Genomic DNA, 248,832 nt, shown 5'->3' with positions numbered 1-248,832 from the left:
TATAATAAATGGTAGCTATTATTACCTGTTATTATTAACCTTGGTTCAAAAACAAAAGAGAGAAAATATTATACCCTTCAACCTCAGAAGCACTACAAAAAGCAAGCATGGTTTTAAAGAGAGGGTCTAATAGACAGGATACCAGAGGCATCATTTTTAAAGATGGTCAGGGGACCTGGGGGCTTTCCAGGAGGCACTAGTGGTAAAGAACCTGCTTGCCAACGCGCGCGACATAAGAGACATGGGTTCAACCCCTGGGTCGGGAAGATTCCCTGGAGAAGGACATGGCAACCCACTCCAGGATTCTTTCCTAGAAAATCCCATGAACAGAGGAGACTGGCAGGCTACAGTCCACAGGGCCACAAGGAGCCGGACACGACTGAAGCGACTTAGCACACATGCATGCCCGGGGGACTTGAAGAGCACTTAACCCAGCATTATTCTGTTGTTCTAGGGATGGCCTTACCAGTAACTGTGACTATAAAAGAGAGGGTCAAAACTTAGCCAACCTCCAACAGGTGTCACTAGCTCAGAAACGCTCCATTCTGTCCCCGCAATTCTCCCAGAACTCGGTAAAACAACAACTATTCATTTAAAAAAATCTGAATACATACAGAACATACTCAAAACTACGCAGTAAAATTACAGAAATAAATAAAATTCAGTTTTAGTAAAAGTCCACCCAACCAGCCCAGCCACATTATTAGGCACCACAGGTATGCAGACAGGCCCCTCTGCAGCCTCTGCAGGGAGGACAGCCCTGCTCTGAGCACCAGCACCAAGCGGCTCCAATGGCAGCGCTAGTTTTACTGCCTCCTTATTTCCAAGTTTTCGTGCTTTTACAGGAGAAAACTGTTCAAACTTCACACTCAGTACTCCAAGGTGAAAAGTATTTGTCTCCTCCAGACCACTTAACTTTAATAGAAAACAAAACATTCTCCAACTCAAATTCAACTATGCCTGCTGGATTTTAATGGATAGGTTTGTCCCCCACTTGGGCAATCTTTAAACCTCTGTCTCTAGGAGAATTAAGTAATATTAGGGGATTGAAATGAAATAAAATTCTAAATCCACTGTGACATGACATTCACGGGAAGATGGTAGATTATCCACCTAGTCCTCGAACACTTATAAAAACAATATATAGCATATGTTCACAAAACAATTCTTGGAAATAAAACACAATGGGCACTCAGCAAATATTTTATATCGCCAACACCTGCTCAAATCCTCTCTGAACTTTATTTCTAAATGTCACCGTTTTTTATTGAATCAACGGAAATTTGAAAGAAGAAACAGAATAAACATCCAGAGAAGATCAAGGGAGTTAGAAAAATCTTTATAGAAAGCCTCATTGAGTTTTACACGAGCCAGGGCGCTGTCAGTCTCCCTGAAAGGGGCGGTGGAGTCATCTGTTACTCCACGACTTCAATCTCAGAGTGCCTAAAGGACTAAAAAGGGCTCTGTGTGGAAAAAGAAAAAGAGAAGAAAAAAAAGGAAAGAAAGAAAAGTCTTAAGGCTTTTCAAAATTTTATAAACAAAGGAATTGTGAATCAAATACTAAGCACTGCAAATAAATTCACTTTGAATCACAGACTTGAAGTTGAGGGTAGTTTAGTATACTAGTTCAACTGTTATTCAGGAAACTTGTTTATAACACTCCTGTTTGAACTATAAGTGGGAATGAGTTCTCTATTTTGGAAGGCAGTTAATGAAAACCAAGGTTTTAACTTATTTTAAGCTGAATTCTGTCTCCCTCTGTAACCTCAACCTGTTGGCCAAAGTTCTGAGGTCTGAAATAAGGAAGAACTAATTTAAGTAAACTAATTAACTCTCTATCATCTGTTAATATATTTTATCAGACTCAATTTAAAAAGAACTATTTGATTTAAAACGAGAAATCCTTACCTAAAAATCTTTACATTCTGAATTTCAATAAGGGAGAATTCAATTTGTAGACTAGGTGGGGACAGGTGGATATTATAAAATAGATCATGCTAGGTGGGAGTAATGGAGAAATTGAAGAATGGCCGATGAGAAAAGCCCATTACTCATCCTGGAAAGATCACTGACATGAGAAAATGTGGGTCCAATGTTGCTAGATCTGCAACTTTCCCAAAAGAAGGCCCAAATACAGATTTTTACGTGAACAACCCAATTTTTTAAAGTTGGCAACTTACTCAATTTTTTAAATATTGTATGGGCCAAACAAAACACCTCTGTGGATTGGACTCAACTCTGGCTCACCAATTTGCAATTTCAAAATGTTGTTATTTAAAAGTCTATTTAATGAGAAAACATTTATACTTACTATTCTAAACACTAGTACATATAAACAAAGAGTAACACATTGCAAATGTTATTTTATATTTAAAAGAAACAGGTCACAACAATCTCAAGAGTTAAAACTCCTCAGATCTTAGGATGTTCACTGAGGCAACAGCCCCCTTTACATAAACGTAAGACTCACGCAGCAAATTAACTCCTTAAAGAAAGTGTCCTCAGCTATCTGTGTTCAATAAATTTAATACATTCAATTTTGTTTTAAACTGAAAATTCAAAGAATAAGTCTCTAGCTAGGTAAGAACCATTTAGTTTTTTACAAAAGTCATGCAGCTTCTGGACTCAATACCAACCATAAAAAAAAGAAAAGAAAAAAAACAGTGAAGACCAAATTGAATGTGAAATAGCAAAACAATCATATCAAATACAAGTAAACATTCCAATAAGCTTCCAGTCAGATAGAGTACAGGAGAAATAATAACCAGATGTTTAATTTAAATCATCAATAGAAATAGTCAGTGTCCTCTTTTCATAAACCACTTGGATTTTATTTGTATTCAAAAGCAATGGTAAATGTCAAATGACTACTAGACCATCCTTCTGAACACAAGAAAATATCACGCTGTTTAACTCTCTAAATACAAAAAGTGCTTTTTAAGAAACAAAGATAAAGAACAGCATGTCTTAGTCACACAGATCAATTTAAGAACCACAAAATGCTAAAAGGTTCCATGCACTTAACAGTAAAGACTTTGAGTTACTAAATATTTTAAAATTTTGAACTTCGAAAATATTTATTGTTAAAATCTTTTCAAATCCAGGATAAATCTTATATCTAAAGATCTGAGAAGAGTATCAAACTTTATCTTCATGTGAAGAATTCATTATTAAAGCAAGCAGCATTAAACATAGATTCTTTTCATAGGCATTAGGTATAAAATAGTATCTAAAGGTTCTATTATAACTTTATTATGAAAGAAAATAATGAGATTTGTTTTTTTAAAAAAAACTAAGAATGTTATGTATAAATGTCAATTGTGTGTGAATTCCAACTATGAAATGGAAATTGACTCATCAGCCATTTGCTTTTTCTTGTTTGTCCCCATCCAATTCTTACTGCAGTAAAAATGGAAAAAACACATCCAATTGGAAAAGCCAAAGGAAAATTAAACAAACGGGCTAAATTTAATAGGAATAGTATGAGCTTCAGCAGAACAAAAGATGTTGAAAGGATTAAATGAGAACACATGTAAAGTGCCTATCAATTACCTGGATAATAAAGGTTACTTTCCTTCCCTCTATCCTTACAAGGCTCACGATCATCTCACTCATTAAGTCTTATGTCACCTAAAGAGGAAAACCTTTGGGATCAGCAGGAACTCAGTGCCCCACAGTCTGAGGCACAGCACCAAGTATTTAGTAGGGGGTTAATAAATGCTTCCTGATTTACTAGAGGATAATAATAATGAACAAATCTAAAACAGACACTAATTGATAGGCTAAATGCATTAGTGCATTCCAGTGTCCTCCATGGGAAAGGTTACTAACCCATCCCGGCTAAGTGCTGAAATTATAATTAAGTCTGATGGGAAGTCCTAGATTTATACCAATATAATTACAAATATTACTTAGCTTAGTGATAGAGTATGGCAAGAACAATGAGCTGACTAATTTAGATGACACTGCAAAGTGGGTTTTAATGTTTGAAACTCCTATTACAGTACACAGGATAAGTGCAAGTAGTGTAATTAAAACCTAAAAGAGTCTGATCTTTAAAACTCTACCGCTCAACCTCATTAAAATGCATGTTTTCTCAATTAATTCAAACTTTTCCATTAAAAACATAAAAATACACTTTCATTCCTTGCAAATAAATCTCTACAGTACAGCATTTAGGATCAAACACCAAATAATCATTATAGTTAAATAGGAAAAAAAAAACGACTGAAATATTATGGAAAGGGATTTGAGCAGATGGAACCTAACAAAGGGAAGGAAAGGCAAGGTGAAGGCTGCTCTTTTTTCATGTGTAAATACCCAGTTAGGGCTACACAAGCATTTGAAGCACCAGAAGATGAGAAATCCTTGAGTATCTTTGTGTAAATGATATAAATCTAAGCAAAAGCAAAACCTGTTTACTGAGCAGACAACCCTTGTGATCATACATGGACTGCATCTTACTTACCTCTGTAGGCTCCAAGTCCTGAGTCTTCTCAATCATCTTCATATCCATTTCGTGGCACAGTTTTCACCTTTCAATCCGAAGCATTACTAAGAAGTTTACCTGAATATTAAGCTAATGCTAAACACCTAAAACCACAGGATGATGTTTTTCATGTACTTTTTTTTATCAGTTGTTATGGACATTTAAAAGATTATTTTAAAACTTGTCACATAATTGGTCATGTGGAAGAATGTAGTTTATAGAAAAGAATTTAATTTTTTAAATGTTCATCAATTTTCTTCAGATTTTGATACACCTCACACAGTGACTACTATTCAGAAACAATAAACACCTTTATAAATGATGACCATGGACCAATTCTGGCTTAGTAAATTTTTCAAGAAAAATGTTACTAAGAAAGAGCCAAGTCAAAAGCTATCACACATAATTTAAAGGATAATGCTGGTAATTTATAGGAATGCCACTAGAATTTGCCATTCTTGGGGAAAATGAAGTCTACATGATTTTACTGTTAAAAGAATAAAAGGAAATTAAAAGTGAGAGGGGGAAATGTCTTAAATTTAAAGCATCATCTGACAAAAACTTTATAAATTGCTGCTCTATTTTACAAAAAAACATTTAAATCTAAATAGGTTCTAATTTTAGCTGAAATAGTGCTTTCTATTTTGAAAGCAATATACTTTTGGTGACCTTTTTTAAAACTTATTTATTCTTGAAAAGCTACTGAGCAAGAACCTTATCTCATGCCTATATTTAAGAACCCACCTAAACTAATCAGCAATAAGACTCCCTGTGGCTCAGATGGTAAAGAATCCATCTGTAATGCAGGAGACCTGGGTTCGATTCCTGGGTCAGAAGATCCCCTGGAGGAGGGCGTGGCAACCCATTCCAGTATTCTTGCCTAGAGAATCCCATGGACAGAGGAGCCTGTCGGGCTATACAGTCCATGGTGTGACAAAGAGTCGGACAAGCACAGAGTAAGCACAGAACAGTGGTACTCTGCAGTTATTTTCACTACAAAGAAGTCTATTTTCAAGGGTTCTTTCATTTTTCCCCCCTCATGCAATATTTCACAGAAAAATTAACCTATCAATTATCACTGTTTATTTTTAAAACTATTTTTAAAATATTTTTAAATGCTTATTTTTAAAACATTTTACACATCTTTACACTACGTATTAAACTATCCATCACATGACTGTAACGTTCAAAACAAATTCTATTTATACAGAAAACAAAATGTCATCCTAGAGAAAAGATCTGAATGCATAATGTTTGAAACAGTTTCTCAGAACCATTTTCCTTGATAAATGAACAGTAAAATCAACCACAAAAAGTAGCAAAAATATTAAAGTGACAAACAATGTTTTGGATGAGTGACAGAAGATTCAATAGACTTCTGTTGTTTTAACTGTTTAGACAAACATATGAATCTTAGCACATAAACTCTGCTGCAAATATAAACAAGTGTGAGTCACTCAGTAGTGTCCAACTGTTTGCAACCCCATGGACTGTAGCCCACCAGACTCCTCTGTCCATGGAGTTCTCCAGGCAAGAATACTAGAGTGGGTAGCTATTTCCTACTCCAGGGGATCTTCCACACCCAGGGATCAAATCTGGGTCTCCTCTTTCAGGCAGATTCTTTCTTGTCCAAGCCGTTAGGGAAGCCCCAAAACTGGATGGGTTAAAAGTATACTTCTAAATGTTTTTTCAAAACTTAAAAATATCTATTTTAAAAGTCATGGCTATATCACATTTTCCTTAGAGTAGACATGCCTTATTATAATGATAGTCAGTACTTGGTACACAGAACACAAGCTTCCCTTTGAAAAAGTGTTTTTAAGATGTTAAGGTGGTTACCTGTCATTTATAATCCAGTTCAGGCAGAGATTGAGAGAACTAAGATTTTTGCACCTCTTGACAATTTCCATCACGGTTTCATTATCCAGTTCAGTGATATGACGTAGGTCCAAGCTGGAAAGGTTTCTTAGCTAATGAGAAAAATAAAATCAAAGATGAGAAAGATAACTACTACAGCCTCAAAAACTATTAAGAACAATCGATTACAGAATATCACTGCACTGAATAATAGACTATAGTCTAGAATCATTAGATTAAACTAAATGGTTACATAATATTTTAATAATAAATAAGAAATTAGTCAGAAATCTAAGGTGAACAAATGGCAACAAACATTAAAATCAAGCAGATTTTATTAAGGCATCATAATAATCAAAAGCTAGCATTCTAATATGTGGGAAAGCTGTTAAGTCAATCACATTAATTACCTACAATTTGACAGGATTATTTTCTTTAACATTGATTTCAGATATTTATCTTCATGATAATACCATTTTTGTACAGGTTTTCTTTTTTAAAAAAAGATAAAATATGAGCAAATTGTTAATTCAGAGGTATCTTGATGATATTTTATCAAGGTGGATAAAGATGGCAGGCTCTTAATTATCTTCTTCAAATAAACTATATCTCAAATAAGCTATTTTTCCTTAATAACATGCAAAGAATTAATCTGGTTGCATCTGGTAGACCGAATAACACCACTCCCAAGGATATCTATGCCCTCATTTGCCACCTTATATGGCAAAAGAGATTTTGTGGATAAGATTAAAGTTACGGATGCTGAGATAAGGTGCCTGTCCTAGATTATTCAGAGCAACAGAGAACCTCTACCAGCTAAAGTCAGCGATGTGATAGAAGAAGATGTAGAGGACATTTAAACTGTGAAAGAGGTTCCACCTGCCTTCTCTGGCTTTGTGTCTAGAGGAAGAGGGCCAGGGGCCAAGGAATGTGGGCGGCTTCTAGAGCTGCTGGCAAGATGTTGGATCTTCAGACCTACCAACTTAAGAAACCGAATTTCCTCAAAAACCTGAAGGGAAGAGAAAATATCTCAATTTCCCAGAAAGGAACACAGTGCAGATGATTCTAGTCTGATGGGACCTGTGTTGCCCTTCTGACTAGTAAGCCATGAGGTAACAGATCTGTGCTGTTCTAAGCTGCTGTGTGTGCGGGCATTTCTTACAGCAGCGGAGAACCAGCAGCGGGCATTTCCAGCGCCATCAGGGAGCCCTTCCAGGACAGGCCGGCCTGCCCGACGCCGCCCTCAAGTCCTTCTGTAGGGGGAGCAGGGGATTCCTGATTTGCGGGCATAACCTGACTGCCAAAGGCCTCAGAACAGTGAGCCAGCTGAGCTTCAAATCCAAGAGAAGACGCTGGTATCCCCGCCGCTGCAGGACAAAGCACAAGGAACACTCTACAGAGAACCTTCCGCGGTGACCGACATGTCTTCTCTCTCTGCTCTGCAACACTGTAACCACTCGTCTCACAAGGCCACTGGGGATCTGAACCGGGACCAGAGGGCGAAGGGCCTGAGCTTGTTATCTCACGTGGTGCTGTTTCGTTTATACCTCTTCTACGTCCGTGTGTGGCCGGGGGCTCCAGGCTTGGACAGAGCCGCTCTGAGAGCCGGGCGGCGTGGGAAACCCTCCTCCCACCTCAGCTCTGAGAGGCGTCGCGCTGCCGCCAGTCAGAGCCACGGGGAGCGAGGGGCGGGAAAGACGGAAAGGGCCCCGGCTCTCAGAGACGCCTCATGCTGCTCACCGCTGCCGCCCATCAGAGCCACCAGGAGCCACCGGGAGCGAGGGGCGGGAAAGACGGGAATGGCCTCGCTCTCAGAGGCCTAGTCCTGCTCACCGCTGCCGCCAGTCAGAGCCACCGGGAGCCACGGGGGGGGGGGGGCGAGAGGCGGGAAAGATGGAAAGGGCCTCTCTCAGAGACGCCTCACGCTGCTCATCGCTGCCGCCTGTCAGAGCCACCGGGAGCCGCGTGGGGGCGATGGGCGGGAAACACTGAAAGGGCCCCCGCGGCAAAGGACGCTTTCTCACTGAGGGCAGGCCTCTGTCACCAAGGGCTCAACTCCGAGCATTCAGAATGAGGTTTAGGAAAACCTCTCTGCGGCCGGCCTCAAAGAGGAGATGTTCACAGAAGCCGCCTTCAGGGTGGGACTCAGGACAACACAAGAAAATGGAGGCAGGACCCGGAAAGGAGAAACGGTTCTCACGAAGCTCCTCCTCAAGGCATCACAGACTTTCCCAACACCAGAGCAGCATAGGCAGCTGGCAAACAAAGCATAAGGAAAGCGAACAGACTCACCTTTGTCAAACACAGAAGATAAAACCCCAGACGGCTCTGTCTCAGCACCTCCAGACAGCTGACCAGTCGAACTGGGGCTAACTCCCTGCTCCCCCTTCCCCGAGACCCTCCTCATTCACGGTCTGAAAACTACGGTCAACCTCACACCCAGGGCCCGGAAGTGGTGGGCCCATGGGCTCTAACTTTATACCTGAAACATGGCCCTAGTCTTTACCTCTCCCCATAAATAAAGCAGCTGGCATTGAACAAAACAATTTTTCTTCAGTAACAAAAGGAACAGTTAAAAAAAAAAAAACCTGCATAAAATACAAAATACATAGCAATATAAGTTTTTATAATCTTCAGTTGCTGTTCGTTTATTCACTTAAGTTGTATCTGACTCTTTGGGACCCCATGGACTGTAGCCCACCAGGCTCCTCTGTCCATGGGATTCTCCAGGCAAGAATACTGGAGTGGGTTGCCATTTCCTCATCCAGGGGATCTTCCGGACCCAGGGATCAAACCCATGCCTCCTGCATTGGCAGGCAGATTCTTTACCACTGAGCCACCAAGGAAGCTCAAAATCTTTCAGTTCAGTTCTGGTTCAGTCGCTCAGCTGTGTCCAATTCTTTGTGACCCCATGAACCGCACAGCACACCAGGCCTCCCTGTCCATCACCACCTCCAAGAGTTTACCCAAACTCATGTCCATTGAGTCGGTGATGCCATCCAACAATCTCATCCTCTGTCGTCCCCTTCTCCTCCCACCTTCAATCTTGCCCAGCATCAGGGTCTTTTTCAAATGAGTCAGCTCTTCGTATCGGGTAGCCAAAGAATTGGAATTTCAATTTCAACATCAGTTCTTCCAATGAATATTCAGGACTGACTTCCCTTAGGATGGACTGGTTGGATCGCCTTGCAGTCCAAGGGACTCTCAAGAGTCTTCTCTTGAGAGTTCAAAAGCATCACAGTTCAAAAGCATCAATTCTTCAGTGCTTAGCCTTCTTTATGGTCCAACTTTCACATCCATACATGACTCCTGGAAAAATCAGACTTGACGGACCTTTGTTGACAAAGTAATGTCTCTGCTTTTTAATATGCTGTCTAGGTTGGTCATAACATTCCTTCCAAGGAGCAAGTGTCTTTTAATTTCATGGCTACAGTCCAATCTGCAGTGATTTTGGAGCCCAAAAAAATAGTCTCTCACTGTTTCCACTGCTTCCCCATCTATTTGCCATGAAGTGATGGGATAAGATGTCATGATCTTAGTTTTCTGAATGCTGAGCTTTAAGCCAGCTTCTTCTCTCTCCTCTTTCATCAAGAGGCTCTTTAGTCTTTAGTTCTTCTTCACTTTCTGCCATGAGTGTGGTGTCATCTGCATATCTGAGATTATTGATATTTCTCACAGCAATCTAATGTTCCCCTCAGTAATGTACTCTATTTTCTATATATAAAAAAAAAGAAAACCTTTTTCTTACAACTATAAGTGGAGTATAGTCTATTAAAATTTTGAATTACTATGTTGTATTACCATAATCTAATATTGTCAACTATATCTTAATTAAAAAAAAACATTTTCTTAAGCCACTTTATTTTTATAGTTAGTCTTCTTTACAGGGTATTTTTGATCCCACCACCCAAAAAATTTTCATCACTACTGTCCTGGGAACATGTATATGTTAGGTAGTTAGAATAGGGAAAAGGAGTCCAAAATGGCGGTGGTTAAAAGACAAGGAAGGGAAAAACCCGTGAAAATAGAACAGAGGAAGGTCAAAGGAAGGTCCGAGGACCAGAGTGAGGACTTCAGGTAGAACAAACAGCACTCCTGGCTAAGCCAATTTGCATAGGGCAGGCCCAGGGGAGGGAAAAACATATAAAAAGAGGAGCCAAAGCCCTCTCTCGCTCTCCGCACTCTCTCTCTCTCTCTTCCCCATTTGCTAGCACGCTCTTTCTCTTTCCCCACGCCCCCCGCTCCCCGCCGGTCCCCAAGTGCTGGTGTGCTCCTCCACTCTCTTCTCTTCATGTCTTTGGGTTGGCATGCCCTCACACTTCAAGGATGAATTCTCCTGCTATCTTCTAAATAAAATAGAGCTGTAACACTGATTTGTCTAAGAGCTATAACACAGTTTGTCCAAGACCCGAGAGCTGTGACGCGCAGAGGGCTTTAATGTTCGTTACTCCAAATCTTTGTTGTTACAAGACAGAACCAAGGAGCATACTCGCCTGACATATAGAATCAAGTAGCCTCTGTGAGTTGCTTGCTGAGCTCATATCCTGACAGTAGCCTCTTGTCTGTACCTCAGCAAAATCAGATACATGAAATAGAACCACAGGGCTGCTAAAAACTATTTTGAAGGATGAATTTTCCTGTAACCATGTGCGTGTGTGAACTGTTAAATATGGTCACATATGACACATATACAGCGTCACTTTATTTTCCCAATTATCCTGCATCATTGTCACTAGGAAGATGCAAAATCATAAAAAATTCTATCCAGTCACATAAATACCTCCTCAGTTCAGTTCAGTCGCTCAGTCATGTCTGACTCTTTGCGACCCCATGAATCGCAGCATGCCAGGCCTCCGTGTCCATCACCAACTCCCGGAGTTTACTCAAACTCATGCCCATCGAGTCAGTGATGCCATCCAGCCATCTCATCCTCTGTCCTCCCCTTCTCCTCCTGCCCCCAATCCCTCTGAGCATCAGGGTCTTTTCCAATGAGTCAACTCTTCGTATGAGGTGGCCAAAGTATTGGAGTTTCAGCTTCAGCATCAGTCCTTCCAATGAACATCCAGGACTTATCTCCTTTAGGATGGACTGGTTGGATCTCCTTGCAGTCCAAGGGACTCTCAAGAGTCTTCTCCAACACCACAGTTCAAAAGCATCAATTTTTCGGCACTCAGCTTTCTTCACTGTCCAACTCTCACATCCATACATGACCACTGGAAAATCCACAGCCTTGACTAAACAGACCTTTGTTGGCAAAGTAATGTCTCTACTTTTTAATATGCTATCCAGGTTGGTCATAACTTTCCTTCCAAGGAGTAAGCATCTTTTAATTTCACGGCTGCAATCACCAAATCACAGTGATTTGGGAGCCCAAAAAAATAAAGTCTGACGCTGTTTCCACTGTTTCCCCATCTATTTCCCATGAAGTGATGGGACCAGATGCCATGATCTTAGTTTTCTGAATGTTGAGCTTTAAGCCAACTTTTTCACTCTCCTCTTTCACTTTCATCAAGAGGCTTTTGAGTTCCTCTTCACTTTCTGCCATAAGGGTGGTGTCATCTGCATATCTCAGGTTATTGATATTTCTCCTGGCAATCTTGATTCCAGCTTGTGCTTCTTCCAGCCCAGCATTTCTCATGATGTACTCTGCATATAAGTTAAATAAGCAGGGTGACAATATACAGCCTTGATGTACTCCTTTTCCTATTTGGAACCAGTCTGTTGTTCCATGTCTAGTTCTAACTGTTGCTTCCTGACCTGCATACAGGTTTCTCAAGAGGCAGGTCAGCTGGTCTGGTATGTCCATCTCTTTCAGAATTTTCCACAGTTTATTGTGATCTACACAGTCAAAGGCTTTGGCATAGTCAATAAAGCAGAAATAGATGTTTTTCTGGAACTCTCTTGCTTTTTCGATGATCCAGCAGATGTTGGCAATTTGATCTCTGGTTCCTCTGCCTTTTCTAAAACCAGCTTGAACATCTGGAAGTTCACGGTTCACTTACTATTGAAGCCTGGCTTGGAGAATTTTGAGCATTACTTTACTAGCATGTGAGATGAGTGCAACTGTGTGGTAGTTTGAGCGTTCTTTGGCATTGCCTTTCTTTGGGATTGGAATGAAAACTGACCTTTTCCAGTCTTGTGGCCACTGCTGAGTTTTCCAGATTTGCTGGCATATTGAGTGCAGCACTTTCACAGCATCACTTTCAGGATTTGAAATAGCTCAACTGGAATCCCATCACCTCCACTAGCTTTGTTCGTAGTGATGCTTTCTAAGGCCCACTTGACTTCACATTCCAGGATGTCTAGCTCTAGGTGAGTGATCACACCATCGTGATTATCTGAGTCTGAAGATCTTTTTTGTACCTCCTACACACACATATTCTGGGGTCTAGCACAGCTTCTCACACAAAGTTGTTATGTGAATTATAACTTTATCTCTTAGCTTCCCTCATGGTAAAATTTCCCATCACAACTCTGTGAATGTACTTGATACAACTGAAGAGTACACTTAATAATGGCTTAAAAGGTAAATTTTTCTCATGTACATTTTACCACAGTAGAAAAATGACTTCCTCCACCAGCACACGGTGAGAGGATACAATCAAGTTCTGTAATAAAGAAAGCTTGACTTGTTCCAGTTGGGTCCCCTTAAATTAGGGAAGGTAACTGAGGTTTGAATAACTTATTAAAGTGCTGATAACAGGGAGAGATGATAGCAAACCTATTTCTCGGACTTAGGAATATCCAAAGATATCATCTAGAAAGAATAGAACAGAAAGAAGTCACAATTCCAGAAACTATCTACATGTGATAAAACTCTAATTCTAGTTGATTGACTCCTAAGCTTTTGGAAATCCTGCCTCCAGGCCCATTCCTCAGGGCAGGGTGGGTCAGATGGTGACACTTGGGGCTGACACTGCCCTGGGTTTATTGTCCATAAGTGAAGCATTTTTTCTCTTTCAGTGGAGCACAAACTCAAACATGAAGAGAAAGGTTTACTTTGGTTCTCCCATGCCAGCTCTCTAGTGAGATCTTGAAGAGCATTTTGCCCTCAGATTCAATTAAGGCCCATTTTTTCATGAGCTGACAGTCGCTGACATTGCTCATGAAGCCTTCCCTGTGACCATATTGGCCAGTTCAACCTGAAAAATGACAGCATCCAAAGCAGCTCCAGGAGGCTAAGCCATGGTAACCGGCAACATTATAAGACACATCCGGAGCACCTCTACGGGCTGTGGCGTTTTTATTCAGAACGCCACAAACAGCTCTGTCAAATTCATCATACTCCTTGCCTTGCTATGGGAATTTCATAATAGTGCCCTCCAGTGTTTCATAAAAAGCTACCCAACATAATCCTTCAAAGTCTGAAACAAATAATTACATTTAGAAAACTGACATTTTAATTAAACTGACTTTTCTTACAAATTCACTGGTAGTCTTGGGTTACACAAATCACAGAGGATTTGAATAAGCGAAGCCATACAACCAAGATCTTTGATGGGCTTTGTTCCCATTTTTAAACAGTTTAGTAAGGTATTTGAAAAAAAACCCAAGTCAGAATGTAGACTGTAGGTAAATCAACTTTCAGTTTAATACCGCTTTTATTGAGAAAAAAAATATTATTTATAGCTAATTCAGGTTAAAGGCTAAATTAGTCAGTGACTGTATGGCTGTGTATGTACTTAAGAACAAAATGAGACATTAAAATGTTACCTAGGAAACACAGACTTGGAGGATTATAAAAAGACCTCAAATGGCTTCCAAATTTTCTTAAGACTCTGGAAAAGTAGAAACTGAAACCAAATCCTCAGTTGTGCAGGTTGACTACAGCGGGTGAAGCAAGGGGCAAGGACTCACGGCGCCCTCGGCACAGGCGGGGGCTGGGGGGTCCCACTGGTTCAGACTAGCGAGGATAATTTACGTGAAGCCAGCTGGAGGTGATAACTTTTGCAAAGGATAAAAACTTCTGTATAGTTAACCATGTTCAAATGTCAACTAGTCCCTAAATTACTTCCTGCCAGCCCTGCAGATGTTGGCGTCACCAGGACTGGGTTTCAGAGCAATCAGTTGCAATCTTCAGGGAGCAACGTCAAGGTGAAGACAGGCCGCTGGTGCTGTGGATCGGCAACACACACTCATCTGCCCGTCACCGGTCAGACTGCCAAGACGGGGACCGCAGGGGGGCCCAAAGGCTTGGAGTAGAGAGAGGGGCCCCTGTAAGAAAACTGGGGCGAGCCGCCTATTGGAACCACGAGGGAGACAAAGGAGAAAGGGAGGGAGGCGTGGTGTGCGCATGGCAGACTACAACTAAGGGTAAGGACACCGAGAGTGCTGGGAGCGGGCAGGGGCAAAGGAAGGTTTCCAGCTCTCGACGGGTTCCACACCTAGAGGAGAACTTGGCTGTCCAAGGGGGGGGGATGAGGGGCATCTGTCCTGCTCACCAACTAGGTCGAACCTCAGTTTGGTTGGTTACAGCTGACACTCGAGAGCAGAAATAGTAATAAAAGCTAAATAAGTCACACTGAGGACATCAGGGAAATCCTTCCCAGTGCCTCACAGAACTGAGACCCTCAACCTGTAACTGAAAGCTTTTCATTGCCCGAGAGCCCGGCAGAGACTAACAATTTCCAATCCTAACCACGAAAAGGAGACTTCCAAGGCCCAGGACGCTTATCGCATCCGCAGGAGCTACCACGGGAACCCTCTGGCTCCTTCTTACCACTTCCAACCACTGCCTTCTTCATCACACTGGTCTGCGGTCTCTCTGCTTTGTTTCTAAGCCCAAGGCTGGCGGGGTCTCCTGCCCTTCTCCTGCTGGATCTGCCATCTCTCACCGTTCTATTCGCGCTCTGTCTTGCTTTCCAGGACATTTTTACTCACTGCTCCTCCTTAGAGCCGTCCCTTCCAACTCCTGGCCACATTACCAGTCACATAAATATTGCTTAAATAACTATGATCATATCTCCCACCTTCTCTGAAACTTTCAGGAAACAGAAACCATTTCAACTGTAGACAAGAATTCCAGAGCGTACATATCAAAGCCCTTCACTCTCCATCCCTACCATTCCCTGATAGGCTAAGTTAAAATAGCTCAAATCTCTTTCTCCAAGTTTCAAGAAGTTATTCTCATTGTGCTCAGAGAGCTGGACTCATTATTTAAAACTGAACTCACTTCCTGATTACTTCAGAAAGAAGAAAAATTAGTGAGTCTCAGAAATATAATATACCTACTTTAACACAAATTACTAACTAGGCAGTCCCCAGCAGAACTATGCCCTTTAGACAGAAATCAACTGCCAACAGCTGCCAAGGGAGCAGGGGAACGAGCTTTCCTTCCTGCTACAGCTACTGGGAGTGCCCTTGGTCCACTCCATCTACCCCACCTTCCCTCACCCTTCCCTAGCTCCTCTCCTACCAGCCCCCCTGGGCTGTGCTAGTTAGGACCAATCTCTCGTGGCAAACATCTGACATCTGATCTTAATGCTTGAGCCAATCCAAATCTGCATCCCTGCTATAGCAGTGATGGTTCACTCTCCTTCATTCATTCACACTTAGTGAATTCACACTTTAGCGAGCAAGTGGCTCCAACCTTGGTGCACGTTAGGATCATATGGGAAAACTTTTAAAAGATACTAATAACCATCACTACTTCTGAAAAAGATACCCAGCTGATCCATTCTGAACAGGGAACCACTTCCCTAGTGCAGAGCAAGTCATATTTAAATCCAGTTACTGAAAGGGTATTTCCTGGTGGTTCAGTGGATAAACAGTCTGCCTGCAATGCAGGAGAGCTGTTTTCGATCCCTGGATTGAGAAGATCCCCTGGAGAAGGAAATGGCAACCCACTCCAGTATTCTGGCCTGGAGAATTCCATGGATGGAGGAGCCTGGTGGGCTACACAACTGAGTGACTAACACTTGCACTTTCACTTTCACTTAAAGTGTAAAAATAATTTATAAAGCTCAGCCTCTTTAATCACTCAAAAAAGAACATTAATTAAAAATATTATTCATATAGTCAGTATCTATTAGGCACCTACTGTATACCAGAAAACATTCCAGCTGCTAAAAATACAGCAGTGAACAAAACAGACAAAAATCCCTGTACACAGCATGCTTATATTATTAGTTGGAAGGGGATGGTGGAAACAGTAAGTAAGCAAATTATATACTGTTAAAAGGTGGTTAAGTATATACTATAGAGAAAAAAAATAAAGGCAAGGTAGATGGAGAACAGTGGAAGGGAGGAAGATGCAGTGTAATTTTAAACAAGCAGTCAAGAATGATCTCACTGAAAAGATACATAAGCAGAAGTTTGAAGGAGGTGCAGGAGCAAACAAAACCATTCTGATGTCTGGGGCAAGAGCTAGAGCAAAGGCCCTGTGATGGGAGCCAGTCTAAGATTTCAGAGCGTCGGCAAGGAGCCAGAGCTCCCGGGGCAGGGTGAGCAGAAGGAACGCTAATTGGAGGACGGCCAAACGACAGAGCGGAGACAGCAGCCTGTCCAGTGCCTTGCAGGTCAAAGTTAAGAATTTCACCTTTTGCTCTGCGGAATTTGGGGACTCGGTGGGTTTTAAGCAGGTATGTGACATGATCCAACTTACATTTTAAATGCATCGTTCTAGCCCCTGTGTGAGTCTTGGACTAGAAGCAAAGGAGCAGAGAGGCTGTAATGAATTAATGAAGTCAGGCAGTAGCAGAGACCTGGGCCACAGTGACAGCCCCCGGAGGCAGTATACAGTGACCAGATTCTGGATACATTTGAAATTAGAATCGACAGAATTTTCTGACAACTGAGTTATGGAGCATGAGAGAAAAAGTAAGAATCAGAGATGACGCCAAGGCTTTTGGTTTGAGCAACTGGAAGGTATGATTGCAATTAATTAAGATGCTTTGGGGAAGGTAGGGAGAGAGTTTAGTTTTGAAAATGCTACCTTTGAGATGCCTGAATATCCGAGGAGAGATGTCAAATAGATGTGGGGCTCATCAGCACACAGACAGTATTTATGCTTCTAAATTTAATATGCAAAAGTCTTAATTATATATCTACGTGCTAAGTTCATTAGGTTGGCTAGGTACAAGCATACTAGCCTTTCAATTTGCAGTGAGTAAAAAAAAAAAAAATTACTGATTAAACTACTGAGTGGGCATATATATCCACAGCAATAAAAAAAATAATAGATAGCAGGCTAGCATGATTCTAAAAACAAAGCATTAGAAGCATATTGTCCGCAGTCACCCAGAGCAGTCACAAGGCTGGCTACAGTTCCTCTCAAAGCACAACTCAGGCTCACAGCCCCAGCACACACCCTCTGTAAAACCTCCCAGGGTTCGGAGTTGGAAACTCTGCCCTTTGTACACCCACCGATGCGGCTCATTCTCCCACCACACACTGCTTTATAATTTAACCTAATTAAGTATGTGTTTCCCCTGCTGGAGTCAAACACAAGTTAATGCAGGTCAGGGCCCATGTCTTATGCACTTCTGAGTCAGCAGTGGCCTCACACAGAACTAGGTGCATCAAACCAAACTATCAAATGTCTATACTGTGGAATGAGCTTGAAATCAGGATCAAAACTTTCAAAATAACTTCATGGGTTCAGGTTTCCTTAAACCAGGATTCTGTTCTTGTAACTGTATCAAACGTGGGATCTGCATCTCTGAAGCTACATGTTTCTAAAAGTGATATATCTGAACATAAAGTTCACTGACATGTAAGCATTACATTAAAAAAAAAATTCTCATTCTATACAATCAAAGGTTATCTGAGAACAAGAAGCATCATCTCTTTTCATATTTGTTCTTAAAGTGAAGAACATTTAAGAAGTCTCTGTAATTTGACAGAGTTTTGATATGTATGGCAGGAATTTTGAGTAGTTCACCCAAAATTCTAATCACTGCTGCAGAGACGTGCGTTTGTTAATTGCATCCCTGCTTCTCCAAACAGACTCAAAAGGGATCGCTCCTCCTCTTCCAGTCTGGCAGGCGGCACACTCTCTAATTGACTTTTTCTCTGGGACTCTTCTTTCCACCAAATCCCTTTCTTTCCTCCATAGATTTCTAGAGCTCGTAACAAACCCAAACAGCACTTGAAGTTAGCAGCACTAAGAACTCCTGTCAAGTTTCTTCAGTCTGCAGGTGCTAGGAAACAGAATTTCTCCTCAATTAAGAAATAAAATATTCATACTGCTTCACTTAAATAAGAAAAAAAAAGCAAAGCTTAAATAAATTAAGGGTAAATTAAATCAAACAGGAAACAAGCAAGGGGAGATTGCTTCATCTGATGGACTGGTTGTGCACTTCTCTTTCATTTTCTCATACCAAGTTCACAGATTTTTTTTTTTTAAAAGAAGACAATTCATGGGATTTTGAACCCATTTCAATCGCTTGCAACCATGTATCATACTACTTCAATCTGCCAAAAGTTTTGGAAATATATTCCAAATAAAAGTTTTACAATCTTATTTTTAAAAGTAGTAATCGAAATGTCATTAGCCCAGGACAAAAGTTTATCATATCTATGCCAAGTGACCTTACATTGACTTCCTGATATTAAAGCCAAAGAGTCAAATTATTCCATTCTTTATTTTTAAATGTGTGAAACTGTAAAACAAAGAAATGACAATAACAATTTTTAATTAAAAAAAAATACTCTAGCATATATTGCCATTTTCTGGCATCCAAAAAAAAATCTTACAGAAATGGTATACCTACTCTCTAAAATGAAATATCTTTTATTTCTTTCTTTCTGACTTAGGATATGTAACTGATTTCTTTCTTCCTGGTTCAGAATATTCATCGTCACATGGAAAATCTCTTAGGTGTACACTCTCATCTCTGAGCCTCAGAATAAAGTCAAAGTTCGGGGTGAAAAGTGCCCAAAACTTAATTTCAGGCATTAGTTCTTCTCACCCATGACCAAGTACTATTCAGAGAGCGTGAGCCCAAAGTCCTGGTACCGGGACACCAGCCACCGCCAGAACCACTGCTCCTTCTCCCACCTCCACAAACCAGAAACAGATTTCCTAACACGTGGAGGAAGAGCATGTAGCCCTGTCAGGAGGCACCTACAGCTCTTCTCTGGGGCTCACCCAGGGTCTAGGGCACCCTGAGCCATTCGGGGAACACAGCTAACCCAGGCATTCCTCAGCAGCCTGCAGTCCTCTCAGCCTCCAAGCCGTCTGTGTGAGGAGAAACATCCCAAAATGTGTACGTGACACCTGCCCTACCCCCTCTCCTGCCGGCTCTCCAATGATGCCTCAGATACCCCTTTCAGAGGGAAAACCAGTCTGATGTTAACAATCTAAAAATGAATCAATCAGATCACCCCTACTAAGTGAGAAAGAAAAATATCAGGATGCATGTAGGAAAAAATACTATTTCTTCCACAATCTTCATTTCTGGCATTGTACTTGGATTTCATTATTCATGGTATCATCTAACTGCCAAAATCACCTATAATAATAAAAAAATAAACACTCTCTAAGGAAAATCTTAGAAAACTCAAACTTTCTAAAGAGCATGTAAGGATTCACACTCAAAATCCAAGTCAGGAACTCTACAAACATTGACTCAGGTCCCATTTGTTTCACTTAGCTTTACCTTTGTCCTAAAAAAAAAGTTATAAGAAGCAACAGCATTTGGTTTACATGTATTTAAATTTGGAATTGACAAATCACACTCACTGTTAAAAGCCAGAAGTGAATGATCTAAAATTCTAGGTTAATGACTACGCTATAGGCAGTATAGTAAAGGTGAAAGTCACTCAGTTGCATCCAACTCTTTGTGACCCCATGAGCTATACAGTCCATGGAATTCTCCAGGCCAGAATCCTGGAGTCGGGAGCCTTTCCCTTCTCCAGGGGATCTTCCCAGCCCAGGTCTCCCATATGGCAGGTGGATTCTTTACCAGCTGAGCCACAAGGGGAGCCCAGCATATCAGTCAACAATAAGAAATGGCACTCAGAAAGAAGGCCTTTTCAAGGTTTTCCTTGATATTAGATCACACAGAGCATGAAATTATTAGATAATGCAAATTTTTAAAAAATGAAGCATAGAAATTATATGTTTGATTTATATATTAAAGCACCACCTTCTGATACAAAGAATTAATTCTGTTCTCTCAACCACTTTCTTCCATCTTTGAGCTGAAAAGGTAATTGAGATGAAATTTTAAACAGCACTAAATTTAAACTTCAAAATTTATGATTTACTTGAATATTATGCAATTTGGGTCACTTATACTTTCTTACATCAACAAAAAGCATGACCAAGATCTAAAAATAAAAAAGTAAACAGAAGTACTGATATGGTATATTCATTAGAAGGACTGATGCTGAAGCTGAAACTCCAATACTTTGGCCACCTGATGTGAAGAGTTGACTCACTGGAAAAGACCCTGATGCTGGGAAAGACTGAAGGCGGGAGGAGAAGGGGACGACAGAGGATGAGAAGGCTGGATGGCATCACCGACTCGATGGACATGGGTTTGGGTAAACTCCGGGAGTTGGTGATGGACAGGGAGGCCTGGCGTGCTGCGGTTCATGGGGTCGCAAGAGTCAGATGTGACTGAGAGACTAAACGACAACTGATGCGGCAATAGGTTATTTTTAATTGTCAGTCAAAACCATCCAATATACAACTTTAATTAACTGGTAACTAATAATAACTCAAATAACTAGTTCACAACAATTAACTTACTTAGTAAAATATTTCTCTTCACATTTGCCTCTGTGAACTGGCACATATTACAGCACTGAGAAACATTTAAATTTTACCCTTTCCAGGGACATAGGCTTCCCAGCTGGCTCAGTGGTAAAGAATGTGCCTGCCAAAGCAGGAGACGTGGGTTCCATCCCTGGGTCAGGAAGATCCCCTGGAGGAGGAAATGGCAATCCGCTCCAGTATGTCTGCCTGTAAAATTCCATGGACAGAGGAACCTGGAGGGCTTCAGCCCATGGGGTCGCACAGAGTCAGACACAACTGAGGACGCACACAAAGCAAAAGGAGGGTATATAAAAACTATCTCTTTATAATTAAGCATCTGGCCCTCTATCCTATTCTTGGGAATCACCAAGAATTGTAGCTTCATTATTCCTAATCATCACATAGCTAGCTGTTTCCATCTATCCAGTTTTAGCTTATCTAGATCCAAGAATAGAGTATGGCTAGAGAAAGTCTAAGGAATGAAAGTGAAAGTCGTTCAGTCATGGCCGACTCTTTGCGACCCCATGGACTGTCCATGGAATTCTCCAGGCCAGAACACTGGAGTGGGTAGCCTTTCCCTTCTCCAGGGGATCTTCCCAACCCAGGGATCAAACCCAGGTCTCCCACATTGCAGGTGGATTCTTTACCAGCTGAGCCACAAGGGAAGCCCAAGAATACTTGAGTGGGTAGCCTATCCCTTCTCCAGCGGATCGTCCCGACCCAGGAATCGAACTGGGGTCTCCTACATTGCAGGCAGATTCTTTACCAACTGAGCTTTCCTTCACCAGTCTAAGGAAAGGTCAAGTCTAATTTAAATGTTATATAATGTGCAATTCTCTGCTCTGTGCTTTGATCTCATTGTTACAAGATTCTTAGAGGGGAGATAAATATCAGTTCTCTTCTCTTAGATGTGCTCTCATGTAAGAAACCCTGAATGACGCAAATAGAAATATGTTCTATTATCTCACTAGGAAAACAAATCCCTATAAGCATTTATTAAATTACATGAAGGGAATTTCATTAAAAAAAAAAAAAAAAAAGGCTATTCTGATGAAGTAGAAGCTGAGAAGAGAGGCTAATGTAAGCCACAGATTTTCCAACAGCAGGAGGCCACGAGCACCCCAAGGCTAGAGAGACAAGAAAGAAGACTCAGTGTTCATGAAAACCACAGGCCTGGTCTTCCAGTGCAAGCTGGGGCTGTGGGAGGTCTGTCCAGGGCTGGAATCACGGAGGAGAAGAAGCCTGTTGCCAGAAACGCAACCTGAGACAGAGAAGGAGGGAAAGAAGCACCAGAGGGCCTCCCTCTCTCGGCCTCCCTGCCTCCCGCTAAACGCAGCCTGCAGAGAGAAGGCCCCGTGACACAGCAGAGGGCGCTCGGAGAGAAGAGAGGGCGGGAGGGTGAACAGACCCAGGACCTCGGAGAGAAAGAAGGGCGGGCCAGCCTCCAGATGAAAAGAAATAGTCAGTCTAATGGGAGCTCATGGCGACAGCCCAGAGAAAGGAGGAGCGCCCAGAGTGTGCCCCACGCCTTGTCTGGGAAACCCAGGGTGCTCACAGACTGTTTTCTCCTCTGAGCCAGATGAAAGCGGAAAACTATCCGGAGCTGCTGTCGGCTTCCTCAGACACAGGGGTATTGTTTCGTTTTTAAAGATCCAAGATTGATAGCCAATTGCATGTCGAAAAGTACCTCTGATCAAACATAATAACCAAGCATTTCCACTAGTGAATATAAGAGAAAAAGCTCCAGTGGGCAGCTTTTTTCGTGGAGAAAAATGTGGATAGCCTATCATCCCACTGGGAGACAATCAATTGTAAGGAAGTCTACAGTAGGGAAGCGGCGATGCTCCTGACGGTTTTGTAAGTACACTGTGATCAACAGCTTTTGTGTAACTACCTGTGATACCTCTGGGCTGGAGAGCAAACACATGAGGAGCTCAATTGCCTTCAGTCAATGGACACTACTGGACTCTCTCACTGGGCCAGCGAGCCGGGAGAAGACGGAGCTCGCAAACAAACTATTCCAAAAATCATTACGGGAAATAAAGAGTAATATTATGTAGGTCCAAATAAATATTGCTATTCCAAGTTAAAATTTTTGAACACACACCTTCTACGTTTGACTAATAGAGAGTTACCATGGAAATGAATTCCCTGTTTTCAAAGACGGTGACTTCAATAAAGATGCAACATAATTTATCTTTCCCTCAGCATCCAGGAGCCCCTTAGGCCATCATTATTAACACTGCACAATGTTAAACAAAACTGTAAAGAAAAATATGATTATTTGGATTCTCTATGATTAATGATTGACACAGCGTGTGTTTGTGTATAAGTGAATATATAATATTGCACATATGTAGGGACTTCCCTGTGTCCAACCCAAGCTGCCCAGGTGCACTGGAAACTATTTAAATAAGATAGCTGAATTAGTTGAGAATAAAATACCATTAAATATTTTATAAATGTTCAAAACTTTTTTTTTTCGGTTGCTAATTTGTGTGCAACTCTTTGCAACCCCATGGACTGCAGCACACCAGGCTTCCCTATACTTCACTACCTCCCAGAGTTTGCTCAAAATTATGTCCATTGAGTCAGTGATGCTATCCAACCATCTCATCCTCTGTTGTCCCCTTCCGCTTTTGCCTTCGATCTTTCCCAGCATCAGGGTCTTTGCCAGTGAGTTGTTCTTCGCATCAAGTGGCCAAAGTACTGGAGCTTCAGCTTCAGCATCAGTCCTTCCAATGAGTATTCATGGCAGATTTCCCTTAGGATTGACTGGTGTAATCTCCTTGAGTCCAAGGAACTCAAAACTATTAAGTGAATATAACTGTCAATGTTTTAATCAACTGAATATGTTTTTAAATTAACTAGACTCTAACTCTAATTCTCAATAATATTTATTTTAAATTAATAAATGATAAATGAATCATTTTGCTGTATAACTGAAACTAATTCAACATTGTAAATTAACTATACTTCAATAAAAATTAATTAATAAATAAGATCCACTCACTTTCCTTCCCTCAGTAGTATATTTCCTCATTTAAGTTTCATTACAATTTATTCTTATCAAGCCCCAGATCTCATTCTCTAATTCAGGTAGTCTGTTCTATCGACTTAGAGACAGGACCCCATCCGTGCCTGATATCATTGTGTATTTATATATACACCACAAGACCGAATGAAGCAGACTCACACTGATCCTTAAAAAAAATTTCTGTTACTACACAGTGTGAATGAATCTAAAAGTCAAAAAGAGCGTGAAAGCAGTATCTCCTAATATCTTTCTTGGATAAAGACTGACCTCAAGTGTTAGAGACCAGATAAATAAAGTTGAAATCCTTGCCTACAGAAGTACTCTGTATTTACAAACAACCAATGTGTGATAAAAACACAAGGAGTGAACTGAGGATAACATAAGCAAAGTAAAATGACATATGAAGTCAAGATCCAAGAACGGTCCTTTCAAGAAAGATAGCCAACTTTCTTCATTTAATATTTATATATTTACATTAAAGTTCAAAGCAACAATTTTATCAAAGGATAGATAAAACAAAGAAATTTATTTGTTCATTTTATTTGTTAGGAGTTTCACAAACTGAGTCATTTGAAAGATAATTCATTTATTTTGCTTGCGTCACATTGATACATGCTGCTATGGCAGCTGCTGGAATGAAAATGTAGCACAAATAGACATTAAAACTAGAGTAAGGGTCACAGAGTTATAAAGTATAAAGACAGTAGCCTCACTGAACAGATATCACTGACTCAGTAGAATGAAAAAAGTAAAGGTGATAAAATGCTACCGGTTATGTAGACACTGCCTACACTAATCTGAAAAATAAAAATCAAAGTCACTAATTTGTGTAATAACATACCTACGCCAGTCAGAATGGCCACCATTAAGAAGTCTACAAATAACAAATGCTGCAGAGGGTGTAGAGAAAAGAGGACCCCCTATACTGCTGGTGGGAATATAAATTAGTACAACCGCTATGGAAAACAGTACAGAGGCTCCTTAAAAACAAAAAGTGAAGCTGCCATATGATCCAGCAATCCCACTCCTGGGCATATATCTGGAGAACAATATAATTCAAAATGATACATGCATCCCGATGTTCACAGCAACACCATTCACAATAACCAAGACAGGGAAACAACCGAAACGTTCAATGACAAATGAAGGACAAAGAAGGTGCAGTATACACACACACGTGTGTGCATCTCAGTTCCTGCAGCCATGTCCAACTCTTCGTGACTCCATGGACTACAGCCCATCAGGCTCCTGTGTTCAGGGCATACTCCCGCAAGAACGCTGGGGTGGGTTGCCGGGGATCTTCCCGGCCCCGGGATCAAACCCACGTCCCCTGTGTCTCCTGCACTGCAGGTGGATTCTTCACCACTGAGCCCCAGGGGAAGCCCTATATACACACACACAGGCATGTAACACACACACGCACAATGGAGGATTATAAAAAAGGGTGAAAGACGCCACTGCAACAACATGGATGTAACCAAAGATCATCATCACAGCAAGTGAAGTCAGTCAGAGATGAAGACAAATATCATCCAACATCACTTACGTGTGGAATCTAAAATATGACACAAATGAGCTTTTACGAAAAAGAAAGAGAATCACAGGTACAGAGAAGAGACTTGTGTTTGTCAGTGCAGGGGCGGTGGGGGGTGGTCTGGGAGTGTGAAATGAGAGGCACAAACACTACACGCCGAGCGGACAACGGGGTCCTACGGCATTCAACACACGTGATAAACCATAATGCAAAAGAGCGTTTCTTAAAAAGAAGGCCCATATGTGTAACTGAATCACTTTGCAGTGTAGTGGAAATTAACACAACAGTGTAAATCCATTCTATTTCAATAAAAAACTTTAAACGAGGTACAATGGTATATTCCTCTGATTCAGTGCATTGCTATGGTAGGAACTTTTTGATGATTTAAAATATTATTTCAGTTGTTCAGTGGGTTAAAGGGGAGAAAACAAACCCATGAAGAGCAGACAGCTATTCATCTTAATATTCTGAACTGGCACTCAGGTAGAAAGAAGGGTCATAAAAGCTTTTAACTGAGATTTATTTTCATGAACATCATTCTACATTTTTATTTTGATAAAAGAACATGAGTGATTAGGACTAAAGAGTTATAAGGAGGTTTTGTATGTAATAATGAACATTTTTACAATTACTTATTTTATTATTTTTCAAATGCTGCTTTAGTATGTGCCAAACACTCCTCCTCTACAGCCCGAGAGATAGGTAGATACTATTATTATCCTCATTTTACAGATGAGAAAACTGAGGCTAAGAGATTAGGTGAATTGCCAAAGTCTTATGACCAGCAGTTACACTATCAGCTTTGATGACAGCAATAAGTGGCTTGTTGTCCCTTGTAAACTCCTAAGAAAAAAATCTATTAATGGATCACACCAGGCCTAGAGAATCATTGTCTAAATTCTCAAAACTTGGCTTCTGGCTCAACTCTTAACTCCTGAAAAGCTAAAAAGAACCAACAGCATCCTACAAACACCTCTTCAGAGTCCTCACTGGACTACCCAACAGGGAATATTTCAGAGCTGAATGAATTCAAGAACACACTTTCCACATCTCAAAATACCACTCAAGTACCTACAGATTAATCAGAAACAAATGAAATGATAATCTATAACTTAACAGCAATATCACCCCAAAAGCAGCAAAATAATATATTCTATCTTTAGAATAAGACATTCTAAATTGATCAGTTGTTTTGAAATTTAGAAGGCAAGAAAGTTCATCTTTCATTTCTAGTCTCTGAATAAACATGAAAAGGAAGACGAGAATTGAGTTAGCTGCATGGATGAACATTCTTTCACTTACTTATGTTAAATTGACTGAAAAAAATCAATTTTGTTTTTCTTTAGAAAACATTTCATAGTTTCAGCCATAAGCACTTTTAAAATATGTTTTATAAAAAGTTCTTTAAATACGAGATGGTCCAAGGAAATATCTGAATTTGGGGCATTTTTTTAGCTGCTACCTTCCAAAAAACACCTCTCCTTAAAAACAAAAACAAACATACCCATATCTGACATATGCCAAGAATTCAGTTCATGCTTATAAACTGAAAATTGAAACAATAAGATCTAAGATAGGATTCCCAGGTGGTGCTAGTGGTAAAGAATCCCCTTGCCAATGTAGGAGACATAAGAGACACGGGTTCAATCCCTGGGTCAGGAAGATACCCTGAAAGAGGGCATGGCAACCCACCCCTGTATTCTTGCCTGGAGAATCCCCATGGACAGAGGAGCCTGGAGGGCTACAGGCCATGGAGTCGCAGAGAGTCAGACATGACTGATGAGACTTAGCACACATGCACAGCATCAGAATTAATATCATTAATTAATTAACAACTTTAAAATATATCAACAATCTAAAAAGGAAAAACATCTACCCCTAAGGTATGACAAATATAAATTTTATATAGCATATAACAAAAATGCAGTTTTCTCAAAAATTCTTCATCTTTTTAACAGTCATTTCTTGACTAGTCATTAAATGAGTATTTAGTCATTTATGAATAAAATAGCATCTTCCTGACTATTGGTTGAGATCATTCAAACTGACTGAAGTCAATTCACAATGGATCAGTGCCATGAAACTCATGAACTCAGAGCAGACCTCAAGTTTGCACACCAACTACAACTACATGTACTATATAACAGGCCACCTTGATATTTCAGACTCCATTGGCTTATTTGTTCAAATGATTTTAAATTAATATTATATATAATGCACTTGAGTATTCATTATCATCCTGGGCTTTTTCCACGTTACTGTGAGTTCTTAAAAAGTATGTGATTGAATAATACAACTTATCATGTTATATTAATATCAATTTTAACCTCTTAAAAGCTTCATTATTATGGAAGTTTTCAAGGATAAACAAAAGTAATGAGAATAACATAATGAACCCTCTTGTCCTATAACCCAGCTCAATTATCTATATTTTGCCATTTTTGTTTCTTTTATTGGCCTATCCACTTCTCTATTTTTTCATCTGCTCTATGATATTTTGATACAAATTCCTAATGCTATAGCATTCCAATAGTAAATAACTCAAGTATGTATCTCGCTCCTCTGTCCATGGAATTCTCCAGGCAAGAATACTGGAGTGGGTAGTCACTCCCTTCTCCAGAGGATCTTCTCAGGGATCGAACCTGGGTCTCTTGTATTGCAGGCAGATTCTTCACCATCTGAGCCACCAGGGAGGTCCGAAAAAGTTTTGAAATATAACAGATACTTAGTAGAATTCACCAGTGAAGCACTCTGGGCAGGGAGTATCACTGAAGGAAGGTTTTTAAACACAATTGTAATTTCTTTAAGGAACAGAGGTATCCAGGTTATCTTTTGAATATTTCTTCTTGAGTGAGCTTCAGAAATTCACAAGTTTCAAATAAATTTTCCCTTTCATCTAACGTGTTGAATTTAGAGGCATAAAGATGCTCATGATATTCCCTGTTATCCTTTTAATATCTGGAGAATCTGCAGCTATACTACTCCTCTGAGTCATGGCATTGGCAATTTCTCTCTCTCTCTTTTAATTAGTCTGAATACAGATTTATCTAGTTTATCAAAGAACCAGCTTTGTGCGTTCATTAATATTTCTTTTTGTTTTCCATTTCACTAATATCCGCGGTGAAGTTTATTATTTCCTTCCCTCTGCTTACTTTGAGGTTAATTTACTCTTCTCTTTTCAAGTTTCATAAGGTAGAAGCTAAGGCCGTTGACCCAAGACCTTCCTTTTCTTCGTATGTAGGTGTTTGGTGCCATCGAAGTGAGTCCTTCAGCAGCACCCCACTAAATCTGGTGTGCTGTGTCTTCACTCCCCTCGGTTCTCCTGTGATCGCTTTACTCCTGGGTTATCTAGGACGAGATGAGCGTGGGAGGGCACACGCTGCGCCCGGCCACCCCGGCCTCCCTGGACTTCCGGTTCTGCGTCCACGCAGGTCGCCTGCTGGGCTCTGTCTGGGCCGTCCTCCCTGTGCTGTGAGCTGGAAACGCTTCCAACACCCGAGCCAAGTCCTGGGTTGCAGGAGACGCAATTCTGCCGGACACTGCACGTCATCAACGTTCTCAACTTCGGAGGCAAAACAGAGCCCTCAGAAGTTCGCATCCTCACTTCCGAACCCACTCCAGGAAAGCTGACTTCATCTTCTCAACCTGTGTGCGTTCGCTGTTAGCTATTTCCGGACTCTCATTTACATAGTCATAGCGGCTTAGAAGGACGGCCTCTTCACTCCATTATTGCTTGATATTAGCAGAATCTATCTGAAGACTAAGGGTGTGTCATCAGTAAATAGAGTCCAGACAAGACCGAGAGCACCAAAGTAAAACTAAGTCCACGAGACCACAGTAATAGAATATCAATATTCTTTCTCCTGTTCCCAATCTTCTGTCTTCCTGCCCTTGATTTAACAATCTAAGATGTCACAAATCCCCAATTTTCCCTTCTAACTTAGTAAGGACTTGACATTCCTTGCATTCAAGGACAGCCACTCAGTCCCTTCCAGGCCAATGACTCTTAAATTCAGAGATTTGTCTGGCTGTAGGAAACTCTAGAGATAGATCCTCTATTACAGACACATCTCTTCACAGGAGGAAACTAAGGCACAGAGATTTTAGGGCATTTGCCTCTATTAGCAAATTTAGAGCCACAGACTGGAAAGTAGTTAAGTTGGAGAGATTTTCTAAATCATATAAAGTTAAATATATTTATACTGATAGCTCAACACTCTGTATCTCACATCCTCTAATCATTTACTTAAAAATTACATTAAATATTGAGAAAAAATTATTTAAAACTATACACCATGTGGACAATAAGGGTAACACAACTTTCTAGGAACATTTATATATTTACAAGCATTTTCTGAATGTAAATTACATTTTGTATAATGTCTTAGTATAAAAACACTGTCAGAATGCAGTATTTTAACAAGAAGCTTTATTTTGAGTTCTACCCTTGGTTTTCAAAAGCTGAAACAACTAAAATAGCTTAGCCAAAGTCATGTACATTTAAAAGGCTATCTCGCCTTTACCTGAATCCATGAAATGAAGCAATACCATACCACAGAGCGGTCTTCTCACCAAAACATGCCCTGTGCTGGGCAACAGGGATGAGCCTAACATGCTGTGGGCCGGCTCTGACATGAATCCAGTAGATTCCGACTGCTGACGGGCCAAACCCCCAATCCTGGTATATAATCTTCAGAATAATCTTCTCAGCAAATTAAGCCTTCCAAAGCTGACATTTGCTGTCGCTGCTATTTTGTCACAGAGAATAATTCTGATCTTTTAAGCACCAGTGTACCATAATTTTTGGCCATCTCCAAATGTTCAGGGAAGCACTTACTGATCTAATAAGTCTTGTTTTGTCTTTAATGAGTACAATTTCAAGTGATCGTAAAAAGCCCACATATGGTCATTGTAACACTTGTTGTGCACAATCTGTTCATCCAAAGGCATTTCTACTCTGCACTATAAACAGCAGTAGATGATGTGATGGGAAAAACATTCATCTACGAAAACGTTCAGGCAAAGGTTATAGAAGATGAATAAAAAATTATGGTCACACACAATCTTGGTTACACGAAGATGTTCTGATAGAGCAATAATAGAGAATAATGTGCCTATCCTCTCTGCTAGTTTTAGGTTCTGATCCTCAAAATATAGTTAAAGCTCATCAGTCATGGGAGACACAGAATAGTCACAGGCACTGTTTCCAATACACTAGAATAAAACAGTGATTTGATTTTTTTTCCTCAAAGTTTGCTCCAAATTTCTAGCAATTTAGTGATGGCAGCACTTCTCTGGACTTCCCAGGTGGCGCTAGTGGTAAAGAACCCTCCTACCAGTGCAGAAGACACTAGTTACGGACGTCGATCCCTGGGTCGGGAAGATCCCCTGGAGGAGGACACGGCCACCCCCTCGGTATGCTGGCCTGGAGAACCCCACGGACAGGGGAGCCTGGCGGGCCGCAGGGCACTTGGCGGCCACACCCAGACACGACTGAGCACGCACGCGTGCACCAATTCTTTCAAGGAGAGTGAACGTGTTACTGCTCAGCTCTGCGCCACTCTGCGCCACCTCACAGACTGTAGCCCGCCAGGCTCCTCTGTCTGTGGAATTCTCCAGGTGAGGACACTGGAGTGGGTTGCCATTTCCTACTCCAGGGGATCTTCCCAGCCCAGATATCAAACCTGGGTCTCCTGCATATAGGCACATTCTTTACCATCTGAGCCACCACTTATTTTAATAATAGTACCTAAAGTTTACCTAGCACTTACTATGGTCCTGATACTGAGGAAAGCGTCTTCCATTTACCACTTCAGTTAATTCCCTGAAAAACAATCTGTCGACTCAGCTGGTTAATGGCAGGGCCGGGATTCAAACCCCAGCTGACAACAGAGCCTGGGCTCCTGTCCTCCGGGCCTTACCGCCACAGGCCTAGGTGATTTATAAACATCTGCTCTTTTCCCAGGAGGAGAGAGGGCTTCCCTGATAGCTCAGTTGGTAAAGAACCCGCCTGCAATGCAGGAGACCCCGGTTCAATCCCTGGGTCAGGAAGATCCACTGGAGAAGGGACAGGCTACCCACTCCACTATTCTTGGGCTTCCCTTGTGGCTCAGCTGGTAAAGAATCCACCTGCAATGTGGGAGACCTGGGTTTGATCCCTGGGTTGGGAAGATCCCCTGGAGAAGGGAAAGGCTACCCACTCCAGTGTTCTGGCCTGGAGAATTCCATGAACTGTATAGTCCATGGGGTTGCAAAGAGTCAGACATGACTGAGTGACTTTCACTTTCACTAGGAGGAAAGAAAAACTATTTCCTGCTAAACTGCAACCTTGAAGAGACATGACAAATTTTGAATAAGACACAAGTAAATTTTATAGTAGCCAGTTTTCTAAAACATGTATGTAAGAATTAGTTCCTAATTATTATAGAGCTCTGAAAAACAGCACAGATGATGGGTGACAAGTGAGCGATTACAAAGGAACTGATGTTTTCATTATTGCTAACATATAAGATTTTATATATTTGGTATGTAAGTAAACTCTCTGAACTATGAAGTTAATTTTTGGCATACATTCACTTCTCTTTTCACCATATATGTTCAGCTTAATCATATGAACTGACCATATTCACTTCTTAAAAGCAAAATGCTCAGAAGATCTAATGATATGTGACCAGTGAAAACTTTCATTAAAGTATCTTCTAACACAATACACTACATTAAAATCTAAATAAGTCTTGTCATATATATCAGTTTCATTGATGTATACATTTCACAGTTATTAGCAAATGAAAAAAGCCAAAAAGCAAACTTTTTGTTTAAATCAATATCCCATCTTAGAAAGGATAGATTTTGTATTGACTTAAACTGATTTTAACTTTACCAAACACTACTTAACACTTCTTACAATGGTCTGAGCAGTCCTCATCGAGTACGCAGAACATCACAAGGGCATTGGTATGAACGCGGCTCGGAAGCACCAAGGAGATGTAGCCGTGGAACCTACCTTGGTTAGATGGATGACTCCTTTAGAAGTCACTGAACAGCCCATGAAGCCCACGTACTGCAGCTCAGGACAGTGCTCCGCGAACGCTTTCACCGACTGGTCCGTCACCTGGGGAGAGCCGGGCGGAAGGTGAGTCAGGACGGCACTGCAGGCTTTGACCACTGCCAAGTCCCTTCCCTCCCCTTGCATCACTAACGTTTCTTTTTCCAGTGGACCGTTTGAATCCATGTATAGACATGCTGAAAGATGTCCTGTGCTTTGTAAATCCGCCCTCAACCCCACATTCCCTTCTATCACCCCATGTTTGTTTACTTCTTCATGTCTCAGAGACGTCAATACTATCTACCTCCACTTCTTCATATCTCCCCCAGTAGATATGTATGTATCTTGGCATTTACTTCACATACTATGAAATTCACCGTTTCAAAGGGAAGTCCCGTGGTTTTCAGCAGATTCACAAGTCGTGCCACCATCACCAGCATCTAACTCCAGAACACGCTTCTCACCCCAAAAAGAAGCGCCATGCCCATCAGCAGCCGTTCCCCAAGTCCAGCCCCTGCCCCCAAGTCCTGGCAGCTTTCTATCACCATGGATTTGCTCAGTCCCAACATATTTGATAACTGAAACCGTACAATTGTTTCCTAAAGGGCAACAACAGTCTCTTTATAAGGTTTCTCCCTACAAGCGTTTCTTCTAAGAAATCTGGTTCTGCCCCTCACTGCTTCAAACTTCTTAGACTTGGATGATATGATGGTTAAATTTATGTGTCATCTTGACTACACCATGAGATGCTCAAATATGTGATTAAAAACTATTCGTGAAGGTTTCTGGGTGAGATTAATATTCGAAACAGCAGACTGAATAAAGCAGATTGCCTCCCCAAGGTGACCACTCACCCTCAGTCACAGCCAGTCTGCTGAAGGAATGGAACAAAGAGGGGAGGAAAGGAGAATCTGGCCTCTCTTGCTCTCTCCCCCTCCTCTTCTCATTCTCTGCCTACCTTCACATTCAGACAGCAGTGACACATTCCCACCTTTAGACTCAGCTTTGGACTGGAATTACATCATTGGCTCTCCTGAGTCCTATGCGTTTAGACTCAGCCTAGAACTATACCATCTGCTCTCTGTGGCCTCCAGATCGCCGGTTTGGGGATTTCTCAGCCTTCAGAGTGACAGGAACCAATTCCTTACAACAATCTCTTTTACACACACACACACACACACACACACACACACACACTCATACTAATTCTGATTCTCTGAAGAACCCTAACTAATGTGATACATATTAGAATCCTCTGAGGAATTTATTAAAACCTCAGAGTCAAAAGAGGTGTAACCCAAGAATCTGTATTTTTAACAAGCCCCTAAGTGACTCTTAGGGATGTGAAAACTTGAGGCCCCAGAGCTGCAAAGAAGTTACGTTGACAGCTTTTGGCATTTCTGCATGGCCCTGCTTTAAACCAAGGGCAGACTGAAATTCCTTTTTTGTCTCCTCCAGCCTCCAAAAGTTTTCCATGTATAAAATTATCTTCTTATGATTGTGCTAACATTTTCTCCACCGTTCTACAAAGTTGTGGCTTATAAAAGAAGGTCCAGATATTCTCTATCACAGGGTTAATTTCAGATTCACTTTCCTCACAGTCAAGATGAAATCAACAAGTTAAACACCACTGTTGGTTTTGCGAACAGCAGTGACTTGCATCTACTTTGCATTAACTTTAATACGGGTGACTCTTACTTTGTATCTCCCTTATCTATTCTGAACAGATACTGGAAAATAAAGTTATGTGGGTAGCATTAATTCTGAAACAGCACAAGAACACTTTCCTAAAATAATCAAACCAACAGCATCCATGGTACATCTGATAAAAGATTAATTCTGCCCTCAAAAGTAAAGTATGCTTTAGCATATTAAGACTAAGGGTGCCATTGATAAATTAAAAATGGGCCTTCCTGACACTCAGCTTTCTAAAAACATTATGTCAAGAAAGAATATTTAAGGCACTGAAATTGCCTGAAGCTTCAGTGAAAACCAATTTCTATTAAAAAAAAAAAAAAGTTGGGGAAGGAGAGGGAAACAGGTGAGATACCTATCGCCATCTGGTTCACCATCCTGCCTAATCTCACTCTGACATCAGGCTTCTCCCAGATCCATCTCCAATGGAGGAAGAGGAATTCAGATAAGGATGAAGGACACAGGAAAGCTCAGGTCCAAGGTGTTCGGGCTTTCAGAGACAAAATATTAAAATTGGCTTCGTGGGTCTTCCTCTTTCAGCTCAAGTAAGAGCTCGGGGGCGCCCCCTGCACCAACAGAGTCCTAAGAGCCGAATGAGCCTAGAGTCAGTCCCCAGAATACCGGGACACTCTGTGTAGGCTGATACGTGTCTTAGGAGACGGAATCAAATGGCCCTGAGTTTAACACAACTGTGCAACCAACACCACGATCCAGTTCTAGAACACCACCATCACCCCGCCCTGAAAAGTCCCTTTCTCCCTGATGCCCAAATGCAGTCAGTCTCCACTCCTGCCCCGAGATGACCACTGATCTGTCTTAACCATCTACAGCTGCCTTTTCTAGAAACTTCATGTAAACAGGATTCTATAATAAACAGTCTTCTGTGTCTAGCTTCTTTCGCTAGTAATGTTTTCTTTTGTTTGTTTTTTGAGGTTCCTCCTTGCTGTTACCTGTATCAGTAGCTGGCTCATTTTACTGCTGGGTAGATTTGCATGATATGACTATATTACATTTTGTTTATCCACTCACCAGTTGATAAACATTTTAATTGTTTACAGTGTGGGGCTTTGATAAACAATGCTTCTGTGATTGTTCACATACAAGTCTTTGTATGGACATATGTTTCATTCCTCTTGCATAAATATCTAGGATTGGAATTACTGAGTCATATGATAAGCTTAATTTTTTAGACATTTTTAAAAGTGAGTTGTTTTCTTATTAAGTTGCAAGAGTTCTTTATATAACTTGAATACAAGTCCTTTATCAGATATCTGCTTCACAAATCTTTTCTTCCATTCTGTGCCTTGTCTTTTCATTTTCTTGATGGTGGTCTTAGAACTAACATTTATGCCTATGGTGCTCTTGGAGTTAATTTTCGTGAACAGTGAGTGTGAAGTAAGGTGAAAGGTTCATTTTGTTTGCACATGAATTGCCCTATTTGCTGAAAAGACCATCTGGAATGGTTTGATTTTGAGGGATCATACTTACTCACAGACTGTGATAAAACCAGCCAGTAAATAAGAATTCATATGCAAAGAGAAACGTGGCTCAGGATTTAGAAAGTGGTATCAGAAAATTAGGGGGGAATGAGACCAGCTGGCAAAGCAGATTTTGACCTTTTAGTCAAAGCTGTGATGGAGAAAAAGGGAAGACGAACCTCAGATTCAACAGTGTCATCTCTTCACATGACAGAGACGGAGAAGACCACCTCCTTGAGCTGGCAATCTAAAAGCCAACTGACATTTTGATACCAGCGTGGAGACGACGCAAGTGCGTTTAGAGCTACGATAAGGAAACGCATCACTGGTGAGGAATGTCCTGTGCCTTCAGGGTCACAAGGGCCATGAAAAGCCTCAATAATACAGACACACGCAAGATTCTACTAGAGTCTCCACTGTGAATCCTAAGGGGGCCCTCTCTAGTTGCTGACGCCTAAACAAATGACAACCAGAAACACAGAGGGCAAAGGCAGAAGGAAGATACTGGTTCTCATAAGCTCTTGAGAGCAGCACTCTGCCAGAACCCTTTGAGGGTGGTTTCTCATGAGATCAAATGGGGGCACAAGAAGAAATCTCCCGGGAGGTAGAAATAAAAGGGCTAGAAAATTCAGATGGGGGCAAATGTAATAGCCACTATGGAAGAAATGTGCATATATGACTAAAATATTCTTCACTAGAAGAAAGAGAAAAGCAGAAGGTGAGCAGTACAGGATCACTCATTTTGCTTGAAGAGTTATTGTTATAAAATTATTATTTATGTTATTGTTTACACAATATTTTTGAATTGCTAAATCTAGAGATTCAGTCTTTGAACACAGCTCAAAGTTTGGGGTACCAGTAGCCAAAGAACTTAAGAGGGAATAGAAAATAAAATGGCTGTATTTACTAAAGCCTTACTGTGGGCCAAGCTAAGTCCTCTCTGTAACAGGGAATCCCAATAACAGCCTTGACAGGCAATATTAGCCCCACTTTAGTGCTAAGACACTTCAGTCATGCCTGACTCTTTGCAAGCCTATGGACTGTAGCCCACCAGGCTCCTCCATCCGTGGGATTCTCTAGGCAAGAATACTGGAGTGGGTTGCCATGCCCTCCTCCAGGGTAAATCTAGCCCCATTTTACAGGTAACTAAAATAAGACTATCAGAGATTGACTTCTCCCAAATCAAACCACTAGCAGATGGCCAAGTGGGCTTTAACTTTGGTCTTTTAGATTTTGCAATCCATGCTCTTTAACTTATATATACTAGGTTGTGGCTCATTTCATGGTGCTAATTTCACTCAAAAGCAAAAGCAAATTTAAGGCCCTCCCTTCGGCCCCAGAGAAGTGGAGTGTCAGGAATCAAGGCACCATGGGTCTATTTTTTAAAAGAATTTTCTAAAGAGAAGCACCATCCTTGATTACTTTTTTCATCTCCTAAGGATAGAATAGATGTGCTGAAATGCCATGATAGTTTTCCTGTATATCCTAAGAATCCTCCCAAAACAAGAAAGCATAAAAGTGGGGTGTGCGTGTGTGCGCGCACTCAGTTGAGTCCAACTCTTTGCGACACCATGGCCTATAGCCCTTCAGGCTCCTCTGTCCATTGTGTTTTCCAGGCAAGAATATTGGAATGGGTTACCGTTTCCTCCTCCAGGGGATCTTCCCGGCCCATGGATCAAACCCACGTCTCCTGTGTTTCCTGCATTGCAGGTGGATTCTTTACCTGCTGAGCCTTTGGGGAAGCCCAAAAGTGGGTTGCAGTTATCTAATACAGAGGTGATGAAAAAGCTGGATTAACGGTAGTGAATTATAAAACCACATAAGTAGAAATTGATAATCCAAGAAAGCACTTTCACCTAAAAAGGATTAAAATTAAAGACTAAGAAAATGTGGATGGGAAAAGCTTTTACACGAATTTCAGGACTCTAAATAAAGAGATGCAGCTTATTCTTATTTTAAGACAAAGTTTCCTCAGAACATGGGTGGAGAGATCTATCTTGATCAGAATAAGACTGAGTCAATGAAAAGGGATTTGTAATCTGTGCTGAAAGATTAAATTTGGGGAATGATGCTAGTGTATCAATAGAGAAAAGGAATTTATATCATTAATTCTAAAAAGGTCAAGAAATCTTTGGACATTTTTACACTTGTGACATTAAAGAATTGTTCTGAATAATCCTACATGAATGTATTAAGTAATATAAGTATTTCACAACTTTGCTCAGAAAAAAGTTTTCCCTAGAGTTCACCCCAAACCTACGAATTCAGGACTTGGAAATACATACTTCTAATAAGTTCTCTTAAAGATTCTTATGGAGTCAATCCATAAACAACTCATAACTAAATCTAACAACTAACCAGACCTTCCAAATATTAGTACTGAAGATGGTCCTGGGTATATGTGGCGTCATGGGGTTATCTTTTTGCTGACCTGTACTGACACCACAGACCACCATGGTCCAAGACATGCCATCCTTCTGGACATTTTCAGCAGCTTACACACTGAAGGTCTTTCTGCCACTCTTGATTCCACAAATCTATCCTCCACCCATCGAGTCACAGTGATCTTTCAAAGTGTACAAATCACATCATGTCAGTCTGCCATTCACAGTCCTCCAGTGGTACCAATTACTCGAAGGATAAAATCCAAACTCCTATAAACTACAAGGCCCTGTGCAATCTGCCTCCTCCCTAATTCTTCCACTCCGTTCATCATCCCACCATCCCCTATCCAGGTCTGAAATCAAGTGTGAAGAAGTAACCAGGTTATGGAGGGTTGACTGTCTGGCAGAATGGTTGTGACTTGGTATGGAAGGAATCTATTTTATTGGTAACGTGAGACATACAGGGGTTAAGGAATTAAAAGGTCCCCTCAAGTTCCAGCCTCCTGCAGGCACATAACAGATGGTGCCATTCATTAAAGGCTCTAAGGGAAGGGTGATAAAGGGTGAGCTGTCCTTCAAGGTCCATGAGGTCAACTGAGGACCCACTAAAGGGATATTCTGGCCTCAGGGAGGCTGCCAGCGGGTCACACCTGCAGCGGGTCCTGCCCCGTGTGAAACAGCATACCACACCGAGGGGTACCTCCGGCAGCTAGGCCGAGCCAGTCAGTGAGCATCCACGTCTGACAACGGACCAAGAAGTCCCACGTGAAGTGCTATAATATAGAAGTCCCAAGTGAAGGATCTGATTCAGATACCGAGTAAATATACACGATACTTCAGGAGTTTTCAAATGCAATACAATAAAATTTCTGCATTTATTTAGTTGAGTCTTCAAACTCTATGAAAATTTCTTTTTCATTTTCACCTTCCTTTGCTCTTCTGTATTCTATTTTTTCACAGGTCATAAAACACTTTCAATTAATGTGCCCTCCTTTGAAACAGTGTAACAAAAAGCACAAAAGAGATTCATACTGACCATATGAAAGGAAATAGCTAAACATTGAGACAAAGTACTTGGTATGGATTCGCATTATGAATCATTTCAGTAAGACCTTTTCACTATGCTCTTACTGTAATAAAAATTTCATATTTTTAGTGAAGTTTAAAAGGAAATCTGAAAGAACATTATTTAAACATAGTATTCTTTTAAACTGCGGTCACACAGCGTTTAGTGAGTAAATGCCACGTGCCGAGTGCTGTGCCTCACACCATGACCAAGACAAACCGCCTTCACGGAGCTCACAACCTAGTGAGAAGAGCAAATGCAGAGGATTTATCACAAGTGAGATCCCTCCTTCAGTCGCCCGCCGTACCTACCAACTATTCCTTTCTATATACGAGCAATAATCACATGGCACACAGAGAAAGTTGGGCTAGTGATTAAGAATCCACCTGGCAGTGTGGGAGATCCAGGTTTGATCCCTGGGTCGGGAAGACCCCCTGCAGAAGGAAATGGCAGCCCACCCCAGGATTCTTGCCCAGGAAATCCTATGGACAGAGGGGCTTGGCAGACTACAGCCCACGGGGTCACAAAGAGTCAAATACAACAAGGAAACAACAACACATAGAAAGAAGTCAAAACTATGACTAAAAATCATATTCAATTATACAAATAAGATTCTTCTCAAATATGTTAAGTTATTGTATGCCTGGTATCATTATATGCCCAATATCATTTCAGTAGAGAGCTAGAATATATACTGCTTTTATAAATCATGAAAAAAAAACAAGGATTATTTAAGAACTCATGCTTACTACTACAACTTTGGCTTTTAATTAGCATGATTCAACTATTTCATTAGGTAAATCAGAAGCACAGACAGTAAAATCTTTTAACATTTTATGATGAAAAATTTCAAAAACATAAAAAAGTAGAAAAAACAATAAAATAAACCTCCATTTACCAATCATCTAACTTCAATAATTACTAGTTCATTGTCAAGTTTGTTTTATTAATAGCCCTATCCACCTCTAAAACATCACATTTATCAGTAAATATTTCAGTATATCTCTAAAAGATAGGATCTTTCAAAAATAAGAGCCATAATACCCTCATCATTCCAGCAGAAATGTTCATGTGAGACTTAATATGAAAAATGAACTATGTATAGTTTTATGGAGCTAATAATCCAACATGGTAATTTAAAAATCTCATTAAAAATTTATAACAATTTTATAAAAACTGACCCTTTGTCAACAAGGGCACTGAGATTCATAACTAATCATTTTCTAAAAGTCTAAAATTCCATTAGCGACCAATGAGAATCTGATCATTTGATTGCTTGTTTGACCTTGCCTGATTTTTGCTCATTCTGTCTTGCTTAATGTTAGTCTGGGTTTAGAGAAGTCAGATTGGCTGATAAAAAGAGATTTATAAGTTATGCATTAAAGTATTGTGAAAGGGAAAGACACTGGTCCAGAATTAACGGCACAGATACGTGTCCCTATTAAAAAGATCTATGATAAGTTAGCTATGACTCAACCATTTCCCTCTCGTTTGCTGACCAAGTTTCTTTGGCTAATACTTTATTTTATTGAAATTCAATACTTGGGTAATGTAAATGAAACAGAACAATTATTCTATTCTGTATCTGCTCACCCTTTAATTAAAGAAAGCAATAAATCTAAAGAGAAATCTCCAAACCTAACAATCATAGTTGTATTTAGCGACGATATTTACAAGGCATTTTCTAGTACACATACACATATGCCCACTCACCCAGTTAGATACACAGGCGGGTGCAAATTCCATTTCACAAATGAAGAAACACAGAAGTTAAAGTAGCCGGCCCCACCTCTCATGTGAGCCGGTGCCCTCTGCATGACAACATGCTCAATAATGTACTTAAAATACAATTCAAGCATCTATAAGAGTGCGAAATTTGAGACCCACTAAGTAATAAATAAACATAGCTGATAACAAAGTCCTTGTTTCATAAACATACAACTAATTTAATTCTTTGGTCACATTACAGAAAAAACGTTTCAATTCTCTGAAAGTAAAGCGTCTTCCATTCTGTCAAGCTTTATTTCATTTCTAAATAGAACTTTTAAATTAACAGATATGGTTAGTTTGAGGATTCATTTCAAAGAGTATAAAGTGAAATTTATAAGAATGTGACTGTAGCCTAAATTAAATCCACCAGACAGATCACTTACCAAAATCTGTGTGGATGCATCACGTGTTATGCAAGAAAACAGGGGAAAATAGAAGTCGTATACACAACTTGAATTCTGACTCATCTAACTTTGAATGGGGTTTCATCACAAAGGGTAAAATGAACTGAAGTCCCAGAAGGCTCACACACAAAGAACGGCGCTCAGAATAGCAGAAGAGCTAGTTAGTATTTCAGAAGGCTTCCTAAAAGTCATGGAGGAAGAGGAAAACCACCACGATAAAGGTAACTTCCTTAGACTCCCACCACCACCTAGGCCTCTCTTCATCTACAAACCCGGGTGTTCTCTGCCTCCTCCCAGCCTCTGCCTGAACACCTCCTCCCCCCGACAGGGGCTGTCCTCTCCCCTTCCCTCCACCCCCACCTATTCCGTTACCTCTCCCTGGGTGGTCTTCCTTCTCCTCGTGTTTTTTCTGAACCCTTTATGCCCACTATGACACCTTTTCTTAACTGGCTGCTCACAATACGGAACGAAGGATTTTAAGTATAATCATTGTATTAATTTCAAACCAGTGACATTAAACTTTTCCTTTATCTCGGAAATGTAAGATTATCTGAAATCATGGGACTCAGCCTGAGCTGCAATCCAGCTCCTCGTCCTCCTAGCTGTATGACTTCAAAGAATTTATCTGCTTTCCAAAAGTATGAAAATGAGATAGAAACCTAACAGGCTTCTTGTGAGCATTCCAAGAAAATCCCCATGCGCTGGACACACTCCACACGGCGCACCTAACAAAGAGGGGCGCCTACTCAGTGTATGCACATCCTCCCCCCAATTCCATGGAGCTGGCACTCTGAACGCTATGGTACAAAATTAACTTTTTTTCCTATCACTGTACTTGATCCAACACAAAAAGCAGCATTTAATGACAGTCTCCATTATGATATGTCCCACCTACCACCAAGTCACTAAAAATAGAAATGACAATATATGAATGGTTCTATACTTGTTCACCAGGTTGAAGTCACATATTGGGAGAAAAATGTAAGTTAAATGAGACTTTCAGTGGGTAAAATATCAGTAGCAAGTTTCACTGTACACAGGTTTACCTATACTTTGTAATACACATCTAAAACTGCCAATAATAAAAGGAAGCAACCCAAACAACTCTGTATTTTCTAAGGGTACATTGACTCTATTTTTAATGTTCTCACTTGCAGACTATCTTAGTCTAACAGCACTTGGATATGACAGTACATTACTACTATTCTTACAGCTTTGCAAAGCACAACAAAGTATATACACCAAAACTGGGCGTGGTGACACTCCTAAATATACAACGTGTCAGATAATAACTAGGACAGCGAAGCTTCTTACCTGTGATTTTAAGGAACTTAACTCATCAATATATAAGATTTGATTTAAAAGTATAATATTCTATAACAGAAAAGAACTACCCTCCTCCCTAGGAGGGTGATATATAATATGCAAAAAGAAAATATATAGAAGCAAGAGAACAACCTTCAAAAAGTCACTCATGTTTGTGAAAATATTTCAGATTAAGTTTTAATATTTTAACAACAGAAAACGCTTCCCAGGATGAATAAAATCTAACCAAGGTATAAAGTCCTAACAATTTGTGTTTTAATCATAAATGAAAGCCAATAATCTCCTGTTTAAAAAAAAAAAGTGTACCAACACCCTAATATATGAATATAGAACATTTCTTACATATTCATGTTTAACATTCTTTAAACAAGAAAACCTATTATCAAAAAACAAAACCTAAAATTAGGTTATACATTTTTCATCATGTCAAATACATTCATAGCTCGCTAAATGTTCCTTCTTACATTTCAAACAGCTCATAAAACCCCACCTCCTTTAATAAGGTTCCCACAATAACCTGAAGCAACACAGCAAGTCCACCAACCACCCGGACCTAGTCCACTTGGTCTGCATACTTAACCTTCACAAAAGAAGCCACGCTAAGTAACAAGAACGCAAAGGAGGCGTTTTCCTTGTCAATTTTGGCAGAGGGGGAAAAAAGTATAAATATGTTTAATTTCATTTTTCAAATTAGAAGCTCAGGAAGAGCAGAGCTCATGAACAATGTCAAGACACAGATTCATCTCTCTAGGAAAAGGGGTCAAAGGAGGTCTTTCAGTATTTTCAAAACATCCCCTCTAAGTCCAGGTCAACATATACCTTCACGGGGCCTGATAGACAGTAGCTGCTCACTACACATTTACTGAATACATGAATGAATCAAACTAGGAAAGGCAGGGACTAGAAAAACCAGCTCACTGAGGGTGAAATAAGGATCCTGCAGAATTTCTACTGCCAAGAAAAAGTCGGTAGTTGAGTACCTATTTGCCAGGCACTGTACTAGCTGATTTTTATTTACATTTATGTAAACTACAGTGTAAAGGTCTTAAAGGTGTTTATATGTTTTTTACCCAGAAGGAGCACGTCTAGGGGCTTCTGGGCAATGGGCCCGGCAGAGAGGCCGGCAGATTTGTGGACCAGGACACTCACCGCAGCAGTATTTACAGTAACAAAAGAACCGAAGCCTCTCAGATGTGTTAAAATAGGATAGTGGCTAAATTACAGGGTATATTTTTGATAAACTGCCATGTAGCCATGAAAGATCACATCTTTTTCAATATTTAATGAAGTCAGAAAAATACAGTGTGACAAAGCAGGATTATACAATTATTAGGAGTTTAAATTCTGTTAAGTATATAAGCAGAGTGAAAAAACAGGTGATACAATGTTAACTGCCTCTTGCTAGTGGGATTATATAAGTGTGATTTTAATTTTCTTTATGTTCCTCTTATTTTCCAGAGTTATACATCAATATTTTTATGTTCTTATGATCACAGAAAATAAATGCTTTAAAAAGGAAAAAACTATGCGATAAGGCTTTTGAAAGTTTACTCTCTACATGAACTTGAGGCATTTTTCCCAACAAGGAACTGGAAGATTAATTTTACATACATTAAAGAAATAAATACAGACAGCTTGTACAATTGCTAAAAAATAATACTAGAAATAAAATAAAGTTTACTCTTATTTTAACCTAAATAATCTTCTTGAAACTTTAGAAATTTTAAGAAACAAAATGAAAATTTTCTTAGAATTTAGAAAAAGAGAACTTATTTTAACATATAAAATTTTTTTATTTATAAATCAGTACCATATTTCTACCTAGTCATTATTCTTCCATGCAGTAAGAAAATATACTATAAAACAATAAACAATACACCTAAGTACACTTTGCTTGGGTAAGCCAAAAAACAACCGTTTTTTAAAGTCTGTTTATATATTTCCCCTATATATTAACAGATATTAAGAAACATTAAAAAAAAATACCATATAGAGTCAGTTCACTAGTTTAGAATGAAAATATAGAGCAAAAAAATGTTAAACACTGAATCCCTGTTCCAACATATAACTGGGTAACAAACAACGCTGTACTAAAAAATACTTCAAATGTACACAAATATGAGATGCTTAGTGGAGAGATGCAACCCAGGAATTCTCAAAACCAATTGCTTTAGCGACTTGGTGATAATGTCGTGTTGCATTACACGGCTTCTCATCTGTATTTTATCTTTAAACAATAATCAAATACATCCCAGACCTCACGTGCATGGAGTCGTAAGGCAGGGTTTCCTTTGCTTTCACTGACCTAGTGAGGGGGCGGCGTTCCCCACCCGCCTGGCCGCTGGGCGCCGGCCTCGGCCCACGCTCTCCAGCTTCTGAGACGCCCGCAGCAGGCCCTCCGTCCTGCGCAGACGCCCGGCTACTAGCTGCGGCTGCCCAGGGCGCCGCCCTGCTCTGCCGGCAGCTCTGGTTGCCGTGGCCTCCTCGCCATTCAGCAGAGCTCCCGGCTCTTCCCGCTCTCGTGACTACTCCGGCGTGATTCCCTCCACCCGCCACGGGCCGAAGCTTCTGGTCCTGCCCCGACCCTCACCGCCTGAGCCCCAAAGCCTTCCGCTTGGGGCGCACCGCCTCACAGCGCCTGTCTCTCCACAGACGGTTCCTTCCGGAGCTGGAGCCCTCCTCTAACCACAGGAATCAAAACCGAGCACCAAGGCCCGGGGGCTTCCCAGGCGGCGCTAGCGGTAAAGAACCCGCCGACCAACGCAGGAGTCAGAGGAGATGGGGGTTCGATCCCGGGGTCGGGAAGGTCCCCTGGAGGAGGGCATGGCCACCCCGGTATTCCTAACGGGAGAATCCCATGGACAGGGGCTGGCTGGACACGACTGAAACGACTCAGCACGTGCGCACCAAGGGCTGGGTGAGGGACAGACGCCAAACCGCCTGCAGCTTGCTTCCTGCCCGAGCACAGACCTCTCCCTCTCCCCCGTGTCTTCAAAACACGGACATCCAGGTCGGGCGAATCTAATGTGCAACAGCGTGTCCCTATACCGGAGAAGGGGCAGGCGGCGTCTCCACAGCTTCAGGCGGTCTAGGCCTGAAGTCACGAGGACCAGACTTCAGTCACTCATTTCGCCTCCTACCAGCTGCACACTTAACCTCTCCAGATCCCAACAGTCTCAACTTAGCTACTTCAGGACCCACCCCCACTGAGCTGTGTGAGGGTTAAAAAAGACAGCACATGAAAGGAATTCATATACTACAAACTCAATACAACCGCTTTCAAATGAGTTCATTAATTTGGCAAAAGAGAGAAAAGATCATATCTTAATCTGGGTGAAAACCAAGTTCTTGGAATCTCATTTAAAAAAAAAAAAAGGAACACTAAAGCATCAAAAGAAATATATCTTCATTCAATGAGATTTTTGGTTTACTTAGTTGAAGACGCTTGGTCTTTCTAAATCTTATGCAATCTGTCCTTGCCTAACATTGTAGAGTCCATTATATTTAGAGGAGGCACTGAGACGTGGCCTAACTGGGAGCCAGATTTTAATTCAATTTATAAATATTTATCATCAAGTATGTGAGAGCTCTGTATAGTATATATGTATATGCAATGGTGGTGGAGAGTGGTCTACACAGGTACCCATAACAACGTGACATAAATGCTAAAATAGTTCCATAAAAATTGCTTTTTTGCACTTGCATGAGGACCAAATGGTATCCTGAAAGTCACAAAGGAGAGACCTTTAAAAGACCATTTCAGGCACAGGATGTGAGGTAGGACCACTCAGAACAACAGTACAAAGGCCCAGAAGTGTGAATGTACAAAACACATGGTAAAAATGAAAACATCCAGGCATCAAAATCTGGTTTTGCCCTAGCCACCTTGGAATTTTTATCATTGCTTAATCTTCTCTACCTCAGTTTTACATTCTGTAGAAATGGAGATAAGACTATCAGACTAGAGTTTTGGCATATATAAGGTCATTTTCCTAAAAGTATAAATGATTATAGTTAACTTTGTTAACTGTATTTATTTCTTATTTCTTCTAACGTCAGGTTTGAAAATTTTAACAAGATTTCCTTAAGAGTTAATATATCTAAACTTTTGATATTCAAAGTGGATTTTTTTTTACAGTTTTGAGCACATTTTACTTTTTACTCATGGCATTTAACATTTACTGCCTTCGGAACATCTTCAGGGCACTCGTGGCTTCTGGGGGTTTGTACCATCATCTACATTAAGCTAGGAAGTGACATGATTCACATTTCCCACATGTCAGGGATTAACATTCACACAGCTTTTCACGTCTCTTCTAGTTCCAGAACATAATGGATTAGCCTACTCTTCCTGATAAGTACAGCAAAAAAAAAAAAAAAAAAACAAGAAAAGAAAAGTGGGCATTATATATAAATAAAACAAATACATGAAGACTCTGACACTGTGGCCAGAAAAAGCAGAACAGCGGGGCTTTCCTGAGTTTTGCTTTTTTAGTTTTTTGTGTTTTTTTGCCTATGTTCACCGATGTTTCCAGACGGCTAGCTTCTCTAGCACTCAATCAAGGATGTGTGAGGCAAAAAATAATACAGAGAATTCACCACTATGTTGTCCTCAGGTTCCCAGGGAAAGATCAAGAGATGTTGGGATTATCCAACAAAAATGTTAAATCACACATCATAATAATGTTCCAGTAAACAAGTACAGACATTCTTGAAGCAAAATTTTTAAACTGTCTCAGAAAGATATAGAAAACATATTTTAAAAAAAAGGAAGTTTTAGAACTGTGAAGTAAAATAATCCAAAAGAAAAAATGTCATTGGATGTTATCAACAGTAAAATGAAGATAAGAGAGCAAAGAGCCAGTAAATGGAAGACAGAAAAATACAAAGTATCCAATACAAAAAGAGAGAAAACAGACTGAGCAAAATGCAACATTCATGTCATAAGTATTTCAGAAAAAAAAAAAAAGAGAAAGAATGTGGAACTAAAACAGTACTCAAAGAAATAATGGTAGAAATTTCCCCAAACTTGGTTAAAAAAATAAACCTACAAATTCAAATAGATGAGTGAACCCCAAAAAGGATTAACACAAAGAATCACATGCTATAACATATCATAATCAAATTTCTTAAAACTAAAGACAAACAAATCTTGAAAGCAGCAAAATCTCTTTAAAGCTGGAATTTGAAAAGCAATTCAATATTATAGCAGATTGCTCCTCAGAAACCAAGGATACTAGATGGAAATGGGACAATATTTTTCAAGTGCTGAAAGAAAAGAACTGTCAAGCCAGAATTCTATATCCAGCAAAAATATCCTTCAGAAGTGACTAGGAGACCAAGACATTCATTCAAAGATGAAGAAAAACTTACAAAATTTGTTGTTGGCAGACCTACCCTAAAAAAATAGCAAGTAGTTCTTGAAAAGGAAAATAAACAATAAAAGAACTACTCTTGGAACACTGGGAAGTAAGGAAGAAGAAGAGAAAAAGTGAAAAATTGGATTAATACAATAAACTTCACTCTTCCTCTTGAGTTTTCTAAATCACATTTGATATTGAAACATTTGAGCAAGGACGGACTGAGAAAACTCCAAAGCCAGGTCCAACCCATCCTAGTCCTCCCCCCCTGCTCTTTTCTCTGTTTCAACTAGCAAATGGACACACCAGCTTCCTCATTTGGCCTGAAGACCTAAGTTCTTCCTGACCCTGGACTACACGTCTAGACGTGCTTCATCCCAGTTACTGCTTTAAGAAAGGAGGATTTCACCTCTTTCCCTGCTAGGGACGCTGTCAGACAAGCCAGGAATGCATCTCATATAAGACCTCTGAACGTTATTTTAACTATGATTTTTAAAACATGATTAACAGCAAAGGCTGATTCCTACTTATAATCTGGCCAAACACTACTAAATATACTGCTTTATTCTGTACCAACGTGCTAATTTATTAGAAACACACTGAATCCACATTAAGAAACAGTTATCATGCATATTTTATTACTCAGGGAATTCTATATTTAACTTATTCAAATACTGAAGCTCGTTGTCTGGTAATACCTTTGTAAAGCCACAAACTTAGACAGACACAGCATGAAAACGGAGTGCTGCACGCCTGCGTTCAGAAATGCCCTCTACTCGGGCCTTGGTCCATAGTCCAGTAGCCCAAGCAAGATGCCCCGAGGAGCAGCGCAGAGCTGCGAAAAACAGAACATGTGTGACCCATACTTTCTGAGGCACGCTATTAGAGATCACCTGCCCACAATTGACATATTTCTATACTAACAAAATACGAGCTCAGGGAAAGGCCCCACTGGAGGCCACCGCATTAGGGCAGGGAAACCAACTTCTGTTTCCTTTACCCAAAAGTAAACCCCAATGAATGAGGAGATTGTAAAACTAGTTAGAAAAGCCTGACATCTCTCTTCTACAACTGGGAAACACATTTTTTTGCATGCAAGAAAAAAGTGACATTATTTTTTAAGAACTGTTACATATCCAAGAAGCCATATAAATCTTTTCAAATGTTTTTAAAAGGTTTAAAAGCCAGGAAATTTAGATGCTTTAGCACCATTAATGCTAACCTTGGCACGGTGACTGCTACCAATCAATTTTTTCCTTTTAGAAAGAATGAATAATTTTGATGAATGCCATTGCAAATTACACAGTAAAAACATAATTTTTCATGTGAATGGGGCCAATGTCTTTTGGCACGCTTGTCACCATCACAATATAACTGCTAATCTTCAAATATAGTTATTAACTTCAGAAAATCATTTAGAGGACCGATTCTCTTTAAGGTCAATGATTACCACAGTTAATGACCAACTGGCTTCAGCCATTCTGTCCTGACCTTTACAGCATGTTTTAAACTAACAAGACAATAAATAACTATTAATACCAACCTATTCTGAAGGGCATTTTTCAGTGACCATCTATACTCACTGAAAACATAATTGTTTTTTGTGTTTTCTATAATCACTGTTGATTTTTGCTTGTTTCCTTGTGGTAGCTGTGTGCTTTATCATAAAAGCAGAAATAAGGGTGGTGGGTGAAGAAACGGAAAATTAGAGATAAACTCTAACAGCATTTTTTTAAAAATACTAGTTAGACATGCATTAGTTTAGAAAATAAAAAGGGTACTGAAAAGTATCAAATGAATAGTAAAATCCATCTTCTCCTCACTTTCATTTCCCAAAGTAATCACTCAAGTTTCTTACCAAAAAAAATTTTTAATGTATATGCTCATGTATAATATATGTTCCTGTGTATTTTTCTTTTTAATTTCCTCCAACAGTTTCAAGCTTGATACACTGTCTTGCAGCTTTCTTTTTTCACTTACAATATCTTGGAGATCTTCCACATCAACATGCATAGGCTTATTTCAATTATATAACTGCAAAGTATTCTATCATATGAAAATGCAAACTTACTTAACCAGTTTTATATTTATGTTATCTATTGTTTTGTTGTCTATTTTGTTGTTGCAAACAGTACTTCAATGAATATCCTTGTACATATATTTTGAAAAACCTGTGCAAGTTATCTGCAGTATTCCTGGGTAAAGAACATTTTCTTTTTAATTTTGAGAGACTTTGCTACAATATCTTCCAGAAACACTATACTGACTCATATGCACCCACCAAGTATCATCACACCTCTTGTTTTCACCAACCTGCAAGATACAAAAGATCTCAAGGTAGTCTCTCTTAGAATTCTTTAAGTATTAATAAGGAGGAAATAAATCTTCTCATGTTTATTCAGAGATAGCTGCTCTTAGCTATTATTTCCTTATTTAGTTAGAACAGGAAAATCAAGTCTGAACCCTTTAGTTTAGGGTCTAATAATAGCTACTCAATAAATGCCTGATCCCTTATCAGTTGAATCAAACAGTTTAAAAGAAATCCTTCTACAGCCACACTTTATTGTCCTGATAAAATTCAATATCTGGTTTTCAAAATTCACAAGGTTTCTTGACAGTGAGTAAAAAAAGTTGGCAAGACTACAAGACAAGTAGGTTACAAACAAAAAGACATACAATGGTAAATACATCATATAGTTGCTTTCCTATAGTTATATCATAGATGACTGACTATTATACACAACACACATTTCTCCATATTATATAAACCTTCTGAAAAGCTAAATAACATTACACCAATCCTATAAAGTAGTATTTTATAGGCTTTATTCTTTCTATAAAGTATACTTTATATATCCTTCTACAATTTGCTTTTCAATCAACATTATGTTGCTGAGATGTAGACATATTGATGTATGTAAATCTACTCCATTAATTTAACCTCTTTCAATTCTTTAATAAACAGTGATATATTTATCAATTATATTATCAATTTATATTTAAATTATTACAAACAGTGTTGCAATGGACATTTTTGCATATCTCTTTGAAATATGTACAAAAGCCTCTGCAAGATACACATATATTGTAACCAGAAATGAAATTGCTGAGTCCTTTTGCACAAGTGTTGGAGATAATATTAAAAAATTTCCATTATTGTTGACAGTATAAATTGGCATAAGCATTTTGGAAAGCAATTTGGACATATCTTTAAAGTTTCTAAATCTGTACCTATTTAGTTTATTCCTAAGATTTCTTCCACTCTTATAATTTCATAACTGGGAGATTTTCTTGTTACCAGATATAAAACTGGCTTAGGCTGTAACAGCATCCAGAGCAATTAAGCAAAAATGAGAAACATACTAATACATGATCGAAGAATAGTGCTTGACAGATTAAAAAGTATCATAAGTACAAAGTCAACTCAGCAAGTGTTTTGTTAAATCAGAAAATCATGTTGATAACAAGTTTTGGAAAAACAGTATTCTTAAAAAAACACTATTTTCAAACTGTTTCCAGAAATTCTGGAGCAAGTAAAACTACAAAAATGAGGAAAAACACAGTAATACATTTGGTGTGGATTCCAGCAATCATTTCTTTTCTGAAATTTGGCAGTGCACATGTCCGAGAATTTAAATATCATTTAAGTATCCTATGCGACATATAGAAAGATACGTGAAACACATATCAGACAACTCCTTGACTTGATATGAGGTGAAAGTCACAGAAATAACTCCAGGCCTTCAAGAGAGCTTTACCGACACCAGATTTCCGTGCTAGCAGAGGGGCAAACACTACTTGACCCACACCACAGCTCGGTACCAGGGACCACTGCGGTTCCTTACGTTCTAACTGGGAAATTCTCAAAGTCGCTTATGCATTATGAACCTGGGCCGCCATCAGATGAATCCGTTACACTTGCATTCACAGGGCACTTCCCCGGCAGTCCAGGAGTTAAGACTGTGTTCCCAACGCAGGGCACACGGGTTGGATCCCTGGTTGGGGAGCTAAGCTCCTTCACGCTGAGCTGCATATCCAAAGAACACAAGAAACAAGCAAACAAAAAACTACATTCATAAATCAGCTCAGCAAGTAAAAGCAAACCACCGAGTCCATAAAACATTCTCAGGAAAAAACATTCAAAATGGTTACTGCATGTTCAAAGCAATGTTGAAGCTAATGTAGAAAAGCAAAGCTTTCCTAACCTGTCTATGAAATTTCTCTTTAAAGACAACTGACATGAATTACAGAAAGGACATTCTACTCTAAGAAAACAAGGCTTTTAAAATCTTCATTTCTGTACCGCAGCAGGTCGTCTCTAACAGTAATCCTTGTATTTAAGCATGTGGAATGGTTCTTTGGAGACTGCCTTCAAATAATTCATACCTGCTAAATGTATTACTTTAAATCTTTACAAATATTTTTGCATTTGTTAAAGCATAAGATGCCACCTTTCCACCCACAGTCCTTTGGATTGCAGAAGCACTATCTCACCATTCAATGGCTTCTTTCGTGTTGTACGGCTTACCAGTATCACTTCTGAAACTATTCCCCTCTCCCTTTCCTTTCCGGCTCCCTCTCCCAGTAGGTCAGATTTTGCTACCAGCTGATACTCATCCTCCTTGCTTCTAACATCCAGCATTAACTACTGAGGATAGTTAGAAGGAGCAATAATGTAAGAAATATTTAGGTAAATAATAAAAAATCTATAAACAAGTATCTACATGAAAGTAATAATAAGTATGAAATCACCATTTCTTACAATATTGGTATGTTAGTTAAATTTGTGTTTTGAATTCAAGCAAAAAACTAATCAAGATATGAATACAATTTATAGAATCCAGAACTTCCAATGTAAAGAATTTTCAAGGTTCATTACAGTAAATAATTGGTGAATCAGTTCTTAAATGCCAAACTCTGCTTCTAAGAAATAGAGAACAGTTGTAAAAAAAATTGCAACATATTCAAGCAGATTCCCTCAAATGAGCTTGAATTGGCTAAATTATATAGGGGGTTGTATTTCAGAGGAGACATCAATGCCCAATCTTCAGAACTCTCTGAGCATACACAGCCTCTTTCTGAATCCAGTGCCCACCTAAGGGGAACACGGCCCTCGTTCTTTCCTTCTCTCCACTACTTAAGCCACCCACGTGACTAAGGCTGATGACCCAATATGAATTCTAAGTAATCATTAAGATATCCTAAAGACATCACTTATTCCCAAGGGATGAACAGAATACTGAGAGAAAATGGAAATCATAAATGCCTCTAATTATTTCTCCATCATTAATTCTGTAATGTTAAAGAGTAACAGATTCCTACTTAAGTGTATTCCAAGGAAAGACAACATGCTAACTTGTAGAATAATCAATTAACATAAGCCCTAATTTCACAAAAATATGTTTCTATCCCACAAAGGTGAGTTAAGTTAGAATGGCAAAAACAAAGGACAAAAGTCAAGCCTACTCTCTGCTCTCCCCTACATAGGGCTGTCAGAGGAATTGAAATATGCCCGTCAGAAAATCATGCAGAAAACATGAATAGACCTAGGGAGTATTATACTAAGTGAAATAAGTCAGACAGAGAAAGACGAATACCATATGATTTCACTTATATGTGGAATCTAAAAATATAAAACAAGAGATGAAACATAAAACCAGATTCACAGATTCAGAGAACAAACTGGTGGTCAACAGAGGGGAGGCAGGGTGGGGGGAATGGGTGAAATAGGTACGGGATTAAGAGGTACAAACTCCCAGTTACAAAATAAGTCTCAGGAATGTAAGGTACAGCACAGGGGATATAATCAATAACAGTAATAATTTTGTATGCTGACAGTAACTAGACTTAACCGTGGTGACCATTTTGTAACATGTAAAAATATTTGTCACTATATTATAAACCTGAAAATAACATAATCTTGTAAAATCAATTACACTTCAATTTTTTAAAAAAAGAGAAAAAAAGAAAATTATTCAGAATCAATGCTTATGCTAATCTTAACATCCTCCTCAAATTGGCTCATTACAGGTTACTGGTTCACAGATTTATCGAAGTTGGATACCACGCAACCTGCATACTACGTTGCTTTACACACATATCTACGATATTAGAAATAATTTAGTGTGGCCTCAGTGAATGCACAATAAATTCATACAACACAATGGAATAGTGTTGAGTAGCATCTCTGTCAAAGAGATTAATCAATCTGGAAGGAAATTTATATACATGTATCTCAACACACATTTGTTGTTTATTCTCTAACATACTGAAATATATTTTTCCACAATACTGAAAAACATTAAGACAAAGGATAATTGTGGCAGAAGATAATTATTTTATCAATAAAATAAGTTCTGTTCTAGGGTCCTGAAGGCTTAACATGCAGCATATTTTAATACATATACACTGTAAAACTGATCTTAACTTTTTCATGGGGTTGTTACTACCTTTTTTGTAGTATTCATAAAATCATAAATTTAGAAACTGGTACACTTTTCAATATGTGCTCACTGATCCCTACACTTAGGCAGACTCAAAGGTAAATTCATAAAGGAGAAAGAACAGATTTCAGAATATTTTTAAGCAGTCCAATCACAGACTTTTAATTCAGTAGCAACAGGTTTCCCTGGTTCTTGGGGACATAACAGAACTATGTTGGGTTCATATGAGGCTCAACCCCAGTGAATCCTGAGCTTGAGTCCATGGAAAGACTGACCCAGTGCATAACATGTTTTGGTTCTCCCTCTCAGGATGCCATTTCTAACATGTGAGACACGTCAATTTATTTCCACACTTTGTTATTTTCATATATTACACTGTTTTGAATTGGTTGAAAATCAGATGATGGAATTCTTAAAATCCAAAATAATGCAATTTTTCCCAACAACATTATCACTTTTTTTCTAAAGCCTCTTTATAGCTTGGCAATCCTAGATAAGCCACTTAGAAAAACTCACACTTAAGATGTTACTAAAAACAGATCTCAAACTTTTTATCTGGCTATCAGGGAGGGGCAGGAAATAATGCCTAAAACACAAAGCCGTTGTGGTGATGAAGTGAGAATCTATGTAAAAGTGCTTAGCAAAAAACAGGCACAGGAGAAGCGGGGAAAAATTTTCAGCCACAACTCTGAATCCTGACTGCTCTGTTGACTCTAAAAATAGCCAACTCTCTGCCCTCAGACAAGCCACTACACCTCTCTACGCCTGTTTTTCACGTGTAAACCATGCTCCTGGATTCCAACCTCTGCAGTCAGAAGAGTCTCTGACTCAAAGGACCAGTCTGGAAGGAAATCAGAGAGGACATCCGGCTCCTATCTCATATAAATATTATAAACAACCCTCAGAACATTTGCCTCTGCTGTACCATAGGTACTCAAAAAACATCTGTTCTTATATAAGTAAAATTAGAACTAAAAATAGATCTACTAAAGAAGATATTCTGTTCCCGCCTACTGGTTTTCTCTAACCCGCCAAGTATCTTCGCAGGTGAAGCCCACTGGAAAAAGTCCTGAGAAACTGGGAGAAAAGGGTCAAGACCATCAAAAATGGAAACAGAAACAGATTAAAGTCTAGAACAAAGTCAACTCTGCAAATCCATAAATGAGGCCAGGATCACTGGAAACAAGAGCTGCATGATTAACCCAAGACCTGAGGCAAAGCTCAGATTCAGGAAGGCTCCGGAAAGACTGCTCTCCCAGCAGGCTTTCTGTACCATCCTCCAAGCAGGTTATTTGCATATATCTCATCTCGTGACTAGATCACAACTTCCTTGGAAGCAAGGATTACTGTCTAATTTACATTTACATTCCCTGCCATGCCTAGTACCTTGCAGATATTAATATTAAGCAAATTAATTAAGTGTGATGCCTTCTAAAGAAAATCAATGCTTATCTTGACATTCAAACAAAGCATCCACTAAGTTAATGTCAAAATATTTATCATTAGACTAGTTTGCTTTTTTTGCTTTCTTTCTTATTTTTAGCTTTAATTTTATTAAAATTATATATGCATCTGACGAATTAGCAACTAATTTCAAAAGGTTTCTTTTCTTAAAAAACAGCAGGGTCTTCTCCTCCATCCTAATTTCCCCCTTCCAAGAAGTAATAAGCATTTTCAGTTCTTTCACAAGATGATTTTAGAATTAATACCATGCTTATGTTTCTATTTCTTGATTTCAAGTTTTAGGCCATTCTCTGTTGACTTTCCAATATGAAACAAGGGTTGAGTTCTATTTCCTCCACTCAAATCAAACATTCACACAATCTTTCCTACCTAGTTATATTATAATTTTGGTTAGATCCATACTAGTGTTTGTGTAATTATGACTGTATAAACAATATCCGGAGCCTCACCGTTTAGTGAGGTGTTATTACTTCCGTGAGGTTAATCAATGTCTTGGAGCTTGTTGTGGTGATGGTTCTGTACCTTCCTTGCTTAGTTATCTAAGTATGTATTGTGACTTCAACACCAAATTCTTTGCCAGAGAAAATTTTTAGAAGTTTTGATGCTCATCATGACTGTTGCAGCACTTTGGCATTTTCAGGAACAGCACAAACATTTAAGCTATTTTTCATAGCATTTCAGTTACTAACATGCTGCTTCGGTGAACAGGATTACACGAGGCCCGGGTCACAAACTGCCTGGGCTTTATATGGGCCACAGATATTTCAGATGTTACAAAACTTTATGCTAATCAGATCGTCACTCAAAAGTGTTAAATTGTTTTTAATATGGTATCGTGGAACCAGCTTCCTTGGTGGCCCAGCAGTGAAGAACCCTCCTGCTGAAGCAGGAGACGCAGGTTTGATCCCTGGTCAGGATGATCCCCTGGAGCAGGAGATGGCAACCCACTCCAGTGTCCTTGCCTGGGAAATCCCACGGCCAGCGGAGCCTGACGGGCTACAGTCGATGGGGTTGCGAGACGTGACTTAGCAACTGAACAACAAACGGAAACAGCGTGAGACGTGAAGGCAGAGCAGGGGCAGAATCCTGCTCCCTCCAAGTGAGCAAGTGTTAGCTCCTCTGAGCCTCAGGTTCTTCATCCATGAAAGAGATTATTGGAATTTCGTAAGTTGATTTATGATTTTTCCACCTACAGGAATAATTCGATTACAGTAAAAAAAAAACACCTGGATGCTGCTGCTTAGTCGTTTCTGTCTGGATAAAAATACCCATAAGCATTTACTCTATCGAGATAGGAGACGGGATCAACTGAGCCTTACCAAGGCCCTAAATGACAAATGAAGGACTAAAGAGTAAGTTCGAGTCTTGTGGGCCCCGATGTTCAGGAAGAATAGCAAATGAAGATGATGATGAGCACTATTATTAACTGAATACTGACTGCTTAGCAGGACTATCCTCCTTTAACCCCACGGCCAGCAGCTGTGAGGGAATTTTGTCCAGTTTACAGATGAGATGCTGAGGCAGTGACAAATACTCCGCCCAGGTCCATGGCCACTTGGGGGCAAAGCCAGGGTCCAGACTTAAGAGGCGTTCTGATGCCCAAGTACCCGAATGCGCACCTTCAATCATGGTCTGATAACGCCTCCCGGGCAACGCAAACAGCGAAATAATATTAAACTCATCAGAGATTTAATCATTTTTTAAAAGACAGGTCTATTTGTGCCTGAACTGGAGAATTCGGACCAATCCTATAATGGTGCGTGACTTCGCTTTGCCAAAGGTTGCAGAAGAAACTGTGCCTGCCTCTATCTGCCTCTCCTCAGACCAGTCACACCCTGACCTTGAAGACAGATCACGTGAAGGCCACTGAGGCAGGCCTGTCAGCAGCTATAAGGCGTGCTAGCTACTTCACAGGGATATGATAATAGAGAATACTATGGACTGAACTGTGCGCCACCAAAATTCATACGTTGAAACCTTGACCTCCTGTGATTACATCAGGAGATAGTCTTTAGGAAGTAATTCAAGTTAAATGAAATCACAAGGGTAAGGGCCCTTATGGGATAGGACTGTGGCCTCATAAGAAGAGGAAAAAAAAAGGACAGATACCTCTTGCTCTTCCTGCCGTGTGCCATGTAAGGATACAGCAAGAGTGGCAAGAACAGGGCTTTCACCAAAAAAGGAACCCGGCTGGATCTTGATCTTGGGTTTTTCAGCCCCCAGAATTATGAGAAAATAAATTTCTGTTGTTTAACCCACCCAGTCCATGGTATAGCCAAAACAAACTAACACAGAGCATGACTTTAGAAGAGATTTAATAATACTAGCTCTCTCTTCTTCCTCTTTCTCCCTTTTCCTATGTTGGAGCTAAAAACAGGCAGCAAGGAAGCAGTCAACTGCTGAAAATCTAAGTGAGATTCCATAAGAGGAACAGATTCAAGTAAAAACACAACATTTCTGTTTACCATTCATTAAGGAGATTATGTGGAACAGTGTAAAGAACAAGAGAGTTGGGATCAGAAAACCTGGCTTATAAAGAGCTCCTTGTTCACGAGCTGGCTTTGGCCATGTCATTTAACCTTTCCACTTGCTCAGACATGATCACGGAAGTCAGTGAGATGATCTCTAAGTTTCTTCTGCTGAAACACCCTAGGATCCTACAATGTAGATGGCAGAAAACTAGTCAGCAGAAGAGTCTGCTCAGGATATATTCTTAAAGCAGTTAACACACTGAGAATTTAAAAGAAACTCCAATGACACAAATTAGATTCCAGTAACCGAGAGAAAAACTGAACATAATAAAAAACCTGTGACATGCTATATCCAGAGTACACATATTTCCAAGGCAGTCTATAGATAATAATGAAAGCAATTACATAATTTCCATTTAAATAACAAGTTTCTGTGATTTAAAAGTGGCAGGTTTCTCCTCCCAACAGTAAGTCCTTGGCTGCTATCAGCTATTTTCACAGCATAATTTGAGTTGGAGAGAAAGAAAGCACAAACAACACTTTTTCAAGCTGTGAGATTCAGGAATCGAAGAGATTTGATCTAGGAGGGAGTCAGGTACAAAGTAAGTATGCTGGTTTAAAGAAAATACAATCTATCAGAAAGGCATATCAACATTTAATACATGGGTTTGTGGCAATCCTTGGCTTAAAAGTTTCCAAACAGCAAACACTGTGAAACTCATTTTACTATTAAAAAAATAGGATTAGGAATAGTTATCAAAAAATTCAGAGAATTCTAATGTAATTACTTGCCACATGGCTGGAGCACGTTAGACAGAGCCCTGGGACGGAAACCAGGCCTGGGTTCACATCCTCGGCTTACTGTGTACTGATGTGTCCCTGCGGCCAGCAAAGAGACCTCTCTGAGCTTCACAGCTTTCTCCACACGGCATCGGTTAGAAATTAATATGACTAATAGATGGTAAAGGGCTGCATAAAGATGTTGTGAAAAAATGGGAGAGCTTTTAGGAAGTCCAAAGGCACGCTCAATTTCCCCATGTCAAAGATGTGATAATACGAAATATAAAAAGTACACAGCAAAACAAAAGGTAAAAAAGAATTCCCAAAGCAAGAGAATCATGAGGATACCAACAGTACCCTAAAAAACATTATTTCAACATCTGGTAAAATCAAACTTTGAAGACCAAAGGCAGTGGAATAAAATACCATTTTTAAACTTTCTAACTTGAGACCACTAGTCTTTCAACCTCGGTTAAGATGAAGCTTGCTCTGTAGTTACTTATAAGGTAGTATATTTCCTCTCAAGATGGATAAACTCCCTACAGCATGGCTCTCTCCACAAACATCAGTTCAGGGGAAACCACAGTTTAGTGAGGGAAGCAGTGCAAGGAACTCAAAAAAAGAAGGAAAAAGAAAACTGCGCTGGCGTCGGTGCGCTGCAGGCAGGCTGGGGAGCCGGCTCTCTGGGGGTCCGGCCTGCGCCTCCCGGGGACGAGCGAAACGGACACACTGCCGCCTCGTCACGAAGACAGGGCAACAGCGGTCCGGCTGTTGTGTCAACAGGGTCAAGCTGAAGCTCCAGTGCTTTGGCCACCTGATGCGAAGAGCTGACTCATGTGAAGAGACCCTGATGCTGGGAAAGATTGAGGGCAGGAGGAGAAGCGGACAACAGATGAGATGGTTGGATGGCATCACCAACTCAATGCACACGGGTTTGAGTAAACTCCCGGAGTCGGTGATGGACAGGGAGGCCTGCCGTGCTGCAGTCCACGGGGTCACAGAGAGTCAGACACGACTGAGCGACTGAACTGAACTGAGTAAAGGGGGGCAGCTTAAAGGCTTTCATGAGGTGAGAGTAAAACCCTTAGCTAGTGAAGAGACAAAGAGTGAGCCACAGGAAGTCAGCAGGGCCTGGAGTTCACTATGCAAGGTTAATCATGACCAGAGGCTGGTCTTCAGGCTTCTCAGTTCACATTAAGAGACAGAGAGGCCATGTCCTGGGAAGGAGAAAAGACCTAGAAATCTAGACACTCAGACGACTATGAAGAACAAACACCCACAGTGAAATAAACCCCGGACCCTAAGCACACTGGCTTTCCTTTCTGATAGGTGTGAAGAAAGGATGGGAGACGGGAAGTGGAGGAGAGGGCAAAGTCACGGCAGGCAACCACTTCTACAAGCAGGCAGGGAGGAAGTGGGCTCCCCGATTTCTCCCAAGTGTTCCAATCAGGCCCACAAAGAGAAGCACCGCCGCCGCCACTGCCGTCCAGCAGTTAACTGAGCCGCGCCCATGGGAACGGAAGCCGGGGTGGGGGGCGCGGAAATGGCCACTAGGGGCCGCGGCCCGCACCCAGCCGGAGACCAGATTGCCCACCAGGCCCTGGCCTCCCAGCTGGGGAGATGCATAGGCTTGCTCTAGACACTCCACCAGTACCGGTATCCCACATTCTGGCACGTACACCACTAGAAACTCGGACTCCCTTAACTGTCCTTTGGAGGAGTTTTCTGTATGTGCTGAAGCAGAATGGTTAGAACCAATGTATCAGTAATTTGGAAGTGGTCAAACAGGAGATGGTAAGAGTGAACATCAACATTTTAGGAATCAGTGAACTAAAATAGACAGGAATGGGTGAATTTAACTCAGATGACCATTTTATCTACTATGTGGGCAAGAATCCCTTAGAAGAATCCACCTGCCAACACAAGAGACACAGTTGGGAAGATCCCCGGAAGAAGGAAATGGCAACCACTCCAGTATTCTTGCCTGGGAAATGCCATGGACAGAGGAGTCTGGTGGACTACAGTCCACGGGGTCGCAAAGAGTTGGACACGACTGAGCGACTAAACAACAACTGAGAAATAACTTTTAATAACATTAATGACAGAGAAATTTATGCTTATCCTATAGCATAATAAGTTGCAATTTAAAATTTATTTAAAATTTTCAACAAAAATTATTTAAAAATCAGTTTTTCCACCATTAAAAGTATTTAACATTTAGATATCAGTGAAATTTTTAAAAGACTAGCATAGGGAGAAAAAAAAAAAAAAAGACTAGCATAATATTTTAAGGATTTTTCAGTAACAGATATCATTAGAAAAGACAAATACTATTATCAATAGTGTTATATTTTATATTTGCCATTATATTACATAATCTATCAAACATCTAGCAATGTTTGCATTTAGATATTCAATTTTTTCTATTAAATTCTTCATAATGTGTTTACCTAATTTTATATTTTTGGGTTGATATGAGCTATAAGTTTGTTAAACAAAACTTACAAATACCACCTTGAAAAAAGTTTTACGTTTGGAAATGTTAATCTTTTCTAAAAGGTGTATCCTTCTGTTATTGAAAAGTTTCTAATTTACACACACCAATCTAAATATTTAAGATTATTTTTTTCTAATAGACTCTTCAATTAATGTATAACAGAGTATCTAGTATTTCTGAAATGGCTATGCACAGACTCCTACGAACATAGCAGAGACAATATTTCCAAGACATACTTCACAACACCTTAGTAAATTAGACCAAATTTTTTACTACTAGACTGAAAATCAAAAAACTCCACTATGAAACCATATATAACCACAAAATACTCAACTTTTACTTTATATAGAGACTAACAAATTTAAGTGGTTAGAAACTCTTAATTATGTGAATTGTCAATGTTCAGGATATTCATTATAAGATTCATGATGTTACTTAATCCTACCCCTACTAGTAGTAATATAACCTTGGTAAAATTATTATATTTTAGTATTAACTTCCATTTCTATAAAATGCAGAAAATTGCTTCCCTTGCTGATGGTTTGTTCAACAAACATCTTGTGCCTAGTCTGGGGCTGCAGTGTGCTAGAGTGGACAACTACCCGCAACAATAAACGTGGGACACAGGTCAGCCAGCCAGTCCTAACAAACATGGGACACTGGTAAGTCAGTCAGTCCTAATAAACATGGGACACGGGTTAGTCAGTCAGTCCTAATAAACATGGTATACTGGTTAGTCAGTCAGTCCTAACAAACATGGTACACTGGTAAGTCAGTCAGTCCTAATAAACATGGGACACAGGTCAGTCAGTCAGTCCTAACAAACATGGCACACAGGTAAGTCAGTCAGTCCTAATAAACATGGGACACGGGTAAGTCAGTCAGTCCTAATAAACATGGGACACGGGTAAGTCAGTCAGTCCTAATAAACATGGTATACTGGTCAGTCAGTCAGTCCTAATAAACATGGGACACTGGTCATTCAGTCAGTCCTAATAAACATGGTACACAGGTAAGTCAGTCAGTCCTAATAAACATGGGACACAGGTCAGTCAGTCAGTCCTAATAAACATGGTACACGGGTAAGTCAGTCAGTCCTAATAAACATGGGACACAGGTCAGTCAGTCAGTCCTAACAAACATGGGACACGGGTAAGTCAGTCAGTCCTAATAAACATGGGACACAGGTCAGTCAGTCAGTCCTAATAAACATGGTATACTGGTCAGTCAGTCAGTCCTAATAAACATGGGACACGGGTCAGTCAGTCAGTCCTAATAAACATGGGACACAGGTCAGTCAGTCAGTCCTAATAAACATGGTACACGGGTAAGTCAGTCAGTCCTAATAAACATGGGACACAGGTCAGTCAGTCAGTCCTAACAAACATGGGACACGGGTAAGTCAGTCAGTCCTAATAAACATGGGACACAGGTCAGTCAGTCAGTCCTAATAAACATGGTATACTGGTTAGTCAGTCAGTCCTAATAAACATGGGACACGGGTAAGTCAGTCAGTCCTAATAAACATGGGACACAGGTAAGTCAGTCAGTCCTAATAAACATGGTACACGGGGTAGTCAGTCAGTCAGTACACAGGTGGTACACAGGTAAGTCAGTCAGTCCTAATAAACATGGGATACAGGTCATTCAGTCAGTCCTAATAAACATGGGATACAGGTCAGTCAGTCAGTCCCATGAAGATAAAGTTAGGTGAAAAGATAAAGAAAGACTTGGGTTGCTCTATTAGGGTTAGATTAAGAAAGATCCCCTGGAGAAGGAACTGGCAATCCCCTCCAGTATTCCTGCCTGGAGAATCCCATGGACAGAGGAGCCTGAGGGGCTATGGCCCACGGGGTCGCAAGAGTCAGACACGGCTTGGTGACTAAACTACCACTACCGCCAAGGAAGACCCATCTGAGAAAGCGACATTTGCTTGGAGACCGATCCCTAGAATGCTTGATCATGTCCTTTTCATTTCAAATATATTTTCTAAATGTTATTATTGAAAAATTAACTTTCATTTATCCATTATAAACAGAGATGGCAAAAACAACTATATGCCAAAGACAGTTCCCACCAAGGTTTGGTTTTTAGTTCAGTAGCTGCTAATAAGGTACAAAGCTGGCTAATTTAAATATTGTGTGTCCCAGATATGTTCCACCCTCTGGTAGGTAAAGAGTTAGTAATGAGAAAGAAAAACTAGAAGTTTACTGGTAGGAAGTTAGAGGTGAGAAACAGGGGAGAGGGGGGAAATAAAGAGAAATAAAGGATCTGAAAGATCAATAAACTGGATAAACTGTTCATGAATAAATCATAAGTAAGTGACATTTCTATTCTCATTTTACTCCAAAGAGGCAATAATTTTAGTGGAGTGGGGTGTGTGTCTATGCACACAGGCGTGTATGTGCCGTGGCTTTTATACCAAACTTCACCCAGCACTTTCCCCCTTTTACTTTCAAAGCATTTTATCTCAAAGTGTAAGGTTAAAAGGCAAATCTGTAACTATGAAACGGCTCTGGTTCAACGTTATCAGAAAAGGACCAGAACTTTAGATTATATAAATTCTCATGTTTTCCTTCTGAGATGCATCAGCCACTTGGCACAATACTTCAGTTATTGCAGAAAGCCTGATTCCTCACTTCTTCCCTGATAAACTGTTCAATCAGAACTATGTTGAATTTACTTTTAAGTGTCAAACTAAAAAGTTAGAATTCAACCTTTGGGGGAAAAAATGACTTTAGAAGGGAGAAATTCATCTTCTTTAAAGATATACAAACACTACTAACAAGAGGTTGATATAAATTGTTGCTTGTTATAACTCTTTCTGGAGGTTTTTAACTTAAGGACTTTGCAATTGACTGCATAAATTAAATTATCTTGGAACGTACACTTTCCTTATACTGTTATGAAAGCTTTCAGTCCTTAACTTATATGAGTACTGAGAGCATTATCTAGAGATAATTCAAGACAGGAATAATCTGAAGAACTTACTAGGAAGAATGTACACAGGAAGACTAACTTCGTCAAACTTAATTATATTGGATACAAATGAAGAACTATGTGATCCTTTATTTTTTGATGAGACTTTATTTTTTAAGAATAGCTTTAGGTTCAGAGAAACTGAAGGGGAAGTATAGATACTTCCCATATATTCCCTGCCCTCATACATATGCATAGACTTCACCATTATCAACATCCCCACCAGAGTATTTTGATATATATATTTATTACAGCTGATGAACCTATTCTGACACATCACAATCACCCAAAGTTCTTATTTTAATTATGATTCACTTTTAGTATTGTAGTACATTCCATGTGTTTAGACAATGTATAATGGTATCTCCGTCACTATGGTATCACAGAGAGTGTTTTACTGTCCTAAAAAATCCTCTGTGTTCTGCCTATTCATCCCCTCTAAATTCTTTCATTCATAAGTATTTTTCATATCATCATAAAGCTGGTGCACAAAAGAAGAATCTTGATTCTCCATCCTGTAGCGATCTGAGGCGAGGCAAGAATATAAAAATATGGATATTGTATCGCCTCTCTCTCCTTGCCCCTCTTCCACCACCCAGACTCATATCTCCCCCCAAAAACAAAAAGAGGACCATGTACTATTCACCTCTGAATCTCCAGCATCTAAGACAAAACTACCACAAAAACAGATATTCAAAGAATAATGTTCCTGAAATCTTTTAGATGAGTTTTTTTCTCAACAAATTATTGCTAGAAGTATGAAATAGAACTTTGGTACTGCCCTGAAACACAGTTCCTCCTTCTGTTACTACAAACCTCAGTGCAAAGCAGTACGGCTATAGCCCCTCAGAAAGAGACTAACCAGGTCCCAGCAAAATGAAAACAGAAGCAGCACCAGCAAACAGCCAAAGCTGAAAGATTGCCTCAACAACTCTGAAATAGAGTTCTCAAACATACAGATTAAAAACAGAGGAGTAAGTTAACCTCCAAGAAGACATCTGAGGGGAGGTAGAGAGAAGAGATGCCAGGCATGTTGCCATATAAATGGTAAGATTCTGAAAAAACAGCTGGAGCTCGTAAGAACAAAAAGGGTACCTTGAATCCTGAGAAACTCTAAGTGTCTGCAGACATCCTACAAAGAAGTGATAACTTCTTAACACTCCATTCCACCAGCAGATCCCGAGAAGGGTGCTCCCCTAGCACACTCACAAATGCAGCTAAATTGTACACTGAACAACCATTATAATGAAAATGAAAAGGACTCATGCTTTAGGTTATTTAAAAAACCCCGTGTCCCCAAGGAAATTCATCTATTAAAACTAAAGGAACAGAGCATTCATTAGTTGTGAACCTTGAGAATGAATGCCACTTAAAATTTCCTCTCACTATTAACTTTATATAAAGTTCTGTTAACAGTATTTTACTAAATTATGTCTCCCACATCCCATTTAATATTATCAGTAGGGGTGGGGGGGAATCACATAAAAACAAAGCATAATAGATTGCTGAAACTCAGTCCGGAAGCCTATTTATTCTCAGTACACACCCCTCCCCCCCACCCTTCCCCTCCCCCCTCCCCCCTCATACCCTGGCATGCACAGGAACTCATCTCCTTTCCACATAATTACATGATGAACAGAAATGATTTAGTAAGTAAAACAGTGTAAAAAAAGAAAGAATGGCACAGGAAAGAAAATGGTTAATGAAAATCAGTACCTATACCTAAGCAAATCGTGGTAAAAACGTCACCTGGTACTCTGACTCCCTAGTGAACTAGTGAAATGAACAGTTAAACCTGGAGCCTTCTTCCCTTTCTATTAAAAGATCTTTCTTCTCTATTAATCCCACAAACGTCCAAGTTGCGTTCATGTGTGGGAGATGCCTCTCCTCCCTTCACTTTACATCCAGTATTTGTTTGCAATGAGAAAAGAAAACTACACTAAAGAAAGGGAACGGTCATCTCATCCGTGCCTTTATATGTATTCATCACAAGCATCTTCTAAGTTTCAGACCCTAGACCTGGGCTAGAAAGGATCACTGCTGTGTAAGGAGGGCTGAAATCAGGGAGCAAGTTTGCTCCAAACCCAAGACTTAGTCCATAATAAAAGTGGGCTCTCTGGCTTTTTCTGTTCTCTCTCTACTCATTCAGAAATCTAGTAACTACAAGAGAGAGGAATACACACACACACACACACACACACATAGAAGAACAAAGGAAGTTAAGATGGTTGGTGAGCCCTTGACACCTGGTCACAAGCTTTATTCATTACAACACAGATTCAAACTATGGAGGAAAAAAATGGGAAGGTGCACCAACCCACTCACTATGAAAGACGGGCCTCTGATACATATAAAACTCTTTTTATAGCCAATTTCTTAAGGAGACATTTGTGGACTGGTATGCGGTTTATGACTTGGGGATATATCTACCAATAAATTATGCACTATGAAACAACAACTATAAAATAACATGCTGAGAGTTATAAATGCAAGGTTTCACCATGTATCTTTTTCTGAAATCTTAATATTTCATGTAGATCCTTTCATTCAGTTGGAAAAATCCTTCCAAAATACTTAGGAGAAAAACCAATATTCTCTTTGTCAAAAACCTATTACCTATATCATGAGCCTCCTAACTGTAAAAAGTCATATTATGAATATTTTTACACATGTGTGTATGTGTATATAAAAATAAAATAATCTATACAGTATAGAAAAATAATTATAATTAATAAATATGAAGCACTTTCTGGGTTTTGACTTTTGCATATCTTTTTTATTAATACTTGAGATATAATTGAGATATAATACTTGAGATACAAAAAAATATGACATTATATTAGTTTCAGATACACATTGTTTGATATTTTTATACACTATGAAATGACCACAGTGAACAGACTGGTAGTATTTGTCCTATGATGAACACTTCTCAGATATACTCTCTTAGTAGCTTTCAAATATATAATACCGTATTACTAACTACAGTCACCATACTGTACATTACAACCCATCACTTATTTTATAGGGCTTCCAAGGTGGCAAAGAACCCGCTCGGCAATGCAGGAGACATAAGAGACATGGGTTTCACCCCTGGGTCAGGAAGATCCCCTGGAGAAGGGTATGGCAACCCACTCCAGGATTCTTGCCTGGAAAATCCCATGGACAGAGGAGCCTGGTGGGCAACAGTCCATAGTGTCGCAGAGTCAGACACCACTGAAGCGACTTAGCATGCATGCATGTACTTTATGACTGGGAGTTTCTACCTTCACGCCACAGGTAACTACCATTCTGTTCTCCGTACCTCTGAGTTGGCTGGGTTTTTAAGATTTCACATATAAGCAAGATCATATGGTATTTGTCTTTCTCTGTCTTACTTAACATAATGTCATCCATGTTATTGTGAATGGCAAGATTTCCTCCTTTGTTATGGCTGAATACTTTATTGCATTTATATACAGACCACATTTTCCTTATCCATTCATCCACACATGGGCACTTAGGCGGCTGGCCATTTGTACCATTTGTATGTCTTCAGAAAAATGCCTATTTATATCTTCTGTCCATTTTTAGCTGGACTTTTTTGATACTGAGTTGAATGAGCTCTTTATGTATTTTGGATATTAACCCCTTATCAGATAGGTGATTTGCAAATATTTTTCTCCCATTAGATAGGCTGTCTTTTCACTTTGTTGATGGTTTTCTCTGCTGTGAAGCTTTTTAGTTTGATCTTCTCCCATTTGTTTGTTTTTGCTTTGGTTGCCCTGCTTTTTAGTGTCAAATCCAAAAAATCATTGCCAAGACCAGTTATCAAGAAGCTTATTGCCTATGTTTTCCAAGCTTTTAATCCATTTTGAGTTAGTTTTTGTGTACTGTGTAAGATAAGAGGTCGAGTTCTCCAAATACCATTTATTTAAGTGACTGTCCTTTCTCCGTTTTATATTCTCGGCTCCTCTGTCGTACATTAATGGACCATATGTTGCTGCGTGGTTTAGTCACTAAGGCGAGTCCTACTCTTTTGCAACCCCATGGGCTGTAGCCTGCCAGGCTCAGTCCATGGGATTTCCCAGGCAAGAATACTAGAATGGGTTGTCATTTTCTTCACCAGCGGATCTTCCTGACGCAGGGATAGAGTCCGTCTCCTGCACTAGCAGGTGGCTTCTTCACCACTGAGCCACCAGGGAAGCCCAATGGACCACAGACACGCAGGTTTATTTCTGGGTTCTCTGAATTCTGTTCCATTAAATTTGTACCTGTGTTTATGCCAACATCGTACTGATCTGACTACTACTGTTTTATAATATAGCTTGAAATCAGGAAGCATGATGACTCCAGCTTTGTTCTTCTTTCTCAAGATACCTAAGTTATCTAAAAATGAAACCACAAATGCCAGTACTTTTATTATCCTAATTAAGGATATAAGGGAAAAACAGAAAGGTTAAATAGCTACCCAAATCCACACAACGAATGTGACTAAATTACAATTAAAGTCCAGGTTGTGTAACCCCAAACCAGAGTTGCTCATGAGAATGAACTCTGCATCCACAATTGTCAATTCACTCAGAATTTATATATAAAATATATATGGAGACAACAGACCGACATTTAAGATTACCTATCAAGAATGCTAAATGAAATGCAAATGTGTACCTCACAAAGTAGATGACAAGCATACGTCCTTCCCCATAAACCACAAGAGTTCTGGTTGACGGAGGTGGTGCCTATGACACAAGATTCCAACAAACCATTTGATCAAAGGAGATGGGAGGGAGATTCAGGAGGGGACATATGTGTACCTACGGCTGATTCATGCTGATGCTTAACAGAAAACAGCAAAATTCTGTAAAGCAATTATCCATCAATTAAAAAATAATTTTTAAAAAAGTCAGGTTTTTGTTTAGGTGGAGGTGGGGGGTATAATTTAAATCCAAACAGTTATATGAAATCATTATAAAAAAAAAAAGAAAAACTTTAAAACACATCACAATTTTCATCTTCTAGGCGGCGTGGCCTGTGGTAAACCTACTGTGATTGAGCCTTACTTTCACTGAAATGTAGATGAGTAAGAACGCCTCCCTTCTGCCCACCTCCACAGCCACTGAAGAGATCCGCGTTTTGCGACCTTTGCTCCCCACACAGAGGCGGAAGGCGTGAGCTAACAGCCTCGCGGCACCATCTGTGTCCAGAGCCGCGCTGTTGCTGCTCAGGTGCTCAGCCAAGTCCCACTCTCTGCGACCCCCTGCAAAACCTGTGAGATTAACCTTCACAACCACCACAGGGGCAAGGTATTATTCCCATTCTGCAGAAACAGAAATGAGCACAAAGGAAGATTCATGGCTCTGGATTAGATCACCCATACATTAAGGACAGAGCCTAGATGTCAACCCCAAACTAACAATACGGCCTCGTCAACCAGGGATTCCCTAAGTAGCCTAGGCTATACACGCTGGAAAACACCTACTCTGACTTCCTTCTCTGGGCCAACTCAGCACTCCTTCCCATGTACAATCCCAGGATTACTATGGATGAGGACTCCAAATAAAAGAGAATTGATACTGATAATCTGAATGTAGATCATCCCTTCAAAGTAATCAAGGGAAATTAATTTGAAGATATTAAAATGTAAACTTTAACACAGTATTAAAACGTGAAAACAAAAAAACAAGAAAGTAAATGTGATACAATATAAAATTATCTTTTATGTGTATGTATTCTTCAAGACTTGAGTAAACTATCACTTGGAGAGAAAACATGTCTATTTTCAAGGATAAAATGAAATGCTTAATGAATTAACTGGGGTTTTTTTCATATTTCCCAACTTTTTAATTCTTTCTATTTCATCACTTCATTGTGTGTACGAAACTTTATAAAGTGGACACAGTAGCTTATTTTAAATATTTGAATTGCTTTGTTACAATATGAAAACATTACTTTCAGAGATGCTATCAAATGACCTTGATGACCTACACAACATTCATTATAGACTGGTAAACATTTGTGAAAATCCTTGCTGTGATGATTGATTGCTTTTTTCCCTGCTTCAGTTACCTCAAACTAAATTGCCTGTCATTAAAATGATGACTTCTGTCAATGTAGTTTCTTAATCCTTCCTCAATCCTTTCTAGCAATGACAATCTTAGAATAATATATTGTAAGTCTTTATGGATCAATAATGCTCAGTATAAAACACTGCAATCTACCACCAAGATTTTTATCCCCCTATTTACAATGATGTCTGACAAACTAACTAACAGTAGAATTTCTTTCTAAGGAAAAAAAAGAGACATCTAACAAACAAGCCAAATACAATACTATAAGCAGCATATGCCAATCTAAACAAGTTAAGAATTTTGAGTGAAGTTCAATGTGAGCAAAATGCTTTTATCCTAACGTAGTTAATGACTGAGATGTCATTTGCAGACTACTCAAGAAAAAAATTATTCAGGCCCTTACTTAGACATTTTGAAATGATTTATGAGAGGTTATTTATGTGAAAAGGCTTCTCCACAATGTCAGAAACAGAAAGCTTCCACTTAAAAACCATAAAAGACAAGACTACATGCATACTCTGGTTAAATTTTTTCCATAGGCAATTAGAAAAGATGTTTTTATCTATATTTAGATTGTACCTTGAATATCTTCATATGGAAATTAGCTTCTAACTGCCTCTAAACACTACAATTTAAATGTTTTCATTTAAACTAAGAATTACTTAAAATAAATGCCATTGTATCAATGAAAACAGAGGCATGACACTGCTTTGTAATTGACAGTACCTCTTCTATATAATGAGTTATATTATTATCACTTATTAAACTCAAATAACCTGAAATCTGTGACAGTGCTTAACTGGAGGGGCAAAGTTTCAACAAGCCAGCAGTTCAGAATACTTTCCTCCTAAGCTACTTAACCACAGGGTAAGGATAAACAACTTATACTTACTATTGGGCAATTTGAAAAAAAATCAGATTTTATTGGATTTAGAGAATTAACTCTACATGAAATATCACCTTAAACTTTCAGGGTGGGGGAAGTAGGAAATATAAACTCCATGCATGCTTTGTTAAGAAACCACTGTTGTAATTAAAATTGAAGAAGTAAAAAAGGTAAAAGGAAAACACAGAAATCAGGAAACAGGGGTCTAACACAGAAAAGAGACAAAAGAAATCTAAACTGAAGCAGGGCTTAGGACTCCAGGAGCAAAGAAACACACAGACACACCCACGCTTTATGTTATTAGCTTCATCATACTGAAAATAGTTTATAGTTCTGTCAGAATTCAGGGTAAGAACTAGTAACTGGTACAAAGAAAACCAAGCAAATGGGGGGGAAGTTAGTAGCTCAAAAAAATTTACACAAGGGAAAAAAGTGAACATACATTACATTATATAGTACATTACGGTACAACATATAGTACATTATATAGCTTTGTTGTAAATGTTCACATAGTCATAATAGTATGATATAATGGAAGAGGAGAAGAGAAAAAAAGGAAAGCAGAATACGGCCAGAGGAAAGGAGGGAAATATGCTAAATAATAATAATAAGCTAAATATTTTTAATAATTTTCATAGTAGAAAGTATGTAATTAAAACTGCAAAGACAGAAAACGGTAGTATGAATTTCAGGAGACAGAGGTAAATAAAAAGGAGAAACAAAAACAAAATATTGAAAGCAGTTATCTCTGTGCATCTAAGGAATGAAAAGGGAGCTGCCCACTTTTCACTCTAAGCCTAACATATTTTGACTTTTTAAACTATGTACACTGAGTTTTCTGAAATTTTTTAAATTACTGAATGAAGTGGAACCACATGAATCAACACTGACAAAATAACAAAAGGGATACTGGGGGAAGAAAAGAAAATTGCAAACTACTGATAATCATTTATACCAAGTTTAAAAACAGAAACCCTAAACAGAGAGGGAAGGGTATAGAATTTGTTTCAAACTGGAACTCCTCTATTAACTAGCAATGACACCACATACAAATGACTTACCAGCTCTTCACCTCCCTTTTTTCATGTGAAAACTATGGGTAACAACAGTATCTACCTGATTATGTTATTTCGTGAATTAAGTGAGACACTGCAGGTGAAGTGGTTGGCACATGTGTGTACTGAGCTACTGAGTCCGGTTCGACTCCGTGTGACCCCGTGGACTGCAGCCCGCCAGGCTCCTCTGCCCACGGGATTCTCCAGGCAGGGCACTGGAGCGGGTTGCCATACACTCCTCCAGGGGATCTTCTCAACCCAGGGATGGAACCCAGGGCTCCTACACTGCAGGTGGACTCTGTACCATCTGAGCCACTAGGGAAGCCCATTTCTCTTACCTGCAAGTAAATTCCCTAAGAATTTGTACATCATTTATTTTTATCTTTTTTGTGAAAGTTACACAGAATGACAGATGTGTCTGAAGGCTTTTCCACTGAATTTTCCATTTCTGAAAGTATGTGTCTTCTACAATTCTAGTAGGAATGAGAGTTAGCAAATATTGAGCACTACAGTGAATCATGTGATAGTTGCTTTAAGAATATTATCTTGACCCTTAAGCAACTCTGTAAGGCAATTTCTGTTATCCAGATTTTTACATAAGAGACTGGAGCTTGGAGTTTAAGACTGCAGAACCAGTATTCTGACCTGGAGAATTCCATGAACAGAGGAGCCTGACAGGCTACAGTCCAAAGGGTCACAAAGAGTCAGACATGACTGAGTGACTTTCACTTCACTTCACTCAAGAGAAATGAGGGATTAAATTTTGTGGAGACACTAGCATTTTAAATATTCTCTGAAACAATGTATCTCGCAATGATGATGTATCAGGTTTACACACATTTTTTCTTTGTGCTGCATAAAACAGCAGTGCTCTTAGATTCAGTGAGGTACAGTAGACAAGGATGACGGGTCTGTACAGAATGGCAGCCCAAGGCACAGAACTGAAATTCTTACGGCAGGAACGCTGGCATGTCTAGTCCAGGTAGCCTGGCAGGCAGCTCTACACAAAGAGGAGTTAGGAAAACAAGGGCGAAAGGGCAAACTATTCCACGAGTGTGTTTACCTGGGTCATTAGCATCCTCGTTAATTAACTATTGCTTTGTGGGACAGAGCATAAATCTTAGTATGGGATGGGATAACTTCAGTCACACTGTTCTTCACAATTATCTGGCTCTTCTTGCCCCTTACACTTCCATATCAATTTTAAAGTTAGACTATTTAATGCTGCTAAAAAAAAATATTAAATGAGATTTTGATCAGACTTTTATTATTGAACTTATTAGATTTATTTGGGAGAAAATTTCTATTCTTATACTTTTCCATTCAAAAGCACAGTATTTATTTAGCTCTTGGGTTTTTCAATGAAGTTGTATAATTTCTTCCATAAAGGTCATACACATCTTTTGTTGGATTTAGTCCCCGGTATTTATTGTTGGGGATTTTTTTTATTGCAAATGGCATATAAATTGTGTTCTGTAAATTGATAGACTATTTAGTCATCTCAAGCATATATGATAATAAGATTAATGTTAATATGTTTAATCTTGCTTTTCTATATATTTCACGTATCATAATTTAAAATCTAACAAAATATTTCCAAGATACACAGAATATTAAGACTTCAAAAGTCCAAATAAAGGGTGGTAACATAGGTAATTGCATTTAAAACAAGTGAAGCACAGACTTAACCTTCCCTGGAAAGAACAGAGTATCCCAAAGACCATATTCATGTACAATATTATACAATGCCTATAAAATGCTGGGCTACTAAATACTGGATGAGATTCATTTCTGCAACCTTGAAATAAATGACAGGAGTGGTAGTGTGATATCAAAACAATTATTCTTGCTCACTTCAGTGATTTTATTAGAGTCAACTCTCAACTGCTCACACCAACAGAGAGATACCCTCACGCATGCAACAGAAAACAACAGATAACCAACCCAAGGAAGTTGAAAGTACACTGAACAATCAGCCTCCCCCTAAATTTATCAGGATCCAGAAAGCTGGGTCATCATCTTCTCTCCTTTCCCTCCAGACACCTTCACTGACTACATGAGACAGCTGGTGGCAGACAGCCAGCAGCAGAAATGAGTTCCAGACAGTCTCCTTCAGATCTGAAATGGACTGTGCACAAACCTCTATTCTCCCAAAATTTCTCTAATGCAAGTTCTAAAATGTCTTTATTCTCTGTGTTTAAGAGTCATTACTAGAAGGGAAAAAAAAGACAATTGATGAAACAAGTTTGGAACCAGCCTGCTAACTTCCAAATCGCTGTCTCGCGGGCTCCAAATCTTTAGATATTCAATTGCCTACCTGAACGTTTCCTAAGCTAGAGTCCTCTGACATCCCAGACGTCACCTGCTCATTAGAGCAGTCCTCCTCAACTCCGGAAACCAGGTTCCCTGCATCACTGAGTAGAGCATGCCCCTGGGAATCTAGAAGTCAGCTGATCTTGGGTAATCCAACAGGACCTTAGGGACCTCAACACCCCGTTAACCATCAAAACATGCTGACTGACTCTGCCTCAGTCTTCCCCCTTTCTGCTCGCCGCCATGGCCTTCATCAGACACTTGTTATCTTTCCTCTAACTATTATAGCAAATAACGGGTCTTTCCACATTCACCCTCCACCAGAAAACCTTTTGAAAATGCAAATAGGTACATGTTACTCTCCCACTCAGAAATTCTTCAATGCCCAACCAATGCTTACAGGATAAAACCCAACATTCTTAGCACAACATCCAAAGAGGTTTTACAGCCCGTGTTTCCAGTCAGCCTCCCAGGTCCACAAGCTCCTCTTCCTAGCCCTACTCTCTAAATGCTTCCACACCTCTGCACATGGAGTTCCCTTACCCTAAATCCCTGCTTTGCTTTCTATTACCAACTGGAAATATTCTTCACCTCTTCGTAGGTAAAACAAAGCATCACTATCTCACAAAGACCTTCTCTGAATCCTGAAGAAGACAGGCACTGCTCTAAAGTTTCCTCTGAATCATGACTTATTACACAGCACATATCACACTGCATTTTAGTTCTCTACTAATGTCTTTCTCTTCCTAAATAACATTTAACCCAGACTTACAGCACAGTGTCAGTATTCATCAGACACTAAAAAAAAATCAGAATAAATACTATGTATTTCTATTAGCTTCTTATTAATCTGAAAATATAATTACCACTGATACTTTGAAATTAAAATACTTCTGGGTAAGAGTCATTACATCTTACAATAAGGAATTTGCATTATAAAATGAAATACTGCCTACTAGTATGATTTATATATGAAATTGAACTATTTTATACTAATTTTAAGTGGCTTATTCATTTAAAAAGGATTAAAATTTGTCTAATCTTTAAGTATGAAAATTGTAAATCCAATAATTAAAAGCTATTTTCAAATATGGAGATGAGCATAATTTTGTTCCCAGCAAGTAATTCTGGAATATTAATGTTTCCTCTAAGTTTTAATGTCCCTACTTGATTCTGAACATACAACCTGGAGGGAATAATTTTCAATTTACTGAACAAAAAAATATAACTTTAAAACTTTGTATTTAAACTAAATTCACACACAAATGTTTAATTAAATCCCCCAAATAAATTATATTTACTAAGTCATCTCATATTTTATAACCATATGATGAAACAACATACAAAAATAAGCAGAAAGCCATCTGCAGTTAAATTATTCATTTTAAACTGTACACATTACTTAGAAACACTATCAGTAGGATCTCACTCAGAAGTAATGTATGTCAATCATTAAGAAAGATAATTCAATGCAGACACACACAATATTAAGCAAACACAGATGGTCAATTTTATACTTATTTCTAATAGAAACATTCGACCATAGGAAAAAATGATACATATCAATAATATTTTTAAAAACTTATGCAGTATGTATACTCAATGGTATCAGATTGCAAAATATACAATTCAATCAAACAGAAGATCAAATTTGTTTACTCTATTGTCTGAAATACATACATTTTATAATTCCAAGAAGTTGTAAGCTCATTTAAAATACTTTGCATTTACAATCTAAGTTAATATTAACACTACTCAGTGATTCTCATTCATAATGAATGTTTTTATGAATTTTTGAGGAGAACTGTCTGATTCAGAAGCACAGACCCCAACGGATGCTTTTAACCTTCATCTTACCAAAGCCAAATGGTGAATAAAAATCAGTAATTGAAGAAATCAGATTTAACTATAACATTGTATATGTGTATAAAAAATAGTTCTTCGACATTTCCTTATGTCCCCACCTGTCCTCCCTCCTCCAAAAGCAAAGCAAAAGAAATAGGAAAATCTTTCCTTTCAACTTGATTGGAAGTGATGAAAAAATTCATCACATCAACAAAGATAGAAAAGTTGTAAGAACAAAACATTAAATTGAAGACACTGACCGTAGTCACCCTATGATAAAAAAAAAAAAAGCCTAAGCTAATCTTCATTTTTTAATGTAAAAATCTACCTAAAAAGACCAAGTGCCAATTTCTTGTTGTATTTCCAAACAATATTTCTCTATATCTCCATTATGGTTCATAGTTAAGAGTGTTTTTATGATAACATAATAAAGCAACAACACTAGTAAAAGATTAAACAGTTATTTATACACATGTGCATATTCTCCAAAGTCTTAAGTATAAGGTTACTAAACACAATTCAATTCTCAATTAAGAAATTCTCAAATGAAATCGTTTACATATATTCAAAGAAAGACTTTAAATTAGTTATAAAATGTGGTATTTTATTGCAGAAAAAAATAGATCTTTAAGAATTATGCTTCAAATTTGTGTACTTTCTCAATTTAACATATATTATCTAACTATCTTATTTCATTTTTAAAGTATAAACTGTCAGCATTTAGTAAGTTTACTATGTATCGGGTGCTGTTCTAAGCATATTACACATACAAACACATTTATTTAGTGGTTGAGAAATTAAATTACTACAGGGGACAAAGTAGAAGAGCTGGGATTTGAACACAGGCAGTCTTGTTCCAGAATTCATACTCTTTACCATAAATTTATAGCCTCTTCTGAGCCAAGGTCTATACCTGGGACCTGCAACTCAAAGTTCACACAAACAAACAAAACACACAGTCACTGCTTTTAAAGAGTTCATAACTATACACACATAAACCAGTAACTTTTCTAGTGATGAGAGACTTCTAGCAATATGATCCAATTGCTTGAAGAGCTCAAATTGGTGTAACTAATTCTTAAAGTGGCTCAGATCATGAGCTCCTTATTGCAAAATTCAGGTTTAAAGTGAAGAAAGTAGGAACCAACCACTAGGCCATTCAGGTGTGACCTAAATCAAATCCTGTATGATTATACAGAAGTGACAAATAGATTCAAGGGATTAGATCTGGTAGACAGAGCACCTGAAGAACTATGGACGGAGGTCCATAACTGTGCAAGAGACAGTGACCAAACCCTCCCAAAGAAAAAGAAATGCAAGAGGGCAAAGTGGATGCCTGAAGAGGCCTTACAAATAACTGAGAAAAGAAGAGAAGTGAAAGGCAAAGGAGAAAGGCAAAGACATACCCAACCAGATGCAGAGTCTGAGAGAACATGGAGGAGAGATAAGAGAGACTTCTTAAGTGAACAATACAAAGAAATAGGGAAAAAAATTTAAAACTAGAGGGAAAGACTAAAGATCTCTTCAAGAAAATTGGAGACGTCATGAGAACATTTCATCCAAAGATGGGCACAACAAAGCCTAGAAACAGCAAGGACCTAACAGCAGGAGAAGAGACTAAGAGGAGGTGGCAAGAACACAGAAGAACTGTACAAAAAAGATCTTCACGACCCAGATACCCACGATGGTGTGATCACTCACCTGGAGCCGGACATCCGGGACTGCGAAGTCAAGGGGGCCTTAGGAAGAATCACTACGAACAAAGTTAGCGGAGATGATGGAATTCCAGCTGAGCTATTTCAGATCCTAAAAGAGGACGCTGGGAAAGTGCTGTATTCATTACGCCAGCAAATTTGGAAAACTGAGCAGTGGCCACAGGACTAGAAAAGGTCAATCCTCATCCAAATTCCTAAAAAGGGCAGTACTAAAGAATATTCAAACCATTGGACAATTGCACTCATCTCCCATGCTAGTAAGGTCATGCTCAAAATTCTCCAAGCCAGGCTTCAACAATACATGAACTGTGAACTTCCAGATGTACAAAGGATTTAGAAAAGACAGGAACCAGAAATCAAATTGCCATCTGTCAGACCACAGAAAAAGCAAAGGAATTTCAGAAAACCATCTACTTCTGCTTCATTGACTACGCCAAAGCCTTCGCTTGTGTGGATCACAACAAACTGTGGAAAATTCTTAAAGAGATGGGAATACCAAACCATCTTACCTGTCTCCTGAGAAACCTGTATGCAGGTCAAGAAGAAATAGAACTAGGCATGGAACGATGGACTGGTTCAATATTGGGGGGAAAGTACATCAAGGCTGTATGTTGTCACCCTGCTTATTTAACTTACATGCAGAGTACATCATGCGAAGTGCCGGGCTGGATGGAATCCAAGCTGGAATCAAGACTGCCAGAAGAAATATCAACAATCTCAGATACGCAGAGGATAACAATCTAATGGCAGAAAGTGAAAAGGAACTAAAGAAAAAGGTGGCTTTAAAACCCAACATTCAAAAAAAATAAGATCATGGAATCCAGCTCCATCACTTCATGGAAAACAGATGGGGAAAAAGCAGAAACAATGGCAGTTTTATTTTCTTGGGCTCCAAAATCACTGTGGATCGTGACTGCAGCCATGAAATTAAAAGACGCTTGCTCCTTGAAAGAAAAGCTATGACAAACCTAGACAGCGTATTAAAAAGCAGAGGCATCACTTTGCCAACAGAAATTCATATAGTCAAAGTCTATGGTTTTTCCAGTAGTCATGTATGGATGTGAGAGCTGGACTATAAAGAAAGCTGAGCGCCGAAGAATTGATGCTTTTGAACTGTAGTGTTGGAGGAGACTCATGAGAGTCCCCTGGACTGCAAGAAGATCAAACCTACAGGAAATCAACCCTGAATATTCACTGGAATATTCATTGGAAGGACTGATGTTGAAGCTGAAGCTCCAATACTTTGGCCACCTGATGCAAAGAGCTACCTCATTGGAAAAAGACCCTGATGCAAGGAAAGATTGAGGGCAGGAGGAGAAGGGGGCAACAGAGGATGAGATGGTTGGATGGCATCACTGACTCAATGGATATGGGTTTGAGCAAACTTCAGGAGATAGCGGAGGACAGGAAAGCCTGGCGTGCTGCAGTCCATGGGGTTGCAAAGAGTTTGACACAACTTGGTGACTGAACAAGAACAACAAAGTGACTCTTCACAAAGCAGGTGACATGTGGTTTCAAAGGGTGGGGATGCAAAGGGGAAACTCTAGAAAGCTACATTAGAAACAAATGCTAAGGTCCCAGTGAATGCTGTTCCATTAGGTTCAACTGTGTAAGCAACTGAGAGTGAAAGAAGGCTGTTTACTCTGTCCAGCCAAGTGTTTCAGTTTAAAAAGAAAAAAGCAAAATTACTCTTCAATGTTACTGAAGACAGGTGGAAAAGAAAAGGGACGGAAGACAATGACATTAGTTAGAAACCTTCTAGAGTAGAGTATATTTTCAGAAAGAAAATATATAAAGAGAAGAAGGAATGAAGAGTCATTTTCAAAATAGAGAAACTGAATTTGATGGGAAAGATAAGAGATAAGATCAAGTCTGAAATTTCTGCACTGAAAGACTTACAAGTGACAACATTAAATGGATACAGGAAAAAAGCAACAGAAATTGAAGGGTATTGGGGTATAATTCATGATTTCAAACAATATAGCTGACACTACAAGTCTTGATTTTCATATTTTAAAAAATGAGCTGCTTTCTGTTACCATATATGACATACTAATGCAAGTTCCTGAAACTTGTTTCCTTTGACCCTTATTTATACCATTTTCTTGCTATGAATACATCTAGTACTAAGTATGGAATAATTTCTTCTTACAAAGTATGACCTAAAATAAAAAGATCAACCTCCCTAAAACCCAAAAGCACTGATTTATTTACTGTACATTTTTAATGTATGAAGGTTAAGACTTTGATACAGCCGTAGCGCTCACTTTGATGTCAGGAGTAGTAGAAGCACCCCAGCTGCCTTCCATACTTAGTCTAAATGAAAATATATTTTTAATACCTTTGAGTATCAAATGCCACTTTGGACATTTTCTGCTTTGATCTGAATAATACTTTATTTTCTTAATTTTGTATTAATATATATTAAAATTAACATTAATAACTATTAAAATCAATTTGCTTTATTAATGTATACTAGTTATAAGCATCCATTTCAAATGAAATAAAACATTCGTCTAAATTATAAAAGATATAAAACTGAAATAAAATTAGTAATTGCTGTTTTCAATACAAGAATTCATTGTTTTTAAACTTCAACTTGTTATTAAATAAGAAAAACAATTAAAAGATGATTTCATTTTCTTAAAAATTAACACACAGGTACGTGCTCAGTCATGTCTGACTCTTTCTGCCAGGCTCCTCTTTTGAGGGGATTTTTCAGGCAAAAACACTGGAATGGGTTGCCATATCCTCCTCCTGGGGATCGTCCTGACCCAGGGATCAAACCCTGGTCTCTTATAGATTCTTTACCACTGAGCCACCTGGGAAGCCAAGACATAGGTAATAACATAGGAATTGTCTAACTGACTTTCTCATTATAATTTCCACATGAGGCACATGATATCATGATATCCACATGATAAAATAATCATCTTAAAAAAACTTCATAAATAAACCCAGCCTTGAGACCACTCACTTCCTTAAAAAAGGGTAGCTTTCTAATTCAGTGGCAAAGAGCAAAGAGATGAAAACTTAAATAGTAAGGTGGCAAAGGTGCATTATTTTACAATCTATAATAAGGCATTCTGGTGAAGTTCATGAATGTAACTTTAAGACATAAATCTAAACTATGACAGCATTATATAATACATAAGACTTCAGCAGTTAAGGAATGCAATCATTCGATTAAAACAAAAACATTTTTGCTGAATTCACAAATTACAATACATTAGTTTGACCAACAGGTGGTGCTCAATCTCCATTTATAAAGAGAATAAATGTTCCCCAAAGCATTTCCAAATGGGCTGCCCTGGTGGCTCAAAGAGTAAAGAATCCAACACAGTGAAATCAGTTTAAGACTACGTGGCCATTTTAAAACTCAAACGTCAAAAAATCCAGTGCATAAACTTCATTTTAAATGTTGTACTGAGCAGAAGAAAATTACTTTGGTTACACTGCAAAAGAATTTTAAAACTGATACTGATTGCCATTCATCCATAGAAGACTTTGTTAAAAGTTTTTTAAATGTTGCTGGAACATTTCTTTTAAAAAGTAACTTTCAATACTGTAAAATTTTACACAACACAGAAATAAACTTTTAAAATTTAGCCAGTATTCATGATAAATTAAGAAATAACTAAAGTCATTTTATACTAGCTTAAATCATGCTTTAGAATTCTTATTAAGTATAATGCTTATATTCTATCCTTTTCTAGAAAGTTTTTAAAACTAACAAAAAACTAAGATATTTGGCTAAAATAGAATCAGCCTATTTTTTAAAATTCAGGTTTCTATACAGCATTATATTCTTTATTTGTAAAAACAGCTTAAGACTCAATTTTCTGGCAGATTCTAAATGTAAGCTCTTCTCACCAAAAGAAATATTGTTACTTCTTATTTGAACCATGATGAAACAATTTCACTTTTGCAATACCACAAATGCCCAAGTGGGGTTTATACAAATTTATGTTACATAACTAAATTTCTTTTCTTCTTTGGGAGAAAGAAACACAAAGTACTATAGAAATTGTGCAATAATATAGCATATATGATAGAAAATGCCCTAAATTTAATCTATTCATGTAATAGTCTTCTTGCTTCTTAATACAAAGGTAGGAAAAGGCATATGGTATTTGGTTTCTAAATGTCAAAAAAAAAAGAGTAGATGACAATAAGAAAAATTACTTTTTGTATAAACTGCATTAAAAAAAGGAGGGGGTGTGGCTACTCTACTAGTGAAAGGGAGTGCAATAAAGCAGGATAAAAATGGGTTTAAACTAAATCTCAACAAAACAATTTCAAGAGGCTTATATAAAAGTTTTATTGGGAACACCTAAAGCCTTAAGTTTTGCATTACAAAAATTAAATGCCACTGGTTACTAACCCAATCATGTTAAGAAGACATCAACTCAAATTCAGTCTGAGGTATGGAAAACAATGTAATCATAGAACATATACATTTTTAAAACAGCAATGATCAACACAAAATACACTATGTTCCTTGATAACATACTATCTTCCTCATACAGAAATTTAAAGTGTCAGAAGTCTTATTCTACATTCATTCTTTAATTTTTAGACAGGTTTATTTATTCACTGCTATTAACCACTAATTAAAAGTCTAATTTAGTTCTTACATGTTTTCAAAATGAAGTAAGAATTTAAAACTGAATACTTTGGTATTTAAAACACATATATTTATTCTTGCAGTTTGTAAAATGACAATCTCTTTTTCCATATCCACAATGAAATTCTGGCTCACTGATTTAAAAATTAACCTTTTATATAGTGCCAGTGCTTCATTAAAATACAAACATACCATATATTCGTCACCTAAGTGCCAATACTGAAACCTAATTTTTATATGAATATACATCTGAAACAGTAACTCCAACTTTATGTTGCTATTCTAAAACAGTCTGATTTAACAGTTTTTTAAATTCTCTAATAGTGTTAAAGCCACTTAGACAAGATTTCACCAAAATCTTATTTTTCTTTTAAACTGATGGCAGAGTTGGCTGTATCTTTCTGATATACAGACTAAATTCCCAATTTACAGCTACATAATTTAAAGCTCCGTAAGCAAATCCATCATTTCTACTTTCCTTGTAAAGGTGAGGTTCTTACCCTCTGCCAAAGACACCATTAAGGTATACTTTGTGCATAAACAGAAATGTTTCAAATTGGTTTTCTTCATATGAATACAAGCAGGTTTACATAACAGAGATATGCACTAGAAAACAAAGACATACCTAATTTTTAGAGCCAGAAAAATGTTTTAAGTTACAATATAAACATTACTGGAAAAGGAAAGTAAAACCAGCAGGTGGGCTCATCTCTACATAACCCTTCCTTTATAAGATAAACATTCCCTACAGTACACTTACTGGGTTTTACTTTTTAATAGATAAAATGAATATCTATACTTTGAAATGCAAAAAAATATCAGAATTAAACTTTAAGGCCAAGTCTGCCCCTGTTCATGACTGGCTGCTTGTCCAGGAAGACCTGGGTCCCTAGGTATGTTATCCGCTCTGCAGGAGCTGATTGCAGCAGTGCATGTGAAATTCGGAAGAATCCAGGAGGAACTAAATAGCGTGGAACACAATAACACGATAAAATGTCAGTCGAGAATCTGAAAAAAAGGGTAGATGTCATGGAAAAATCATTAGATATTTCTTCCCAGAACATCTGAAGTGATGGGTAAATGAACCTAAACGTCCAAATTTACCCCCTACATTTAAAGTTTCATAAAATGAATTTCTTAAAGCTCAAAAGGAATGTGTCCATTCTCACAAAGAATTCTGATTACAGTTTTGAGTTAGTATAATTTTTAAAGTAGAATTTAAAATTTTTAAAGTGGAATTTTTAAAGCCACAAAGAGATGTATCAGTGTCTCGTTTTTAATTTTTAAAATACATTTTAAATGACTCATTGGTTGAGCTACTGTTTAAATTAAATGATGATTTAGTGTTTAGATCTCTGATTCAAAAAACTTTTAGGGACTTAAATAAGTTTCAAAAGTTTCACTCAATTGATACAATTCTTTCTATTTGATGAAAAAAATTACAGCAAATTAAATTTCATTTGAAAATTAAAACATATTCCAATCTAAAATGAAGGATTCTTTATAAAAAGACATACTCTCTTTACCCTGCTTGTTCAATGCCCCAATTTAGAGACAAGTAGATTCATGATTTTGTTTTCATGAACAATTTTGGAACTGTATAATAAATGCTTCCAAAAAGGAAGACAATGGTTTTAATTAAATGTGTGGACCAAATGATCTACTGTATTATAGGGCAGTTGTTAAAAAATTAATAACTATAAAAGAGCTGTTTCTTTTATACTACTTAATTATCTCCATATGGAGTTCTTTTTTTCCCTGTAAAGTATGTTTAACAGTGTTCTATATACAGAAGAGATGTATTAATTCTATGAAGTTTTGTTTAGTTTTATTTTGCTGTGGTAGCAATTTGAAAAAAACCTAGAGGGCAGCTCCTAGATCTAAAAATGATTCATTAGTATAAAATAACTCACTTAGCCTCTGTTACACAAAAACAGGCAACAAAGAGAAAGGGGAAAATAAAGATGCGTACTTCTGGCTACATTTCCCTTACCTCAAATTTTTATAAAGAAGGTCTATATGCAATTGCTTTACATATATAAGGGTAAAATTCCCCTAGTTCCAAAAAACTGATGACTCAAAATGACTTACAAAAAAGATGGTAGTTAGTAAAATAAAATGAGTATTAAAGAATATGTATATATGCTTAAATGTTCGTAGTTTAACATATATTCTATAGCCAGATCATAGAAAGTAAAATGTATACATATACATGAACATAACAAAAAGTAATCAATCTACTAAGGTTTTTTTCCTTTGAAATGAAATTGATTCCTGGAGTAACCACTATAGCATTTTAATTTTAGCTCTTTACTGCATTTTTGTCTACTGATTTTAAGAAAAGAAACAGATAAGACTCAGAGATCTTTGAATTCTATTATTTCCACCAGTTATTAATTCTGTGACCTTTGGCTTTGTTGCTCAGTTTTCTATTACCCTGTCTTAAAATGGAGGGGGCACACACTTATATAGAAAAATTAAGCAATAAAAATCTATGAGGAGTTTAAGAGCTTTAAAAATTCATATTAATACAGGAAATTTTAAGAACAAAACAGTTCTTTTCATGGAAAACTGCTGGCATCACTTGAATTGCAAAACCAATCTAAGCCAGCAATTTTACTAAATTTCTTTTAGCACACAATTACTGCAGCTTGTCCATGCTGCAAAATTCTTACATCTTTCATATGCAGCACTTTAAGTTACAATTCCAAAGGCAGAAATGTAAACACTGTATTAACTAACTACTATGTGAATGCAATGGAAATTAGTTGTAGTAAGTTTTATATTTTTAGTTGCATTACCATAGATCCAACCCCAAGAAAACAGACAAATACTGGAGAAATAACACTTATTCTTGCATAAATTATAAATAATAAAACTGCATTATTCCTGGAAAATATGTATTAGGTATCAGTATAAACGGAGTGGGTTAATAACTAAGAGACACAATTTTTCTATTTAGGAGAACCATAAAAAACTTGGGATCCAAAAATCTTTGGTACATCAGTTCTAGAAAGATAATTTCTATGGATCTACAATTATCTATCATATTCTTAAGTCTGCTAATAACAAAATCCAGGTATTTCTCATTCTCAGTGGTAGAAACAATATTGATATAACAGGATAACTAATTTTAAGAATACCTCCTAGTAGGACAGGGAATCCAACCATTTCTCATGTCGTGATTGGAATATGACATTTCTTTGCGCCAACCCATCATAAGTCTTTCTGAAAAACATGCCACAAATTTGGACCAATCAATAAAGCAGTTGGTCAAGGCTAACTTAGCTGAAAATAAGATGTCAATGTAACTAAACAAGCACATCCCAGGAAAAACAAAAGTTTACACTAAAATAGAGACAAAGACAGGGTAATGATTATCCCTATATGACTCTAAAGTCATCAGCAGTCAAAAATACTTTAATGAACACATCAATCCATTGTTAACTGAAGAGCAACTTCTCTCAAAAAGGTGGATGGAGGATTCACCTATGGTTTATGGAATAACCATTTCAAACAAAACTCCAAAATTAAAGTTGGAAACACATACTGCTTCCTGACCTTAATCAGGCTTCTAATCTTAGAAGCCTCCCAAAATGAGTTAGCCTGAGGAAATAACCACTTTCAAATTAACCCTTCTTAAAAAGTAAATTAGCTTATCATTGTTTAGGATGAGAGAAGTGTTGAAAAAATTAAGATGCTTGCAAAATATAACTCCTACATACAAAGTCTGAAAATTTTCTTCTAACTAAACAACTGCAATTGAGATAATAATTTACCTCATCAAACCCTTAAACCCAACTGAACCATTAAGAAATGTTTTAATTTAAATGCTCTACTATGTTTAAATAGTACTTTAAGGAATAAAATGTTGGTATTTCGTGGGGCATTTTAATACAAAAAAAGTTTTGTTTTTTTTTTTTCAGAAACTGACATGTATCTTTTACATGTACACTAACAGTTTTTTTTCTATAAGGTAACCTATGGAATTCATAGATATGTTTCATTTTTAAGAAGAATCGATGCTGAAGGACAAAACGGTGATAATTCATAGTTCAAAATAAGTTTTCATTTTTAAAAAAAGTCACGTAATTACTTTAGGCCCAAAATGTCACAACTAAACACGTTACCAAGATTTGCATTCATTTTTTAAAAGACAGAATCTAATACCTAAAGCTACAAATACTACCATTGCAAGAAAACAGTTGTACATCAAATTGTACAGCTTCAACCATGACATTCAAGTACCTAGTTCAGATCCAACTATTGGTAGCAACAACACAAAATGAAATCTTAACACTCCCCGTGAGGCTTCAGAAAGATCATGAGATTCTCTTGAATAAGAAACGCTTCAAAATACAGTCCCTTTACTAAATTGTGGCCTCTAAACTACTAGGTATAGAAGTACAGTCATACACTGAACCATAACCTATGGCTAAAGACAGAGAACAAAATGATCCCCCAGAACACACTTCTAGTACGACCTCGATTCCATCTGACTAGACCACATCCACCACACACACACACACACACACACACACACACACACACAACTTCCCACAATCAATACCACCCATTCTTTTTTCCATATTTTGGTCTTCTAATTTAAGACTAAATGTAAAGAAAGACAAGTCAAACCGCTTTATTTCACTGTGGAAAATAACTCTGAATTTGAGAGATATGAGTTTACTCAACATAAAATATACATTTTTACTTCAACTAAAGGCTTCTCTCATTTACAATAAAGAAATTCCAAACTGTGAAGTGTTTTGAAGCAACTTCTAAAGTTTGGTCCAGGGATTCTCTGCTTAGGGTATCTGCAATGTCAAAACTATTTGAATAATAATAATAACACATTAATTGTTATATCCACTCATTCTCTGAATATACAGTGAAGTTCTTCAGAAACTCTATGACATGTGATGAGGTAAGTGGATGAATGGTGGAATATACGATTATATATTCAAATTTTCTCATTTTTTATTTCAAAGGTCAACAAAACACAAACAAAAGCTCTTCACAGTCCTAAATAATTTTAAGAGTGTAAACAAGAAGTCCATAAACCAAAGAGATTAAAAAACCAGTGAACAGGGACTTCCCTGGTTAAGAATTCGCCTTGCAATGCAAGGGACACGAGTTCGATCCCTAGTCAGGGAAGACCCCACATGCCATGGACAACTAAGACCAGGCACCATGAGGGCAGAACCTGTGAATCACAGCTGCTGTGCCTGACACCCCAGAGCCTGTGCTCGGCAACAACAGAAATCACGGCAAGAAGGCAGAGCCACAAAGCGCAGCCGAGCCCCGCGCTCCACAACTTAGAACCCAGGCGCAGCCGCGAAGGCCCAGTGCAGCCGGAGAAACACGCGCAGTGACCGAGGAGGGCTGGTCCCCAGGAAGACTGCTCTCATCCATGAAGGGCAGATCAGACACTGAGCTCCCTCCTCCATCTCTCTCACAGCCTCAAGACATCTATCTCCAGTCCTTTTAATTGTATTTGCGGTTTTAAACACAAAACAATTTATCAGGAACACTAAACACTCTCTTGATATAGCTATTTTAAATAAATACAAAGCAGCCACAATTTCCACCCAAATTTATATCTATCATTTTATGCTTCTTTAATTAAATCTGTTTTTCTTCAAGTACCAGCATTCAAGAAAAACTATTTTAGTCTTAATTTGAATTATTGATTCTACTTTAGTGACTATATTTCAGTAGTGTTATCTATTTTTATTTCATTATAACTTTTAGTAGTTAAATCTAATAGGTTAATCCCACATTTATAAACTAACCAAAGAACATTACTAGCACTTATAATTGTTTTCATGAGAAACCACTTTCTAGATTCCAATCAAATTCATAAATAAACCTATGGAATACAATCACTTTTCAGTGAAGAGTTCCTCTAATTAATTGAAACTAAATTGGCAAGTACACACAAATACACATGTTGCTTTACTTTTCCCTTTGGGTTGCCAAGAACAAATAATCAATTCAAATGAACTCCAGAGAAAGGAAATCTCAACACTCATCAACACAAGAATGAAAAGACTTGGGCGCCAGGAAGAGCTCTCAGCTCCTCTCCAGGTGCTGTTTCTGCCCCTCACACTCAGCGTTTATTTTCTTACCTCATATCACACCCTTTATACATATACTTGATAAAAAAACAATTTCCCTGCCCTGTGCACAGTGAGACCTCCTGAATCTTTCTTTATAATAAAGGGAAAAAATAAAACATTGTCATCTGAAACTGATCCTCTACTGGAGGATCTACAATAGAATTTTTCTATGAAAAAAAGATCCATTTTCTCTTTTCCAATTTCTAATTCCCAAGAGAAAAACTTGATCAGTTCTTAGGTAAACTTTCTAGGCTTAAACTTCCTTCTCTGAAAAATGGGGAGATAGTAATACCCACCTCAAAAAGCTGTCATAAATCAACAAGTCTTACAAGATGAGCCTGGAGAGAAACAGGGGGAAAAGAATTTTGAGCAGGAAGGAGTGTGAATGGCATGTTCTGCAAACCACACGTGAACTCAGCTAAGGCAGAGTGGGCCTGCGAGGACACAGTAGGAGCAAGGCTTGCCTAGCAGAAACCAAGCCAAGAGGGGTTTTGACGACCGTCTTAGAGAGTGTGGGGTTTCTGCCCTATGTGAGAGGAAAAAACACTACTGGATTTTACCCAAAAGTGAGAACACAACACGAAAACAGACTGAGAAGGAGGTAGGGAAGATAATGAGTTTAGTTCCACTGAGGTTTGGCATGCTTGCTTTGAACTGAAAATAATGGTTTATAAAGAGAAGAAGACTAAGAGAATTATCAGCAGTTTCAGCATACAGGGAGCAGCTCATGTCAGAACTCAGGCAGTTGTTAAATGGTCCTTTTCGAACTGTTTAGACCAACCTCCACAGAAACATCCATATATTTATCTATCAACCTCTAAAACTAAAGTTTCTTAAAACAATACTGACCTTTACTATGTAATACATCTGATAGCTTACATTCCTATTGCAAAAAACTGTCAAATTGGGTCCAATAAATTTATATCAAAACCCACTCCTAGAGGCTTCACTGACAGAATAATGATTTAAGGAACTCTTGTAGTCCTCAGAGCAGACTCCTATATCCAGGAGCCACTAGATTTGAATTTTTAAGTCTTATTCACCGCTATGTACATAGAAGAATATATGAATTTGTGTATTGTTACAGGATCCTTTTGAGGGTTAAAGTCTTTATACATTTTCATGGAAAATGTACACACAGTATATATTTATCACTGTTTTTATTCTGTGAGCACTTAAATACTCAGAGAGAATATGCCTTCCAGTGCCTCAAGTAGACCTAAAGGTTTAATGTGTGATGCTGTGAAATGAATGAGACAGATACACTGGTGGTCGGCTGTCTGACACACATTACTATGGATAAAGGTCTCAAAGAGGTGTTTTCACTAGGTTCAGCAATTTGCTGTAACAGAGGTAGCAGAGAGCACTGGATTTTTGGTGTCACACTGCCCAGAGTCCAACCTCGGCCCTGAAATTTACTAGCTGTCGTCTCTGAGCTGCAAGTTTCCTCATCTGGAAAATGGAGATAATAACAGTACTGACTTCACAGGGTTGATGTGAGAATTAAAGGAATCAAAGGAATACACATACACTGCTTCACTGAGTGTTGGATTGAAATGTTAAAAATTATTATTATTTAACTTATCCAACTAGACTGTTACTTCTTTTAAGTGAAGGGGCTTTCACTGTGAGGTTTGTCAAGTATTTTATCATCCTGTGTATAGCAAACAAAGCTGACATTTTTTCCATCACAGTGTCCACAGACTGCTGAGTCATAGTATTTTAAGTGCAATTTGAAATTCTTATATAAAAAAGAACTTGAACCTTCATACTCTCTTCTCTAATTATCACTTGTGAGTATATAAAAAATCCAAAACACTGACACTAGTAATTGCCCCTTACCATTTAATGACTATGCCTTTCTCAATAGCTGTCATTTTTCAGTACTTATACTTTCGCTTTTTGATAGTATACCTAAAAAGTAATAAGTCTGGAACCACTGACTGTCAGGTCAAGTACCTCATACCTTTCAATTATCCCTGCATGTATCACTGTATGTAACATAGTAATGTCACTGATCGTTACAGTGATGACCTCGAGCCACCAAGAAAAGGCTAATTATCTTCATACATTCTCTTTAACATGATATTTTAGAAAGACTGCCTTTAAAAAAAGGTTTAAATTGTAATGAGTGACCTTCAGTTATCTAGCCTAAGATGTTAACTCCTTTGTAGTATAAGTAAAATCCCGTTTTACACTATAAATATCAACCTCTGATTCTGTTAAACATATGTATTTCCATTTGCTTATAAGTGATCCTTGAGTGAAAGCAACTGGCCAATATGTAGACAATAAGTTTTACTGGAAAAAATACTCTATGTAACAAATTACCTTTAATCTTGACCCATGGAGGTATCTTCTTTGTAATGAGTAGCTTCTATTGAGCTATGTTGTTATAAATATCGAGGAATGAAGAAAAGACTGACCGTCATAAGGGTTCTAAGACCTCTAGTTTACTTTAAGTTTTGTCTGTGTGTATGCAGTTACAATAAAACTATTTAAGTAGTACGTGTTATGAGAGACATAACATTTCCTAAATATCAGTTCATCAGTGAATACTGCCTTGAAAATTCATGTGCTAAGTTCTGTTTGTTCCTGTCAATTGACAGAAACACAACTTTGTCCCCTTTCTATCCCATATGCCTAAGGAAATTGCTACTACAACTATTTCTCACTATCTTGCTTTTCGTTTTTTAATTTATATCAAGTAAAATTAAGGATTGAGAAAGAACATTTGTACTAATAGTAAAAGTAACAATGGTGATTGTAGTAGTAGTAAAAATAATAGTAACAGGAGTAGGAACAACAACAAATAATGGTGATTTTCATTTTTTGAGTGTCTAGAATGTATAGGCGGGGGGTACCTCCCTTGTGGAATATATGTAAGCAATTATTCTTTAAAACTGCTTAACTCCTAAAAGAATCTAAATGAGCAATGTGGCATCTCTTGCTGCTATTTAGTAGTAACCTTTGTCCTCATTTCCTCCATCCTTTGCCCTTAATAGATGAGAAAACTATTTTGCTTTGAAAAGGAAATAAATAGGTAACATTAATTTTTTGAAAATACAACTGCTCATTAACTGATATTCAGGAATTAAAAGATGGATGACAAATGGTTTCGAGCAAACACAGGGAAATGAGCACTCAGAGGTACTGTGAGTACCTCTGTGCCAGCCTGTACTGAGCCTGTACTGAGCCTGTGTACAGGCTGACACAACTACCCACCCTGAAGTACATTCTGCCAACAGGCAGCAGTTTTTAAAACAAATACCTCCTAGCCTCCAAATTTTCACTTTCAGAATAAATTCCTAGGATATAACCACAAAATTGAAAGAAAACAGGAGAAACTGATATAGCAATAGCTCATTACTACAGGGATGTTTATAATAATGAGGAGTAAGAAACTATTTAAATATGCAATAATAGTAAGAGTCACACAAAACATGGCGCATCGACACAATGGATTACAAAATAGCTTTTAAAAATAATAGCACAGTCCTGTAACTACTAACAGAAAAATACCTTTGAGATAATTTGGAAAAAGGTTACACAAAGCAACACTTAATATGAGCCATTTTTATATTAAAATAAATATTTATATTTGCTGCCTATATACATTAACAAGTCTAAAATAGAGTTGACCAAACTGTTACTAGTAGATCGTGTACTTGCAAAAACTCTGAAAACAAACACTTTAAGAAATACTTTTCTGTACTAAGTTCCAATCAACATGTATTATTTTCATAATAAGAAAAAGGGGCCATTTTCAAGATATTCTTGCATTTTACATCCTTTACAAATAAAAGAAATAATCAAGATACCTATGAAGATGCATGTGCCAAGACATTCATTGAACCATACTATAAAAAAGCAAAAAACAAACAATTTAAATACCAAATAAACATACTTCCCAGCCATGAAGAACTAACGTTCTACAAGACTATTTCTTGTTGTGGTATAATGTTCAAAATATATTAATCAGTGAAGCCATAAATTAAGTATAACTCTCTTGGAAAATATAAATTATATTTACATAAAAAAATACTGAGAACATTCACTCAGATATAAACAGTAATTTATTTGCCTCTGTGTTATGAATTATGGGTAATTTGTGATTTCTGCCATTTGTGCTTTGTGTTTTCCAAGCTTTCTTTAATGAGGATGTACTGACTTTGTAATTAAATAAATAAATAAATATAAGGATTCTTCGCCTCTTACCTGTTTATATTTAAGACACCAAGTTCTATATCCAACACTTCAAATGAAAACTATTCTATTTAGAATATGTAAAACAGATGGCTAAAACTCACTAAAAAGTTTTTCTAAAATTGAAAATTACTATCAAAATACATCAGTCTATAAATTAAATATTTAAGGTTTTTTTTTAAAAGCAGGTGAATTTCTGTGCATTAAGGGCTACTTTTAAATAATTCTGTTTGAGGAAAATTCAAGGTCTTCCTGAGCATGACCAGGATTTTCTGAAATAGAATTTCCTATAGAAAATCAGTTTTACAATTGAAGGTTTCACAAAACAGGCAGTATGTGAATGGGCTACCTTCTTTAATAGCTGCAAAAGGACTGTGAGGTTAAGAAAAAAGCATTTACCACATATCCATTTACCCTGACCCTTATATTATGACCTAATCATTCCTTGACTACCCAAGTATCTCTTCATTACAAAATGTGAAAGCTATTTTTACTCTAAGAAACCATTTTTTAAAAATTTTCTGCCCCAAATTTAACTACCTTATTTCCATTTAATGATCCCATCAGGCTATCTATATTTCTAAATGTTTAATTATGTCAGAAACTGACCACTTAAACTCTATAGCTTCAAATACATAACCTAACTGTGGTTACAATATATATAATTTGAAATATTCTAATAAATTGAAAGAATAAAATATTAATTTCCATTAGAACTTTGAGATATTTTTAAACTATTTCAAAAAACCAATTTAGAAGTATCTACTCACAATTAACAAATTACGTATGTCAGGACATTTCTTCAATTTTACTGCAGGGCCCTTCTCTAACTGCCATATTAAACAACCATCACAGAAGCATCATACTATGGAATTTAAGTGTCTTTGGTTTTAAACAAAAAGTCATGCGTGCCTTACAAGCATCCCTCACTTACACATGTGCTACACAGTCCAAGGATGAAAAGTCTACAGATGATTTTCCTTCACCATCTGCTGCTGCTGGCTGAGGTTTAACCTCCCAGCTAAACCTGTTAGCAAACTTCTCCAGGTTAACTTCAGCCATGCCATATGCTGGTTCTGAATAAGGCATAATTCCAGACCAAGTCACATAATTTAAATTTAGGACTGAAGGGGGAAAGGGAGTGACTGAAGGGGGAAAGGGGGAAAGGGAGTAAGATAAGCACTACTGAAATCACTGCATTTCTGCCTCTGATCCCACTGGAGAAACATACCTACCCTTTCCTCGTGTGCTTTTTATCACTAAGTCTCTTCACGCTCTTCCTTAGGAATGCTCCAAAGAAGTCTGAGTATTCTTCCAAATATATACAGAAAATGACTTTCAGTTTCTGGGCACCCCCAAACCCACCATTAGTATCTTTTCTTGGACCGATTCCTTCCTAGGAGTCTCTTTATTCCTTTCCCAAATCCCTATTTGTTCGGTATCTGGATAAACTCATAGAAAACTCTTCAAAAAAATAAAGGACTTGCTCTGATGACAAGAAAAAATGAAGAAATGCTAATACTATTTTGTATCTTACAATTGAAGAGGAAAGAAACCCTAGTTACAAAAAGAACAGGTGGTGACAAGAGGCTAATAATGAAGTGTGGAAGAAGAAGAGAAGAGAGGAAGGCTCAATGCCAGGAACTGGTGAGTCTGCTCCGGTATTTCCAATGGAAGAGCTCTAGTCAGACCCTTTGGTTTTCAAACTAAAAAACCTGTTCTCTAGACCCCAATATCCACTCCTGTACACCCCGATGGCACCACGGAGCCGACATGAGAAGACAGATACGTACCCTTTCAACCACCTAAAATAAGCTAGTGCTCTAAAGATTTTTTTCCCACAGAAACATTCTTATAAAGTTTGGTTGGATCCCATTTTAATATCAACATTACAGTTCATGTAAAAGGTTACCAAAGACCAGATTAGAGATCCATTACATAAAACACTCCTAGAAAGAAAACGTGTTCCTAGTTCAACTCCTAAAATATATGACCTTAAAAAACCAACTCTTAAAACACTGCTCATTTGTATATCATGAACTACCTATATGTTTCTGATGCAATCAAAGCTAGTATAGCAACATTTCCATGGATAAAAGCAATTTCCTTTCTTCTTACATATATAAAAAAAATGGATCTCCTTTTTCTAAACTTAAATATCCTCAGTAGCAGATTGCCTGATTGTAGCAGTCCAAGCCATTGCTGGAAGGCAATCCAACAGTAGGATGAGAGTAATTTCACACGTATCTTCTATTTAAGCAGTCACACATGTTATGACACTGTCCAAATGCCAAAGTGTGAGCAAAGAAATTAACTTTTATAAACCTAAGTTTCAGTTGAAGAGTCCCTTAAAACTTGAGGGAAAAAAAGGCTGGTATTCTAATTCTGCATTTGTTACTTCAAAAGTACAGGTAAAGTAGTAAATGTTTATATAGCCTTTAAAATACAACCATGTAAACTTTACTACTTTGTAGAAATACAAAAGAATGACTTTTACTCCATTATTTGCAGATCAACTTAATTAGTCTATATAATCTACTTATAAATGTACTATTTCTTCAAAACCCTCTAATTAAAATGCTCCAAAAATGACCATTTCTAAGCTAATGCATAGTCAGTTCAGTAATTAAAACATATTCCTAATTTCACCATAATAATGGGACAGATTCTGAACTCTGTGCTTTTAAGTCAGACCCAAGTTACTCATATGAAGTATAACATGAATTTAAACTTAATTAATTACAAACTCCAATTGATGATTTCTGTCCTCTTTTCAAATGAAACATTTCACTTACAGCCAAATCTCAGTTACTAAAGATCTGACTGTCCAATGTGCATGCTGCTTTTATTTCTCCTTCCATCTTCCAGTTTTAGTTCTTCTTATCCGTTGAACACACAGGAGAATTTTTAAGAAAAAAATGATGCACAAAGTCGTTAGGAAAAAGAATTAATCTATTTCAGCTTTCTGCCTGACAAACAGTCCTTCCAACAATACTGATATACACCTTCTATTCAGAGAAGCGCCTGAGATCACGACACCTCTGGAGAACGTCCTGCACGCCACTGACGTTTACTTCCCGCCTTGGGCACCTGAGTGGACACATACACTTCGGGTCTAGATATAACCATCTGAAAATGATAGACCAAGCATCTTCAAAATGAAGAAATTTAAGGCCATTTAAGCTGAACTGTACCTTCCACCACATAGAAGTCCATCACTGTGCTATCTGGGGAAAAATTAAAACAGAGAGACCTAATTCTGTCAGTCATTACAGCAAGGTAACAACTGAAAATATACTCTTAGTAGCAATAGTAAATTATTCTGCTCATTAACCTTTCAGTCAGAGTTGGATAGTAGCAACAGAAAGATTAAACATAGGTCAATATCAGGTTTAGTGACTGTCCTCAATTATTTATATTTATATATTACTTCCCTATTCATTACTAAGATATCATTTCACTCAACAGCCTCAATGACAAAGAAGACAACATATTCTGTAAAATATGTAGGTAAATATCACCATTTACAATTCTATACATTGCAGTTATTTAATGCCTATCAGTCTTAGTCTCAAAGCATATATGAAAACCATTTCTGAATATTCAATGTTACAGAGTTCACTTTATTTTATACAACAAAAGATTTAAATAGCAAAGGTGAAGGCAACCTGATTTAAAAATCTGAAAATAAAATTCTTAGTAATATGAGCATCAAGAAAAATGTATGCTTTGACAATCAAAATATTAAAAATTAATAAATCTAATAAACAGATTAACAATTATACATAAAACAGATAAAAACAAGAATTCACTGATTAGTACAGGGAGTTATATTCAATGTCTTATAATAAAACTGTAGTGGAAAATAATCTGAAAAAACAACATATATATGTGTAACTGAATCACTTAGCTGTACACCCAAAACCAACTGGTGTACAAACATATTGTAACTCAAAATACATATTATAAATCAAATACCAAACAAAACACCATATTGTAAATCAAAATATAACCATATTGTAAATCAACTATACTTCAATTTAAAAAATTGCTGAATCTAGGTAAAGGGTTTGTGAGATATCTGTACTACTTTTAGAACAATTTACTTTGAAATTATTTCAAAATAAAACAATTTAAACACCTAAAATGAAGGCAAGAAACATCAGATATGAAACTCTGTCTTTAGTACAACCAATATTTAAAAAGCAATCAACCAGCCTTAAATGCTAACATTTTCCATATTCTTCAGAATATAATACACCCTTATTTGTATTTAATCACAGATTTTGCATAGCCTGCCAACATCAAAATGGTTTTATCAAGATTGTGTTTATAAAGACTAGATTTAAAAAAGAAAAATAATTTATTGTGAAATAGCACATACTTAAAGATTTTCCACAGGTAAATTCCAAAATTAGTGGGAAAAAAAAATTAGTGCAATAAGAGAAATAATTTATAATTTAGTATCCTGTTCATATAGATGGCACATGTTATGCTCCAAATGCCATACTGATGAAATATTTACTTTAATCCTCAATTTTATTCTTAGTTTATTTCTTCTTCCACATTATAAACTTAATTAAGATTAATACAGTGTTCAATGGTTATGGTCTGTCTATACTATCTAGAAATTAAGTGTATGCACACACACACACACAAAAATAGTAAAAATTAACGTTCAGATTCTGAAATTGCTACTTAAAAGAGTAATGAAATATTTAACCTCATTTCATTATTTTTAAAATCACTGTAGTTCTAAAAGATAATTACTATATTTGTGTAACATTAATACGTTATAAAATGCTTAAAATCTACAATCATATTTTAGTCTCACAACATTGCAAGCCAAGTAAGATAGGTATCATGGTACTCATTTAATAGAAAAGTTTTATAACCTATTATAAAATTTAAGATCACTTACTGTCTTATTTTCATATTTTAAGTTTTTCCATTTTTATTTATAACTTCATAAACAAAAAGATACTCAACAAATGCCATGTAATAAATCATCATGTTCACTATGTGAACTATTTCTAAAAATCAATCAAGGATGACAGATTAATTATTTTTGGAACTGATCAACTAACAAAGCTGTAAAAATGCAGTTTATAGAGAGCAAGGGGAAAATAATTGAAACTTACGAAGAAAAATAACATATCAATAAGGTTACTTTATCACTGAAGTAAAAAAAAATAAACCAATTCACAAAAAGAATTCTCATGTACATTCTTCAGAATCCATCTAGAGTTATGAGATCTAGAGAAGACGACAGAGAGAAAATCAGCTTGAGTGACTTATTCTCAGTTTTACTTTTTTAAAATTCGTTGTTAAAAATAGAAATATCTTAGTATCGAGATAGATCAGAGAAAGAGATCATGAAGATTCTCTCACTTATAATTTAATATTTCTTTTCAATAATGAGAAAATATGTAATTTATGTATAATTTTAGTAGCACTGCTATAAATTATGTTACATACATTAAATTTCAAAATATTTCTCTTATGTCAATGAACTGAAGAAAGACTACAAGTTACCCCAAATGTGCATAATTTTAGCTAAATCTGGTAACAGTTCTCTTTCACTATTTTTCTTCCAATTATAATACAACCAAGAGACCTTTCATATTCTCCCCCAAATATGAACCTTTAAGTAACAAAGTATCAACATATGCTTATTTAATTCAGTAACAAAGTCTCATAAAGACTCAAAGAATACTCAAACACAACCTGAAATTATGCTTTCTAATATATATCATTTGGTAATTCAATTAGGATATAAATCTAATATCTTTCAAATATTTTAAAATAATATAGACTGCTTAAAAACAAATTAACATGCTCTAAATCTATATAATACTTAAGATTCATAACGTTAGAAAGTCATCTTTGAAACATAGAGTACATCTAATAGGTAATCATTTTTTAAACATCCTAAAATGGGTACAAAACATAACTAGAGTCTAATTGCAATGCTGCCCTGCAAACACACACACCTTGTTGATCAGGCCATCTCAGGACATCTATTTAACAAGGGTCTTCAGCAATGTAACCTCTTTGAAAGAGGTCCACACAGATCTATCTCGAACATGATGTATTATGATCCATGAAAAATGTTACATTATGTATCCAATGAAATTCTATCCTTAAGAAAGAATAAGACTCAGTAAAGTCCATCCTGCTTACCTGACCCTCTAAAAACTTAACAGGAGAAAAAGTCTGGTGATGTACTAGTAAATACCTGCTAGACAAATACATTTTTTTAAAAGTAAACAACAAGGAAAGAACTATAGTTGAAATGTAAAACATTTTTATATAGCAATATAAAATTTAAATTCTAATTTCTCATTAAATAATTCTCTATAACAATAAATTATTTGTCATAGATTATAAATTAAACCTAAAAAAGACACTTAATAGATGATTAATAAAACCCTATCATTCAAAATGCAAGCACTAGTCATCATTCTGCTAGCATTCAAAAGTTTATAAATGACTGCCTTTGAAAAAGAAGTGTAAAATTTTTAATATGAAAATGTCAAAACAAAAAGTAACACCTTCAAATTCAGAAGACAACACCTATTTCCTGTGTTCAATGTAATCTATTCATTATTAGACAATCACGTAGTCACTTTTAAATAGTACAATAATAGCCTAATACAATAAACAAATAATGAACTAGGGAAAAACACAGCAAAAGAGACCAAAAAATTGTATATATTGGAAATCATGTTGGTGATATTTTAGAGATCAGTAGTGATTAATTCACACCAAATTATTAAACTATTAGAGACCTTGTAAGTTATAAACCCAGATAATTATATAAAATATCAGTTTTAATGTCAAGCCAATATAATTTCCTCATTAGCTTCTTTAAAAACTACTTGCTAAAGTATTTATCCATCATATTTTAAAATCTTTATAATAATAATTTCAAATTATATATAATGATCTCAATATCTAGATCTATACCATGTTTCTATCAAATCCCATCAGGTTTTACGTGGAATAGTTGGGTTGGTAAATGTTAACTTTTTTCTCATTAAATTTTCCATTATAAAGTCTTTTTCAATGTATGTAAATCTGACACATTCATTCTCCAACAATTAAACCTATGTATATTCATTTGTTAAAAATCATATACCCAAAACCTTGGACATAACTTTTTAAAAAATCTGACACAAAGAGCACCTTTAATAATGACATTAATTTTTCTGCAACCTGCTAAAGAACATACCATAACTATTCTGGTATAAAAATTAAAATGTTATGCTGAAGGTTAACCACCTCAAGCACAGTAAGAAAACATTTCCACACATCTTAACATGACGGATTCATGAAAAAAATTATACAAGTAGGTACATACTGCTTACAGTCACATTAAAAATATTATTCCCCAAAACAAAATGATTAAACATGTATTCCAAGATCTACTCAAAATGTCAGTTGTCAATCAAGTGACAGTATTGTTCAGTGTAAAGGTAACAAGAATCTTATAAATATACATAAACAAATATGGATATTTGTATATCTATAAACAAACATGGATATTTAAATGCAAAGGCATTTAATGTATGTATCTTTATCTGCAGATAATCACATAAGGCTTGTTTTTATTGATACTGTATTTGCCAAATGAAAGCAAATAAGATCACTAAGTAACTATAAAATTCAATACATGCTTCTTGCCCAAAATGACTTCTATGAAACAGTTCATAAAACAATTCAGTGTCTGTACATACAATAAAATAACAGACTAAGAGATAGATATAAAAACTGTAAACATTCTTCTTTTCTAACAAATGAATGTTAGATTCCCTAATACAGAGGAAAAAAACCCATGCACAAAACAAAAAGATATCCAGTATTTTTAATTATTTTAGAGCTATATCCAATATGCTGCTGCTGCTAAGTCGCTTCGGTCGCGTCCGACTCTGTGCGACCCCACAGACGGCAGCCCACCAGGCTCCCCCGTCCCTGGGATTCCCCAGGCAAGAACACTGGAGTGGGCTGCCATTTCCTTCTCCAACGCGCGCATGCATGCTAAGTCACCTCAGTCGTGTCCGACTATATCATAATCAAAAATAGAATACAACATCCAGTAACAATGCACTCAGAGCAGGTTTATACCCTTTCTATGGCTTTGCTAAACAGCAGGTAGGATGTACAGATATCAAGCAAAAATATTTACTGACTTCCTATTACTTTCTTAATATATTTGCCATTATGTATTAATATATTTGTGGTATGTGCTATATGTTAATCTATTTGCAATTATTTCTATTTCAATTTTTAAACAGGCCCCATATAATCCAATATTGCTAAAAGAATAAATGCATACCAAAAAAATGTTCCTCAATAACCAACATGCAAAAATGACATGGAATTTTACGCAAGAACTGGAAATTAGTTTTAAAGATGGATAGCATTTGATATCTTTTACTATTTGTATATAATTCTTAAAATATTATTTTCATTCTTCTTCACCAAAACTGTGCTTAATTAAGCTTTTCTGGCACTGGATGCAAACAGAAATAGAAAAGAGAAAAGAGCAGTCTAATTTCATAGGTTTGAGAGACTTCCAGTACAAAGAATCACTAGCAACAAGATAGGGAATACAATGTGACTGCTCTCAAACAGTGAAACATTTAACATTCCCATCTATGGCATTTAAAGTGATAAGCCAAACAAGTGATGGCTACAAAAACAACTGTCTAACATCCATTACATTTATGATAAGACAACTGTAATTAATAATTTAAAAGTTCTTTTAACTTTACAGCTATAAAAATCAACAGTGGAAATTACATATTCATTTAAAAAACAAATTACAGCAAATCCCAAAATCAAGGCCAAACACAAGCATGCCTGATTTGACACAGCTGGAACATTCTGCTGTCTACTCCCCCTGAAAGACAAAAGGTGGGGAGGAACAGAGCTGCCTTCCAACAGTTTTATTCTACACATACAGATAACAAAAGAAATATTTTCAAAAAAGGCATTCCACTTAGTTTTCTTCCATGTAACAGTGTTAAATTTATATAACCAATCTAATTCTTGAAAGGGACCATTCTAAGTGCAGAACAAGCAGAATTATCAACATAAAAAAAGAAAATTCCCATAAAGACATTTTTAAAACAGAAGATGTACTAGATATTTAAATTATCAGTGTGGCATTAAACCTACAGTGGAACAAAAACTAAGTATCATATTTCCTGGATTAAAGCAGTCCTATTTTTGTCAGGACAAGCAACTACCATTAGGGGGAAGTTATATTTAATGAATGCTAGCTGTGCACTGCCATACAGAAAGTGTCAACAAATGAAAAAACTTGAATTTCTAAAATTTTTCAACAGAATTTACTTCATAAGACATTTGAAATCATGTCAAGATTTTGACATTTTCTTATCAGCATTAAATTGTTATTTCCTAAATATTTTAAAATATTTTATTTTTAAATAAATGCAAACTAATACTGAAAATAATTACTATTACCACCCCTAAAAATTATATATTTTAAATAAAAATCAATACTCTAAAAGTAAAAAAACTAGAATAATTGCCTCTAAAACCTAGGCTAGATACTACCAAAAAGTGAGCAGCAATATTTTTTCTCAAATATGTGTGTCTGAAATGTGTGCAATGAAAAATAAGTCTATCAAGTATAATCTAAAATTGTGTCCTAAGGTCCAAAAGTGATCTGTTGGCCTTGAGTATTATTTATCCACCATGAAAAATTACTCAATTTTGATATCCCTAATTAAAAAAAAAAAAAAACTACTTTCTTTAAAAAATTTCATTCCATCACCTCAAAAAACATTTTCTAAGATGACAATGAGATCCTCCTTCAGAAGATCTGCATTGCATACCCCCCTCCTCACTACCTTTGAACGCATTTCACCTTTTTTAATCTTCGACATTTCCTGCTCTTTTACCTTGAGTCTGCTCCTTTCCTTACCTTGTCTTTCACGCCCTTGCTTGTTTTTGTCTTTTCACATTGCACTCTTTTCTTTAAGCCAGCATCATACGAAGCCAAAGTGGCTTATGTCCCCAGGTCGGAGACAGCTATAAAAAATAAACCCTTGCTATTTTTAAGGGGAGGAAAATAAGCTAGTTATCATCTGCGACAGCATGAGGGGATTTTAACCCACCAGACAAGCCTGTCCAATAAAACTCAGACCTGAAGCAAGTGATTAGAACTTCTCATGCACACACATAGAGTTCTTGGAAAGCATCCAAAAATTTTTTTTCATTTCTTCTCCCTTGTCGAGGAAAAAAAAGACTAAAAAAATAATTGGACTATAATAATTCAATCACGTTTACAAGTCTATTGAACACAAAAATGCTTTAAACAAAATCTTTATAAGCTAGAACTATAAACGTTTTGACAATTTTTTATTAAACACTGACATCTGAGAGAAGCCAAAACTGTTTTCTGCTTCTCACAATTTCTGCTTGAACTAATGGAGGGTCAATTACTAAATATGTAATTTCCAGCTTATTCTAGAATGAAAATCCAACATTTTGCATTAAAAATAAACAGCTAAAGTAATTCCATAATCCTTTGAAACTTTGATTTTCAACATATTATATTTGATTAGGTTATTTTCAAAGTTTTTTTTTAAAAAAGATTAGCTTTGCAACAATTTAACAGACAATGCTGATTTTAATTTCAGAACAATCATACAAATTCATTTAAAGAAAAAGCACAAGTTTAACCCCTATTTATGCAAACAAAGCTTTATGACAAAAATCTAAATTTAAATTATCACCAATTGGTTCACTTAGCAAGGGTGTCATAATAATATGTATTCAGTGATATTTAATGAGCATAATTTTCATGTTGCCTAACAGCTGTTGCAATAAATATAATATTATTACTACTACTTATGTGGCATGTATGCACTTATTGTAATAGGTCAAATCTATAGCAATACTCACATTTAAAGTCTTTAATTACTGAATATATTACCAATAAGGCATTAAATTGAAAGAAATTGATATTGAAATGACTACAGCTAGAGATATATTCAGGATTTTATAATATTTATTCTGCTGCTTCTTTGAGGATACAAGAGCAAAGAAGGATGCTTCTTCCCAAATGCTGACCAAATTTAAATGCATGTCTTTTATTAATGCAGATTGGAAAGAATGGTCACACTCTTTCCACACTTTCTTTACATATGAAGTGGCCTCTAACTTACACAAATGCAGACTGGTATTGAATGCTATTATATAAAACTATATCTGCATCCTATTGTCCTGAAAATGTTTCAGTGTCTCTCCCACACACTAGGTTGTACAATTTAAGTGGTTGATGATAGTACAGTCCATTCAGAAAGTACTTCTGCCTTTCCAACTGTAACCGAAGATTCAGAGGCCAAAAGGGGGAGGTGGGAGACCAACGCACCTTTTTAAATCTTTAAAAAATAAAACTTCTGCATGGCATAAGTGCTACAGGCAAAGGCTAAAGCAAAATGACAAAATGGAAAAAAAAAATTTAGAACTCCTACAAGGAATTAATAACATATATTACAAGTGCTCCAGGAACACAGGAGAGAAAGATCTGCAACTTGGTGGCAAAATAACCCAATGATGAATAATCACAAAGAAATCCAAATGGCTTTTTAAACATATGAAAAGCTGCCCAATCAGACTCATAAAGGGATAAATACAAATTAAAACTAACTCAGATACCATTTCTTGCCTATCGAAACAGCAAAAATCAAGCAGATTGACAATACGCTACTAGCAAGGCTGTGGGAAATGATCACTCTCAATACATACCCACTGCTTACATGAACGCAAAATGATTCAGCCCCTAAGGAGGGGAATCCGGGAATATCTACCAATATCACAGGTCCTGTACCCACTGCACTAGCAATCTTACTCTGATAATGCCTCCTACAAATAAACTTACACAAAATTATAAATGTATAACTGACCTAATAATTCTTGTACTAGCAAGAGAGTTGGCACAAATTAGGTACATACATGAATGAATGTATTATGCTACTTCCAAAAAATTAACTGCTATATCACAGTTACAAAAGAGACAAAAAAACAATGAAAGCAATCTTATGGAAGAGATAATCGTATTATGAGAGATCTATGAAATGAAAAAAATAAAAGTGCAGTATATATACTAATTTAACTTTTGTATAAATAGCATGCCATTCTTTATGTGAGTACTATTTTTTATTTAAGAAAAAATATAAAAATATATTATTCTATTTTCTTATATTTTCATTAAAAACACAGGTTACATATAGGGAGCAAGGGAGAATATGGAAATGAATAGAAGCAAGATTTCTTGGTATGTTATTTTTGATCCAGTAACTTCTCCAAAAATTAAAATCAAAATGGCTGACCTGCCAAATATTAGTGGCAAAAAGTACTACGTTAGCTCTCTTAAATCATTTGTAAAATGCCATCAATTATTTAATAGATTTCCCAAACAGAATGATAAGATCACAAGAGCCATATGAACACCTGTTAAGTCATTAAATATATTACTGAGGTGCTTACTGGAATAGAAGACCAAGTTTAAAACTTTAATGCCAATAAGCTTGGTAAGTTTACATCCAGAAGCAGTTTACTGTGAACGCTGGCTGTAACCAAGACCGTCCAAGAGAAAACTGGGCATACCACAGATAATACCATACTCAGGAGTGAAATAAGTATATATAAAAGCTTTTCTATGAAGTTCAGGAAACAGGCAAAGATGTCCATTTTTTGCCACTTCTATTTAATACAGTACTGGAAGTCAAAGTCAGAGCAATTTAGCAAGAAAAAGAAATTAAAAGTAACCAAATTAGAAAGAAACAAAATTATCTCTGTTTGTAGAGTATAAGATCTTATACATAGAAAACCCTAATATTAAACTAAAAAATAATCTATTAGAATAATTAATTCAGTATAGCAGAGATGCACAAAATCAAAACCAAAAAAAAAATCAGTTTTATTTCTCTAGGCTAATAATGAAAAATCTGAGAAGGAAATTAAGAAAATAACTCTATTATAATAGAAACAAATGGAAAATATTTAGAAATAAAGTTAACCAAGGGGTCTTAAGAATTGTATACTGAAAACTACAAAACATTGCTTAAAGAATTAAAGTTGACACAAATAAATGAAAAGACACCCTGTGTTCACAGACTGGAATATTTAAAATGTCAATACTACTCAAAGGGATATATATATAGGTTTAATCAAAATCCCTACATCATTTTTTGCAGAAACAGAAAAATCTATCCTAAAATGCACATGAAATTTCAAGGAACCCCAAACAGCCAAAGCAATTTTGAAAAAGAACAAAGTTGGAGCTTTCACATATCCTGATTCAAAAAAATTATTATAAAGCTACAGTAATCAAAAGTATAGTACCATCATGAAGACAGACATATAGATCAATGGAAAGAACAGAAAACCCAGAAGTAAGTCCTCACCTATACAGTCAAATGATTTTCAGCAATGTGGCAAGACCATTCAATGGGGGAAGGGCAGTCATTTCAAAAATGGTGCTGGGGAAACTGGATACCTACATGCAAAAAAGAATGAAGTTGGACCCTTCCTTTACATCATATCCAAAAGTTAACTCAAAATAGATCAAAGACCTAAACATAAAATTAAAACTGTAAAACTCTCAGGAAAAACCATAGGGGGAAAATTTCATGATACTGGATTTGGCCACCATTTCTTGAATATGACACCAAAAGCACAGGCAATAAGAGTAAAAATACATAAGTTGGGCTACATCAAAATTTAAAAGTCTGTGCATCAAAGGAAACAATCAACAGAGTGAAAAAGTAACCTATTCGTTGGGAGAAAATATTTTTGAATCACATATCTGATAACATGTTAATAAACAAAGAACATACAAAGAACTCCTACAGCTAAACAACAGCAAGAAAATAACCCGATTTTAAAATGAGCAAAGGACTTCCACAGACATTTCTCCAAAGGTATACAAATGGCCAGTAAGCACATGAAAAGATGCTCATTATGGACATACAAATCAAAAGCACAATGAGATAATAAATCACATCCATTAAGATGGCTAACACCAAAAAACAAACACTGATTCTAGATTCCACTTATATGAGATAAAGGAATCAAATTCACAGAGATAGAAAGTATAATGGTGGCTTCCAGGAGCATGGGATTGCTTTGTTGCTAAACTGGTATAAAATTTCAGTTTTACAAGATGGATAGTTCTAGAGAATGGTTGCACAACAATGTGAATGTATTTAACACTACTGATCCGTACACTTTAAAATGGTTAAAATGGAAAATTTTATGTTATGTATGTTTTAAAATTAAAAATAAAATTATTTTTAAACAAGGTAAAAGCTAATAGAAGGCACTGCTTTCTCAGGCAGTGTCACCATCAAATTCATTCAAGAAAAAAAAAAAAAGTGATCAACCAAGAAGCATCACCTCTATAACCAAAACCTTACTGAAGAAGAAGAAGATATGAATTCTTAACAAAGAAGAAACAATACAGAAGGGTAAAACATGACAGCATGAACCCCTCCGCCAAGACGATTTAGGCAAAGATGTGATCTTAAGAATAAGTAAAAGTCCTAAAGAGTAAGTAGAATTCATTTTGGCAAGAGGGAAAGAAATAGTATTCCAGAAAGGAGAAGAATAAACAAAGGTGACCACTGTGAAAAATAAGAACAAAGGGAAAGACGAATATTAAGATGGCAGGTTCTACCTCATCATCCACAGTAAACTTTAGTCAGTTTGCAACAAAAAAAAAGCAGCATTTTTGAGAAACAGAGTAAACATCATACTGATTTGTTTGAAATTGGTTTACAGGTAAACCCTAAAGGGAAGAGGGTAGCATCTGGCAAGCTTAAGAAAATAACTGCGCTACTGACACAAAAATAAAGGGCCTAGAACAAAAGAATGAGCAGCAGGACTGGGGAAGCCAGGAATCAATCAAGACAGTGTGAGGACAGGTGAGACGCAGAGCATGGAAGAGAAAAAGACAAGCAATGTATAATGGTGCTCCCAGGAGCCTGGGGCTGCTTTGTTGCTTAACTGGTATAAAACTTCCAAGTCTATAAGACAGACAAAACCCATTCATTCAAAAATTGCTCCTGAACAACTTCGATGTGCTTGGCATTTCCTAGGCAGAAGATACATCTATGAATAAAGCAGATAAGCTACCTACTCTGGAGTTAACACTCTAGCAGAGGAATATGATACACACAGTAATGAAGAAAAAACAGCTGATACTAGCCAAAAGTTTTGTGTCTTGTCTCACAAGACACAAAAGCAGTCATCATTAAGGAGAAATGATAAATCTGACTTCCTCAAAACTAGAACCTGTTCTTCAAGGGAAAATAAAAGGAAAAGGAAAGACAGACAAGCGAGTAACCACAATGCACATATTTGACACAAGAACTTGCATCTAAAACATATAAAGAATGTACAAATTGATAAAAAGAAATCCAAAATTTTAAAAAATGTTTGTACAGACACTTCACAAAAGAAGTGAGAGTAATGGCTAACATGCACAATTAAAGGTGCTCCACATCATTAGACATCAGGGAAAAGCAAAGGAAAACCATAGTTAAGATACCACCACACGTCCACTCAGACTTAAAACCTAAAACTCTGCCACTGCCACTGCTGGTGAGGATGGAGCACAAACGGAGCTACCACACGCTGCCGGAAGGAGCAGAACACGGCACGAGCACTCCGTGAAACCCTCCACACGCTGCCGGAAGGAGCAGAACACGGCACGAGCACTCTGTAAAACCCTTTGGCAGTTATTCATAGAGTGAAATTTAAGCGACACAAACTACATGACCCAGTCATATCAAACCTAGGCACTCACTCAAGAGAAATGAAAACCTCTATCCATTAAAGATTTGTTCATGAATATTCACGGCACATTTATATTTAATAGTTGAAACACTGGAAACAACCCAAATGTCCATTAACGGGTAAATGGATGAACAATTATTCCATGTTTATATTTTGCACCCAAATATCAAATTAAGCACAACATACTAGGTATGTTGTAAACGGTACTAGGAAACAGTAATTAACTACAAAATTGCACAACATGTACTTAGGAACTACTGTCAACAATCTTTGAACTACAAATGGATCCAGACTTAGACTGAAGATGAGTTAGAAAAGAGCGAAGCAGAGTCAGAAAGAACAGACTTCATACATACACAGTGAAAGACACTGAGTCAGATCAATCCGAAAGCCTGACCGACCTCCACACACAGCAGTTATGAGCCAATAAACATCTTACTGTTTAAGCAGGTTGAGTCAGGTTATCTGTTACTTACAATAAAGTGAATCATAGATGATATGATATAGCTCATACTTAACAATTTCCATATTCCCCATTAAATAGTAGGAGGATTTAACTGCTAATGATGGGAGCTTATGGCAAGGAAAATGATAGGCATTCATGAAAAAAAGTAAGACTGGAATAACCACTGTAGATAAGTTACTAGGAGTGAAAAATATAAAAGCAGTAAGAAACGTACATAGAATGTATGGCAAAAACCACCACAATATTGTAAAGTAATTAGCCTCCAATTAAAATAAATAAATTGAAAAAAAAAGAAACGTAATATTTTGAAAAAACACAAATACTAGGGGTTAAAATAACACTTCCAAAAATGCCCCATAAGATGGAAGGCTCACTGGGCCCTATCAAATGTATAGAGGGACCAACAGTCACTTCTACCACTTGCCAAGCTGCTCAACAATGAAAACGTTCACCAGCAGCAACCTTCTGGCAACAACTCCATTCCAGGTTTTCTTCAGTCATAAAGAGAGAGAACTGAAATGGCAGTTGGGAAGTTAACAAGAAAAGAGAGAAAGTTAAACATTTTATGAATTGCTATTTGCCAAGATGCCTTGTTTGATGATACATATACACCATCCCAATCCATGTAACTTCATCAAAGGTCAAGCAGAGTAAATGGTATCATCTCCAATTTAAATACCTGTTGTTCCTCAGTTGCTAAACTGTGTTGGGCTCTTTGCAACCCCATGGACTGCAGCATGCCAGGCTTCTAGGCCTTCACTATCTCCCAGAGTTTGTTCAAACCCATGTCCATTTAACCTAAGGAAATCAAATCTTCAAGAAATTTAAATCCAAGTGCTTTAGAAATTCAGAACTTATAAACTGGTCATTGGTAGTGCTGGAGTTGAAATCAATACCTATCTGACACAGAAGCTATCTTGCCTCACCCTTTTGATGAGAATAAGCAAGCACTAAAAGGGGTCACTGTGTTTCTTTGTCTGTCTAAAGGAAAGCATCAGTTACTTCTCACAAGAAAAATATCTCCCTTAATGATATAACGGAACATAAGAGTATCAAGGAGTTCTTAAAGTACGTTGTTTATTCTTATCCCGCTTCTAAGAGTAAAACTATCTGATGTTCTCAGAAAACTCCAGCAGCAGACATGGTCACTATTTAAAAGAAAAACAAAAACACCTGGCAGAGAGATGAAGAATAGTATGTAGAGAAGACATGCTTCTTAGTTTTATGAAAGCTATCAACAAGATATAATAAAAAGGGTACATATGAAAATATATTCTTCTGCTAGAAAACCATTGAAATTTATAGGCATTATCATTTCTAGTGGGGAACAAAAGGAAAGAAGAGCCAAAATATTCACAAATATTGAAGCCTGTAGAACAGAATATGCAGTGTAGCTTTTTAAATTAAAATGTACGTCTTCAGAAAACTAAAACAGAACTATCATATGATCCAGCAATTCCACTGCTAGGTATTCAGTTCCGTTCAGTCGCTCAGTCGTGTCCGACTCTTTGCAACCCTATGGACCGCAGCACACTAGGCCTCCCTGTCCATTACCAACTCCCAGAGCTTACTCAAACTTATGCCATTGAGTCGGTGATGCCATCCAACCATCTCATCCTCTGTCGTCCCCTTCTCCTGCCCTCAATCTTCCCCAGCATCAGGGTCTTTTCAAATGAGTCAGCTCTTCACATCAGATGGCCAAAGGATTGGAGTTTCAGCTTCAACATCAGTCCTTCCAATGGACTGATCTCCTTTAGGAAGGACTGGTTGGATCCCCTTGCAGTCCAAGGGACTCTCAAGAGTCTTCTCCAACACTACAGTTCAAAAGCATCAATTCCTTGGCGCTCAGCTTTCTTTATAGTCCAACTCTCACATCCATACATGACCACTGGAAAAACCATAGCCTTGACCAGATGGACCTTTGTTGGCAACGTAATGTCTCTGCTTTTTAATATGCTGTCTTGGTTGCTCATAATTTTCCTTCCAAGGAGTAAGTGTCTTTTAATTTCATGGCTACAATCACCATCTGCAGTGATTTTGGAGCCCAGAAAAATAAAGTCAGCCACTGTTTCCCCATCTATCTGCCATGAAGTGATGGGACCAGATGCCATGATCTTAGTTTTCTGAATGTTGAGCTTTAAGCCAACTTTTTGACTCTCCTCTTTCACTTTCATCAAGAGGGTCTTTAATTCTTCACTTTCTGCATAAGGGTGGTGTCATCTGCATATCTGAGATTATTGATATTTCTCCCGGCAGTCTTGATTCCAGTTTGTGCTTCTTCCAGCCCAGCATTTCGCATGACGTACTCTGCATATGAGTTAAATAAGCAGGGTGACAATCTAGTCTTGACATACTCCTTTCCCGATTTTGAACAGTCTGTTGCTCCATGTCTAGTTTTAACTGTCACTTCCTGACCTGTATACAGGTTTCTCAAGAGGCAGGTCAGGTGGTCTGATATTCCCATCTCTTTCAGAATTTTCCACAGTTTATTGTGGTCCACACAGTCAAACACTTTGGCATAGTCAATAAATCAGAAATAGATGTTTTTCTAGAACTCTCTTGCTTTTTCAAGGATCCATCAGATGTTGGCAATTTGATCTCTGGTTCCTCTGCTTTTTCTAAAACCACAATGTATTTAATAATTTTTTTTCCAATAAATTACCTAAATGATTGGTCTACACTGAGAAAAACCAAAGGAACTATACCAAAACTAAACCACCATACCTTCCTGAAGCTATCTGACACTTCTAAGAAGCATGCAAGGGATTTACTGCTTTGCTTCTTCAGGTATGCCTTACATTATAAAACACTAAATGGAATGAACTGCATGCAGCTTCTCAAACTATAACCCTAAACACTTAATGCCAGCTGTATTTATCACTCAGGCAATCTCACTAAGATATACTTTAGAGAGCAAAGAAAGACAAATCAACCCTCAATGTGGACACCTCAGACTCCTTCATAAAGCAAAGAAGCATAATCCAGGGAACAAAAAACTCCCTTTTAAATTCAAATTACATTAAGTTGAAATTACTTCACTATCTTATATTATTTTGAATATATAGACACAAATATATATTACATATGTATTTATGTATAAGCACATATATACACACACATTTGAGATCTCCATTTAGACTGAAACTCTCTGAAAGTAGAAACTGGTACAAAAATTTATTCTCTATTCCACATTCTTACAGATATGATTGGTTGTAACTTGTTCAAAGGAAAAAATTGGTGGCAATCAAAGTTGAAATGTGCTAATGTGATCTCCAAAAATATTTTATCAGTTAGTTCACTCAATATTTACATATCATTAAACTAACTATTCCTAGATATACAGAAAATACCTAGGTACCGAGAATGAACCACTCTGAGGTATAACCAACCATATTTGCAAAAATATAAAGGCAGATATGAATATATGTATATATCTTCACCACCAGGGAAGCCATTCTACACCTGAGTGGCTCTAAAATCACAGGAGGCGTCCCTGATGGCACAGCGGTAAAGAATCCACCTGCCAATGCAGGAGATGTGGTTCAATTCCTGGGTCAGGAAGATCCCTTGGAGGAGGAAATGGCAACCCATTTCAGTATTCTTGCCTGGGAAATCCCATGGGGAAAGAAGCCTGCCAGGCTACAGTCCAAAGGGTCACAAGGAGTCTAGATATGACTAAGCACAAAATCAAAGTCTTAAAACCAATATAAATATTTAATGTAGTTTTTATTCCCCCCAAAACTTGTTATTAAAAAGTCATAATATATGTAGCAGTCAAAGAAATTTAGTACAATCATCTTATTCTTATGAAAGATGAAAATGGTTGGATTTATTAAACTACCAGTGATACTCTAAACTGGTAAGCAAAACATAAAGGTCATTTGGTAAGGTTAAAATTCACTTACCTCCATATCAAATTAATAATTAGTTAGATAATCCTGACCAACTACCACTACCACTTAAAAAAGTAAATTTTCTAACCTATAAATCAAGTAACAGGAATTGCTACAATTGCAGTATATCAAAACTAGGAAGAAAAGACCTCATTTTCCACATTTATGAAAACAATTTATAAATGGAAGTTACAAAATCCAAGAGACCAACATGGAGCCACTGAACCCTCAATCTAACAATCTAAAAAGAACATAAGAATGCAACAGAGAATATTTTAAAAATTAGATTTAAATAGTATCAAGTTTAAGATTAGAAAAATACTTTCCTTAAATTTACTAAATTATATCATTCTTAGACATTATGTTAAAATTTAGATTGTGTAATGAGTCTGTAGTAAGATTTCCTAAATTTTGAAGTTTCAAAAATAGAAACAGAATATTAATTTACAAGACATTTTATTCCAAATGAAATTAATCAAATAGAAATTTGACACCTGACTCAATGCCAATATTAGAATTCCTAAGTCAAATTACATACTTAAAAAGGAGACCCTGAATGAAGAAAGAAGATTTATGTTACCTAATTATCAAAAACAGAAAAATATGAAGCTTTTGGCAAAGATGAGCAGATAAATTATCAGATTAAAAATAATTTTTAAAAGGCTGAGCCACTTACTTATCTTCCTGGAAAATCAGTAACTTCAAGTAAATTCTCATTTGAAGACAAATGACTGCTAACTATGAACCTGAATGAAATTCAGCAGTATTTAAAATACCAAAAATTGAGACAGTGAAATCTAGTAGCAGTCAAATCTTTAACCTTAATGTGAAGAAAAACTGAAATTTTTAGAAATATGCCTCAATTGTCAAATTATCCATATAGAAAACTAATGAAGATAAAAATATCATCCTCTTCCATATTTTAGTCACATACTTACAAAGATGAAAGGGCAAAGAAAAGAATAACATATAAAACCTAGGTGAGACTGTCTCATTAAATTTTCTTTCAAATAACTTGGTTAGAAAGGGTTACCTTAAGACAAAATACAAAAATAATTTCTTATAATTACAGTAATAATTTTCCCACTTAGGGAGAAATAGTTAATTCAATTTTTTAAAATTACTTAATGAGGTTACTTTTGAAATTTCACCCCTGAAGGGTCCTACTATGTGCCAGGCTTAGCATGTGTTATACATCGTTATGATTATATAAATGTTCAGTTAGTTCTAACTAGATGTTTGAAAGAAACAGTCTGATGACTTCTCAGCCTGCAGTATACTATATTGAAATTTGCTTGTTATTAATACTATCTTTAAAGAAATATTGATAGCCAAGTTAGTATGGGTGAGTCCTTATATTTTATTCTACAGAGAATGACTCCATAACCTCTAGATAATTAAAGTAAAACATTTAAACATCTAAACTGCTCAAGAACTAGGATGTAAAAATCTTCTGTACTCCAGTGAAGCTTCCATTCTGACTTCTAATTCACTGTACATCAAAGAAAATCAACTTGCCCTGACACAGAAGAACTATTCCCTTCAGTGATCAGGCAGGTGTTGAGGCCAGAAAGAGAGCCTATTTTCCACAGCCCTTTACCTTGTTTGATCACTGGTTACTTTTGATCTGACACTGCCCTCTCTCTAGTAATGACTTCCCCCTCGTAGACCCTACCTCACATCTGTCAGAAAGAATAAAGGGCATCAAGCTGAGACCTGACAACGCCTATGGGCCAAGCGATGGGCTGCCAACTGAAGGCTCCCCAGCTCCCACAATTTCCAATTCAGCTTCTTTTGTTGTGGTAGGTCCAGGGTTAGGGTACCAATGACAGCAGAAGGGATTATGCACCAACTGTGAAACCAAGCTTTCTTGAATATGTATCTTTTATCTCTGCTTCTTCATCTTCTTAAATGCTGCAAACTTCATGGTGGTTACTATGAAATACATATTCAACAGGTGCAATAGAAAGTTTGTTTAAATCCTTTTCCAGGAGAAAACAAAGGACACAGAGTATTGTAATTCAACTATAAAGCTTTAAGGAAAAAGTTTCAAACCCATGGTGTGAGACTAATAAGGGCCAGCTGTCAATGAGCATGTTAATTGTAAATGAAACCACTACTTAGCACCATACACCACCTAAATTGGGAAGGTCCCCTAAAACAATGCACATATTCAGAAGAGGCAACGGTTTAGATTGTTAAATTGTGGATTCTCACACTAATTTGGTACTAATCAGTACTGAAAATAAGTTTCTCCAGTTTTGTTTAAACAATGTGGTGAGTATAAGTAAGCTTTCTTTAAGGCATTAATAACAATAACTTTTAATGCTAGAAATTTTAAAAATTTGGTCAAATACCACTTTGATACCATTTCACTAATAAGTTTTCAACTGTCATTAGAATATTCCATGAGTTCTTACATATTCATTAATAAAAAACCTTCACACACACACACACACACAGCTCATCAGGCATGCAATAAAAGGATTTGCAGAAAGCAGGTTTAGAGGCCTTCTAAGATCACTTTCAAGGTTAAGTCACTATTTTTTTAAGAAAGGAAAGGTCAGAAGAAGGAAATACTTGATCAATAATATACCCATGCAAACAATATACTTTTAATATTATAATGCATAAAAACAACTAACTTTAGACATGGATAAATACAACATCTCAAAGGTGAGGAGTAAGCATTAAGGTGATTACAAGTTAATTCCAATAAGTGGAGAAATTAACATGTACAACAGCTAAAGAAAGATATGCCTTGATGGAGAGAAAGGGGAAAGGCTCTCACATCTGAAGAATGAAACTGTGACACTGGGCAAATCCATACACCAACTGATAATGATTGACACCTTTGAAAAAGACTGTATGTGAAATACCTCCTATACCAATACTGACCAGTAGTCTGCACTATTTTACTCGTCTTAAAAAGAAAAAAAAAAGTCTATCTTGACTATTATCTAAAAGTATCATCAAGTATATTATTATAATGTGATGGTTTTTAAACAAACGTTAATATATAAAAACAGATGATGCTTATATACACACTCAGACTGACTTTACAGAAGAAAGTCATCTAGGTATACCAGAAAAAGGTAGCACTTCTAAATTGAAAAAGCACAATTTAATCCAAGGATAAACAATACAGCTTGCTGACCCAATACCTGCCCAATTTTTTCCTTAAGTTTTCCAAATGCCACTTAATTCTCCAAGAAAATGAAATAAACTACATTATTCTAACAAGATACCTATTTATGCTTCTTTTGTTGTATTCTTTCCCTAATTTTTGATTCTATAAAACTATTAGGACATATTAAAGAAAAAAAAGATAATAACATAAATGGAACCAATTTGTGATATTTAAAAAATAATATAAAGTATTAAAAATTGTCAGTGTAATCTTCTGCATGGTATATCATGTTGAAAGCATGCACTATTGATGTTCTAATTAAATTTAATGCCAGATATGTTTGATATATTTTCTGGCTACTATGCAATCAAGATATGTATCAAATATTATACTTATCTCTAACTGCAACAATAAAAGCAAGCTCTTCTAAACAAACATAGATGCAATTTGTTAACTTTCATCTTTTTAAGAAAAATCAAGTGATTAAAAATGACAACAGAAAAAGGACCACAATTCTAAGCAAGCTCAAGAGATTTTTGTTAGTTTTCTGAAAGCAAAGGAGGAAAATACACTGGTGAAAGCACTGAAACAACTCAAATATCCTCAATAGAATGCAAACCAAGTATCTAACAGGTAATTTGCAATAAAAAAGAAAAACTTTAAAGTCACAAGCTTTGACATTCAGTTTTTAAAAATCAGTTCTTAAAAACTACTTAACTATTGAGGAGGACATACCTCTCTTATCTTTGAGGAAAGATTTTACTTCCTCCAAGTATGACTGCCATTTTTCTGGGAAGAACACTAATGAAGAAAACCACTTAACACCACTATAGGATAAATATATTTCACCAGTTTAGCTGTTAATAAAAACTGAATCTTTTATACTAAAAGCTATATTATATATACATACTAAAGTATAAATAATCATACTTAAAGTGACTGACATGTGCCTCATTAAAGATATTAATTTTTAAGATCTTTCTTTCGGGCACAAAAAGAATTTTTCCAGAAGAAAACCAAACAGATTTAAGAACAGAATGGTTCATCTTAACTAACTGTCCTTTTTAGAAAATTTATAATTTTTAAGTATAAAAAGATTAGTTTTTAACCATTTAGTCAAAACATTAACAAATATACAGTCAGTTACTATATACAAATTAAAAAAAAAGACATCCCCATTTTTAAGGAGCTTACATGATTAGACTGAAGCCTTGAAACCTACAACAGATTATCAATGGATTAGTAAGAAATAATAAAATAAAGGAAGTTGACAGATTACTAGAAAGTAATAAATGTGGTAGAATTCTTAAAGAGTATTTAACCAAAAAAATCATCTTTTAGTTCAGCCTGAACACATATTGGAAGAAAGCAGGATGACAACAGAAAATGTAAATAGGCTAGCTGGGAACATTTTTGTAGTCAACCACTACAAGTTCCTGAAATGATGAATATAGTATTTTAGCAAGAGTATTTCCGGGTTGTATATATAAAAAATAACAAAATCAGTCTTTAGAAATGCCTTAGGTCATGACAGAACTCAGTGGAATATACCATATACCATTATCTTTCATACTGTTTTCCTTTAACTTCTTTACTCATAAGCCTGAAACAATTGTAGTTTATGAAAATATATGATAGATTACACAATGGAACTGACTACAATTACATATGATTAAAAAGTACTTATTAATATATCAATATATGTGTGTGTACAAAATTGTGTCCTGCAAGAACTTAGAACATATAAAATATCAAACTATAAGTATCTTCAAATATTTAAAGTTAACATTAACCTAGTAAACAGGCATGGAATTACATTTCGATTCCTACTCAGTGAACCTACAAGTTACAGCTTAACCTAATTCTACCTTGTTCTCAGAGGAATCAAAACAAAAATCTAGCATTAAATGATGAAAATAATTTTATAATCTATAGTCATTTGATAGGCATTTTAAAAACAATGAATATAAATATATACCTTCCTCTTTGTTTTCTCAGAGATAAATATTCAATAAGAGGAAAATAAAAGATAAGAATAATCACCCAGACATAGTTTAATTAGGAGTCTGATATATAACTATTTATCTTTGGATTACAAAATCGCAATATATTTGTTTATGTATCACATTACAGTGAATGATAAATACCTAGATATTATGCTTAAATCAAAAATAGTCAATGAAAACCTGGCAATAGACTCAACAAATTTTCTACTCCCAAGGACTCACCTGGAGTAACTAATTTCTATCATAGTTTAGAAACCAAAAATAGTGAAGTAGAGCACTCATTAAAGAAAAATACAATATTGGTCTTTTCTGCAACCTAAATTTTATGTGGCAACATAAAATAGGAAGCAATTGGAGGGTTAAAAAATAAGTAATATCAAAATAGTACATATTTCATCTGGCTTCAATTTCTCAGCTACTAAAAACCAGAAGATACAGTCCAAGGGAAAGATTTTGCCCCAATACTGTCATCTGGGTAACTCATTCTAGACCTTTAACAAGAACATGAAGACAGCAAAAAAAAAAAAAAAAAACAATATAGGTAATATGGACAAGCAAAGTCTGCAGCAGAAATAGGAACAGTCCTTACCACAGGATGTCTAGGTGCACTTTCATGACAATGCATCTTTTGATAATAACTATAAGAAAATATTTGAAAAGAAGCATCTTATCGCCTGGTAGTCAGATTCAACTGTAGCTTATAAAAGACCTTCTGAAAGGCACATCTTAAGAAAGAAAGAAAAAGAGAAATTCTTCTCCCCTAAAGCCTAATCACGAAAACAGTAAATGGAAAACAGGAATGGAACAGTAAATGGAATTAAGTCTTGTACATCTTAATACACTAACACCTCTGTGATAGCTATAAGCCAAAACTTCTCACCAGATCCAAGCAACACATCTCACTTGCTGACTGACAGCCTAGAAAGGTAGTTGAAGAATGTGTGCTCATAAATGACAGACTTAATGTACTCCCAGCATTCCACTGTCATTTAACCTTATAAAGTTTCTATTTGCTAAGTCTAATGATTGGGCTCTTTATCTCAACCCAGTATCAACTGTTGCCAGCACTTGACCAGAGACTGAGACAGCACTTTCACATTTATATTTGAGAAATAATTTGATTTGTTCCAAATCTCTTTCTGATTTTTTAATATGCCCTCCTAGAAAAAGTAAATAAAAATTACATTTAAAAAGAAAGGATCTACACCAGCCCAGGTGGGATGCATGGGACAAGTGCTCAGGCCTGGTGCACCGGGAAGACCCACAGGGATCGGACAGAGAGGGAGGTGGGAGGGGGGAGCGGGATGGGGAATACATGTAAATCCATGGCTGATTCATGCCAATGTATGACAAAGCCCACTACAATATTGTAAAGTAATTAGCCTCCAACTAATTAAAAAATAAATGGGAAAAAAAAAAAAAAGAAAGGATCTAAACTACAGAGTATGTACGAGGAAAATAACACCAGTAAAAGAACTGCAATACTAGGGATAACCTATCAACTATAAACTTTAAACCCAGAATAAATTTATTTTCAGTAATCTAGAATCTGATAAAAAAAAAAGCAATATGCAAATACTATCTGAGTCTCCTATTCTGAGTTTCCCTAGTGGCTGAGTGGTAAGGAATCCACCTGCAATGCAGGAGACCTGACCGGAGCCTCAGGTTCAATCCTGGGTCAGGAGGATCCCCTGGAGAAGGATACAACAGCCCACTCCAGTCCTCCTGCCTGGGAAGTCCCATGGACAGAGGAGCCTGGTGGGCTACAGTCCACGGGGTCACTAAATAGTCGGACACGACTTAGCAACTAAACAACAACAACAACAAAACTCTGAGCTGTAATAAATTCTTCATTATCAACACTGGAATATCTGTATCAGAGTTTTTAGTACTAAGCTTGCTTCAACCTGTGATTCTGCTTGAATATGAGGAGCTCCTATCATCAGCTGATGGGGCCCCAAAACCTGTGAACTAAATTTAATGTCATTAAATTAATACAATTAGTTAAATAAACATGCTGGGTAAAAAAAAAAAAAACTGATGCAATCCAAAGAAAAATTATTTGGATATTATTGAAGCTACTGCCTGCCCTCTAGCACACTGGTATACAGAAGAAAGATACACACATGTGCACTCATTCTTCATGGTTTTCTGTGCCTTTAAAATGAAGGAGTACAATTCAGTTAAGTCCTTACCAAGATACCTGACAAGAAAGATACCCACAGGAGGAAAAGAGAAAAACAGATTTAAAAGAGATGGTAATCTCTATCAAAGAATATATAATGAATAAAAATGTATTCTTTCTGCAGATTTAAAAATATGTCAAATAACATTTTAACTTTTTTTCAAGTTTGCCAAATAACTTTGGCTTTTAATTATAGTACATCTTTTGAATATCACTGAACAAAATAAAACCAATTTTATTAATGGTAGGAAGGTACGAGTCAATGTAATCTTGACAAGGATAAAAATTATATTCTAGTTCATCAGAATGGCATGTTGTTAAAAAATATTACCCCAGAAAATAATCCTTGAGAACATTAATGACTTTGGCTAGATTAACTTGATAATGAAGAACAATATCATTAGTACAGTAACTAGATCAAAGAAATTTACTTACTTAAAAAGTCAGAAAACCACTGACTCTCCATGTTTAACCTATTTTTCAACCTTTTATTTACATACTTAAGTCCATCCACTTTTTAAAGCATGTTCCCAAATGCTAGAAGAAATACCTTTAAAAGTATATCCAATTCAAAAGTAAGCCATTAGTCACTAAACCAACATTTATTGAATGTCTATTATGTGCCAACATGTGGGTGGATGGGATAAAAAGGAAACATGATACTCTTTACCCTTTAAAGAGTTGACAATCCATCAGCAAGATACACCTGTAAACCATAATTTCAGTTACTCATGGAGAGCAATTTGACATCATCTATCAAAAATTTCAAAGTATATCTGATATTTTAGCTCCCTTTAATTATATTTCTAGAATAGATCCCAGAGAAATCCTCATAGATAAGCCAAGAGACTTGCACAAAGTTTTTATTGTTAACCTTACCTATAAAGCAAAACAATGGAAGCAATATAAGGGTCCCTGAATATGAAATGGATAAACAAGAGATATATACATATATAGAACACTAAAAGTTTAAAAGAAGGAATTACATATTCATTAAGCTAAATACCAAAAACAACTTAAAAGTAAATAAAGGGGCTTGCAGACTGACAGACTATGTCAGACCAGAAGCTAACCATTTAGCATCAGAGACAAACTACTTGTGACCACAGCTGAGTGATACTGTACTGTTGTCTGTGGTGTCCATTATGTTTGCTAAAGCTGTTGGTTTTTTAAGCGTTTTAGATCATCACAGTAGTTACCTCTAGAAAGAGATAGTGGTAATATGGGATGTAAGACAAGAGACTTCAAGTTTATTTGCTTTATTAATTCAAGAAGAAACAAATTTAACAAAATGCCAACAATTGTCAATGTCTAGGTAACAGGCATATATTACAGATGTTATTACTCTTTTCAGTATTTTGAATTTTTTTAATTTCCTAAAATTAGAAAACATACAAGACTGAAATATTTGACCGCATTTCAAATTAGAAATCTCAAACTACAATCTCAGTTACCAAGAGACACACAAATTTCTTAGCATGACACTCAAGAACCTTAACAACCTGGTCCCTACCCTCCTTCACAGACCCAACTACGAACACTTCCCCCACCACGATACAATCCTAACATTACTTTGACACCCACTACTAACTGGACATTCCATATATTTTTCTGATGCCTTGTTTTTGTCAATGCTATTTCCCACAACAGCACTCTTCTCACAAAAAATGTTTGCTTGCATCACAATCACCACGTCACTACGTATCAATCAAGACCCAGAGAGATTAAGCAACATATTTTTAGGATTTCCTGATTCCTCCCTGGTCTCTCACAGGACTTATTTTGCGACTGGCATTTCCACAGCACTTATCACTAGAAAAGGATATCATTTCCTTGGCAGTATAATTTTTTTAATTCCTTAACACTATTTGAGTGCCTGGCACACAATAGGTATTCCATTTTTAACTGCACCAAATCAACATCTTAAACAATGTTAAGGAATAGAGTGAAAAGCTATCAGTTCATTAACTCATTAGAATTTTTATTAAATCTATCAGACAAAAATGAAATAGTATTTAGCTTCTAAATACAAACTTCATAAAAAATACATTATGCTTTTGAAAAGTAAAAAATGTTACGAGTGCAATTCTAATAAAATTAATTATGTTTATATTTATACAGGGTTAATATCAACAGTAAATACTATCCAGAAGACACTTTTTCTCTTTGACAATTTTACTAATTTTCCTAGAAAAGAGTTCAGTGTATCTCTATTAGTATTAGCAGCTCCCCCTAAAATCAGTTATCATTCTAGCAAAAGGATCTTCTGCTCATGCTAACAATTAACTTCCTCCTTTGATGGCTTACAGCACCTGTCAGTAAATGTTTCAAGAGGGATAATGCCTTTTGGAAATTACTGCTTGGTTCAAAGGCATATAGATTTAGCTCCATCTGTGATGTATCCAGGCGATCAAAGGTCTTGAAGACAAATGCTTGGGAATCCAACAGATCTGGGTTAAAACCTTGACTCTGACATTTATCTATTGTTACTTAATCTCTCTGGGCCTCAATTTCCTCGTCTGTAAAATGGAATAAGTGAGAATTAATCATGTAAAACTACATTGTGCCTGGGTACATGATAAATACTCAGTGAGACAACCACTACTAAGTCTTTTTAAATATCAAAAACTAAAAGCAAAATTTTGAAATGTAGTAACAAAGACAAGATGAAGTTTAATAACTTAATGTCATCTTCTCTAGAATGCCGTATTTGTGCACCACTGTTTATTGGAAACTACCACTCTTGATGTAAGTAAATGCTTTGTCCACTCAGAGGGGAAAAGGCAATGAAGACGAATATCCAACCTAGGAGACTCTGGAAGCCAAAGTGAGTACTTATAAAATGGAATCCTTCATAAATGTACATCACTTATATCAGGGATTACAAGTAAACTCACTTCTCAAGGAGTATTTCAGGAATAAGATAACAAGAATGTAGTGGGGGTATTGGAGGGTAGTGGGGACCAAATCCCTCAATATATTCACTCTAAGTTGAAAAGCAAAAGAGTCAGGAAAGACAAGCCTTAATAGAATGCTTAATTAGTTACTGCTATTTAAGCTCTGATGCAAATGTTTACCTCACTTACCATAGTTGATGATAATATGGCTACCAGTCTATTCACTTAACTGCTTCAACAACCTCAAATTACAGCAAGCAGCAAAAGAAGAATTAAACTGTGGGTAACTAATGGATGAGATCAGGAAACTGTCAGGCCAGTTCAAACTGGCAGACTCCAGAAAGTGAACTCCGATCAGGAGAGGAAGAAAAAGGCTTTTAATAAAGACTTCTATATTTGGAACTATATACAAGCATATTAAAAGGCAGAGACATTACTTTGCCAACAGAAGTCCATACAGTCAAAGCTGTGGTTTTTCCAGTGGTTATGTATGGATGTGAGAGTTGGACTATAAAGAAAGCTGAGCACTGAAGAATTGATGCTTTTGAACTGTGGTGTTGGAGAAGACTCTTGAGAGTCCCTTGGACTGCAAGGAGATCCAGCCAGTCCATCCTAAAGGAAATCAGTCCTGGGTGTTCATTGGAAGGACTGATGCTGAAGCTGAAGCTCTAATACTCTGGCCACCTAATGTGAAAAGCTGACTCACTGGAAAAGACCCTGATGCTGGAAAGACTGAAGGCAGGAGGAGAAGGGGACAAAAGAGGATGAGATGGTTGGATGGCATCACTGACTCAATGGACGTGAATTTGAGCAGGCATTGGGAGAGCAAAGGTCAGGGAGGCCTGGCGTGCTGCAGTCCATGGGGTGGCAATGAGCTGGACACAACTGAGTGACTGAACAACAATATTTCATACTTCACCTCAATCTCCTTTAGTCTGATCTGCCTAAGAGCAAGTCTGAGGTAGTATTATATCCTTTCTACAAATAAGGAGATCAAAGTACAAAAATTAAGATAACTAACTGTATCACATGATTAAGAAACAATTGGATCATGGGATGAATTCAGTTCAACTCAAACTTAAGTGTTTGCTTCATTCATTCCCTAAAATGCCTCCAGCCTGGAAAAAGGAAACCAAGAGAGGTAAATTTAGATCCAACTTCATACATGTAAGCCTCCAAAGGATAACAACATTAAAAACAATGTTACAAATAATGTTACAGCAGGAGCCAAAGGAGATGGTACAGAATTATAAAACTAGTAAAACAATTCACCAGGAGGTTGAAAAAAAACAAAAGTCATAATTAACTGACAGGAAATCAAGTTTTAACCAGAAAACAGTCGTCATTTCCCAAAAACTTTCTAAAATCTATTCATAATATATTACTAGTTTCTTAGGTAACTCCAGAATCTATACTAGTTCATAACTCAACTCTACAAAGTAGAAGTTCCTAAAAATAAGCTAAATAAATATAACACATATATATCAAATATGCTGATCCTAAGCCTTAGCATAGAAACCAGTTTCAAAATCATAAAACCCTAGTACTTTAAGACATCAAGTTGGATAGCCAATGTAGATAATCTATCTGACCCCATCATTTTAAAATTAAATAAAAAGCTGCCCAAAGAACTTCTGTCCAAAAAGTAGAGAAGCAGAATCTGGAGCAAGGAAATTAAAAAGCAGAGAAAATATATTTAATGAAGTTTCTAGATCATCAATAACTATATACACAAACTAAGCATGGCTTTAGAATAATTTTGTAGCCAGTACTGCACAGAAGTGATATTAATGCTATAGCTAATAGACAACAGACAGCTGTATACAGTATGCTAGACACTCATTAGAGCTGTATTCCTCAGATCTGTTTTTATAATCTATATAACATTTTATAGAAAATGCAAAATACATCCAATCTAGGTGTATGGCACCTGTCTCATTCAAAAAATGAGTAAAACAAAAACCCATTATTTGGGGGGGAAGATTTTACATCTAAGTCCTCAATTCTTTGCTTCACCATGAATCATTTGAATCCAAAAATGTCAAGTCATCGTCCTCACTTTACCCCTGCATAAAGCTCCCTCTGGTAAATAAAGGATTCCTTTCCCCATTCTAAAGTCTACCTTACTTACAGTACCACAAATAAGCACGTTCAAATATTCTGCTACCTTGGGTAAGACAGCAAGTTCACCATGTAACACTCGAGATAAAGCTAAGCATTTCATATTTTTAGAGAAAGTTTCCCTAAAATCATTTAAAGGACAAAATTAAAAATAAACCATAAATATCTGCAATAATCCATGTACAAGCATTTTATCTTTCCAGTTACATCAAGGACACAAAAAGCTATGCCACTGAAATATACAAAGACAATGCTGCCATCTAAAGGCCAAGATATAATATTAAAAAAAGTATATACATAGTCAAATACTCAGTGTATATAAAAGCACACAGTTTGGTATTCTAAGGTCAGCAAACTTTATACTTTGGAAAAGCACTACACTATGATTATTTTCAGGCTACACAATAAAACTCTAACACTCTTTGGCGAAGGTTCTTCTTAAGATTGATAAGAGAATTAGCAAAATAATTTGGCTAATGATCAACATCTATCTGTGCAGGTAGAGTTCTGCCGGCATCCTTTCAGACACAATATTCTCCTAAGTATCTGTACTAGTTGTTTGTCCTATTTAATGACATTTATTATCCCTGTCTATAATTAACTATACAACAGAATTACATATCCACATTTATAAATATTATTTGTCATTAACCAGATTATTATTTCTACTTGCCCTATTTAAAATATTTGTTGCTAAGGAACTAATGAAAATACATCTCAGAACGCAAAAACCCAGACTACTTAAAACCGCAGCTTTGCAAGTAATGCAAATATTTCTCCTTATTTCATAATTCCTAAAAATACAAACCAAAGTTCCTATGGGAGATGAGTTATCAACAGCGTAACAGCCCAACAGAAAGAGTTCAAATGATTCTCAATTTCTCTTTCTAAAAACCTTAAATTGAAAGAATTTCATTGAACTAAAATATAGGAAAAATTACTTCAAATCAGCAATGAAATCAAAATGTTTACTGAATAACACTACATAAAAAACTGATTCCTTTAGCATCTAAGTACATAATATCTTTCTAATGGACCATAATATCAAGGACATTTGAATATAACTAGAACCTTCAAAAACCATGGTTAATTCCTTTAAGAAACCACCGGCCAAAATTTTTCTCTGAAACAAAGATGTTTTTGAGCATCTTCTGTATGTGGGATTCTATGCTCGGGGCAGGGTTTCAAGCTGTAGATCAGTCACCTTCTGGGTGGCTAAAATGCTCTTGCAATCAGTGGCTCACAGATGTCTAAATTTCAAGAGACAGGTAAAGAAAATTGGCTTGGGTGCAGAAGTGCCACCTTTTTATTTTGTAATGTTGACTTGGGACATTAAAAGTGAACAACCAACCAAACAAGACTTTGATCAGGTAGGATTTGTTTTGCCCTTTCTAAATGTCAAATTTAAATTTCATTTTATGTTGTGTTCTCTAATTAATAAAAGGTTTTCACCCTAAAGACAAAAAAAAAAGAATGTTTCTCTGGTTTTGCTCAACAAGAAAACAAATATTAATCAGTCAACAAATGTTTCCATTATGTGAGAAATATTAAACACTAAGTTGGTATGACCATCTTTTAATTTATCTTGAGTGTAAAATGGAAACAGACGACAAACACAGTCAATATCTCATAAAACCACTCGTTTTCTATGTTTCCTATGAGTCAGAATTAATACTACACAATTTAAGGACATTATGTCATTTAATCCTCAAAACCACAACTCACAAAAAGACAAATACTAATAACCCAATTTGCAAAAGACGTTCAGAAACTCTTAAGTAGCTTTCCCAGGGACACAATACAGGATTCAAAAATTCACTCTCTCTGACCCGGAAGACCTTACTGTCTCCAAAAGAACATAAAGACTCCGGAGTGATTATTAAAATTGTATTAAATGTAAAGAGGAATAGGAAGTATTTTTATTATGTAATTTTAGAGAAATATATAATTCTATGTGGTAATAAAAGCATATACTTTTAATTCACAGTGTTTCAATTTTTTTCTTACTATAATCTTTATTTTTTTTTAATCTTTTTTTAAAAAAAAAAGCATTATCTTACTTGAAGTGCTGGCGTTTGTTAGAGACTTTTGAAAACTTACCTTAATAACGTGAGAGGTATTTACTAAATTTTGTAAACTAACTCTAAGGGTCGGGGGGGCAACAAAAAGATCTCTTAACTTTGCAGATACAGTTAAAAAGCGCATCTTCTCTGTGAATCTGATACATATTCAAGACCATCTTCCCTACATGTTAATGCAGAGCATTTCTTCAACGTCAAGAACTCTACTAACGCCTCTGCAGTGACAGCTTTTTCTGTTAAAAAGTTTTCTTTCTCTATATTGCATACTTATCAAATCAAAGTTAAATGAATTTGGAATATTATTCAGCTATAAAAAGGAATGAAGCTCTGACACATGCTACAACACAAATGAACTCTGAAAAAATATGGTAAGGCAAAGAAGGTAGATACAAAAGACCACATATTGTGTTCTTCTGTTTGTATGAAATGTCTGGAACAGACAAATCCATGGAAACCAAAAGTAGATTACCAGTTGCCATGAGCTAGAAGAAGGGGGATGAAGAGGGACAGCTAATGGACACAAAGTTTCTTTACGGGATAGTAAAACCATTTTAGAATCAGTGATGATGACTGCACAACTTTGTGAATATACTGAATTGTACATTTTTAAAAGGCAAATTTTATGATACGTAAAGTATATCTCAATAAGAGAAAATTACATGGTTTTAAATATATTTATAAAACACTGTGTATGATTATCTATACATGTGCTTAAAATATAATGTAAATTCTATGTAACACTCTAAAACCTATGTAACTACCGACATTATCTGTCTCAATTTATTGAATCCCATTTTACGCCATACTAAGTGAAAGGCTCTATTTCACAAATGTACATCTTCTTGAATATTAAAAATTCCTAACTATCTAAAATTACTATAATCCCTAGGGGAGTCAGAAAGAATGACAACTACATACTCATGTTTGGCAGTCAAATTTCGTTTTTTCCAATTAATTTTTTCCACTATCAGAGTTTAGGAAAAAACACATTAGCACATGGTAATGAAGAATTTTTAACATGTAAGTACCATATACAAGCAAGCATCCACATGACTATAAAATCAAATTACAGAAATCACTGTTTTAAGATTCTTACTTTGAAGTAGAATTTGGCTCTAAACCACCAAAAGAAGCAGAAAAAAATTGATAACACTAAGTTATAAGGAGTTCTAGAGTTAAATGAAAAACAGAAGGATGATAAGAAGTACTTACTAATTTGTTTTCCTGCATGTATATTCTCTGTAATTTCAGACAGCCCTTAGCTATGACGATCATGCCTTCATCTGAGATCTTGTAACACTGGCCGAAATGAATATCTTTGAGTTCTCTGCATTTCGACCCCAGCTGTAAATAAAGAGATTTCGCTGAATGCTCCAAAAATAACAAAGTCAACATATTTCTAGTGGGATTTCCAAATAATTTTTTAAATAGCTATACCAAAGTTAAATAATTATTTATAAATTTCTCTTAAAATAGAATGCAGGCAATCTCATTGAAAACAGTGCTGTGTAAGCCCTTTGACCTTCTAATCATTTCCTTGCTTCAACTGCTTCACACTATACATCCACCAAGAGGCCTAGGTTCCTTAACACTTCAAATTCATATCTTTATTACTCTTAAGTCTTTTTATCAGTCATACTGTTAGACTGAAAGTAATAGAGATCCAAGGGATAAAACCAAAGTCCAAGAAGTGAAACATGATACAGTGAGTGAATGAGTGTTCAATTAATGAGATTCTACTTCTAGCTCTGACTGTCCACAATGTGTCCTTTTTCTCCATCAGCTCATTTACACTGTGAAAGAGAAAAAGGACTGAATATGCTGGAGCCAATATTCTAGTTAACACTTATTTACACCCTTATTGCAAACACTAAAACAAAAGGGACTTGCGATTTCCTGATTACTTTCCTCAAGTGTACATTAAGAAGTTACAAGTATAATGTTCCCCTTAAAAAACATTAAGCACCATATAGAACAAATTACATACATTTCTTTCCAAAATCTAGAGTAGAAATTAGATAATTAAAGCAAATTATAAATATTGTTTTATGAGTATTACATATGAAGAAAGTCATCTTAGATAAAATGAGAAAATTTAGTAAAAATCTATAAATCAAAAATTATCTAAAAAGTTACATTAAAACAAGAAATCCAGTGTTGACAAGAGTTCAAAGTGTATAAATTATTACTAAAAATCATGGGGGCGGAATAAATAAATAAAATAAAAATCATGGGGGGTTTATAAAATTTTTTTAATTTTATAAAATTTGCCTGAAAATTATATAACTTGGCATCTAAATATTTACCAAAAAATGTAAGAAGAATGGATAATTGACTAGATATACAGTAAAGTCAACACACTAAAATGTTAATTATACAACCTACATAGTAGGTATTCAGGTGTCGACTCTAAAATTCTTTCAAATTTTCCATACATTTAAAATTATTCATAACAGATCATTGAAATAATTAACTAAAGGTGTTTGGTAAGAGTTATCTACAAGAAATTAGCACCATAGTTTTTTAAATAGTAAAATAGAGAAAATAACTTAAAGTTATAAATTATGGTGTTTGCATAAAATTGAATATTAGACAACCATTAAATTGAAATAATCTTGGTTCATTTCCAAGGAAAACCATTCAATATCACATTAATCGAAGTCTATGCCCCAACCACTAATGTCAAAAAAACTGAAGTTGAACAGTTACTAAGCAGACCTACCAGAAGTAGGTCAAGTTACTTCTAGAAGTAACGCCAAAAAAAAAGATGTCCTTTTCACCATAGGGGACTGGAATACAAAAGTAGGAAGTTAAGTGACACCTGGAGTGACAGGCAAATTTGGCCTTGCAGTACAAAACGAAGCAGGTCAAGGCTAACACAGTTTTGCCAAGAAAACGCGCTGGTCATAGCAAACACCCTCTTCCAACAACACAAAAGACTACACATGGACATCACCAGATGGTCAATACCAAAATCAGACTGACGATATTCTTTGCAGTCAAAGATGGAGAAGCTCTATACAGTCAGCAAAATCAAGACCGGAAGCTAACTGTGGCTCAGATCATAAACTCCTTACTGCCAAATTCAGACTTAAATTGAAGAAAGAAGGGAAAACCATCAGGCCGTGCAGGTATGACCTAAATCAAACCCCTTCAGATTACACAGCAGAAGTGAGAAACAGATTCAAGGGGTTAGAACTGAAAGACAGAGTGCCTGAAGAACTATGGACGGAGGGTCATGACACTGTGCAAGAGGTGGTGATCAAAACCACCCCAAAAAACAGAAAGGCAAAAACAAAACGGCTGTCTGAGGAGGCCTTACAAATAGCTGAGGAAAGAAGAGAAGTGAAAGGCAAGAGAGAAAAGGAAAGACAAACCCATCTGAATGAAGAGTTCCAAAGAATAGCAGGGAGAGATAAGAAAGCCTTCCTCAGTGATAAGTGCAAAGAAAAAGAGGAAGCCAATAGAATGGGAAAGACTAGAGATCTCTTCAAGAAAACTAGGGAACATTTCATGCAAAGATGGGCACAATAAAGGACAGAAACATTATGGACAGAAGAAGAATACACAGAACTATAAAAAAAGGTGTTAATGACCTGGATATCCATGATGATGTGATCACTCACCTAGAGCCAGGCATCCTGGAATGTGAAGTCAAGTGGGCCTTAGGAAGCATCAGGACAAACACAGCTACTGAAGGTGATAGAATTCCAGCTGAGCTATTTGAAATCCTAAAAGATGATGCTATGAAAGTGCTGCACTTTTCCAAATATGCCAGCAAATTTGGAAGAGTCAGCAGAGGCCACAGGACTAGAAAAGGTCAGTTTTCATTCCAATCCCAAAGAAAGGCAATGCCAAAGAATGCTCAAACTACCACACAATTGCACTCATATTGCATGCTAGCAAAGTAATGCTCAAAATCCGTCAAGCTAAGCTTCAACAGTATATGAACCAAGAACTGCCAGATGCACAAGCTATTTCGACAAGGCAGAGGAACCAGAGATCAAATTGCCAACATCCGTTGGATCATAGAAAAAGCAAGAGAATTCCAGAAAAACAGCTACTTTTGCTTCACTGACTACACCAAAGCCTTTGATCTCGGGCAGTTCTACACTGACTGACTAGTAATTTCTACCAGTGAATCCTAAAGGAAATCAGTCCTGAATAATCATTGAAAGGACTGATGCTGAAGCTGAAGGAAGTTCCAATACTCTGGCTATCTGATGGGAAGAAATGACTCAGTTGAAAAGACCCTGATGCTGGAAAAGATTGAAGGCAGGAGGAGAAGGTGATGACAGAGGATGAAATGGTTGAATGGCATCACCAACTAGATGGACATGAGTTTGGGCAAGCTCCGGGAGTTGGTGATGGACAGGGAAGCCTGGCGTGGTACAATCCATGGGGTTGCAAAGAGTCAGACATGACTGAGCGACTGAACTGAAAGCCTTTGACTTTGTGGATTACAACAAACTGTGGAAAAGTCTTAAAGAGACTGGAATACCAGACCACCTGACCTGCCTCCTGAGAAACCTATAAGCAGGTCAAGAAGCAACAGTTAGAAACGGACATGGTACAACAGACTAGTTCCAAATCAGGAAAGGAGTATGTCAAGGCTGTATATTGTCACCCTGCTTATTTAACTTATATGCAGAGTATATCATGAGAAAGGCCAGGCTGGATGCAGCACAAACTCAAATCAAGATTGCCAGGAGAAATAGTAATAACCTCAGGTATGCAGATGATATCACCCTTATGGCAGAAAGCGAAGAGGAACTAAAGAACATCTTGATGAAGGTGAAAAGGGAGACTGAAAAAGCTGGCTTAAAACTCAACATTCAAAAAACTAAGATCATGGCATCCCATCCCATCACTTCATGGCAAACAGATGGTGAAACAATGGAAACAGTGGCAGACTTTATTTTTGGGGGCTCCAAAATCACTGCAGATGATAACTGCAGCCATGAAATTAAAAGACACTTGCTCCTTGGAAGAAAAGCTATGACAAACCTAGACAGCATATTAAAAAACAAAGACATCAATATGCCAACAAAGGTCCATAGAGTCAAAGCTATGGTTTTTCCAGTATTCATACATGGATGTGAGAACTGGACCATAAAAAGGCTGAGCATTGAAGAATTGATGCTTTTGAACTGTGGTGTTGGAGAAGACTCTCGAGAGTCCTTTGGACTGCAAGGAGATCAAAGAGTCAGTCTTAAAGGAAATCAACCCTGAATATTCATTGGAAGGACTGCTGCTGAAACTGAAGCTCCAATACTTTGGCCATTTGATGCAAAAAGCTGACTCATTGGAAAAGACCCTGATGCTGAGAAAGATTGAAGGCAGGAGGAGAAGACAACAGAGGATGAAATGGTTGAATGGCATCGCCAACTCAATGGACACAAGTTTGAGCACGCTCCGGGAGATGGTGAAGGACAGGGAGGCTTGGCGTGCTGCAGTCCGCTGGGTCGCAGAGTCGGACACGACCGAGTCTCTGAACAACAGCAACAAAAAAAACTGAAGTAAACACTTGACAAATAAAATGTAAATTGTGCATGTTTTTACAATACAATTCCACTAATTATGCTTATGTATGTACACATATACATATTCAAATATATGCATATGTATAGAAAGGAGATGAAATATACACCAAAGTGTTTACAGCAGTTATTTCTGATCGGTGCAAAAATGGGTATTGCTCTTTTTTTTCTTTTTTACCAATCTTATCACATCTTTTTGCAAATAAATCATTTATTAAAAAAAAACCTTTCAAGTTTTTGTTTCAAATAAAGTAAGAAAGAGTCAGAAAGATACACAATTTCAACTATTTTTCTAGGAATGGTGATATACACAAGGCATGTTATTTTAATCTATGTAACACGATAACCAGACACATATTCCACTGGAAATGTAAACTCCACGAAGACAGAGGTTTCACTAATGCAGCCCTGGTGCCCTGTCTAATACTCAGCTGATACTTAGTAAATATTTGTTGAATGACTGAAAGGGTTGATCAGAGTTTTTCATTGTAAAGAAGTCTTTTTGAGAAATGGACAAATAAAGGGATCCATGAATACCATGTTCTATTTAATTGAACAGTTCTAAATTGGGTCCACAGGTGGAAATCAAGGATTCCAGGTAAATGCATAAGGAAAAAGAAAAGGTACATTTGTATCTACTTGCTATTCCCTAATGAACTTTAAGCTCTCCTTCACTTGTTAACAATCACAGTGGTTTAGCAGTACGCACAACTCTGTAAACAACAGGGAGCAGGAATAACCTCACGTAACATACTGCTCTCACAGATACAGTGACACAGCATCTCTGTCATCAGTTCCCATCGTGTTCGTCAGATGTGCCACCAGATCTTACAAAGCACTAAAAAGGCACACGTATTTCTAGAACAAACATACAATGGCATGTTACTCAGACCAGAGAAAGCTGAACTGAAAGTCAGTGAGTGAAGAAAGCAGAGCAGAAATATCTTAACTCACTACCAGGACACCCAACCAGCTCACCAGTGAGGGCAAGGCTGGTGTGGAAGATGCCAGGATTCCTGAAAAGTCTACTGAAGAGGTAGTCAGCCACTCAGATCACCTCCCCACTTGTGCACAGCTCGCCCCTGCCCACTCTCAGACAATAGTAAAAGGCTGGAGATCACTGAGGGCCGTGAGCTACAGCGTCTTCTGACCGGGTTATGCCACGGACAGACGGGAGAAAAAGCATACTTCTGAAAATGTGGGGATGATTGTTTACACAGTGAAAATGGAGGAATTCAAAGAAATCATTCCATAAAATGTTCCAGGATGAGAGGATATGGACTTCCAGACCAAAAGGACTCACCCGGACGTCTAACCACAAATGACAAAAGCAGATCTAAGCCAAGGCAAAGCATCACAAAGTTTCATAACTGTGGGCATAAAAAACATTCCACAGACTTCTAGTGAGAAACAGACTTCACAGAGAGGACTAGAAATGAAATGGCATCAAACTGCTTAATGACAGCACTGAAAGAAAGCAACAGAGCATCGCCATCAAATTCTGAAAGAAAACTATTTCATATCTACAATGCTGTTAAGTGTGAGGGGCAGAACAGAGGCATTTCCACACATGCAAATTCTCAAAAAAGACTTACATCCCATATATCCGTGCATCCCACACAGGAAGTGATCACAGCCTGTGCTCTATAAAACATTAGAGTGCATCCAGAGAAAGAAGGCGTGATGTCTAGGTAATAGGCCACCTCTCAGAACAGCAAGAAGAAGAAAACACTAAGAACAACAGTGAAGGTAAGACACTAAGATGACCATTAACGCAAAAGTATACATGCAAGAAGTCCAGACTGCTGTCTGCTTTAAGAAAATAACCTTAACTAAGTATCTATATATAGATACTAAAACAGGTGGGGGGAAACTGTGGGCTCCACCACTGTTAAGATACAAAAACTAGTAAAGTAAATGAGGACAAAAGGTATTTATTCATTCTGATAAAAACAAAATTCCAGATGGAAAAAAGGTAGGTACACAATTATAACATGTAAATACTGAAGACTTATTTAATCAAAATTAGAACTATTTTGATACTATGAAGGGATAGGAGATACAAAAGGATAAGTGAGCTAAATCCTCATCTTTCCAGAGCAAGGAAACAGCACAGATGCTCTAAAATGAATAAATCAGGAAAACACACACAGAAACAGACAGGAAATGCTTCTCTACTATTGCGCCCTTCCTGTGAACTCTGGTCTAACTACCTGGTCTCTACACAGATTATTAATGAGCTTACATTAATAAACTGAATATGTTCAGTTCATCTCTGTTCTTTTGCCCCTTGAGAATAAACTGCCCACAAGGAGCAACCTGCTTCAACATTTGCAGGACACTGCTGATTCAGTCTAGTGAATGATGACTGTGTCCACTGACCAAACTCTAGAATTTCCATTAACAGATATATTTAACTCTATTACTAAGCAACATTGCCAATCTCGTGTTTCTGTGTATTAAAGCTGGTATTTTCCCTCTGCCACCATATACTGAGCAATAGAGAGACCTCAACACTTAGTGCACCAGCCAAGATTGCTGAGAAATACAACAGAATCTAGATAAAAGGAGTAACAGGTATCTACAAGACTCTTAGATATCAATGTCTGTGGACAGGTTGGCAGCATCTCATGTTAAAACAGGTAAGTTATACTACTGCAAAGGTCCATCTAGTCAAAGTTATAGTTTTTCCAGTGGTCATGTATGGATGTGAGAGTTGGGCTATAAAGAAAGCTGAGTGCAGAAGAATTGATGCTTTTGAACTGTGGTGTTGGAGAAGACTCTTGAGAGTCCCTTGGACTGCAAGGAGATCCAGCCAGTCCATCTTAAAGGAAATCAGTCCTGGGTGTTCATTGGGAGGACTGATGCTGAAGCTGAAACTCCAATACTCTGGCCGCCTGATGTGAAGAGCTGACTCATTGGAAAAGACCCCGATGCTGGAAAAAGATTGAGGGCAGGAGGAGAAGGGGACAACAGAGGATGAGATGGTTGGATGGCATCACCAACACAATGGATATGAGTGTGGGTAAATTCCGGGAGTTGGTGATGGACAGGGAGGCCTGGCGGGCTGCAGTCCATGGTGGGTTGCAAAGAGTCAGACACGACTAAGCGACTGAACTGAACTGAATACTGCTGCAATCTGGAAGAGATGTTTAAACCAATTACATGATGTTTTGACCTTAGCAAGTAGCTCTGATGGCTTTATCTATAAACAAGTGATCGTAACTTTCCATAGAGCAAACAGCCACATGGGCAGGCATACATACATAAGAACCATGGTGATGGTCTCAACAAATATTAACAGCATAGGACCCTAATAACTTACTAGGGAAGAGCATCTCAAGGGACAATCACCATCATTTAGTCTCACTGAAGAAACTGATGTTCTATTTTAGACAACCTCACTGAACATACTAGGAAAGCCTGCATCTATATTGGTGTCCATCTGTACCAGTCACTGTTACCCCCAAATCACTGAGCATACTAGGAAAGACTGCATTGATATCGGTGTCCATCTGTACCAGCCACTGCTACCCCAAATAAATGTCCTAAAGTTCCAGGAATAAATTTAATCAAGAAGGTAAAAGATCTGTACTCTGAAAACTATGAAACAATGATGAAAGAAACTGAAGATGACACAAAGAAATGGAAAGATAAACCATTCACGTGGACTAGAAGAATATTGTTAAAATGACATACTAACCAAAGCAGTCTACATATTCAGTGCAACAGCTATCAAAATACCCATGACATTTTTCACAGAACTAAAACAAATAATCATAAAATTAATATGAAACCACAGAAGACTCCAAATAATCAAAGCAATCCTTAGAAAAAAGAAAAAAGCTGGAAGCATCAGACGTCTTGATTTCAAACTATACTACAAAGCTATAGTAATCAAAACAGTGTGGTACTGGCACAAAAACAGGCACAGATCATTGGGACAGAACAAAGAGCCCAGAAATAAACACACACACACACATATTCACACCCAGCCTACCCTTCAATGCTATTTGCAACTGACATGCCAGGCACAATTTGAACTCTCATCCTTCACCAAGTGAATCGTCTTAGGTCCCTAAGACACAGAACCCCAGAACGTCATTTAGAGGCTCTGAATCTTTATCAGTACAAGCCCAGTCTCTGGTTCCCTAGGGAAGGTGCGAGTTGAATGAACAGTAACAGAATCTCTCCTCTAACTCTAATGAGTCAAGGGTACCTATCAGTCAACTCTGAAGGAAAGCATTTAATACAAAGGGTGTTATCACTTAAACAAAGCCACCTACTAATCCATAGTTCATTTTAGCACATGACAGCAATTAGAACTATAAATAGACCAAATTAATACAAAAAGGATTATCTTTGACTTATTCTTTTCCACTTTATAACAGTCATTTAAGATATTCAGTTTTGCTCAAGAACCTTGAGTGTTAGTCCCTCAGTCACGTCCAACTCTTTGTGATCCCATGGATGTAGCCCACCAGGCTCCTCTGTCCATGGAATTTTCCAGGCAAGAATACTGGAGTGGGAAGCCATTCCTTTCTCCAGGGGTTCTTTCCAACTCAGGGATCAAACCCAGGTCTCCTGAATTGCAGGCAGATTCTTTACCATCTGAGCCACCAGGGAAGCCCCTAAGAACTCCAAAAGTATTTTTAAAAATTTTCTCTAAAATACTTGGGAGATGATTTTCCCTGCATCTCAAAATTTAATTAAAATTTTGCACACTACCTTTAAGAATTTACAAAAGAGAATATGTTTTAACAAGCTATTTGCTGTTGCTGGGTTACTTTTATAATAAAACAAACACCTTAGGAAGAGCATAATTTGATAAAGAATCTAGATAACTGAAACCACAACACAGAACGCACTGGGATAAAAGTAACATTAGGTTTTCCAAGGTCACATCAAAGTTTTTCAAAACCAGTAGTAAAACCATATCTTTAAAACATGAGGTATGCCTTCAGTAGGAGAGGGAATTTGCTCCCTCTTTCCATTACCGATATATCACCACTGTCACTATTCAGTCAGATCAGTTCAGTCGCTCAGTGGTGTCCGACTCTGTGACCCCATGAATCGCAGCACGCCAGGCCTCCCTGTCCATCACCAACTCCTGGAGTTTACTCAGACTCATGTCCATCGAGTCGGTGATGCCATCCAGCCATCTCATCCTCTGTCGTCCCCTCCTCCTCCTGCCCACAATCCCTCCCAGCATCACTATTACACATCTGCAAAAGAAAGCAGTGAAAAAAACTAATCCATATCTTATAGTAACTTCACCCAACTACATTAAATATTCATGTTTGTGAAATCATAAAAGTAACAATTTCATAATTTGATTCATTAGTTTCATCATTTGTAGTAAAGGAACACAAACAATGAGATAAGAAAGAAAGCAAAACAAATTTTTCAAACTGCCACTAATCTGACCCACTTTAGGGACTCAAATTTGAATCTTTTTCCTAGATTTATATTGTTTAACCTTATGAAACACTGGAAACATTATGCAAGTTATAAGCCAGACACGAAAGAGTTAATACTGTGTGAGCCCACTTACACGAGGTAGCTAGAAGAGGTCCTGAAAGGACACTAATTAAAAATCAAAAAAGAGTCACGATGGTTACACAACAGTGAACATACACAATGCCCCTGAGTTGCACACTTAAAAGTTGCTAAAATGAAAAAACTTGCTAAAATAGTAAATATTATGAAGAATCTACCACAGTAAAAAAAAAAAAAAAAAAAAATCAACACATTGAAAAAACAAATGCCAGTAAAACTTGAGATTAAAAAAAATAATAAGTCAACAGGAAGTGATGTTTCTTTCCAAACCTGTTTTTTCTAATTATTATTATTTTAACATAATTACATTAGATATTAAATAAACTGACTTAAATGTGAAGGAAAAATAAAGCTCATGCTATAAAAAGTAGGTTGAATGTTCTACATTCAATGAGAGCAAGCCATAAGAACATGCCAATAAATTAATTTTCAGTAAGACACTATAAAATTATAAAATATTAGGAAAATCATAATCTCAAAGAAGCTGCACCCATATTCCTGTCCTACTTCAATTTTTAATAAAAACTGAAAGTCAGCGGTGCCATATCATTCTTGTACTTTAAATAAAATCTATCTATCCGACTCTGCGATCCGATGGACTGCAGCCCACCAGGCTCCTCTGTCCATGAGATTCTCCAGGCAAGAGTACTGGAAAGGGCTGCCATTTCCTCCTCCAGGGGATCTTCCGACCCAGGAATCAAACCTCTGTCCCTGGCATTGCAGACAAATTCTTTACCACTGAGCCATCAGTAAATCTATGTAAGTAAAATAAAACTCTATCTCTAATTCAAGGAAAAGGCCTTGACTCTATATCAAAAGACTCACTGAATGAATCTACAATTATATAGCACTTTTAATTAAAAAGTTTATCATACATACTGATTTTGTGATTCTATCATTTAACTGAATTTCAGTTAACTGACCACCTTCCATCCTCACGCCCATTAGGTGAGGAGACTGACACTGAGTTTTAGCAGTGCATACATACACCTCACTGGGCTGTGGAGATTTTGTTTGAAATGAACACAACTAGAAACGCTTGCCGGCACACGGAAAAGCATGTGAAGCACTGAGTGAGCGTCTCATGCGTTATAATCACTATCAGCGGGAAAAGACGGAGCTATCAGAACACCGTTCACTAGGGTTCATGAGAAGGCAAGTTTTCATAAGTACCATAAATTCCCACAAAGAAGCCTTCTTGAATTATATGAAACCTCAATACTCCCAGTTACAAATGGAAAATATTTTCTATAGTCATTGAATTATACATCCCAGCTTAAAAATCCTAGATATGATCTCATATGACAAGACTCAGAAATCAAGCAAAACTGAAAGAGAATATTGGCTCCATAACTTCCCAACTATGTGAATGTGGATAAGTTACTTGACTTCCAAAAGATTCACTTTTTCATCCTGAAATACTTCAGGGCTGCTGTGAAGCTTAAAGTGGATAACAAAACATGAAAGCACAAAATACAATGCCTGTCACATAAAAAGCACCCAAAATACATTTGCTTCCCATTGTCAACTGTGATGCTAATTTAGAGACAGAATGCTTAAAACACTCTTACAACTACTTAAATATGAAATATTTTGGTAAAGAATCTCTATTTTCTCAGCCTCATTGTAAGTAACGATTATCATTACAGGGATAAAATGAGTGTTATGGATTCCCAGGTGGCACCGTTTGGAAAAGAATCCGCCTGCCAATGCAGGAGACACAGGTACCATTCCTGGGTCAGGAAGATCCCCTGGAGAAGGAAATGACAACCCACTCCAGTAATCTTGCCTGGAAAACTTTATGGGGAGAGGAGTCTGGCAGGCTACAGTCTGTGAGGTCACAGAGTCGGACACGATTAAGCAGGCACACAAGGATGCCATGTGCAGAGGGAAGGAAATGAACTAAATGGGTTGAGTATGACAAGACACCTCTGGATATGAATGCCAGCCCTATCACTTACTGCTGCTGCTGCTAAGGCGCTTCAGTCGTGTCCGACTCTGTGCGACCCCATAGACGGCAGCCCACCAGGCTCCCCCGTCCCTGGGATTCTCCAGGCAAGAGCACTGGAGTGGGGTCTATCACTTACTACTTTATCTCAAATACATTACTGACAGTCTCTCTGTAAACAACTTACTCATCTATAAAAATGAAAGAATACCAATCTCACAGACTAGCAGTTAATCCAGAGAGAAATTGAACGTATGAACATACAGTCAGAATACATGAACAGGGAGTAACACACGGCAGAGTGCCGAAGAACTGATGCTTTGGAACTGTGGTGCTGGAGAGGACTCTTGAGAGGTCCTTGGCCTACCAGGGTATCAAACTTGTGAATCCTAAGATAAATCAACCCTGAGTATTCATTGGAAGGACTGATGCTGAAGTTGAAGCTCCAATATGCTGGCCACCGGATGTGAAGAGCAGACTCACTGGAAAAGACCCTGATGCTGGAAAGATGAGGGCAAGAGAAGAAGCGAGCTACAGAGGATGAGATGTTTGGATGGCATCACTGATTCACTGGACACGGTCCTGAGCAAACCCCGGGACACAGGGAAGGACAGGGAAGCCTGGCGTGCCACAGGGCATGGGGTCACAGAACAACATAAAGGTGGCATACCTGCTCTTTATTTAGCTGACTACAACTAGAACATGTAAAGACAGGTTAGATGAGTCTGACAGTTTCCTTTATCTCACAGAAATTCAGCATCTAAAAACAAGTAGTGTTTCCTTTTTCCTTTATTGTGGTAGAATATAGCTAACATAAAAATCGCCATTTTAACCACATTTAGGTATATGACTCAGTGACATTATCTCCATGGTGTTGTGTAACCATCCCCACTACTTCCAAAGCTTTTTCATCACCTCACACAGAAACTCCCTGCCCATTAAGCAGTAAGCACCCATTCCCTGGGCTTCCCCAGGGGCTCAGTGGTAAAGAGTCCACCTGCAAAGCAGGAGATGCAGGTTTGATTCCTGGGTCAGGAAGATCCCCTGGAGGAGGGCATGGCAACCCACTCCAGTATCCTTGAGATCCAGTATCCAGAGATACTCCAGTATCTCTGTCCTGGAGAATCCCACGGACAGAGGAGCCTGGTGGGCTACAGTTCACAGGGTCGCAAAGAGCCAGACACGACTGAAGCCAACTGAGTACCCATTCTCCACTTCCCCTACCCCATGAAACACTCTACCTACATCTGTCTCTACGTAAATACCTGCCTCTAGTAGGTAATTTATATGGCTTCCCTGGTGGCTCAGCGGTAAAGAATCTGCCTGCAATGCAGGACACCCAGGAGACCCAGGTTTGATCCCTGGGTTGGGAAGATCCCGTGGAGGAGGGCATGGCAACCCCCTCCAGTACTCTGGCCTGCAGAATCCCAAGGACAGAGGAGCCTGGCAGGCTACATAGGGTCACACAGTCGGATGTGACTGAAGCGACTAAAGAGGTAGTTTACGTAAGTAGAACCTTACAGTATTTGTTGTGTCCAGCCTACTTAACTTGACATGTGCTTTCAAAGTTCACTCATATGGTAACAGGTACAGCATTCATTCCATTATAGGGCCTAACAGTATTTCATCACACATACATACATTTCATTCACTCATTCACCTCAATGGACACTTGGGTTGTTCCCACCCTCTGGCTGTTATGAATAATGAAAAATGAAAACAAGCAAACAAGGATCTATTCGAGCCACTGTTTCCAGTCATCTGGGGTATATATTTAGGGAAGAATTACTGGGTCACATGATAGTTAGACATTTACTCTTTTGATGAACCAGCATATTCTTCCACAGCACATGTATCACTGTTTCTGTTCCTAATCCTAGGGGAAAAGTGTTCAGCTATTCACCATTGAGTATATTAGCTGCACTTTAGTCACATATAACCTTTATTATGTTGAGAAAGTACCTTTCTATTCCTATTTCATTGTGTGTTTTATCAAGGAAAGGCGTTTGACCACCAAATGCATTTCTGAGCCAATTAAGATGATTATGTGTGTGATTCTTCCTTCATTCTGGTAACGCAGTGCATCACATTGACTGATTTTTGTATGTCGAGTCATCCTTCCATTCATGGGATAAGTTATACTTGGTCATAGTCTATAATCCTTTTAACATGCTGTTGAATGCTGTTTGCTGTATTTTGTTGAAGATTTCTGCATCTATAGCAATTAAGCATATTAGTTTATAGTTGTCTTTTTTTTGCAGTGTCTTTACCTGGCTTTAGAATCAGGGTAATGCTGGCCTCACAAGAATTACCAAGTGTTGCTTTAAATATTTTGAAAGAGTTTGACAGAAGGATTGGTATTATTTCTTTCTTACCTGTTAGACCAGATTTAACAGGGAAGTCATCTGATTCCAAACTTTGCTTTGTTGAAAGGACTTTTACTACTGATTCAATCTCCTTACTTGTTACAAATTTTTATTCAGATTTTCTACTTATCCCTGCATTAGTTTTTGTAGCTCATACATTTCTAGGAATTTACCCATTTCATCTAGGCAATCCAGTTTTTGTTGTATATGGTTGTTCATAATTTTCTTATATAATCCTTTATATTTCTATAGTTAGTGGTAATGTCTGCTCTTAAATTTCCCATTTAGTAAGTTGAGTCTTCTTTTTTACTTAGTCAATCTAGTTACAGCTTTGTCATTTTTCCTGGTATTTTCAAAGATACCAGTTTTGGTTTCATTGATTCTCTCTATAACTTGTCTGCTTTCCAGTTCATTTATCTGTGCTCTGATCATTATTTCCTTCCTTCTGTTAGCTTTGGATTTAGTTTGGTCTTCTTTTCCAAGTTCCTCCAGGTATTAAATTACGCACTTCAGTATCCCTCCCGGGATGGACAGAGGAGCCCAGTGGGAGTCCATGGGGTAGCAAAGGGTTGGACACAATTCAGCAACTGAGCAAGCATGCCAGGTGTCCAATTAAGTCCTCCAGGTGATGCAATTAAGTTACTTACTTCAGATTTTTCTTCTTTTGTAAACATAAACTTTTACACTATAAATTTCCCTCTGAACACTATTTTTGTTGCCATAATTTTGGTATATTACATCTTCATTTTCATTCAATATATTTCCCAATTTCTCTTGTGATTTCTTCACTGTTCCATTGGTTGTGTAAGAGAATATTGTTTACCTTACAGATAGTTGTGTATTTTCCAGTTTTCTTGATGTTACTGATTCTTAGATTCAAATCATTATGGTCAAAAAAGATTCTTGTATGGCCTCGATCTTCCCAAATGTACTAAATTGTTTGTGATGGGAAATACGATCTAACACTGAGAATATCTCACGCACACTCTTTTGCTGCTAAGTGCAGTCTACTGTAGGATCTATTAGCTGTCACTGGTTTACAGCACTGTGCAAGCCCTCTGGTTTACTGTTCATCTTTTTCCAGCTGGTCTCTCCTACTGAAAATAGGGTATTAAAATCTCCAACTATTAATGTGAAACTGTCTTTTCCTCCCTTTAAGTCTTTCCATTTTTGCTTTATATATTTAGGAGCTGTGTTGTTTGGGTCATATGCTTGTAACTGTTTTATCTTCTTGATGAATTGAAATTTTTATCAATCTATAATGACCTTCATTGTTTCCTGCAATCTTTTTACTTAAGATTGTTTTTCATAATAATACAGATCCTCCTCAATTTACAATAGACTTAATTCCTGATAAACCTGTAAGTTGAAAAGATTGTAAGTCAAAAATGCATTAATACAGCTAATCTACTGAACACCACAGGAGAGCGTTGCCTACCATAAACAGGCTCAGAACACTTATATTAGCCTGTATTTGGGCAAAACCATCTAATATGAAGCCTATTTTATAATAAAGTGTTGAGTACCTTGTAAAATTTCACCAGAAGTGAAAGAGAGAAGAGCAGGATGGGTACAGAGTGGCTGTCGGTGTGACAGCTGTTTACCGTCGTGACTGTGAGCCTGACTGGGAACCACCGCCCAGCCACCATCCAGAAACGTGAGAGAGTGGCGCGTCACATACTGCCAGCCCAGGAAAGACGGAAATTCAAAATCTGAAGTACAGCTCCTATTGAATGCTTATGGCTTTCACACCATCATAAAGTCAAAAAATTATTAAGGCAAAACACCATAAACTGAGGAGCACTACAGTTTTCCTTGGTTATTAGAATCTGAGTGGAATAACTCTTTCCATTTTTTTTAACTTTCAACCTCACTGTGTCAATATCTAAAAGGAATGATTTTAGACTTTATATGCATGGTTGTTTTTTTTTTATTCTGCCAATCTTTGCCCTTTAATTAGAGAACTTAATCCAATTATAATTAAAGTAAGTTCTGTAGTCATGAAATTAAAAGACGCCTGCTCTTTGGAAGGAAAGCTATGACAGACCTAGACGGCTTATTAAAAAGCAGAGATGTCACTTTGCCAGAAAAGGTCCATATAGTTAAAGCTATGGTTCTCCCAGAAGTCATGTATGGATGTGAGAGCTGGACCATAAAGAAGGCTGATTATCCTAATTTTCCAAAGAAATTCTCTCCCTGGCTTTTTCCTCTCATGCCTTGTGTGATCCAGTGCGTGACTCAGCGATAATCTTTTGCCCCAACGACTGGAGATTTTTGTATTTGCTTACAATACCCACCCTGAATGTATCTGGAATTAGGTGAAACAAATATGAGCACCGTACATGAGTCCTTTAAGAAGCTCCCAGGCGGGTTAGAATACACAAACACAGTAAACTGTGAATAAACTCTGCTCTGCTCCCTCTGGAACCAGGGACATATGCTGAGAGCACAAGCTGCTTCTTCAGTGTTGCTGCCAAGCTAGGGAAGGTACAAGGCACAGACAAGTAAAAGTGTCACAAAGCTCCATCACTGTTTTTAAACTGCCTTTCCCTGCCCCGGCATTCACTTTGCTGTCAAACAGTGTTTTTCTGAGTTCTGGCAAAGTTGGGTCTAAAAATTTCTGCTTGTTTTCAAATGTTTCTGTGGAGGAATGGGGTCTGGGAACTGTTCACTCCATCATTCTGCTAATGTTATTTTACATGTTTATTTTTAAAGATCTAAAAATCCATAATATAACAAGACCAAAATTTACTAATGCAGCATCTATTATTTAGTACCATTTTAATCTGAGGAGATGCCTTCAGTGGCTATTTCTAGAAATTTCTACAGAGATCCATTAACTGGATTGAGGGGTTAAACTATTGTAATCAAATATGAGTAGTCACATAAAATATTAACTTAATGGATACAATTTCTTAGATTTCTTTGAATACTTTCACTAGTATGCTGTCTCTTGTTTGCTGTGATGTGCTAGATGGTAGTAAAAATACTAGAAAAACGTACATAGCCTACTCTTCTGAATTAAGTAGCTCTTAGGGAAACCCCTAAATAAGTGATTTCAGTTTTACAGGATACATAAAATAACAGAAATATGGTAACAGTAAAACTATTTGGAGTTATTTTAACGGAAATAAGAATATCAGGATTTCAAGGTGGTATTCCACAAAGAACAGAGAATACAGCCCAAAACAGCCCATCAGGTATTTCACCAAAAATTTAAGAAACATTGTGAGGTGAATGAAACACTCAATATATTAAATTTTAGATCCATTACAACTCCAAAATAAAATGATTTACCTAACTGCCTTTATAAACAGAAATCAAAAAATACATTGAAACAGATGGAGAGATACAGAGTTACTTGGATTGGAAGAACCAATATTGTGAAAATGACTATAGTGCCCAAAGCAATCTACAGATTCAAGGCAATCCCTATCAAACTACCAACGGTATTTTTTCACAGAACCAGAAAAAAAATAATTTCACAATTTGTATAGAACACAAAAGACCCCTAATAGCTAAAACAATCTTGAGAAAGAAAAAGGAGCTGGAGGAATCAATCTTCCTGACTTCCTGGCTTCCCAAGTGGCGCCAGTGGTAAAGAACCTGCCTGTCAAAAGGAGACACAAAAGACACAGGTTTGATCTCTGGGTCAGGAAGATCTCCTGGAATAGGAAATGGCAATCCACTCCAGCATTCCTGCCTGGAAAACTCCATGGACAGAGAGGCCTGGCGGGCTACAGTCCATGGGGTCACAAAGAGATGGACATGACTGACCACACAGCATGACTTCAGACCATACTGTAAAGATACAGTCATCAAGACAGTATGGTACTGTCACAAAAACACAAATGTAGACCAATGGAACAAGACAGAAAGCCCAGAGATAAACTACACCCCTATGGGCACCTTATCTTTGACAAAGGAGGAATATACAATGGAGAATACAGTAAGAATATATAATGCAAGAATATACAATCGAGAAAAGACACCCTCCTCAATAAGTAGGGCTGGGAAAACTGGACAACTGCATCTAAAAAATGAAACTAGAACAACTCCTAACACCATACACAAAAATAAACTCAAAATGGATTAAAGACTTAAATATACGTTCAGAAACTATAAAGCTCTTAGAGGAAAACATACGCAGTGTACTGCTTGACATAAACGACAGCAAGATCCTCTATGACCCACCTCCTATTTATGGAAATAAAAACAAAAATAAACAAGTAGGATCTAATTAAACTTAAAAGCTTTTGCACAACAAAGGAAACTATAAACAAGTTAAAAAAATAACCCTCAGGATGGGAGAAAATAATAGCAAATGAAACAACTGACAAAGGGTTAATCTCCAAAATTTATAAGCAGCTCAGGCAGCACTAGAAAAAACAAACAGCCCAATCAAAAAGTGAACAAAAGACCTAAATAGTCATTATTCAAAGAAGACATACAGATAGCTAATAAACATATGAAAAGATGCTCAACATAACTCAGCATTAGAGAACTGTGAATCAAATCTACAATGAGGTGTCACCTCATACAGGTCAGAATGGCCATCATCAAAAAATCTACAAACAATAAATACTAACGAGGGTGTGCACTCTTGCATTGTTGGTGGGAATGCAAATTGATACACCACTATGGAGAACAGTATGGAGATTCCTTAAAAAAACTAGGAATAAAACTACCATATAACCCAGCAATCCCACCACTGGGCACATACCCTGAGGAAACCATAGCTGAAAGAGACATGTGTACCCCAATGTTCAGTGCAGCACTATTTACAACAGCTGGAACATAGGAGCCACCTAGATGTCCATTGGCAGATGAATGGATAAAGAGGCTATGGTACAAATGTACAATAGAATATTACTCAGCCACTACATCTGAGTCAGTTCGAATATGCAGATGAACCTACAGCCAATTATACAGAGTGAAGTAAGTCAGAAAGAGAAAAACAGATATCATATACTAACACATATATATAGAATCTACAAAGATGGAAGGGCTTCCCTGGTGGCTTAGAGGGTAAAGCGTCCGCCTGCAATACGGGAGACCCGGGTTCAATCCCTGAGTCGGGAAGATCCCCTGGAGAAGGAAATGGCAACCCACTCCAGTACTCTTTCCTGGAAAATCCCATGGACGGAGGAGCCTGGGAGGCTGCAGTCCATGGGGTCGCAAAGATGGAACTGAAGAACCTATCGCAGGGCAGCAATGGAGACAGACACAGAGAACAGACTGTGGACACAGCAGGGGAAGGCGCGCGTGGGATGAATTAAGAGAGCAGCATGGGAACACATACACTACCGTGTGCAAACAGGGAGCCAGTGGAGGTTTGCTGTATGACAGAAGGAGCTCAAACGTGGGGTTTCATAGATAACTCAGAGGGGTAGAACAGGGTGGGAGGCAGGTTCAAAGACTGAGGGGACATATGTACATGCTGATGTATGGCAGAAACTAACATAATATTGTAAAGCAATTATCCTCCAGTTAAAAATAATTTTTTTAAAAAGCACATTCAAAAATAAATAAACAAAATAAAAAATAAAAAACACATTCATATGGTATTTGCTAAAGTCAACTAAAATTACAGTACTTATGATGAAAATGTATCTTTAAAGATATTATCAATAAAATACATGTATACCATTCTAAAACATTTGTCAGTTTTTACTAACAGGAAAATATTCCCAAAACCTTTTAACTTGATCTGTAGAATCAACAATTTAATTGCTATGCTTATGAGTAGAAAAGAAAAAAAATACCAGGAAAATTCATCAATTATGAAAGTTCCATCCTAAGCCTTTGAAACTTTATCATACATTTTTAAGTTGTTAATTCACTAAAACTGTAATACACTCCACAGCAGAGCTTATCAAATACCAATGAGTCTTTAATTTACTGAGTGAATCAAGATCAAATATTTATTTAACATAATAGTATAGAATAGAAAATTGCTGCATAAAACTTTTACTTGTATTTCATGTATACATGAAAAGCCATTCTCTACTTTACTACTCCATAACACCATTCCACCAGAAGAAAGAGGCTAAAAGAGGACACACACTCGGCCACAGCACAGTCTTAAGCACAGGAAAGGGTTACTCACTGAACTGCAGTGAGGCTCAGATGCAATTACTCTGAAAAATTCCTCGGGATGAACAGAAACTCAGGGAACAGACTCATGTACACAGCGGGGCGGGGGCGGGGGCAGGAGAGGGTGAGAGAAGTGAGAGAGCAGTACTGACATGCATACATTTATCAGGTGCAAACAGACAGCTAATGGGAAGGCGCTGCATGGCGCAGGGAGCTCAGCCCGGCGCTCTGTGACACCTAGAGGGCGGGGACGGGTTGGGGTGGGAGGGAGGCTCAAGCGGGAGAGGACATGTATGTGCACCCGCGGCTGACTCACTGACGCATGGCAGAAACTAACGCAGCCCCAGAAAGCAACTATCGGTCCACTAAAAACAAATTTTTTAAAAAAGAAAAATATATATAAATGTTTTAATTAGGATGAAAAAGATTTAAACTATTTTATTACTTTTATCAGATTATTTCTTCATATATAACTAATTCATAATTCACAAACCATAAAAATCTGAAGCAAACATCTAATCTATCATAAATTAACAGGTTTCAAAACACATCACATTCTAGGAAAGAGTTACATAATTAGTCTCAAAGCTGTAAATATTAGATAAATTCATAGAACTTAAGTGGCATATTAAATCTTGCTCCTTAAAGAACTCTTTGGAAGTGGCTGTCACTCAGTCGTGTCCAACTCTTTGCAACCCCATGGACTATAGCCTACCAGGTTCCACTGTCCATGGGATTTTCCAGGCAAGAATACTGGACTGGGTTGCCATTTCCTTCTCCAGGAGATCTTCCCGACCCAGGGATTGAACCCGAGTCTCCCACATTGTAGGCACTGTAGGCAGACGCTTTACCATCTGAGCCACCAGGGAGGTCCAAATAACTCTTCCAGTTCAGTTCAGTTCAGTTGCTCAGTCGTGTCCGACTCTTTGTGACCCCATGAATCGCAGCACGCCAGGCCTCCCTGTCCATCACCAACTCCCGGAGTTTACTCAGACTCATGTCCATCGAGGCGGTGATGTCATCCAGCCATCTCATCTTCTGTAGTCCCCTTCTCCTCCTGCCCCCAATCCCTCCCAGCATCAGGGTCTTTTCCAATGAGTCAGCTCTTCGCATCAGGTGGCTAAAGCATTGAAGTTTCAGCTTCAGCATCAGTCCTTCCAATGAACACCCAGGACTGATCTCTTTAGGATGGACTGGTTGGACCTCCTTGCAGTCCAAGGGACTCTCAAGAGTCTTCTCCAACCACAGTTCAAAAAACATCAATTATCTGGTGCTCAACTTGCTGTATGGTCCAACTCTCACATCCATACACGACTACTGGAAAAACCATAGCCTTGACTAGACGGACTTTTGTCAGCAAAGTGTAATGACTCTGCTTTTTAACGTGCCGTCAAGGTTTGTCATGTCTTTTCTTCCAAGGAACAAGCATCTTTGAATTTCATGGCTGCAGTCACCATCTGCAGTGATTTTGGAACCCCCAAAAATAAAGTCTTGTCACTGTTTCCACTGTTTCCACTATTTATCATGAAGTGATGGGACCGGATGCCATGATCCTAGTTTTCTGAATGTTGAGCTTTAAGCCAACTTTTTCACTCTCCTCTTTCACTTTCATCAAGAGGTTCTTTAGTTCCTCTTCACTTTCTGCCATAAGGGTGGTGTCATCTGCATATCTGAGGTTATTGATATTTCTCCTGGCAATCTTGATTCCAGCTTGTGCTTCTTCCAGCCCAGCATTTCTCATGATGTACTCTGCATATAAGTTAAATAAGCAGGGTGACAATATACAGCCTTGACGTATTCCTTTTCCTATTTGGAACCAGTCTGTTGTTCCATGTCCGGTTCTAACTGTTGTTTCCTGACCTGCATACACATTTCTCCAGAGGCAGGTCAGGTGGTGGTTAGTTTCCCTCTATTTTGACCATAAATATGAACTTATTCTACTATAAGGTATGTACCATGGCACTCTGCTCAGCTGGCACCTATTTGTGTTACATCAGATTTAAATATATAACAAATTTAATCCATTTCTTAATAAATACATAGACTTTTTTAAATGTTTCACTGTAAAGTATAATGCTGAGAAATTTCTAATCACAAAAAAATCACACCATGTCTTTAAAATTTATAGTTTACCCTAAAGATTACCTTGTTTTAATAGACTTAGTAACTGTATAAAATGTTTGGCTAGTGAGTAATCCTATAGATAGCAGAAACTGTTAACTGCACAATTAGCCTTTGCAGACAAAATAGGCGCCCTTATAAACTGAAGCATTCTTAATGTGTAAATTGGATTGACAAACCCAGTACTATTTAGGACAGACTTTCCAAATTTCTTCCAGTACTGAGTTTTCAGTTAATCCATATATAATGTCTAAATTTAGGGATATACATGTTATTTCAGATTTAATCTGAGATCAGACTTAAATCTAGGACTTCACTGATATTCTGCTTTTACTAGGAAGTATTGGACTACATCTCAATCCTGAATTTAAAAAACTGTTCTGACAAAGTTCTTAAAGGGAATTATTAACAATTAATTCTTTTTTTCAACAAATGCTTGCCAAGGGCACTGTGTGTAGAGTGGTAAATGTGCATAGCTTCTGCCCTCAAGGAGAGGCTCCCTTATTTGAGGTCTAGCAGAGTACAGTTGATTGGCATGGAAAACCAGAAAGATAATAAGGCAGCAGGGCTTCAGGGAATCCAGGCTTCAGTCCCAGGTCCGCTGTCTGCCAAACATTAGCCAAGTTTCTTAATCTCTCTAAGACTTAATCTCTTCCTTTACAAAATGAAAATTAAACAAAAAGTTTAATATCAACAACTCCCACAAAGTTACTGCAAGGGTTAAATATAAAAACACAAAAAGTGCCCAGGACAATAGTGGTAATATTACTAAATATTCAAAACATTCACAAATTCAGGGACTGGCACATAGAATCCATTCAATATTCACTCTGAGACAAGAAACCTTAAACACCATTTCCAAAGAAAGTGAATCAACCAGAAAATACATGATACTGTATTAAAACCAACTACTGTGCCTAATATAGGTAGTTACCATCTTTTTCTTCATTTTATACTCCTTAACTTGGAGTTGCATCTAAAAGATATTTTAAAATATGTAAGCATTTCACCTAGTAACATAAAAGAGGAATTAAAAGTTAATTTTTAAAAGCTCATGCTAACCCAAACTGCATACTGTTGTTACATAAAGCAAGTGAAAGTTGCTCAGTCGTGTCCAACTCTTTATGACCCCATGGACTATACATTCCATGGAATTCTCCAGGCCAGAATACTGGGAGTGTGTAGCTGTTCCCTTCTCCAGGGGATCTTCCCAACCCAGGGATCGAACCCAGGTCTCCCGCATTGCAGGCAGATTCTTTACCAGCTGAGCCACAAGGGAAGTCCAAGAATACTGGAGTGGATAGGCTATCCCTTCTCCAGAGGATCTTCCCAACCTAGGAATCGAACCAGGCTCTCCTGTATTGCAGGCGGATTCTTTAACAACTGAGCTATCAGGGAAGCTCCTACATAAAGCAAAATTTAAGTAACAAAAGAATAAAGAAATAAAATGGCTGGTCAAAGAGGTTCAGGCACTTATTAAAACACCCAAAGTTAGTTTGTACACTACAGCCACAGCACTCTAGTTTATGAACCCAAATATTCATGGATACATAAAAAAATGACTTATTCCCTGAGTATTACTTTTAACATAAAAATCTTCAAAGTGACGCTGCAAAAAAACACATTAATACATGCAAAACCACTTTATAGATGCTAAAATTTACCTGCTTGAGTCCTTCATCAGTGAGTTTGTCCTGGTTGCCTACATGAACTTTCTGAAGTAAAGGACAGTGAGAGGCAACTGCAATAATAGAGGTGTCAGAAAGCTGTTTACACCTGTAAGCTGTATACCTAAGAAGTCCAGGACATTTAAATGCTAGAACACATACGCCAGTATCAGACATACTGCGACAATCAGAAATGTTGATTTCAATTATATTTTGACTTCTTGATGCAATTTTTTCCAATAATTCATCAGTGACCTATGAGAGGGGAGAAAAAAAGCAATAAATTTAAAACTTTGCTAAAAATGGAAACTTACTTTCTATTCTTTTATTAAATTTTTTCTAATATATAACAGATTATAGCATGAAAACCACAATCAAAAAGAAAACCTTCTTAATATTAAAGCATTATAAGAACTGTCGTATGATTTTAAAAATATATTTGATCTTTTGTTTCCAGTTCCTAGAACAGAGCTCCTAAAGTCCTAGGAATTTCCTGAGTGATGGGAATGTCTTTTGTTTTGTTTAACTAGCCCCTTGTGACCATGCCTGAGTTTACAGTAATGAAATGACTTAAGCTGGGACCTCCAGAGAGCTTTCGGATGGGAGCTGGTCACCAGAAAGATCAGATACTGTGTAATTAGAGTGCGGAAACTTCCAGTCCCATAGTCTGACTTTCTGGTCAGACTGGTTAGAAGCTGAAGGCAGGTCATAAAAACTCTTGAACAATGAGATCTGGAAGGCTTCTGAGTTGGTGAATATTAAAGTGCTGTGAGGGTGATGTGGCTTTAGGGACAGGGAAGCTCCATATCCTCTCTCCTGAAACCTTGCCCTAGGCATCTTTTCCATTTGTCTGGTCTTGGGGTATATCCTCTACACTAAACCAGTAAACATTAGTATTTTCCTGAGTTCTCATCACTTTAGCAAATTATCACCTGAGCAGGGGATGGGGAACTTCTAGTTTTAAAGATGGTCAGTCAGAAGTATAGGTGGCTCCAGACTTCCCTGGTGGCTCAGATGGTAAAGCATCTGCCTTCAATGCAGGAGACCCGGGTTCGATCCCTGGGTCGGGAAGATCCTCTGGAGAAGGGGATGGCAACGCACTCCAGTTCTCTTGCCTGGAAAATCCCATGGACGGAGGAGTGTGGTAGGCTACAGTCCATGGGATCACAGAGAGTCGGACACAACTGAGCGACTTCACTTTCACTTTCAGGACTTGTGACGGGTATATAAGTGGGGACAGTCACGGGACTGAGCCCTTAAATTGTAAGGCCTGTACTAACTCCAGGAGTTAGTGTCAGAATTGAACTGAACTGGTGGAATACCAAGTTAGCATAAGAGAATTTATCAGCATAGAAAAAAGCAAACATTTGGTGTCAGAAACACCAAGTGATAATATAATGTACTGGTTTTCAATAAAAGCTTAAAAATCTATCCTTATTAGGAAAACACACTTTAATTAAACCTTTAAACTCACCAAAAACTCCCCAGAAAAAAAACTATTAAAATTTTGAGTTGGTTCTTAACCCAACAAATGGTATGTATCAGTCAACATGATGCATGAATCTTGACTTTTCACACATAATATTAGATGATACCTACCACAGTATATAAATTTCAATTGCTTTACTACTTCTATCAGAATACATTACATATAATTAAATCCACAGCTTACACAATATATCATCCTGGGTATTAGGACACCAAAGACTATATACAAAGGCCATTTACAAAAAAAAAAAAAAAGCTTATCTCAGAAGACTCAAAGCTAAATATAAGTAATCTTAAAATTCATCTAGTGAAAAACTCACAGGACCATCTCAATTTTTTAAACAATTTTTAAAAGCAACCTCCACACATTCCCTGCCCAATCATATTTCAAAAAAAAAAGAAAACAGAGTTAACATTATTCAAAGTCTTTTGAGTAAAAATAATGATGAGAGAAAATACACATGATTAAATTTAGAAAGGAAAAAGAAAAGAATTGGGGAGTGTTGAGGGGGTCGCAAAGAGTTGGACATGCCTGAGCGACTGAACTGAACTGACTGAGGGTTACAAGGAGTAAGAACCAAGGCTGAAAACACCTTTGTTTCTACTTGTTGGAAACAGTGTACCTCTTTCTCTGTTTTCTTTCCTTTTTTTTTAAACCTCCAAACCTACCAGGAGAGGAGAAAAGCTATTCTGACTCTGAGTTTGGAACAAAAAGCTCAGATATTCAAGACTAAGGAAGTTAAAACACAATGGATTACTTCACATTACCTCTCTCTACACTCTCAGCCACAACTAACTAAATATTCGCCATCCCCCCTGGATACAAACTTCATGAACTCAGGCAGGTAAACATTGTATAACTATCTTAACCCTTACCAATGAGGCAGGAAAACAAAAAGGAAACTTAAAACAAACGCTCAGGAACTTGTTTATTTTGTCTACAGTACACATGTTATAAACAGACACATACGCTACCGGCGGTACGTTGGAGTTGGCTTGTACCAAATCAGAATCCAGAATATGTACCACTTTCCACATCCGTGAGAGCATTACATTCTGTAACATCACACTGGTAGCTTGAAATTGGTCCTCCTGAAAGTATTTGTACCACAAAAACTGGAAAATGTAACAAATCGGGGCTCTTTCTTTGTTCACTTGTTTTTGAAAGCCAGCTGCTGAAACATTCACCAGCACCTCACTACTAACAATATCATGGAGGGTTTAGAGCAGGTTTAGTACTCTAATAAAATCCTATTTTCAGTGGATATTTTTTATGTTTCCAATGCCAAGTATTGACAACCAAAGAAGAATTTAACAAGTCCAACCAACTATTTGTAATAAGGCAATATAAACTACTTTCTTTCTTAAATGACACTATCATATAAACATAATGGGCAGCTGGGCAACGGGGAGGATTGGAAAACTCATCAAAGTGAAAATTAAAACAAAGTAAGTTAACTTATTCCATTTTGCTTCCATTTCTTCAAGCAAAATAACATTATAAGAATACTATCATCAAAAGTATAATAAATTATTAATAGGGATAATGATAGTATCAACTCATAAGGTTGCTGATCAAATGAATATACATAAAACTCACAGAACAGTACATATGTGGCAAGTGAGCAGTACTATTTAAGTGTTTGCCATCACTGTCTACTAATTATCTCTCCAAAAAATGAAAAGTTTAGTAACTTTTTTTAATGCAGCACAAAAAAATAATAATAAGGTGGGGGAAGCAAAGAGGACTACAACAAAAAGGATTAAGAAAAAACCCAAAACTACCAATCCAAACTAAAAGAAATATTCATCATAGAAACCTAGCTTCAACTTGAATTTGGAAAAAAAAAAATTACTAAAGCACAGAATTCTAGATTTTGGTCATTTGAACTATCCTGAAAAACTACAGTGTGAAAGAAGATTTCTAAGAAGAAAAAAGATATTTTTTTAATAGGTCAAATTGAGTGTTTTTGTAGAATCAGAATCCATACCTGCTGACGACTACTAAGATCCAGCTGCTTCCAAAACTGGAAATCTAAACAAAGGTCACGCCAGTACTTGCACACCAATGATGCAGAAAGGCAACGTTCATCCAGAGATAAATTGGAAAATATCTGTGAGTAAAAAAGGAACCACATAATATGTGTTAAACATTTTAAAGGCAAAAAAAGTTTTTACAGTTAGAAAAAATTAATCTTTTTTAAAAATGTATCCCTTGTATCAAGGACTGATCACAGCAAGGGAGCTGCTCCGCTATATAGGAAACCCCAAGCTCACTGTCTATGAATGGCTGAGCACCAGATTCCCCACAAATGTGTGCTGTGTGACAGGTGAGAGGGTGGTCATCTTTCCGGCCATGAAAATTAATTTTTTAAAACAGAAAACCATTTTAGTACAAGTGACCATTATTAAAAGAGCCACTGTTACGGATTGTACTAAAGAGGAAGTATGACACGGGAGTAGCTAAGCTGGAATCAAGATTGCCGGGAGAAATATCAATAACCTCAGATATGCAGACGATACCACCCTTATGCATAAAGTGAAGAGGAACTCAAAAGCCTCTTGATGAAAGTGAAAGAGGAGAGTGAAAAAGTTGGCTTAAAGCTCAACATTCAGAAAACTAAGATCATGGCATCTGGTCCCGTCACCTCATGGGAAATAGATGGGGAGACAGTGGAAACAGTGTCAGACTTTATTTTTGGGGGCTCCAGAATCACTGCAGATGGTGACTGCAGCCATGAAATTAAAAGACACTTACTCCTTGGAAGGAAAGTTATGACCAACCTGAACAGCATATTAAAGCAGAGACATTACTTTGCCAACAAAGGTCTGTCTGGTCAAGGCTATGGTTTTTCCAGTGGTCATATATGGATGTGAGAGTTGGACTGTGAAGAAAGCTGAGTGCCGAAAAATTGATGCTTTTGAACTATGGTGTTGGAGAAGCTTCTTGAGAGTCCCTTGGACTGCAAGGAGATCCAACCAGTCCATCCTAAAGGAGACCAGTCCTGAGTGTTCACTGGAAGGACTGATGCTGAAGGTGAAACTCCAGTACTTTGGCCACCTCATGCAAAGAGTTGATTCACTGGAAAAGACCCTAATGCTGGGAAAGATTGAGGGCAGGAGGAGAAGGGGACGACAGAGGATGAGATGGTTGGATGGCATCACCGACTCGATGGACATGAGTTTGAGTAAACTCTGGGAGTTGGTGATGGACAGGGAGGCCTGGCGTGCTGCGATTCACGGGGTCGCAAAGAGTACACGACTGAGCGACTGAACTGAACTAAACTGAACATCACAACCAAGAGAGAGAAAGAGAGAGAGAAACACACAGAGAGAGAAACACTCAATCTACTAAAACCATGGATACAAAAAGACATTATTACCAACCTTACAAAAAAAGAATTATAACGGGGTATTATGAACAACTGTATGCCAACAAATTAGATAATCTAAACAAAACAAACTTCTAAATATATACAAACTACAAAAAACTAAGAATAAATAGAAAATTTCAATAGACCTATAAAAAGAGAAAATGTTCAATCAGTAATCAAAAACTTCCAATGAAGAAAGGCCAAGGACCAGACGGCCCTAATAGTGATACATTTAAAGAACAAATACAAATCCTTCTTAAATGATTCCCAAAACTGGAGTATAAGGGAACTCTTGTTAACTCCATGAGGTTAGCATTACTCTGATACTAAAGTCAAAGACATCACAAGAAAACTATAGACCAATGTGTCTTATGAATTCAAATGCAAAAAATCCCTAAACAGTCTATTTGGCCCTTGAACAGCGTAGGGATTGGGATGCTGACCCTTCATGCAGTTGAAATCCAAGTGTAACTTCATAGTAGGCCCTCCCTATGTGCAATTCATCACCCACAGATTGAACCAACCAAGGATTACATAGTATCACAGTGTTTACTGTTGAAAAGAAACCTGCATGTAAGAAGACCTGCACAGTTCAAACCCATGTTGTTCAAGAGTCAACTATATCACCAAAGTAAATCAAGCAGCATATTAAAAGGATCATACACCATGGTCAAGTGGTATTTATTCCAAGAATGCAAAGATGGTTCAACAGGCAAAAATAAATCCATTTAACACACCACATTAATAGAATAAAGGTTTAAAAACTCAACCATTTCAATTAATGTAGAAAAAGCATTTGACAAAATCTAATCCCATTTCTTGACAAATATACTCAGGAAACTAGGAATGAAAGGAAACTTCCTTAATGTGATAGACGGCACGTGTAGAAATCCTGCCATTATTATTATACTTAATGGTCAAAGACTGAGTATTTTCCCCTGAGATGAGGAACAAGACAAAGATTTCTGTTGTCTCCACTTCTACACAACACTGTACTAGAGACTCTGGCCAGGGCAGTTACATAAGGAAAAGAATGAAAGGGCATTCAGATTAGAAAATTAAAATGTTCTATAGTCACAATTATCATGATCTTATATAGAAAAATTATACACAAAAAAACTTAAGAGCTAATAAGCAACTATTTCTATACACTATCAATGAACAGTTAAGAAATAAAATAAGGAAGGACTTCCCCAGTGGTGCAGTGGATAAGAATCCACCTTCCAATGCAGGAGACACGGGTTTGAACCCTGATCCAGGTAGACTCCACATGCTGAAAAGCAACTAAGCCCGTGCACCACAGCTACTCAACACTCAGTCTAGAGCCTGCGCTCTGCAACTAGAGACAGCCTGTGCAATCATAAATACATAAATACAACTGTAAAAAAGGAAAGCACTTCTATTTGCAATAGCATCGGAAAATGCTTTTTTAGTTTCCATTTCTTTATGTTGACACTTTCCATTCTTTGGGTCAATGTTATATTCTTTCATAATCTGAATGATGTTTCTTTCCATTCTGTTAACACGTCTGTAATAGTTTGAAGTTTTCATCTCCTAAGTCTAGTACCTGTGCTTACTCAGTTTTTATTAACTGTTTTGTTTCCTCTCAGTATAGGTCACTTTTTTTCTGTCTCTTTACATGTCTCATAATTTTTCATTCAAAACCAGTCATTTTAGGTAACATATTGTAGCAACTCTGGAATTTGATTTACTTCTCTGAAATCTGTTTCAACTTTAATCTCCCTGGCCTTAAATGGTAGGATCTGAAGTTTGAATGTTTGTTTGCATGTCTCTGCTCAAGTTTTAATTATTATTTGTATTTCTTTACGTGGCTTCCCTGTCTAAATTTGGGCAAAAAAATGCTCAAATACCTCAAGCCTGCCCTTCAATCTGTGCATGGGTTGGGAAGAGCATATTCAAGGCTTATTCTTAAGGTTGCTTTGGCCCTTGCTTTCTGCTAGATACTCTCAAGTCTCCCCAAGACATGTGCATAGTTTGAGTAAACCAAGGATATGTGAAGAGCTTATTATCCCTTTATGGGTCTCTCATTTCCAAGGTCCACTGGTTAAATTCCTAGCTGATCCCCACCTCATCCCAACTGGCACCACAATATGAAACTTGCAAATATGTGGGTTTTAACCATTTTCTTCCTACAAAGTTCATCACGTTTAGTTGACAGATACAGGTTGTTACTCATTGCCCCTAACTGAGTTAACCTCCTAAGACACCAAGCTGCTGGTTGTTGTTATTCAGCCACTAAGTCGTGTCTGACTCTTTGTGACCCAATGGACTGCAGCACACCAGGCTTCCCTGTCCTTCACTGGGGTTTGCTCCAATTCACATCCACTGACTCAGTGATGCCATCCGACCATTTCATCCTCTGTCGTCCCCTTCTCCCCCGCCTTCAATCTTTCCCAGCATCAGGGTCTTTTCCAAAGAGTCAGTTCTTCCCATCAGGTGGCCAAAGTATTGGAGCTAGAGCCTCAGCATCAGTCCCTCCACTGAACAATCAGGACTGATTTCCTTTAGGATTGATTGGTTGGATCTACTGCTATTAGGGGTCTCAATTCAAGAGTGGTATAGACTTCCACTCTTCTTACCTGAGCTCTAGTAGCTTTCCTAAGAATAAATACATTTCAGTTTGTTGTCTGCCTTTGGTCAATTCCCAAAACCCAAATAGTTTAGGGCAATTTTGCCCAGTTATTTACATATATACATATATGGGTATTGATATGTGTGTATATACATATACGACGTGTGTGTGTGTGTGTGTGTACTGTTTGCAGAGACCATCCACCAAACTTTTCATGCAGCCAAAGTTAGAAGTTCCTCTCTGGTAGATTTTTTTTTTATGCTTGTCCCCTCCACATTTCATAGACAAGAAAATAAAGATTTAGAGAAACTAGATCATTTGTTGAAGGTTAAAGGACTACCATGATTTTAAAGGGCTAATTCGTCCCTTAGCAAACAGAAGATGTGTGGAATATGGTCACTGGAACCAAGAAACACCTCATTTAAAATATGTGTGACTTTGGGTAGTACCTTCCTTGGATCTTAATTTGTTCTTTTGTAAAAGTAAGGTGATTGTCACAACAAACAAATAATTGACTAAATCTAGGTAGATTTTACTCAGGTGAAAGGAAATTCAATGAGTGAGTGAAGGGAAGGTAACAGCAGTACCAGCAAAGATGGATAAAAGTAAAAAAGCAAAATTGAAGCTGAAACACCAATGCATATTTAACAGATCTCTGCATATGGTTTATTGTAGGCAACCTATAAAATGGGCCTCAATGACCCCACCTCCTGGAAGTTACACCTGTGTAAGTCTCTCCTTGGGTGTATAAGCAGGATTTATTGACTCACTTTTAACGAAAAGAGTACGGCAGAAGAGACTGGGTTAAGAAAACTGCAGCTTCTTATTTTGGGTGTTCTGACTCTGCTGTTGCACGTGATCAGCCCTCTGGAGAAGCTCAAGTGGCATGGCAAGGGACTTAAACATCTGGCCAACAGCCAAGCAGGACCTGAGGCCTGCCAACACCCAGGTGAGTAAGCCTGGCTGGAAGCACTCACGCCCCAGGCGGGCAGCCCCAGCGATACCTTGATCATAGCCCCATAAGAGACCCTGGATCAGAGGGACCCAGCAAAGCCATAAAAAGATTCCCACAGAAAACATGAAGTAATAAATGTTTGTGGTCTTAAATTGCCGAACTTGTTAAACAGAAATAATTAACTAACATATGTTTTAATATACTGGCTTTTCTTACAGCCATTAAAATGCCATCTCGCCCACACCCTAACTCCTCAGAAAATAACTACCCCAGAAATTACCCCAGAAAATAATCTGCCCCATGGTGTTTTTCTTAATTCATTTAACAAACATCTGTGCACATGTACCTGGGCTTCTATGGGAGACACTAAGGTATGAGATTTGTTCACTGACTTCAAAATTATATATTCAAAGACATGTCTGAATTATCTTTGGATAAGCTGAGACTGAAGAGAAAGAGCATCTCAAAGGTTGCTTTGAAGAAAAAGAACATAAAGGACTGACCTGGACCAACATTTTTGTTAAATAAGAAAGAGGGAAAAATGACAAAGAAAAAACTGAAATGGCACTTGAATCAAGCTAGGAAGTTGCTTACGTTAACACAGTCCTGTTAGTAATGGCTTGGACATGACAGAAGTCCACACCAAGTAGGTATTCTAAGGTTGCAAAAGATAAATGCATGGATCATCTTATATTTGTTGCTCACTGTCCTAATATACAGGGGAAAATGAGTTACTCTTTTAATCCAGGTCATCTAGCCCTGCCTCCTGAAAAACCTGTATACAGATCAAGAAGAACAGTTAGAACCAGACATGGAACAAAGGACTGGTTCCAAATTGGGAAAGGTGTATGTCAAGGCTGTATATTGTCACCCTGCTTATTTAACTTATATGCAGAGTACATCATGCGAAATGCCAACTGGATGAAGCACAAGCTGGAATCAAGAGGGAGAAATACAACCTCAGATATGCAGATGACACCACCCTTATGGCAGAAAGCAAAGAGGAACTAAAGAACCTCTTGATGAAAGTGAAAGAGGAGAGTGAAAAAGTTGGCTTAAAGCTCAACATTCAGAAAACTAAGATCATGGCATCCGGTCCCATCACTTCATGATAAATAGATGGGGAAACAGTGGAAACAGTGACAAGACTTTATTTTTGGGGGTTCCAAAATCACTGCAGATGGTGACTGCAGCCATGAAATTCAAAGATGCTTGTTCCTTGGAAGAAAAGATACGACAAACCTTGACGGCACATTAAAAAGCAGAGTCATTACACTTTGCCGACAAAAGTCTGTCTAGTCAAGGCTATGGTTTTTCCAGTAGTCGTGTATGGATGTGAGAGTTGGACCATACAGCAAGTTGAGCGCCAAATAATTGATGTTTTTGAACTGTGGTTGGAGAAGACTCTTGAGAGTCCCTTGGACTGCAAGGAGATCCACCCATTCCATCCTAAGGAGATCAGTCCTGGGTGTTCATTGGAAGGACTGATGCTGAAGCTCCAGGACTCTGGCCACCTACGATGAAGAGCTGACTCATTAGAAACGACCCTGATGCTGGGAGAGACTGAGGGCAGAAGGGGACGACAGAGGATGAGATGGCTGGATGGCATCACTGACTCGATGGACAGGAGTCTGAGTAAACTCCAGGAGTTGGTGATGGACAGGGAGGCCTGGCGTGCTGCAGTCCATGTGGTCACAGAGAGTCGGACACGACTGATTGACTGAACAATAACAAGCCCTGGAAAACAGAAGAGGAAGCAAAGGACAAGCGGCTACCTTTTATAGTATGACTTGGAAGTGGTATACATTGCTTCTACTCCCACCCTATTACCTAATATTTAGTCACAGCCTCCCTTATCCATGAAAGGCTAAGAAACAGTCTCTGGTTAGGTGGCCAGGAGCCTAGCTAGAACACGGTAGGTTCTGTTACTAACAACAATATAAAGGGAACGATATCAGGAAACAGCCATGACTTCTAGTCAAGACCTGGGTTGAAAACATGCTTAATATTCCTAGATCTTTAGGGGTGGATCTGGACAATGCAACTAAACTATTAATTACCAGAAAATGTACAAGTCATATTACTGATATAATCTGAACTAACCACTACCAGGCCAATATCCAAGTATTGTCAAGCCTTGAAGATTCTACTTTTGACTAAGGCATTGCTATAAGTTATCAAAAGATACTTCAGACTAAAGAAATTTCCAGAGAACGTATTGTTGCTTAACATCTGGGCATACATATCCCACAGACCTTTAAAAATCAACCATGCCGACACCTATATTTGGCCATTTCTTTTCTCAATGAAGAGATCTTACCTGCTATCAGACATTACTACAAGAGGGAGATAAGGTTTATAAGCAAGCAGGTTGTGTGCAAGTTATAGAAAGAAAAGAAGTAAATCTGTGTAGCAATTTCATATTGACTATCTCCTCTGTGTCAGTTGAACTTCTTCTGGTCTTTTCTATTTTTTTCCTATGAATATCATATATTGCCTCTTTCTTAAATAGTCTACTCACAACAGCTTGCCAAAAGCTTGAAAGAAAAATTTACTAACTAGTCTGTTGAATAAAGCACCACTTAGAAAAACAGAGATACAAAATATATTTCTTGTATTTTTCCTCTTTTTTTTTGACCTGCACTGTGCAGCTTGCAAGGATCTGACTGAGTTCCCCGACCAGGGAGTGAACCCCGGCCCCAGCAGTGAAAGCATGGAGTCCTAACGACTGATCTCCAGGGAATTCCTGTTCTGGTATTTTTCTAACCATACAGCCAAAGGGACATCATAGATTCTAAAACTATTTCCTAATCGATAATCAAAATAATTTCTCATAGTTTAACCTTTAAAATTTAAAGCACAGCAAACCAATAAAACCCCAACTATGACTACACAGAGTGTCAGTCTATAGTCAGGTATTCACACAAGAATGTTTTATTCTAAAGCAAGTCACCAAACTCAACAAAACCTGACTCCTTTTTAAGTATTCGGGGAGGAGACACTATGAAACGATGTGTCCTCTGACACATCTCCAGGATCCTCTGAGCACTTCCTTGTGTTCCGGCACAAAATAGTCTAAGCTCATCTTGTGTCTTCCCTGTCCCAACTCTGGAATCAGTCATTTCTCCAAGGAACACTGATTCCTTTTCGCAGAGAATGGTATTTAGAAGCTAAGACAGGGACACTAAGCAGACTCACTGTTTTGGGTACAGCTGCTCAGAGATTCTCTCAGGGCAGAGTAAGGCAATGCACCCAAGAGCGTACATATGCAACCCGTCTCCCAACACTGCTCCTGGCTTCTCCCACCACATGGGTGCCCTGACCACGTCACCTGGGCTCCAAACTGGCCAAGACGTGGGCAAGATTTGCTATTTCTAATTGAAGTATAGTTGATTCACAATATTAAGTTAGTTTCAGGTGTACAACATAGTGATTCCATATTTTTACAGGTTACACTACACTTGAAGTCATACAAAATAATGGCTGTGTTTCCCTGTGCTGGACATTATGTGCTTATTGCTTCAAGACTCTTGATAAGCATAAAACAGGATATTTAACCAAAGGAAAATAACTTTTTAAGAAAGTATTATTTTAATAGTAAAAACTTCCATATTTGCCTTCACGTATCTTCCCTCCCATTCCCTATCATTTATAGAACCTGATATCTTAAGCTGATAAAGAACAGCTCAAGGTTAACCCCCTTGACAGCTACTTATTACAAGGCACCAAAATTTACAGACTTCCCAAAATGAAAAGAAAACAAATCTCACCTTTTGGTAGCCTCATTTAATTAAGTTATCCAAGATTTCTAGGCATTCTCCAGCCAAAAGATATCTTGAACCTGACTTCCTAAGGACACTTCATTTCAGCACTGGCTAAGATCGTCTCTGGAGTACCTTCTAGAATTTATGTGGTATCAGAACCTTAGGTCAAAGCATTCACGAAAAGCTACATTAACTTAGTTCCTCTTACCCACTACTAATCTACATTCAAAGCTTTAAAAAGTTGTATTACTCATTTTCTTTGACTCCCATTTTCATTGCTTTTTTCATATCTGAAAAAAACAGATCAGATACATATGTGTTTTCCAAAACACATTTCTCTTATAAAACTCTTCCTTGATCACTAAAGCAACCTGTTGGTAATAAAGCTATAAAAATACAGATTTAATAACTACTGACACACTATCAGAGACGCATTCATGGTAAAGTAGTTTTCTAATGGTGGTGATGGATTTTGGACCTCTCACCTGGTTGGCTTGGAAAAGAAACAGTCTGCTGACAGAGACCAAGGTATCTAAATATATAGCACACAAAGCCTCTGAAATTTAAATATAGATTCAAAATACCCAGTTACTCAAATAGCAACTACTTAAAAATATTCCACTGCTGTCATTTGATAAAATTGTTATAGTGATTCTACTATATAAAAACCTAATTGTGATATCAGTAGGCAAGACTGCTTAAAGTTTTAAAGGCAACAGGTACCAAAGACTGAGGCTACCTTATCTGATCTAAAATAACGCATTAACCAATTCAAGATCAAACGTGATGGGCTTAATTAAGTGTTCAATACCTAAGAAAAGGATATCCCCGCAGTTGAACTTTGAAGGGGCATCCCCTGCTTATCAAATTTCTTGCATTTAAAAACAATTCAACCCCAAAGACCCAATTATAAAATTAGCCTCTGACTCATAATGGTGAGAAGTTGACTGGTGTTAAGTTTCCACCTGCCCTCCAATTAAGGAATTTCTTTCATAAAATCTGAGAGAAGGTTAATCAGGCCTTTTTACACCGATGTTGAAAAGACCTCAAGACCTGGAAACACTGAGCGGAGTTCTAGCCCAGGGTCTGCCATTCACTCTCTAAAATGCCTTGGGGTAAGCCATTTCACTTCTCCGGGCCTGCTTTTTTTCATGCATAAGGAGTAGGGAGTGACCAAATGACCTCAAAGGTCTCTTCCTGAAGTTACATAATTACAATTCCCAGTGAAGCTCACCATTTCAAGAAAGAATTCATTTTTACACAGCTCCCAGGAGGAGAAGGGGGAGACAGAGGATGAGATAGCTGGATGGGATCACCGGCTCCACGGACCTGAGTATGAGTAAAGTCCAGGAGCTGGTGATGGACAGGGAGGCCTGGCGTGCTGCAGTCGATGGGGTCGCAGAGTCGGACACGACTGAGCAACTGAACTGAACTGAATCATGCCATATTGAAATAAATACAGTATGGCATAATACTATGGGATACTACACAACAACTAAAAAGAATGAAGGAAACCATATACTAACTAACAACAAAAGACCTCCAATTCATACAGTTAATGAAAGAAATTGAAGAACATGTACATTTTGATGCCATTTGTGGAAAAGGCTGTGAAGTTTTACATAGGGCTTTCTACAATGCAGAAACTATTCTGGACATGCAGAGTCTAATACGGTAGCTGCCAGCCACACCTGACTACTGATCTCTGAAATACAGTTATTGTGACTGAGAAGCTGAATTTTAAATTTTACTTAATTTTAACTACTTTAAATTTAAATAGTAATCAGTTCAGTCAGTTCAGCCACTCAGTTGTGTCCGACTCTTTGGGACCCCATGGACTGCATCACGCCAGGCCTCCCTGTCCATCACCAACACCCAGAGTTTACTCAAACTCATGTCCATTGAGTCGATGATGCCATCCAACCATCTCATCCTCTGTCGTCCCCTTTGCCATCCAACCATCTCATCCTCTGTCATCCCCTTTTCCTCCTGCCTTCAATCTTTCCCAGAATCAGGGTCTTTTCCAATGAGTCAGTTCTTCGCATCAGGTGGCCACAGTTTTGGAGTTTCAGCTTCAGCATCAGTCCTTCCAATAAATATTCAGGGCTGATTTCCTTTAGAATGGATGGCTGGATCTCCTTGCTGTCCAAGGGACTCTCATATAAATAGTAGTATGTGACTGGAAACTACTGTACCCCATAATACAGGTCTAGAAAAAAAAATCTAAACTGGTAATGATAGTCAGTGACCTCTGGAGAGAAAACTAGATGGAGGGTAGGGGTGAACCAAAGCAAACTTTTGCTTTCTTTGCATTATGTGAACTTAAAGCAGGTAATACTCACTACTTACATAAAAACAAAACTGAAAAAAACCTACTGATATTGAGTTAAAAATTTGACTGAAGCAGAGTACAAAGAATTAAGTTTTTTCTCTTTTGCTTTTACCATACCTTGGAAAAACTGAACAAGTATGGTAGTTTGAGTCAACTACCCTAAAAACATCTTTAAATCATATTTCGTCACATCTTTCTCCCAAACTCTCTCCCCTCCACCTTCCCATTCTCTGTAACTGTAGTAACTTCTGGTACAAAGGACTCAGCAGTACAATTTTAGAAGCTATGGCCCATTATCAGGGGAGTTGGGCATACTTTCTAGTGGGGGTAATGGATTTCTGCCTCTGTAAGCACAACCCTCTGGTACTGTTTAAAAAAAAAAAAATTGTCATAGCTCCCTAAGTGTTCTCTTCTTCAAGCCAAAATAGAGGCAGAAACTTTTCACCATCCAATGGCTCTACTGTGGCTCAAAACAACTCAGGATAGAAACACTCCTTAGAGACTTCCCTTATTGGCATGGTATATACTCACTCAGAGTCTCACCCCAGACTTCCTAAACACCTGGTCATTCACTCCTTCATCAATATTTACTGAGTGCTATTAAATGTCAGTCACTGCACTTAGGGGAGGAGACAGAGCAATGAACAATATTTAAGTAGAAAGAGCCTCTGCCCTCCAAAGCTTGATCCCCAAAAGTTAATTGGGTTGGTAAACACTAAAAAACTCGAATTTCAATTCATTCTAGACAGTCCAACTCATGCTAAGCTGAATACCACGGGGACCATGAAAACCACAAAGTAGCTCTATCCATGTTTCTAATACAAGTAATGGAAATCTACATAACATGTGTAAATACTGCAACACAACAGGGGAACTCCAATGAATAATTTCCCCAAATGTTCCCTAGAACAAGTTTTCAACAGTCCCTAGCAAAAATGTGGAAAAGAACAATGCTGTAAATAAAATAAACTTATTATATTGGAACTCTCTTTATTATGAAATCATGTCCTTTCTCCTTTCTTATCTTTTTCTTTAATTTTTGTTTTTGTATTAAAATGTGCTCTACCTCATGAAATAATGATAGTTTATGTAGAAAGTGGGAGGTACCTGCTTTTTACTTTGTGTTTAAACAGTCTTACTTACCAAATAGCAAGACAGCAATCAAACCTCTATGCCAAATATTTGTTGATATTTCATTTGTCCATGTTGTCCACTAAGTTAAAAGACTCAAGAACATTCCCTCTGCCCTAAAATGCACACCCTGAACATACAGAGGCAGTAATTACTCCTTCAAAAAAAAGGTAAACAACATCAGTTCAGTCGCTCAGTCATGTCCGACTCTTTGCGACCCCATGAACCGCAGCACACCAGGCCTCCCTGTCGGTCACCAACTCCCGGAGTTTACCCAAACTCTTATCCATTGAGTCAGTGATGCCATCCAACCATCTCATCCTCTTGGACATGCAGCAAAGTTAACCTTTCCCAGTTCTTTGCTATATTATTTACAAAAATATTAGTATCACAATAAAACAAATCCAAACACAGGATTACAAATGTGCAAAAAGTCCAATCAAAGTATATTGTTGAGAATAAAAATTATAATTGATGACAGCTACTTCAGTAATAATAAAAGTAGCCAAATTATTATCTAGGTTTTTCTAGTTAGTCTTAAATATCATCCACAGTAATAAAGGGAGTTTGTATTTATTAAGTTCCAGAAAGCTGCAGTGTAGGGGTGAGAGAAGAGAGAAAATGAACGGAAAAAAAAACTTTTTAATACTAACTTACTACAAACTATCACATAATTATCACTAGCATTGACAAAACTGCAAATTTTACTTGGTAGCTGAAAGTGAGACAAGGTTTCCACGGGACATCTACCTCTTCCCCACTCATGTATCCGCCAACAAAAAATATACTTGTCCTTATATCTGGTAATCTGTCTGCTTTATCTAAGAAAAGAGAACAGCATAAATAAAAGGGTTTTCCAGTCAGACAGGCCTAAACTCCGCAGACCTGTCTGTGTGTGACCTTGGGCAAGTCATTCAACCCCTTCAAGCCCCGCGTGAAGCTCCATACGCACACACACCACGTCGGCCTGACTTAGGACTGTAGGCACGAGGCGCTGATACATCGGTTTCTTCTTGTGTAAGGATGTTAACAATATTTCTTTCACGGCGTCAACTGAAGTATTCGGTGAGATATTATGTATATAAAGCTCTGGCACTGTTCCTGATCATCGTGGTCAAGTGTTCGATAGATAAAAGGTAACTGTTTTGACATCAGCTAGCAGTTATCAAATCTGAAAGTACTGTGAATACTTTCCAACACTAATATACAAAAGTCTACCCAGTTAGCGCAAACCGCTCAAGGGATTAAAACACACACACACACACACTTCACAGAAAACCTACAGTTTCTACAACAGTGGGCTTGGGACCCTCCTAGGTGAACCCGGGATTACGCGCAGCAGACCTAAGCGATTAGAAGGACCTTCAGCGGACTCCAAGCCCCTGCACTTGAAATAACGGGCTGTCAGGGAGCCCCCCACCCCCCGACCCCGGGGCGTGCAGGAGAGAGGACCCCCGAGAGGGCCTGGCGGGCGGGGGGCGCGCAGACTCACCTTGAGCAGGATGGAGGGCGGCAGCTGGTTGATGTCCGGGGCGTCGGGGGGCGGCTCCCGGTGGCAGTCGCACGGCGGCTCGGGGCCCTCCGGACAGTCGGCGTCGCCGCACTCGTGCTGCGGCTGCCGGGCGGCCGAGGGGGCGGCGCCCCCCGCTCGGACCGCGTCCCCGCCGGCCTCCGCGGGGGCTCCTCCCGGGGCGGCGGGGGAGCGCGGGGCGCGGAGCGGCGGCGGGGGGTGCTGCTCGGGGCCGCCGCCCGCAGGCCCGCCGCCGCCGCCGCCGCCGCCGCAGGCGCCCCCGCCGCAGCGGGGCTGCTTACAGGGGGTGCAGGCGGGGACCCCGGCCCCCTTCCGCTTGCACACCATCTCGGGGGGCGCGGGGGGCTCGGCCGGCGGCGCCCGGAAGGGCCGCGAGGCGGCGGGCGGCGCGGGCGGGCGCACGGGCCCCGCGCGGGCCCACAGGAGGCTCCGGGCCGGCCGCTCCCGGGCGGCGGCCGCGGCCGGCCCCAGCTCCCCGCGGCCGGGGGCGGGCGGCGCAGCGGCGGCGGCGGCGGCCGAGAGCAGGAGGCGGCGCGCGGCGTCCTCGGCGGCCAGGCCCGCGCGGCGCCGCGCCGGGGGCTGTGAGGAGGCGGCCGCGCCGTAGGCCCTGAGCGGCCGCGGCGACGACAGCGGCGGCTCCTCCTCCGGGCCGGCGGGGGCGGGCGCGCCGGGGCCGTGCACGACGAGGCAGAGCATGCAGGGCCCGCGGAAGAGGCAGTCCCGGCCCCGGGGCGCCGCCGCCGCCTTGGCCGGGGCCCCGCGGGGCCACCTGAGGAGAGGCCGGCGGCGGCGGCGCCACCAGCTGCCGCAGCGGGGCCGCTTCTGGCGCGGGCGGCGGCGCGGCTCCTTCGAGAGCAGGAGGCCCATAGGGGAGGCCCCGCACAGGGGCCGGGCTGGGGCAGGCCGCGCGGGGGTCGGCCTCGGGCCCGCGGGCACACGCGGGCACACACACACGGTCACACACGCGGCGCTGGGGGGCTACATGCTCTGCCCCGGGACGCCGGGAGACCACGGCGGGGCGCGAGCTCTGGGGACGCGACGAAGGCCGGCGAGCCTGCTGACCGGGCGGCCGCTCGCAGCCTGGCCCGCCGCCTCAGTTGGTCAGGGCGGCGGCGGGGGAATCGCGGGGCGCGCCTCAGACCACTTTAACGGCGGCTCTGCCGGCAGCGGCGCGCGCGCCCGCGGCACAGCTCGGCGCGCCGGGAGCGCGCGGCCCGCTTGGGAAGGAGGCGGGGCCGCAGCGGAGGCGCGGTGGGGTGGGGGGTGGTGGCGGGGCGGGAGCGCGCGGCCCGTTCGGGAAGAGGGCGGGGCCGCAGCGGCGCGCAGGGAGGGCGGCTCGGGGGCGCGCGGCCCGCTCGGAAAAGGGGCGGGGCCGCTCGGGAAGGGGGCGGGGCTCGGCGGCGCGCGCGGCTGCTCGCTCCCTGACGGCCGCTCTGGCGGGCCCGCCGCCGCCGATGCGGGCTGTCAGTCCCCAGCACCAGTCACCCGCGGTTTCCTGGAGCCCACGCCCCCTTCGTGGGTCCGGGAGGAGCCGCCTCTGAGCCCGCCGGCTGACGTCCGTGGGCACAGCCGCGCTGACGTCGCCAGGCGCACGTTCGGGAACCGTCATTGGCCGGGAACCGCTCGGCCCTCTCACCGCCCGACCCGGATGCCTTGGCCGCTGAGGAGACCCGGTCCCGCCAGAGGCCACCCCGGGTGCCCGGCGGGCTCTCCGCTGCGCCGGTGGGAGCGCGGCCCGGGCCGGCGAGAATGGTTCTCCCGCGAGGGACTCACCGGTGGAGCGGCTCTGCAGTGTTTTGGCGCTTGTCTGCAGACACTTGTTGGTAGTGACGGATCGCCTTTCCCTAAGTGCGTTTCAGGATGAACGTACGTATCAGGTGATTTCAGTTAAGTTGCTCAGTCGTATCCGACTCTGCGCCCCCGGGGACTGCAGCATGCCAGACCTCTCTGTCCATCACCAACTCCCGGCCTTTACTCAAACTCATGTCCATGGCGTCAGTGATACCATCCAACCGTCTCATCCTGTCTCCCCCTTTTCCTTCAGTCTTTCCCAGCATCAGGGTCTTTTCCAGTGAGTCAGTTCTTCACTCAGGTGACCAAAGGATTGGAGTTTCATCTTCAACATCAGTGCTTCCAATGAACACCCAGGACTCATCTCCTTTAGGATGGACTGGCTGGATCTCCTTGCAGTCCAAGGGACTCTCAAGAGTCTTCTCCAACACCACAGTTCAAAAGCATCAATTCTTCAGCACTCAGCTTTCTTTATGGTCCAACTCACACATCTATACATGACTACTGGAAAAACCGTAGCTTTGACTAGACAGACTTGGTTGGGAAAGTGATGTCTCTGCTTTTTAATATGCTCTCTAGGTTTGTCATAGCTTTTCTTCCAAGGAGTAAGCGTCTTTTAATTTCATGGCTGCAGTCACTATCTGCAGTGATTTTGGAGCCCCCAAAAATAAAGTCTGTCATTGTTCCCACTGTTTCCCCATCTACTTGCCATGAAGTGATGGGACCAGATGCCATGATCTTAGTTTTCTGAATGTTGAGTTTTAAGCCAACTTTTTCACTTTTTCAGGTTATTTAGACACACAGATAAACACTTTCTCAACCCAATTAGTCATCCAGTGTCCCAAGCCACACAGCTATGGAAGACTCTGTCTCTGCACCCATCTCTCCATCCATCACGTACAGGACTTTTTAAAACTGATTGCTCACTGCTTGCTCAGAGATAAAGGGCTCTAGGTGGACTTTGGAGACTCAGCTTTCCTCAGAAAACGAGGAAATAGTCTTTGCAGACTGCCCTTTTGAAGACTTGACTGTAATGAGACCAGAGACATAAAGCTCTAACTAGGAGTAGTACCTGGTGTTGAAAGAAAGTTAGTTTTCACAAGGGAGAAATTGGGAGCGGCTTTCACAAGGACTTGGACATGCTGGTGGGAATGAGCCAGTATAAAGGAAGAGGTAGGGAAATAAAAGATAATACAACAAGGCCCTTGAGAAGATGAAATGGTGATTACCTGTGTAGGGATACAGTCTTCATTGTGATTGGAAGGAAGGAGGCAAGGATAGATCAAGGATGAATGCAGATAGGTGGACATTTCTGGCAAGGCAGTGAAAGAGTTCATTTTGAAAGGGCTCTGTTTTCAGTGGAGCCTGCTTATATGCTGAACGGTGGAAGATGGCAGGTATATTTTAAAGCTACTAAGGATAACAGAGAACTGACTGAGAAAAGAGTATTGCAACATTCAAGGCTTATCTGCATAGAGACCTTTGAGCGTTCCTGACTTTACCACCACACTGGCCAGCCTTACCCAGCCTTCACCTAATCTGCCATCAGACTTTTGCTAATAGAGGCCTCCTTATCAGTAATCACTTTTATTTTAGATCTCCCTTTCTGAGCTTGATCACAGTGAGATGGAATTCCAAGTAACCTAGAGGCAGAGATTCATCAAAGGGTTTTACATAGGTTTCTTCCAAGGTACTGCCCAAACTGCATTCACTACAGATATTATCCACACATCTTTCATCCCTCTGACTTAAAAGGAATTTCTCAGGGTCCCAGAAGAAAGGTGAGGAGTGACAGGGTTATCTGAGGCTTTTTAACAAATCCTTTGCATCTCTTCCAGACTACACTTTGAGCAAAAGGAGAGGGTATTCTAAGCTTCTTATTTCTCTGTTTCAAAATTGTGGACCCATTAGTTGCATATGAATTAAACATACATACAACCCAGCAATCCCACTTACAGATATTTATCCAAGAAAAATAAAAGCATATACCTACAAAAAGACTTGTGCAAAAATACTCATAGCATATCTTTATTCATAATAATCAAAATCTACAATCTAGATGTCCATCAGTGAAGAATGGCTGAACTGGTATACTCATTTGATAGAATACTACCCACAATTGAAGGGAGGGAGGTAAATAACATGAAGGAATCTCATAAATCCAACACCACAGTTCAAAAGCATCAATTTTTCCGGCCTTCAGCTTTCTACACACTACTCCTACCTTATGCTGCACATCTTATAATGCTGTGTGTCAATTATCAATTAAACTGAAATAAATTGCACCTCCTTTACTTTTCCTCTTGCATGCCTGCTCAGTCATGTCCTACTCTCTTCAACCCCATGGACTATAGCCCAGCAGGCTCCTCTGTCCATGGGATTTCCCTGGAAGAATAGGGGAGTGGGTTGCCATTCCCTCCTCCAGGTGATATTCCTGAGCCAAGGACTGATCCCACATCTCCTACATTGGCAAGAGGATTCTTTACCACTGCACCACCTGGGAAGCCCACTTTTCCTCTCACCATGGTTTTATTTTCTTTATATTGCATTAGCACATGTTTATTTTGTCTTCTTTTTTTTTTTTTAATCTCTCCCACTAGAGTGTAAACCCCATGAGGACTGGGACTTTGTTCAGTTTTTTAGGAAGATAATCTGGCAATTGTATAGAAAATGAACTAGAGTAGGAAGAGGCTCTTAGCAGTAAGACCAGTTGGGAATTGTTCAGTGGATGGACTTTAAAAGCATGAATTAAGGCCATTGTGGTAGGGGTAATGAGGTATGGTTGGGATTGAGAAACGGAGTCTTCAGGATTTAGTAACTTACTTATGAATTAGGTAGAGGATGATGGATAGGGAAGAAATGAAAGGCCCAGAATAGCAACTTGTACATTCATATGCCTTATTTCAGTGTAATAGTGATTAATAGATTCTATAATATAAAATATTTACATATTTGAATAAAATTCAAACTTGGGGTATATATGTGTTATACCCAAATTCACACTAAAAACCAGTATCTAAATTTAAAATGTTGGAAACTGTTCAAAAGAAAAGCCTTTTCTTTCTTCTTTGGTGATATAGAATATATGTACTCACTTCGAAATTCACATTTGCCTGTAAAGACACACCCACAGACACAAATTTCTCACGCTTGCAGTTGGGTAACAATGGCTGTTATAAATGGCCAAAACACCCTGTGGCACCAGTGATGTAAGTAGATCTCAGATAATGTACCGTTGGTCTCACTGGTTGTGGTAGGTGCAATGGATGACCTACAAGGACACTCTGGGGGGCAGAAGACATGGTTTTATGCATCTGGAAATCATGCAACACCCCAAGTGTTCAATAAACTTAATCCGTTACTCAATTGTGTTTTTGCTGCACTACTAAAAGCCAAAGGTGGAGAAACAGCCAGCTTTCAGAGAATTTCTTTCAGGAAGTGGTCTGTACTCTTGAAGAGTCTGTTTCAGTTCAGTTCAGTCGCTCAGTCGTGTCCAACTCTTTGCGACCCCATGGACTGCAGCATGCCAGGCCTCCCTGTCCATCACCAACTCCCGGAGTTTACTCAAACTCATGTTGATCACATCGGTGATGCCATCCAACCATCTCATCCTCTGTCGTCCCTTTCTCCTCCCGCCTTCCATCTTGCCCAGAATCAGGGTCTTTTCCAGTGGGTCTGTTTCAAGCACAGAATGAAAGTGCAGCGGCTGCCTCCCCTGCCCACCCTCAGCTCACCCTATGACTGAGTCCTGCTCACCTGCAGCTCTCAACCCAGGTGCCCCTTCCCTGGGGTCACACCTCCCCGTCCGTCTCCTTTACAGCAGTTACCACGGCAGGCAGCTCTGGGGCCTCTGTCAGAATTAAGCCCTACTTTGTTTATCCTGAGCTTCCCTGGTGGCTCAGAGGTTAAAGCGTCTGCCTGCAATGTGAGAGACCCTGGTTCCATCCCTTGATCGGGAAGATTCCCTGGAGAAGGAAATGGCAACCCACTCCAGTACTCTCGGCTGAAAAATCCCATGGACAGAGGAGCCTGGTGGGCTACAGCCCACCGGGTCACATAGAGTCAAACACAACTGGGCAGCTTCACTTTCACTTTCTTTTGGTTATGCTTGAATCACCAGCATCGGAAGTCACTAATCAGTTGCACTTTAAAGAGAAGTTATTCCGGGTGGCCTGATGTAATGGTGGGAAATCTTTACAGACAGTCCGACGGTGAGGTTCAAAGCAGCAGCGGGTTGCTTCACTGTTGGCCTTGAAGACGCAGTCTCGCGTGCTGAGGGGGGCGGCGCGGCCCCGTCCCGCAGAATTCGGGATTCAGCACACAGGCCTGGGAGAAGAGCGTGGGCTACAGGGAGCCCGGCCCTGAGAAGGCCCCGACTCCAGCCCCCTGAGGATCTGAGCCCAGGCCAGGAACCCTGACTACAGAGCTGTGAAATGGTAAAAAGCCGCTGTTTTAAATCACCGTGTCATCATTTGTTATCGTGGAAATAGAAATGTTTTCACCGAAGAGCCTTGTGAAACTAAGCCTTCATGCAACTTAACCGGGGGAAAAGAAAGCAAAACAACCAATTATCACCCAAAACGCTCCAAAGATCATTCAGGCTCGTGAAAGGAAGCAATTAACTGAGTTTAAAACAGAAAATTCATTGTTCTCCCACTTTTATAAAAGTTAATGTGGTAATTAAGGCAAATGCAGGGGTTTCTTTTCCTGTTTTTTAACTTAAGATTCGCATGTTCATCTTCTCTTCTACCTGGGGACCAAGCCCGGTCTCCGGTGCCTCCTGCATTGCAGCGGGTTCTTCACCGCTGGAGCCACTGGGGAAGCCCTAAATGAAATCACTAAAGCACGAAGATGTCCTACCACATGTTGTTTAGTCACTGACTCATGTCCAGCTCCTTCCGACCCCATGGACTGTAGCCCGCCAGGCTCCTCTGTCCATGGGATTGCCTAGGCGAGCATTCTGGAGTGGGTGGCCGTTCCCTTCTCCAGGAGACCTTCCCACCCACAGATTGAACCCTGTCTGCTGCGCTGTCAGGTAGTTCTACTGCCGAGCCTCATCTCAGTTCTGTGCCCAGCTCCTATATCACAACCAATACTTTTTTACTGTCAACTGGTAACGTAGGACCTTTAGAAAGAATTAAGTTACGCGTGACTCCCTAACCAATTTAATGTTTTTCCCTCTTAAATTTAATAACATTTTTGTTTCTTGTTATATAAATTTAGAATAGTTATACATTTGCTCACAATAAAGAAATGACAGATAATTATAATTACTATGGCAACCACAATTCTAAATGTTGAGAACTGGTGGTATCAGTATAATAATCAAGTGTCCACACTCCAAATTTGTTTGCTGTGTTCCCAGATCGTATCACGAGTGTCAAGTTGCCCCTTCATAACCGGTTCCCTTCTTACTAAGGGTTTTATCTCTCCTTCCAGAGGTAAGGCAGTCATAACCAGGATCCACAAACTAGAAGGACTGAATGGACTTTTCAAGGTTTAACCCCTTCTGGAGCAGGTGGGAGACGGGAGGGTGGCTGAAGAGGTGATGTGGGGTGACTCTCACCTCTCCTCTGACTTCTGTCTGACACTGCTGGCTCATTAGCCCCTGGATTATGAGATTTTCTTGTTTTATGTTGCCTCCTTGGCCAAGTGATAAGATGTTCTTTTTCGCCATTCAGGGAGTAGATACTTCTCTTTGGATGTAGAAAGGGATGATAAAGTACTTTTTTAAGTTATTTTTCTTTTCTAAAATATTTTTTATTTTTTCCAAAGATAGAAAGTTAGAGTCATACCTAAGTATGAAACAATGGAAGAAATGATTTTAGCAACTGTTCTCTTTAACTTCATAAACTACATAAATTCCCTCAACTTTCTGGAAGGACAGACTTTATCGGTATGCGACCTGTGTTACCCTGAGTAGCTTTGGGTTTCAGTTCTGTTTCACTTGCTTTTAAATTACACATTGCTGTTTGTTGATGTTTATAGTTTCTTTGTGTGTTTGTTCAGTTACGCCTACAGTATGTTGTGAAGCAAACAAATCAACCCTATTTGGAGTCCATCATTTCCCACTAATGTTAAGACTAGGGTACAAGGATTAAAAATTATATCGTCTATAACCCAATTGTGAAGGCAGAGATAAACACAGTCTCTTCTAAGTTTGGTTATGCAGCAACGCTTGCCATTCAGAGTCAGCTCTCGCACCTCCCACCTCCACCTAATGATGGGAATAAGGAAGTAGGGTCCCAGGACCTTTTGTCCCCTCCAGGGGAAGAGATCCAGAGAGCTGAGAACCACTGTTTTTCCAGTGGTCATGTATGGATGTGCGAGTTAGACCATAAAGAAAGCTGAGTGCTGAAGAATTGATGCTTTTGAACTGTGGTGTTGGAGAAGACTCTTGAGAGTCCCTTGGACTGCAAGGAGATCCAACCATTCCATCCTAAAGGAGATCAGTCCTGGGTGTTCACTGGAAGGACTGATGCTGAAGCTGAAACTCCAGTACTTTGGCCACCTCATGCGAAGAGCTGACTCACTGGAAAAGACCCTGATGGTGGGAAAGATTGAGGGCAGGAGGAGAAGGGGACGACAGAGGATGAGACGGTTGGATGGCATCGACTCGACGGACATGGGTTTGGGTGGACTCCGGGAGTTGGTGATGGACAGGGAGGCCTGGTGTGCTGAGATTCATGGGGTCGCAAAGAGTCGGACACAACTGAACAGTTCACTGTTATAGGAAACATGCCATTCTCTGTGACTTCTTTTCCTTTCACTTTATATATTCATTTCAACCTTACGTTGGAAGTAAGTGTGTGTATGTGTGTGAGTGTGTGTATCTTGGGGAAGAATATGGGGAAAGAGGACTTCTTCCCAATTCCTACTGCTCTGCCAATGATTTCCCCTGACAAATCAATGTATTTTCTTCCGTATTTGTAAAAATTGACATTCTTAAACATTCATGAATTGGATCTAATTGGAACAATTTGAATCTTTATTGGGCTACAAATCAAAGGTATTTACTTACTGACAGGTAACAAAACTGAGATAGTGATAGGTAACATTTTCACATGTTGTGGACCACAGGCACTCTGTTTTTAAACTTAATATAGCTGTTTTCCATGTCAACCACAACATGATAAATAATAATTTCTCTATGACCAACATACTATATACATTCTTATAAATTTAAAAATGAAAGAAGAAAATTTATTTTGAGGTCTTAAGGGCACATCAAGTGTGTCAGAATCTTCACTGAAAACATGCATGGTTCACATGGTCAAGTGACAAGAATAGGAGCTGCAAGATTTGTTATTTCAAAAGACACTTAATTCTAAGGGACATTAGCCCTAAGACCTACTTTAGATTGTATTGCCTATGTCATGCTGTTTCACCTACTTTCATTACCAACCAGCCTCCCCTCCCCACCGAAATGTTTCATTTCTGACTGTACCTTTTATCCAGTCAGTATTAAGATATGCTCCCAGCGTCTCTTCTTACAGATCAAGTTTTGGAGAATAGTCTACGGAGAAAATGAATCATTCTTTTCAGACACAGTATAAGGACTATTTGCTAAGATCAGATTGGAGAATGATTACACTGAATAGAAATTCTAAAGGGTGGGTTAATGGGGGAATAGTATTTTCTAAAGGAAAGGATGAGCACGGAACACATTTTCTGTGAAGCCATCAGTTCTTTGACTGTGTGAGATGCATGTCGGTATGTGTTCTGTGCAAGAGAGAGACAGAAAGCTGCTTGTGTGTGCCCCCATTGATAACGATTTTCAAGAAGTACCTAACAATCCATAACTTTATTTTCTTACTTTGATAGAGAAACTCTGATTCACACAAGCAAGTAAAAAATATCAGGAACATTCTGGCAGCCTTCTGACTAGACTGAGACAGGTATCATGATTGGTTTATAATCTAAGCCCAAAGAGAGAAAACATAAAAGGAGGAAACAAACAAAAAGGCAATAGAGAAATGACTTTAAAGTTTTGGTGGGCTAGTGTGTTTCTAATGGTACTTAGTCCAGAAACTTTCCTGACCCCTGAGAGATAGGGCTCCACACCATCATCCCTTAAGGCAATTCAAATTAATCTCATTGAGACACCATCACACCTCCACTAGAATGGCTAAAATTTACAACATTGGCACAGCAAGTGTTGGCAAGGAAGTAGAACAACTTAAGCCCTGATGTACTGATGGGGGAAATGCAAAATGATGACAGTCATTTTGGAAAACATTCTGCTAGGTTTTTATGAAATTAAAGACACAATTACCATATGATCCAGAGATCTTAATCCTAAGTGTTTATGAAAGAGAAATGAAAACGTATCTTTATATAAAAGCCCGTATCCAAATACTTATAACAACTTTATTCACAACTGTCAAAACCTGCACACAAACATTCTCCACTGGTAAAGAGATGATCTGTGGTAAATCTACACAATGGACGAATCTTTAGCACATTACCCTAAGTGAAAAAAGGCAGACTTAAAGGCTTCATCCTGTATGATTCTATTTACATGACTTTCCCCAAACAGGCAAAACTGCAGGGGCAGAAAGTAGAGCAGAGGCTGCCAGAACCTGGCACTGGGGGAGGGTTCACTTCAAAGAGGCAGGATGGAGCTCTGGGGGTTGGAAGTGGCATATATCCTGATCCTGGCGGAGGACGCATGACCGAACGAACTCGTCAAAGTTCATACAGCCATCCACTAAAAAGGATGCGTTTCATACTATATAAATTATATCTTAATAAACCTGAGTTTAAAAGAAAGGAATATAGAACAGTAATTTATAAGACATATAGACCAGACTTTTCAAAAATTCAGTCATTAATTTTAAAAAAAGAAAAGAAAGTAGGTATCTGAACTAAACATAAAGAGACTGAAAAAGCAAAAATATCAAATGAAATATATGAACTTAGAATGGATTCTAGTTTAAAATAATGTAACAAAACAACCAAGATAATTATCTTTGTAGAGTTGGGGATATTTGAATATGGACTGGATATTAGGTAATACTACATAATTATTTTCAATTCTCTTAGGCATTAAAAGAATATTAAGATTACTTATTTTTGTTAAGGAGATGTATGCTAAATGATTTAAGGTGAAATGTCACGGTATTTATAACTTACTTTCAAATGGTACTGAAGAAAAGGCAGGATGGAGACATGAAAAATGCTGACCATTATTGAAACCAGCCAGAAGAATCTGTGGGCATAGTGTACTTACCACATAATGTCTTTTCAGTGTAGTGCTAAAACTCTGATATAGAACATCACCTCTATTATATATCAAATACCCATGAGTGTTATGAGTAAAAGGAAAATTGTAGGCAAATATGTATCACACAATTCAAGGTTTTTAGAATACATGTGGGATTAGTGTATTTACATCTATCTTTATCAACTCCTAAATAATTTGGTGATGACACACATCATATTGTTAATAGTGGTACCCACTGGTAAATGAAGTACAGAATCAGAATTCAAGTAGAAATTTCATTTAGTACTCTATAGTTAATGCCTTATATACTAGAAAAGGTTTTTGGATGATTTTTACTTTTCTTGTAGTAAGAGTCAAGGTGGAAAGGAAGTCATCTAAAACTTTATCATTTTTAATCCTTAGTCTCATATCTGTACAATGAGACCAAAATTCTTTCCCAAAGACTTTTGATTCTTTCTAAAATAAAATCCTCTTTAAATGAATTTCTACAATAGTGCACTTCTACATTTGAAGGTAATTCCAAAGAAGAATTCTGAAAAACATTTGCAACAAAAACAGCATGATTCAGAAAAGTATCTGCAGTTCATGGATAATACAGAAAATTCCCAATATAACAGTAATTAAAAATTCATAAATTGTTACTAATCTTTAGTGATGAAAAATTATGAAAGTAGGACCTTTACCACCTCTATTTTTAAAAGCTGTAAAAATGTTACTAAGGTTTGCTTTTTTTTTTTTTAATATAAGAGCATAGTGACTCCGCCTGCAATGCAAGAGACCCAAGGTTCAATTCCTGGGGAGGGAAGATCCCCTGGGGAGGGAAATGGCAACCCACTCCAGTATTCCTACCTGGGAAATCCTCCATCGAGAGGAGCCTGGCGGGCTACAGTCCATGGGATGACAAAGAACTGCACATGACTGAGCGTCTTAGCATGTTTTTATATACAGAGTTGGTTAACAATGTTGTGTTAGTTTATTAAGGTTTTTATTTAATCAAAGAATGTTGGGGAAAAAAAGAACGTTGCTTGAAGTGCATAACATATTTTTCCCACAGCAACAATGTTAAATGTGTTAAAAGACATGAAGATCAGATTGGAAAAGTTTATTCCACTCAAATGTGACTGAGCTATAGTACTAACAGCAGGCCTCAATAAATACTTGTAGTATAAGAGAATAAGTGAGTGGATGAATCAGTATTAAGGACCAGGATGTTCTCTAGATCATGAACTTCAGAGGAAGGAACTGGTCTTCCATATTCATGTTTGTATCCCCAACACTCTGCCACATAGTGGGTGATTAGCAGATGTTGACTGGATAATCCAAGAGCTATTCTCTTTTCCTCTGGATGGAAACTGGATGTTCATAATTTTATGTTTGTCCTAACCTATTATTAAGGGATATATTTTTGTAAGATAAAATCATGAACCTTGTGCAAATATAAAATAGACATGTGTTAAAGAATGCTTTAATTCAATTATTGAGGAAACTCAGTTCAGTTCAGTCGCTCAGTCGTGTCCAACTCTTTGTGACCCCATGAATCACAGCACACCAGGCCTCCCTGTCCATCACCAACTCCCGGAGTTTACTCAAATTCATGTCCATCGAGTCAGTGATGCCCTCCAACCATCTCATCCTCTGTCGTCCCCTTCTCCTCCTGCCCCCAATCCCTCCCAGCATCAGGGTCAACTCTTTGCAGGGTCAACTCTTTGCATGAGGTGGCCAAAGTATTGGAGTTTCAGCTTCAGCATCAGTCCTTCCAATGAACACCCAGGACTGATCTCCTTTAGGATGGAATGGTTGGATCTCCTTGCAGTCCAAGGGACTCTCAAGAGTCTTCTCCAACACCACAGTTCAAAAGCATCAATTCTTCGGCACTCAGCTTTCCTCACTGTCCAACTTTCACATCCATACATGACTACTGGAAAAACCATAGCCTTGACTAGACGGACTTTTGTCAGCAAAGCGTAAAAATGATTCTGCTTTTTAGTGTGCCATCAAGGTTCGTCATATCTTTTCTTCCAAGGAACAAGCATCTTTGAATTTCATGGCTGCAGTCACCATCTGCAGTGATTTTGGAACCCCCAAAAATAAAGCCTGTCACTGTTTCCACTGTTCCCCCATCTATTTCCCATGAAGTGATGGGACCAGATGCCATGATCTTAGTTTTCTAAATGTTGAGCTTTAAGCCAACTTTTTCACTCTCCTCTTTCACTTTCATCAAGAGGCTCCTTAGTTCCTCTTCACTTTCTGCCAAAAGAGTGGTATCATCTGTATATCTGAGGTTATTGATATTTCTCCTGGCAATCTTGATTCCAGCTTGTGCTTCTTCCAGCCCAGCATTTCTCATGATGTACTCTGCATATAAGTTAAATAAGCAGGGTGACAATATATAGCCTTGACGTACTCCTTTTCCTGTTTGGAACCAGTCTGTTGTTCCATGTCCAGTTCTAACTGTTGCTTCCTGACCTGCATACAGGTTTCTCAAGAGGCAGGTCAGCTGGTCTGGTATTCCCATCTCTTTCAGAATTTTCCACAGTTTATTGTGATCCACACAGTCGAAGGCTTTGGCGTAGTCAATAAAGCAGAAATAGATGTTTTTCTGGAACTCTCTTGCTTTTTCTATGATCCAGCAGATATTGGCAATTGATTTCTGGCTCCTCTGCCTTTTCTAAAACCAGCTTGAACATCTGGAAGTTCACAGTTCACGTATTGCTGAAGTCTGGCTTGGAGAATTTTGAGCATTACTTTACTAGTGTGTGAGATGAGTGCAACTGTGCAGTAGTTTGAGCATTCTTTGGGATTGGAATGAAAACGGACCTTTTCCAGTCCTGTGGCCACTGCTGAGTTTTCCAAATTTGCTGGCATATTGAGTGCAGCACTTTCACAGCATCATCTTTCAGGATTTAGAGTAGCTCAACTGGAATTCCATCACATCCACTAGCTTTGTTCATAGTGATACTTTCTAAGGCCCATTTGACTTCACATTTCAGGATGTCTGGCTCTAGGTGAGTGATCACACCATTGTGATTATCTGGGTCGTGAAGATCTTTTTTGTACAGTTCTTCTGTGTATTCTTGCCACCTCTTCTTAATATCTTCTGCTTCTGTTAGGTCCATACCATTTCTGTCCTTTATCAAACTCATCTTTGCATGAAATGTTCCCTTGGTATCTCTAATTTTCTTGAAGAGATATCTAGTCTTTCCCATTCTGTTGTTTTCCTCTATTTCTTTGCATTGATCTCTGAGGAAGGCTTTCTTATCTCTCCTGGCTGTTCTTTGGAACACTGCTAGAGAACTATAAAAAACCAGTTTAAGGAGATTCTGAAGATAAGACACAAATAACGGCAATCAGGAGTACTGAAATAAATTTAACAGATGAAAAAATGGGCAAAATTCACAGGGAAGTTATTAATTGAATCTTCACCAGCAAAAATCATTAGCATTACTAGCAGTTGACTGCAAGTAAGGAAGTGGTAAAATTACTCAGAGGGAGTGCAAGTTACAAATCATGACCAACAGGGGACCAGGCCACACCAAGCATTTCATAGGTCACCTCTAGTATTTTTCCTTTTGTCATTTCAAAGTCTCTCACAACTTTTCCTTGCAGTCTCCTCTCCATGTAATTAAGGATAATTCCAATGGTTATTCTTAACCACACACACACACACACACACACACACACACACACACACACACACACACACACACACAGATTGGTTTTCTTAGGTTTGGCCTGATTGTCTGCATAGGTGAAGCAAGGGCAGGAATCAGCAAACAACACCCTGTGGGCCAGTTGCAGTCCAAGGCCTGACTCTCAAAACCTCCTGCAAATTAGCAGTGGTTTTCACATTTTTAAATAGTTGAAAAAAAACACCAAAGATAGTTTGCTGTGCAAATCAAATCTCAGTCTCCATAGTTAAAGCCCACTGGAATACAGCGACCTTCGCTCACTGACACATCTGTTGCTGCTTTCTGGATGCACTGGCAGAACTGAGGAACGTCACAGAGAACACTGGTTCACAAAACAAGACCAGGACGGGGTGAAGCGACTGAGGAGCATCCCTTGGGCACAAGATTTAAGAGGGCACCAAAAACTAAGTGATGAAGAAATGAACGAATGATACTTTGATGCATATTTTTTTTTAAATTGAAAGAATGCCCCCCACAAATTGACCAAAATGTCAAAATTTTAAATGAAGACAGGATCGGTAATATTGATGTCTTCCCTTTTCTCCCTTTAGCCTCAGGCTCCAATATAGCTTGGCAAGGAATTGCTGCTTTCACCGCACCCTGATCCTGGCCCTGTTGCAAAGCTTAAAATATTTACTACCCGCCTTTCATAGAAAAGTTTGTGATCAAGAGTGTTAACCAACCATATAAGCTTCCTTGAGTTTGCTTTCCACACTTAAGCACTGAGCATTAAGCGCACAAAATAAACTTCTGATTGGGAAATACTGTAAGGAATCTGGGACCGGAAATTTAAATGCTGCTATGATTTGCTACCCTGAGGCTAAGAAATCAAGTTCCCAAACCTTTCTCCACCAGATTTCTCCTGCAGTACCTACAAATTTGATGACGTCCACTCTTTCTGAGGTCCTCAAAAATGGCTAAGTTTCCTAGCTTGCCAGTAAATAGTATTTTCTTATCATTTGTAGGCCTGGGACCCTGAAAGGCAATTTTCCTGGGTGGGCTTAACAGGTATTGGTCCCAATGTAAAATCACCCTTCTTTTTCCATAAAAATGACCTGTCCTAGCTGATTAAAAGGGCTATTCTCAAATCATAAATTCCAAGAAATTTGTCCAATTGTATCCTGATATAAAGGCAGGTAGATTCTTATTGAGTGTATGCAAATAACTTACATTATCATAAAAAGCAATGAGACCATGAAAATGTCTGAATTTGGGAGAGCAAGTGAGAATCAAATACCATATAAAAGTGTTTTGTTTTAGCTCACAAAAGCAGTCTACTAAGCTGTATGGGTTATAGATTGCTTAAGAAGAAAGAGAAAGGGCTTCTTCATCTAACCAAAAAATGAAACAACGCCACAGCATCAACAATACTCCAAACAAGGGGGCTCCTGAACAATATTCCAAAAAAGTAGTCATCCTCACATCTCCCCCTCACTCCATTTGGGCCTCTGTCATTAATGTCTGCTTCGCGGGCTCTTCATCAGTCTGCTCTAGGGACTAAGAAGAGTTCTGGGAGTTCCGACTCAATTTACTGGTAAGGCCTGAAAGCTAACTAAGTGGGCAAGAGTTTGGTTTAGAAATGCCAGTAGTTTGAAGTGCTTGTTTCGGTCTTTTCCCACTAGCTTCTGAGACTGTCCTTATTTGGTGAGGACACAGACTCTGGGCTGTAACCTGTAACAGAGTCCTCAGGCACGCATCAGATCACAAGCTCTAGACGACGGACAGAAAGGTAGGGACGGGTGCGTGCGCAGTCGCTCAGTCATGGCCGACTCTGCGCCTCTGTGGACTGCAGCCTGCCAGGCCCCCTCTGTCCATGGAATTTCCCAGGCAAGAATACTGGGGTGGGTTGCCGTTTCCGACTCCTCGGGATTTTCCCGACCTGAGTCTTTGGGTCTCCTGCACTGGCAGGGGGGTTTCTTTACCACTGTGTCACCTGGGAAGCCATGTAGACACAAAGAAATGGGTAGGTAGATAGAGACAGATTACAAAGACTCAGTGCTGTGATTCTTTTATTACTGTGGCTAATAACATCAGAATGAAAGAAAGGAAAACTCTCTACTGGGGTACGGTGCACACACTATTTCATAAGTTTTGCTCTGATTTCCCCTGACAATAAAAACCTTATTAGTGCAGCAAGGGCACTGGCAAACCTCTAGGGACCTTCAGTAAAGAATTAAAGCTCTCGGGCTTCCCTGGAGGCTCAGTAGTAAAGAATCCAACTGCCAAGGCAGGAGATGCGGGTTCCATCCCTGATCTGGGGACATGCCACAGGCCGCGCAGCAGCTAAGCCCGAGCATCACCACGACTGACGCCCAGGGGCCCTAGAGACCGCGCCACCGCGAGAGAGGTCCGGCACCTGGACGAGAGAGGAGCCTCTGCTCGCCGCAGCCGGGGAAAAGCGCACACAGCCAGGAAGACGCAGCACAGCCCAACACAGAGAAGTGACGCTTTTAGCAGTCAGTTTCTTAAAAAAAGATACAAGCTCTGAAAGTCATCTCGGTATTTGTCTTTACCAACCTATTCTAGACAAGAGCGAACATCTCTGATAGGACAGCTCTTCCCATCCATGTCTCAAAATAGGAACATCTCAAACGAACCTCATTATTTTTAGCGTCTCTCTAAGATGAGAAAACAAAATCATTGCGGTTTTCCCAGTAACCTTTTCCAAATCCAAAGACACATTTAGCTGTAAAGAACAACCTGATATTTTATTTTTTCTAAATTTTGGGAGAGCAACTCCGAAAGAATTGGCAGAGTATATGTGGATGCTTAATTAAGGTAGGATCATGGGTTACTGAGCAACAATACTCAGTTACTTATTTAATCAAAATGACAATAAAAGATTTTAAAAGTAAATATATAAGGTAATATGAATGTAAAGAACCTTAGTCCTTTCAAAAGTGAGAAGACTTTGTTCTTTTTTTTTTCTTAAATAAACAAAATTATTCTGATAAGCCACAGAATCTCGACTATGTAGGCAAATAACGCAAAAGTTACAGAATGAGCTTTCGTACTATAATTGAATGTTATTAATCAGTGAACCAATGAAGTAATCCATTAAAATGGAGTCATCTTTGCTAAAATTTAACATATTTTATAGCCTCTTTTCAAACTCAGGTGTTACAAAACCAAAGAAAATAAAATTTACTTTCCAAGTTTTCTCCATTATACTGTTTCATATTCTAGAATAAACTGACCCCTTTCTTAAAGCCCATATTGATCCATTTGGACTTGATGGGAGAAATTTTCACATACAGATGTATAGGGAAGTCATTCTGGCTTATATGTGATTTGGCTTGAACTTCATGCTAACTCAAACAGCCTGTTTTATGGCCTATATCTGCTTTAACCATTAAAGAAAAGAATGCAGTTAAAAATCATAATGAAATTATTGTGGTTCAGATATTCATAATGGAGCTAGGTGGCCATTGTGGGCGTGGTTTCAGCTGTATTCCTGCATCAGTTAGAACTTGAATTTTCTGAACTGTATCAGTCTCGAGGACACCGTTAGCCATTCTCACAACAGTACCTGCTAGCACCTGGCAGCTGCAGTCTTACAGTCTCGATGTCTCCCTTGTAACTAGGCAACCATTTTGGACCCTTGCTTAGCACGTACACTTGTGCTTGCGTGCTGAGTCGCTCAGTCGTGTCTGACTCTGTGCGACCCCATGGACTGTAGCCCACCAGGCTCCTCTGTCCATGGGATTCCCGGCAAGAACACTGGAGTGGGCTGCTGTGCCCTCCCCCAGGGGACCTTCCCCACCCAGGGATGGAACTCTCATCACCAGTGGATTCTTCACCGAGGAGCCAGCGGGGAAGCCAACAAGCACACTTACTTCCTGCCAGCGCCAATCCTAATTCCTAACAAACAGTTTATGTAATTCTGGGGATTTTGCCTTTAAAAGCCTCCCCTATTTGGTAGCCCAGAGGAACACAATTCAAATCTTCTTGAGTCTGTGTCTCCCAGGCTATGGCCCTCAGTTTAGCTCAAATGAAACTCTGCTCTATTCCTGTTGTAGACTGGTTTCCTGATTCCTTCTGTCAACCAGAAAACCGCACAGAGGGCGGCTTAAACAGTAAACATTTATTTCTCACAATTCTGCAGGCCAGGAGGTCCAAGATCAAGGTCCTGCAGACTCAGTGTCTGGTGAGAGCCCCGCTTCTTGGTTCACAGATGGCTGAGTCTTACTGTGTCCTCTTAGGATTGGAAGCTGGTAAGACGGTTCTCTGGGGTCTATTTTGTAAGAACACTAGTCTCATTCATGAGGGCTCTGCTCTCCTGACCTAAGCACCTCCCAAAAGCTCCACCTCCTAATAACATATTGGGGATTAGGTTCAACATATGAATTTTTAAGAGGACACAAACATTCAGTCTATAGCAAGGACAGAGCCCTAAAGCTCATTTCAGGGGTGCACGAAGTAAACACTCTTTTCATAACAATATTAAAATGTTTTTTGCCTTTCTCATGCTCATTTCACTTTCTCACAAGTGTACAGTGCAGAGGCTATGGAATGTGTGATATTACAACCGATTACATGCAAAAGTAGACATGAGACTCCAGCTTTTATCTGGTAAGCTGGGCATTTAAGAGATTTCAGAAACACAATACCATTTTCATATTTTTGGCTTTAGAAAAATATATTTTTCATAAAAATATATTATTATTTTAACATGCATTGGGTTCCTATGGCTTCCCTCATAGTTCAGTCGGTAAAGAATCTGCCTGCAATGCAGCAGACCCAGCTTCAGTCTTGGGGTTGGGAAGATACCCTGGAGAAGGAAATGGCAACCCACTCCAGGATTCTTGCCTGGAAATTCTCATGAACAGGGGAGCCTGGTGGGCTATAGTCCATGGGGTCACAAGAGTCAGACACGACTTAGTGACTAAACCACCACCACCTATGACACCACCTGCTTTCCAATGATCAAAAAATAAATATTTTTCATATTTCTCATACAAACAAAAGCTCTCTGGAGTCTGCAATCATTTTTAAATGTAAAGGAGTCCAGAGAATTTAAAAAATGCTTTTTATTTTAAAGGGAAAAACCCTACTCTTGTTTTAATGAACAAAAGCACACTCGAGATTTTATTTCTCTGTCACTCTTGCTCCCATTATAGTTTCAACTATTCCTAACAATTTTAACTTTTAACTAAATAACTTTTATTTCACAGAAAAGATGATGGCCTGGGGGTGAAGGAATTACAAGTTCTTTAAATTTAGAACATCTGAACAATCAGCTGCTCCAGAAAGAAACATTATCTATACTTAAGCAGATACTCCTGAAAACACAACTGCCATTGACCCTTCTCGGAGATTTTCCTGTTTGAAGGAGACTGGCCCTTCGCCCCAGGCAGTGCAAATTCAGCTACTCATTAGCATCTTGATGCCCAGTAGAACTTTCCATACTTTCCACTGAAACCCTAAACCTGCCTCTTTTTTGTTAAGTTGGTATATAAACCTTTGCCCCCAGATGTTCAGTGAGTTACTCATTACTCTGTGACCCTGGTGTATTCAAATAAACCTTGTTTTTTTCTCCTGTTTATTTGTCAGTTAATTCACAAGCCCCCAATGAATTGAACCTAAGTGGATAAAGGAAAAGTTTTCTTCCCCAAAAGGATCAATTATTGAACTGGATATCATACACAAGCACTTGAGCAAACTAGCCTGTGATGCACATAAGTTTCTACAGCAATGCACATCTCTTTTACCCCTCTTAAGATGGCAAAAAATGATCATATTCGTTAACATGACTGAAAGATACAGTCTTTCTGTAGCATATAAAATAAGAAGAAAAGTTAATAAACCTCAAGCTTTGCTTCTAATTTACTTAGAATTATCCCAGTATTCAGGGATTATCTATTAGGTAGCTCAAATTACTAACAGTACAAGGTTTTAAAGTACCTAAAGGTCTTGATTTTATCTTAAATCTGACATAATAAAACATAATTGGTGTTGAAATTAAAAGTTTGTCAGAATACCAGGACATGGAAAAACCTAAGTGCCTTAACAACAGATGATTATATTAAGAAGATGTGGTATATAGGGGCTTCCCTGGTGGCTCAGACAATAATCTGTCTGCAGTGTAGGAGACCCGGGTTCGATCCCTGGGCTGGAAAGATGCCCTGGAGAAGGGAATGGCTACCCACTCCAGTATTCATGCCTAGAGAATTCCATAGACAGAGGAACCTGGCAGGATACAGTCCATGGAGTTACAAAGTTACTGCAACTGAGCAGTTAACACTTTCTTTTTTTCTTTCCATATGTATATATAATAGAATATTGAAGTCGCTCAGTCGTGTCCAACTCCTAGTGACTGTAGCCCACCAGGCTTCTCCGTCCATGGGATTTTCCAGGCACGACTACTGGAGTGGGCTGCCATTTCTTTCTCCGGGGGATCTTCCCAACCCAGAGATCGAACCCGGGTCTCCCGCATTGCAGACACACGCTTTACCATCTGAGCCACCAGGGAAGCCCATTACTCACACGTAAAAAGGAATAAAAAACTGCCATTTGCAGCAATGTGGACGAACCTAGATAATATTATGCTTAGTGAAATAAGTCAGAAAGAGGAAGACAAATACTATAGAGTGTCACTTATTCGTGGAATCTAAAACACAATACAAATGAATACATATACAAAACAGAAGCAGACTCAGAGATGTAGAAGACAAAGTTGTGGTTACTGAGGGGAGAAGGGACGGAGGAGGAGGCACAAATGAAGGGTGTGGGGCTGACAAACACACAGTGCTAAGTATGAAGTAGACGAGCAGCAAGGGTCTGCAGCACAGTGCAGGGAACCAGGCCCGTTACCTTTAACAACCTGCACAGTGGAGGACAATCTGCAAAACGCTGAGTCACTGTGCTGTACACCTAACACTAGCACAGTAGGGTAAATGAACTATGCTTCGACAGAATAAATAAAATAAAACCAACTATCTTCTTAAAAAGTTTATCAGGATAGTGACTTGACTTAACAAAACTTACGTTTTCCACAGTCCTAAACATTCTGTGAGAGCAACGTCAGTTTATTTGATCAATAAACCTGTAACATAAGAGAAATAAATCCAAGTGAAGTAAAATGTCCAGGAAGGGGTCCAGAATTTGCTACTGCAGCACAGAAGTTATTTTGAACAGAAGGCATTTGAGTGCCTGAAATCCCTTATCTGCCTTAAAGCAGAGCCTCCGCAAGAACTCAGAAGAACTTAATGGTCATAACTCCCCTCCCTGGGAGCAACCAGGGAAGATTGAGCCATCACCTGAAATGAGAAGACTCCACACCACACCTAAACACACATCGCAACAAAACTCAGTCTCCCCCATGACCCATTTATCTTTCCAGAAAGTCATCTTTTTCCACAAATGCTCTTCTGTTTTGCTCCTGTCCTTTTGAAGTGGTATATAAGCCTCAAATTCTAATCACCCCTCTGAGTCACATTTTTCTGTGAAATTCTGTTACATATATGTAGGCACATACCTAAAACTCCATCTTTTCTCTTGCTAATCTGTCTTTTGTCAATTTAATTTGAAGGACCCAAATCTTGAACGTAAGAATGGAGAGGAGAAGTTTTTATTCCATGACATACATTTATATTATTCTCAACACTGAGAAATCAAAGAGAAGATAGAGTGCTCTTTTTTTAACCAAAATTATTTAGCTATTCTCTTTTATCCAAGATTCACTTAAATTACGTACTTTTAAATTCTTAAAATGTTTGACCTTCGCTTTCTGTAGCATAGATTTATTTTTAAGTACAAGATTTTCAAAATATTATTTAATTTCTTTATTTTCTGCACACAATTTATGTAAACTCTTAGTTCTCTATAAACCAATCAGAATAAAGTTGTTTAAGTAACTTTGTTAACTAGTATATTAATATTATCCAAGATACGAAAAACTTCTATAGTTACAAACCAAGAGGTTGAGGCCTTTCTTCCCCGGTGGCTCAGACGGTAAAGGATCTGCCTGCAATTCAGGAGACCCAGGTTCAATTCCTGGGGTGGGAACCCCTTGAGAAGGGAATGGCAACCTACTCCAGTATTCTTGCCTGGAGAATCCCATGGACAGAGGAACCTGGAGAGCTACTGTCCATGGGGCTGCAAAGAGTCAGACACAACTGAGTGACTATCACTTTCAAAGGCCTTTCTGAATTATAAGCACACACACATATATATATAGAAAGAGATACATTGAGTACTCATAACTCCAGTTTTACAGCTTCAGCCACAAGTTAAGATTAAACAAAGAAACACAAAAACTCAGAGGTCTATGTAAGTTTGCATCAACAGCGGGGAAAGTCAACCAAGACTAAAGTTCTGGTATTGCTTGGTATTCGTCTCCTGGACCCACAGCCAAGGTGCTGGGGCTGCCTCTCAGGTCTGTGTTCCCTGGCTCTGCCAGGTAAAGCCACTGGGAATACTAGAGGATGATCTCTTTAATTGCTAAAACTTAAACCTTTTTTAAAAAGCAAAATCATAGCTGTCGATCAAATGTAAAATGAATATATGTCAAAGATATTTTTTAAATGTGTTAAATAATGGTGTAACCAGGAAGGTGTTGAAAAAAACAAGTCAGAAGAGACTTCAAAGAGCAAACCAAGATACATGCAATCAGATAGGCTAAAATGAATTTGGCAACAGATGCCAAACTGGTCAATAGTCCCAACACAATAATTAATTACATCCCCACTAGCAAAAACTAGTTTGTGTTTCTATGCACAAGAATTATTTGTATTTGTGGGAGAGGAAAAACACTTTGCTTGATACTCTTAAGTGTCCTTGGCTGGGTCTGAAAATTAAACTGACAAAGACATGAACAAGGGAAAAGCATGCGAGTTTAAGTTTTACCTGACAGGAGAGTCTTCATAAGGAAATAAAGAACCAAAGAACTGGTTAAACCCAAACGTTTTCACGTGAGGTCTGGCAAGGCGTGGACAGTCACGGAGAAAGACTGTAGCACAAAGGATATGAGGCCGGATATGAGGCCGTGGTTCACGGTTCAGTCGCTAAGTCGTCTCTGACTCTTGCGACCCCATGGACTGCAGCACATCAGGCTGCCATGTCCTTCACCATCTCCCAGGGTTTGCTCAAACTCACGTCCATCGAGTCGGTGATGCCATCCAAGACGTTCTTCCATCTTGGAGATAAGGTTGACCCTTTCTTCTGGGTATGGGAAGAGGACTTCTCATAGGACGGTCCTATGACTTCACGGGAGAAGGGAAGGGGCTGGGGTGGGGAAGGAAGTGTCAGAGGTGTCTTCTTGCTTCTGTAGTTTTCTCAGACTCCTGCAGGTTCAGGTGTTCAACGCTCCAAGGTGCCGTACTTTGGAAGAGTGTGTCCTAAGCCCCCCCATATTACCTTTTCCTTCAGTGGACAAGGTATCTCTGAGACCATGAAAGATGTGGACAACCAGGAAGCTTGGACTGAATGACACCTAACCTTCCACAGAACGCTCAGTAATCTTTTTTCCCATTTTTCAAAGTCTTGCACAGCTTCTCCTGACATGATTTTTTTCCAGCTCTCAGCATGCCCCTCCCCTCCATCCTCACAAAAGCAGCCTAATGAGACCTGCACTTTCCCTTTATATTTCCCCTCCCTCATCACGAGTCTGTTCAGCTTTGGCTCTGTCTACTTCATCTCCATTAACGTTAAGAAAAGGCACTAATTTATTAAATATGACAATTTATAGTAAGAAGCTATCAGCCCTTCACACCTATCTTCTCAAAGGTATGGGTACACTAACAGCAATAGTAACGATGCTTGTTGTCCTAAATGAGATCTCTAACTGAAGGTATTTTTAATGGGTAGCAAAATACAGTAAAAATTCTTTAGACCATTTATAGGGAACAAGTTTTTGATGTGAGGCAAACAGGCAGTCCAGCTCTAGCCATTCTTGATCTTCAGATCTTCTATTTTCATAGACAAGCTCACAGCAAAGGTCATATGAAATCCAGCGGCCAGGGAAATGAACAGGGGTCGGCAGCAGTCTGGATGTACACGTGGGTCTTGTATAAGTGGCAGGTTTCCCTGGTGGCTCAAGGTAAAGAACCCGCCTGCAACGCAGGAGGTGCAGGAGACATGGGTTCGACCCCTGGGTCGGGAAGATCCCCTGCAGGAGGAAATGGCAACCCGCTCCAGCACGGGAGAACCCCAGGGGCAGAGGAGCCTGGTGGGCTACAGTCCCTGAGGTCCCCGAGAGCCGGATGCCACTGAGCACGCACGCACTTGCATAAGTGGCATGTTTCACAATCTGTACCCATCTGTTTTTTGAACGGAACAATAATCATTGGGTAAATGACTAAGCTCTAGTCATTTAAAACCATTTTGCTCGTGTCAGTCAACTTCTAGTGACAAAATGTTGTGAGTAATGTGTTTTCCATTTTGCAAAAAGTGGAAGAACTGTTATGAAGTACTTTATTTACTTGGACTTCCCTGGTAGTTCAGCTGGTAAAGAACCCCCTGCAATGCAGGAGACCCTGATTCGATTCCTGGGTCAGGAAGATTCCCCGGAGAAGGGACAGGCTACCCTCTCCAGTCTTCTTGGGCTCCGTGGTGGCTCAGGGAAGCCCAGGAATCTGCCTGCAACGAGGGAGACCTGGGTTCAACCCCCGGGTTGGGACGATTCCTTGGAGGAGTAAAAGGCTACCCACTCCAGTATTCTTGCCTGGAGAATCCCCATGAACAGAGGAACCTGGTGGGCTAAAAACCACGGGGTCACAAAGAGTCAGACAGAACTGAGTGACTAAGCACAGCACAGAACTTTATTTACTTAAAACAAAAGTAGATACTTCAATGCGGTGATTTAGATCATTTAAATTTGGCGATGTTTCCTATTTTTATTAAGGAGAGTTGAAACAGTCAAAGCTCTACTGTTACAGTCTTTAATGTTATTTTTTATTTTCACAAATTTTTCACATCTCATGCAGTTTTTAACACTGTGGAATTTATTGAAACTTACTACACATGTCTATTTTAAGTTATTGAAATATTTTCTCCTGCAAATAATGGTGACAAAGAGTCTTTGCTTGACCAAACTTTAGTCAGGCTCCTGAACCTTCTCCTAGGTCCATCCATGAATTTCCCTGTAAAATCTAATTTTATCAAGAACCCTGCTAATCACTTTAACCAGAGACGTTCACCTAGATATCTGGTCACCCAGGATAACTAATCGGGTTGCTTGTCCCCTCCAACAACCTCTGTGCTTAGCTTAGTCAGTCGTGTCTGACTCTGAGGCCTCATGGGCTGTAGCTCACCAGTCTCCTCTGTCCATGGGGATTCTCCAGGCAGGAATACTGGAGTGGGCTGCATGCCCTCCTCCAGGGGAATCTTCCCAACCCAGATCTCCCGCATTGCAGGTGGATTCTTCACCATCTGAGCCACCAGGAAGGCCCAACACCCCCTACCATCCCCCAGAAGATGTCTGTATACCCTGGCCTGTCTTCAGCAAAAATCTGGTTAGGTTCGGTTTTTGCTATAAATTTCCATTTTCCTACCATCCCTGCTGTCTCAGCTGGTAAAGAATCCGCCTGCAATGCGGGAGACCTGGGTCCGATCCCTGAGTTGGGAAGATCCCCTGGAGGAGGGCCTGGCAACCCACTCCAGTATTCTCACCTGGAGAATCCCCATGGACAGAGGAGCCTGGTGGACTACAGTCCATGGGGTCACAGAGAGGCAGACACGACTGAGAGGCTAAGCCCAAATCCAAACTAAGCCCAGATTTGAGCCCCGTCTCTTTTCCCCACTGTAAAATCCCACTGCAGTGGTCCCTCTACCTAACTGGATGGGCCTGAATAAAGTCTGTCTAACCATCTCTAACAAATGTCAGTGCAAAATTTTATACAATGGCTTAGAGAAAAACTCTGTGAGGAAAATTATGTCATGGGGGACCAGAGTGGGCTCTTGTCTAACACCCAGAAATGAATTGTCGGAGGAGACACACGTGCTAATAAAGCAAGAGACCTTAGGAGGAGGGCGCCCGGGCGGAGCGCAGCGGGGTGAGCGAACCCAGGAGGACTGCTGCACGCGGCTCCCGGTGTCGGGTTTTGTGGTGATGGGATTCCTTTCCGGCTTGTCTTTGGCCGATCATCCTGACTCAGAGTCCTTCCTGGTGGCACACGCCTTCCTCAGCCAAGATGGATGCCAGAGAGAAGGATTCTGGGAGGTGGTCAGACATGTGGAGTCTCCTTTTGACCTTTCCCGAACTCTTTTGATTAGTGGTGGCCTGTTAGTTCCCTGTTCCTTACTAGGACCTCCCAAGGTAAAATAATGCAAATGGTTACTATGGTGCCTGGCCAGGGTTGGCGGTTTCAGTCAGTGTGTTTCCGATAACAGTATCTTGGAAAAGATTCTTATTATTTTCATTTTTGGGAGAAAACAATCAATTAAAATTTGTGTTCATCTTAGCACCTCTTCAGTCCCTACCTTTATGATTTACTATCACCAAACAGTTAGAAGTCAAGTTCTCATTTTCCTTTATCTGAGCTAAGTTTCTAAGAACATTGTGAGGAAGTACCAAAGGTATAAGTCAAAGCGTAGGGCTGCAAATTTTTATCATTTTACAGCCACTTTCCTCTGACAGGAACTAATGATTCACCCTAGCTGGGCCAAAATGTCACACACAATATATACCATCGCACAGATCCTTTAAACGAGTCTCAAACGTTGCAAGGGATCAGCTCTATCTTAGAAAAACATTAAAAAAAATATGTTTCCCTTCTTTGTACATTGGGTAGAGATCTTAAGAAGACACAGAGCAAATTTTGACGTTGGATGTAACAAGATTTCCTCACTTATTAGAGGAGGCACTGATTGGGGGGTAGGGAAGAGTAAACAATTAGCTATGAAACGTCCTTTGAGAGGCCAGAAAAAATGGATGAGCTAATACCGATGCAGGAGGTGGAGAGGTCTTTTGGGAAGGCTTCACGGAATAGGGCAGCTGCATGGGTTCTCAAGAATAAAAATGAGAATGCCAACAATTAACATTTGTTAGTTAGGTGCACTTCAGTGCTGCTTGCTGGTGGTCTGAGGCTGGAAGGAAAGACGATTTTGGAAAGGCAATTTCAATCCAGGTTATGTAAAGTCTTCAGTTACACCCAGGGAAACCAACAATAGATATGCAAACCTTGGCAGGTCTGGACTGGCAAAAAAACCAAAACAGACAAAAATCACCTTCTCACTCTCTATCTTATATTCCTCTTTCTTCTCAACTTATTAATAGCACTTTCATGATCTCTTAGCCATCTCCTACCCATGCCTACCCAAGTCTTTCCAGTGAGTTTAGTTGCCCTTCAAATATGCTGTTTTCCCAAGTAACAAAAGAAAAAATACACGATATTGCTACTGTATCAACCCCACTCCTTTACATAAGAGTAGGAAAAGGTTTTTTTGGTTGTTTTGTGGTGGTGGTCGGAGGTGGTGTCAGAATTTCCAAGGGAGGTCTCGGTTACCTCTTAGAAGAATATTACCTTTTAAACCCAAAACTCACTCAGGCTCCCTGTCTTCCAAAATTCTTGTTTATATTCCACGTTCAGTCAGTACCTCAGTTAGTGAGTACTTCCCCCACGACTCCAACAGCAGGGCATGCATTTGCAAGCGCGCACACCAAATTTTTTTTTCTTTAACCCACACTTCTTTGGGGGTGGTAAGAGTGCATTTTATCAGCCCAAAGTCAGCTTTTCAAATCCCTCAGGTGGAGATAGGACTCATTAACATGTGAATGACTGCTATCTCTTATCTAAACCTTTCCTGCCAGACAATGAAAAAGTCGATTTAAATCCGATAATTCTTTAATAGAGCTTCCTCCAGGTCATTTAAAAAGATGCTAAGTAAGGTGGATTCTACCTCTAATTCTTAAGAGATCAACTCTTCATAATTCTCACTTATCTCCTCGATTTGCATTCTATCTCCAGGCCAACTTTCGGTTTTGGAGAAATCCCACCCATTTCCCTGGCTTATTTCCATAGCAGATTGTTAGAAAAACTATGTCAGCATTTTCTGCTTCGAAGAGTTTCAATAAGGCATACTTATAAGTACAATAAGGCATATTGCAAAACACCACCCGCATATTGGTTTTCCATTTGGTAATCCTTAAACTCACAGAATCCACCAGCTGAGTTGCATAGGAAAGTGAGGGTTAAGGCAAATGACTTCTCTGGGAGTCAGTATTCTTAAATGTTAAAGAAGTCCACACCGCAGACCCCTTCCATGGCTGACAGACGATGATGAGCAGCCCCCTAACACACAGCCTGCAAGGGCGTGATCTCTGCTCTTCTGCCCCAGCCCAGCTCCCTGGTGACGCGTCTGTCATTTACCACTAACTCTGGAGTCTGCCTGCAATGCAGGAGACCCGAGTTCAATGCCTGCATCAGGAAGACCCCCTGGAGAAGGAAGTGGCAGCCCACTCCAGTTTTCTTCTCTGGGAAACCCCATGGACGGAGGAGCCTGGCGGGCTACGGTCCACGGGGTCGCAGAGAGTCAGACCGGACTGAGCGACCAGCACACTGTAACTAGCTTCTGAGTGTCCACGGTTATAGCAGGTTTATGAAGTCTGGCCAACAGTGGTCAGTTTTATCTGCAAATATCTTCTGAGTTCCATGCTGTATTACTCACTTTTTTCTTTTCCACCCTAAACCCTTTCATTAATGAAGCAGGATAGTCCATGCATGCACGCATGTGTTCTGCCAATGGAACTTGCAGGGTTTTAAATATGAATCTCTCTTTGATGTAGTAACTCACACATCCATTTCAGGAGATCATGTATTCATTCAATCAATAAACACTTTTGAACATCTACTCTGAGCTGCACTTCTAAAATACAGTGTTGAATTAAACTGTCTTAAAGTTTCTCCTCTCAAGGGGCTTATATTTTAGCAAATAAGAGTATGTTAAAGAAAGCCTCTTGATGAGATAACATTCGAACAGAATGAAAAATGCAATGAGCAAGTAAGTTAGGCTGATATCTGTGTGTGGAGGGGGGAGGTCCAGTGCAAAGGCCCTGAGTTAGGAGTCCCACAACAGTAGTTCAGTTCAGTCACTCAGTCATGTCTGACTCTTTGCGACCCCATGGACTGCAGCATTCCAGGCCTCCCTGTCCATCACCAACTCGGAGCTTGCTCAAACTCATGTCCATCGAGTTGGCGATGTCATCCAACCATCACATCCTCTGTCATCCCCTTCTCCTCCTGTCGTCAATCTTTCTCAACATCAGGGTCTTTTGGCAGAGAGCCAGTGTAACTGAATCAGAATGACTGAAGGCAGAGTGCAGCAGAAATTGCAGAGGTGGGGAAGGACAATATCAAGAATGACCTTCTTGACCATGATTATGACTTTGGACTTCATTCTGAATGATATAGAAAACCACTAGATGGAATTCTATTTCAAACCATGCTTTTCTAGTCTTTCAAAAACAATGTGAAAAGTCACCTCGGTCTGTACACTACTTTATTTTGACCCTGGAGCATACTCTTAGTTGTATGAAAATTATCTGATGCAGAGAAAAAAAACATCTGTACAGGACCAGACAGTAAATATTTTTGACATTTCCGTCTATGCAGTTTTTGTTGCAACTACTCAACCTTGTCACTGCAGTGTATAAGCAAGCTGTGGCCAAAAGAATGTACCTGTGTTCCAATAAAATTTTATTTATGGGCATTGAAATTTGAATTTCATGTAGTTTTTCTTGAAATAAAACATTATTTTTCTCTGATTTTTTTCAACAGTTTAAAAATGTAGAAACCGTTCTTAGCTTAGGGGCCATACAAAACATGCATTGGACCCAGTTTGGCGCACAGTTTACAGTTTGCCAAACTTTATCTAAACTATAACTACTGTTGGCTAAAAAGGATGCACAACTTTAGAGTTGCAAATTAAGTTTTTTGGGGGGCAAAATGAGGACTAAATTTTGAGATTACTTGGATGAAATCTCAAAAACGACAGAATGACCTCTGTTTGTTTCCAAGGCAAACCATCCAATAGCACAGTAATTCAAGTCTAGGCCCCGACCAGTAATGTTGAAGAAGCTGAAGTTAAACAGTTCTATGAAGACCTAAAAAACCTTCTAGAACTAACACCCCAAAAAGATGTCCTTTTCATTATAGGGGACTGGAATGCAAAAGTAGGAAGTCAAGAAACACCTGGAGTAACAGCAAATTTGTCCTTGGAGTACAAAACAAAGCAGGTGAAGGCTAACAGAGTTTTGCCAAGAGAACACACTGGTCATAGCAAACACCCTCTTCCAACAACACAGAGAAGACTCTACACATGGACATCACCAGATGGTCAACACCAAAATCAGATTGATTATATTCTTTGCAGCCAAAGGTGGAGAAGCTCCATACAGTCAGCAAAAACAAGACAGGGAGCTGACTGTGGCTCAGATCATGAACTCCTTATTGCCAAATTGAGACTTAAATGGAAGAAAGTAGGGAAAACCACTAGACCATTCAGGTATGACCTAAATCAAATCCCTTGCGATTATACAGTGGAAATGAGAAATATATTCAAGGGATTAGATCTGATAGCCAGAGAGCCTAAAGAACTATGGATGGAGGTTCGTGACATTGTACAGGAGACAGGGATCAAGACTACCCCCAAGAAAAAGAAAGGCAAAAAGGCAAAACAGTTGTCTGAGAAGGCCTTACAAAAAGCTGAGAAAAGAAGAGAAGCGAAAGGCAAAGGAGAAAAGGAAAGATATACCCATCTGAATGCAGTGTTCCAAAGAATAGCAAGGAGAGATAAGGAAGACTTCCTCAGTGATCAGTGCAAAGAAATAGAGGAAAACAATAGAATGGGAAAAACTTTAGATCTCTTCAAGAAAATTGGTAGACTTACCAAGGGAACATTTCATGCAAAGACAGGAACAATAAAGGACAGAAATTGTATGGTCCTAACAGAAGCAGAAGATATTAAGAAGAGGTGGCAGAAATAAACAGAAGAATTATACAAAAAAGATGTTCATCACCCAGATAATCACAATGGTGTGATCACTCCCCTACAGCCAGACATCCTGGAATGTGAAGCATTAGGAAGGGCCTTAGGAAGCATCACTATGAACAAGCTAGTGGAGGTGATGGAATTCCAGTTGAGCTATTTGAAATCTTAAAAGATGATGTTGTGAAAGTGCTGCACTCAATATGCCAGCAAACCTGGAAAACTCAATAGTGGTCAGAGGACTGGAAAAGGTCACTTTTCATTCCAATCCCTAAGAAAGGCAATACCAAAGAATGTTCAAACTACCACACAAGTGCACACATCTCACATGCTATGAAAGTAATGCTCAAAATTCTCCAAGCCAGGCTTCAGCAATACGTGAACCATGAACTTCTAGATGCTCCAGCTGGATTTAGGATTTAGGAAAGAGGAGCCAGAGATCAAATTGCCAACATCCGTTGGATCATCCAAAAAGCAAAAGAGTTCCAGAGAAACATCTACTTCTGCTTTATTGACTATGCCAAAGCCTTTGACTGTGTGGACCACAACAAACTGTGGAAAATTCTACAAGAGATGGGAATACCAGACCACCTGACCTGCCTCCTGAAAAATCTGTATGCAGGTCAGGAAGCAACAGTTAGAACTGGACATGGAACAATGGACTGGTTCCAAATTGGGAAAGAAGTATGTCAAGGCTGTATATTGTCACCCTGCTTATTTAACTTATATGCAGAGTACATCATGAGAAATGCTTGGCTGGATGAAACACAAGCTGGAATCAAGATTGCCGGGAGAAATATCAATAACCTCAGATATGCAGATGACATGACCCTTATGGCAGAAAGGGAAGAAGAACTAAAGAGCCTCTTGACGAAAGTGAAAGAGAGTGAAAAAGTTGGCTTAAAGCTCAATATTCAGAAAACTAAGATCATGGTATCTGGTCCCATCACTTCATGGCAGATAGATGGGGAAACAATGGAAACAGTAAGAGACTTTATTTTGGGAGGCTCCAAAATCACTGCAGATGAAATTAAAAGATGCTTGCTCCTTGGAAGAAAAGCTATGACCTACCTAGACAGCATATTAAAAAGCAGAGACATTACTTTGCCAGCAAAGGTCCATCTAGTCAAAGCTATGGTTTTTCCAGTAGCCATGTATGGATGTGACTTCAGTTCAGTTCAGTTGTTGTTCAGTCGTGTCCAACCCTTTGCAACCCCATGGACTACAGCATGCCAGGTTTCCCTATCTATCACCACTCCCGGAGTTTACTCAAACTCATGTCCACTGAGTTGGTGATGCCATCCAACCATCTCATCCTCTGTCATCCCCTTCTCCTCCTGCCTTCAATCTTTCCCAGCATCAGGGTCTTTTCAAATGAGTCAGTTCTTCACATCAGGGGGCCAAAGTATTGGAGTTTCAGCTTCAGCATTAGTCCTCCCAATGAATATTCAGGACTGATTTCATTTAGGATGGACTGGTTGGATCTCCTTGCAGTTCAAGGGACTCTCAAGAGTCTTTTCCAGCACCACAGTTCAAAAGCATCAATTCTTCAGCACTCAGCTTTCTTTATAGTCCAACTCTGCCCGGGAAGCACCACCAGATAGCTCTGAGACTGCTCCAAAGATGTAGTGGAGGAAGGTCAATATATAAGATTTCAGTGAAGGGGGACTGCAATGCAATCAAGTGTTTACTTTATAAGAGGTTTTCTGCTAGTCATGAGGATCTGTCATCATGAAGGGATTTAGTGCCTTTCTAGATCAGAGGAGATGCAAGGATTAGAACCATAAAATCTGTTCCTGAAAATTTCCAACTATCTAGAGACCTGTCCCACCAGATTTCATGGAGCACAGAGTGCCCCACTCCACCCTGAACTCCCTCAGGGGGTGTCCAAGGTCATCCGCTGCAGCAGCACAGGCTCCAGTCTCCACGGAGGCAGATGGCAAACGCACTTCTTGTTCACTTGCTGGCAATGCTTTTGGCATGTGCCAATTCGTAGTTGACATTACTGCAAAGCTGCTCAGTTGTGTCCGACTCTTTGCGATCCCTGAAGCCCACCAGGCTCCTCTGTCCATGGAATTCTCCAGGCAAGAATATTACAGTGGGGAGCCATTCCCTTCTCCAGGGGATCTTCCTGACCCAGGGATCGAACCCACATCTCCTGTATCACAGGCATACTCTTCACCGTCTGAGCAATCAGGAAAGCCCAATTACTAAAAAGTTAGGTTTTTATTTCTAGGCTACTTAAAGAAGAAATGAGAACTTGTGGCAGAAGGAAAAAAAATTAATCCCATTTGAAATGTCTCAAGTAATGCATTATTTTATATATTGAAGACAAACACACAACATTGTAAATCAGCCGTGTGTGTCTGTTAGTCACTCAGTCATGTCCAGCTTTTTGCAACTCCATGGACTGTAGCCCGCCAGGCTTCTTTGTCCATGGAATTCTCCAGGTAAGAATACTGGAGTGGGTTGCCATTTCCTTCTCCATGGGATCTTCCTGACCCAGGAGGATTGAACCTGGGTCTCCTGCATTGCAGGCAGATTCTCTATCCCTGAGTCACCAGGGATGCCCAAATCAACCACACTCCAATAAAATTAAAATTTAAAAAAAAAAACATGAAAATTTACTGAAATTTTAAGTGCATACAATCTGTAGTCTTTGTGGTTGGAAGAAATAAGAGTCTAAGTAAAATGGAAAAGGAAAAAATAGCTTTTGTCAGTAATCTGAAAAAGACACCTATATTTTAACAGCTTAGAAATAAAATAGAAAGTATATCCAGAAATAAAGCTTTAAATGTGGGTTTTTCTCAAGAATCTGAAACCAGAGTGGATCTTAAGTGCAGGAAAAGGATGCTAATCATTATTGCGTAATTTCTGGGACAATGTACAAGTACTAGCACCTTCCAAAATATGTTTTACAATCAGCTCCATGACATCCAAAGTTTCTTTAAATAGGATGAATGATTTTAGTTCATTAATATAAAGTCTGAAGTAGAATTAAGGTTTAAAGGATAACAATAGGCATTCACAGTCATGATGATACCTGAAAATTTTCCAAAGTGTGCATTTACACGAATAGTTGTTAAGTGATGTCGCCATTTTTGTGTACTTTTTCCTAAAATTGATCTGCCTGAAAGGCCTCACTCCCCATTGGTGTGAGATAATGGCATACTGTCTCCCACCCCTATTCCAGATCTCACCACACTGCTTGGCTCATACCTCTGAGAGCAAAAAAAACAAGTACCAAAGCTTTTGTTCAAATAACCCTCTTACAAAGATTAAACAAAGCACTGGTATCTTACATACATTTCTATTAAAAGTGAAGTTTACCCTGAGAAATAGGGTGTTAGGCCCATGTTGGAACATTAAATTTACAACAGGGTAGAAAGCATAGATAATGATGCTATTCCTTTAAATATATATCAAATGGCTTGTGAGGCTACCAAAATGATTATATATACACTGGATAACACCCACAGATAAAAATGCAATATCACTTCTTTAGGTGAGCTATGCTTACTCAGCAAGGTGCAGGTGTGCTAAGTCAGTTCAGCCATGTCTGACTCTTTGCGACCCTATGGTTTGCCAGGCTTGACAGGCTTCTCTGTCCATGGAATTCTCCAGGCAAGAATACTGGAGGGGGTTGCCAGGCCCTCCTCCAAGGGAGCTTCCCGACCGCAACCCAGGGATTGAACTTGCGTCTCTTGCATATCTTGCATTGGCAGGTGGGTTCTTTACCACTAGCGCTACCTGGGAAGCCCATTCAGTAGGGTAGTCAAGACTGATTTCATCAAAATGTATTTTAAAATGTTGATTCCAATTATAATCAATCATTCTAGTTCAAATTATAAGATATTTAATATTCTGGACCATCTATTAATAAGAAGGCTTTCCAGGTGGCACAAAAGTAAAGAATCTACTTGCAAATGCAGGAGTCACAGGAGACATGGGTTCAATCCCTGAGTTGGGAAGATCCCCTGGAGCAGGAAATAGCAACCTGCTCTAGTATTCTTGCCTGGAGAATTCCATGGACAGTAAAGCCTGGCAGGCTACAGTCCATGGGGCTACAAAGAGTCAGACACGACTGAGCATGCACACAGGAGCACAATTAACAAGAAACAAACTTATTCAAATGTATTATAAAATATTAGTGATTTTAAAAATGAGCAGTAGACAGCCATCAAAAAGAATGAACTAATGCCAGTTGTAGCAACATGGATAGGCCTAGAGATTGTCATACTGAGTGAAGTAAGTCCGAGAAGGAGAAATATCATATGACATCCCTTGTATGTGGAATCTAAAAAGAAATGATACCAATGAACTTACTTATTTACTCTATTTACATAGAGAAGAAACTTTTGGTTGTCAGGGGAAGGATGAAGGTAAGGGATAGTTAGAGGGTTTGGGGTGGACAGGTACACACTGCTATATTTAAAATGGAAAACCAGCAAGGGCCTACTGCACAGCAGAGGGAACTCTGCTCAGAGTTACGTGGCAGCCTGGACGGGAGAGGAGTTTGAGGGAGAATGGATACATGTGTGTATATATACATATATGTATGGCTGAGTCCCTTTTCTGTTCACCTAAAACTATCACAACATTTTTAATCTGCTACACTTAATTAAATACAAAGTTTTGTTTTTTTTTAATGAGCAGTATGGTACACAGATTTTCTTACTTATTTTAAAGGATAAGTGAACAAAAATGAAGACCACTGCCCTAGAGAATGGAGAGGGGCACTTGGGTCCTGCAGGGAAACCAAGAGGACGGGGGAAGGTGGGAGGCCTTGGGAAATTTGGGGGCGGCACAGAAAGGGTGCTGAGGAATCCACACACACACACTTCCAAGTTTTCCCGAAGAACAGCACTGGGGCTGCCTACAAAATCTACCCCCTTTCCCTCCCCTCCATTTGTGAGTAGGGAAGAGGAAGCAGCTTTACTGGTGCTCCTGGGGGCAAAGAAAAGTTAAGGAGTAGATAGTCTGAGTGATTCCAGTGGGATATGGGTCTTCAGCCGATGGTACCTGGCCCTGGGATGATTCAAGGCGGGTGAATACTGGTCTGATATGTGAGAATAAGACAGAGGTGGCTGGGTTTATAGATTTGGGACTGGTTGGCTTGCCTGTGAAGGGTGTGCTTCCAGTCCAGTCTTTGCTGTCTCTAAGAACTGGTTATCCCTGGGAGGGGCAGTCTCTCCTCAGACAGCAGGCTTCGTAACATGTCAAAACAACATAAACAAAAATTTTAAAAATTTTAATGATTAATACAAATTACCTGTTCATATCTTTTGTCCACTTTTAAATTGAGTTATTTGCCTTCTCACTGAACTGTAAGAGTTTGTAACGGCAGGACCAGCCCAAACTGGATCTGCTCTATCAACGACAAGATACTTAATTGTTTTTCAGAGATGACAGAACAGAAACCACAGGTCATGCAGCTGAAGCATGCACAGAGGAGAAAATCTTGGCCTCAGATAACACTGGAACCAAAATTTCTTCCCCTCAACCTCTGAAAGAAAACCAAATGACCAGGCCATGACCAGAATCTGGACACTGGAGCCCTGTCACAAGGGAAGGGCCCTCTGTCCAGGGAGACTCCGTGTTGAAGCCCCTTTATAGGATCTTGCTATAAATGGCCAGGTTCCAAAGTCCTTCAACTGAAACCCACCCTACCAGCTTTTCCATATACCAATCTATTCCCCATCACTCGTTAAATTTCACCCTGAATCCTGGATCAGACACAGATTTGAGAGCTCCCTGTCTCCTTGCAATGCCAATCCACCAATAAAGCTTTTTTCTTTTCTGAAAAGGTAGTGCCATAGTATTGGCTTCTGTACATAACAGGGAACAAGTTCTTGCTTGGTAACAAGTTCTCTGCAAATTTTGGGCAGAAGTCCTTAATCAGACTTGTGTTTTACAAATATTTTCTTCCAAGCTATGGCATGTCTTTTTGTTAATGGTTGGACAGTTCTTAAGAAGAGACAGTCAAAGTGTGTTTGTCTTGTCTTGTGTTCAGTTGTGTCCAACTCTTTGCAACTCCGTGGACTGTAGCCCGCCAGGCTCTTCTGTCCATGGGATTCTCCAACCAAGAATACTGGAGTGAGTTGCCATGCCCTCCTCTAGAGGATCTTCCTGACCCAGGGATTGAACCCACATGTCTTAGGTCTCCTGCATTGACAGGTAGGTTCTTTACCACTAGCGCCACCTGGGAAGCCCACTAAGGCATAGTCAAGGGTAATCAATGTGGAGAAGGAAATGGCAACCCACTCCAGTGTTCTTGCTTAGAGAATCCTGTGGACAGAGGAGCCTGGTGGGCTGCTGTCCATAGGGTCGCACAGTCAGACATGACTGAAGTGACTTAGCATGCATTGGAGAAGGAAATGGCAACCCACTCCAATATTCCTGCCTGGAGAATTCCAGGGACAGAGGAGCCTGGTGGGCTGCCATCTATGGGGTCACACAGAGTGGGACATGACCAAAGCGACTTAGCATGCATGCAAGGGTAACCCTACCAATTAACAGCCACCCCCCTGGTCAGTTTTTAGATATCTAGACTTGGTAGTTTCTTCTCTGAATGCCCCCCCCCCCCCCCCGCACCATGTGCTCAGTCATGTTTGACACTATTATGTAAGCTATAAAATTTAATTTTTTCAAATTCTTAGTAGTAGACTGGTAGTAGACATGGTTCCCTCTTTAGCAGATAAAGGAAATATGGTTGAAGAAGACCAGGCAAATCGATAACAAATATGCAGTTATTAGGTGACACAAAACTTGAGTTCTGTATTCCGACTCTAAAAACCACATTCTTTCATCTACCCCTCAGTTTCACAATAGGGAGGCAGCACTGACTTGAGTCAACATTTATGGCACGATGTCATTCTTCATGAGAGAAGACCACCGCATGTCCTGAGGTGTTCAGGAAGAACTGGGTATTTGAAGCAGAAAGCAAGGCTACAACTTCATGCAAAATTTTCTCAATAATTAATTCCCCAGTGCCTTTAAGCTTTGCTGAAGCATATTTCTTACAAGAAGTCACAGACCGTTAAAGCTGAAAGAGAAGAAATAAGCTCCAGAAAATTTTCATGTTTAAGAAATTCACCTTCATTTTTAAATTAGGGTACCAGGAGACAGAAAAAAAAAAATCTTCATTAAAAACCCTTTCGTGGCTCAGAAGGTAGGGAGCCTGCCTGCAATGCAGGACATGGGTTCGATCACTGGGTTGCGAAGATTTCCTGGAGAAGGGAATGGCTACCCATTCCAGTATTCTTGCCCAGAGAATCCCACAGACTGAGGAGCCTGGCAGGCTGTAGTCCATGGGGTTGCAAAGAGTCAGACACGACTGAGCAACTAACATTAGCCCAGAGTGGGGGATAAAACGATATTAAGTGAAAGAGAAAGAAACAGATTCAAGGGAGCTTCCTAAAGTACTTCCAAGAGGCTCATCTGAAATTTTCAGCTTCTCTCTTGTCAGGATGTCAAGAAAGCTCATAGAGAGAAAGAAAACAATCAAATTACTTTGAAGCTTCTCATTTAGAAAAATCCACTAAGGTCTTTAAGAATCTAAAACTGGCAAAGAAAGAATAACTTCTTTTTTGTTTTTTTTTAAATTCTCCTTAAAATTATTCCAGAACTCCTAAAATCTTCACAAGGGCTCTTTAGAGCCTTTAAAGTGAAAATGAAGAAACTGGTAGAACTATTTTTTAATTATGCTTTTTGGTGGTTTTTCTTTTTTTCTTTTTTTGGCTGCACAGAATCCACCATAGGGGAGCTTAGTTCCTCAACCAGGGATCTAACCCGTGTCCCCTTCAGTGGAAATGCAAAGTCTTAACCACTGAACACCAGGGAAATCCTGGTAGACTTATGTAAAAGCATACAGTCCTAGGTCTTTGAGACTATGAGGAATAAGAATATTGGTGGAGGAAAATAAGCTCCATGAAAACTCTTAAGAAAAGAAAATTAAAAGTGCCAACTGCAAAATAAAAAAATAAATACAGATGACAGAATAATTTTATGAGCAAATTTACATAAAAATTTTCTGAGATATTTGAGAACAATGGATTACAGCAATCTGAATTTTTTTAGGCTAGCCTCCTGGAAGGGTAAGAGAAATCAGAGTTGACATGACATGAGAAAAAGGCTCACGGAAGTAATTACTTTAGGTAAGATAAAGAAAGAAGGGGGGTTGTAGGGAGAGTGGAAAGAGTATTGAAGAAATTACTTCTGCAAAATGTTAGACTTTCTAAATGTACTCTAATATTTAAGGCTTCTATCAAACGCACCCTCCTCACCCTTCTCTGGTTTTATTATCTGCTCCCTCTCCTTACTCCTCAGGCTTTGTGATTGCAACTGCTCTCCACTTGCCCTAAACCTTGTTGTTGTTGTTAGTTAGTCAATAAGTTCCCAGGCAAGAATACTGGAGTGGGTTGCTATTTCCTTCTCTGGGGGATCTTCCTCACCCAGGATCGAACCTGTGTCTCCTCCATTGGCAGCTGGATTCTTTACCATTGAGCCACCAGAGACACCTGCCCTAAACCTTACCAACATCATAAATTCTCATCAAACTACCCAGATTAATGATATCATCTGTTTCAATCATGTCAGTGACAAATATCACCTCCACCTTTTAATACTTAAAAACAAAAGAAACACCATACACTTTCCGCTTACCTTATTTGCAAGAATGCGAATGTGAATTAGATTCCACCAATGAGCTGAAGCCTCCTGAGATTTGTGTTTGGTGCTGGTTTATCCAGGGAAGCAGGCAGGGCACAGGGTACTCACTTGGCTATTATAGATTATTGCAGAGAGGCTTCCCAGATGGCTCAGTCGTAAAGAATCTGTCTGCCACTGGGGACACAGGAGATGCGGGTTTGACTCCTTGATCAGGAAGATCTCCTTGAGAGGGAGATGGCAACCCACTCCAGTATTCTTGCCTGGGAAATCCCATGGACAGAGGAGCCTGGCGGGCTAGAGTCCATGGGTTAGCAAAAGAGTTGGATATGCCTAAGTGACTGAGCAGGCACTTATTATCACAGAGGGAGTGTTTCAGTGAAGTTCATTCAGGGAAGCAGAACTACTCTGAGTATATGGAACTGAGAACTTCCAGATATTCAAGTTGGATTTAGAAAAGGCAGAGGAAGAAGGGATCAAATTGCCAATATCTGTTGGATCATCCAAAACTCAAAGAGAGTTCCAAAAAAAACATCTACGTCTGCTTTATTGACTATGCCAAAGCCTTTGACTGTGTGGATCACAACAAACTGTCGACAGTCCTTCAAGAGATGAGAAGACCAGACCACCTTACCTGCCTCCTGAGAAATCTGTATTCAGTTCAAGAAGCAACAGTTAGAACCCGACATGGAACAATGGACTGGTTCCAAATTGGTAAAGGATTACATCAAGGCTGTTTATTGTCACCCTTCTTATTTAACTTATACACAGAGTACATCATGAGAAACACTGGGCTTGATATAGCACAAGCTGAAATCAAGATTGCCGGGAGAAATATCAATAACCTCAGGTACGCAGATGACACTACCCTTATGGCAGAAAGCGAAGAGGAACTGAAGAGCCTCTTGATAAAGTGAAAGAGGAGAGTGAAAAAGCTGGTTTAAACTCAACATTCAAAAAACTAAGATCATGGTATCCAGTTCCATCACTTCATGGCAAATAGATGGAGAAACAATGGAAACAAACTTAATTTTCTTGGGCTCCAAAATCACTGCAGGTGGTGATTACAGCCATGAAATTAAAAGATACTTGCTCCTTGGAAGAAAAGCTATGACCAACCTAGACAGCTTATTAAAAAGCAGAGACATTACTTTGCCAACAAAGGTCTGCCTAGTCAAAGCTATGGTTTTTCCAGTAGTCATGTATGGATGTGAGAGTTAGATCATAATGTAAGCTGAGCACTGAAAAATTGATTCTCTTGAGCTGTGGTGTTGGAGAAGACTCTTGAGAGTCCCTTGGACTGCAAGGAGATCCAACCAGTCCATCCTAAAGGAAGTCAGTCCTGACTATTCATTGGAAGAACTGATGCTGAAGCTGAAACTCCAATACTTTGGCCACCTGGTGTGAAGAACTGACTCATTTGAAAAGACACTGATGCTGGGAAAAATTGAAGGCGGGAGGAGAAGAGGACCACAGAGGATGAGATGGCTGGATGGCATAACCAACTCCATGGACATGAGTTTGAGTAAACTCCGGGAGTTGGTGATGGACAGAGGCCTGGCGTGCTGCAGTCCCTGGGGTCGCAAAGAGTCGGACACGACTGAGCGACTGAACTGACAAGAATTGGACAAGGGCTAGGGCAGTAAAGCTGGAGAGGAGTTGGGGCGGGGGTGGTGGCTCAGGGGAAAGAGCACAGGCGGGCCAGGGTGAGTGCGGGGTCAGCCAGCCCACCCACGGCTGTCGTGGTCCCTTGAAGGCTGGCGTCAAAGTCTTGGGAAGGCCGCTCCCGCCCCCTGGCTGTCACCTCCGAGGTGCATCGGGGCACGTGTTGCCGGGCCTGGAGTCACCGTGCTGTTGGTCAGAACCGCCAGCTGTCGGGAATAGAGAGGAGCGCGGTCGGAAAGGACGCGCACAAGCGGAACCCCTGGGCCTTCTGCGTCTGTGTCACTGCGCCTCTCACCACAGCGATCTTCAGGGAGGGGGCGACTGCAGCTTCACTTCCGGGTCACCTCTTACCCGGAACTCGATTGTCTTCCTGCGGTCCTTTAGGGAGCTTTGGGGTGTGCGTTTCCGCTAAGGATCACTAGAGGGCAGCAGAGGGCGCTGGTCAGACAAGCGTGAGGCCAAACCCGCGCCACACGAAGCCCTGCGGTCTCTGTGGGCTCTCCTCACCGGTGTGGTGTTGGCTGCAGCCAGGCCGGCCGCGCATCCGAGGGCGTTTGGGGAGTCTCTATGAGAGGTTCACCTGTGGCCTCAGTGAGAGTCGCTCAGTCGTGTCCAACTCTTTGTGACCCCCATGGACTATACAGTCCATGGAATTCTCCCAGCCAGAATACTGGAGTGGGTAGCCATTCCCTTCAGGGGATCATCCTGACCCAGGGGTCGAACTGAGGTCTCCCGCATTGCAGGCGGATTCTTTACCAACTGAGCTATGAGGGAAGCCCCCCAGGGTTGTGCCAAATTGTGGCAGCCGGTAACGAACATCACTTGGACTATCATGTCGACTCCACCATCCTTGCTGGCTGGGCCAGGGCAGCCAGAGAGTTTTCTTTGCAGGAGCCAGGTCTTACTTGACATGGTGAGGAAAACACGCTAGAATATAGTGACCAGGTGTGATCAGAAAATCTTCCTAAACCGATGTTTTATCAGTTCTACCTGGAACGAAATTCTTGCCCCGACTGGAAGCTCCCTGAGGACAGGCGCTTCGAATCCTTTATCAACTAAGCATGATTACTCTTTTCAGAAGAAAAAGAAATCCTCTTATCTGAGAAACAAAGCGTGAATTGCATAAGTTGTAAATGTAAGGTTGGGCTTTATTATCTACCTTGAAAAGAGATTTATAACAGAATTTGTGTGTTTTCACCTCTGCGTTGTTTTTTTATGTAAAATATTTGATAATTAACATAAAACATACAAGATGTGATGGACATGAGTTTGAGTAGGCTCCAGGAGTTGGTTATGGACAGGGAAGCCTGGCGTGCTGCAGTCCATGGGATGCTAAAGAGTCGGACACGATTGAGTGACTGAACTGATACAAGAGTATATAACATATATTATACAAATTATAAAGAATAAAATAAGATCTCACTGTTTTAAAGGAGTAATTCATTCAGCAAATGTAGAATATCTGGATAAAGATGGAAATGCATAAAAATATACTTATTCATTCATCTCTCCATTTTCTCCCCATTTGGTAGCCTTTTTTTTTTTTTTAAACACCTCTCTTTTTTTCCATCTTAAATTAAAAGCTTATCATTTCAACTATGCCTTTGCTTATTCCCTAAATTGCTATGCCTTTTCTCTTTTGTTCCATGTCTAGCAAAACCTTACCCTGGATGAACCCAGCTCTCTGCTGTTCATGTCTGCACTAGCACAGCTAGTTGGACCCTGATGAAAGTCACACATCTAAGAAGACCGGTGATCACTGGACTCAATCCTAAACCCTGGATTTAACTGAGCAGTTCGCTCTCATCTCACAAAGCTATTCCACCTCCTTCCGCCACTGGAGCTTTACTTGCTGCCCAGGACTAAGATTCCCTCAGTGCCTCTTCGTCTCTCAGGCAAAGAAGTGAAGAGTCCCTGTAGGTGATAACCCCAGCAGGCTGGAGACTGCCTAGAGCAGGTACACATGACCTCACAGGGGCAGAGGATGGGGACGGGAACCAGCTATGTCTGCTCAACCTGGGATGAGTGAGGTGGTGAGAAAACACCTTAGGGAAAAGGCAATAATCTGACCTTTCATGTCTCAAGAATTAAAAATAAAAACTCTGCTTGCTCTGTGGATTGTTTCCTGTGGTGAAAGGCAGACATAGCTTTGACATTATGCTGCTCTAACTCTGCGACCCTATGGACTGTAGCCCACCAGGCTCCTCTGTCCATGGGAGTCTCCAGACAAGAACACTGGAGTGGATTGCCATGCCTTCCTCCAGGGGATCTTCCCAACTCGGAGATGGAACCTGCCTCTCTTAAGTCTCCTGTGTTGGCAGGCAGGTTATTTATCATTAGTGCCACCTGGGGAGTGCCCTTTGACATCACAAAGGAGTCACAACCAGAAATCAGTCCCACCCCAGAGCTTCTGACCCAACAGGGACCCTGAGATGTACTGTTTCAAAAAAAAAAAATAAATGGAAAGAGTCAAGCATTAGAAGCTACTCTCTGAGTTAGCCCAAGAGTGGGACTAACTTGGCTGGGACAGCGCTGAGGATCACTCACTTTCAAAGGACAATGTGCCCCTAACAGTGGTCTATGTCAGGATTAGATGAATTATATGGACTTAGAAAAATCTATTTTGAAATAATTCTAGACTTACAGAAAAGTTGCAAAAATTGTACAGACAACTCCCATTTGCCCTTCACTCAGCCTTCCCTAAAGTTAACAACAGATTCCATAGTCTTAATTACCAAAACCAGGAAATTAACATGGAAACAGTAAACGGACTGGTCTACAGAGCTTGTTCAAGTCTGCTCAGCGCTCTTATCAGTGCCCTTTCGCTAGCCCAGCGTCCCGTCTGGGAGGCCACGCTGCATTCAGGTCACGCTCCGTCACCCCCTCTGTCTGTCACGTGTCCTCAGTCTGCCGTGGTCTTTCAGGATCTTGACGCTGTGGAAGTACACTTACTGGTCAGTTATTTTTTTTAGAATCTCCCTCAATTTAGGCTTGTCTGGTACTTTATCGTGCACAAATAGATGGATATTAAAAATCCCACAGAAGTGAAGATGTTCTTATCAGTGCCTCCTAACATGAATTATAACAATGTCCCATTGCTGGAGAGGACATTAACCTTGATCCCTTGGTTAAAGTGGTGGTGGCAGCATTTTTCTAATGTGGCGTTTTGATTTTTTTCTTTTCAATCAATAAAGATCTTGGAGGGAGATTCTTTGAGACTCATTTTGGCATCCATGGATGGCTCTCTCCTGACATGTTTTTACTCTCTTATTTGCCTAATGGTGACCTGCTTTTGGCCTCATCTATATGAACTAATTTTCAGTAACCTCTTGGGTTGCAGTGGAGGCTACTGATGTGAGCAGACAGATCTTGGTGCAGTTCTATTCCTGCATAGAGGTGGAGGCCGAAGTGGCCTCCTTTTGACCTTTTGGAGACTGAGAATGCTTGGATAGTTCTGTAGGAGGATGGAGATTCAAGAGGGAGATAATTGGACTTCCTGCTAATAAAGCAGCTGGGAACCTGAATAATTAAATCAAATGAATAAGATGTTAATCATATTTATACATGATTTTGTAGAGCAGTTTATTCCAGTTAATTAATTTCTATCTGTGGTATAATGATCCCTTTATTTTTTAATACAAAATCTGATTTTATTTATTTATTTTTAATGATCCCTTTAAATCTGTAGATTTAAGTAAGCCTCTACTTACTGAAAGTTTAAAAAAATTGTTAATGTTCCATAGAGCCTGTCCTTTTATTTGTACCAATTATTTATGTCTGAGTTTTTATTGTCTTTCTTCTATATTTAATTATCTTTTTTTCTAAATTATCTTGATCCATTTTTTCTTCTGCATTTTTTTGGACATCTTAAACATATCTCAATGCTATTTGTTCATTTTTCTGTAGGGTAAATTTTGCTCCAAATGAATTTGAGATCCAGCAGTATTATCTCCCTCCTAAAACACTGAACTCTATAGTGGGAATTTCTAAATGTACTTTCACAGCCTTGAGAAATTTCATGGAAATAACACCTGGAAAAACAGTATATATCAAGAAACTGTGTTAATGATTATTTTTCATGTTTTTCTTAGAATAACAGCCTTGTTACAGACCCCAAGGCCAGACCCAGAAGGGAGTATGACTGGCATCATGAAAGCATGGACCTTGGAACACCGGCTCAGCGTTAGGTATGAACGTTGCTGGTTGTTCCTGAGACTATCCCAGAAGGGAATGGCCTGGGGTAAAAACAAGCAGATCTGGACTATGTCAGTGTAGTGTCTTGGGAAAGATAGATCAAAGAAAGTCCTGGGTCTGCAGTCAGGAATAAAAGCTGAACTCAGAGTGGACTCTGCACCTCAGTCCAGTAGAGGCTGCAGGTCCCCTGACCCATGGCACCAGATTTCATGTTCTGTTTCCATTCTTGTCGCTCGCTCCTAGACCTTTAAGGCAACAGAACTCTGTGCTAGTTTTACTTTATTCTCGTATTTCAATTTTCTCTGACACTATTAAACATTATTTTCTAAATTTTTTTTCTAATTTTTATTTGCAAGAGTAAACTTTCTCTACTTTGTTTGATGCTGGTGTTTGACTTCTTGTTCTCTTTTATAGATATTATTAAAGATTGTCTCTTTGTCTCTTTTATTCTGAACTTTGAATCAGAATAATTTATTTGAGGTTATTATTTGCCTAGAAATACCACCTATGGCTTCTTACTGAGTTATTTTCCTATTTCTCTGGGCACTGTTTGAGTCTTTAGAGCATGAAGATGGAACGTTATTGTTTTGCATTCTCTATTCATTTCTGTAGCTGCATGAGAAGAATAGGGAGGAAGCTATGTCTATAGGTACCTGTCTTCAGGGAAATTTATCTCTGCTTTCTCTTTCTTCATAATTCTATTCAGACTCCTGAGGCTAGATGAATTGAGATAGTGATACTTCCTAACTAATTGTGAAGACATTTTACTTTAATGTGTTTTTCTCTTCTCTTTAGGATAAGTGAACCACTTTGAGGACCAGTCATCATATATTTTGTCTCGTGTGTGTGTGTGTGTGTGTGTGTGTGTGTGTGTGTAGCTACACCTGCATCTCCACACTTATCTGCCTTTACTTGCCACTATCACTCGAGATCAAGATAGTTGTCCCAGCAAAAGACCTTTACAGACATTTCTCCAAAGAAGACATATCAATGGCCAATAAACAAATGAAAAGATGCTCAACATCTCTCATTATTAGAGAACTACAAATCAAAACTACAATGAGATATGACCTCACACCAGTCAGAATGGCCATCATCAAAAAATCTACAAACAAAAAATCCTGGAGAGGGTGTGGAGAAAAGGGAACCCTCTTGCACTGTTGGTGAGAATGTAAATTGATACAGTCACTGTGGAAGACAATGTGGAGATTCCTTAAAAAACTAGGAATAAAACCACCATATGATCGAGCAATCCCACTACTAGGCATATACCCTAAGGAAACCAAAATTGAGAAGAAACAGGTACCACATTGTTCATTGCAGCTCTATTTACAATAGTGAGGGCATGGAAGCAACCTAGATGTCCTCTGACAGATGAATGGATAAAGAAGCTGTGGTACATATACACAGTGGAATACTACTCAGTCATAAAAAGGAATACATTTGAGTCAGTCTAATGAGGTGGATGAACCCAGAGCCTATTATACAGAGTGAAGTAAGTCAGAAAGAGAAAAACAAATATCATCTACTAACGCTTATATATGGAATCTAGAAAGATGGTACTGATGAACCTGTTTGCAGAGCAGCAGTGGAGACACAGACATTGAGAACAGACTCATGGCCGAGGGCGGGGAGGAAAGAGGGTGGGATGTGTGGAGAGAGTAAAGTGGAAACATACACTGCCATGTGCAAAATAGACAGCCAACCGGAATCTGCTGTATGACTCGCAAAACTCAACCCGGGGCTCAGGAACAACCTAGGGGGTCGGAGGGGGAGGGAGGGGGGAGTGATGTTCACGTGGGAGGGGAAAAGGGCGAACCTATGACTGAGTCACGTTGATGCTCGGTAGAAACCAACACAATACTGTAAAGCAACTTTCATTCGGTTAAAAATAAATAAGTTAGAAAAGAAAAAGCAGTCCCAGAAATTATTCCCATTCCTTCTCCATTTAGTGGGGGGTCAAGGACAACAGCTCTCCTGCTTGCTGTCTCTTGTAACTTCTGTCTTGGAATGTGGCCTAAAGGGCTTCAAAGACCAAACTCCACGTCGTTTTCCCATGACGCTCCTGTCATCAGTTCCAGCTCTGATACTTCCACATTGGACGGCGTGTGAGAAGCTTTTCACAGTGTCTTGCCCTGCATGCTTGTCCTTTAGTCTTTACTCCTGCTATTTATGCTGACTCGATTCTAAATTGAATTATTCTTCATCGGTGCCTCATGAAATTTATAGACAAGATTACACATGTCCCCTTAGTTCCATGTTGATAATATTGTCTTTAGCTTTGCTTATTTATTTATTTTTTGCTGTGGTTGTGATTTAGTCACTAAATTGTGTCTGACTCTTGTGACCCCATGGACTATAGCCTGCCAGGCTCCTCTATCCATGGGATTTTCCAAGTAAGAATACTGGAGTGGGTTACCATGCCCTCCTCCAGGGGATCTTCCCAACCCAGGGATCAAACCCAGGTCTCCTGCATTGCAGGCAGTTTCTTTACCGACTGAGCCACGAGGGAAATCGTTTTGTGTGTGTGTGTGTGTGTGTGTGTGTGTGTGTGCTGTTATATATGCACATATATATTTATGTATTTGGTTTTGATGTCTTTTAAATTGACTTGTGGGAGGAATCATCTGCAAAATCCTTATATATTTCCAGAATTCTGAATCAATATATATTTTGTAACCTAAAAACAATGAAACAAGATAAATCTAGCATTTTTGGAATTCAAAATATCCCCTAATTGATTTTCATTGTACACAAATCCCTTATTACTTTTGTAATCTTCTACAAGTTTTCTGTAAATTTTGGGCTTCCCAGGCAGCGCTAGTGGTAAAGAACCTGCCTGCCAATGCAGGAGACATAAGAGACGCGGGTTCGATCCCTGGGTCGAGAACATATCCTTGAGAAGGAAATGGCAACCCACTCCAGTACTCTTGCCTGGAGAATCCCATGGACAGAGGAGCCTGTGGGCTACAGCCCATGGGGTCTCAAAGAGTCAGACACGACTGAGAGACTGAGCACAAGTTTCACCTCAAAACAACTTTTGAAGTTCATAAAAAATGAAAGCACTCACTGAAACGTTTTTTATTTTTGTTTCTTTGTTTAATAAAAAGGAGCCTTAAAACCCCAGTGAAATAATTCCATGAGCATCAGTTCAGTTCAGTCACTCAATCGTGTCCGACTCTTTGCGATCCCATGAAGCGCAGCACGCCAGGCCTCCCTGCCCATCACCAACTCCCAGAGTTTACCCAAACTCACGTCCATCGAGTCGGTGATGCCATCCAGCCATCTCATCCTCTGTCGTCCCCTCTTCTCCTGCCCTCAGTCTTTCCCAGCATCAGGGTCTTTTCCAATGAGTCAGCTCTTCCCATCAGGTGGCCAAAATATTGGAGTTTCAGCTTCAGCATCAGTCCCTCCAATGAACACCCAGGACTGATCTCCTTTAGGATGGACTGGTTGGATCTCCTTGCAGTCCAAGGGACTCTCAAGAGTCTTTTCCAACACCACAGTTCAAAAGCATCAATTCTTCGGTGCTCAGCTTTCTGTATAGTCCAACTCTTACATCCATCCATGACCAGTGGAAAAACCATAGGCTTGACTAGACGGATCTTTGTTGACAAAGTGATGTCTCTACTTTTTAATATGCTGTCTAGGTTGGTCATAACTTTCCTTCCAAGGAGTAAGTGTCTTTTAATTTCATGGCTGCAGTCACCATCTGCAGTGATTTTGGAACCCAAAAAATGGGCAAGGGCATAGTTGTATGTAATGAACCTATGTGATCACCAGATGTCACTCTTGCTTCATGCTTTATTGCAACCAAGCGTTAGAAGGGATAATGCAATGCTGGTTTTCAAGTGGTAAAGTATTTTTATCAGCAGGGAAGCCTTATACCCTCTAATTAAGCAACAAGACTTAAAACGAAGTTCATTTTTGATAGCAGGAAGACAAAAAATGTACTTGGCTTTAATTACCAAAAGAAAGAGCTAATTCTTTAAAACACATGTCACCTAAAGAATGAAGGACTTATCTTAGGTTGCTCTTAATTATACGCTGGCTTTATTAAGTTGACATACACTATGACTACTTCATACTTTTAATTTTTTTTAAAATTTATTTTATTTTATTTTTTATTTTTTTTATTAGTTGGAGGCTAATTACTTCACAATACTTTTAATTTATGTCAAAGTTACAATAAAAATTTAAAGGGTTATTTTCTCCTAAGTTTTAGCAGAATGGATGAAGTTTAAGGTAGGTACAAACGAAAAATTATTGTGTTTTGAATTGTCCTGTTAAAGAAGGAAAAGTGTTAAATTTTTTAAAGGTCACTCTTTTTAAAATAGCCAAGGTCATTTAATATCATAAATACTATATGAAACCTATCTTAAGTTTTGCACACTTAAAAATTTAAGGTCAATATTTTAAATTGCATTTCACTTCTAACATTTATCATATACTTACTAGATACCAGGCAGTATTGAAAGCACTTTATATGTTTTAACTCACTTCCTCCTCTCAATAAACCTATGAGGTCAATACACATCATTTCGTTTTTAGAACTGACCAAAATAAGTTCAATAAACTATCCAAGTTCTTGTTTTTCAAACCCATGAAGTCTGGTTCCAGGCTCCATTGCTATGCCATCCAATAAACCTTTATACACCAGTAAACTTAGAATTTTTTAGATGTTAAACTACCAAAGAAAATACAGTAGTTCAATGGCACCCCACTCCAGTGCTCTTGCCTGGAAAATCCCATGGATGGAGGAGCCTGGTGGGCTACAGTCCATTGGGTTGCGAAGAGTCGGACATGACTGAGCGACTTCACTCTCACTTTTCACTTTCACGAATTGGAGAAGGAAATGGCAACCCACTCCAGTGTTCTTGCCTGGACAATCCCAGGGACAGCGGAGCCTGGTGGGCTGCTGTCTATGGGGTCGCACAGAGTCGGACACGACTGATGTGATTTAGCAGCAGCAGCAGCAGCCATTTCAGAGTACTTTTACAAGCTTGGTTATATGTCAGAAAGTTATAGTCCCTCAGTTTATGTCTTCCCTACTCACTTTCAGAGCTAACATTTCCAGTAGGGGACAAACTTAAGCATTATCCAGCAGCTAGAAGAATATGTACAAATGTGTGGGTATATACATGCATATATATATATATATATATATTTAAAACAAAGCTATTAAGACTCTACATTAAGATGCTGAGCGGAATAAAACGATGCATATAACTTCCCCAAGTCATGCTAAAACTTCAGGCAAGGTTTCTCCCCCTCCCAGTCTTATTGAGGTATAATTGACATACAGCATTGTATTAGTTAAGCTGTACCACATAACGATTTGGTATATGTATATATTGTAAAACGATCACCACAGTAACTTTAGTTAAAATCAATCACCTCATATAGCTACAAATTTTGTTTCTTATGATGAAAACTAAGATCCACCTTCTTCGCAACTTTGAAACAGATATTACAGTATTGTTAACTATAGTCACCATGCTGAACATGACATCCTCAATACTTATTCATCTTTTAACTGGGAATTTTTTTTCTTTACCTTTGGACCACAGACAAGGTATATTTTAAAAAGTTGGGACTTCCCTTGTGGTCCAGTGACTAAGACTTGATTCACCCAATGCAAGGGACCCAGGAGAGCTGGACTATAAAAAAAGCTGAGTGCCGAAGAGTTGATGCTTTTGAACTGTGGTGTTGGAGAAGACTCTTGAGAGTCCCTTGGACTGCAAGGAGATCCAACCAGTCCATCCTAAAGGAGATCAGTCCTGAGTATTCATTGGACGGACTGATGCTGAAGGTGAAACTCTAATACTTTGGCCACCTGATGTGAAGAACTAACTCATTGGAAAAGACCCTGATGCTGGGAAAGATTGAAGGGAGGAGGAGAAGGGGACAACAGAGGATGAGATGGTTGGATGGCATCACCAACTCAGTGGACATGGGTTTGGGTAAACTCTGGGTGTTGGTGATGGACAGGGAGTCCTGGTGTGCTGCAGTCCCTGGGGTCACAGAGTCAGACACGAGTGAGTGACTGAACTGAACTAAACTGAGTCTCCCTCCCTGGTCAGGGAACTAGTTCCCACGTGCCACCACTAAGTGCTGCAACTGAAGAGGCTGAGTGCCACAGCTAAGACCTGGTGCAGCCAAATAAATAAATAAACACTGTTCTTAAAAAGTCAAAAATTGCCAACATGGTCCCGAGTTGAGAGGCGAAAACAGCAACACAATGTTGTAAGGTGGAAAGTGGATTGTTGAGGGTAATCCGACTAGAACCCCAGCTCTTGTGCTAACAGCTGAGAGGCTGAGAAGGAACACATTTCACAGTTTATTCCAGAGTCTTGAGAAAGCTCAGGAACTGTTAGTTCCAGGCACCCTTGGGACTGGATGTGAAGTGTGTTTGATATGAGTGTGTGTGCTGGGGTCAAGCTATAATGAAGAGTACAGGATAAATACCGTCCATGGGGCTCCAAGGCAAAAGGAGAAGGGGGCGGCAGAGAGGGAGATGGTTAGATGGCATCACCGCCTCAATGGACCTGAATTTGAGCAAACTCTGGAAGATGGTGGAGGACAGAGGAGCCTGGTGTTCTACGGTTCACGGATGTCACAAAGATTCAGACACAAATTAGTGGCTGAACAACAGGAACAATAATAATGTAAATATCTTTTGAGATTATGACTAGATTTTAAAATTCCCTCCTCTTCTCCATGCTTCTGGCCAACTGCCCACTGTCCATCCAGGCAGGAAGATGGAGGTTTATCTCCAGAGAAAGTAAAACAGGATCTCTGTACAGCAGGTGATAGCAGAGAGAATTCATCCACACTGAGGGAACATGGGTACAATGCCAAAATCAGGGGGAATAACTGGCCATATACTTAACTGAACGCTGAATGCAGAGACCCCCATCCTTCACTGAGCTTCCAAAACAGTCAACTAGACTCTTGCCCTCCAGTCAGCATCAGAGGATTCTTATAGCTACAGTCAGGCCAAGATGAAATCCCTAAATATATCACTGTCAAATGGCCCACCCAGATAAACCAAAAGAGAACCTCAGACTAGACAGGCCACATTCATAGGTGAGGTGTTCTGTTATGCCCGATGTCCGAATCCCTGAGCGGGAAGAGAGAAGGCTTCCAAGACAATGCAACTGACAAAAAGGGGAAGTTTATTACTGACTCGAACCAGGGCCCCCTGCCGCATCCAATGCAGTGGTGCAGGTCAGAGAGCCCCGAGCCCAAGCTGTTACACAAATTTATAGGGTGAGCACATGCCGTTGGTAGTTGGTTTAAGCGGATTGGTTACAAGTTTGCAAAGCAATTTCATTGGTCAAAACTTTCGCGCGCCGGACTTTTCTGGGGGTTTCCGCCCCGTTCCTAATTTCCTAATTGGCAAACAGCGGTCAGTATTAAGTGAAAGCTAATTGGCCCTAATTGGCTAATTGGTTGTATCCAGGTGGCCTGATAATCTTACCAAGTAGGAAGGCCTACTCCTAATCTAAGCTGTGTCACTTCTGCTCGCCTCACAGTTCCTAGGTAGCTATTCAGATCTCCACACTGAAGGGCAGAAAGCCAAGGACTTCCAGGCACATGAGGAAAGCCAACACAGAAAGCAGGACTTCTAGGGAGGATACAGCAATGGCCAAGAACCATGGGAAAAGAGCTCAACGTCACTAGTCATTAGGGAAATGCTAACCAAAATCATGAGACATGACTACACCCTTACTAGAATGGCTCTAATATTTTGTTTTAGGACGGTAAATAACAAGTGTTTGTCAGGGGAGTGTGTGATTTCCTCGGTTCTGTCTCATCACAACAAAAACTTGAAGCGACAGACCAGTGTTACAGCCCTGTGTTACAGCTCAGGTTTATTTAGAAAGTAAAGGAAAATACATCCTCGAGGCATGAAGGCATGCTGACCCAAAAGACACGAAGAGAAGAGAGACACCTCCGGCCCTTTGGCGCCTCTTTTTACAGTTTTTTTTCTCCCCGCTGGGCCTGCCCTATGTAAATTGGGCTAGCCAGGAGTGCTGTTTGTCCCACCTGAGGCCCTCACTCCGATCCTCGGACCTTCCTTTGCTCTATTTTCGCGGGCTTTTCCCTTCCTTGTCTTTTAGCTCCCACCATTCTGGACTCCTATCTCCTAACTACCGAACATGTTGATGAGCACATCTGCCCTCTAAGAGAAGAGGAGCTGCTCCTCTCCACAGACCCCATCATCTCTGAGTGCACACAGCTGGCATTCTCATGCCACTCCTACAAAAGCCAGCACCTCCAAACCAGGCGGGGTAGACCCCTCCCCTTGGACCTAGGCTGGCTTAGGAGACTTGCTTGACTAATAGAAGGCAGGCGTCATGGTATTATGCAATTCCCAAGTCTAACTCCTAAGCAGTCTTACAGCTTCCACCCAAGTCTTTGGGAATGCCAGCTGTTGGAGCCCAGCTGCATACAGCCCCAGCAGCTTTGTGGAGAGGAACTGAGTTTCTCCAACATCCCAACGGGACTTCTGGACAACAGCTGGTATCACCTTGCTTGTAAGAGAGCGCTCTTGGAAGCTGAATTACAAGCCCCAAGCAAGCCACTCCAACTAAAGCTGTGTGAAGCAGATGGATTGTCTCTACCAAATCCTGCCCAAATGACAAATTCTTGAGCAAAAGAAGTAGTGGGTATTGCTATGTTTTCCCCTTTTAATCTGTTAATTTTCTGTGTTCTTGGAATATACCTTTTTAAAAAATCTCAATGCATTCCCATAACTTGGACACCGCACTGAGCATAACCATCACCATTTATGGAAAAATAAATTTATCAAGCAAATGAACAATGCTAGAAACAATGTTTCACTTATTTCAGAAAATCTGAGATACATAGGTAGAACACATTAGGTAGTTCAGAAAGACTCCTGGCTGGCACCACTGTAAAACCAATTTTCTTTATTTCATACTATTAGACTGTTAAATTTGGAACCCTTAATCCAAATGTGCTGTATTTTTTAAACTGTTTTGAAGGCTGCACTTGAAGTTTAGTTTTTCTTTTCTTTTTTTGTTTGGCTTTTTGCTGTGTATGCGTGTGTGTGTTTTGATTCAACTTAACGACTTGATTAATGGCATTCCATTTAGAAAGTAACCAAGGCTTTACTAATCTGAAATAATCAGAGGTGGAGTTTTCTCTTTTTCTCTCTCTCACTCTTTCTCTCTCTCACTCTTTCTCTCTTTGCCTTATCTCACTGACTCTTTCACTTAACGCATATAATCAATTGTTTATGTAAAAATGGAGAAACACAAATGAGCCTTGAAAGACTTCTGAAAATGAAAAATTGAAAAAAGAGAAGTAACAAGGCTGCCTAGAGGCTGGCGGTAGTTTGCAAATTTTGCCAAGTGCAAAAGATGTTTTTCTGCTTTGCAGACACACCAATATCTAGGAGAGACCCTCTCAACCACCCCCAGTCTCCACCTCCTACCCCGGCCACTCCCCACCCGAACTCTCTCTCTCTCCCCGCCCCCTGATGCTCTTTTAACCACTTCTCCAGAGCAGTCTTTCTCAGGTGGAACCCTTCCCTCCTTCAGCTGTCTTACCACCGCCAACTTAAGACACCTACTCTCCAGGAAAAAGAGAGACACACCGAGAAGCCCTAGCAAATTCCTTTTGGGTGCATTTTCATTTCTAAAGCTTTTCAACTAAAACGGCCTCTAAAGGATGCCTGCTCAGAGAAAGTTCCTGAAGCCCCCAACAGTGAGGGACCAGCATTTATCCAGAAGTGACAGGACCAGACAGCAGAGGTCCCAGCGGGAAGCTATCCTTATGTAAACGTGCCTGCAGGACAGCCCTCCTCGCAGGACAGATGACTGTCAGCGACTTCTTAATCAGCCTGTCTCTAGCAATAATAATCTAATCACTGGTCACCTAATTAAAAATGAAAGAAATCAGTGTCTTTTCCAAATCCGAGCTCCTAGCGTCCCAGGTTGCAGGCTGTCCTGAAGCCGAGGGCTGTCAGCTGTTTGCCTGTCACGTCACGGATGGGCAGACCCTTTTGAGAGGCCTCATTCTCTCCTCGGCGATTTGATTATCTTGCCATCATTTAGTTCATGCATTGATCTGGACGATCTGCTGCGATGGGCCCCTGCTCATGTATTCATTCATTCACCAGTTCCACCACAAGCGTTTATTGCAGCCTCTCTATTCGCTAGGGGATATATTCCGGGGGTAGAAAGATGAATAGGACACTTGTTCAGCATCTGGCAGAACTCTCTGTGGAGGAAGCTGATATAAAAATATTTAGTTATGATACAATTTGATCAAGCCGTAATACAGAAAACAGATACTCTCAGTGCATATTATGGAAGAGGGGAAATGGTGCTCCATTGGATAGAATTTAAGATTTTTTAAAGAATTTTTAAAAATAATTTAAAGAAATAAATTTAAGAATTTAAGATTGTTTGTTCAGGGCATGTGCCTCTCAAGTTACCAAAGGCTCCACCATATCCTAATTTTTTAAGCTTTGTCCACTTCCTTCATGCACGTGACTTTCTCGGTCCTTGTTAAGCACTTGGGTTTCAGATGCTGATGTAGGGATAGGTCTGTCGAGCAGACGTCTGCCGTTATATGTGGTTTTAAAATTTAAGTATTGTTCTTTCAAATGAGTTTTGAAGAAAATTATGTGCGATGTGTTTTTAAAAAAATGCTTAATCACACGTTTCTCGGGTATGGGGGAAATAAAAACACACCTCACCAGCTAGCTGTGCCCTACAGCAGAGAAAATAACCAAATTTTAAAACAAGCCAATCAATAGTATCTTAATCTGTTTCCATTTTAGTTGTCTTCATTGCCATCATCGAAGGGGAGATTACATTCTATTCGGGCTCAAGGCTCATTCTTTTTTATTTTTAATTTTCTCTTTATTAGGGTATATGAACACTTGCTTTACAGTGCTGCCCTACGTTCTTTTTAAAAATACCTTCTGTAGCTTTTGAATGATTTTATTAGTTTACTTTTGGCTGTGCGGGCTCTTTTCTGGCTCCTGTATGCCGGCTTCCCATCGCGGCGCCTTCTCTGGCTGCAGAGCCCGGGGTCCAGGAGCTGCGGCTCCCAGGCCCGAGGGCACAGGCTCCAGCGTCTTGGCGCACAGGCTTCGTTGCTCCGAGGCATGTGGGCTCTTCCCAGATCAGGGATGGAACCCGGGTCTCCTGCACTGGCCGGCAGATTCTTTGCCGCGGCGCCCCCAGGGAAGCCGCCGTGCTAGTTTCTGCAGGGCCGGAAGTGAATCAGCTCTATGTACACATTCATCCCGCTTCCTCCTGGGTCTCCTTCCACCTCCCAGCCCACCCATCCGGGTCATCACGCAGTATGGAGCTGCTCGCTCCGCCACTTCCTTTCTACGCCCTGCTTCTCTTCAGATAGTGTTGGGGTGACGGAGGACTTTCCTGACTCTGAAAGAGACGGCGGAGAAGTCTCCGAGTCACTGCTGGCCCTCCTGTTAGTGACTGCACGGCTCTCCCTAGTGGCTGGCTGTTCGCGTCCTGGTCAGGCACAGGCACCCCTGGCGAGTCCTCGGTCACAGTCACGCGCTCCTGGCTCCACAGTGTCCGCTCCTGGCGCCTCCCTCAGTGCCCGCTCAGGTACAGCCAGCCCTCTCAGCACTTCTAGGCCACATTAAGGCACCAAAACTTGCAGTTCAGTCGCTCAGTCCTGTCCGACTCTTTGCGACCCCATGGACTGTAGCTCGCCAGGCTTCCCCATCCATCACCAACTCCCGGAGTTTACTCAGACTCATGTCTGTCGAGTCGGTGATGTCGTCCAACCAGCTCATCCTCTGTCGTCCCCTTCTCCTCTCACCCTCAGTCTTTCCCAGCATCAGGGTCTTTTCCAATGAGTCAGTTCTTCTCATCAGTTGGCCAAAGTATTGGAGTTTCAGCTTTAGCATCAGTCCTTCCAATGAATATTCAGGACTGATTTCCTTTAGGATGGACTGGTTGGATCTCTTTGCTGTCCAAGGGACTCTCAGGAGTCTTCTCCAATACCACAGTTCAAAAGCATCAATTCTTTGGCGCTCAGCTTTCTTTATAGTCCAACTCGCATATGCATACATGACTACTTGAAAAACCATAGCCTTGACTAGATGGACCTCTGTTGGCAAAGTAATGTCTTTCCTTTTTAGCATGTTGTCTAGGTTGGTCATAGCTTTACTTGCTTTTCTTTCAAGGAGCAAGCATCTTTTAATTTCATGGCTGCAGTCACCATCTGCAGTGATTTTGGAGCCCCCCCAAAATAAAGTCTGTCACTGTTTCCATTGTTTCTCCATCTATTTGCCATGAAGTGATGGACCAGATGCCATGATCTTAGTTTTCTGAATGTTGAGTTTTAAGCCAACTTTTTCACTCTCCTCTTTCCTTTTTCATCAAAAACTTTAAATTCACCAAAACTCATGAATAGACTGTTGTGTTAATTGCACCGAGATCGAAGAACATAGCTTATGCAACATTAGTTACTTGAAATTTCCTGGAACTTGCCCTAAGACCTTGCTTGTGATCAATTTTTGTAAATATTCAATGTGTGGTTGAGAAGAATATGCTTCTCTAGTGGTTGAGTCTATATTGGTGTTACAATCTATGTAACAGATTAACACACATTTAGAGGTTTAAAGCATCCACTTTTAATATCTCGCAGTTTCTGTAAGTCAGAAATCCAGGCATGAGTTCTCTGTTTAGGGTTTCACAAAATTAAAACTGATGTACACAGCAGCAGTGTTCTCATCAGCAGCTCACAGTCGTCTTCCAGGCTCATTGGGTTGTTGGTAGATGTCAGTTGCTTGCAGTTGTAGAACTGCATTTCTCAGCTCAGACCCTCAGGCCTCATTTTCTTACTGGGTCCTGGCCCAGGTTTGCTCTCAGCTCCTAAAGCCCACTCTGCTTCTAGCCCTGTGGTTTCACACATGGTGTGTGCTAGTCGGTCAGTCTCAGCTAACTCTTTGCTGTCCTATGCACTGTCGTTCAACAGGTTCCTCTGTCCATGGAAATTATCTCAGCCAAAATACTGGAGTGGGTAGCCTTTTCCTTCTCCAGGGGATCGTCCCAACCCAAGGATCAAACCCAGATCATCCACATTGCAGGCGGATTCTTTACTAGCTGAGCCACAAGGGAAGCTCAAGAATACTGGAGTGGGTAGTCTATCCCTTCTCCAGTGGCTCTTCCCAACCGAGGGATAGAACCAGGGTCTCCTGCATTGCAGGCGGATTCTTTACCAACTGAGCTATTTTAATCCTTAATATAGTTGTGCTGATTGTGAATTTGCCTATTTCTTCTTGTAGTTCCATCTTTTTTTTTCTACTTTATTTTCAGAATATTTGATTAGATGTATGCAGCATAGAATTATATTGATCCTTTTAACTCTAATAATAGTTTTTGTCTTAAAATCTATTCTGTTTGGCATTAATATAGAATGCTGAACGTTCATCTTGTTAGTATTTGCCATATGTTATTGCTATATACATATATATATGTATATGTATGTATATATATGTCTCCACTCTGTACATTTTGGGCATGTATCAGTTATCTTTAGAGGAGGGAACAGTTACCTGCTCAAGTATTCTTACCTGGAGAATCCTATGGGATATAGGAGCCTAGTGGGCTACATTCTCTGGGGTCGAAAAGAGTTGGACATGACTGAGCAACTAACACACACACATACACCATTTATCTATTGCTGCCTATTATACTGTTCCAAAATTTAGAAGCTTGTTAGGGCAACCACTTGACTTGCTCATGATTCTGTGGTTCAGCAAAGTGAACTGAACTCAGGCAAGGGGTTCTTCTACAGGTCTTACCTAGGATTATTCATGTGGCTGCAAGTCATCTGGCAATTTGACTGGAGCTTGATGTTTTCAAATGTCCTCACAGATTTGGTAGTTGGTGTCAGCAATTGATTAAGCCACTCTCTTATTTACTAGTCTCTTATTTTTGAGGCAGATGCCTGGGCTTTGTGTGGTATGGGAAGGTGAAGACTGAAAGCAGAAGCTGAAAACGCCTTGAGAACCAGGCTTGGAAATCCACGGGTCCCTTCTCTAGTTCTCCCACTGTGCTCAGTCATCCTGGCTGGGAGCATCCAGAGGGTGTGTTGCCTCAGTGTGAAACTTCTGAAGGTTTAGACACATGTCATGTCAGTCAATAATCCTCCTCACAGTAGGTTCTTAGCAGGGTGAGTGTGAGCAGTGCTCCTTCATGGCCACTACATAGATATGGTTAAATGCAAAAAAAAAAAAACAACAACTTCAGACATCTGCTATCAATGAGAAATCCTGTTGCTGAATTCTATTTTGTGTTTTCAATAGCTGTGTTTTCCTCTCATATGTATCATATGAAGCATTCAAAACATGAAAGAATGAAGATATACCTAATTGATATAGATTCACTATTAAAAACCAATTGTTTTAACCATTGGTCAATTGTCTCACACAAAACAATAAATTTGTTTCCTGATTTTTTGAAAAATTCAACTACTTTTAAACCACTAGTTCTAAATGGCTATCATCAAGACAATGTAATTATGTAGTAAAGATCTTAAAAGACATTAAAACAGCAATTAACGCCTGCTTATTAACTCTATTTCTCAGCTTCAGGGTGCAGTCTGCAGAGTCACATTCATTCGTATTCTCTCCTTTCTGCAGCAGAGTTCACTGTCTCTCCATGTTTGTCTTTACTTTTTCTTCAGCTGCATGGTATGTGGAATCTTAGCTCCCCAACTAAGGATGGAACCCATGCCCCTGCATTGGAAAGCTGGAGTCTTAACCACGGGACCTCCAGGGAAGTCTTTCTTTCTTCAGTTTTTCTCTGGGCATATGACTACCACTAATGGGCTTCCAAGGTGGCTCAGACAGTAAAGAATGTGGGAAGACCCCGGTTTGATCCCTGGGTCGGGATGATCCCCTGGAGTAGGGAATGGCAACCCACTCCAGTATTCTCGGACGGAGAATCCCACGGACAGAGGAGCCTGGCGGACTACCGTCCACGGGGTCGCAAAGAGTTGAACACGACTGAGCGACCATTACTTTCAATGAAGCTAGTTGTGTAAGTTAGTTCTGGAAAATGGGGTATTTATGAAAAGTGGGGTCCGTGCCTTCCAGAAGCGTCTGTGAAGAGAAGATGAACAGCCGTCTCCTCCTCCTTTCCTCTTTCCCATTGGCCTAACGGAGACAAGAGGGTGGGGCCAGAGCCGCCATTTTTAACCGTCAGGGCTGACAGGGCTGCGAGGCTGAAGAAACCTTAGGCTAGCATTCCAACTCTAGGCCATAGGTCCGGGCATTTAGAGGAGAGGAAAATAAAATTCTCTTCTGCTCAAGCCATTGCTATTTCGGGGTTTCCATTACCAGATGCTAAAGTTAATCCTAAACATCTTTCACGTATTTGTTTGCTTTTGCTCCCAATTTTATCTCAGCAATTGTTATTGTACCTGACAGTAACACAACTCAAAGAGGCAGCCGCCCAGCAGGAGAAATATGACGGACCTTCCATAGCTGAAAAGATGTGAATGAAGTTAAGGACAAGACTCACGTCTGTCATACAACAGGCAGTCTATAAATATGAATATTTGCTGAAGTTAATTCATTCATTAATTAATGAGTTAAGTAATGGCAGGGGGCTTCCATGGTTTTGAACCCAATGTCATAACTCTTTAGAAGATCCCCTCCTTCTTACACTAGTTAGCTAACTCCTACTGATCTCCCAATATCCGGCTTAAATGTGACTTTCCTGTCGTGCTCACTCAGGTTTTCCTGGTATTGGGTAATTCCTACCTTCCTGTCTGTATATATCTCTGCCTTCCTCTCACCTCTCTCTCTTACTAGCTCATCATATTGAGACTGCAGACTACCTCATTCATGTTCTTAACACCCAACATGATGTCTGGAAGGATGGAGGAGAAGCAAAGAAAGAATATTTCTATACATGGAAAAAGTCATATAGGACTTTTCTCTGAAGATTTAGGAACTGGATTAGTCAGTGTTCTGCAGAGAAGCAGAACGGATAGGTTGTGTGTGTGTGTGTGCGCGCGCGCGCGCGTGTGCATACATACATATAAAGGGAGAGATTTATTTTAAGGAATTGGCTTATGCCATTGTGAGAGCTGGCAAGTCTGAAATCTGCAAGACAGGCTGGCAGGCTGGAAACTCAAGGGAGAGTGGATGTTGCAGTCTCAAGTCTCAGGGTGATCTACTAGCAGAATTCCTTCTTCCTTAGGGAGATCTCAGTCTTTTCCTTTAATGCCTTCACCTCATTGGAGAGGCCCACCCACATTATGGAAGATAATCTGCTTTACTCATAGTCTATTGGTTTAACTGTTAGTTCTACCTAAAAAATATCTTCACTGCAACATCTACATTGGTGTTTGGCCAACAACTGGGGTACCAGGGCCTAGCCAACTTGACACCAAAAAATTAACCATCACAGGAACCATAAAGATAAGTGAGTTTATTTAATAATTTTATGTTCAAATATTACTATTTATATGACCTCTGCCAGGAAAGCTACGTTAAGTATTGAGCATTGTAGCAGGTCATTAGGAAGCCAGGAAAAAAACCCCAACAATTGATTATGATAAATGAGAGAGAAGATTCTGTAGAAAACAATTTGAAATATAATCAGGTCTATTTAGCAATTTCAAATTCAGTATTACTGTGTGCATGGTTAAAGAAAGTTCACTCCCACAGAGGATTTGCTATGTAAGAAAATTAAGCTGAGCTTATGTGAACCAAGATCTCTGGGAGGAAAACAAGAATGCACACATCAGCAATATTCACTTAAGGTTAAAAGATTTTTGACTATTATTAATCAAGAATTTAAATATCCCAAAGATACAATATTTCTTTCTTCAGGACAGGATGTCCAATTCATAGCCCAGATGAAGACTATATAAAAAGGAGGAATGGAGGATGTGGTCCCTAGTATGCATTGATGTAAATTAATGGTTGCAGTGTGCAACACTGTAAATTCAACTTCTCTTGCTGTTTGTGCACTAAAGGGTACTCAGTTGGCCCAAAAGAATTAATGCAACTTCTAAAAGTAGGCCAACTAATTTATAGGCAATAGCTTTCATACCAGGAAAAGTGGATCAATAAGTAATGTGTATTTATTTCCAAGAAACCTAGCAGTGCTTTTCTCACTGAAAAGTGAGCAGGAATGGAGTCAATCAGAAAGGTCTTTTTTCTGAGAGTGGAACGAGCCCAGGAAACACCTCTTTCTGAGTAAGGAGGTGTATGACACGGCATCCAAGGAGGCAAACAGGAGAGAAGAACATGTGGCAGGAGAAGTCTGACGGGCCTTTCTTAGCCCGGCAGACGGAGGCTAAGCTCTTGGGTCAAAAGCAAGGCCAACACCAAAAAAGAGAAACCAATCTTCTCTGGCATATCAGTTACTTCATCCCCTCTTTGATTCATTCATCCCTAGTCCTCCATTTGTGCAGCTGTATGATGCTGGGAAAGACTGAAGGCGGGAGGAGAAGGGGCTGACAGAGGATGAGATGGTTGGATGGCATCACCAACTTGATGGACATGGGTTTGGGTGGACTCCAGGGGTTGGTGATGGACAGGGAGGCCTGGCGTGCTGCGGTTCATGGGGTCGCAAAGAGTCGGACATGACTGACTGAACTGAACTGAACTGAGTGTGGTTTATGAAGAACTGCATAAATTACATGCAGTTTAGAACTACATTAGAGATGGAAAGCAGGTCCGTGGTTGGTAGGGGGCAGGAATGAGGCTGGGTCCCCCTCTAGATGAGTCATATGATGGGGATCTCTGTGGAGCTAGGAGAGCTCTGCATCTCCATTGTGGTGTTGGTTACACAAATCTATGCATGGGATAGAACTGCATAGGAGTTTCTACACACAGACATGTGGTAAGCTGTGAGAACAGGACCTTGTCTGCCCTGTTCATAGTAACCTTGCATAGTTCTTCATGAAGAACTACATAAACTATGTGTAGTATATGAAGAACTACATAACTACTACCCGAGGCCCCCACTGACAGAGCCTTTGCCCCTGCCCAGCCTGTCTGAGGCTGCCTGCTCACAGTTCCCACTCGAGGTGCCCATGGCCTCTCAGCTGTCTCTCCTAAGGCCTGGGCGTGTGCTCACAGATGCATGAATGCCTCTGAAGGGCTTTCTAACCAAGGAGCCCAGGAGGTGTCTAATGAATGCCCCAGCCTCCCCACCCTTCCAGAGGACTGAGACCCAGTGTGGTCCCAGTGCTGACCTGCTCATTGCTGGTCATTGCTTCTATTGACTTTTCTTCCTCCTATGTCTCTCTTCTCTGCCCGCTCCTTCCCAGGATTGCCTAGGCCTGTGATTACTTCCCTAGTAACCAAATATTCTCCCATTTAGAGAGTAAACCAAGCTAAGACGGCAGGAACAAGGCAGACAAGGTCCTGTTCTCATAGCTTACTGCGTGTCTGTGTGTAGAAACTTCTATGCAATTTTATCCCATGCATAGTTTGTGTAACCAACACCACAATGGAGATGCAGAGCTTTTTTTAGCTCCACAAAGATCCCTGTCATATGACTCATCTAAGGTGGACCCACCCTTCTTCCTGCCCACTATCAACCACTGATCTGCTTTCTGTCTCTAGAGTTTAGTCATTTTAAGAATGGTACAAAGGATGTCCCTCATGTTCCGGTGGTTAAGAACCCACCTTGCAATGCAGGGGACTCAGGTTCGATCCCTGGTCAGGGGACTAAGATCCCACATGCCGTGGGGCAACTAAGCCCGTGGGCTGAAACTACTGAGCCCACACCCCACAACCCGAGAGTCTGTGTGCCGTGAGATCCCACACAGCCAAGACCTGATGCAGCCAAGTAAATTAACTAATAAGAAAGAAAAGAATGGTATACAAGTACAACCATCTAGCATGCAACCATTCGAGGCTGGCATCATTCACTAAGCATAATGACCTTTTCATTCATTCAAGTTGTTTGCAAATCAATAATTTTTTCCTTTTTACTGCTGAGTAGTATTCCATTGTATCTGGAGAAAGAAATGGCAACCCACTCCAATATTTTTGCCCGGGAAACCCAATGGACAGAGGAGCCTGGCAGGCGATACAGTCCATGGGGTCACAAAGAGTCAGACACGACTGAGCACACATTACAGTACATTCCATTATATGAATAAACCAGAGTTTGTTAACCATTTGTTTATTCATTTGGATTGTTTACAATTTTAACATTAGAAATAAAGGTGTTTTGAGCATACATATACATAAATTTGTGTGAAAGTTAAGCTTTCATTTCTTGGGATAAGGGCCCAGGGATGTGACTACTGGGTTGTGCATGCTTAATTTATAATAAACTGCAAAATTATTTTCCAGAGTGGCTGTACCATTTTACATTCTCACCAGTAATTTATGAATAATGCAGTTTCTCTGCATACTTTCCAGTATTTGGTATTATCACCATTTAAAAAATTTCACACATTCTGATAAGTGATAGGTGTGTAATATCTCATTGTGACTTTAATTTGCATTTCCTTCACAGTTAATGATGCTGAACAGCTTTTCATGTGTTTATCAACCATTCATATTTCATCTTTGATAAAAAGTCTCTTTGTGACTTTTACCTATTTTCTAATTGGCTCTCTTTTTTTGCAGTTAAGATATGAGAATTCTTTATATAGTCTAGATAAAATTCCTTCAGATATGTGGTTTGCAACTATTTTTCTCTGATCTGAAGATTGTCTTTTCATCTTCTTAAGAGAGACTTTCACAGAGCAAATGTTTTAATTTTTGATAAATTCCAGTTTATTGTTTTTCCTTTTATGCTCTTCTTATTGATTTTTAAGTGCTCATATATTAGAGAATGGAGTAGGCAATGGCAACCCACTCCAGTACTCTTGCCTGGAGAATCCCATGGGCAGAGGAGCCTGGTATGCTACAGTCCATGGGGTCACTAAGAGTCAGACATGACTGAACGACTTCACTTTCACTTTTAACTTGCGCGCACTGGAGATGGAAATGGCAACCCACTCCAGTATTCTTGCCTGGAGAATCCCAGGGAGAGAGGAGCCTGTTGGGCTGCTGTCTGTGGGGTCACATAGAGTCGGACATGACTGACGTGACTTAGCAGCAGCAGCAGCATATTAGAGAAATTCATCTTATGAGTGTCAGGTACATTGGAAGTACTTTTTAAATTTTTATGTTAGTTTATCATGGTAACTTGTTCCATGTCCAAGTTTCTATTTGTGTAGTCTAATTCTCCATCACTTTAATTAGTATTTTGTCCTACGGTTTTCCTAAACTCTCTGCTTCTTTTTAAATTTGTTATTCTTTTGGCTTCTCTCATATACTCTCTGATTTTGTTCAGCTGCCTGAAAATGTAAGTGTCTACAAAAAATTCTGAATTATTCACATTTTAATACACTATTTTTTATCCCTCTGTAGATTTTTTTCAACTGATCTCATGTTTTCTTACATCTTCAGTGATCATCTCCAGCTTTGACTTATATTTCTGAATCCAGACTACCCTTCCACCATCTCAAACTCAAGTGTCCCCAGAGGAAATCATTATTTTCCCCACTTTGGTTAAGGACACTTCCATCATTCTAGGCTAGAAACTGCAGCATTACATTAACCTTTTTCCTTTCTCTTATAACACAGGTCAGTAGTCACCAATTCCTGCTGATTTCATTTTGTAGGATCCTTTAGATCTTCTTTTCCCTCTTTCAGACTGTTGTGTGCATGCGTGCTCAGCTGCTCAGTCGTGTCCAACCCACCAGGCTCCTCTGTTCATGGGATTATCCCACTAAGAATACTGAATCGGTTTTCCATTTCCTCCTCTAGGGGATCTTCCCGATCCAGGGATTGAACCTGTGTCTCTTACATCTCTTGCCTTGGCAGGTGGATTCTTTACCACTGCATCTACAGTTACCACAAATTCAAGATGGAATACTTGCCTCCTAGATGGCATTCTCCATATCTTCTTTCAGTCCATTCTGTACATTATCATCAGTGCTGTCTTCCTGTTACAGAGTCCGAATATATCATTCTCCTGCTCAAAATTCTGCAATAAAAGGGAGAGATAAAAAGATATAATATTAAGGATGAAAAATTATATATAATTACAGGTGAGAGTCTAAAACTTTTATAGAAGAATATTATATGTAATTCTACGACAATGAATTTGAAAATCTAGGAGTAATAGTTTTCCTAGAAGAATATAAATTAGCAAAATTTAATATAAAACTTGAATAGGCCAATAATCATGAAAGGGAAGCCAAAGATTTACCACTTGAAAAGGTAACAGACCCAGCGTTATTATAGAGAGAGGTGGGAAAAAGCCCTAAGGAACACATACGCTAATGAATTTGTCGCCCACTATAAAAGAAAGTTTGCAAAATCAGCTGTAAACAGGTCGATTTAATGGAGCAGAGTGGGCCAAGCAAAGCACGGGAGTGAAATTGGTCAGGTTACTCTGTTTCTTTCAAATTATTTACATATATATATAATTATTTATATTCTCCCCCACAAATTGAAATAGATTTTTTGTGTTTTGTATTATTTTTGTGCTCTGGAAACCTCAAGATGGCAGCGTTTTACTTTGAAAGAAGGTGTTCAGTGCTTTTCTATTCATAACAGCACCCAGGAGTCACGCTGTCGCTAGCAGGAGGAGAAGGAGACAAAGTGGTAGATGTATTTCAAAATATTCTGACCTCTTACACTCTTCCCTAATCTACTATCCACAAAAAACTCCTGTAAACTGACAGTTCAGGTAAGTAGTTTCTCTACAGTCATTATAGAAACAGGTATTTTATTCTAGCTCCATTTGTTATATTCTAGCTAAATGGCTGACTTCTCTGTTCCCAACACACCACTTGTGCAGAAACGATTTTTATTTTTCATCTTGGAATCAGGCAGCAGAGAGGAATATTATAATAGCTCGAGCTGCTGAAATGCCCTTCCTCTCGTCTCTCTGAGTCTCTTTTCCAAACTTCACATCTTGTCTCTCTCCTGTTCCCTACTACCCGACGGCTTCCCATTGCAACAAAGGAAACTCAGTCTCCTTACCGTGACCCGCGTGCTCTACAGGGTCTGGCCCCTCCCGGTTCTCGGTCCGTGTCATATTTTAGATTCCACATAAAAGTGATCTCACATGGTGTTTGTCTTTCTGGCTTACTTCAGGTAGTATGAGAATCTCCAGCTGTATTCATGTTGTTGCAAGTGTTATTATTTCATTCTTTTTTATGCCATTGTGTATGCATCTTCTTTATCCATTCCTCCGTCAATGTTTCATGCCTTGGATATTGTGAATAGTGTTGCTATGAACATAGGGAGGCAGGTATCTTTTTGAATTATAGTTTTGTCCAGATATGTGACTAGGAGTGGGGTTACTGGACCATGTGCTAGTTGTATTTTTAGTTTTCTGAGGAACCGCCATACTGTGTTCCACTGTGGCTGCATCAGCTCACATTCCCAACAGTGCAGGAGTGTTCCCTTTCCTGTGGAGTTAATTCTTAAATGAAGTTAATTTTTATGAGAAATTATGCAAGATACCAAAGAGAACTTTTAACCTATGTCAAAAGAGTATCTGCATGACTAATTGTGGGTGATATTTTGTCTGCACCACAGTTCTAAGGCATACAGTATTTAGGCTGTTAAAAAAAAGAGTAAATAATTAAGAGGTAAATTCAATTATGGCCATCCCCATTACAGTTCTTTTTTAGGGAACAGAAATATCCTGTGTCCTTGGTTTATAAATGAAATTATATCTAGAAGCAAGCAGGTGGAAGAAGTTGTGGAAAGTTCTTAGTAGATAGAAAGCAATTCATTAAGCAATATTCCTAAATATTCTCATAATATTTGATTCAGTTTGCAACTACATAGAATACCAAAATTAAAAATATATAATGTTTAAAAATTTTTGTATATTGAAAAATAGTAATATAACTTCCTAACTACCTTTTTTAGTAACAAAAATTTTTAAGCTAAAATATATTATTAAATATCTTCTTCTTCAAAGTAGAATTAGGAATTAAAAGAAGTAGGGCTTGATTTTTCATAGGACCTGAGTGTCCCCCCTATCATTTTTCTAAATGTTCATTAGCTTAATTCTTATTATTTTAAATAATTTTAATTTGATCATTTTGTTCATGTTACTATAATTAATGATGATACCTATACCTATTAAGTGTTTTACAATGTGATAGGCAGTATACCTGGACTTCCCACGTGGTACTAGTGGTGAAGAACCTGCCTGCCAATGCAAGACATGTTAGAGACATGGGTTTGATCCCTGGGTTGGGAAGATCCCTGGAAAGAGGAATGCCTGCCCACTCCATTATTCTTGCCTGGAGAATCCCATGGACAGAGGAGACTGACAGGCTGCAGTGTACTGGGTGGCAAAGAGTCAGACATGACTGAAGTGACTTGGCATGCATGCAAGCAAGCCGTTATACCTAGCATATTCAGACTACTTAATTAATACTCATGGGTTAGCCTTGGAACCCAGTCACCATTTATAATACATCTTCAATGGAAAAATAGATTCCAACTTTAAAGGCATTGACTTACAAATGAAATTTTTAAATACAATGTATTTATAAGAAGAGAACTCTCTGAATTGGGTGACTGCAACTTCTAATGAATGGAAATCTATGCAGCATGACAAACCGAGTTAAATCAGAATAACCTTTGTGTACGGGAAAATGTAGAAACTCTTTCATATTTTATTCCCAAATAGAATTCTTGGCATTCGAAGGTATTCCTGCTGACAACATTGCTTTCTGCATATTTTCAAAGCCACAAAGGCTGACGAACGCACGACTTGCAGTTACTTTCACAATAAGAATCACCCATGTGAATTCAGTCTGTTGACTGTGGTGTGGCAAAGTACTTCAGTAGCAATGCCTCTCCACCCTCTGTGCTAAAGGCTGCCTTTGCCCAAACAGCCACCCATCTCAGGTCGCCACAGCTGGCTGGCTGAAATTCTGCTGCTGCCCTGTGTACACATCCGCACAGATTTGATTCAGGGAAACCTTGCTGACGTTCTTTGGCTCACCCTTGCCTTAACTCACCAGAGGATAGTTCAGTGTAGGAAAGACATTCTGATGGAGACTCCCACATCTCCTCAAAATGTTATGGTAGGATGGCAACTTATTCTTCTGGCATGCCAGGCTGAGTATAATGGACATCTGTGGTTTATTCTGTTCAGCGTGTTTCCCTATACTGAGGTAAAACCATTCTCTTTGGGGGGAAGCACACTCTTCCACTGATGCGGCCTGTGAGTCAGCGGGGCTGAACCTTCTTTTGAAGCCAGTGGTTGGTACGTGACAGATGACAGCAGTATATGCCCTGGCCAGAGAGACTAGTTCAGAGAGACATGTGACCCAAGCATGCCGGTCGGAGTCACAGCTTCAGTTTAGAACTTTCTGTTAGAGTCACTGGGAAAGAGAAACTCGCGTTGTTTTCTGGGAATGCTAAACCTAGACCTTCTAATACTCCTTTTGCTACCCCTTGAAGTCAGCCTGAGGATGAAAGCAGCATGGGGTGCTGGGAGGTAGAGAACATACAAACTACATTGTTTGGGCACCTAGATCAAGCTTCAGCTGAAGCCAGTGGTGAACCCTTAAAACTACATTAAGTTAGTTGAGTTGGTTTCTGCCCTTTGCAAGGAAAAGAATCCTGAATAACACAGTGGAAGTGACCACAAACTGAATCTCATGAGCAGTTGTATGGCTGTATTTGCCTTTGTAAGGAAGTACTGTTACACTGAGGACCTCAGCTAATAAGGAGGAGCCCACAAAATTAGGGCTTCCCTGGTGGCTCAGCTGGTGAAGAATCCACCTGCAACGCGGGAGACCTGGGTTTGATCTCTGGGTTGGGAAGGTCCCCTGGAGAAGGGAACGGCTACCCACTCCAGTATTCTGGCCTGGAGAATTCCATGGACTGTACAGTCCATGCGGTCGCAAAGAGTCAGACACAACTGAGCGACTTTCACTTTCTTTCCACAAAATCAGCTGTTGCCATGTTCCTGAAGATCAGCAACTGTGTTGCAGGTCCCTGGTGCTGTGTTTTGGAATTCTGCTTTACTGTCCTTTATTCTTTTTGTAAAACTGGCATGGCAGAGAGCTATAACCAGCTGGCGCTGATAATCACTGCAGGTGCTATATCATCTTGTCAACTCCATAATTTTTAAACAAATCTTAGTATTTGGTTGAAAAGTACAGTAATTAATAAACAGAAGAGTTCCGATGTGATGAATAGTTTTTTGAATTTAGGTTTTGCTCCCCAGATCATGGTCAATTTACTAACTTCCCACCCACAGTTACTTCATATTTAAAATAGAAATAATATTAACCTTGCCTGAATGTGCAGGCCACTCAGTCATGTCCGACTCTTTGTGACCCCATGGACTGTCCATGGAATTCTCCAGGCCAGAATACTGGAGTGGGTGGCCTTTCCCTTCACCTTGGGAACTTCCCAGTCCAGGGATCGCATCCGGGTCTCCTGCATTGCAGGCAGATTCTTTACCAGCTGAGCCACCAGGGAAGCCCCAAAATACTGGAGCGGATAGCCCATCCCTTCTACAGTGGATCTTCCCGACCCAGGAATAGAACTGGGGTCTCTTGCATTGCAGGAGGATTCTTTACCAGCTGAGCTACCAGGGAAACCCTAATCTTGCCTAATAGGACTTAAAAAAAATTAAATGGGTTAATGTAGGTCATAAGCTTGTAACAGTGCTTAGGTATAAGTACTCAAAATGCTTTAATACTAGGCATCACAACCTACGGCCCAAGAATAGGTCCTTGGATTCTCACTTCATGATACCATCCTCATTGTTTTCTTTCTTTTTTTTTTTATTATTATTTATTTATTTGGCTATACCATGTATTAGCTGAAGGACATGGGATCTTGGATCTTCCTTGCAGCATGTAGAATCTTTCTAGTTGTGACTTGGGAACTCTTAGTCGCTGCATGTATGAGCTAATTCCCTGACCAGGGATTGAACCCACCACCACCCCCCACACACACACCTCCCCACACACACAGTGGAAGCAAGGAGTCTTAGCCACTGGACCACCAGGAAAGCCCCTCCTTATTTTTTTCTTCAGCCCCATTTGGACACAGTCTGACAGCCCAAGGTACAAACACAAGACTCTAGGCTAGACCTTAGCGTTTTCAGTTTCTTGTAGGTTAATGGTTAATACAGAAAAGCAACAAAGTATGACGGCTGCATCAGGATTTTATTCAGCCTGGAAGAAATTTCCATTTTTATGTGTTCACTTAGAACACTTTGTATGATATGAAATCAATGAGAAGAGAACTCTGTTGGCAAGAACTCTCCCTAGTAAAAAAAAAAAAAAGACATTTTCCTAGACCACATATGCCTTTAAACATTGTTACTTAAAATTTTTTTATTTCCTGGCAAAGATAGGATTACAGCATTACATGGGAAGACACTGTAGTTTAATAGGTACAATAGCCTTCGTTTAACTCCCTTGAAGCAAATATTATAGATGTCTAGTGTAAGTATAACCACATGTTGTAATGGGAAATTAAGTAAAGGATGTAACATCTGAAATTGGTCAGAAAATCACAGAAAGTTAGGCTTTTTTGGCACATTTTTAAACCATTCCCTTTTGGCTTCTATTGTACAGTATGAGCTTCTATTACAGAAACAAAATTATTAGAAAGTGAAAATACAGCAGTAAGATGATTTAGTGAGGACTTTTTTTTAACTGAGGTAATTGATCTCAGTTTCAAGTAAACAATTACCACATCTCTCAATTTCTGGCTGTTTTTTAATAATTTTTCTGCCTCCTTCTTGATTGTCAGACTGTCAGCTCTCAAATATTACAGCGGTCAGAATGCCTGAGTCTAGAAGCTACCCCTTTTAATTCCTTGCTTCTAATCTGCAATGAAGAGAGGAGTTAGATTTTCTCTAAAGTAAGAGTGAACAACCTCTAAGTGAGAGTCAATTTTCTCATGGAGAATTGAATAATCTTAGCGTACGGGTTTGTGTTTTTCTTCCCCTCTGGATTTTCAAAGGTTCCTTGTTGCTTACTTTCATGTTTCCTCAACTACGTCCAGATGAGGACATGACCTTTGGTTAAGTGCTTTTATAACTGATTTAAAATTTCAGGGACTTTTAATATAGCTAAGCTCTGCACTTATGCATAATTTATTTTCCCTTGCTTACTACCTTGTTCATGACTTTTCAGTGAGGGTGTTCGATGTCAAGAGGAACAAATCCATATTCTATATTTGGTAGTAGTTGTTCTTCTAAATTGACCCCCTCTTCTTTCTGTAGCCAGCCCAAGACAATCACTGGCCTTAGCATTGTTTCCTGAATGTGCCTTGCTTGTTCTTGCACTTATGCAATATTTAAATAGTTGCTTCGAGTTAAGGCACGTTTTCCTACCTGTCTCAACCCTCTCATGTTTCCAAAGGCATCTCACAGTCTAATGTTTCCACGACTCTAACTCTGGCCCACCTGAATCACTCCCCATTCAAACTGTCTATAACTGTACGGTGGTTGTTCCCGTGCGCTGGAGAGCTGATCAAATACTGGCACTTATTGTTCTGTGTTTGGGAGAATGCAAGCTTATTATCACTATGTTATTATCTGCTCTGAGCAATTGCATGCTCCTTATTCAGTATAGAGAAGAAAAGAATATTATTAATGTTCCTTTTTATATTCTTCCCATCATCTTGTCTTGTGTCTGGTAGAAAAGAAATGACATTATTCAGTCAGGGATGATGGAGTAACACAAGAAGGCTAGAGATCTGAGCAAAACTGTTGGCCTTTCTTTGTACATATCGTTGCTTCTGGCACAAGCCTTCTTTGTTTAAAGAGGTTGATATTGTCATGCTATGTCGCAGTGGGTGGGAAAAGTATTCCTCTGTTTTTCACATACACCTGTGCAGGGATTTAAAGGAAACTTGGCCTCAGAGATCTAGTTGCTTACACAAAAGCTGAGCCATAAAGGCCATCTGTAGCAGAAGGTGATTTCAGAGCATTTTTTTCAGATAGAAGGTTTCTTGTTTCAAGCATACGGTCCAGATATATGACTAATAGAGCTCTCTAATCATGAACATCTCATTTTTCCAACTATTAAAAAAACATTTTTTTTAATAATCCTCTCTATGTTTTATCAAAGGAAATATTTTCCAATATGTTTTTCTCTGTTATAAAACCACTTTAATGGAAAATCTGCTCTGTTTATTTTTGTACATTCCAGGTTATTTTACTCTTGTTCTGATCACTTGTCAATGAGTCACAGAAATCCCTTGGGTTTTCCTGACCCAAATTCCAAATGTTCTTTTAAAAAAAAAAGTCTCATAAAATGGTAAACACTTATTAGAGATGAATAAAACCTTTCTTGGAAATAAAATTTATATCATTAATCGGGTAAGCCATCCGAGTCCTTGCTTAATTATTTATGGAACCCAGTGAAAGACTCAAAGTTATCCGGAGTGTTTGGTTACAACACGATGCTAATTACATAAGGTCAAAAGAACCTCATTTCAGCCCAAGTGGTTTTATGCTGATGAAATTTCTGTTCTAAGTATGTACACTATTTTTTTGTGTGTGTGTAGACAGTGATCTCAATGTGTCACCTGCTCTGTAAGGAAGAAAACTGAGTGGCAACCTCACCATTGTGAGTGAAGTTTCAAAGTGAGGAGCTCACATTTCTGTGGATGCAGGGTCAATGTCAAACCAGAGGCACTTATTTCTAAACAATGTCAGAAATTAAATATCCGTATAATGTTGTGTTCCAGCCTGTGTTGACCCACCCCTTTCTCTTCCTGATGCTACAGCTAGTTTACAAAAATGACACAAAGCAGCAACCGGCCATATTTCTTTACCTGTATGCCCACACCCTTGTCCAAAGCTTTTTATAAGGGAGAGTTAATTACAGAGCTAACTCACTACACAAAGCTGACACATATAACATATAAAAAGCTTTTGATTGCCAGATAAATGGCTTCTCAGTTGCACTCACATTGAATGGCAAGTAGTGAGTCCCAAGAGTGACTAATTCCAGATCTGAATTCCCAGTGGTGAGGCTGTACCCTGGACTCCACCTGTTTTAATAGAGGCATGCATTTGAATTAGGTAGAATTTCTTACGTGCTCATTACCTACAAACTTACATTTCATGACTCAAAAGGGCAAATGATCAGTATAAACTACACTTTATATTTTAAATACATTAATAACAGTAGAACACTGGAGCTTGACATTCTTGAAATTTTATGCAGTTTTCTGGTATTTTCTCTCTTGTTCCCCACCACTTTCTTGTGTATAACATGTCCTTTCTAAGTTTTCAGTGGAGACGTGAAACTCTGAAGGAAAACTGTTACAAGAGGAGAGGATTAAAAAATAATCCACATCTTTATTCTGTCTTACTTACGAGCAACTTTTAGGGCCCTATTATGACTGGGATGCCTGGTGGAGAATTACTGTTTCTAACTGTGGTGTTTAGATCATTTATGTTATAACTTCCTACTCTCCAGTGTCATCGCTTCCTATTCTACTTGTCCAAGTGTCCATTTATTCTTTGGCTATTGAGGATCATGGTTCAACGATCATAAAGTAGGCCAAGCTTCTCATAATATTAACTTTCACTGTGGTTACACATTAGTGAAAGCTCTCTCATGGAAAATTTATGTGTCTTATTAAGAAAAGGATCTGGTGGGCCGCCTGGGGTCGGTGAAGGATCTCAAGATGGCTGGACAGAAACTTGCTCTAAAAACCATTGACTGGGTAGCTTTTGGGGAGATCATCCCTCGAAACCAGAAGGCCGTGGCTAACTCCTTGAAGTCCTGGAATGAGACCCTAACCTCCAGGTTGGCTACTCTGCCTGAGAAGCCACCTGCCATCGACTGGGCTTACTACAAGGCTAACGTGGCAAAGGCTGGCTTGGTGGATGACTTTGAGAAGAAGTTTAATGCCCTGAAGGTTCCTATACCGGAGGATAAATATACTGCCCAGGTGGATGCTGAAGAAAAAGAAGATGTGAAAAGTTGTGCCGAGTTTTTGGCTCAGTCAAAGACCAGGATTCAGGAATATGAGAAAGAGCTGGAGAAGATGAGGAACATAATTCCATTTGATCAGATGACCATTGAGGACTTGAATGAAGTCTTCCCAGAAACCAAATTAGACAAGAAGAAGTATCCCTACTGGCCTCACAGGCCAATTGAGAGCTTATAAGCTCGGGTCCAGGAGAAAGCTCTGGCCCTCGAATTACAAACTCTGGACATTAAAAAGAATTACATGGTAAAAAAAAAAAAAGAAAAGGATCTAATTACAAAAGCTTATTCTTTCAATAATTTCGGGTGTCTTTTTTTTTTTCTGTCTGCACCACACAGCATGTGGAATTCCCCTGACCAGGGACTCAATCTGTGTCCCCCCCTGCAGTGGAAATGTGGAATCTTAACTACTGGACCACCAGTGAAGTCCTCAGGTGTCTTTTTGATGTTAATTATTGCATTAAAATTTTCAGACCAATTTTTCAACAAGTAATACATGCACATAGAGTTTTAAAAATTACATACAGTAAAAAATAAGCCTCCTTCTTACTCATCTTTAGGGCAACCACTGATAGGAATATTTTTTTTGTATCCTGCTAGAGATATCCTATGCATATACACACACATGAAAAAATCCATCCACTTTTATATAGAAATGGCTGCATAATATATTACAATTTGCCTTTTCTTATACCAATATATCTTGGAGATCTCTACATTCAGCTATTTTATTGGCCTTTATGGTGGATGGCCCTCCATCACAATTCCTGAATATGCAAAGGACTGACCTTTTAAGATATATTTAAAATAAAAAGATGGCAATCAGCATACATGATGGCTTATTTTCCTATTTCAGTTTAGAATATTTTTGTACAAGAAACTCAATGCAACATGTTTGCTTGTGCAAATGACGTGCAAATAGAATGTTGTTCCCAGTACTGGCATTTTTAGTGAAGTGACTTCGGATTTGTTATTTAAAATCTGAGTGTGAGTCTTTTCATTTATAAAATGAGGTAGCACATCTCAAAGGACTGTTGGGAAGATTAAATAAACTAGTGAGTATGACACACTTTAGCTCATTACGTGGCACACGGCACTGTACACAGAACGTTAGCATCTGTATTTATCTGTACATCTATACCCGTATCTGTTTACGTCTATACGTGTCTACATCATGTCTGCAAGACGGCCCATATCTTTACTGTATGGAATTGAAATTAAGATGACTACCACATAAATCACCCATGACTCTATCCTTTTTCTGTTTTCTATTTTTCTTCATAGCAGTTATTGACGTGAATGACATAGCATGTGACATTATATGTGTGTGTGCATGCTCACTCAGTCATGTCCAACTCTTCATGACCCCATGGACTGTAGCCTGCCAGGTTCCTTTGTCTATGCAATTTCCCAGGCAAGAATACTGGAGTGGGTAACCATTTCCTCCTCCACAGGATCTTCCTGACCCAGGGATCATACACCTGTCTCTTGCGTCTATGGGGATTCTTTACCTCTGTGCTATTGGGAAGCACTTTTGTTAATCTATTTACCTACCTATCTGTTTGTGTCCACTAGAATATAAGGTCCAAGAGAAAAAAATCCTTCTTGTCTAATTTGCCACTTCATCCTACAGTGTCTAGAATTGTGCTTAAAATGTTGAATGAATGCTTTTTATAAATATTTGTTGAATATTTACATTTTCATACATTGAACTTAATTCTTACAATTAAAGTGTACTTTGAATATTTAGTATGAATCTTATTAAATATGGTACATGCTATGTGATAGTATCTTAGAAAAAGAGCAATATGATATGATGTGCATGATATGCATTATCAGACCTTTTGGTCAAATAAAATAATTAGTATTGCTAGAATCAGACTGTAGCAGGTGAAGAGGATCTGAGTGATCATGGGTCAGATTCCTCAATTCACGAGTAAAGAGAATTTAGCCTGACTGGTAAAGCTTGAATTTAAAAA

General features: G+C 39.2%; 3 protein-coding genes across 7 annotated transcripts; 2 read left to right on the top strand and 1 right to left on the bottom strand.

The window, feature by feature from the left end:
- Positions 1–6,131: 6,131 nt before the first annotated feature.
- LOC122439416 (F-box/LRR-repeat protein 17-like) lies at positions 6,132–171,379 on the bottom strand. The gene is made up of 6 exons (XM_043464461.1): positions 170,645–171,379; positions 156,995–157,117; positions 153,513–153,770; positions 129,431–129,562; positions 32,625–32,732; positions 6,132–6,459 (listed from the first exon to the last, which is right to left on the bottom strand). Exons 1-6 carry the CDS (start codon positions 171,377–171,379, stop codon positions 6,325–6,327), a joined length of 1,491 nt encoding a protein of 496 aa, XP_043320396.1. The 3' UTR covers positions 6,132–6,324.
- LOC122439476 (spidroin-1-like) lies at positions 171,189–189,589 on the top strand. 5 transcript variants are annotated; one of them, XM_043464516.1, is made up of 2 exons: positions 171,189–172,549; positions 189,495–189,589. In XM_043464516.1, exon 1 carries the CDS (start codon positions 171,378–171,380, stop codon positions 172,545–172,547), a length of 1,170 nt encoding a protein of 389 aa, XP_043320451.1. In that variant the 5' UTR covers positions 171,189–171,377; the 3' UTR covers positions 172,548–172,549; positions 189,495–189,589. The 5 variants fall into 5 exon arrangements, with proteins under 5 accessions (XP_043320451.1, XP_043320450.1, XP_043320449.1 ...); XM_043464515.1 differs by lacking the exon at positions 189,495–189,589 and adding an exon at positions 176,679–177,362; XM_043464514.1 differs by lacking the exon at positions 189,495–189,589 and adding an exon at positions 176,675–177,362.
- A 56,921-nt stretch (positions 189,590–246,510) lies between these two features.
- LOC122441026 (ATP synthase subunit d, mitochondrial-like) lies at positions 246,511–247,115 on the top strand. The gene has a single exon (XM_043467653.1). It carries the CDS (start codon positions 246,549–246,551, stop codon positions 247,032–247,034), a length of 486 nt encoding a protein of 161 aa, XP_043323588.1. The 5' UTR covers positions 246,511–246,548; the 3' UTR covers positions 247,035–247,115.
- The last annotated feature ends 1,717 nt before the right edge of the window (positions 247,116–248,832 follow it).

Source organism: Cervus canadensis, chromosome 4, assembly GCF_019320065.1.
Source record: "Cervus canadensis isolate Bull #8, Minnesota chromosome 4, ASM1932006v1, whole genome shotgun sequence".
NCBI classification, from domain to species: Eukaryota; Metazoa; Chordata; class Mammalia; order Artiodactyla; family Cervidae; genus Cervus; species Cervus canadensis.
Note: the sequence above shows the minus strand (reverse complement) of the source record. Positions and strands in the feature narration are given on the sequence as shown.

What these genes read in the sequence shown, in the direction of transcription:
- LOC122439416 (XM_043464461.1), bottom strand. Translation starts at nt 171,379, where the DNA reads ATGCTCTGCCTCGTCGTGCACGGCCCCGGCGCGCCCGCCCCCGCCGGC. An exon ending in ACATGCAGGAAAACAAATTA is followed by an intron (nt 32,733 to 129,430) that starts GTAAGTACTTCT and finishes GGCTCTCCCCAG; the next exon opens with GTGACGGACCAGTCGGTGAA. An exon ending in GAGTCATCCATCTAACCAAG is followed by an intron (nt 6,460 to 32,624) that starts GTAGGTTCCACG and finishes TTTTCTCATTAG; the next exon opens with CTAAGAAACCTTTCCAGCTT.
- LOC122439476 (XM_043464516.1), top strand. Translation starts at nt 171,378, where the DNA reads ATGCAGGGCCCGCGGAAGAGGCAGTCCCGGCCCCGGGGCGCCGCCGCC.
- LOC122441026 (XM_043467653.1), top strand. Translation starts at nt 246,549, where the DNA reads ATGGCTGGACAGAAACTTGCTCTAAAAACCATTGACTGGGTAGCTTTT.